At 39.6% G+C, this 288,358-nt stretch overlaps 3 protein-coding genes and 1 non-coding gene across 9 annotated transcripts; 1 reads left to right on the top strand and 3 right to left on the bottom strand.

Moving 5' to 3' along the window:
* Window positions 1–67,481: 67,481 nt before the first annotated feature.
* On the bottom strand, window positions 67,482–240,265 carry CLCN5 (chloride voltage-gated channel 5). 6 transcript variants are annotated; one of them, XM_036917109.2, is made up of 15 exons: window positions 239,980–240,265; window positions 239,259–239,375; window positions 237,871–237,963; window positions 119,044–119,190; window positions 91,460–91,611; window positions 89,189–89,288; window positions 86,931–87,118; window positions 83,868–83,990; window positions 82,825–83,031; window positions 79,906–79,986; window positions 79,138–79,680; window positions 77,165–77,351; window positions 75,768–76,166; window positions 75,394–75,610; window positions 67,482–74,192 (listed from the first exon to the last, which is right to left on the bottom strand). In XM_036917109.2, exons 4-15 carry the CDS (start codon window positions 119,183–119,185, stop codon window positions 74,102–74,104), a joined length of 2,430 nt encoding a protein of 809 aa, XP_036773004.2. In that variant the 5' UTR covers window positions 119,186–119,190; window positions 237,871–237,963; window positions 239,259–239,375; window positions 239,980–240,265; the 3' UTR covers window positions 67,482–74,101. The 6 variants fall into 6 exon arrangements, with proteins under 6 accessions (XP_036773004.2, XP_036773006.2, XP_036773003.2 ...); XM_036917111.2 differs by having other exon boundaries at window positions 237,913–237,963; XM_036917108.2 differs by lacking the exon at window positions 237,871–237,963.
* Window positions 127,547–128,100, bottom strand: LOC118928148 (60S ribosomal protein L21). The gene has a single exon (XM_036917114.2). It carries the CDS (start codon window positions 128,059–128,061, stop codon window positions 127,579–127,581), a length of 483 nt encoding a protein of 160 aa, XP_036773009.2. The 5' UTR covers window positions 128,062–128,100; the 3' UTR covers window positions 127,547–127,578.
* LOC118928149 (ubiquitin-conjugating enzyme E2 N-like) lies at window positions 226,145–227,363 on the bottom strand. Its single transcript, XM_036917115.2, has one exon. The coding sequence runs from the start codon at window positions 227,303–227,305 to the stop codon at window positions 226,877–226,879; it is 429 nt and encodes a 142-aa protein (XP_036773010.2). The 5' UTR covers window positions 227,306–227,363; the 3' UTR covers window positions 226,145–226,876.
* A 16,191-nt stretch (window positions 240,266–256,456) lies between the features above and the next one.
* LOC118928194 (U6 spliceosomal RNA) lies at window positions 256,457–256,563 on the top strand. Its single transcript, XR_005031141.2, has one exon. It is a non-coding gene; the product is annotated as a U6 spliceosomal RNA (small nuclear RNA).
* The last annotated feature ends 31,795 nt before the right edge of the window (window positions 256,564–288,358 follow it).

Below are 288,358 nucleotides of genomic sequence, written 5' to 3'. Positions count from 1 at the left end.
GAGTGAAATCATCTGGTACTTGTCTTTCTCCACCTGGCTTATTTCACTGAGCATAATACCCTCTAGCTCCATCCATGTTGTTGCAAATTGTAGGATTTGTTTCCTTCTTATGGCTGAATAATATTCCATTGTGTATATGTACCACATCTTCTTTATCCATTCATCTACTGATGGACACTTAGGTTGTTTCCATTTCTTGGTTATTGTAAATAGTGCTGCGATAAACATAGGGGTGCATCTGTCTTTCTCAAACTGGGCTGCTGCATTCTTAGGGTAAATTCCTAGAAGTGGAATTCCTGAGTCAAATGGCATTTCTTTACTTCTTCTATAATTCTCTCCAGGCCCCAAGTATCAACTTGCTGCAAAAGCCCTCTCTTTTGCATGTTTCTCCACTCAGTACTCCAGCAATTTGTTGGGACATCAAAAACAATAGACACACTTTCTCTCCTTTTTATCCTTGGAAATTAATCCTACCAGACAAATTCACTTTTAAGCCATGTCTGCATATTCACAAAATAAAAACAAAATGTCTACATTTTTTTTCAATACAAATATGTACTTGTTTTAGCTGCTAATCCTTCTTGGAGCTCCACTTAGGCCTCTGAGCTTGTCCTTGACTCTCGGCCTGGCTCTCACCACAGTCTTCCCCAATGGGAAGAATCCTACATATATTTTCCCAGGGCTCCCCTGTGAATGGACCAATTCTTCAAAACCCCAAGTCCACTACCTGCTTAACCTAAGAAGGAGATGGATGAATGTCAGGGTCATTGTTCACAGCACTTTTATGTAAGAAAACCATGTTAAGGGACATCTGAGAGTAGAAGACTGGAAAGATGGTTGATAACTTGGGCACAAGGTCTTAAGGCTACACTCCAGTGACGGGCAGTCTCTGACATTTGTCATGTGGACTATTTTGGGGGAATGTTAAGACCATCTGGCACAGAACAGGGATGTCATGAAACTTTCTTGCCTTTGCTACAGGACAGTAAGTGAAATCAGTGTATTGTATAGTGTCCTAGTGTTGGGAAGGAAAGGACTTGGCTCGGTGTTACAGGAAAGTCAGATATAGTGACACGAGAGACCAACGACAAGAAAGCAAAGTAAGTTTTAATACATTCTGCATAGAATAGCAGAGCAGGCCTGACTAAAATAAGACAGGCAGGCATGGATGCTCATTCTGAGGCTTCTTTTATGTGGTTTTGGCAGGGCAGAGAGGTCCTTGATTGACAGCAGTCAGCTCTCTAGGCTTGTTCTGATTGGTGAAATGGAGACAGGGGCTGTGCTGTGCTTGCGCTTCTGATATTTCTTATCTGGGGGACCCTGGACATTTCCTGAGTCAATTTTGGACCCTGTGGCTTCATCTGATGAACTCTTTTATTCATTTCTGGCTTTCTGGTTCTTTTTTATCAACTCCTTGAGTCATCTTTGGGGTCCCTTTCTCCTTTCCATCCCGCTCATTTCTGTCTTCCTGACTAACACTAGTATGACATTATCAGAGATCATAAGCCTCGCAGTATGGGGAGGTTCACACGGTAATTTTCCAGTGGATCCTGGACTGAGTCAAACAGGCCTGGGTTGGAGCCCTGCCTCTACCAAACACTAGCTTTGGGCCCTAAGGCAAGTCATTTACCCCTCTGTTCTTATTTCTTCACCTCTAAATGGGAATAATGATAGAGCTGTGCAGATTACTTAATGAGTATTTGGAAATGGCAGTTGTTACTCTTAGCAAGAAGACAAAGCTAAATTGAGTCTGTTGACAGAAGGAGAAAGCATATAAGTTATGATACATTTTGAGAAAGAAGGATGAGATAGAGAAATCCTGTGAACTGGTTGTCCCTCACTGCTGTTCCTTATTGGTAAGGTAACCATATAATGTATCATCCAAGCTGCAACACTTTTGAAAATGAAAAGAGTCTATTCATAATTACACTATAAATACAAGTATAAACTGGGACTGGTCCAGGGCAAACTAAAGTATGTAGTCACTCTACCCACAGGGAAAATAGTGTAACATAAGATAGAGGCCCCAACATAGTAAAGATATGAGTTTAAATCCATAAATCCATGCTCTTGTCTCCTGGGGCCTTCAGCAAATCATTTTGCCTTTCTGAGACTCCATTCACACATCTTTAATTGGAGAAAGAAAAGCCCACTTTGAAGAATTGTTGATGAGGATTAAGTTCCTTGAGATTGTTTGTAAAGTAACTGACAGTTCCAGGTGCTTAACAAATAAATGATAGTTCCCATCCTCCTATCTCCACTTTACCCTCTGGGTAGGCCCTCTAGTACCACTGTCTCTAAAAGACCCAACACCAACTCAAAATGCTCAACTGGCCTTCAGCCTGATAACACTGAGCCCAGGTCCTGCCCATCTGGTGGGAGCCATGCTACTCAAGCTGTGTAGCAAAGCTCAGGCTGGAGGAAGACCCCCACAAAGCAGGGGCCTTCGCAGCTGGCTACCCGTATTACCTACCTTGATTTTGTTATTCTCCATTATACTATTGGCTTTGCTTTTGCTTGCATTTTTGCCAAGGGCTAAGCTAACCTTTGATAAGCAGCATGAAAAGGAGAACATAAACTTCCCAGAAGCTTTTCGGGACAGTGCTCCTGAAGAATAGAACACGCAGAGGCCAGATGGAGATCTTGGCATAGAATACCAAAACCTGCAGGTAGCTAGTCAAACATTGACTACCCCATCTCCACCTAAGTGGGAATGCCCCCCTTTTTTACAATGCTAGTGAAATTAGTGATGAAGAGTTTTATAGGAAAATTAGAGAAATAGAGGAATGGGGGAATACTGGATGGAATAACCCTGTCTGACACTTAATCAATCTTCTCATGTTTTCTTCCATCTGCTACTTCTATAGCTTTTCTTCTTCCTTCCTAATTACAGCCCTTTACTAGAATTTGCGCCTCATACTTGGAACTACCAAGTATCATAATTCTTCCAAGTGGTAAAGATACCTCAAGACAAGTGCTGGGCATAAATCTGCAAAGAAGTAAAAAGCTAACCTTTTTGAAGAATGTTACTTCTCTCTCACTTACCAGCTTTACATCTCCCTGTATGGCCCCAGAAGATGGCTGGTTAGCCAGAGACAGGTAAGATTCCTCAAGGGAGGAACAACCTAAGACAGATACAGTCGCAGGGGGGGCCATCAGGTGAGAAAATGGGGGCCAACAGAGGTGAGGCTCAGAACCTCATCCCCCCAGTTTTGAGAGAAATCTTCTGCACCCATGGATGTTTTGTTGCCCTTGTCTAGCTTGGATTAATACCTAGTCTATAGGCACAGACCTGATAATCTACACTTGCCTTCTTACAGCACTAAATCATGCTTTCTGTCTTTATCTTGCATCTACCTACGTAGGATTCACATATAACGTAAAGAAATCAAATGAATAATCATAACTGACATGAGTGTTTATAGTTCCTGATTCATGAGTAAAATAGAAACAGTTTTTGTGATATGAGTACCCTTGCATTATTCACCACGTAAGAAATTGTTTAGTCCCTACAGTGATGGGGCCATGGGAACCTGCATATTATATATTAGAGAAACTGTGGTATCTTCCCAGAGGAAAGAGAAATATGAATAAGATAAATTTATTTTGCTGCCTACTGTGCCCTAAGAAAGAGTGTATGATGAAGATATAAATGTATGGTTTTAAGTTGATTACGAATTTATTAAAGCCTATAGAACACCTTTGCAGCAAAGAATCCTAGCTAACTGTAGCAGTGAATGACCTGTATTTCACCCTAAGCTGATGGACTCCATAGTCAGTGCTACATGCTACATACTTCTGCGGTCACATGCATTACTTAGAAGCCACTTTGCATAGAAACAGGAGACACAATAGAGTACATGTTGCTAAGAAAAGTTTAGGTCAAGGAACAGAAAAAAGATCACCTAACACTTGGCTAACCATGTATAAATTAGAAAGAAACAGAAAGAAAAAAGTTTGCCTATGCTTATTAATCAAAAGAACAAATAAAAAATAATCATATCCTTGTGCAAAATGGTATAAATAAAGATGTCATGGGCACTTTTTCGAGAGACCTCCTCCAACTGACTCCGCGTCCTGTCTCTCCATGTGCCAACTCCATCTCATCCTTTCAGGCAACACACCCCCCGTGGGAACTGGACTCCAGCACCCATCCAGGAAGATCAGTTAACAACTGATCTTCAACAGCAATCCAGACTCCTTTGGTCTAGATCTGAGGCTAATTATCATGACCTATCCATCCATATGTGCTTTCACATTTGCAAAATACTTCCTCATCCATCATTTCATCACTTTATCCCAGGAATCCTGTGAAATACTGGCCCAGGATTTCTCCTGCTTGAGTGGAGTCTAGGAGGTACTATTGCTGTCCATACTGAAAGGTCATACTTCTCAGTATGCCAGTAGCAGGTGTTCTTTTTAATAGTTTCAAATGTTCCCATTTAAGGCCATTCTTGAGTTTCATGGTTATTTGAGAGTGGAATATTGATTTTACTTCTAATGAAATTTGTTGTTGCATCCTGATTGTCAAAGCAATACATGCTCATTGTAAGACAGTCAGAAGATACAGAACAGTGTAAGGAAGAAAAGTAAAATTCCCATGAAATTCAACATTCAGACACAAGCACTCTTTCCTTCCAGACTTTTCTAGTAGTCTGAATAATAGTAACAGTAGTAACTGGTAATATTTGGTGAGTACTGTTGGTTTGGGAGGAGGGGGTTCCGTATCCAGGAAAGTTCCCTATGAATTCGATGAGACTGAATAAAGGCCAGGGCAAGTTGTTGTGGGTTTAAAGGGAGAATGAGTCTCACGGCAGTAGGTCTCAGTCTCTCTTCACTCCCTGATCTCCTGGCTGCTCACACAAAGAGGAAATCTGTAGTCAGGTCTCTGGTGACTGGTGGACCCCTCACCAATTATGTACCAGGAACTGAGGGGAGGAGAGAATGGGTGTTTCTGCTCCACCGTTCCCCTGAGCTGGTACTCCCATGACTGACCAGCAGCTCTGTCCCAGGTAAACATCCCATGGATGTGCAAACAGGCTTGCTATGGTGTTTGAATAGAAAACCCCTGAAGAAGGCATTGAAACACATGAACATGCTAATACACATTGCTGTCTCACCTAAACAACTGTAAGTACAAACCAAGGAGGAATTATTGAAGCCGTGGTTTGGCCATCAGAATAACATCTTGCTGCCAGCACCTACTGCACTACACCCTGGAGACTTTGTTCAGTGAACGTGGCTGTGGACATTTTGACGCATGGGCCTGTTATGGCTGGCCCTTCTGACACCTTGGGGACAAGACCTAGAAGTTGGCCTCCTGTGTGTTTCTGGAGTAACAGAAAAGTGGCCACCAGAGATTATGATAGTGTATCCTAAATGGCCTGAAGGTAAGAGCATCTTACCAGGGAGTTTTGGCTTTTCATCATGACCAGTGCATGTGCCATTGTCCTATCATAGGACCACTCTCTTGCATGCATCCTACCTGATGGACAAGATTTGCCTCTGTTGGTATCATTAAAACATGTGTCTTATTTCCTTTAAGGTTAATCTCCTTTCCAGTCTGGGCAGCCCCCTATTTGCTGCTTGCCAAATGTGCATGGGCACAGAGCTCCCTGCTGGTTCAGCTACTGGCCTCCATTGGGAAGTGCGAGTTACAGACTTATCTGAGTAGCATTGTCAATAAACAGACTGACCAGCCCTGTAGACTATTGGTGTCTGATTTCAGGCCAAATTTTAACAAGCCATTGACCTCTCTATCATGCTTGCCTCAGTAGAATTATATGGTACATGAAACTTCCACATTATCCCTAATTGTTGCACCCATTCTTGTAATGCATGTCCAGTAAAGTGGGTGCCTTGATCATTCTCAATCACCTTGCAGTCAGCCATAGGCAGCACGTCTCTTGGTCATTTGCTGATGTGCACGACATGCAGGAAAAGCAACCAGCAGTCCAGTAGCTGGGTCCACACAAGTTGTGGCATATGGATACCCTTCTGATAGGGGCAGAGGCCTAATATACCCTATCAGCCACCTGATGAGGGGTTTTAGTCCCATAACTATTGTCTCATGTTGCTGTGGGACTTTGTGTAAGTCCCTTTTAGAGCACACAGTGCACTCCTGCCGGGATCTGTTAACTTCTTCAAAGGTCAAAGGCAGGCCCCACCGGGCTCTCTTGTCCCCTCCTGGCATGAGCCAGGAGCTCTTTCCTCTCACTTTATTTCTAAATAAAAGCCTCTGCCCTGGCTCTCCTACCTTGGGTGTTTGCTAAGTTCATTCTTTGACTCTGCAAACAAGAACCTTGGCATCATCTTTGGGGGCTAGTCCGGGATAACTTCAGAGGTGAGTATCAGCATCCAAGCCTGCCTTTTCTTTCACTGTCCTTATAGAAGGAAGCCGTCTATGGCACACAACATCAGGTGCTCATCAGCCACTGAAATGGGACTAGCTTGGCTGCCAATCTCAAAGTCTTGAGTGACAGGTTCCCCTGCGTCTCCCTCAGTGGATCCCCTGTCTCCCTTGAGAGCTGGGAAAGTCTCCTGAGTGGAGGTCAGGATTCCCTTTCAGAGGCATCTCCTTGGATGTGAGGGACTGAGGAAAGCCATGGGCAACTGCGAGAGTCTAGGCTGAGGCTACACTTCAATGGCTTCTCAAAGGTCCGCGTGTCTGGAATCAGACCTCGACAGCCCGACTGGGTGGGTATTCATGAGGAGTGTCTCTGACTTCCAGCCTGTTTCTTCAGGCTGCCCTGGCCTCTGAGTGAGGCAGGGGACATTCCTAACTCTCTCCTAACTTCATCAATTTCATGGAACCCGATGCTCACCACCGCAAGGTAGGAGACCTACGCTTCACTCTTATTCCTGACTTAATGCTGTACTTTTTATCTCATAAAAATGCATCTGGGCACACCCGTTAGCCACTTAAAAGACGATTAGCATTGGCTACCAGTCTTAAGTCTTGGGTGAACGGTTTCCTGCTCCTTGATCCCCCACCTCGGGACAGGAATGTCAAGGAGTGGCTGAGCCGATTTCCTACTTTATTATCCTAATCTGCAGACTCCGAGGGCAGACCGGACTAGTAGACAGTGGTCCTTGGATCTTGGCTCCGGCTGATTGATCCAATGGCACTGAGTGAACCTCTGGCTAGGCTGCTGCCTATGCAAGAGTCGCAGATGACCCCTAACCTCTTGTCTCACAGATCAGATTTCTTACAGTGGGTGACTAGCAGGATAATTCCCATGCAGTAGCAAAAACTGGTGTTTAAGAGTATACACACCCCCGCATAACCATCCATGGCAGTGTCTGTCTGAATTCTATCTCTGGCCTTGGAAAAAGTTCCCCTGCTCCTCATTCAAAGCCCTTCTCTTAGGCCTGTGCCACTTTCTTTGGTGTAATGTAAATGAAGTCTGTGAAGTAATCAAGCTGAAACCTTGAGCCCAACAAGTAAATGGCTCTATTCTATTAACCTCCCTATCTTAGAGGCAGTTGTCCTGGGGCTATGGCATTTCCTTTTCTGCAGCCCCAGGGAAGTGAGACAGGCTATGGATCTGACCAAGGCTGTAGCAGTGAGAGGTCACACAGTCCCCGCACTTATCGGACAGACAGGGGGCTCTCAAGGAATGATCCCAAGTGTACTATGCTAAAACCCATGCAGAGAAACTAGGGTCTGGATCAAGACTCCCAGAAGGCATAAAGTAAGAGCACACTGGTGAGGTTCCCACTATATCCAGGGCTTTGAAGCAACTCTTGCTTACTGGGAAAGCAAGAGGGAAATCAAGGCAAGGTTCAGGCCATGCTGGTAAAGAGTGGTTAGGGAGTGGGCCTGGCAGAGGGGGTGATTGACCACTGTCACCCAGACTCCAAGGCGAGGGGACACCCTCACAGAGAAAGGCTGTCCAGGTGTCACACACCTGTCCTTCTCTCTCTTCCAGGTGGGAGCTTCCTCTTCAAGGTTAAAGCCAGACACGCCTCTGGCATGCATTCTGAGGAACTAGGAGCATGAACCATAAACCCTTAAAAAAGTGCCTTATCTTCTTCACACAAGACTGGCCTCAATACAAAGTCTCTAATTAGAGAGGCTTGGCCCCTGAAAGACATATACAATATAATAAGGTCATGCAGCTAAATATATTTTGCCACAAGGAAGGAAAATAGTCAAAAGTCCCATAGACTATTACAATATGGTACTAGTTTTCTAAATTTTTTTGGTGAAAATCTATTCTACTTACTGGGTTCATCATTATCCTCAAAAGTTGTGAAGTTTTTAAACTAAACTCCCTGAAAGAAATTTATCCTTTACAATACAGCCTGGCTATAAATGACTGGTGCTAGAATTGTGCTTGCATTTCATTTCCAGTGCTCTGGACACACATAGTCCCTACCAGTTCAGAGCCTTCATCAGCCCTGTTAGCCTGGGGCCCTCTAAACCTTAACCCAGTTAGGTAAACTGCTCGCCCTTAGAGTGTATTCTTGAAAACTGAGATACTTTTACTCAAATAAGCTAAAAGGAATGAAGGCAATTGGATATCAGTAACTCAAATCTTTGTATCAGTTTATCTGTCTGTGTATATGTTCTTTTATGAAAACTGTAGTCATTATGTCTCAATCTGTATGTTTGTGTGTCTAAACATGTAAATGAACAATATTTTTCTTTCTCTAGATGGTATTAATAAAATTGATTTAAAGACAGGCGCTTGTGAAAATTGAGCATTTTAAAACTTCCAGAAAATTCTAATAAAAAATATTAAGCATTAATGCTAATTTAAGTTGAACTGAAACGGACATGTCCTTATGGTTATCAGCTGCCTAAGTTTACCTAAGGTCATTTAAGTTCATTTTATCTGTTAAATCTTTCAAGAATAAAATGCTTAGAGGCTTGATTTTGTCTAATGTTCAGTAAAGGTTTTGTAAGTAATCTAGCATAGTTGTTAAGAATGAGTAAACTAAATGTAGCAAGTGAACATCTTAATAATAGTGTGTTACAGTGTGTATATCTACCTACAGCCTGAGAAATTTTGTAGTAACCTAAAACCTTAAAGTTTTGCTAAGTTTAGACATATTTTGTGCTTAGTGAGATTGTGCTGTAAAGCACACAGTGCCAGAAATTATAAAATGTGTTCATAAATTTGTCAATCTAAAGAATGTCAGTGTAACAGTTTACAATAGCCTATTTCTCAGTATTCACTGAAAATTAAGGTACCTAGTGGTTTTAAGTTCTAATTAAAACTACTTAAAGTCATAGAACATTTCTGCATGCTAAAGAATATGTCTTTTGATAAAAGAAAGTAACTTTGTTCTAAAGTACAGCTGTTTATTTAAAGAGGGAGAACTCTGAATGTAAAAGGAAGTTGTAGAAAGTTTGTGGAAGAATTGATATCGTCATGCTGTGTAAAATTAAAGTAAATGAGTCTTGATATCAACTGCACAGAAAATCAGAATTTTGTTTTCAGTTAAAAGGGCAAAGTTTTCTTAAACTGTTAGTCTGCTTTTAATGTTGAAAGATTGCTGTTAGGCTGGAGGAAGGAAAAACAAGGACATGCAAACAGAACAGAGAGATGCCATAGGGGGAGAACAGACCAGACCCCAAGGTCTGTGCCCTATATGGAAAGGGGACAGCTCTTCCTGAATTCCATCCTTCTGATGTGCCAACTAGGACCCAGATGTCAGCTTCCTCCCTCTTGGAAGGAAAAAAAGTTTCTAGTTGTCTATTATGTCAACTTTAGCCAATCATACCTCTCCACGCCCCCTAGGATAGCTTGCCCACTCCTCCCCCTCCTAATCCCTTATAAGCCTCTACCTCCCTGACTGGGTGTGACTTCCCTGGCCTGTAATACCCAGACTGCGGAACATCACCCAGGAGTTGCACTCAAATAAACTACCTGGCCCTTTGTTGCCTCTCTTCACCTGCTTACTTCGGCTAAAATTTATCTTACAATTGCAAAAGGATTTTCAAATTGTTTTATCAAAGCAGTTTCTCATGCTTAAAGTCTCAATGAGTTGTCTCAGTATTTAAGAAAATGAGATCTTAATATTAAAAGGACTCAAAGTTAAACTTTGCTAACAACTGTGTAACCTTCTGTATTTGCCTTTGAGATATTTTGTTGCCATTCTGGTTAAATGGATAAGTATTGCTTCATGGCAACCTATAATTCTATTTAAGCAAGTGTCAAAGAAACTTTCTTCTGGAAACTTCCCAAAATCAAATTCAAAAAGGTACTTTTACCTCTAGTTAACTCTGACATTTTCCAGAGGGCCCCTGGAATGCATCAGAGGAATTTTTTCTCATTGGGGAAAGTTATTTGGCTAATTTGGCTTATTTATCTGACATATAATTACTTGTTTAATTACCTGGAAAGCACTGTCAAAGGGAATGATGCTAAACTTTGTTACTGAATGCTTTGTGTTACAGAAATATCCAAATTTCCTTATGTTAACTGCCTTACAGTACGCTCTCATCAGATCTTTAACCATTATCATTTGTAAGTCTTTTGTCATTTATAGTCACTGTTTAATTATTCCTAAACTAGTAAAGAACTAGATTTCAGGAGAACAGGTATTGGTTACATAGGATTAGGTAAACTAAGGAAGATGATTTTGTGGCTTTTTGTTTCAAATGTTGCTGATAAAATGTTTTAAGCTTTTTCTCTTAAGCTGACAACAGTTCAGTAAATGACAATACCTTTATAAGCAGAATTGAAACATTTATCTTCTCTCTACCTGATCCCTCCAGAATTTAAAACCTCTCAGTGACTATTTTTATATTTCATGGCAGTATGTTTATTTGCATACGTTCAATAAGAATCTACTTTTCTTGTAAGAGGACCAATTAAAAATACTGGTTATATTACCAAGGATTTGACTGGAATGTTATACCTGAGAGACACATGCATAAACTCAGACATGAACAGCTTTAAGGAATGAGGTTGACTTTACAAAGCCAAAAAAGTCCCTTGGAAGAACTGGCCTGGTACCTTGCTTACAGGGTTCCCAGCAGCCTTACCAGGTTAGTAAGGAAGGTCACTTCCTGGCCAGTGCAGGAAGCTCAGGATGTCTTGGGGACATCAAGAAGAGAGGAATTCACCCAAATCTACAGGTACTGCAGGCAAAACCTGATGGCAAGTATGGCTTGGCTTTCTGGCCTCAGGAGTCCATTAAAAGTCCAATCTGAAATTCCTTATAAAAAGTACAAACAGAGGCGGAGCCAAGATGGCAGCATGAGTAGAGCAGCGGAAATCTCCTCCCAAAACCACACATATTTTGAAAATACAACAAAGACAACTCTTCCTAAAAGAGAGACCAGAAGACACAGGACAACATCCAGACCACATCCACACCTGTGAGAACCCAGCACCTCGCAAAGGGGGTAAGATACAAGCCACGGCCCGGCGGGACCCAAGCGCCCCAGCTCTGGGAGAGAGAAGAGTAGTCGGAGCGGGGAGGATAGGGATCCCAGGACTGATAAATAGCCAGCCCTAGCCATCCGCACCAGAGTGCAGACACAGTGCATGCGTGGGGTCCTGGATACTAGGGAAACAGGACAGTAAGACCTGTGAGAGGGTCCCTGCAGCCAGAGCCCCGGGGACAAAGAAAAGTGAGTGCTTTTTGGAAGTCATAAAGGGACAGGGACCCCACAGCCGGACGGAAGGGTCCTGGGACACTTAGTCCAGCAGCAGGGAACTCCGGGCACCCTAAACCCCTGGATAGCAGGGCACCTCAGACGCCCCTCATGGAGATAAAGAGCCTCCCAGCCATTCCCCCTCCAAAGTGGCTCCACCATATCGGAGCAGCGGCCCAAGGCAGGCCACACCCACAGCAACAGCGGAGATAAACTCCATAGCAGCAAGGCAAGAATCAGGAGCTCCATCTGCACACAGCTGCCCAGCACAAGCCACTAGAGGTCGCTGTTCTCCCAGGAGAGGAAGGCCACAAACAAACAAGATGGGAAGTTCTTCCAGCTGTCACTCATGCCAGCTCTGCAAACTACCTCTATCGCCATGAAAAGGCAAAATTTGAGGCAGACAGAGATTACAGAGACAACATCTGAGAAGGAGACAGACCTAACCAGTCTTCCTGAAAAAGAATTCAAAATAAAAATCGTAAACATGCTGACGGAGATGCAGAGAAATATACAAGAGCTAAGGGATGAAGTCCAGAGAGAGATTACAGACATCTGGAAGGAGATTACAGAAGTGACACAAACTCTGGAAGGATTTATAAGCAGAATGGATAAGATGCAAGAGGCCATTGATAGAATAGAAACCAGAGAACAGGAAAGCATAGAAGCTGACACACAGAGAGATAAAAGGATCTCCAGGAATGAATCAATATTAAGAGAACTGTGTGACCAATCCAAACAGAACAATATTCGCATTATAGGGGTACCAGAAGAAGAAGAGAGAGAAAAAGGGATAGAAAGTGTATTTGAAGAAATAATTGCTGAAAACTTCCCCAAACTGGGGGAGGAAATAATCGTTCAGACCACGGAAGTACACAAAACTCCCAACAGAAGGGACCCAAGGAGGACAACACCAAGACACATAATAATTAAAATGACAAAGATCAAGGACAAGGACAGAGATTTAAAGGCAGCTAGAGAGAGGAAAAAGGTCACCTACAAAGGAAAACACATCAGGCTATCATCAGATTTCTCAATAGGAACCTTACAGGCCAGAAGAGAATGGCATGATATATTTAACACAATGAAACAGAAGGGCCTTGAACCAAGAATACTGTATCCAGCACGATTATAAATTAAATATGAAGGAGGGATGAAACAATTCCCAGACAAGCAAAAGTTGAGGGAATTTGCCACACACAAACCACCTCTACAGGATATTGTAGAGGGACTGCTCTAGATGGGAGCACTCCTAAGGCCAAACAGATGTCAACAGAGAAAATAAAATCACAGCAAAGAAAGCAGACCAACCAAATACTAACTAAAGGCAAAAAACAAAATCAACTATCCACAAAAGCAGTTAGAGGAAACACAAAAGAGCACAGAATAAAACAGCCAACATATAAAGAATGGAGGAGGAGGAATAAGAAGGGAGAGTAATAAAGAATCACAAAACAGTGTAAAATGCATCTCAATAAGCGAGTTCAGTTAGGCAGTAAGATACTAAAGAAGCTAACCTTGAATCTTTGGTAACCACGAATCTAAAGCCTGCAATGGCAATAAGCACGTATCCTTCAATAATCACCCTAAATGTAAATGGACTGAATGCACCAATCAAAAGACACAGAGTAATAGAATGGTCAAAAAAGCAAGACCCATCTATATGCTGCTTACAAGAGACTCACCTCAAACCCAAAGACATGCACAGACTAAAAGTTAAGGGATGGAAAAAGATACTTCATGCAAACAACAGGGAGAAAAAAGCAGGTGTTGCAGTACTAATATCAGACAAAATAGACTTCAAAACAAACAAAATAACAAGAGATAAAGAAGGACATTACATAATCATAAAGGGCTCAGTCCAGCAAGAGAATATAACCATTGTAAATATATATGCACCCAACAAAGGAGCACTAGCATATGTGAAAAATATACTAACAGAAATAAAGGAGGAAATAGAATGCAATGCATTCATTTTAGGAGATTTCAACATACCACTCACTCCAAAGGACAGATCCACCAGACAGAAAATAAGTAAGAACACGGAGGCACTGAACAACACACTAGAACAGATGGACCTAATACACATCTATAGAACTCTACATCCAAAAGCAACAGGATACACATTCTTCTCAAGTGCACATGGAACATTTTCCAGAATAGACCACATACTAGGCCACAAAAAGAGACTCAGTAAATTCAAAAAATTTAAAATCATACCAACCAGCTTTTCAGACCACAAAGGTATAAAACTAGAAATAAATTGTACAAAGAAAGCAAAAAGGCTCACAAACACATGGAGGCTTAACAACATGCTCCTAAATAGTCAATGGATCAATGACCAAATCAAAATGGAGATCCAGCAATATATGGAAACAAATGACAACAACAACACAAAGCCCCAACTTCTGTGGGATGCAGCAAAAGCAGTCCTAAGAGGAAAGTATATAGCAATCCAGGCATATTTAAAGAAGGAAAAACAAACCCAAATGAATAGTCTAATGTCACAATTATCAAAATTGGAAAAAGAAGAATAAATGAGGCCTAAGGTCAGTAGAAGGAGGGACATAATAAAGATCAGAGAAGAAATAAATAAAATTGAGAAGAATAAAACAATAGAAAAAAATCAATGAAACCAAGAGCTGGTTCTTCGAGAAAATAAACAAAATAGATAAGCCTCTAGTCAGCCTTATTAAGAGAAAAAGAGAGTCAACACACATCAACAGAATTAGAAACGAGAAAGGAAAAATCACGACGGACCCCACAGAAATAGAAAGAATTATTAGAGAATACTATGAAAACCTATATGCTAACAATCTGGGAAACCTAGGAGAAATGGACAGCTTCTTAGAAAAATACAACCTTCCAAGACTGACCCAGAAAGAAACAGAAAATCTAAACAGACCAATTACCAGCAATGAAATTGAATCGACAGCAACTGCTCTAACTGCTTCAAGCTGAGAGGGGGTGAAGTGAAGGGATGAAGTCAGGTCTCCATCATTAGTTAATAAAGACGGCCCCAGAAGATGGATGTTTCCATTCTGGGTTCCATCTCCATCACCATCTGTAACGTTATGGATTCTAGGTGAGATAAAAGGAATCATGTTATTAGATTCAGCATGCAAAGACCAAATACCAGGATGAGAACGATAATAAGACCAATAAGCAAAAGAGATTTCTACCAAAGGGACTATTGCAGGGTATCAGAAGACTTTGGGCCCTTAGGTTGTCAATGATTAGCCTCAGGCCCTCATGAGCTTCTGGTTTGAAAGGGTACTGTCTTCTATGAGGAAAGCGTTTAGGGTCTTTGAGGCGGATCTTCACTGCTTGGGCTAACTTACCCTTGCCAGTTTTTCCTTCAGTCACCCAGACCTCAGGATTAATGTCTACTTCTGCTACAGGGAGGCACCACTCACCTTTCTCCATGTTTATATGTATAGAGGCCTGTGCCTTAGAAAGCACATCACAGCCTAAAAGAGGTGTTGGGCTTTCTAGGACTACTAGGAAACAGCTCTGAAAACAGCACAGAGTCCCATTTGCAATTTACAGGCTGAGTAAAAAATTTTGTCATTGGCTTCCCAGATATGCCTCTAACAGTAGCTGACTGGGAGGAGGGAGGACAGCAATTGTGGAGGACTGAATAGGCAGCTCCTGTATGGAGCAGGAAATCAATGGCATGGCCTCCTTTAGAGAGAATCACCCAGGGCTCCTGTGATATTATAATGGTGATGGGAGCCAGCATGGGTAGCCCCGGACCCCTATAGTCCTGGCTTTGCTGTTGCAGATAAGACCTCAGCAGCCTAAGCCTCTGAGGGCAGTCTCACTTCCAGTGGTTTCCCTGGAAAAGCAGACAAGGCTTTGACTGTTCTTGGCATCCAAGCCAGGGTCATTCCCACTTAAAATGTTCCTCCCCACAATAGAGAAAGCAGGTCCTGGGCCCCATCCTCTGCACCGGCCTCCCTTTCTGAACCTAAGAGCCCAAGGATAACTCCCGGAGGGTTATCACAAATGCCTCCACCTGTTGCTTGTCCCTTTTATCCTGTTCTCTCTTCTCTTCCTCATCTCTATAATAAAAAACTGACATGGTGACTCTCATGAGGCTGTCCAGATTTTGTTCTGGGTCAAACACCAATTTTTGTAAGTTTCTCCTAATATCTTGGGCCAACTGAGTGATGCATTTGTCTTTAAGAACTATTTGACCCTCCAGAGACTCTGGGGACATATAAGCATGTTTCACTAGTGCCTCCCTGAGTCACTCCAGGAAGGCTGAGGCTCTCTTTCTCCTCCTGTGCTCACTGCTGATAAGCTTACAGTAGTTCAGGGGTGTAACTCCAGAGGAAAATCCCAGGGCAAAATACCTTTGAAACTGAAATCAATCAAAGGGAGGAATAAAGTGGGAGAAGCCCATTTATTGCTTACAAGCAGTCATCCCACTTCTCTCTCGACCTGGCTGCAGAAGAAGAGAGAGCTCCAAACAATCTCTCTGGTCCACATAAGCCCTTGGCTTGCCCATGTAATTACCTATTGATATGGAGATGGAGTACTTCTCTCCACCCCTTGGAAACACCTACTGGTATGGAGATGAACTAAAACCAGGCAAGAGATTCTGGAATTATTGCAATTTTACCCACAGCACACTCCTCCAGAAATCTCACCTTACAATCTACTCATTCCCCATCTTCCACAATGGCCCCTGTGCAAGAAAGACTGGAGCACTGTAACCAGACTAATAACATAAAATCATGATACTCGTCAAGCCGGAGGATTCAGCTGGGTTCAAATTCCTATGCAGATTAAGTATATAGCTCGCCCATACCACATGCAGTTAGTAGCTGAACAGGTAGGGAGTTCAGAGCAATGATCATATGGCAGCTGCAGCCAGGGGGCACAACCAGTCCACAAGGACTGTAGAAGAAAATAACCTTAAGGACAATAAGATACACATTTTAATAACACCAGCATAGGCAAATCTTGTTCATAAGGTAGGATAAATGCAAGAGAATGGTCCTGTGATAGGACAGTGGCAAGAATGGGATCTTGTCCTGAACTAGTATAACAGACTTTCACCGCTCTCCCTGTGGGAGTTACAGATGGATCAACATATAGGGCTATGGGAGGTACATGCACTGGCCATAAAGATAAAACAAAATTTCCCCATAAGATATTCTTACCTCCTGGACATTTTGGGTACACTATCATGATCTTTTGGGGCCACTGTGCTGTTACTCCAAGAATACACAGGAGGCCAGCTTCCAGGCCTTTTCCCAAGGTGCCAGAAGGGCCAGCCATCACTGATTCATGTGTTGAAATTTCCAGGGCCACGTCCATTCAACAGGGTCTGCAAGGGATTAATGTAGTTGGGGATGGCAGTACGATCTTGCTCTGCTGGCCATATCCTGGCTTCAATAACTCCTCTTTGGTTTGCACATACAGTTGTATAGGAGAGGCATATGTGTTAGCATACCCACAGGGCTCAAGGCTCCTTTTCAGGGCTTCTCATTCAAATGCTGTAGCACTGTCCATAAGCAAACTGACCAGCCCTGTAGACTATTGGTGTCTTACTTCAGGACAGATTTCAACAAGCCATTGTACCTCTCTCTCATGCCTGCACCAACAGGGTTATATATATGGTACATGAAACTTCCACTTTATTCCTAATTGCTGCACCCATTCTTGTAATGCATGTCCAGTAAAGTGGGTGCCTTGATTGCTCTCAATCACCTGTGGCTGGCCATAGGCTGCAAAGAGATGCTCTAAACCCCTGTTGGTGGTTTGCAGATCTGCATGACATGCAAGAAAAGCAACCAACAATCCAGTATCTGGGTCCACACAAGTTGTCGCATACCAATACCCTTCTGATATGGGCAGAGGCCCAATAGAGTCTATCTGCCACCTGACACAGGCTATCAGCCCCCTTACTATTGTCCTGTGTTACTGTGGGACTCAGTGTAACTGCCACTTAGAGCACATAAGGCACTCCTTCCGGTCTCTGCTGACTTCTTCAAAGGTCAACAGGAAGCCCCACTGACAGGCTACAGCCCACATTGTCTCATGCTCTATGTACAACAAACACTGATGTGACCATTGGGCCACATCCAAGGCAGGCTTTCCTTCTAGGCAATGCACCTGGGCCAATGTGTCTGCTTCATCATTCCCTGGAGATGCCAGAAGCAAATGGCCAGTCACATGATATACAGTAACAGTCTTAGTCTGGCCAGAGGCCCATAGGTCTTGCCACAACTCTTGCCTCCAAAGGGGCCAATGGCCAACCATCCAGTTGGCATGGCACCATATCAGTAGCCACAGGGTCAAGCCCCAATAGATAGCCCAGCTGTCAGTGCAGACAACTATAGGGGAGGGCTGCTGGGTGATCATGAGCCATACTGCCTGCAACTCAGTCCACTGGCTGCTCTTCCCCTTTCTGTCTTTCATCCATATTGTCTCAGTCTTAGGATGGAAAGTCACAACCCTCCACTTTGGGGTCTGCCCATGACTGGAGTTGTCTGTATACCAAGGATTTTTAGGTATAAGAGCTTTTCCCTCCTGATAAGGACTCTCAGCTACCAATGGCTCAAAAAGAAGTTCTTCCTGCTTTCCACTGGTATATGTCACTGGCCCCAGTAAGCATTGGAGTTCTCCACTTAAGGGGCTAGTAGGACGCTATGCTGCTATAAATATGCACCCCATTTGGCCAGTGTAGGCATCTGTGCTATGCCACTCCATGCCCTTTAGACCCAGTCTCGCACCCACTCTGCAACAGAATAGGTGGTTATTAGCTTGGTGGTAGCTGTTCTAGTGATGGGCTCCATAGACAGCAAGGTGTGGTACAAAGCAGCAAGCTGCTTCTCTATCAAGGTGTACCAGACCTCTGCTCCTTTTCACAGTTGTGACCAGAATCCAATAGGTTGGCATGTCCATTCAAGCCACTGCCAAAAACCCCATCCATAACCATCTTTGGTTACATGAACATCCAATTCACAGGGCCTTGATGAGTCCATTACATTCAAGGCCTGTACAGCCTTGACTGCCCACTTGGCAGCAGTAAAAGCATCTGGACATGAGTTATCCCAGTCCCACCTGATGCCCTTTCACACCACTGGTATAAGGGCTTCAGAATTTGTGCCAAGTGTGGGATAAACACTCTCAAGTAGCCCACAAGACCAAAAAACTCTTGTAATACTGCCACAGTGGTAGAGGTAGGGAAAGCCTGGACCATGTCTATGACTGCTTCAGAAATAACTTTAGTTTTACCTGACCACACAACCCCCAAGAATTTTACAGACAAACCAGGTCCCTGAACCTTGACGCTGTTCACAGCCCATCCTCTCTCCTGTAGATGTTACACCAGTCTAGGAACTGCCCTTTCTATATCTGCAAGAGAACCAGATGTGAGCATAATATCATCAATGTAGTGATACCATTGCACCATTTGCAGCTTCTTCCATGTGGCCAATTCCTGGGCTACAAGTCCATGAAAGATGGTGGGACTGTGGAGATATCCCTGAGGAAGGACAGTGAATGTCCACTGCCTGCCTTCCCACATGAAGGCAAACTGTTGCTGACTTTTCTGTACTATGTGAATAGAGAAGAAGGCATTAGCAAGGTCCACAACATAATGATATGTCCCTAGTTCCTGACTGAGGGTGTCCTTAAGGTCTGCTATAGAGGGGACAGCAGCATGCAAAGGGGTTGTGACTTTATTCAATTCCCTGTAGTCCAAAGCCATATGCCAGGAGCCATCTGGCTTTCTCACTGACCACACTGGGGAATTGAAAGGACTATGAGTGGGCTTTATGATGCCCACCTTCTCCAACTCCTGTAGAGTTTCTCTAATTCCCTTGTGTCCCCAGACAATTTATACTGCTTAGTATTTGTCACTTGCTGAGGTACAGGTAGAGCTACAGGTGCTTAGTATGTTCCCTCAGAACTGCCTTTACCACACGTACCCTCCGTCTGAACTCACCTGCAGTGGTCTGTAACTACAGACCCTGCAGGATATCTACCCCCAAAATATATTCAGGGATGGGAGAAATGTACACACTATACTCCTTTGGGGGTAAACACCCTATTCCCAGTGGGATTTGGGCTTTCTTCACTCTAATTGCCTTACCCCCATAGCTATCTATCACAGCAAGGGGAACAGGAAAAATGCTCAGGGTTGCCATGAATCAAAGAACACTCAGCTCCTGTGTCCACCAGCACCAGGACACATTGTACATTCACAGGGGACCAGTTAATTGCTAATTATACATGTGGCCTCTGGTCCCCACCATATCCCCCAAGGTGGAGGCTTTGACCCTACACTCAGTCGAACTGCAATGCCAATCATCATCCTGTGGTGGTGAGTGTCCAGGTGGAGCCTTAGTCCTGTTCTCCAGGAAGTCTTGCAGGGACACAGGCCAGACATGGGGCTTTGACTCTGGTTTCCATGTCCTGGACCTTAGTGGCTGGAACCGCTGCTCTGGTTTTAATTGGTGCCACAGTTCTAACAATATCACATTGGGCTGCTCATCGAGTTTTTTTTCACATACCCCGGCCTTTATCAAGTCAACCCACATCTGGGTTCTGAAGACCTTCACAGGGCCCTTTGCACCTCTCCTTTCAGTCATACTTCCTTCCATGCTCTTATTGTTTCAACCTCCCCCAGATCTCCTAAAGTACGACTAGCCTCACTTATGGGTTGCCCTAGGTGGGGGCAACAATAGTCACTAGGGACCCAAAGAGAGATGGGTGAGGTGTATGGAGCACCAGATTTCTCATTCCTGCGGTGAACAACTCCTATCAGGGCCCTGGGGGTCCATATTTTGGATGATATTTTTCATGCCCAGCTCCCATAACACCTGCTGCAGCTCTGCATACATTTTCTAGCTAGTGGATAAATATGATAAATCACCCTGATTAGGCTAAACTTCCCTGCTGGCTACCGTCAGCCTATCCAGAAGCTCCCAATTCCCTGAGGTGTGACGGGCACTTTGTAACCACTGCCAGAGAGAAGGGCAAGTCATCAGGGAAGCCAGTCTATTCACCTCAGAACCCAACATAACAATGTTTTCCACCCCCATATCCCAGAGATGCAAAAGCCATGTAGGCAGAGGTTCCGATGGCCTCTGCCTATACCGGATGCTCATGTCCACCAGCTCATCCTGGGTATAGGGGTGGAGCATGGAGTGTTCCAGAACTTGTTCCTCTCCCTGAGGAGCCTGCAGTAGCTGCGTTTTAATTTTATTAATTACAATCAGGCAGACCTTTAATACAGGAGAGGCTGGTGCCACAAGTGGTAGCCTCAGCAACAGATCAGCTTTCAGCCACACCCCATCATCCTCTCCAAACATCTTCTCTATCATCTCTGGGGCTTAAGGCAGTGCTCTTTCCTTCCCCTCCCCCACAATCTCCCGCAACATGGACTCTTTTGCTGTCTACCCCCTCACTGCTGCTAAGGAATCTTCCAGGTGTGTGACTCATCTTCTCAGTAGCTGTCTCTCTTCCTTAAGGGCATCCCATAGGTCATTGCCCAGCACCTCCAAGCAATGTCAAATTGTGTCTCTCTCCTGCTAAAGTCTCTCTCTCTCCTTGATAACCCTCTCTCTCCTCAGTAACAATTTCCACTATCTCGAGGAAAAGAGACCCTATAATGCCAGCTGCTACATGGCCGCTCAGTGCCTCTAAGCAGTGAATTAGCCTTCTATCTCATGGAAGGCTAATTCTGCAGCTTCCAGTGTCTCCACCCTTCCCTAATTCTGGATAAGGCCCCACCCCTCTAGGAGGTGCTTTATCCTAGGCCAATTCCCCACTAGGGGTTCCCCAGTTGGAAGCCCCACATATAGGGGGTTCCTGAGTGAAGCTGCACCCTCTACTGCTGCAGCCACTTGGGCCTCCCCACCATCCCTAGAGTCAGCCCGCCCAAGGGTTGCACCCATGTAGACAGATTTCGTGTTCAGAGGTCCTCCTGACTACCACCAGGTGTAACTCTGGGGAAAAATTCCTTTGAAACTGAAATTAGTCAAAGGGAGAAATAAAGTGGGAGAAACCCATTATTTCTTACAAGCTGTCATCCTGCATCTCTCTCAACCTGGAAGAAGAGAGCTCCACCCAACCTGTCTGGTCCAAATAAGCCCTCACTTGCCAATTCATTACCTATTGATATGGAGATAGACTAATTCTCTCCACCCCTTGGAAACACCTATTCGTATGGAGATGAACTAAACCCAGGCAAGAGATTCTGGAAATATTACAATTTTACCCACAAGGGGTTTTACTCATGCCCTTTTTAGCCCTTCCATAATGCAGGTTATAAAGTGGTTTTGGTGCCAGTTTTGGTACCATCTGTGTCTTGGACCCTCTCTGTGTCAGAGAGTGGTACTGCCTGACAGCCAGTGGGGACTTGGGTTAAGTCCCCTGGAGACTTGCCACTTGCATTTACAGTGTACCATTCATCTCCAAACTCCAGGGCTCCCCTGATCACTTTTTCTTTCTTCCCTCTGGTAAGAGTTTGGTTTAATATAAGCATGATGTCCTTCCAGGTTAATTCAAAGGTCATGATAAGTCCTTGGAAGGCTTCTACATATTTGTCTGGGTCATCTGAAGACTTCTCCAGGTCCTGTTTTATTTGCCTCAGGTCTTGGAGGGAGAAGAAGACATGAACTCTAACTAGTCCCCATTCCCCATTAGCCACTTCATAGGGATAATAAGGATGGGTATAATTATTTTGCCACCACCTAGAAAGGCTGGTGTGGCTGTTAGCCTGATGGAGCTTGGGGTTATGGCTTTTCCACAGCCTGTCTTGCAGGGGTCTCAGGGGGTGAACGTGGATAGGGTGGGCAAAATAGGGCCAATGGGGAGGGGCTGGTACTTGAGTAGGATCAGGGATTAATCCACATTCTTTGCAAACTCTTATCTTCTTGAAGGGCAAAGAAAGCCTGCACATATGGGACCTCTGACCATTTCCCCTCCCTACAGCAAACAAATCTAGCTGCAAGATCTTATGGGATTGAATGCTTCCCTCAGGGGACCAAGCCTCTCAATCAGAGAGTTTTCATTAAGGCTTGTGTGCAGAAGATTAGGCACTTCTTTTTCAGAGTCCTGGAATCAAAACACTCTCAATTCCTCTGTATACACATCAGTGGGGTGCTTGATTTTAGGCTTGCTGAGGTTGTTACCATCTGAATGAGAAAGCAAGAACAGGCATCCAGCACCTGGTTCTCTACTTCCCTTATCTGGGCATCCCCATCTCGCAGCTGAGAGACAAGGTGAACAGTGACAGTTCACCCCCTCGGGCCTACTGAACTCTCCTTTACCAGTCACTCCTTTACCAGTGTGGCCATAACCATTACTTGTCCCCTACTTCCCACTAGGTAGTGGATGTGAGACATCAGTTTTAGTGTGCTTACACAGGTGTTCCCATTCCTCACTGACTTTGGGAGTTTTGACCCAGATGAGAAGCCTCTGTTCACACACTTCTGTGTGGAACACTGAGGCACAAAGTTGGTGGTAGATTTCATCAGTGCAGTGTTCAAATATCCATCTTACACACAATTCTACCAGGGACTGGGAGTTCCTATCCATCTGGACTCCGACCTTTACCAGAGCAAAGGCCTCCCTAGCCCTGGGGAAATCTCCCAAACACCAAAGGAGATTGAAAATTTTGAGTCCTACTGTAATCCCATCTAGGAGGACAAGGCACACAGCCTGGGTGAGATTCCAGGCCCATGCAAGGGGCCGAAGTGGGGGACTCATCTCAGGAACTTCCTCTGTACTCAGTAGAGAAAGTGTCAGAGCCCAAGGAGAACTGCCTCCAATGAGAAGGTGGTAGAATCTAGTCAGGGACACAAGTCAAAGGGGGAGCAGGGGTGCCAAAGACAGCCATGAGGGTGGGAGCCAATAACTCTAAGAAGCAGTCCCTGCCACTGCTGGGAGATTATTCTACTAGTTGCCCTCTGTAGAAAGTCTGCCCTATGAGGTAAGAGGTCAGGGGTGATCTGCAACTCTTGCATAGGCAGCAACCTAGCTGGAGGTTCACTCAGCACCATCAGTTCAATTGGCCAGATCCAAGATCCAAGGACTAGTGTCTACTAGTCTGGTCTGCCCTCAGAGTCCTCCGATTAGGATAGGAAAGTAGGAAGTTGGCTCAGCCACTTCTCAACATTCCTGCCCATGGGTGGGAGATCAAGGGACAGCAGATGCCAGGAAACATTTCACCCAAGTCTTAAGGCTGGTGGCCTATGCTAGCCATGTTTAAGTGGCCAATGGGTGCCCAGAAAATGCCCCCAAGATAAAGGGAAAGTATGAGGAAAGGTGAGAGCAAGAGCATTTTCAGCCTACCTGGTGGTGGTGAGCATCAGTTCCATGAAGTTAACAGATGAGTCAAAGTATACAAAAGGAGAGTAAAAGAAGTAAGGAAGTGCCTCCCACCAGGGCCAGAGTAGTCCAAGGTGAACTGAAAGTACATAGATGACTACTCAGTAGGATACCCATTAGGGCAGTCAGGGTCTGAGTTCAAACAAGCCAACCTTTGAGAGGCTGCTGAGGTGCAGCTTCAGCTTGGGTTCTCATAATTGTCCACCTGCATCCATCAGTCCCTCACATCCAGGGAGAGACTCTGAAAGGGAATCCTGGTCCCCGCTCAGTCTACTTTCCCAACTCCCAGTGGAGACAAGGGGTCTACTGAGGGAGACACAGGAAAATCTATCACTTGAGATTTGAGATCAGCAGCTGGGCTAATATCATTTTAAACAGCTGATGAGTGTCCATTGTTGTGCACCATAGATGGCATCCTGTTATAAGGAAAGTGACAGAAAAGGAGGAGTTTAGATGCTGCTCACCTCTGAAGATATCCCAGATGAGCCCCCAAAAGATGATGCTGGGGTTTTTGTTTACACAGTTGAAGAATGAACTTAACAAACACTCAAAGTAATCAAGCAAGAAAGAGGCTTTTTATTGGTAGAGAGAAGTAACAATACAGAACTCACAAGCATATACTGGGAGGGACAAGGCTACCATTTATGGACTCAGGTCTAGGGGTTTTATGCCTTTGCATCGACGAGGAAGAGAAGCTGTTTGTTTTCTATAGATTCCCATCAGAATGCCAGCTATATTTTAGCTAATCATACTAAAGGTCATTTCTATTTTTAATTAGTATGGCTTGGTTGAGCTACATGACTTACAGTCAGTAAAATGGTTCTTTATCATGGAGGTTTAGTGGGAACCTTCTTATACACTGTTGCATTGTTTCAGCTGCAAGTCTTCAGTTTTTCACCTTCCCAAGGTCCTTAGTAATCACCTCATTTGTCCTTCCCAGGGCCCTTATCTTGCTCTAACTGGACAGGGGCTGCCCCCTGTCCTTTCCCTGTCTCAGTCCTACCTGATGCCCTTTTGTATCAGACAGCATATTGGCTTCAGAATTTGTGCTGAGTGCAGAATAAACACTCTTCGGGAGCCTAAGAGCCCCCAAAACTCTTGTAATAATGCTACAGTTGTAAGAGTAGGGAAAGCCTGGACTTTGACTGCCCCTGGGATGACTTTAGTTTTACTCAACTAGACAACCCCAAGAACTTGACTGACAAACCAGGTCCCTGAACCTTAGTGCTGTTAACAGCCATCCTTTTCCTATAGATATTGCAGCAGTCTAGGTGCTGCACCTTCTAGATCTGAAAGAGAATAAGACGTGAGCATAATATCATCAATGTAGTGATACAACTGCACTGTTTGCATTTTCTTCCATGTGGCCAAGTCCTGGGCTACAAGTCCATAACAGATGGTGGGGCTGTGGAGGTATCCCTGTGGAAGGACAATGAATGTCCATTGCCATCCTTCCCATGTAAAGGCAAACTGTTCCTGACTTTACTGTTCTATGTAAATGGAAATGAAGGCCTTGGAAAAATCCACAACATAATGATTTGTCCATAGTTCATGACTGAGGGTGTCTATAAGGGCTGCTATTGAGGGGACAGCAGCATGCAGAGGAGGTGTGACTTTGTTCAGTTCTCTGTAATCCATGGTCATACATCAGAAGCCATCTGGCTTTTTCACTGGCCATGCCAGGGAATTATAAGGACTATGAGTGGACTTTATAATGCCCACTCTCTTCAGCTCCTAAAGGGCTTATCCAATTTCTTTATGTCCTGCATGCAATTTGTATTGTTTGGTATTAGTCACCTGCCAAGGCACAGGCTAAGCTACAGGCGGGTGCTGAGCATGTCCCTTCAGAACTGCCTTCACCACATGTGTCCTCACTCTGAACTCATCTGTAATGGTCTGTAGCCACAGGCCCTACAGGATATCTATCCCCAAAATATATTCGGGGATAGGAGATATACACAGTGTACTCCTTTGGGGGTATATGCCCTATCCCCAATGGGATTCAGGCTTGCTTCACTCTAATAGCCTTATACCCATACCCATCTATCACAGTGTGGGTCCTAGGAAACCTCTCAGGGTTGCTGTAAACCAGAGAACATTCAGCTTCTATGTCTCTCAGTGACAGGACATGCTGCACATTCACTGGGGACCTATGAACAAATCATTCAACCATGTCCCCCAAGGTGGGGGCCTCAACACTCCCCTCATTCAAACTGCAACACCCAGCTATCTTCCTTTGAGGGTTCAGGCAGGATTGACTTACTCTCCCAGAGGAATTCCTATAGACACAGGCCTAATATGTGGCTTTGTCTTCAGCTTCCATTTCTTGGCTCTCTGGGGCCAAAACCACTGCTCCAACTTCAGTTGTTGCCATAGCTCCAGAAATTTGACTTTCCATCCAATTTCTCTTTATCTTCCCCTTCCTTTAACAGAGTTGACTTTCACAGGGCCTTTTAAACTCTCTCTCAGTAGCAGATTGCACTGTCTTCCACCTCCTCATTGCTTCTGTCTCTTCCAGATCTGCTACAGTGCAAGTAACCTCATTTATGGGTTGCCTTAAGTGAGGGACAAGAATAGCCACTAGGGACCCAAAGAGGGATGGGAGAGCTGTTTGAAGCTTTTGCCCAAATCCCATAATACCTGTTGGAGCTCAGCATACATCTGCCATCTAGCACGGAAAGATGGCAAATCACCCTGATTAGGCCATACCGTGCAAAGACAGGTCATAATCCAATCAAGAAGGGAGTGGTTCCCTGTGTCTGATAAGCATTTTGTAATCTCTGCCAGAGGGAGGGGTGATTCCTTAGGGAAACCAGCTTCCCCATTTCTGATCCAGACATAATAATTCTGTCTATCCCTAAGTCCCAAAGGTGCAAAAGCCAGGCTGATGTAGGCTCCAAGACCTTCTGCTGAAACTGGGAGCTCAAATCCACCAGTTCAACCTAGGTATAGGGATGGAGCATGGAATGCTCCACAATCTGGGGAGGGGGCTGCATCTTTTCTTTCTTAACTACAACTTGGCAAGCTTTCAATAGGGCAGTGGCTGGTGCCTCTGGCAGCACCACCCTTGGCACCATCCCCTCTTCTTTCCCCAGCTCCTCCTCCTCTGATGTCTCTTCTACCATTTCTAGAGCTGAAGTCACAACTACTCCTTCATCTCTCCCATGGCATCTCACAGCCTTCATTCTCCTGCTGCTCTTTCCTGTGCCACTATCACATCCTTCAGCAGTGCTATCTCAGTCTTTAACAACTTTCTTTTCTTCCTCATAACATCCCACACTAACTCACATTCCCATTCTGTCACTTCCTTCAGAAGCACATCTCTCTGTGGCAGCACTTTCCAAAGCAGTGAGAAATATAACCCATAGTTCCAGCTACCTCATGGTCACTAGTTCCCCTAATGAGTCCCCTAATTTTCAGAGGACCAACTCCACTGTCTTAGGTGTCCAGACCTCTCCCCTGTTCTGGAGAGAGGCCCAATCCTCTAGGAGGCAAGCCACCACAGACTATATCACCACTGGGGGATCCCTGGGTGTCTCCCCATCCATAGAGGCAGCCCACTGAAGCATCCATCCCATGAGGACAGCCCTTCAATTTCAAAAAATCCTGCTGACTACACCAAGAATGTTGCTCCAAGAGGAGGAGTTCCCTACACAGAGCAAGATCTCCACGAATTTGATGAGACTGAATAAAGGCAAGGGCAAGGAGTTGGGGGTTTAAAAGGAGATTTTATTCTCATGTCAGTATGTCTCAGTCTCTCCTCATTCCCCACTCTCTCAGTCACTCACCACCTCTCCACCCCTCACACCAGGAGGATCTCCATGGGTGGATCTCTGATGACTGGCAGATGCCTGACCAATTATGTACCAGGAACTGAGGGCAGAAGAGAATGGGTGTTTCCTCTCCACCCATCCCCTGGGATGGTACTCCTGTGACTGACCAGTGGTTCTGTCCCTGGCAAATACCCCATGGAAGTGCAAACAGGTTCTTATTTTATATATATATATATTATATATACAATGGGCGATATTAAGGCCAGGTGGGAATCCTGGTCAGAAATTCCCATTTGCTCTACAGTACTTACTATGTGCAAGTGCTATACTAAAGGTTTTGCATTTATTACCTCATTTTAGTATTCACAACAACCCTATGAGGTACATGCATATTATTATTACCCTTATTAAAACTGATAAACTGAGGCATAGAGAGTTTAAGTTATTTGCCAAAGTTCCCACAACTATTAACTATTGGCACTAGAGTTTGAATGTGGGAAATCTGCCTCTGGAGCCCAGCTCCTACCACTATGCTATGTGGCCTCATATGTTACATATTTCATACCTAGTGGCAGGTAGATCATGCAAAATGTGACTTGAAATTATTCACTTACTCTTCTTTGCCACATCCATTCCTTTTTGCCAGAGTTGTTCCCCTTCTAGGAAATGGGCTAGGAGCCATTAATTGGCCTAATACCATACAACAGGAAGAGAACTGAGGAGGAAAATTAAGAGCTGGATGAGGTGGCTTGCAAGTTGAAGGAAGCCAGGATCAAATGGAGTAACCACAAGAAGCCGATCCTCCATGAACTAATAGTCTGCAGCAGACAGTTTTGGCAGGCATTCTCCTATCTTCTTGCTAACAGAACTCCAACATTGATATATCCAACAGAGATCTTTTGATCTCAGGGAAGGTGAGCCAGCATTAGGAGATGAGTCATGATTAGTTTGACAATTACAGCAACAATTTTCCCCTTTACCCATCATTGGCTCCAGTTCTGGCCAGTGAAGTATAAAGGGAGGCCAGCTAGGGAACTTCTGGGAAAGATTACATCCCCTCTTGTTGAACCAGATGCCTCCCAGAAGACCTTCCTGTGTATATTGCATTTAGACATGAGACTCAAAGTCAGAAGAGAACAAGAAATCCTTGCAACTGTGCATGACAGAATATAAACATTGCTAAAACCCAAAGTGAAGTCTAAAAGGGTGGGAGGAGTTGAATAGCTAGATTATGGAGCAAGAGAAGGATTCCAGAAAGACACCAAATGGCAGGACTGAGGCAGTGTGATCAATCCATCTTAGATCATGTGGTCATCACTCTTATGGCCCAATGAATGGACTCTATTACTAGAAAAAAGAGAAAATGTAGTAGGCAGAAACAATAGGTAGTCATTATTGGGATCATCCCCTATTTATATTTTTCCAATGACTTCTCCTATATTATCTGCTTTAGGGGTCTGCTAAAACAATAACCTCCCTTCTCTGATAACTGGATCCTTTCCCCTCATAGGGGTAGGATCCTGGAAGCCATACTGTAACCCTGACTCTGGGCTAAGTTTATTGAACCATACAGGATCCCTGATCCAAGCTGGGATAACCAGATTCCATCCTGAGAATTTGGAATTGGAATTCAGAGATGCTAGCCAGTCTCTGCTGGTCTCTTAAACCTAGGATGTGTAAACTCAACAGCTGTTGGGAAGTTCTGTTTAGTCAAATTCATGGAAAAGCAGAGAAGTCAGGGTTGCAAAGTGAAGACTGGAGTAGATATGAAAAGATAAAAGCCCATATGGACTGAGATGGTGATTAAAAGAAACAGAGAACTAACTACCTTGATTCTTGATGACTCTCTAGTTCACAGCTTTAGTCCCTTCTGAAACATCACTATACTTATTGACCTTATGTTCCACAAAATTCCCTGTATCCTATAATAATGTAGGATTTCTTAAAACTAAACTAGCTCAAGTAAGTTTCTGTTCTTAGCAACCAAAAGAGCCTTGATGAAGACACTATATTGTTTGCTCTTCAAACCAATTGAATAAGGGTAGAGTCATCATCCTCATTTTACAGATAAGGAAACTGACAACCCCAGAGTTCAGCCATATAGTTTCCAGTGAGATATGCCTACTGGAGGCTGTGCAACCTTGGGCAACTCACAGAACCTTTCTACGTTTGTGAAAAATGTTTCTGAGTAATCTCTGGATCTCTTGAGTTCCTTGAATTAAAGACCCATTTAAAATAAGACATTTAGGTTTTTTCTGATGTAAAGCCTCCCTTCACAAGAGATTGCATAGGGTTCTTCTCTGTGCTCCCATAGCCACCTATGCATCCCTATTACAGAACTTCTAACACTGTATTGAAATTGCCTGCTTACTTGCCTGTCTCCCCCCCCCCCCCCGGACTCTCTGAGGATCATTATTTAACAGGGACTAACACACATCAGGTGCTCAATAAATATACGTTGAGGGAATAAAAGAATAAATGTCAGTTTTTGATTGGCTTCTTTCCTGACTACATCCTGTCTGAATGGTTCACATGACACAGTTGGACCCAAGGAAAATAATGTCTGTTGGTAGAAAAATAATTGAAGGCACACATGGCTTTCAGGATCAGCTCTGTCATTAATAAGACAGTTGTGTGACAATAGAAAAGCCATTTCCCATCTGAAAAACCAGAGAAGTAGATTATATGGTTTTATCATTTTTCTTATAACTTTGCGTCCTTTTCCTTTGCGGACTGTCCTACATTATGAGTCTATGTTTTCCCAAAGCAGAAGCCAGAAATTTTCATTCCCAGCTTGCCTTACCACTAAGTTACAGGCATATGACTTAGAGTCTAATAAAACATGGTAGCTCAGTTTCACACAGGTTACATACTTAAGAAATACATAAATATGGCATATTTAGACCTGGATTTTGCTTGCAGAAGCAAGTGTTGAAGGGTCACAGCTTGTGACCTATTACTGAAATGGTGAAAGAAATGTAATCTGAATTGGAGGGGAAGTTGTAATGCCAGACATAGATGGTATCTTTGTATATTTTTTGTTTTGTTTCGCTTTTAGTTTGTTTTTTCTTGTTGCTCTGGGATCACAGTATACACAGTTAACTTACTGCATCCTCCTAGTATTGGTATTTTATCACTTCAAGTGAAATATAGGTCCATGCTCTCACTTTATAATTTACTTACCCTAAATATTTACTCTACATACATTGTGAACCACATTAGGCAATATAATTTGCTTTTAATAATATAACATAATTTTAAAAACTCAAAAGGAGATGGATAGTCTATTATATTTATACATATCTTTACTTATTCCATTGGTCTTTCTTCACTTTTGATGTTCCAAGTCTCGTTTCATTGTCATTTCCTTTCTGTATGAATAGTTTCCTTTGTTCATTATTTTAGGGCAATTCTGCTGGTGGCAAATTTTGTTAATGTTCATTATCTGAAAATGTCTTCATTTCACTTTCATTCCCAAAGGATGTTTTTGATAGATAATGAATTCTGGATTGATAGTCCTTTACTTCCAGCACTTGAAAAATTTTGTGCCACTTCCTTTTGGTCTCCATGGTTTCTTTTTTTTTTTTTTTTACATCTTTTATTGGAGTATAGTAAATATACAATATTATATTGGTTTCATATGTACAACATAGTGATTCAACAGTTATATACATTACTAAATGCTCACCAAGGTAAAAACAGTACCATCTGTCACTACACCAAGATATTAATGGTTTCTAATAAAATCTACTGTCATTTGATTCTGTGTTCTTGTACAATATTGCTTTTAAGATTTTTTTTTAGGTCTTTAGTTTTCAGAAGTTTTATTATGTGTCTGGGCATGAATTTCTTTGAGTTTATCCTATTTGGATTTCTCTCAGCTTCCTGAATCTGTAGGTTGTGTCTTTTGACAAACTTGAAAATAATTCAGCTATTATTTTTCCTAAATTTTTTTAGCTCCATCTGTAACTTCTCCTTCTAGGACTCTAATGATATGAATGTTGGATCTTTTATATTGTTCCACATGTCTCTAGGACATGTTCATTTTTTAAAATCTGTCTGATCTCTGTTGGTTTGACTGAATGATTTCTATTGACTAGGTAACTGATTCTTACCCTTATTATTCCCATTCTGCTACTGAATCATTATTGTGAGTTTAAATTCTTTTTGTTATTAAATTTTTCAGTTCTAAAATTTCCATTTGGTTTTTCTTTGTATCTTATATTTCTTTGCTTGAAACTCTATAATTTTCATTGGTTTTAAGATTATTTGATGTCTAAAAGAAACTCATTTCAAATATAACAAAAATTAGATTAAAAATAAATGTATTGAAAAAGATACACTAATCAAAAGAAATGTGCCATGGCTATGCTAATATCAGATAATGTAGACTTCAGAATTGGCCAGCTTCTGGAAAAATTCAAACTGCCAAAGCTCACCCAAGATGAGATAGATTATCTTAATAGTACTACAATAATTAAAGAAATTGAATTAGTAATTTAAAAAACTTTAGGAAAAGAAATCTCCAAGCCCAGATGGTTTTCCTAGATAATCCAGCCAAATATTTATGGAAGAATTTACATCAGTTCTATACAACCTCTTCCATTAAACAGAAGAGGAGGCAACACTTCCCAATTCACTTTATGATGTTAGCAATATTGTGATGCCAAAACCAAAGATGATACTGTTTTGTTTTTGTTTTTGTTTTTTTTCAGATAGTTATTTTTTATTGAAGGGTAGTTGACGCACAGTATTACATTACATTAGTTTCAGGTGTATAACACAGTGATTCAACATTTATATACATGATAATTCTAGCTACCAGCTATCACCATACCAAGTTGTTACAATATTTTGACTATATTCCTTATGCTATATATTACATCCCGGTTACTTATTTATTTTACAATTGAAAGTGTGTACTTTTTTGTTGTTGTTGTTGTTGTGAGGGCATCTCTCATATTTATTGATCAAATGGTTGTTAACAACAATAAAATTCTGTATAGGGGAGTCAATGCTCAATGCACAATCATTAATCCACCCCAAGCCTAATTTTCATCAGTCTCCAATCTTCTGAAGCATAACAAACAAGTTCTTACATGGAGAACAAATTCTTACATAGTGAATAAGTTACATGGTGAACAGTACAAGGGTAGTCATCACAGAAACTTTCGGTTTTGTTCATGCATTATGAACTATAAACAGTCAGTTCAAATATGAATACTCATTTGATTTTTATACTTGATTTATATGTGGATACCACATTTCTCTCTTTATTATTATTATTTTTAATAAAATGCTGAAGTGGTAGGTAGATACAAGATAAACGTAGAAAACATAGTTTAGTGTTGTAAGAGAGAAAATGTAGATGATCAAGTCTGTGCCTTTAGACTATGTGTAAATCCAAGCTAGACAAGGGCAATAAAACATCCACGTATGCAGAAGATTTCTCTCAGAACAGGGGGGGTGAGGTTCTAAGCCTCACCTCTGTTGATCCCTAATTTCTCACCAGATGACCCCCCCGCGACTGTGCCTGTCTTAGGTTGTTCCTCCCTTGAGGAATCTTACCCGTCTCTGGCTAACCAGTCATCTTGCGGGGCCATACAGGGAAAGGCAAAGTTGGTGAGAGAGAAGCCTTATAGTTTGAAATGGTTAGCTTTTAACTTCTTTGCATATTTATGCCCTGTAGCTTCTATGCCCAGCATTTGTCTTGAGGTATCTTTACCACTTGGAAGAATTATGATACTCAGTAAATTTGATATGAGGCACGAATTCTATTTAAGCGTTGTAATTAGGAAGGAAGAAGAAAAGCTATAGAAGTAGCAGGCGGAAGAAAACATGGGAAGATTGATTATTTCTTTGACATATCTTCCTGTAGAGTAACTTCAGCATGTATAGGTTTTAAACTACTACTTAAATTGCATACACACATTAACATAATAGGAGTATAGTTACATAACCAAAGCACACATGTAATTACCAGCCATCTCCAGTGAAACCAAGAAAACCAGTTAGGCACCTTAGGCATTTGTGAAAACTTATCTATGATATGGTGGATATTGTCCAACTGAACTTGAACAGTCTGAGAGAAATCAGACAAATTAAACCAACCCATTCCTGGGGACTGTTCACATCCCATATGTTCTTTTAACAGTAAATACTCTGTAGTTGTAAGATTTTGGAGCGCTACAATTTGCACTTCTCCTAATTCTTGGTTGAGTTCCAACAGTATAGATCCAGTCAAATTTGTTGTTTTACTGTATGCACAGGACAGCTTAGATATCTCCTTCTTCATTCCCATGGTATGTCCAAGAACTGGTGCGATGAGTGCATCTACAGCTGTAGCAGTGCATGAATCTTTGTTGGGGTTTTTTGATGATCATCTTCTGGCATGAGTCTTCCAGAGAGTGCTGATGTTGGAAGATCTTTTTCATATCGTATCTTAGTTCATTTTTGGGGTAGCCCAATTAGGCTTTGATCCTCTGTATAAACACAAACAGACCCTTTGCCTACACTTTTATATGCCCTTTATACCCTTGTGTAGAACTCATTGGAGGTTACCACACAGGAACTGCCTTTTTTTTTTTTTGGTATCACTAATCTACACTTACATGACGAATATTATGTTTACTAGGCTCTCTCCTATACCAGGTCCCCCCTATAGACCCCTTTACAGTCACTGTCCATCAGCATGGCAAAATGTTGTAGATTCACTACTTGCCTTCTCTGTGTTGCACAGCCCTCCCCTTTCTCCCACCTCCCCATGCATGCTAATCTTAATACCCCCCTTATCCATCCCTACCCACCCATCCTCCCCAGTCCCTTTCCCTTTGGTACCTGTTAGTCCATTCTTGAGTTCTGTGATTCTGCTGCTGTTTTGATCTTTCAGTTTTTCCTTTGTTTTTATATTCCACAGATGAGTGAAATCATATGGTATTTCCATTTCTCCGCTTGGCTTGTTTCACTGAGCATAATACCCTCCAGCTCCATCCATGTTGCTGCAAATGGTTGGATTTGCCATTTTCTTATGGCTGAGTAGTATTCCATTGTGTATATGTACCACTTCTTCTTTATCCATTCATCTATCGATGGACATTTAGGTTGCGTCCAATTCTTGGCTATTGTAAATAGTGCTGCGATAAACATAGGGGTGCACTGATCTTTCTTATACTTGATTGCTGCATTCTTAGGGTAAATTCCTAGGAGTGTAATTCCTGGGTCAAATGGTAGGTCTGTTTTGAGCATTTTGATGTACCTCCATACTGCTTTCCACAATGGTTGAACTAACTTACATTCCCACCAGCAGTGTAGGAGGGTTCCCCTTTCTCCACAGCCTCACCAACACTTGTTGTTGTTTGTCTTTTGGATGGCAGCCATCCTTACTGGTGTGAGGTGATGCCTCATTGTAGTTTTAATTTGCATTTCTCTGATAATTAGCTATGTGGAGCATCTTTTCATGTGTCTGTTGGCCATCTGTATTTCTTTTTTGGAGAACTGTCTGTTCAGTTCCTCTGCCCATTTTTTAATTGGGTTATTTGTTTTTTGTTTGTTGAGGCGTGTGATCTCTTTATATATTCTGGGCGTCAAGCCTTTATCGGATGTGTCATTTTCAAATATATTCTCCCATACTGTAGGGTTCCTTTTTGTTCTATTGATGGTGTCTTTTGCTGTACAGAAGCTTTTCAGCTTAATATAGTCCCACTTGTTCATTTTTGCTGTTGTTTTCCTTGCCCGGGGGATATGTTCAAGAAGAGGTCACTCATGTTTATGTCTAAGAGGTTTTTGCCTATGTTTTCTTCCAAGAGTTTAATGGTTTCATGACTTACATTCAGGTCTTTGATCCATTTGGAGTTTACTTTGGTATATGGGGTTAGACAATGGTCCAGTTTCATTCTCCTACATGTAGCTGTCCAGTTTTGCCAGCACCACCTGTTGAAGAGACTGTCATTTCGCCATTGTATGTCCATGGCTCCTTTATCAAATATTAATTGACCATATATGTCTGGGTTAATGTCTGGATTCTCTAGTCTGTTCCATTGGTCTGTGGCTCTGCTCTTGTGCCAGTACCAAATTGTCTTGACTACTATGGCTTTATAGTAGAGCTTGAAGTTGGGGAGTGAGATCCCCCCTACTTTATTCTTCTTTCTCAGGATTGCTTTGGCTATTCGGGCTCTTTGGTGTTTCCATATGAATTTTTGAATTATTTGTTCCAGTACATTGAAGAATGTTGCTGGTAGTTTCATAGGGATTGCATCAAATCTGTATATTGCTTTGGGCAGGATGGCCATTTTGATGATATTAATTCTTCCTAGCCACGAGCATGGGATGAGTTTCCATCTGTTAGTGTCCCCTTTAATTTCTCTTAAGAGTGACTTGTAGTTTTCAGAGTATAAGTCTTTCACTTCTTTGGTTAGGTTTACTCCTAGGTTGTTTTTTTTTGATGCATTTGTGAATGGAGTTGTTTTCCTGATTTCTCTTTCTGTTGGTTCATTGTTAGTGAATAGGAAAGCCACAGATTCCTGTGTGTTGATTTTGTATCCTGAAACTTTGCTGTATTCTGATATCAGTTCTAGTAGTTTTGGGGTGGATTCTTTAGGGTTTTTTATGTACAGTATCATGTCATCTGCAAATAGTGACAGTTTAACTTCTTCTTTACCAATCTGGATTCCTTGTATTTTTTTGTTTTGTCTGATTGCTGTGGCTAGGACCTCCAGTACTATGTTAAATAACAGTGGGGAGAGTGGGCATCCCTGTCTAGTTCCCGATCTCAGAGGAAATGCTTTCAGCTTCTCGCTGTTCAACATAATGTTGGCTGTGGGTTTATCATAGATGGCCTTTATTATGTTGAGGTACCTGCCCTCTATTCCCATTTTGCTGAGAGTTTTTATCATGAATGGATGTTGAACTTTGTCAAATGCTTTTTCAACATCTATGGAGATGATCATGTGGTTTTAGTCTTTCTTTTTGTTGATGTGGTGGATGATGTTGATGGACTTTCAAATGTTGTGCCATCCTTGCATCCCTGGGATGAATCCCACTTGGTCATGTTTTATGATCCTTTTGATGTATTTCTGAATTCGGTTTGCTAATATTTTGTTGAGTATTTTTGCATCTATGTTCATCAGGGATATTGGTCTGTAGTTTTCTTTTTTGGTGGGGTCTTTGCCTGGTTCTGGTATTAGGGTGATGTTAGCTTCATAGAATAAGTTTGGGAGTATCCCCTCCTCCTCTATTTTTTGGAAAACTTTAAGGACAATGGGTATTATGTCTTCCTTGTATGTCTGATAAAATTCCGAGAAAAATCCATCTGGCCCGGGGTTTTGTTCTTTGGTAGTTTTTTGATTACCATTTCAATTTCGTTGCTGGTAATTGGTCTGTTTAGATTTTCTGTTTCTTTCTGGGTCAGTCTTGGAAGGTTGTATTTTTCTAGGAAGTTGTCCATTTTTCCTAGGTTTCCCAGCTTGTTAGCATATAGGTTTTCAAAGTATTCTCTAATAATTCTTTGAATTTCTGTGGGGTCCGTCGTGATTTTTCCTTTCTCGTTTCTGATACTGTTGATGTGTGTTGACTCTCTTTTCTTCTTAATAAGTCTGGATAGAGGCTTATCTATTTTGTTTATTTTCTCGAAGAACCAGCTCTTGGTTTCACTGATTTTTGCTATTGTTTTATTCTTCTCAATTTTATTTACTTCTTCTCTGATCTTTATTATGCCCTCCATCTGCTGACTTTAGGCCTCATTTGTTCTTTTTCCAATTTCAATAATTGTGATGTTAGACTATTCATTTGGGATAGTTCTTCCTTCTTTAAATATGCCTGCATTGCTATATACTTTCCACTTAAGATTGCTTTTGCTATGTCCTACGGAAGTTGGGGCTTAGTGTTGTTGTTGTCATTTGTTTCCATATATTGCTGGACCTCCATTTTGATTTGGTCATTGATCCATTGATTATTTAGGAGCGTGTTGTTAAGCCTCCATGTGTTTGTGAGCCTCTTTGCTTTCTTTGTACAGTTTATTTCTAGTTTTATGCCTTTGTGGTCTGAAAAGTTGGTTGGTAGGATTTCAATCTTTTGGAATTTTCTGAGGCTCTCTTTGTGGCCTAGTATGTGGTCTATTCTGGAGAATGTTCCATATGCACTTGACAAGAATGTGTATCCTGTTGCTTTTGGATGTAGAGTTCTATAGATGTGTATTAGGTCCATCTGCTCTACTGTGTTGTTCAGTGCTTCCATGTCCTTACTTATTTTCTGCCCGGTGGATCTATCCTTTGGGGTGAGTGGTGTGTTGAAGTCTCCTAGAATGAATGCATTGCAGTCTATATCCCCCTTTAGTTCTGTTAGTATTTGTTTCACATATGCTGGTGCTCCTGTGTTGGGTGCATATATATTTAGAATGGTTATATTCTCTTGTTGGACTGAGCCCTTTATCATTAGGTAGTGTCCTTCTTTATCTCTTGTTACTTTCTTTGTTTTGAAGTCTATTTTGTCTGATATTAGTACTGCAACCCCTGCTTTCTTCTCGCTGTTGTTTGCCTGAAATATGTTTTTCCATCCCTTGACTTTTAGTCTGTACATGTCTTTGGGTTTGAGGTGAGTTTCTTGTAAGCAGCATATAGATGGGTCTTGCTCTTTTATCCATTCTATTGCTCTGTGTCTTTTGATTGGTCCATTCAGCCCATTAACATTTAGGGTGACTTTTGAAAGATATGTACTTATTGCCATTGCAGGCTTTAAATTTGTGGTTACCAAAAGTTCAAGGTTAGCCTCTTTAGTATCTTACTGCCTAACTTAGCTCACTTATTGAGCTGTTATATACACTGTCTGGAGATTCTTTTCTTCTCTCCCTTCTTATTCCTCCTCCTCGATTCTTCATATGTTGGGTGTTTTGTGCTGTGCTCTTTCTAGGAGTGCTCCCATCTAGAGCAGTCCCTGTAAATGTTCTGTAGAGGTGGTTTGTGGGAAGCGAATTCCCTCAGCTTTTGTTTGTCTGGGAATTGTTTAATCCCACCATCATATTTGAATGATAGTCGTGCTGGATACAGTATCCTTGGTTCAAGAACCTTCTGCTTCATTGTATTAAATATATCATGCCATTCTCTTCTGGCCTGTAGGGTTTCTGTCGAGGATTCTGATGTTAGCCTGATGGGTTTTCCTTTATAGGTGACCTTTTTCTCTCTAGCTGCCTTTAAAACTCTTTCCTTGTCCTTGATCTTTGCCATTTTAATTATTATGTGTCTTGGTGTTGTCCTCCTTGGATCCTTTCTGTTGGGGGTTGTGTGTATTTCCGTGGTCTGTTCGATTATTTCCTCCCCCAGTTTGGGGAAGTTTTCAGCAATTATTTCTTCCAAGATACTTTCCATCCCTTTACATCTCTCTTCTTCTTCTGGTACCCCTATAATACGGATATTGTTCCTTTTGGATTGGTCACACAGTTCTCTTAATATTGTTTCATTCCTGGAGATCCTTTTATCTCTCTCTATGTCAGCTTCTATGCATTCCTGTTCTCTGGTTTCAGTTCCATCAGTGGCCTCTTGCATCCTGTCCATTCTGCTTATAAACCCTTCCAGAGTTTGTTTCATTTCTGTAATCTCCTTTCTGGCATCTGTGATCTCCCTCTGGACTTCATCCCATCTCTTGCTTATTTCTCTGCATCTCTGTCAGCATGTTTATGATTTTTATTTTGAATTCTTTGTCAGGAAGACTGGTTATATCTGTCTCCTTCTCTGGTGTTGTCTCTGTGATCTTTGCCTGTAGCTTTGCCTTTTCATGGTGATAGGAATAGTTTGCAGAGCTGGGACGAGTGACAGCTGGAAGAACTTCCCTTCTTATTGGTTTGTGGCCCTCCTCTCCTGGGAGAACAGCGACCTCTAGTGGCTTGTGCTGGGCAGCTGCACGCAGACAGGGCTTCTGCTTCCTGCCCGGCTGCTATGGAGTTTATCTCCGCTGTTGCTGTGGGCATGGCCTGGTTCGGGCCGCTGCTATGAAGTGGTAGAGTCGCGTTGGAGGGGGAGCGGCTGGGAGGCTATTTATCTCCATAAGGGGCCTCCCTGCTCCCTGCAGCCCAGGTGTTAGGGTGCCCAGAGATCCCCAGATTCCCTACCTCTGGATTAAGTGTCCCGCCCTGCCACTTTAAGACTTCCAAAAAGCACCCGCCAGAACAAAACAACGACCACAAAAAAAAAAATTTTTTTTAATTAAAAAAAAAAAGTGGCCGCTCGTTTTTCTTTATTCTCTGGCGCCAGCCTCAGGCATCTGCTCACCGGTCTTGCTGCCCTGTTTCCCTAGTATTGGGGTCCCTATCCCTTTAAGACTTCCAAAAAGCACTCGCCAAAACAAAACAGCAAAAAAAAAAAAAAGGTCGCTCGCTTTTCTGGTGTCCTCCGGCGCCAGGCCTCCGGTGCCAAAGATGATACTGTTAAGAAAAGAGCTACAGACCAGCATCCCTCAGAACATAGACACAAGATCCCTTAACAAAATATTAATAAACAGAATTCAGTAACATATCCAGATAATCATACAACATGATCAAATGTAGTTTATACCAGGGATGCAAGGCTCTTTCAATATTTGAGAATCAATCAACGTAATCCACTGTATTTACAAGCTAAAGAAAAAACTGTATAATTATATCAGCTGATACAGAGAAAGCCTTTTACAAAATCTAACATTCATTCCTGATAAAAACTCCCAACAAACTCAGACTAAAAGGGAACTTCCACAGCTTGATAAAGAACATCTACAAAAACAAAACAAAACAAAACAAAAAACCCTATAGCTAATACCACACGTAACAGTGAAATACTGAATGTTTTTCACCTAAGGTCAAGAACAATCAAAAAAGTCAACTTTCATCACTTAAAATGGTACTAGAAATCTTAGCCAGTGATACAGGCAAAGAAAGGAAATATAAAACATACACACTGGAAAGTAAAAATTAAAACTGTCTCTATTTGTAGATGACATGATTCTCCACATGGATAACCCCAAGTAATCTACAAGAAATTCCAAGAACAATAAGTGAGTTTAACAAGGTCACAAGAAACAAAGTCAACAAACAAAAATCAACCTACTTCTTTATCTTACTGGTGAACTATTGGCAACCAAAATTAAAAACACAATACATTATAATCATTTCACAAAAACAAAACAGAAATACTTAAATATAAATCTAACAAAACATGAATAGTATCTGTATATTGAGAACTACAAAACCTTGAAGTCAAAGAAGACTTAATAAATGAAGACATGTCGTGTATAGGTTGGAAGGTTGTATATTGTAAAGATGTTAAATCTCTCCAAACTTATCTTCAATAGACTTTTTTGTAGATAAACATAAGTTTACCTTAAAATTTATTTGGAATAGTTAGAATGGTTAAAATGGTTAGAATGGTTAAAAGATTTTAGAATAGTTAAGACAGTATTAAAATAGAGGAATAAATTTGGAGGAATCACACTGCTTGGTTTTAAGACAATCAGGACAGAATGGTATTGGAGGATGCATAGACACAGAACACGGGAACAAATTATAGAACCCAGAAATAGACCCACATCAATATGCTCAACTACTTTTTTACAATGGTGCAAAAACAATCCAATGGAGGAAGGATAGTCTTTTCAACAAATGGTGCAGTAGCAAAACTGGACATCAAAAATCCCCCAAAATAAGAACTTCTACCTAAACCTCACACCTTAAGCAAAGATGAATTCAAAGTGGATCATCGATTTAAATGTAAAAATATAAAACACTTGAAGAGAACATAGGAGAAAATGCTGACCTTTAATATGCTTTACAACATCAAAAGCATAAGAAGAGAAAAAAATGAACTTTTTTAAAATTGAAATTTTGGGTAGTAGAAAAACCTTGTTAAGAGGGTGACAGCATAAGCCATCACCTGGCAGAAAATATTTGCAATTCCCAGAACCAACAAAGGATTCATATACAGAATATAAAACATGCTCTAAATTCAACAGCAAAAAAAAAACAACAATCTGATTCCAAATATGAGAGAAGACTTGAACAGACACTTTACCGAAGAGGATTAAATGTATCTAAAAACACAGGAAAAGATTATCTACATCATTAGCCATTAATGAAATGCAAATGAGAATCATTATGAGATATCACTTCACACCTATTACAGTGGCCAATAAGAAAAATACTGACAATAGTAAGGGCTGACCAGGATATGGAGCAATTAGAACTCTCATACATTACTGGTGGGAATAAAAAATGGTAGAGCTATTCTGGAAAACAGTCTGTCAATTTTTTACCATAGGACCCAGGAATTTCACTCCTGGGTATTTATCCTAGAGAAGTGAACTTCTGTTTACACACAAAAACCTGTACATGAATATTCATAGCAGCTTTATGTGTAATGGACTGAAACTGGAAACAACCCTACATCCTTCAACAGGTGAATGATTAAACAAATTATAATGCATCCATGCAATGACACTATTTAGCAATAAAGAGAAGCAAACTACCAATGTAGACAACAACAGGGATGAATTGTCAGGGACTTATGCTGAGTGAAAGAAAGCTAACCCAAAAAAGTTACAGATTCTGTGATTCCATTCATTTAACATTCACAAAATGACAAAATTATAGAGACAGATAACAGCTAAGAGCAGATAGGGAAGGAAGGAGGATGTGAAATTATAAAATGACAGCATAGGGAGTTCCTTTTTTTGTGACAGAACACTGTTTCTTGATTGTGGTGAAGGTTATATCCATTTACACATGTGATAAATGTAATAGAATCATACACAAAGACATACAAAATAATGAGTGCATGCAAAAACTAGTAAAATCTGAGTAGAAGATGTAGTCTAGAAAATTGTATTGAGCCCATTAGTTTCCTGGTTTTGATATGCACCTTAATGATGTAAGGTGTCATATTTGGGGAAACTACCTAAGGGGACACAGGACCTCTCTGTGCTAATTTTGCACCTTCTTGTGAATCCATAATAATTAAAAAATAAAACATTTAGTGAAAGAAAAAAACCAAGGGTTAGCTAGTTGGAGTTATCCCTTAATGTTCTTACACTCACATAGACTTTGTTTGCTAAAGACTATTTGCCTGAAGGTGACTTTCTGGGGTATAAACCTCACCACCAATCTATAGAGGCTTGATCCAGAAGCCAGAGGCTTAAATTCCATATGTCAGCTTACAAATTTTACCTATCTCATTCCTGGGAAGTTCGATGTTCCCTCCAAGATATCTATATTCTCTATGTTACTTAGTCACTTTTGGCTTGAAGAACCTGCTGTTGCTGAACCGATCTATATGCCTACTTAATCTTATTTCCTATGGCTGATCTTTCTTCTTTCTCTGAAGCAAACCCTACATAAGACTCAGTCTCTTTTCCTTCATTTCCACCAAAATCACTCACAAAAGATATTTGCATGTGTAGCAGACTGCTGAAAGCTTGGAGCAACGGAGGGGAATTGATACTATAGCAATACAAAAAACCTTAACTCTGAATATTTGATATTCTTTTGCTTTGAATCCTTTTGTCCATGTCCTTAATAGGAAACCTTCAGTCTTCCTACCATCTTCCCCAATTCCCCAGAACATCAATATCTACATCTCAGGAGGCTTCTCAATATATTTTCTTTGGTGAATATTTCATAATGCATATAATTGAAGAATCACTATGTTGTACACCTGAAAAGAATATAATATTGCATATCTACTGTGGGAAAAATGGAAGTTCCTATGGCCAGGATCCTCAACTGACCCTAAACTACTTGATGTGATAATTGTGCTACCTCTAGGCTAATACTTACACACCCATTAGTGATTACTGACTGAGTCATTATATAAAGAGTTCTTCCCAGTGCTCTGGGCAGAAGCAGAGAGGGAGGTGGATTACAGACCTGCAGACTGCTGGATGCAGACATGATTCTAGAGCTCAACCTACTGCCATGAGAATAAAGCCAGGTATAAACCCTTAGGCCCCAAGAACATTCCATTGTCATTTCTCAGTCTCATCGAATCCATAGTGAACTTGCCCAGGCCTGAAACCCTTGGGTGAGACAATTGGCATAGTAGGCAGGATTCTCTGGAAACTGAAGAATGGAACAGGCTGCCTTCATGGGAAGGGTGCTTCAGCAGTCTTCCCCAATGGATGGGGAGACATTTGAGTGCCCCACAGTGGGCATGTGGTCTGAGGTGGCTTGACTCCTAGAAGGCTGGGCCCCACTCTAGGACTGGAGGGTGGTGGAGGTTATGCCTGAGGCAGTAGAGTTGGCCCTTATTGTAATAAGAAGGTTCTATGAGAAAAAGAGTGCCTGCAAAGTGGTGGGAAATGGGTGTTGGCTGTTTCTCAGAGTATTAAAAAATGGCTACAGATGAGAGGAACATGGTCTTGTGAGAGACACGAGAAATGACAACACAAGAACATGAGCAGCAAAGTGCTGTGGATTTGTTGCAGAATGAAATGGCGTTGATACAAGAGGAGGCAGCATAAGAACACAAGCTGTGAGCTGTTGAGGAAGTAAAAGATTTGTTAAAAAATTAAATGGCTTTGGTGCCAGGCACTGTGGAAGAGGTAAAGACCTTGAAGGAGAAGGACTACTCCTGTAAGAAGCACAAGAAGAGGCAGCATGAGAATGCCAGCTGTGAGGTATTCAGGTAAAGATAAAAGAGCTGTTGAAGACTGAGCTAGCATTGCTGTGAGGCACACTGTAGAAATGGTAAAGGATATAGCAGAGGAGGCACTTGAGGCACTGGTGAGAAAGGTGCTGTTACCCCCCAAAATGGAGAAGGAGCTGGGGAAGGAAGAAGGGGTTGGTGCCAGAGGCACCAACCCCTTTGGCATTGAAAGCCTGTCTGGTTGTAGTAAAAAAAATAAAGAAGCAGCAACCACAGGTTCCTCTGGGAAAGGTGCAGCACCCTCCCACGTCATGGAGCACTCTATGCTTCACCCCTATACTCAAGCTGAGCTGGTGGATTTGGGCTCCCGCTTTTGGCAGAAGACCTTGGAGTCTGTATCTGCTTGGCTTCTGCATCTTTGGGATGTAGGGGAGGATGGAATTGTTGTGTCTGGATCAGAAATGGGAAAGCTGGCGTCCCTGACAATTTATCCTGCCTTGAGGCAGTGATTACAAAATGTACATTAAACCTCAGAAAATCACTTCCTCCTTGATTGGCTTATGGCCATGCTTCATATTCTATGGCCCAATCAGGATGATTTACCATCCTTGCTCACTAGATGGCAGTCATTTGCCAAGCTCCAATAGGTGTTACGGGAGTTAGGCTTGAAAATTGCCATTTATAGTCCAAAGAATTATGGCCATGATGAGGAGCCTTTTACTGTGGGTAAGAGAAATGTGGTGCTTCAAACAGCTCCCATGTCCTCTTTGGTCCCCTAGTGGCCATTCTTTCCCCTCACTTAGTGCAGTCCATAAGTGAGGTTACCCATATGGTATCAGACTTGGGAGAGCCTGAAACAAGGAAAACATGGAAGTAAATATGGTCCACTACTTAGAGGAAGAGTTTAAAGGGCCCCATTAAGGTCACAAGGACCCAGATGTGGATTCATTTAATAGGGGCAGGAGCAGACAGAGAGAAATTGGATGGGAAGTCAAATAGAATCTTACTTGAGCTGTGGCAACTATTGAAACCAGAGTAGCAGTTCCAGCCACTGAAGACCAATAAGTGGAGGCTAGAAACAGAGCCACAAGTCTGACCTGTGTGTTTACAAGACTTCCTGCTGGAGACTCAGCTGACCTCACCTAAACCTGCACAGGAAGATGATTGGACAATATGGTTTGACAGAGGGGAGGGTCAAGGTACCCACCCTGAGGGAACAGAGGAAACTCGAGGCTACCTATTAAAATATCAATTCTTTGCTGCCCAGTGAATGTACAATGTGTCCTGGCTCTGGTGGACACAGGAGCTGATTGTTCACTGATTGAGGGCAACCCTGAGCAGTTTCCCAGGACCCCTGTCATTGTAGATGGATATGAGAGAAAGGCTATCAGAGTGAAAGAAACCCGAATCCCATTGGGAATATGTGTCTACCCCCAAAGGAGTATACCATGAATATCTCTCCTATCCCCTCATATATTTTGGGGATAGATATCCTGAAAAATACTGCAGGGGTACTCCACAACTTCAAGCTCTACTACAAAGCCATAGTAATCAAGACAATTTGATACTGGCACAAGAACAGAGCCACAGACCAGTGGAACAGATTAGAGACTCCAGACATTAACCCAAACATGTACGGTCAATTAATATTTGATAAAGGAGCCATGGACATACAATGGCAAAATGACAGTCTCTTCAACAGATGGTGCTGGCAAAACTGGACAGCTACATGTAGGAGAATGAAACTGGACCATTGTCTAACCCCATACATGAAAGTAAATTCAAAATGGATCAAAGACCTGAATGTAAGTCATGAAACCATAAAACTCTTAGAAAAAAACATAGGCAAAAATCTCTTAGACATAAACATGAGTGACTTCTTCTTGAACATATCTCCCCAGGCAAGGAAAACAACAGCAAAAATGAACAAGTGGGACTATATTAAGCTGAAAAGCTTCTGTACAGCAAAAGACACCATCAATAGAACAAAAAGGTAACCTACAGTATGGGAGAATATATTTGTAAATGACAGATCCGATAAAGGCTTGACATCAAAAATATATAAAGAGCTCACCCACCTCAACAAACAAAAAACAAATAATCCAATTAAAAAATGGGCAGAGGAACTGAACAGACAGTTCTTCAAAAAAGAAATTCAGATGGCCAACAGACACATGAAAAGATGCTCCACATCGCTAATTATCAGAGAAATGCAAATTAAAACCACAATGTATCACCTCACACAAATAAGGATGGCTACCATACAAAAGAAAAACAACAACAAATGTTGGCGAGGTTGTGGAGAAAGGGGAACCCTCCTACACTGCTGGTGGGAATGTAAATTAGTTCAACCATTGTGGAAATCAGTACTGAGGTTCCTCAAAATGCTCAAAATAGACTTACCATTTGACCCAGGAATTGCACTCCTAGGAATTTACCCTAAGAATGCAGCACTGAAGTTTGAAAAAGACATTTGCACTCCTATGTTTATTGCAGCACTATTTACAGTAGCCAAGAATTGGAAGCAACCTAAGTGTCCATCAGTAGCTGAATGGATAAAGAAGACGTGGTACATAAACACAATGGAATATTATTCAGCCGTAAGAAGAAAACAAATCCTACCATTTGCAACAACATGGATGGAGCTAGAGGGTATTATGCTCAGTGAAATAAGCCAAGCAGAGAAAGACAAATACCAAATGATTTCACTCATCTGTGGAGTATAAGAACAAAGGAAAAACTGAAGGAACAAAACAGCAGCAGAATCACAGAACCCAAGAATGGACTAACAGGTACCAAAGGGAAAGGGACTGGGAAGGATGGGTGGGTAGGGAGGGATAAGGGGGGGTAAGAAGAAAGGGGGTATTATGATTAGCATGCATAATGGGGGGTGGGAGAAAGGGGAGGGCTGTACAACACAGAGAAGACAAGTAGTGATTATACAACATTTTGCTATGCTGATGGACAGTGACTGTAAGGGGGTTTGTGGGGGGGACCTGGTATAGGGGAGAGCCTAGTAAATATAATGTTCTTCATGTAATTGTAGATTAATGATAACAAAAAAAAAGAAAGAAAAGGGGGATTACTCCCTGATAGGATAAAACTAACTGCAAATCACCGATTAATGCATGCTTTAAATATCCTTAATTTTGATCACTTAAAGGGTGTCAGATAATCAGCTATGGAAGTACATTTTTCTGATAATATTCCTTTCTCTTAAAAAAAATAAAAGCAGTTCCTGTGTGGTGATCTCCAATAAGTTCTTCACAATGGAATAAAGGGCATATCAAAGTGTGGGCAAAGGGTTTGTTTGTGTTTATACAGAGGATCAAAGCCTAATTTGGCTACCCAGAAAACGAATTAAGATACGAAATGAAGAAGAACTTCCAATATCAACATTCTCTGGAAGAGTCATTCCAGAAGATGATTATCAAAAAACCCCAACAAAGATCCTGGTGCTGTTGCAGTTGTAGCTGCATTCATCCCACTGGTTCCTGGACTTGCCATTGGAATGAAGAAGGAGATATCTAAGTTGGTCTGTGCATACAGTAAAACAACAAATTTGACTGGATCTATACTGTCAGAACTCAACCAAGAATTAGGAGAAGTGCAAGTTGCAGCACTCCAAAATCTTGCGACTATGTACTATCTACTGTTAAAAGAACATATGGGATGTGAACAGTTCCCAGGAATGTGTTGGTTTAATTTGTCTGATTTTTCTCAAACAATTCAAATTCAGTTAGACAATATCCATCATATCATTGATAAGTTTTCTCAAATGCCTAGGGTGCCTAACTGGTTTTCTTGGTTTCACTGGATATGGCTGGTAATTGTAGGTCTGCTTCGGTTATGTAGCTGTATTCCTATTATGTTAATGTGTGTATGCAATTTAATTAGTAGTTTAAAACCTATACATGCTTATGTTACTCTACAAGAAGATATGTCAAAGAAATAATCAATCTTCCCATGTTTTCTTCCGTCTGCTACTTCTATAGCTTCTCTTCTTCCTTCATAATTACAACCCCTAAGTAGAATTTGTGCCTCATATTGAAATTACCAAGTATCATAATTCTTCTAAGTGGTAAAGATACCTCAAGACAAATGCTGGGCATAGAAGCCATAGGGCATAAATCTGCAAAGAAGTAAAAAGCTAACCTTTTCAAACAATATTGCTTCTCTCTCACTTACCAACTTTACATTTCCCTGTATGGCCCCGGAAGATGACTGGTTAGCTAGAGACGGGTAAGATTCCTCAAGGGAGGAACAACCTAAGACAGGCACAGTCGCAGGGGGGCCATCAGGTGAGAAATTGGGGATCAACAGAGGTGAGGCCTAGAACCTCACCCCCCCCCCCTGTTTTGAGAGAAATCTTCTGCATCCGTGGATGTTTTGTTGCCCTTGTCTAGCTTGGATTAATACTTAGTCTATAGGCACAGACCTGATCATCTACATTTGCCCTCTTAAAGCACTAAACTATGTTTTCTACCTTTATCTTGCATCTACCTACCACTTCAGCATTTTATTAAAAATAATAATAATAACAATAATAATAATAAGGGAGAAATGTGGGACTCACATATAAATCAAGTATAAAAATCAAATGAATAATCATAATTGACCTGATTGTTTATAGTTCATTATGCATGATCAAAACCGAAAATTTCTGTGATGACTGCCCTTGCACTGTTCACCATGTAAGAACTTATTCACTATGTAAGAACTTGTTCACCATGTAAAAACTTGTTTGTTATGCTTCAGAAGATTGGAGACTGTTGAGAATTAGGCTTGGGGTTGATTAATGATTGTGCATTGAGTCCCCTATACAGAATTTATTGTTGTTAACAATCATATGATCAATAAATATGAGAGTTGCCCTCTCAAAAACAAATACTGCAGGGGATAGATAATTGAAGACTACTGCAGGTGAGTTCAGACTGAGGATACGTGCGGTAAAGGCAGTTCTGAGGGTACATGCTAAGTGCCCACTCTTAGCTTTGCCTGTGCCTCAGTGGGTGACTAATACCAAACAATACAAATTGCCTTCAGGGCATAAAGAACTCGGAGAAACCCTCCAAGTACTGGAGAAGGTAGGTATTATTAAGCCCACCCATAATCCTTTCAATTCCCCAGTGTGGCCAGTGAAAAAAGCCAAATGGCTCCTGGCATATGACTGTGGATTACAGAGAATTGAATAAAGTCATACCCTTCTGCATGCTTCCATCCCCTCTATTGCAGACCTGATGGATACCCTCAGTCATTAACTAGGGACATATCATTATATTGTGGATCTTGCTAAGCCTTTCTTTTCCATTGACATAGAACAGGAAAGTCAGGAACAGTCTGTCTTCACATGGGAAGGATGGCAATGGACTTTCACTGTCCTTCCACAGTGGTACCTCCACAGTCCCACCATCTGTCATGGACTTGTAATCCACACCTTGGCAGCATGGGAGAAAACACCAATGGTGTGGCTGTACCATTATATTGATGACATCATGCTCATGTTTGATTCTCCTTCAGATCTAAAAGGTGCAGCACCTAGACTGCTGTAACATCTACAAGAGAAGGATGGGCTGTGAACAGCACCAAGGTTCAGGGACCTGGTTTGTCAGTCAAATTCTTGGGGGTTGTTTGGTCAGGTAAGTCTAAAGTTATCCAAGAAGCACTCATAGACAAAGTCCAGGCCTTCCCTATCCCTACAACTGTGGCATTGTTGCAGGAGCTTATGGGTCTTTTAGGATACTGGAGAGTGCTTATTCTGTACTTGGCACAAATTCTGAAGCCATTTTACCATTTGGTATGAAAGGGTGTCAGGTTAGACTGGGATGAAACATGGGCATCTGCTTTTACTACCACAAAACGGGCAGTCATCGCCATGCAGGCCTTGAGTGGGATAGACCCATCGAGGCCCCATGAGCTGGAAGTTCATGTAACTGAAGACAGTTATGGCTGTAGTCTCTGGCAACAGCTTGAATGAAACTAGCCAACCTATTGGATTCTGGTCACAACTCTGGAAAGCAGAGGTATGGTACACCTTAACAGAGAAACAATTGGCTGCCATGTATCACACCTTGCTGGCTACAGAACCCATCATTGGAATGTCCCTGGTAAAGGTAATACCCGCCTATCCCATTGCAAGGTGGGTGAAAGATGGACCCAAAAGCTATGGAGTGACATGGCACAGATGCCTAGCCTGGCTAAGTAGGGCCCATACCTGCAGCAGTATAGTGCCCTCTCTACTAGCCCTTTGAGTAAAGGACTCCAACAGTTACTGGGGGCAGTGAAATATATCAGTGAAAGGCAGGAAGAATTTGCTTTAGAACCATTAGTAGCAGAGAGCCGTTATTGAGAGGGAAAAGCCCCTATACCCGAAGATACATGGTTCACAGACAGCTCCAGCCATTGGCAGCCTCTGAAATGGAGGGCTGTAGCTTTTCATCCTAAGACAGAGACAATATGGATCAAAGGTGGTTAGGGGAATAGCACACAATGGGCAGAGTTGTGGGCAGTATGGCTCATGATCATCCAAGAGCCCTCTTCAATAGTTGTGTGCACTGACATCTGGGCTGTCTATTCAGGCTTGACTCTGTGGCTATTGACATGGTACATGCCAACTGGATGGTTGGTCACCAACTCCTCTGGGGGCAAGAGTTGTGGCAAACTTACAGGCCTCTGGTCAGACTAAAATAGTTACAGTATATCATGTGACAGACCATATGCCACTGGCATCCTCAGGAAATGAAGAAGCAGACATATTGGACAAGGTACTTGGGCTAGAAGAAAAGCTTTCCTCTGATATAGCCCAATGGTTACATCAGTGTTTGTTGCATGTGGGGCAGAAGACAATGTGGGCTATAGATCATTGGTGGGACCTGACTTTGACCTTTGGAGAAGTCAGAAGATCATAGCAGGGGTGCATCATATGCTCTAAAAGAGACATACACCAAGTCCCACTTCAACATGGGACAATAGCTAAGCGTCCAATAACCCTCATCAGCTAGACTATACTGGGCCTCCACCCATGTCAGAAGTGTATCAATATGCCATGATTTGTGTGGACACAGCTACTGAACTTCTGGTTGATTTTCCTGCACATTGTGCACACCAGGGAATGAAAAAAAGAAGTCTGGAGCATCTCTTTGAAGCCTATTACTGACTTCAGGTGTTTGAGAGTGATCAAGGCACCCACTTTACTGGATATACATTACAAGAATGGGTGCAAAAATTGGGGATAAAATGGAAGTTTCATGTACCATATAATCCTACTGTGACAGGCATGATAGAGAAGTGCAATAGTTTGTTAAAATCTGGCCTGAAGTCAGACACCAATAGTCTACAGGGATGGTTTAGTTCTCTTATGGACAGTGCTACAGCATTTGATTGAGAAGCCCCAGAAGGGGACATTGAACCCTGTAGACATGCTAACACACATTGCTGCCTCCCCTATACAACTGCAAGTACAAACCAAGCAGGAATCATTGAAGCTGAGGTTTGGCCACCAGAACAATATCTTGCTGTCAGCACCAACTACACTAAACCCTGGAGACTCTGTTTAGTGGATGTGGCCTTGGACGTTTTGACACATGGACCAGTGATGGCTGGCCCTCCTGGAACTTTGGGGACAAGATCTAGAAGCCAGCCTCCTATGTATTTCTGGAGTAATAGCAGAGTGGCTCCCAAAGACCAAAGTAGTATATCCTAAACAGCCGGAAGGTAGGAGCATCTTACCAGGGAGTTTTGTTTTATCATTATAGCCAGTGCATGCACCTCCAGTAACACTATATATAGATAGACCCTTCAGTAATCTCTACAGGGAGAGGGGTAAAGGTATGGTATACTAGACCCAGACAGGACCACTCTCTTGCATGCATCCTACCTGATGGACAAAATTTAGCTCTGTTGGTGTCATATCACCCTTAAGGTTTTTGTAGATTGGGCACATCCATTAGCAAAAAACTGCTACTCACTGGGGTGCATTGAGCTCCCTATCAGTACCACTACTGGCCTCCTTTGGGAAGTATGAATCATGAAGGACTGGTTTGAATACATCTGGGATGACCACTTGGTGGCAATCAATCTCCTCAGGCTGGAGGATAACTATTATTTTTTTTGTTGTTGTTGTTGCAAGGTTCTGGCTTTCTCACACAGGGACCATAGCCGATTGATTTCTCCCATAGATAGTGTGACTCATAAACTCATCTGGGTAGAACTGGTTTGAATACAGCTGGAATGACCACATGATGGCAATTGATCTCTTCAAGCTTGAGGATAATTATAATTTTTGTTACCTGTATCATAATTTTTGTTGTATCACAATTTTTGTTATTATCTGTATGTCACTGTTATCTTCTTTTGTGTTGTGGAATCTTGTTACAATGCTCCAGCTTTCTCACACAGGGACCATCACAGAAGACTGAGGGCATGTAGATTGTGAGGCAAGAATCCTGGAGTGGTAGAGTGTGGGGAAAATGGAAATTCCTATGGCCAGGATTCTCACCTGGCCCTTACCTACTTGATGATGTAATTGGCCTACTGCTAGGCTAATGCTTCCACACCTGAGGCAATAAGCTATTAGAGACTGAGTCACTATATAAAGAACTTTGCCAAGTGCTCTGGGTGGAGGCAGATACAGAGGTAGATTACAGACCTGTCAGCTGCTGGATGCAGATGGGATCCTAGTGCTCAACCTAGTATCATGAGAATAAAGCTGGGTATAAATCCTTTTACCCCAAGAACATTCCATTTTCATTTCTCAGGGTCACTGAGTCCATAGTGAACTTGCCCAGGGCTGAAACCCTCAGCCAATACATCTACTAACTTCAATTTTTTTTAATGTGTTTTTCTTAAAAAATGCATTTCCTTTCCTAAGAAGAACTGTAGTACCAGTTTTTAAAGTATAAAATATTAAAATATTGCCTATTAAAATTTTTATCCCACTACATACAGATAACAGGTTTGAGGTTATTTTTTCATTTTGTTTTCCACAAAATGAAATTATAGTGTACTTAATTGTCTGCAACTTGCTTTTTTCACTCAATTATATTTAATGGCTATCCTTCCATACCTGTCCATACCAATCTACCTTATTCTTTTTAGAATATAGACCCATCATGTGGCTGTTCCATGATTCCTTAATAACCCCTATATTGATGGATATTTAGGTTATATCAATTCTCTACAGTAAAGACAATGCTGAGATAAATATCCTTTTACATAAAGCTTTGCAGTTGTTCAATTATTTCTGTAGAAATGTTTCCCACAATGGGAATGCCAGGAACAAAGGGTATGTGCTCTTATGCCTTGGAGAGCTCACACCAAACAAGCCTCTATAACAACCATATCAATCTATATTCCAACCTGGGTGTCTGAGGATGTCCCTTTCCCTGTACTCTTTCTAACCCTAGTAATATAATTTATATTTCTTTGATTATGAGTGAGATTAAATGGCTTTTTCTGTGTTTATTGGCCATTTGGGTTGTTTCTGTGAATTACTTGTTTATATCATTTGCCCACCCATCATTCCCTTGCTATTAGTGTTTTGAACTGCCCCTACTCTCTATTCCCTCCAGGTATCTCAAGACCTAAATCAGGCTTATAATACACCTTCACCAGTCGAGGCTTTAATATCATTATTTGGTTGAAATATTCTATGTTATTCAATATATTTATGTCATTCTTAATATGAAAAACAAGATGCTTTTAAAATGTCATTCTTTTTAAAAGTTATTCTTTCAAAGAATATTGAATGAAATGGAAAATACAATGGCATGTTAACAAAACATTACAGAAGAACTATAGTTTATAGAACTACAGTGCCACCCACCTTTCAATAAACCATGCATGTTTTGCTAAAGTTGAAATCATACTGGGATATAATTTGGTGCCTCAGTTTGGGCAAATACCATTGAATCATTAACCTTGGGCTTTTCTTATCAACCCAGTGTCCATTTGCATTCCTTCAGTCCCTGGCCACAAATCTTAGCCAAGGTTTTGGTTCTTTTGTTGTACTTTAGACTTAAGGGAGTCACAGATTCTGGTTTGTTCCTTCTACTTATTTCCCAGAGCTGCCATTTTCTCTCAACTGCCCTATCAAGGTTGCAGGTGAAAACAGTTACTCTGCAGTCCCATAACCTGAGGCAAATCCACAGAGGCAAAGCTCCTTTGGGCTTGGAGCCAGGGCCTTAAACAAGCTGAACATGAATCAGAATAGGCTGGAGAATAGGAAGTCAATAACCCAGGAGAGAAATAATTCCAGAGGAAAAGACATCTGTGCAAAGCAATCCACTCCAATAGTTACTAAATGGTGTCTTCCCAATGGGTTTCAGCCCCGGGAAATTCGCTATGGATTCAATGTGACCAAAGAAAATTGACAGCAGAACACTCTTTGGGGTGAAAGGGTTATACCCAACTTTATTTCCAGGTGGCAGGTCAGTCACTAGAATCCCATTCACTCAGAGCGAGTCTGTATGCAGCAAGCCAGTCTCTGCCTCTGGGTCCCTCTGTCCACACAGCCATCCCACACAGCTGTCCTCTGGGCCTCTCTGCCAGCACAGCCGTCCCACACAGTCACCCTCTGGGCCTCTGTCCTCAGTGCTGCCACCACTCCAGCCTCTGCTCTGCTTTCCTGCAGCCTTGCAGCTCTGCCACTGTGTCGTGCGCAGAGCACTGGGTGGAGCTCTTTATATAGAGTCAACAGCCATGTATTGCCCACAGGTGTGCAGTGAGCTAGTCAACCAGGACCAGGTGAGAATCCTGGCCACAGGAACTCTCATTTTATCCACACTCAACCTCTTCAGGATTCTCTCCTCTCAATCTATGTGCCCTTAGTCCTCTGCAATGGTCCCTGTGCAAGGAAGCTCAAACATTGTTCTCCAGCCTCTCCAGCAAAAAGTCTTGCAGACACACAGGCCGGACTCCTGGCTCTGTCTCTGACCTCTGCCCCTTGGTCTTAATGGCTGGAACTGCTGCTCTGGTCTCAGTTGTTGCCATAGCTCCAGTAAGATCCTATTTGGCTTCCCATCTAATTTCCTTCCATCTACTCCTGCCTGTATCAAATCAACCCCCATCTGGGTCCTCATAACCCTCACAAGGCCCCTCAAATTCCTCCTGTAACAGGTCTGTCTTGCCAATGGGTTTCAGCCCCACGCAAGTTCGCTATGGATTCAGCGTGACCAAAGAAAATGACAGCAAAACGTTCTTGGGGTGAAAGGATTATACCCAACTTTATTTCCAGGTAGCAGGTCAATCACTAGAATCCCATTCACTCAGAGCAAGTCTGTATGCAGCAAGCCAGTCTCTGCCTCTGGGCTTCTCTGCACAGTCATCCTGCACAGCCATCCTCTTGGCCTCTGTCCTCTGCTCTGCTCTCCTGCCGCCTTGCAGCCCTGCCACCGTGTCATGCGCAGAGTTCTGGGAGGAGCTCTTTTTATAGAGTCAACAGCCATGTATTGCCCACAGGTGTGCACTGAGCTAGTCAACCACAGCCAGGTGAAAATCCTGGCCACAGGAACTCTCATTTTATCCACAAGGTCTTATTTCTTTCAGGGTTCTCATTGCTTCAGCTACTATATGTGTCACTTCCCATTTTGTAATCACTGCCTCAAGGCAGGCTTCACTGTCAGGGAAGACAGCTTTCCCATCTCTGATACCGACAGAACAATTCCATCCACCCCTAAGTCTCACAGCCACTGGCTCAGCATGAGTATAGGAGTGGACCATAGAGTGCTCCACGACCTGGGGAGGGGGCTGCTCCTCTCCATGGGGAACTTGCAGCTGCTGGATCTTTATTTTATTTACAACCACTGGGTGTGTTTTCAATACAGGAGGGGCCAGTGCCTCCAGCACCACCCCTTCATCCTTCCCCAGCTCCTCCATTTCTGGGGCTGATGGCACCTTTCTCTCCATTCCTCCAAGTGCCTCCTCTGTTACAGTGCCTCACAACAGTGCTAGCTCGGTCTTCAAAAACTCTCTTACCTTCAGCTCAATGCTTCGCAGCTGACATTCTTGTGCCACCTCTGTGCTTCCCTCAGGAGTTCATCTTTTTCCTTGATGGTCTCTTCCTCCTTCAGAACACCTGGCAGTGCTGCCATCTCATCTCCAATGGCACCTTGCTGCTGGCGCACTCGTACTGCCTCCTCTCGTATCAATGCCATCTCCTTCCTCAGGGAATCCACAGAAGTTTGCAGCTTGCATTCTTGTGCTGCCATTTCTTGGGTCTCCTCTGTAGACCTTTTTAAGACTGTGAGAAGCAGCCAACTCACAGTCCTCACTGCCTCATGGGCACTCTGCTTCTCAAAGGATCTGCTTACTATACCAAGAGCCACCCCTAGTGCCTCAGGTGTCACCTCCACTTGCCTCCAGTCCTGGGGTGGGGCCCAGTCCTCTAGGAGGCAAGCCACCTCAGACCACATACCCATTGCGGGCCAATCCACTGTCTCCCCATTCACAGGGGCAGCCCATTGAAGCACCCCTCCCATAAGGGTAGCCTGTCTTTTTCCTTGGTCAGCAATGAACCCTGATGACTATGCCAATTGTCTTCCCAGTGGGTTTCAGCCCCGGGAAAATTTGCTACGGATTCAATGTGACCAAAGAAAATTGACAGCAGAACACTCTTTGGGGTTAAAGGGTGATACCCAACTTTATTTCCAGGTGGCAGGTTAGTCACTAGAATCCCATTCACTCAGAGCGAGTCTGTATGCAGCAAGCCAGTCTCTGCCTCTGGGCCCCTCTGTCTGCACAGCAGTCCTGCACACCTGTCCTCTGGGCCTCTCTGCCTGCACAGCCATCGCACAGTCATCTTACACAGCCATCCTCTGGGCCTCTCTGCACAATTGTCCTGTACAGCCATCCTCTGGGCCTCTGTTCTCAGTGCTGCCACCACTCCAGCCTCTGCCCTGCTCTCCTGCAGCCTTGCAGCCCTGCCACCATGTTGCATGCAGAGCACTGGGTGGAGCTCTTTATATAGAGTCAACAGCCATGTATTGCCCACAGGTGTGCAGTGAGCTAGTCAAGCAGGGCCAGGTTAGAATCCTGGCCACAGGAACTCTCATTTTATCCACAAATGGAATATAAGAAATAATTTTAAAAAAGAATATAAGGCACTGTGGGTTAACATTACTTAATTCTATTTGTGTGTACAAACTGTCATATATAGAAAAATAATAAAAATACATTCACCAAAACCTTAACAATGCTATCTCTGAGTGAAGAAATTTTAGATTATTTTACTTTCTTTACCATGATTTTCTGTATTTTCTTATTATTTTACAGTGATCCTATATTTTATAATAGGAGAAAAATGAACATTATTTTTTAAAAGCACATTATTGTTTTTCAATTATCCCAATGTCATCTGTGAGCAGTTGGGAACTGACGGAGGTGAGTTCTGATCTCTGGATTCTTAAAACTTCACCCAAGAAAGGTTTGCTTGAATTGCCATAACAAAGTACCATGGAATAGATGGCTTAAACAACAAAAAGTTATTTTCTCACAGTTCTGAAGGCTGGAAGTATGAGATTGGGTTGCCAGCATGGTCAGTTTCTGATGAGAGCTCCCTTCCTGGCCTGTAGATGGCCACCTGTGGGGAAAATGGAAGTTCCTATGGCCAGGATCCTCACCTGATCCTAACTACTTGATGTAATTGGCCCACTGCCAGGCTATTGCTTTGGCACCCATAGGCAATAAGCTATAAGACTGAGTCACTATATAAAGAGCTCTGCCCAGTGCTCTGGCCAAAAGCAGACATGAAGGAGAATTACAGACCTGTAGATTGTTGGATGCAGAAGTAATTCTAGTGATCAGGAGCACAATTCTACGGCCAGGAGAACAAAGCTGGGTAATAAACACTTTTACCCCAAGAACATTCCATTGTCATTCCTCGGTCTCACTGAATCCTAGTGAACTTGCCGGGGATTGTGTCCTCACATGGATGGCCTGTCTTCAGTGAGTGTGCACACAGAAAGAGAGGGCAAGCTTTCTGGTGTCTCTTCCAAAAGGGACACTAATCCTTTTGGATCAGAGTCTCACCCTTACAACCTTTTTTAACCTTGATTACTTCCTTACTCCTCTTACAACCACACTGGGGATTAGGACTTCAATATATGAATTTTAGGGAGACACATTCAGTCTATAACAGAATTAAAGGAAGGAAATCTACATATCTACTATATACTAGGCAGTTTCACACATAATCTCATTAAATTAGCACAATAACCTTACAAAATAGGGGTTATTTTTCCTATTATATATATAGTAATAGTAGTAGTAAAATTTATTACGCATTTACCATGTGGCAGGCACAGGGCTATGGGGGAATCCCTGCTAAGTACTGGAATAAAGCTTATTGAAATTGTTGCCTGAACTTATGGAGAAAGTAGAACATGTAGGTGATGATCTTGCTTACTTTATAAGACTTTCAAGCAAGGTGTTGAAGGTGTAGCCTGATTTTTTATTGCTGCTTTTAGTCAAATGTGAGAGGAGAGAGATAAATTAAGGGAAGAACTGTTTAACCAAAAAAAGAACTAGTATTGATGATTCTCAGCCTTTCCAGATGGCAGAAGATAACTAAAATTAAGAAATGACTTCTGAGCACTGTTAGGAAAGTATGGCACAGAGAAAAGCCTGAAAGAGTGATGGTACAGCATTTTGTTAAAGCTTCAGAAAGATCAAAGGATCAGAGTGGTATATAGTCACACAAGGGGCCCTTTCAAGAGATTAGAGATGTGCCTCACAGAACCTCAAACAGTAAGGCCTCTAGGAAGCTTAAGAGCTGCACCTAGCTATGTCAGGAGTCCAAGGTAGAGAACGGTTTTTCTCAAACAAATCTGTGCATGTGTCTTTTTTCTGAGTGATCCTCAGATAATTCCACTGAGGACTCATAAAGTTTTTGAGAAAGTTATTTCAGCAGAAACACTGTTAGTTTGGAATGAGACAAAGAGTGCAAAATTAAAGAAGGCTGTTAGACCCCCAAAATTCTATTTTAAAGAAGCAGGCTGATAAAAGTACTCAGCTGCGAGCATGTGCTACCTTTTATGAAAAAGGCCCTCTTCCCTGGGTGTCTAGCTGCTGGGCCACCTACAGATTTTGGACTTGCCAACCTCCATAATTTCATGAGTCAGTTCCTTAAAATAAATCTCTCTCAGTACACACACACACACACACACACACACACACACACACACATTCTATTGGTTCCGTTTCTCTGGAGAACCCTAACTGAGGCCTTCAGTCTGTCAGCCCTCAAGGAATTGAATGCTACCAACAATCATGTGAGTTTGGATATGGATTCTTCCCCAATTGAACCTCAGATGAAATCCCAGGCCTGGCCAACACCCTGATCGCAGCCTTATGGACAATCCAGCTAAACTGTGCCAAAACTCCTGACCCACAGAAACTGTTATATAATAAATGTGTGTGTGTGTGTGTGTGCATGCGCACGTGTGCACATGCATGTGTGTGTGTTTTTTAAGTTGCTAAGTTTGTGGTAATGGTGTTATACAGCAATAGATAATTAATAGAAGAAGGTATGGATTTAAAAAACTTGGGGATTTCTATGTACATAGTTGACCCTAATTTTTTTCTTTCAAGGGCTCTTATAGCTTCCAGCAAGTAAGCTCTGTGTGATGCTTCCTTAGCAGAACTACCCTATGGAAATATTGAAGCATTATGGTATTGTAGAAAGAGATTCAGAAGTCATATAGGCTTGGACTTGAATCCCACCTCCGCCATTTCTTATCTGTGTAACCTATGGCAAATCACTTCACCTTCTCACCAGTATGAGCTTCCCTTTCCTCATCTGACATAAAAGAGTTAAATAATAGTATTTGTTTTTCAAATTTCTTGTGAGGATTAAGTGAAATAATAGATGGGAAGCATGGAATCTAGTGCTTGAAATAGAGCAAAAACACTCAATATGTGGAACTTTTTAAAAATGATAACTTTCAGAGGGTTCCTAAGCCCAAAATATCCCCAAGGACAAGCATCATTTCCTACATCTGCCCCAGATCCAAGGCCACTTGGTCATCTGGGTAATAGCTGGTAGTGGCATGATGACTAGTGAGTAGAGTCACTATTCCTTCTACATCAAGAAAGCCTAGAAACAGCAGGTCCAATATATATTTTCTGAAAGAGTACATGGAAAACAAAACAAAAACCCTCCACTAGACTATAAACCCTGTGAAGACAAGCAAGCACTGTGTCTGTATTGTTCACTGCTCTATCCCCAGCACAGTACTGGGACAGAATATTCAAATAAATAGTTGCTGAATAAATGAATGAATGAATGAATGAACAACTGAATGAATGAAAAAATGAATGAATGACTACCCATATATGGGGCATAAAGGGAAGTAGGTTGGGTGTTTATTTCTAACTTGTAGCTCCTCCACCTGAACGACTTCTCAGAGCTCCCTGATAGAAGCACTGAGGCCAACCAGGGATTCCCTGTAGGCCAAATTATTTCTACTGCTGTCCTGGGGAACTGTTAATTCCCCCAAAGGAAGGCAAATAGCTGTGAACCGAAGGGCCCTGGTTATTTAATTAGAGTGAAAAAGAAGAATGCTATTTTTTAGCATCTACTGGATACCAGACACTGTTAAGTGTCTCACACACATTATCTTTCTCGTTTATTTCTTACCACAGCTCTGGGTTGGGTATTAACATTCTCTGCATTTAGCAGAAGGTACAGAGAGGTTAAGTGCCTTGGCCAGAATCACATAGCTAGTAAGTGTCAGAGCTAGGATATGAACTTAGACATGTCAGATTCCAAACCTCAGTCTGTTACACCACTATTGGGATTAGACAGCAGCCACAGAGTTTTAGAAAGTCTAAGGGCAGAGACTTATTTGCATTTGTGCCTCAAGTTCTATCACAGTAGCTGTCAAGTAGTAGAGTTTCAATAAATGCTTGATGAACAAATCTATCAGTGAAGAACTTTTCCCATTCATTCATTTATTTGACAAATATTTACTGAATGCTTACTTATAGTTTGCCAGGTATGTCTAGGTAGAAGCTGGAAATAAAATGGTGAACAAAATCCCTATGGAACTTATATTCTAATTGGGAGAAATATACTATAAACAAGTATGAAATCATCAGATAATGACTGTGCAGAAGAAAAATGAGCATGAAGTCATTAAGAATGACTGGAAGGCCAGGGAAGACCTCTGTAAAAAAGGGCATTTAAACTGAATACCAAAAAAGACCTAGTCATGTCAAAGTCTGAGGGAGGTACATTTGAGAAAAATGAAACAGCTTGTGCAAAGATCCTGAGGCAGGAATAAACTGGATGTGTGAGGAACTGAAGGAAAAAAGAAGATGGCATTCTGGGAGCAAGTGAGAGGAGAGGGAGAGTGCCAAGAGATGAGGTGTATTAGCTTTCAAGGGCTGCTGTAACAAAGTGCCACAAACCAGGGGAGTTAGGCAACAGAAATTTAGTGTCTCAGTTCTGGGGGTTAAATATCCAAGGAGATCAAGGTGTCCACAGGGTTGATTCCTTCTGAGGACTGTTAGGGAAAATGTGTTCCAGGCCTCTCCACTAGCTTCCAGTGGTTTGCTGGCCGTCTTTGGCACACCTTGGCTTGTAGAAGCATCACCTTCATCTCTGCCTTCATCTTCACATGGTGTTCTCCTTGTGTGTATGCTTGTTTCCTAATTTCTCCTTCTTATAAGGACACCAGTCATATTGGATTAGGGCCCACCATACTCCACTATGATCTCACCTTAATTTAACTAATCACAGCTGCAATGACCCTATTTCCAAATAAGATCACATTCTGAGGTACTGGGAGTTAGGACTTTAACATGAATTTTGGGTGGACACAATTCAATGCATGAGGTTAGCAAGATAGGCCAGGTGAAGATCATGGAAGGCCTCAGAGGCCAGGGTAAGGGGTTTGGATATGCTCTAGACGTAATTAGAAGTCACCAAAGGGTTTCAAATCAGGCAAGTGGGGTGACTTGATCTGATTTATGTTTTAAAACTGTGGCTGCTGTGTTAGATTATGGGAGAAAACAGCCCTCTGTGCCTATATGAGTCATATGGCTCCCTGCTAGGAAAGGGAATTCTCATGATAACAAGCACTTACTGGATCTGAGGCTTTAGTTTTCATTGTTTATCATTAGTTTGAAGGAAAAACCAATTTAGCTTCCAATTGATGAGATGAACTCATTTGTACAACCACATATAAAAATACTGTTTTCTTTCCTGGATGCTTGCTTTCAAAAAGTTATTAGTGATACAAGTTCCTGGTAAAAACTTTAAATTACATCAAGGGAGGTAAATCAGTAAATACAGGCCCCCAGACACTGCTCCCCCACACCTCTCCCTTCCCACTTTTCACTTTTCTACACCCACTTTTAAAAGATTTTAAAATTCATTTCTTTTAAAAGAAACTTCTTTGGAGATCCTCTTCCTAAAATTGTTGCTGATCATCTCTACATGTCTCTATACAGATTCTTACCCAAGGTAAATTTTTATCACTAGGCCAACTGTCCAACCATGCAGGCTCCTATTCCCCCCTTCCCATAAACTGGCCTGGAAACATTCAGGATGAACAGTACACTTGGCTGCAAGATTAGTAGTAGAACAATCATTGGACATGGGATTAAAAACACTGAGTTCCAGTTTGTTGTAACACTTCCTGCTGCTGAGAGACTCACCAAATCACAGCCAAATAATTGTTTCCTCACATTTTCCCTATCTCACAGGGTTGTTGTGAAGTTCAAGGTTATTTGTGTAATAAAGCCTTTCTCATATACTGCTGCTAGGGTAGATGTGGATAAAATCAAAGTTCCTGTGGCCAGGATTCTCACCTGGCCCTGGTTGGCTAGCTCACTATGCACATGTGGGCAATACATTGCTATTGATTGTTTACAAAGAGCTCCGCCCAGTGCTCTGGGTGACACAGTGGCAGGCTACAAGGCTGCAGGAGAGCAGAGCAGAGGCTGGAGTGGTGGCAGCACCGAGGACAGAGACTGAGACAGCTATGCAGATAGAGAGGCCCAAAGGCAGAGACTGGCTTGCTGCATGCAGACTCACTCTGAGTGGATGGGATTCTAGTGATTGACCTCCCACTGTGGAAATAAAGTTGGGTATAACCCTTTCACCCCAAGAATGTTCTACTGTCATTTCTTTGGTTACATTGAATCCATAGTGAACTTGCCAGGGGCTGAAACCCACTGGCAAGACTGTAGACAACCCTCCTCCCCACTCCCCACATACACATGGCCCTTTCTGTTGGTATTCATCCATATATAAGGGAATTTTTGTTTTCTAACTGGAACTAGAAAGAGGAATTATGCTGAAGGACAGGAAAAGAATGAAGAGGTACAATTAGCTTTGTCAGGCTGGGTGATATCTAGGATAATGAAGGGCTCTCCAAGTGGCTTTGCAGACTTCAAATGTAGCCAAATGGACGTTGGAGCTGGAGGGAGGAAGAAAGTTCATGCATCCCTCTTGACAAGCATAGCTGACAGACTGGTGTGACCATACCTGGGATGTTCTGATTTGGTGGTATATTCTGGAGTCTCAGAAACAGAAATAACTGGAAAACATTTTGGTGGGAGAGAAGGTGCCAAGATTCTGCTAATATTCAGGATAGGCTGCCAAGCCCATAGATATTGGACTTTGAAAAAAAAAATTCTCTTACTAGAATAGTCTGCTGGTTTATGCCATTCAAAATTCTATTTTGGGATCGTCATTTAGGAAATGGGTCTGTTGCTTCCTTCACTGACTACCCAGTGCCAAGAGATGCTCATTAAATATTGGTTGAATGAATAGACTATTCTCATTCGTTATCTCCTTTAGCTCTCAGGAGCAACTGAGTAACAGTGATGTTTGTAAAGCCCAGTTTTCAAAGCCAGTTTCACTTCATCTCAACAGTCCAAGGAAACAGGTTTTATCATCATGCCTGCTTTATAGGTGAGGTTCTGAGGTTCATATAGGTCAAATCACATGCCTAAAACCACATGGCAAAGTAGGAGAGCCTAAAATAAACATGCCCTCTGTCACCTACAGTTGTATGAGATAGTGATTACCAGATTTTGACTTATAAAATAAAAGAATCAGTTGTGGGTGGGTAGGTGTGGTGTCCCTGGAAGGTGGTATACATCTAGGAAAGAGACACATCTTCAGGCAGGCAACAGTAGCTAAGCAGGCAAGCTCTACACAGCCAGCCATTCCACCAGTACTGCATTTTGAAAGGTCTTGCTCTGTGCTGAGCATTGTATCTGGTGCTTGGGATACAAGAGTGAACAAGTAGGACGAGCTCTCCCAGGCAGGGCTGAGATGGTACCCACCACATAGCAGGCTAAGGCTTCAGAGTGGGTTGAAACCTGCAATTCTTTTATATGGTTTTCCAAATATTAGTGCAACACCTGGCCCCAAGCCTCCAAGAATGTATATTTTAACATGCACTTCAGGTGATTTTGATGCACAGTCAGAGGAAGCCAGATGAGCCTTGTTGTATAACACATGGGTTCCCTTTTATTTTACTCTGAGCTTTTAGATTAAAAATTCTACCTCCACCTCAGTTGTGCTATAGAGGCCCTCTCAGGCCAGAACATTTACAAGGAAGTGATCTCTACTACAGCCCTAGGCCAGTGAGGTAACCAGAAAAAATTGCCTTTGTGGTAAGGAAACTCTTGTGGAACACAAAGCCACACTGTGAGCTATCCAGAAGCCCCTTTTCAAGAGGAGGTTCTTCCTGTGAGGTCAATCTCAGAGATTCTGAGTTGCATTTGATCAAGAAAAGCAGCAGTTCCTTTATAGCAAGCCTCGAGTCCAGGTCCTCTCATTCTAAATCCTGTGCTTCTTCCACTCTGTCTTTTAGTCTATCTGCAGGCTCCTAATCAAGATCCTAAAATGTCAATTTAGAGATACTAGCAGTGGGCAGTGTATAGACATGGAACCTCCTCAACCTGACAGCTTGAAGAGGCCTAAAGCAACCCAAAAGCCAAAATTGTTTTTCTCTTACCCTGAATGCTGCTTTCTTCTCAGAGTCCTACTGTTGTTTTTGAGAATAATAATTTTTTTACATGTTTGAACACCTCTCTTACTCCACATCCCAGTAGCAGTTAAGATGAGACTGCTTATTATGAAGGGAAGAGAGCTCAGGAGAGGGGCCCTGGGAACTCAAGGGAAGGGCAGAGTGTGAGATCCTAGGGAAGGAGCTTGGGAAACCTGGAGCTAGAAGCCAAAGGACAGGAGCTAGGGATCCCTAAGGAAGAGAGGGACTACATGTCTTGCTTTGATTGCCTGGTGTAATGGACTGAATGTTTGTGTCATCTCCCCAGATTCATGTATCAAAATCCTAACCCCCAGTGTGATGGTATTTGGAGGCGGAGCCTTTGGGAGGTGATGATTTCATGAGGGTGGAGCCCAGAGAACTCTCTAGCTCTCTTTCTACCATGTGTGGATACAAGAAGTCAGGAGTCTGCAATTCTAGACAGGACCACAACCCTACAATGCTGGCACCCTGATCTTGGGATTCCAGCCTCCAGAACTGTGGGAAATGAATGTCTATTGGTTATAAGCTACCAGGGCTATGACAATTTGTTACAGCAGCCAGGATTAAGACACCTGGGTAGTTCACGTTCACACTTCTTCTCCCTGGGTAATTATTAGCACCACCATGCCACTGTGAAGTGTCCTAGTCATACAATAAATTATATGCTCATCCAAATGAGAGAGGAACTAGAGAGCCCTTCTGTCCTCATTGTTTTTATGTGGGACACTGTTTTTAAAAAGAAACTACAAGTTTCAGACACCAGGAAGATAAGTCCGTTAAAGGCAGGGGCTGCCATGTGGTTGATTTTTTTAAAATAAGAAAAGCATGAAGTTTTATTATATACATTAAAAGGACAATTTCTGATAAACTAATTCCTTGTGACTGAATTTTGTATTCCCAGCATCTAGCTGTATGCATGAATTATGGTTTCTTGCCCTGCCTATCTTCAGACACAGCTCTCTTCTGACCAAACCACAGTATATCAGTATTTTAATGATTGCACTGACATCTGGTATTCATTCCCAGGTTTTTCTCTGGGCAGCTGCTGTACTAGATGATGGATGGATCTGTACCTCACACTCTATCAAAGCCACTTTTATCTGAGCTCTACAGTCACCAGATATGACACTCTAATTCACTTCAACTTATTGATAGTTGGTAACAGCTAGACATACTGTTTTTTATCAAAAGGTATTTAGACGTAGGAATGGCAATAATGTGGAAGGAGTCCAGTAAAATTTTAAGTAACATCAAAACCTGAAATTTCTTTGTGGAACTGTAGGCTTATGAGGGAGTTATTTTTACATATTGGTGTCCTTTCTGAAATGATACCAAGTAGGTCAAAGGCATTAAAGTTCTTCATAGAAATAAGATACCAAGTCAACGTCAGTGCCGATATGGTCAAATGTCAACAAAAACGTGGATGCAGTAAACTGCCTTACTAGTGGTCTGGCTAACAGAGAGGGGGAGGGACAGGGGAGGAGGTATCAGATGCAGGAAAATAGTGAGCAAGTAGGAAAGCCATGTATAGCTTTCCTTTGTTTTCTGTGTTCCAGAGAGATGTGAAAAGGAAATGTTTGCATATTCGACTACGTCCCTGAAAGCCCACCTCCTTGGTCACTTGAGCGGGTATTCCCCAGAAGGCATATTAATCCAATCACTCCACAAAGAGGGTACTACTAATCCTACTATTAACTGGACAAACACTTCAAACACCCACCCTACTCCCTATAAGAACTGACTGTGGGTAAGACGCCTGGTAAAACCCATAATCTTAAATCATTAAAAGCTCGAAAAGAGAAGAAAATACAGCTCCCAGTTAATTCTCATGTCATCAGGAAAGCATCACAAGTGTGTGAGACAGGAACTCTTAAATAGCCATAAGGAATGAGGTATCTGGAATTTCTCAGAAAATGCATGTTGCCTCTCATCTGTCTCCTTATTGTAAAAAGTATTACTGAATCTGAAAACGTAGAAATAATTATTTAATAAATATTTTTAATAAGTGAGTCTGCTAGTAAGAGTTTGTAGCTGCCTTTTACACTAATCTCTCTCAAATCCCACACCCTGATCCCCTGCTTTTATGATCAGATCCAGAGCTACAAAATTTAGGGTCTTCAAAAACATATCAGAAACCAGGTTGGATAAGGCTGTGCTTTATTACATGCATAAATACAAATCTGTGCTAAGTGAAAATGTATAAAGCAATGGTGACCTGGGTATAAGCCACAGAGAAAGGGCTGGACAATCCCATTAATCCTTCTAGCAATGTCTATTCCATTGCCTTTAACATGATTGTTTCCATTTCTTACAATTTGCATAGCACTTCTCAAGGTACTTTCCATTCATTGTCTCAATTTATCCTCACAACAACCCTGTGAGGTAGGTAGGGCAATTAACATTATCCCCATTTTGCAGATGGGAACACTGAGGCACAGAGTGGTTAAGATCCCAAGGCAAGTTAGTAGGAGCATAGGGAATAGAAACCAGGTCTCCTAACTCCCCAGCCCATGTCTTCCTTTTTAGACTATGTTACTATGCATGACCAGGAAGCAGAATGAAGTGAGCAGTGAGCCACAGCTTGATACAGACTGTGCCTACAAATGGGGACCAACACCTCTAACAGCTAGAATAAAGCTAAGAAAGCATGACTAAAGGGTTGGCAACACTCAGATAAATAACTGCTGTTAATAGCTCAGCACCAAGCTTCCTGCAGAAACTCGGGCTCTATTAGCTTTGGTTGATGCTAGTTTCTGGATGCCTAGCTACTGCTGATGTCTATACATTAGCATCAGTTGAACTTTTACCAACTCTCAGGAACTAGAATGTCGAGTCAGATAGCTTTTCTTTGGCTACTACAATTGGAGCCAGCCCTACAAACGAGCATGTTACAGAGATATTTATATAGTGGCCCATGGGTTGGAACCCAGACCCTCTGCTCCTCCCGGTCCTATTGGCTCACCCAGTGGGTGGTATTTTTCCCATAGCCAGAAATGAATGGAGAGAGGCAAGAGCAGGAGGCTGGCCTTGGTCAAATGAGGAGTCACCATTACAACATCGATATCCCTAGGTGGTCTGACCAGGGTGCTGTCTGTCAGGCCCAACACTTCCTGGCCTATACTTGGTTAGCAGCATAGCTTCAAAAGACAGTTTAAAAGAACAACATATTAAAACATCATTTTTCATCTAAAATGAAATTCTTGATCATTACATAGTCCCAAAGGACCAAATACACAATAATAAAGTAAATACTTATTTTAAAAAAAGCTAAGTACTAAAAAGGGAGGGCAATGGAAGAAAAACAGAAAGGATAAAGTGAGATGGAGGAGGGAAAAGGAGCACTCTTGAAGGACCATATATTTTGAGGTACATTCAATATGAGGACAAACATTCCCACCCCAATAAAACCATCTCTGGTTACTCCCTCATGCCCATTTTGCTAGATGGCATTTCGCTCACCAAATCCTAGACTGTCTCTGACTTTCAATGGACTTGGACCAGTAGATAATGACAAGGTTTAGCAATAAATACTTCATATGCCTGCCCTGAGATGCTAAGGCCCTCGACACTCCCAACACATGCCACTGGCTTTAGCCCCTACAGTACAACAGAGTGCCGTTGGCCCTATCAACTCCGAAGTGTCTTCCATTCTCTGTTCTCAAAACAATCCTTTCTTTCCCTGCCAAAGTCCACATCCAAACAACATGTCTGTAACAGTTGAGAAGATTTTGAATTTAGGGCATGGGGAAGGGAGAGAGAGAGAAAAAAAAGGGGGAGGAGGAGGAAAGAAGGAGAGAGAAGGAGGGAAGAGATAATTTTTTAAACCCTCGTATTTTTATACCACTGTATGCTGTTTCTCCTTAAAGGGCAAGACTAAATACTATTCATTCAATGAGTGTGCACACAGAGGCTGAAGACCCTTTGGCAGGAACTTAGAGGTAGGAATTTATGACAGTAGGATCAGGCTGGGTGACCTGAAGGGTCCCATCCAAGAAATGCAAACTCTGCACATCATATCCTTTCTTCCTCCTTGTGGTGATCTGGCACAATCAAACTACATAGTGGAGAAACCAATTTTGTTCACTTCATTAATATAAAACTTTGTTCAGATCCAGATATTTAGAAATGAGACTGTGGCCAGCAACCATTTGGGGAATAACTTGAAGTTGCTAACGCCAACCATTCCAAGAACTTCTCTCCTTGGAGCAAACAACTGAAATTGAGGTAGAGCAAAGGTCACCAACAGGTCTACTATGTCAATTTCACTTTGAATTTACACAGCTCCATGAGCTGTGATCTGCAAAACTCTCACTTTTTTCTTTTTTATACATAGCAAGTACATATTAGGGAGGCTAAAAATATACATTAAAAAAATTTTGCTATCAAAATTTGAGACAATCTACTTAAAGCTTATCACTTAGGCAATGGCAGTAGATGCTGCCCACCTTCATGAAAAGATGTCTCATTTTATGTCAATCTTCTCCATAAAAAATAGACTGCCTCCAGCATAATGCTGCTTTGAACCTCTCATTTGCTTGGAAAGCCTGGTCTCTGGGAGACCGCTTGGCTTTTTCTCCCCTCAAAGCACATGTTCAAGCAGTTTTTATATCCCTGGATATATGGCTTGGGGCATGGGATAGCCTTCTTCCCACCACCTTACAAGAACTCATATATTTTCTTACTGGGGCTTTTCCACTGCCATAACTTTCCAATATGTCTCTAAAAGGAATCTAGGCCCCCCCAGAGATGGTTAAAAAAAATCAAAGTTTTAGGACACTTAAGTTCAGACCACATATTCAGACATATATATTTTTTTAAAGAACTCAATATTCTACTTTCCATTTTCTTCCTAAATTCCTAATTTTTCTAAATTTCTAGTCTTTCAGGATTTTAGGAGCACAATACTCTATGTACCACCATAAAAGATGCCCTTCTGCTTTCTCTGAACTGATCAGTGGCCTGCATTTGGCTCTGATCCAGTACAGGTGAACCAGTTCCTCACAGTACAATGTAGTCAGTCATCAGCAAGTACTTTGGCAATATAAAACACACTGGCTCTTTTAAATTCTCGACATTGTCTTCACTATCACTATTAAAAATTAAACCTCAAAAATGGCATTCCTTGTGACTTATTTTTTAAAAAATGAAAACAGAAACAGAATACTGTGGGTAACAGGTATATACCTTCCTACTCTTCGCCTAACAAAACAAACCTGCCCAACCAGGACAGATGATTCAAATATTTAAAACATACAGCAATGATTACTTTCCATGATGGACTCTATGGCACGCTATGTTTTTAAAAACATATTTGCTCCCCCCACACCTGAACTGTTTCATCTTCATGTTCAAACAGAATTGAAGACTTGCTAGAGAAATTTATACTTCGCTCTGCCCTTCCTGTAAAGGGCTCAGATTCAGCGTCTGGTGCCAAACAGTTGAACTGTTTTGTGGTTCAATCAGCAGATTAATCATTTCCTCTGCCAACTGGCAAATCCAAGTTTCATCAATGTCAGATTATCTACCAGAGGATATGTGTTCTGTGAATTATATCACCTCTACTCCATAGGTGGACTAAGCCAGAAGAATGCTAGAGCCAGAAAAGAGGAGAGTATCTGAACATTCAAATAGAAGTGATCTTGAAAGTGGCCACTATTTTGGCATTTTCAGTCCCCTGTTTCTCCTCTCCAATGGTATAACTAATCATGCATGAACTGTTTCAACTTCTTTCATTCTTCACACTGAAGATTTGAAGATACAAAATGTAGCAGTTACACTTTTACAAATCTATAAACTCTGATTCCTTTCATGGCTGATGTCTACCAGATCTTTTCTCCCTGGAAAATCCTCTCTTGAAGCACTTATTGGCATTCTTCTGTAAATCCTTCCCTTATGTCAGGCAATTTTCCTTTTTAAATATCAAAATAGGCTAGTCTCTCAATTCATATTAATTTTTTAAATCACAGATTATCTAGTCTTTTGCCACTGAGATGTGTGGCCATTTGAGGCTACTCCCTATATTGACTTTGTTTATTGGTTAAGTATATCCAACTGCTGAATTTGCAATGGCATAAAGAATGTTTTCTTTTGCCTCAAGACAAGAAACTCTGAGTGTTAAGGTGCTGAGCTAGCAATTTACTAGAGAGCTCTAGCCACAATTAGCCAACCTTTGAGCCAAACCATAGGATTAGACAGATAATGGATACCATACTCTACAGTTACTTTCAGCATATGAGTTATAAGGATTCCTGAGAAGCTGAGGTTAATGCATAAGATTTATCAGGAGTGAGGTATCAAAGGAATATTATTCTCTGGAGGGCCAACTGGTGCTTAGCATCTGGAAAGTATACCTTGGCACAGTGTTACCTGGTTTCTTGAATTTATTATCTGAAGTAGTACCTTAACACTGGCTCATCTGTCTAAAATAAAAAACTGAGACTAGAAGAAACACAAAGGCAAGCTTAGACACTCTCCATATCACTGTTGCACTATGAAATGTGACCAAGCCTTTCACTGTCATCAAATATCAGAAATACTAACACTTTCTGTTTTGCAAACTTTAGTTGGTCAGCTAATAAGATAGGTAGTGAACCGGAAATACACAGATAAGAATGATTTCCACTACTGGGTGGTCGGTCAGACAAACAGCCTCATCTTGTGTGAGGGAATCAGTGGGATGGAAGGGACAAAAGATATAAACTTACTGAGTCATAACTATGGTCTAATATAACCTAGAGAGTTTTTTGTTTTTTTCTTTTTCTTTAAAATGCTAGAGTGATATACTTAAAAAGAGAAACTCTAATGACTAATTTGACATTTTTAAGATAAAAATCAAAATAAGCTTTGGCTACCCAGTTCTGGGCAATCAAAGAATTTCAGATTTTGGAAAGATGAGAACTAGGGGTAGAAAATCCTAGAATCAGGGGTCAGCAACTTTTAAAATGAGGTGCACTGAGGTGTTTGGGAGGAGAGGTGGTGGGTCAGGGAGGATATACCACGTGACTGCTGATTCTGGGCTGGAAGGGTGGTGGGAAGTGCTGGGAACAGACCTGAAATGTGGGAAAGGCTGATCCCTCACCCATGGCAGTTAAGCCTTGCTGCTGTGTGCATTGGTGTGGAAATGGAGGCATGGCAGCAGCAACTGAGCTACAGAGCAAAGCAAATGGCTGTGCATTACATCTGCTCCACATGCCATCACATTGCTGAGCCTTGGTTTACAATTTAACTAGCCCTGGAGTTACTTTTTTTGTCATAGGAATGATTAACCAGGCATAGTTCTCAGTCCTGAAGGAAGGATTCAGGACTGAGGAGCGGGAAGATTTTAAGAATGGAGGGGAATAACCGTATGTGGGTAAAACTATAGAAAATGAAACAGTCTGAATGATGGTGGTAGCCTGTTCCACCAGGTGTCCCTACAGTGTGATGTTTTCTGCTGCACTAAAGGTGGTAGAAAATTGAGATAGGCACCTTTTCAATTGAATACAAGCACCTTTGGTATCACCAGGCCTTGTCCACACCCCTGGGTCTTAAGATGGTTCTACATTTTATTTAGAATTCTAAGGAGCCTCAAGGGAGTCCCAGCTGCCTATCTTGTTCCAATGCACTAAATATATGTGAACGGGCCCCAAGCTGAAATTCATGCTCACAGGGACAACACTGGCCTGTTATTCACTCTATTCACTCTTTACAGTAGGAGGAGGTTATTTTAGTATTGGTGGTCTTTATGAAGGAGTGCATTAGAATGCAGATACAGCTCGAGGTCTTCCTTGGTTTACCAGTATGCAGCCCCAACTTGGCTCCCTTTACTATTCTTACACATTCCAGAAGCCTATAGCACCATCACTCATGGAGGTGGCATCTGGGTAAGAGGGTTAGTTGGGACCTCATAAAAATGTGAAATTCCTAATCACTGACTTTGCTTAGAACTTAACTAATCATTCATTTAAGGAAGCTGGACAAATCATTTCTTGCTACTAATAAATTCATGACAGAGTCGTCAACTAGCTACCAAATGCCTTCTGGGAAATTACCCCGTTTGCAGACAAGGAGAAAGTTCTAGAACTTATCTTGTGCACTTCAAAAGAGTACCAGGAACAAGCAAGCTATAAAAGTCAACCCCTCTAAATTCGTTTAGAGAGATTAACCAAAGCAGCACTGTCTTATAATCAGATATTAAAGTTAGCATACACATACACAAACTCATAATGCTAAATATTGTAACAGGAACACAACAACATTTGAACTGAATTTTCAGTCTGGAAAACACCATTACTATTTTCCTTCTGACTTTCCTTTCTGTGGTTGGAGAAGCAAAGCCCCTTAGTTTACACTTCATCTTCCACCAATGACAGAGTCCAAAAAAAGTGACTTTTTCATGAGTTTCCTCCAGGCTATAGGTCAGGACAGTTGGAATTTTTTTTGCATAGTTTTCAATAATTGCATATTGGCTAACAATTATGTTTTAAATTTTTTAAAAATCTCTTAAAAAAAGAAAAAGAATTAAACCATAGCAATCTTGTTTACTCTTTCATGAAATCCTCCTAATACAATATGACAGAAGCCTAACTGTGTTTTCTCCTAAAGAGAAGATTAATTTCTAGAGATTATGTAGTGCAACTGGTTAACTCAGAGGAAAGAGACAACACATAATATAACTTCACCATCCAAATATGGGAAATGTATTTTGGGTACCCAGTTAATAAAATATATCCATGGTCTGCAATGTCCTTCCTGTTTTATATCCAGCACAACCCTGTGATTCTAGTTGAAGAGAATGGAATCAGGATCTTGGTTCGCCATCTGTGCTATATGCTTTAAAACATCCTTTTTGGTAATGATTCCAAGCAATCGCCTAAAAGACAAAACAAGACAACGAAACAAAGATAAATCTGTAGTTTAAATAACATTCTCAAAGGTGACAATTTTCCTCCTGAGTCCTTTTAACTTTGTCTGTGGACACTATATGCACTTACTGAATGAAATAACAGGACTAGGTTACACATACCAGACAAACGAGACTATGCATGGGTCCCTAATATGCGTCAAACACATCTACTTCTAGGTCTCAGATCCCATTATTTCCTCTGGTTTAAATATTCTTCTCTACATATACAAATGTCACTTGCCTTTTACAACCCAGGTCAAATGTTCCTCTTCCAGAACACCCTCCCTGATCCTACAAGACAACAGGGCCTATGCCCTCTTCCCAGCAACAGCATGTTCTGTGCACTTGTCCTGTTTGCTGCCATGCTGTACGCACTTATATGTTCTTAGCTTCCCTATAACACTGCATACTCCTTGAGGGCAGAGAAGGGTCTTATTCATTTTTGCGTCTCCCCAGAGTCTAGTGGAATACCTTCTTACAAGAGTAGGGATTCAGTAAATGTTGAATGAATCATTTAAGGAAAGCCTTCTTATTGATTTAAATTCTGCAAGACATCTGTTACAACATTTAGAGATTTCAGGGGATGAAATTCTTATATAATTGCTGGATTAACATACTACATTCAGGAAAAAAAATCTCTTCTCTCCAACCTCCCCTCTTCTCCAACAAAAATAGCAGGGCTCCCTTTGCTGGATAAAAAATATCCCAGAAAGAGCAAGCCTTGGGAGTCAGAAAACCTATGTTTAAAGCCTGCCTCTACTGTATATTAACTGGGGGCCCTTGTGTAAATCTTTAAACCTCACTGAAACTTGGTTTTCTCACCATCCAATAATAATAACAAAAGTACTGTAAGGACCAAAAACTATACATATACTATCTAATACCATTATAACTTCAGGGTTGCCTGTTCATAAGAACACAGCTGTTTCCTTTGTGAGGGAGGAACTGAGTTCTTAATAATGTACAACCAGCAGTTCACATCTCCGAAACCCACTTTCTTGCCCCAACTTTTTTTCTATTAATTATGAGGATTAAAGAAACACATCCATCTTTATCTCAGAGCTTCCAAAAGGCCTATAAGTGCTACTAATGTGCATGTGAACTGGGTTCTTTTTTCTCTCCCTACAATTCTCTCTTCTCCCACAATCTGTCTTCAAACAGCTCTCACCCATTGTGTGTAACCAGGCACTGCCGCAGTCCCAGCTTGCGGAAGATATCCACTACGATCTCCATGGGTGTAAGGTCAGTCACAGTGAAGGGGCTGAGATCCAGGATGTTCCGAAGCTTTAGGGTGGGTGGGGTGTATGGTGGCATTGGAGGAGAATGCTCGGTGAAATAAATGATGGAAGTGCTCACCACTCCGTCCTGTTTTTTTCGCGCATTTTCTATTTGAAAAGTAGGGGGGAAAATGTTGAAAATGGAAGTGCTAGTTCTATCCTTCTGGCCCCTAACTAGTCCCCTCTTCCCTCTGTCTTCCCTCATTTCACACATACTTCTTTATTTCCATAGTGGATCCCATTATCTCCTTTTTAATATCCTTACCAATTGAAATAATGAGATCTCTTCGGAGGACAAAACCCACAAGTCTTTGGGACTCCCAGGACACCACCACTGGGAAGCCACTGTAAGTGGTTTCACTGATTATGGTCTCTACATCTTCCACGGTCATACTGTCCTGAGTAAGGACAGTCAACAAGGGATCATTTCTCCGGGGTTTCATCACATCCATTGCCAGGGTCTTATGAGCAAACTCTTCTTTGGCTTCCAGAAAGGGGTAACCATTGAGACGGATGTGGGCATCATAGATGCCCTCCCGCCCAAGAGCATCTGCCACCCACTTGCTTGTCATGGCTGCAGCCATCAGAGGCACAATGTATTCCAAGCCACCAGTTAGTTCAAACATTATGACAACAAGAGAAACAGTCATTCGAGTCACCCCGCCTGTAAAGAAACAGACACAACATACTGAAGGCAGAAAAAGTACAGGATTCATTATAATTATGGGCCTGTAACAGGCCCCATCTAGGAAAAGCTTACTTACCAGGAACATTGCTAAAAGGAGGTCTCACCTATAACTGTACAGAGCCCAGCAACTGCATTAAAGTAAGTTTACAATGGACCTAAGTCAGATTTCTCAAAATAACACCTACAAAAGTACAAGATATTTTCTTGATTCTTTTTTTATTTGTCTGTTGCTCCCCCCAACCCCCAATTATAAAAGTAATTGCAGAATATCCACAATTTGTGTAACCCTAGAGGGACTAGAGGTTCTCTGGGATACATAGGCCCATTGTGGAAAATTCAGAAGGTATTTTTAAGTATATAAAATAAAGTCATTATTAATAAGCTCATTGCCTAGAAATAAGGAGAGTAAAAACTCTGAATGACTTTTTCACATTTTTTACTATGCAAAAATACATATTTTTACATAGGTGGGCTCATATTACATGTTGAATTCCCCACCATACTTTTCCCCTCACTTTATACTGGGAACATTCTGTATATTATTACAAATTTATTTAACATTATATTTAAAGATGTTAAATATTAGCATCACATTCAGTGGCTGCATAGTATGATATGTGGATGTACCACAATTTATTTAACACCAGTCCCTTTCTGTGAATATTTGGGTTGATTCCACTTTTTTGCTACTATAAAGAATACCATGATGAACACTATTCTGCAAATATCTTTGTCCAAATTTCAGATGATCTCTTCTGTCTGATGGAATTTCAGAGTAGAATTAGTCTCAAAGGGGAGGAATGTAAACATAGGGTAAAGAATGCTTTCTTAAAGCACTTGGGAACTGGCAAACCCAACATGAACTTAAAATAATAGTCACTTAAAAAATCCACAGTCAAATATGTTCAATATCACACTTCTGTATTATGTCATCTGGTAGCAACTTCTTTGAAATCAATGCAAACATGACTCACCTAAGCAGGCAGCAGCCCCGACCATTGCATAAAGGCCAGGGGTGATGCAGTCAGCTCCTTGACTACACCAGCTATTGAAGATGGCCCAGTCGTGGTGGTAATAAGCCAGTTGTTCCATTCCTACTCCTAAAAGTCGACCTGCTATAGCACCAACAGCCATGCTAGGGATAAAGAGGCCAGAAGGGATCTGCAAAGAGAAAACAATAGATGGTTACTGAGAAATGATATGATCACCTGGCATATGGTAAGGGCTGGAGGACTGACCCTCTGCGAAGCAAACAGACCAATGACAATTTAACTATGCACTATGCTACTAAATGGCTGCAAAGATGTGTATGACACTACAGGGACTAGAGGTTCTCTGGGACGTGCAGGCAAGTACGACTGCAAAGAAGCTTACCCTGATTCAGGGTCCATCAGGCAAGAGCCTTCACTCTCCAGACCAACACAGAACTGGAGGCAGAAATTAAGCCTTTCCCAGAGAAAAAGGAAAATATATGGAGTTTCTCATACATGCAGACATTTTCCCCAATTCTGAATTCTTATAAACAACAATTACCTTTTATTGACCATCTATCATGTTCTATGCTGGGTGCTCTACAGACAAAATTCATAAGCTCTTTATAACTACCCAGAGATAGGTGTTATTATATCAAAATCATAGAGAACCTAAGGTTTAGAGAGGTTAAGTGACTCACCCAAGGTCAAGATATAGTAAATACTGGTGCTGGGGTTTAAATGCAATGCTTATAACCACTCTCATGCATTGGAACTTACCCACTGCTCATACAAAAAGGATGGCACATGAGGTTTCAGTTGATTTCATAACAGTATATGGAAACATTAAACAAAATTTTTAAATGAGGTAGTGACTATCGTTGCATGACTATCCAATAAGGAGTGCACATCTACCTCCCCACTCTTTTTCTTGACTCCTAGCATAATCAAGTGAACTCTCAATTTTCTGTGCTAAGAGAGGAATTAATGACAAGGATAATCAAAACAGCAGATTATTTTAAAATAGCTTGTGTTTGATTTTGGAATACATTTGAATCTGGGTGGGTCTAGTGATCTGAAAATTTACTTCAAAGTAAGGAATGAAGCCACAAGGTGAAAATCAACTCATGAGGTACTGTAAAACTTTCCAGGGTGTTGAGGGGGATGGATATCAATTCAGAGATTACAGTACTGCCTACACTGAGTTGCTGTCTCTTATTTTCTGGTTTGAATCTCATTTCCCCAGAGAATAGAGAGAAATAACTTGGTAGCTTGGGTGCTAAAGTAAAAAAAAAAAAAAAAAACAAAAACCTAGGAAGGAGGAGGAAAATACCTAAATAAATATTTCCTTTCTGGTTTCTTCTGAAACATGGAAATAACAGGTATTAAAAATAAAATGCTGGCCTGATGTCTACTTTTGATAGTTTAAATATTAATTTAGGATCATCTGTGAAGTTCTTAATAATTGGACAGTGATGACAACTATAAAAAATACATTTAGCTATATATTGGATTGAACCATTTGAAATTGCCAAAATGGTTGAATATCAGCAGCTTCATTTGGTTCAACCTAATATTTTGCTTTCTTGGTGAACTCTAAAGCCACCTTATAAGGACCAAAAATGTGACCCAGATACTGTTTTAATAGAAAATGCACTGGAACAAATACCTCACCATCCTTTTTAAGGGGCAAAGTATGTTTTCCACAGAAAGAAAAACACATTTCTACTTAAAATGTCATCACTAAGGTTTGCATTTGGCCTAAAACTAGGCTTGGATAACTTTAGAGAGAGGTAATGATTTTCTAAGAAGTTATGAGGACATATGTGAGTAAAAAGAGCTTTGGGAGGTGGGGGATAATGTTGGGTAAAGTTAGAAGTGCCACATGAGCTATGACAATTGTATGGTATCTTGGCTTTGCTCTCCAAACCCACAGCTACACATACATCCACTGAGTACCAAAAGAATCCCCTCACCTTCATGCCAAAAGTGAATACAGTGATGATAATTTTCAGTATGAGTGTCAAGGCCAGCTGCCACATGGCACTGTAGACGCCTACACCAGCCGGTCTGTCGGGCAGTTCACCCCCCTTGCTTGTGTTGAAACGGTTCTCATAATCACAGAGCTTGGAGGAGTCCAGAAGGCCACAATCATTAAACAGCTCAGAAATGAGTTCACTTGTGCTCATCCGGGTATATTCATTGGGGAAGGCCAGGATGGCAGTGATGGCTGTCACAACGAGTACCTCTATGACAGGGTACTTGCCCAACTGTGTGGTCTTGCGCTTCCAACACCAGGCAATGTTTGTGCGGATAAACAAAGCTCCCCACAGACCACCAAATATGCCCAGCAGAATGAATGGTACAAGCTCAAAGAGATGCCATGGGGTGTGAAACTCCACATAAAATAGAACCAGGCGACTATTCCCAAATGGATTGATAGAACGTAGAGTAAATGCTGCCACCAAGGCAGCAAAGAATGAACGCCACAATGTTTTGAGGGGAAAATAATAGCTGACCTGTAAGAGAGAAGGTGAGAAAGCAAACTCAGTCAATATGCTTAAACTGTTTGAGGTGAAGAACTGGTGCTGCAGGAATTAGAGCTGTGGACGTGAACTGTCCAGAGATGTCTGGTCACGTGATAAAGCACTGAGTTGGGCAGAGCACTTTGGGACTGCAGTGTACATAGATGATGGCTGGAATTCCTGACACTGAGTGCTCTCCAGACAATTAAAAGTAGTTACCTCTTCTAGGCTGAATAATACTCCGCCGATAGGTGCCCCAAAGGCTACAGATACACCAGCTGCCGCTGCAGCCGACAAGACCTGCAATCCAAACCTCAAAATTAGTGATAGGATAATGCCACTTTCCTCCCTTTAATCACATTTTTAAAAGGAATGTTAATGGTTATAAAACATTTTTAGAAAACCTTTATATGCTCCATATCCAGTTTATCAAAAATGAAGTTCAATTTATATTATTTTGAGAGCAAACACTGTATGCTGAATTTTGAACACATGGTTCACATGCATGAGCAGGTGGAGGGCCTTTCCTTTGTAATTAATCTAGGCACGTACTTTATTCTAAATTATGCCCCCTCATTCCCAATACTCCCAATTCGTAAGTGAATTTGAGTTTGCCGACCTATTTACCACCTAAATGGAGTACTTACAAGTGATGTACTAACACAGCACTTTCTTCATGAAGGAGTGACTTTTTAAATGAGCTTTTAAAAAGGCTCTAATGAGGAAAACTGAAGTAACAATTGACTCACAGTTATTCAGGAGCTGCAAATATTCATACAATAGGTATTTAGGGTTTCCTGTACCCGGTGCCCTACTTCATGCCTAGCGACCTGTGGAATAAGAATTAGGGAGGCAACTAGAAGTAAGGTCGGGGATAGGTTTTGAAGGGAAGAGAAGACCTAATAGATGTGGCAAGAGAAGGAGCTAGGAGGGAGAGGAAGAAGGAGAGAAGAAGCTGTCAGAGGAAATAGGAAGGGACAAGGGAGTAGAGAAAGAAAGCAAGTGATGTTTAGAGAGCAGCACTTTTGTATGGAGGCATATGCATAAAATGTGCCCATATAAAAATGTGCACGACATGCAAACCAGAATGAATAGAAGGATAAAGTCCTTCCATTGGATTCAGGTTGCTGTGGAGTGATACATGACTTCGGGTAGCAAGGAAATATTTTGAAAAGAAAGTTGAATACAATTAACAGTTTTTGAAGAATAAAATAGCTCTTGGCCAGATAAATAGGCAGGTTTCTCAAGAAGTGTAAGGTGGCCCATGAAAATGAAGGGGAAGAAAGAGTAAGCTCTCTGGTGCTAGTTGGGAAGAACTTTGAAGTTCATGACTATAAAGGCTTTAATCTGAAAAGAATTAGGACAGCCAACATGGACCTTGAGGAAAAGGATTTCAGTGACTGTTTAGGATGAATTATGAGGTAGAAGAAATAATCGAGGTGACAAGTTTGTTTTAATTTTATGTTGTAAAGTGGAGTCTGTCTATGCCCTTCCTCCTCAAATCACTATTTTACCCCCAACCATCTGCCCACTTTGCCAAGGCTCTGGGACACAAAAAAGGTGCTGCCAATGATGAGAACAATAGGAAAAAAACTGGAGAGTCTAAATAAGCAATAGGAGTAAACTAAAGTTTCAAAGAGTCATAGTCTAGTTAGAGAAATATATGACATCTGTACAAACAGCCAAATCAAACTCCTCTCTCACATAATAAGGACGTATTTGGACAAAACTGCCAATTTTATGGAATGAAAGTAACCAGCAATCTATACTTTCAGAGTCACCTCTACCCATGAGAAGCCAGCAACAATCAACATTTTATTCTTGACAGGTAAAATGTTTTTTTAATCTCTTTAACTTCTGTTGCACATTATTGCTGTCAAACATTCTCACCACTTTAATACTGCTGTTATGTCCCTCTACCATTTGACAGGTACCTAAACAATGTCCTCAGATTTCTCCCTCTCTCGCACCTTCTAGCCTTCCTCTCTGGCCAGGAACTTTCCCCCTTGAACTATCAAAATGTATTCCATATTTGAAACTTCGACTTTTTTAAGTTTCCTCCTGGGTCTTATGGTTAATTTTGTTTTATTTTGTTTTCAGAATAGATTGCTCAGTTCCAATTTTGTGAAAAGCCCTCTCCAATGAAATGACCTTCATCTTGACCCATTCCATATGTGATTTATTTATAATTCAAGGAAAATACAGCAAGAACCATTATTTTCTTAAATCCTTAATTATAGCTGTACAAAATTAACCAATGACTTGGACTATTTTCTAAAAACTGCTCTTCCTCCTCAAAAGCATGTACATTAACAAACTGCATAAACATGAGAACAACTACAGAGATGCTGTAGTGGGACTAATTTAGCAGGGTTGAGGTAAAAGGCAAGGAGAGAAAGCCAATACAGAGAAAAATGAATTCAGTGTGGTATTAGGTGGGAAATAAAAGATGAAAAAGCTGTATCTGAAAACACATGCTGAATTTATATTTTTTAACAGGACTAAACAATTCTTTAGAAAATCTATTATTTTGTAACTTATTTTTTAATAGAAACAGCACATACTTGTATAGAATTATATATAATAAAAAGTTAAACTCTTTACTTCTCTATCACTACCACCTCACTTTCTCACTCACCAGAGGTAGACATTTTTAACAGTTTGGGGGTAAAACCACTTTCGAGACATTTTCTTTCTAGGTGTGTGTGTATATATATATGTATGCTTTTGTGAAATATTAACTGAATTATACTATACACATTATTCCAAAATTGTCTTTTCAAAGTTAATGGTGTTTTATAGCCTCATTCTATGTCAGTATAATAGGGCTATCTCATTCTTTGTCATTTCTGCATAGTATGCCAGAGTACATACAGAATATTGTTTATTCAGTCTCCAGTTGATGGGCATTTTGATTGCTTCTGCTTTCCATGATGTTGACAAATGTTCTGCTGATTATGCCCTTACATCATCATGCACACACATACTAGGATGTCTGTGGTTAAACTCCTAGAGGTGGAACTGCTGGGTAAAAGGGTGCTTGAATTAACATTGGTAGAACCCCCACATTCTCATCCCTGAGACTGTATCATTTATGCTCTCACCAAATAAGAGACTATTAAGCCCATATGTTATTACCTCTCTGCGCTTGGCTTCATTCTTCCTGTATTTGTTGAAGCAGTGGCAAAGGATGTTCCCACAGCAGCAAGCCACATGCACTAGAGGGCCCTCTTTGCCCAGGCTCAAGCCAGATGACACTGCCAGCACCAATGTGATGGTTTTGATAATCAGGGTCCACTTACCCAAATAGCCCCTAATAATGAAACCACTCAAGATAGTTTTTATCTGCAGGTCAAATACAGAGAGATTGAATATAGACTAAGCAAATAAACAAGGCTAAGCAGCAATAATCTGGACCTCTTCTTAGAAATTGCACTTTTTGTAGAGGTGACATAGAAATGCCTGACCTACAGTGGTCCTAATTTGTGAGGGAGTTCAGGGGCCCAAAACAGCAAGAGCTGTTCTTTACACTTTCATGTTCTTTTTTTTTTCTCCCACATGATTGCTGGGCAAGGGAGTATCTTAAGTGTACGAGTGTGTTCATATGGAGAAGGGGAGGCAGAGAGGGAGGGTGTTTTCTTTACTTACATCCTTACAGGGTAGCATAGCCTTGATTCTCTGCCAAAGAAATTTATAACTATGACTTGACCAGGAAACAGAGAGGGGCAAGGTCATCCGGGTAACCTAAAATCTTTGTGGTTTCAGTCACTGTCAAGCAATCTAAATCAAAAGTAATTAGAAAGAGGGTTTTAATCACTGTTTTTCTAGCCCAAATCATATTGTAGGAAATGTAGCAAAATAGTTTTATTTTTTCTGTTCTAACAGAGTTGATAATACCACTACTTTTTCAGACCAGAATCTTGGGATCTACGCTGGGATTTTATTGAGTAGAGAGTAGGGGAGGTCTTCAGGGGCCTGGTTCACCACAGGAGGCAAGGAATAAACTCCCTTTAATGTCTAGGTGGCCCAGGTTGGAAGGACACTTGAGAGCCCTAGATAGACTCAGGATGTGATCCAATATCATATTCAAATTGTGGTATATGCTGGAATACATGTTAAAGAGTTTTTAACCAAAAAGGATTCATTATTGTTACCATTTATAAACCATTTTAGATACTCACCTCAGGAATTCCAGAGCCACAAGCATAAGGTGCAAACACTTTGACAAGTGATACAGCAAGGAAGGCAAACAGGAGAGACCAGAGGACGTACATGAAATAATTGACTATGTAGGCAAAGGCTCCCTGGAACAAGGAAAAAAGACAGAAGCTTGTTTTTGCCCAGACAGCCTCAATGAGGCATACAGCTCTTCTGAGTAATGGGTTTTCAGAAGAGGAGGTCAGAAGGAAAAAGAAGAATATTAAATCGCTCAAGATGTTCCTTCCCAGGTTGTCAGCAAAGCAACTACTCATATACTGCCAGCCCACTTGCTCCTGGAAATGAGAGGCTTTGCTACACCCAAAGGAACATGACAATAGCTTCTAAGAATGGACAAGAACAGAAGAGCTAAGAAAAACCCGAAGCAAATTCACTTTCTGTATGAGTACTGATAGGTTTTGTAGTCAAATATACACAATTCTATGTCAATTTTAGTAAGACTCTAAACACTTCTTCGATTCAAATAGCTGAAACTTGGCTAACACATTTGAAGTGCAGCCTGGCTGCCTACCTACCTTGTTTTCTAATTCTCACAGGAGGTTATAGCATGTAAAATTCCCAAATGTTTTTCTTAAAATATACAATTAAGCTCTGTAAAGAACCACCACATCTTTGACAGAATTTTGCTACCACAGACGCAGCATTAAGTATATGCAATAGAAAGTTTTGGGCTCTGACCATAAACCACCACCAGTGAGATGCCAGATAGCCCAAAGAAAAAAATGGCAATAGCCATTTTTAAAATGAGGAGAATATACTTTTGAGATGATCCCCCTATGATAATGAAATGCCAGAAAACAAACCTAATTTGACCACTAATAAGGATTCACCAACATTAAAAGGCTTGAAAACAGTTAATGCCTTGCAAACAGGCTACTTTGAACATCGGAAATATTATGCTTGCTGATAGAAATATTAGAAGTTGAAACCCACTCAAATTACATGAAACACAAAACTCAGTAACCTTTTGACTTTTTAAAACAGAAAACATTATTAAAATAATTCACTGACCTAGATAAGGAGAAACAAAATGCTCAGTTTTTTTTCAAGTTTTAATTTTGACCCAGGTTGTCCATTATCTTGGTCCCTCAAAGGAACACATAATTGCTCTTCCTTAGCCTTTCAAATGTAAAGGGAGGAAGGGAGGCTCCAGTGGTGGGAAACAAAGAAAGAAGAGAGTGAAAGGGGAAGTAGCTGAAACTGGCTAGAGGCAGAGGCCTGGAGGCCAAGTTCATGGCAGGAAAACACTTCCTAAAACCTAGAAGACTCTTTCCCCAGGCAAGGATGTCATTCATAAAAAGGAGAGCCAGGGAAATTCATCACTGGAGCAAATATCAAGATCCAGTTTGACAGTTAGGGTTGGAACACTTAAACACACTCACACAACCATAAAGGGTTAGCACAGGGCCTGTGGCAGGTGGAGCCTATGGTGATGGAAAATAGTTCTATATGTCTATTGTGGTGGTGGTTACACAAGTCTACATGTGACAGAACTCAAGAGAACTACGCACACACACGTGCACACACACATGCATGTAAAACTGGTGAAATAAGGTCTGTGGATTGTACCAATGTCAATTTCCTTGTTTTGCCACTGCACTATTTTTATATAAGCTATTACCATTGGTGAAGGCTGAGTGAAGGGTACATGGACCTCTCTACGTATTGTTTTGCAACTTCCTGCTTATCTATAATTACTTCAAAAATAAGAGTCAAAAAGTAGGCAATGACATACACACACACACACACACACACACACACACACACACACACACACACACACACACACACTCTCACCCTAAATTCCAGGGCTTCTCAAAATTTCTACCGAAGTACTCCTAATCTAGGAGACAGGGTAGTGGGTGGGATGCCTAGGTGCAGAGCTGAAATAGAGATTATGTTTTATCTTTACAAACATGGGAATTTTGCATTTTTAAATTAAATGTAATTTTTGAAAAAAAAACTTTCTTCCAAATATTGAGGAAAAACTGATATTCTGGGAAGGCATATAACATTTACACTGTGGTTTCATTTACCCTCTAGCAAGCTGACCTTACTCCACTGTGAGCATGGCCCTAAACACTTGCACAAAGATAGTATGTATATAAACCTTTTATTGAACTCTTCCCCCAAGCCAATATGTACAGTCATATACGTGTATAAACACTCTTATTTCTGACTTTACTGTTTCCCTATCCTTCTTTTTCCTTAACTGAGTCTGCGTGTGTGAGTGTGTCATTTCAAATTGTTTGTGGACCAAAGTAAATATAAAAATAAATTTTGAAGGCACAAATATATATCCTAGTCTTATTCCCCCTCCTTTCACCAGCAGAGTAGATGAGCAGTGAGCTGACACTGGTACCTGTTTTTAGTGGTAATTGGGAATTGAGAGTTATTTTACTTTGGGTTTTTTGTTTTTAGTAGGAGCGATCTAACATGCAAACCAAGTGGTACTCGAAAGGTAAGGAACTGAAAAATGAGTTTTTTATATCAAAAAATATATGCTAGAAGACAAGGGCAAATGAAAATATTGATGCAATCTCAAAATGGGACTATGGGCTATTTTATTCCTGGGTTTCTGTCACCTTGATATGGAACTAATGTTCTAATGCAATGCTCTGGGAAAAATAACTTCTAGAGTTTATACAATAAACTCATTTTTAACCCATTGCATCCTTTCTTAGAAATTATAGTCTACCTGTTGGCTGGCTTGACATTTCTACTGAAAGTATCAGAGAAAGATAGATTTGGTCACCCTGTGTACTAACAACTGAGAAAGAAGAAACAAGAGGCTTGTTTAAAACAAGCAAAAATTTTAAGTCACTGTGTAAGCATCAAACAACTTCACATGTTAGAAGAGATGGAAACAGGGCAGCATTTAAACCACAAAGGCCACTGACATAGGTTCCTCTTTTCATGAAAAGGAAAATAGGGGAAGATTCCATAATTGCCTTCAGTGCAGTATAAGAAATGAAGTAAATATAAGAACAGAAGTCAGTGGCTCAGAAACCTTCACTACATGGTACCTTATCCGTGCTGATGATAAGCTGGGACCAACTATTCCACTCTGGGCATTTGTCTCTGTCTTCAAAGGTGACATGCTTGGAGTTCCAGCAACAGTGTTCATGGTTAAACCAGAGTCCCCCTGTGCATATACCTTCTTTTAAGTCTGTCATCCAATGAGCAGAGATGTCTATCAAGCCAGCTAGGGAACCTGATTTGAGGGGAGGAAAGGAAAGATGAAAGTTGTCACAGAAAATGAGGGAAAAGGAATCAAAACAATGGACAATCATGTACCTTCCCATTCTACCTACAACCTCTTTCTGATTGTCTGCTTGATTTTTACCTATTATCTCTAATAGATTTCACCTATTATTAAATATCTGTTCAAGAGGGAAAAACAAGAGCAAAACATTGTCTGCATTACACATTGTGTCTGTAGAACTTATATATAGGAGAAATTTAGGGCAAAATGATTGGATGGGAACAAGGGGTGAGTGGATTTGACTTTTGGCTGATTTACATGGCCAAGACTCTGCTTTGACTTACAGTTGATGACTGCTGATCCATAAAGATAGTCAAGTTTATTAAAGATAATTTTATTCTCACTATATAATAAGATTGAGAAAATGTGAATTTCCCCACACTGAAGAATATTATATGACATTTATTTGAGCAGACTTAGGGAGGTGAGCTGATGAAAGTAAGGGAAGAAGAGCTCAGTGCTGATAGTGACTTTGCTCCATGGGCTAGACAGTCTGAACAATGGCAGAAGGGCATTCTAGGCTAAGGGAATGGATTTATAAAAGCACAAACTGTGATGTACAAGGAAGGACAGATGAAGCTGTTGACATGTTGAAGCATCCTGACCCTGGGACATAAACATTCTGACCCTCAGGCTATAGTTCGCCAACCTGTGGTCTAAGGTGTTAATGCTGTCCCTTCTGACCTTGAGCAACCATCTCAGGTGACTGTTAGGAACCAGATTTCAAGGGGAGGCACTCAGTGTAGAAGTTGTAGAGATATCTGGTGGCCATTGGAAGGAGAAAAGGGACAGAAGCTTGAAATTGCAACAAGGACAAGGGAAAAAATTTTATTCTTCAGGGTAGGGGAAACCTGGTAAAATTTGTCCAGGGAAGAAGAAGCTAGCTGGGAAAAGGAAAGTTTTCTTAGTGAGAAGGCACAAATAATATTACATACAGAACATTCATCAAAGAAAATTATGAGAAAATGAATAGTGAATGGGGATTTATGTGCTATAGTCAATAGACTGATAGGGTTAAGATAGCTACAGTACTTTCGATTCTGGCCTTCTTATCATTTCTGTCATCCACATAAAAAAACTCTGGCATAGAGAAATTAAATGGTCTAGCATAGTGCTTTAGGGAAAGACATAAAATTCACAGCCCCTGCATTCTCAGATTGTTTCTGCATTCAAACACACTGATTCTATTGTTGCTCTACAGTGCTTAAAAACAAAATACCCTGTGTGTATGAAGGAAAGAAAAATATTCACTGGCCACCTAGTGACAAGAAATATGTTTAAAAGTTGAATATATTACAGCTACATTCCAACAGGCTGGAGGCCATGTCATGTATATGTTTGGGTAGGTGCAGAAAGTGTTGACACAGCTTATTTACATACTAGAATAAGCCAGTCAGATGTAACACATTGTTTGATGCCTACTCTTGACCACTCCAGCCCCTGCCTTCTCTTCCTTCTAACTCTTACTGCACTTACTGCCTGGATTCAAAAAATTAATGTGAACATGCAGAGTTTGGCTTGTTCTCTGGTAGTGTCACGCGTGCACGTCTTACTCTACCTAACACTGGCACCCTCAATCCTATCTTCCCTTCTACTGTTCCTCCTCCTCTTCCCATCAACACCCTAGACCACAGGTTGGCAAACTATAGCCCGAGGGTCAAAGCTGCCTCTATGTTTGTAAATAAAGTTTTTCTTGATCACATCTCTGTTCATTTGTTTATCTGTTGTGTATGGGTGCTTTCCTGCTACAGAGAGCATCTGGCCTACAAATCCTAAAATATTTATTTTACAAAAAATGTTCATTGACCCTTGCCCTAGATAATTTTTGAAACCCAGCTATGGATGAACCATTGGTCATTTGCCGCAATCATCTCATGCTCCATGGTTCATGAATATCTTTAGGTAATATCAGTTGCATCCTTAACAACTGGGCATGAGTACGCTTAGTCCAAGACTTAGGGGAGGGGCACACCACAATTTTAGGAGATTTGTTTAGAAAACTAACATAGTTTACCATACCTGCAAAAAGCCCAATAAGTAGCATCAACAACCAGCCAGAAAAAGCATCACTCACACTGTGAATTAAGGCCCATGTTGACTCTTTGCTTTTATTGGTAATCTAGGGAGAAATGAGAAAACACTGGTATACTCAACATACACACTTGCTTTTTCACCTCAAAATGTGCAATAAAGAAAGGCAAAGACAAATCTGTTCATTGGGAACAGAGACCAATTTGAAGTTACTTCTCAAATAATATGAACCAACATCACCAAGAACTCTGACGTTTATTGAACTTTGTCTTACTGAACCCCACCTTGATCTACAGTATTGCAATGCCAGCAAGTACCTCATGCAAGGCTCCCCCATTCAGCTGCTAATTTCTTATACCATCTTATAGCATCAAGCCCCGTCCACAGATATTCTAAGGATGGTCTCTTGATGCACAGCAAATAGTTTGAAGGTTCTTCAAGGAAAAAACAAACATGGGCTTATTTGAGTGGTGAAAGTACAATTTGAGGTTTACTACCCTGCGCTGTGCCTCAGGGTCAGCCAAACACCAAGATTTGATCCCACAAACCCCAACTGTACCTTGACCATAGATAACAGGGATGTATCTCTTTGTTTTCAAAAACCTGTTGGGAATATCTGAGGCTATCAAGAGGTGGAGACAGTTTGACCTTTTAGGTCCTAGCCTTGTCAATTAAACCCTTTAGTGCCCACATCTCAAAACCAAGCATTCTGACAGCTTTGTCATTGGCACTTCCCCCTTCTCTGTACCTCTATTTCTTATCTTTGAAACTGTGACTTACCTACCTCATCCCCATCTATATTAACATCACAAATAATAGCAAAACATTATTATAAAAAATTTTGAGCGTTTAAAAATTCACTTTGACCTATGACTTTACGTTTCCATTTTCAGTTCTGAAAGTAGATAAAGTGACATCTTTCCCTGTGACAGTGTTTCCACTCAGATCATGAACAGTTAATGCTAAAAAAAAGTCCCCTTTGAACATCTGATAAACACATTTGAATTGATTTCAAATTATTATTAATTGGCATAATTTGTCTCAGATGTAAGCATTTTAACATAATGGGAAATACGTCCTCATCATATCACAGCTGACTTTCACAACGTGCATAACATGTTCAATAAGCAACTCATGACAAACTGAACTCTGAATTAATTACAAATAGCAGAAATTCTAGAGCCATACAGTTCTAAATTTTAAAGCCTACCTGAATCGATATGATAGAAAGAAAATGTGTGTGCTCCCACATAGCAGAAACCTTATGAAAAACACAGAATGTTCTACAGAGAGCATCGTTTTTAGTTAGGATAAGAAAACTGAGTGGGATTATCACAAATCCATGGATTACAAAGGAATTTCTCAAAACCTGTACCTGGGACAACCTGACCCCTGGTTTCAGGTGGTCATGAGAAAACCAGAGGAGCTGGAAAAAGCTTGAATGAAAAGCGATCTCAACCTAACTGCTCAGGCAATTGACTTGGCTCAGAGAGGAGGATCATGAACTCAGGAGAGAATGGGGCCCACTTAATCAAATTTTAAATCTGGAGTCAAAGCAGAAATAGTAAGAAAGAAAAAAACAATAATACCTACTGTTGGCTGGAAAGGTCTCACCAGAGGATCACCTACTGCATCAGGATCACTGGGTCCCTACCTTTTCCATCCATTACCTAATTCAATGAATGTCCTTCATTTGAACTTGGTTGGTATTGTGCTCTTGTATGAGTTGAATGCATAAATTTGCTTTGGTTTTATGGTTGTATAAGATCTATCATCACAGGGAGTTTATCTTGTATGCTTCAGTAAACACTACGGCTCTGATATTTTTTTTAACTTCTATTCCTTTAAAAGGAGCCCATTTACTTTTCAGTTCTAAAATTCCTGCTTCAAGGGAAAACCATAAAAGGAAGATGGGATGGGGATAAAAGATCTTTGAAATTTATTTTGGTTTCCCCCCACCACCACCAGCTTTGTTTTCACCTCCCTGCAAAGGCATTTATACTTATACTCACTTCAGGTCTACAAGGATCCTTTTAACAGATGAAGATAAATCATCATTAAATATAAATCATTTTAAAAATCATATAAAATATATCTCGAAAATAAAAATAAGTTTAAAACTAAAACCCCACTTTGCCAGTAGAAACCCGATTCAGCCGTATCCAGAGCTGAAGGAATGCATACATACAAAGAATACATATCTTTGACTTCTTCCCTGGTGCTTCCTGACACTTACTCATGTACCATCTTTTGTCTTACCTCTCGGTGCCTATCCCGGTCTCGAGACTTCTCTCTCACCCAATCAATTGTATTGAAATCATCATAGGTCCCCACACCGGGGATTGGCTCCTCCAAGAAGTCCATCATCCTATTTGAAGAACCTATTCCTCCACCATTGTATGATTTGTCCTCTGAATAGGAAACAAACATTAATACTTCAGATATTCTAGACATGTTTAAGACCTCCTTTCTGAGCATCAAAAGGTGAGCCCTTAAACCATCAGAGGACTACAGTTAGGGTGTGCTGAGAAAGCAGCATAATCATCTGGTGGGAAAATCCATCACATTCAGACGTTTCTGTGGTCTAGGCACAATATGATAAGTGTCTTTAAGGCAGTGCAAATGGAAAGGGATGGATGAGAGTGACAATACAAAAGGAAAATTGACAGGAGCAGAAGTGCAGAGAGAAGGACTTTTTGAAACAAAAGACAGGAGCTTGGGGCAGCTTGGATATTTCAGTTTCTGTTACAAAAAGGAGAGAGTCAAAGTTTTTCATAGATGTATCACATCAGAAACCATTTTACATTTATAAGGCAGTGATTCAACCCTGAGAGGTGGCTTTTGCCTGAGAAGGGACTGCAAAGAAAGTATGTCAGCCTCTTCAAGAGTTAAGCTGGCTGGAACGTACATATTTCCCTTCAATAGTTTTAAGACTTTGATCTCTTATGTAACAGGCTTGTAGAAACTTTTACCAAGTAGAGATTCAAGTCCCTCCCTGATCCCTCAACTGGAAGAAACACATCCATTTCCCTGACCATCACAGTCTTTTATCTGCTCCAATTTTAGCACTTCTATTACAGTTACTTATGCAAATGCTTCATCTTCCTTTCCAGACTAGAAGCTCTTTGAGGGCAGCCCTATATCTGATTCATCACTACCTTCTCCAGTGCCTATCACATATCCAAGATTCAGTAAATATCAGCTGAACCAAAGTTTGACGAATAGTGGGAATGGGGGAGAAGTATTCAAACTCAGAAGTCGTACTCAACTAAGGTTACTTAGTATTGCTTCAAAATTGTCTAAAATACTCCCACAATCCTCTGGTGGAACAATATTTCATTATTAAACACAAAATGTAAAACAATATTCAGGAACTTATGCAAATGCACACTGAGGAAAAATGCAGAGTAATGGCATCATTGACACAATCAGCCAAAGCTCACATTTGCAGCATCAACCTTGGCAGGGACAAAGCTTTACACAGACTGGTGATGAACACCTCTGCAGAGCAGTCCAAAGAGGACCTGAACTGAACCCCCTCCCCACATCTGTATTCCCATTTTCACTCTAAACTCCTAACAGACAACGTCAACACTCTGGTGGGGTAAATCTGAATTAACACCCAAACTGAACCTGGTTTACAAATTAAGACTTTCACATACCTAATTCAGCATACGTTTCACAACCAACACACACATTTGAAAGGAAAAGCTTTGCAGAATCCAAATCATATTGAGGGTGGGGGTGGGGGTGGGGTGGGGCTGGAGTAGAGGAGGTGAACAAGTTAATCTTAAAACCCCTAACCAAAGTCCTTTCCGTATCTTCTAGCATACCTGGCTGTAAAATGGTTGGCTGCTGAATCACCAGCCCAGCATTTCCTATCATGTCAGTGCCATACTGATAAAGATTTGTGCTGGTGTGTTGTTTGAGAGCTTGGAGAGAAACAGCCAGCTAGAAAATGAGGGCAGAAAGAAAATAAGTACGTGAGGAGTGAAAAACAACCAAGCTGTTTCAATTCTCAAAACAAATGCTGCCATGAACACAGGACACCAAACAACCATAAATTTACTTTTTAAAGCAGGTTAATGCTTCAACAGAATGTGCTCTGGTTTAAGAGAGCTCCTTTCAGGAGAAATTTAAACAGGATTTTGTGAAACTGATTTTTAAAGCATCCAACAGCTGTCTAACATTATAGCAAATGAGGCTCCCAGCTCTAAGACTATTAAGACAAAATGAAGATCCACAACAGAGACGAAAAAGGAAATAAAGAATCCTATTACATCACTAGGTAACCTGAGCACTGCATCATCCCTCTTTGTAGACAGTCTCCTGTTAGAAAAGCAAATTGTCAGGCAGCTCGAAAAGAGCAGGCAGTGATTAGGATCCGACAAGAGACTGCTTGTGATTCTACAGATCCCCTGCTCCCTGGGGTCATGCTCCTGTCCTTGGCCGGGCTCAAGTCTGCTTACCTTCAATCACAGCTTTCTTTTTTTCTGCCTCAAGGAAGAAAAAACCTTGGCAGCCCGCATATGGTTATTTAGGCTGAGGAGCTTTCACAGAAGGAGCCCTGGGAGGAACTGCTTTAGAAGGGCACTTGCTGTGTTCTCTCCCTTTCGCAGGAACAAACGCCACCTTAAAGAACCACCAGTGTTCCCCAGCGGTCAGAGTGTGATGTCACTGTTGGAATCACGTGACCAGACCCTTGGACCAGCCTTGGAGAAAGGAAGATTTTTAACGGAGCACAGAGGCCTTAAAGATGTAGTCTCATCTAAACAACATGCCATCAAACTGGGGGCAGTGGAGTAAGTTTAGAAAACTGAGTTCCAGACAAGTTTTACTCTTCAGACCTCATTTAGCAGAAAATCCAAGGAGGCAAAGTAGAAATATCCAAAAGTATTTAGAGCTACTATCCAAAAGTATTAGACCTAAGCAAAAATGGGAGACGGGCAAATACAGAAAAGTCTTTTAAGAAGTGTACTGCATAGCAAAAACACGGATAAAATCTCACAAACTTAACGCTGAGTGAAAGATGCCAGATACGATAGAGCACATAATGATTCTATTCATGCAAGTTCAAAACCAGTCAAACCTAAATTATAACATTTTAGGATACAACTGTAAGCAACTACAATACAAAGAGAAGCAAGAAAATGACAAAAGTAGACAGTAGCTATCCAGAAGGGAGAAGAGGTCAACCATCAGGATAGAGCATGTGGGGAGGGTGGGGCTTCTGGAATGCTGGTAATTTTTCTTGATCTGAGCAGTGGTTACCTGAGTGTTCACATTATAATTATTCTTTAAACTATACACATATGTTTTATGTCTTTCTATGTACATATCATGATTAGAGAAAATTATAAAAAACTGAACTGCATATGAACTTACAAGGTCAGTTCTTTAATAATACCTAGAAACTTTGAAAACCCAGAAAACAGTCAAATGAGTTATTTCAATTATACAATTACACTTTTGAAAATCATGTGTATCTTACATAGAGAGGATGATAAGCTCAACCTCATAAGCTTCCTTCAAAATCGTTCTTTATTAAATAGGATTTCACATGTAGTATCTGAAGACAACTACATAATTCACTTACATTATTTAATGAGACTCACATTATCTTAATAGATTAATTTACAGTTCAAGATAGTATCTTTTTGGTACTTAAAGAAATGTATCATTCTTCAATGTGCAGTGACTGATTGCATAACTAGTACCATGTAAGCAACTTTTGATTAAAATTTATGTGTTTTTCAAAATACTACACCTGTGTGTCTAAGGAAGAGACTTTTGAAACATAGAGGGTGGTAGCTATGATGCAGACCTCATACTAAAATGAGGTTCAGTTACAATTCAGATTAAGAAATGACACACTGGAGGAGCCAAGATGGCGGTGTGAGTAGGGCAGCAGCTATCTCCTCCCAAAACCACATATATTTTTGAAAACACAACAAATACAACTGCTCAGAAAAGAGGACCAGAGGATACAGTACAACAGTAAGGCTACATCTACATCTGCGGGAACTCAGCACCTCATGAAGGGGCTAAGAGACAAGCCGCGACCTGGTGGGACACGAGTGCTCCCCCCACCCCAACTCGCCGGTGGGAAGAAAGGAGTTGGAGAGGGAAGGGAGTGGAAGCCCAGGACTGCTAAATAACTAGCCATAGTAATCTGCACGGGGAGTGCAGACACACATTGAATGCTGTGCTGGATATTAGGGAAACAGAAAAGTAAAACCTGCAACCGGGTCCCCGCAGTCGGCTCCCCTGGGACAAAAGAAAACTGAGTGCTTTTTGAAAATCTTAAAGGGATGGGGACTTCACAGCTGGATGGAACCATCGCAGCACACTCAGCCCAGCAGGCTAGGAATTCTGAAGAGATTCGGGTGCCCCAGCCCTCTGGGAGGGAGCGCAGCTCTGAAGCCCCTCATGGCAATCAGCAGCCTGCCATTCATTCCCCCGGGCGGTGCAGCTCTGCTACAGTGGTGGAGCAGCTGGAGAGTGGCCCTGGCCACAGCAGCCACCCAGAGTTTCCTTCCAGCATGCAGCTGCCTGGCGCTGGCAGAGGAAGCCGGGAGATGGTGCAAAGGGGCACCGTTCTCAAAGGAGAGCACACCCAGCAAGCCTGCCACTCCCCACAGGGCTCTAAGCTACCCCAAGGGCTGCTCCCAGTGTGCGGGTAACTAACACAGGCAGCGGAGAGGGGCAGGGTGACCAGCAAGCAGAAAGGGACTTTGTTCTCACAGCTGACACATGCACCACCTGCCTATGACTACCTCTATTGCCATGAAAAGGCAGAAGAATTTGATCCAGTCCATAATTACCCAGACAGCCCCAAAGAGAGGGCCTGGGGAGACAGATATAACCAATCTTGCTGAAAAATAATTCAAAATAAATGTCATAACCATGCTGATGGACCTTCAGAGAAATATGCAACAGCTAAAGGATCAAGTTGGGAGGGAGAATACAGAAATAAAACAATCTCTGGAAGGACAAAAGACCAGACTGGATGAGGTGCAAAAGGCCATTAATGGAATAGAAAACAGAGAACAGGAATACAGACAAGCTAAGGCAGAGAGAGATAAAAGGATCTCCAGGAAGGAAAGAATACTAAGAGAACTATGTGACCAAACCAAATGGAACAATAATCACATTATAGGGGTACCAGAAGAGGAAGAGAGAGAAAAAGAGATAGAAAGTGTCTTTGAAGAAATAATTGCTTAATACTTCCCCAAACTGAGGGAGGAAATAGTCTCTTAGACCATGGAAGCAGACAGATCTTCCAACACAAGGGACCCAAGGAGGAAAATATGAAGACATATAATAATTAAAATGGCAAAGATCAAAGACAAGGACAGCATATTAAAGACAGCGAGAGAGAGAAAAAAAGGTCACCTACAAAGGAAAACCCATCAGGCTATCATCAGACTTCTCAACAGAAATCTTATAGGCCAGAAGAGAATGGCAGAATATATTTAATGCAATGAAACAGATGGGCCTTGAACCAAGAATACTGTATCCAGCATGATTATCATTTTAATATGAAGGAGGGATTAAACACTTTCCAGACAAGCAAAAGTTGAGGGAATTTGCCTCCCACAAATCACCTCTACACAGTATTTCAAAGGGACTGCTCTAGATGGAAGCACTCCTAAGGCAACACAGATGTCACCAGAGAAAACAAAATCACACTAAAGAAGGCAGACCAACCAAATACTAACTAAAGGCAAAAAATGAAATCAACTGTTCAGAAAAGCAGTCAAAGGAAACACAAAAGAGTATAGAATAAAATACCTAACATATAAAGAATGGAGGAGGAGGAATAAGAAGGGAGAGAAATAAAGAATCAACAGACTGTGTTTATAATAGCTTAATAAGTGAGTTAAGTTAGATGGTTAGATAGTAAAGAAGCTGCCCTTGAACATTTGGTAACCATGAATCTAAAGCCTGCAATGGCAATAAGTACATATCTTTCAATAATCACCCTAAATGTAAATGGACTGAATGCACCAACCAAAAGACACAGAGTAATAGAATGGATAAAAAAGCAAGACCCATCTATATGCTGCTTACAAGAGATTCACCTCAAACCCAAAGACATACATGGACGAAAAATGAAGGATGGAAAAAGATATTTCATGCAAATAATAGGGAGAAAAAAGAAGGTGTTGCAGTACTTGTATCAGACAAAATAGACTTCAAAACAAAGTAACAAGAGATAAAGAAGGACATTACATAATGATAAAGGGGGCATTCCAACAAGAGGATATAACCATTATAAATATCTATGCACTCAACATAAGAGCACCTACACATGTGAAACAAATATTAACAGAATTAAAGGAGGAAATAGAAGGCAATGCATTCATTCTAGGGGACTTCAACACACTATTCACTCCAAAGGACAGATCCACCAGACAGAAAATAAGTAAGGACACAGAGGCACTGAATAACACACTAGAACAGATGGACCTAACGGACTTCTACAGAACTCTACACCCAAAAGCAGCAGGATACACATTCTTCTCAAGTGCACATGGAACTTTTTCCAGAATAGAAGACATACTAGGCCACAAAAAGAGCCTCAGTAAATTCAAAAAGATTGAAATCCTACCAACCAACTTCTCAGACCACAAAGGCGTAAAATTGGAAACAAATTGTACAAAGAAAAAAAAAGGCTCACAGACACATGGAAGCTTAACAACATGCTCATAAATAATCAGTGGATCAATGACCAAATTAAAATAGAGATCAAGCAATATATGGAGACAAATGACAACAACAACACAAAGCCCCAACCTGTGTGGGATGCAGCAAAGGCAGTTCTAAGAGGAAAGTATATAGCAATCCAGGCCTATTTAAAGAAGGAAGAACAATCCCAAATGAATATATTAAAGTCACAATTACTGAAATTCGAAAAAGAACAAAAGAGACCCAAAGTCAGCAGAAGGAGAGACATAATAAAGATCAGACAAGAAAAAAATAAAATTGAGAAGAATAAAACAATAGAAAAAATCAATGAAACCAAGAACTGGTTCGTTGAGAAAATAAACAAAATAGGTAAGCCTCTAGCCAGACATATTAAGAGAAAAAGACAATCTACACAGATCAACAGACTCAGAAATGAGAAAGGAAAAATCACAACGGACCCCACAGAAATACCAAGAATTATTAGAGAATACTATGAGAATCTATGTGCTAACAAACTGGAAAACCTAGAAGAAATGGACAACTTCCTAGAAAAATGCAACCTTCCAAGACTGAACAAGGAAGAAACAGAAAATCTAAACAGGCCAATTACCAGCAACAAAACTGAATCAGTAATCAAAAAACTACCCAAGAACAAAATCCATGGGCCAGATGGATTTACTGCTGAATTTTATCAGACATCTAGAGAAGACATAATTCCCATTCTCCTTAAAGTTTTTCAAAAAGGAGAAGAGGAGGGAATACTTGCAAACTCATTCTATGAAGCCAGCATCACTCTAATACCAAAACCAGGCAAAGACCCCACCAAAAAAGAAATTACAGACCAATACCACTGATGAACATAGATGCAAAAATACTCAACAAAATATTAGCAAAGAGAATTCAAAAAATACATCAAGAAAATCATACAACATGATCAAGTGGGATTCATCTCAGAGATGCAAGGATGGTACAACATTCAAAAATCCATCAACATCATCCACCACATCAACAAAAAGAAGGACAAAAACCACATGATCATGTCCATAGGTGCTGAAAAAGCATTCAACAAAATTCAACATCCATTCATGATAAAAAATCTCAACAAAATGGATATAGAGGGCAATTACCTCAACATAATAAAGGCCATACATGACAAATCTACAACCAACATCATACTGAACAGCGAGAAGCTGAAAGCTTTTCACCTAAGATCGGGAACAAGACAGGGATGCCCACTGTTATTCAACGTAGTAGTGGAGGTTATAGCCATAGCAATCAGACAAAACAAAGAAATAAAGGGCATCCAGATTGATAAGGAAGAAGTCAAACTGTCACTATTTGCAGATGACATGATATTGTACATAACAAACCCTAATGACTCCACTACAAAACTACTAGAACTAATATCTGAATTCAGCAAAGTGGCAGGATACAAAATTAATACACAGAAATCTGTTACATTCCTTTACACTAATAATGAACTAGCAGAAAGAGAAATCAGGAAAACAATTGCATCCACAATTGCATCTAAAAGAATAAAATACCTAGGAATAAACCTAACCAAGGAAGTGAAATATCTACACCCTGAAAACTACAAGACACTCTTAAGAGAAATTAAAGAGGACACTAATGAATGGAAACTCATTCCATGCTCTTGATTAGGAAGAATTAATATTGTCAAAATGGCCATCCTGCCTAAAGTAATCTACAGATTAAATGCAATACCTATCAAAATACCAACAGCATTCTTCAACAAACTGGAACAAATAGTTCTAAAATTCATATGGAACCACCAAAGATCCCAAATAGCCAAGGCAATCCTGAGAAGTAAGAATAAAGCAGGGGGGATCTAGTTTCCCAACTTCAAGCTCTCTACAAAGCCACAGTAATTAAGACAGTTTGATACTGGCACAATAACAGACCCACAGACCAGTGGAACAGAATAGAGACTCCGGACATTAACCCAAACATATATGGCCAATTAATATATGATAAAGGAGCCATAGACATACAATAGGGAAATGACAGCCTCTTCAGCAGCTGGTGTTGGCAAAACTGGACAGCTACATGTAAGAGAATGAAACTGGACCATTGTCTAACCCCATACACAAAAATAAATTTGAAATGGATCCAAGACCTGAATGTAAGTAATGAAACCATAAAACTCTTAGAAAAATGCATTGGCAAAAATCTCTTAAACATTATCATGAGCAACTTCTTCATACATATCTCCCCAGGAAAGAGAAACAAAAGCAAAAATGAACAAGTTGAACTATATTAAGCTGAAAAGCTTCTGTACAGCAAAGGACACCACCAATAAAACAAAAAGACATCCTAGAGTAGGGGAGAATGTATTCAAAAATGACAGACCTGATAAAGGGTTGACATCCAAAATATATAAAGAGCTCATGCACCTCAACAAACAAAAAGCAAATAATCCAATTAAAAAACGGGCAGAGGAGCTGAACAGACAGTTCTTCAAAGAAGAAATTCAGATGGCCAACAGACACATGAAAAGATGCACCATATAGCTAGTCATTAGAGAAATGCAAATTACAACCACAATGAGATATCACCTCACACCAGTAAGGATTGCCACCATCCAAAAGACAAACAACAACAAATGTTGGCAAGGTTGTGGAGAAAGGGGAACCCTCCTACACTGCTGGTGGGAATGTAAATTAGTTCAACCATTGTGGAAAGCAGTATGGAGGTTTCTCAAAAACTCAAAATAGAGATACCATTTGACCCAGGAATTCCACTCCTAGGAATTTACACTAAGAATGCAGAAGCCCAGTTGGGAAAAGACATATGCACCCCTATGTTTATCGCAGCACTATTTACAATAGCCAAGAAATGGAAGCAACCTAAGTGTCCGTCAGTAGATGAATGGATAAAGAAGATGTGGTACATATACACAATGGAATATTATTCAGCCATAAGAAGAAAACAAATCCTACCATTTGCAACAACATGGATGGAGCTAGAGGCTATTATGCTCAGTGAAATAAGCCAGGTGGAAAAAGACAAGTATCAAATGATTTCACTCATCTGTGGAGTATAAGAACAAAGAAAAAAACTGAAGGAGCAAAACAGCAGCAGACTCACAGAACCCAAGAATGAACTAACAGTTACCAAAGGGAAAGGGACTGGGGAGAATGGTTGGAAAGGGAGAGATAAGGGCGGGGAAAAAGGGGGCATTATGATTAGCATGTATAATTGTGGGGGGGCACAGGGATGGCTGTACAACACAGAGAAGACAAGTATTGATTCTACAGCATCTTACTATGCTGATGGGCTGTGACTGTAATGGGGTATATGTGGGGGGACTTGTTGATGGGGGAGTCTAGTAAACATAATGTTCCTCATGTAATTGTAGATTAATGATACCTAAATAAATAAGTAAATAAATAAATAAATAAAAGAAATTACACGCTGGTATTCAGAATTTGATATGTTGTATTTCTTTTACTCTTTTCTACCTTTGTGCATTCCTTTCTCTGCCAAATTTGTAAAATCTAGCATATGTTCATTATATAGACTCCCATATGTAGTTCATTTCCTAGTATTGTGACAAGACAAAGCCAAGGTTACCAATTTTAACACACCCTATGATAAAGGCACAATAATAGGGTTAACATTTGGGGACAAGCAGAGTTATCTTTCTGAACACAGATCTGATCAGATCATTTTTTGATTTCTAAAATGTCAGAGGCTCCTACCTTTTTACAACTTTTAGCATAGGAAGACCACTTAATGGGCTTTTGGCACAAGTATGGACCAGAAATTTTAAAATATTCTTCATAGTTTTTAGAATAGGAAAAATAAAGTATTTTTAATGTATAATAATGATGATGATGACAACATTACAACTGTTTTAGGTTTCATCAAAGTGTGGGCTTAACATTTGCATTCTTTCACAGACGTGTCTATATCTGACTTAAGAGACAGTTTGAGCTGTGGTGTGGTTCATATTCCACATTAAGTTGGTTTCCTGCCTCAGCATTTTTTTAACTTAATAGAAAGAAATGGTAAATTCATGAAAGTTAGTTGTCAAGAATGGCAGCAGAGGCTACTCCCTCTCTCTGGGGGCAGTCATTTTCTCTTTCAGATAATAAAATCTCTTGTGTGGGCCCATGTCTCCTGGGTCATTCTAGGGTAAGGAGGGTCACGGCGAGATACCCTTTCATTAGTGCCATGACTTGGATGAGGTTCTCGCATTGACTTTGCTCTTCCTCCGGGAATCTGAGCTGCTTTGGGAACCCTGACTGCCCGATCCTCCTCCACGGGTTCACTGTCCATTTCCCTGGTCACTCATCTTCTCGCCCAACACCAGCCTTCAATTTGGTGAGTCTCCCCTTCACGGTCGACTTAAATGTCCCTTTGGAACCTGGGAAGCGACTGTTGAGTGTCCGGCACCCCCAAGGGCTCCTCCGGGACAGGGGCACCCCCAACTATGACTTTCAGAACCACAGTTGATCCCCATAGTCGACCTTTCCTTGCCTTCTGCCTTTTCCCACGGTGAGAACCTCTACCCATCGGGGTTTGATATCCTTCTCCTCTAACAAAATCCTGGTACCAGGTATCAAACCTCCTCAGCATTTTCACCTTGACCACTCAGTTCGAGGTGGTGACGACCCCCTAACTGTGTCTGGTCTTCTCTGTGACCTTCTCAATTGCTCTGGGATGCCTCAGCGACTTGTGAACAGTCTCATTCTCAACATGGGATCTGGCCCCTCCATTCCTGCAGATTCACTGCTAGACTGCTTACTCAATAATCTAAAACCCCTCCACCTCACTCCAGACCTCAAACCTTTTAAGCTCATTTGCTACTGTAATGAGATCTGGCCACAATACTCCTTGGACAATCAGTCTAGATGGCCTCCCAATGGCTCTTCAGATCCTAAAATTCTCCATGACTTATACAACTTCTGTGAGTGCATGGGCAAATGGAAAGAGATCCCATATATCCAGGCTTTCTCCTACCTCCAAACCAAGCCCGCTCTCTGTCTCTCTTGCAATCCTAAACATCTTCTCCTCGCTCTAAAAAACTTCACCCCACCACCCACCAATTCCCACTACGTCCTCTGACTTTGACCCTGCTCATGAACCTCCTCCCTACTGATCTCAAACCCCTACAGCTCCCCCTCAACCACCAGTTCCTCTCCCGCCCCAACCTCCTTCTCTGCAAGATCAAAATCCCAACCCTCCCAGCTCCCCTAGTGCCTTTGCAGGAGCCGCAGCACCTCCTCCTCCTCCACAACCAGTTCGCCTTCCCTCACCCAGTTCCGTGCCAAGCCCTCTAGTCACTCGCTCTCAAACGCAGATCCTAGCCCCACTACAGGAAGTAGCCGGTACAGAGGGCATTGTCAGGGTCCATGCCCCTTTTTCTCTCTCCGACCCATCTCAAATTGAGAAAAGATAAGGCTCTTTCATCTCCAACCCAGCTCCTTACATAAAAGAGTTCCAGTACCTAACTCAGTCATATGTTCTTACCTTTCATGATATTCACATGATCCTATCCAACACACTTTTGCCCGACAGCATAGGTGAGTCTGGGAACAGGCTAGAACTCGTGCCGATGAGGTTCACCATACTCCAGCTCATCCAACTGGTGCTGAGGCAGTTCCTGACCGAGACCCTAACTGGGACTATAATAGGGCAGGGGGAGTCACCAGTCAAGATCAATTCATCACCTGCCTCATGGCGGGTCTCAGGAAGTCAGCCAATAAAGCCATTAACTATGAAAAACTCCAAGAGGTTATTCAAGATAAAAATGAGAATCCCTCTATGTTCCTAGACCGCCTCACCAAAGCTCTTTTACAATATATAAACCTAGACCCTGAGACCCCACATGGGAGACAAACATTAATGACCTACTTCTTCACCCAGAGTTTCCCTGACATTAAGGCTAAACTTAAACGTCTAGAGAAGGGATGCTTAGCTCCTCAGGCAGAAGTCCTGGCAGTGGCCTTCAAAGTATATAATGGAAGAGATGAAAAGGCCCGTAAACAAAAATATCAAATGCTGGCTAAGGCCTTTCAACCTACCCCAACCACTGGTGCTCGGGTATCCTCACTTCCTAAGTAGCAGCCAGGAGGACCTCCTCGTCCATGCTTCAAATGTGGTCAAATGGGTCATTGGGCTAGAGCCTGCCCAAATCCCTGGAAGCCCCTGGTCCATGCCCTAAGTGCCATCAGGAGGGACACTGGGCTGTTGACTGTCTTCACACACTGAGAGGTGCCAGGCCATCCAGCTCTAACACTCCACACATAGACCTTCTGGGTCTGGCAACTGATGATTGAGGGGGCCCGGGACTCCTCCACCCAACCACTACCATCACTGAACAGGAGCCCAGGGTAACCACAGTGGTAGCGGGTAGACCCATCTCTTTCTTTTTGGACACCGGGGCCACCTACTCAGTCCTGAAGGAGTTTTGGGACCTACCTCCCTCTCACAGTCCTCTATAGTCGGGGTAGAGGGCACAGCTTATCAACCTTTACAAACTCCCATCTTCACTGCCTCTTTAAGGGCATTAGTCTCTCTCATTCCTTTTTAGTTGCCCGGTTCCCCTTATTTATGGGAAGATACCTTCTACCAAGCTAGGGGCTCTTATCTCCTTTACCTTTGGCCCACGCCTCAACCCCGACTCGCCTTCGATCCCTTTTCCACTTGCTCTCCAAACCATTCCAGACCCACCTCTCTCCCCTTTTCCCTTACCCCCTTGCCAAGTAAACCCCACAGTCTCGGACACCTCTACCTCCTCTATCGCCACCTGCCCATCCGTAACCATCAAACTCAAAGACCCTACCTCCTTCCCCTCACAATCTCAATACCCCTTCTATGAAAGGGCCTTTTGAGACCAGTCAATTCACCTTATAACACCCTGATACTGGCTATCAAAAAACCTAATGGCTCTTATAGGCTAGTTCAAGATTTAAGAATTATCAGTGCAGCTGTTATTCCAATCCGTCCAGTAGTCCCTAACCCCTATACGTTATTATCCACTAACCCCACCTCTTCCACTTACTTCTCCATCCTTGACCTCAAAAATGCATTCTTCACAATTCCCCTCCATCCCAATGGGACCACTGACACCTTCAACTCCACAGACTAGAAATCCTCCAGTAATCTACTCTACAACCCAAACAGGACCTCCTTACAGCTGCATAAGGTGGCATATGTGCCCTATTCCAAGGACAATGCTGCTTCTACACCAACAAATCCAGTCTCATCGGGGATGGCATAAACACCTCCATGAACAAGCCTCCAAGCTCCTAGAAAACTCCCCTAACAATCTGTTCCCTTACCCCTTCAATTGGCTCCTGCCCCTCCTAGCCTCTATTACCTTTATTATTATTATTCTCCCTTTCCTTCCCTGCTTCATAAACCTATTACAAAAAATCATTCAAAATCAAATTTTGAAAATTTCTAACCATACTGTCAACCAGTTACTCCTCCAGGGCTATCAAGGCCTTCTCAGGAAGAATAACAAAACCAGCTAGATGACATTACAAATCATCTCAAGATACCTGCCCTTCCCCAACTCTACAGCAATGGCCTCGCTAACCCCAGAATCTGCACCCCCTTCCAGCAGGAAGTAGCTAGAGAATGAGATTCTATGCCCAGGTCCCCAGAGTCCCAATTAAGAAAAGAAAAAGATGGGAATGAAGGCAAATTCTGGTGCACTAAGACCCCCACCCCTTAAGAGCCAATCAACACCAACCAGATGGTCATCCACCCCTTAAGATCCAATCACCAACGCAGAACACACCCTACCCCTACTCCTTAAAAACGTGCTTCCTCACCCACGAGCTGCTGCTCCCTCTCTCTGGGGGCAGCCATTTTCTCTTTCAGATAATAAAATCTCTTGTGTGGGCCCGTGTCTCCTGAGTCATTCTGAGGTAAGGAGAGTCGCAGCGAGATACCCTTTCACTCAGGAGAAAGTCCTCCCACTGGAAAGGCGCAGAGACAAAATGCAACTAGGTTGAGCAGTGAGAAAGCTTTATTTAAAGATGCTTTAGTTAAAGGTACTCTCTGCTTTATTCAAGTAAACCTGACTTTGTCTACCTTAACTGTGGCCTGCTCCTCCCTTGCAGCATGTTCAAATAAAACTTACGCTCTGCTTCAAAAAAACAAAAACAAAAACAAAAAGAATGGCAGCAGAGATCATCCCACTCAGGACCAACTACTGAGGTACAAAGAAAGTAATAAAATGCATAAGGATTTTCAAAAATCTATGCATAAAGCATTAAATTCTGGTGTATAAATACTCTGCCAAGAAAGAATAAAATTAAACAACCCTAAATGTCAGATTGGGTACTTAGGTAAGTCTAGATTTTTGCCTCTATGCAAAAGAAAACAGAAAAAAGTAAAACTGAACTCAAATAAGTTTTGAAGGCGTAGTGTGCCATAAATCATCTATCCAATAAAATAATTTAGTGCTCTAACAGGAAAATCATTCAAGTTTAGGTACAATTAGAGCTCAACTTGAATGATAAATGAAAAGGCCCCCAAACTTAATTTGCATTGCTTCAGTCTGGGAAAAATGTGTAAAATTTAGTCAGAAAAAAGTCAACATTGAAACAGGTTTCCAGGTAGGTTACCCTAAGGCCTAAAAACTTAATAATGGGTCTTTAGAAACACACAGCTTGAATGAGGAGGCATATAAAGGAATGCATTTAGCTCATTTCTCTTTATAGAAACCACTCTCTAAATTTTTTTTAATCACATGATTCTTAAGACCAGAAAACCTCTTAAAACATAAGAAAAGAAATTCCATTTGGGAACAAAGCATACTTCAATCCCTAACCAACATGCCATTAGTAATTTGCCTGGGGGACTGAAAAGTAATTGATTAAATGAACTAGTTAAACACTAACAAAACCACAAGAGGAGAAAGGACAGAAAGAAACTTTGTGCACAGACCCTAAAGGACTACTTCAGTAACATCACAGCCACAGGAGGGCTCACTTATTGGCAGACTTGTAAAGAAAGAGAAGCACTCCAAGGAATGGGGTGGGGCTATCGGTAGATATCACAGGACTTGAAATTGGTCCCATTTTTTAAAATGCATTTCAGATTTTACAAGGATATGTTGTATTTTTCAAGGTTGTAACCATATATACAAAAAATTCAACACTTAGTACACATCACCGGACATCCATCCTATGGTTATTTCAATTTTACCTTCATGCAACAGTAAGTACCAAAGGCGTACTGCATACCACTTCTCACTTCCATGCCTGCACCCCCTCCCTTCTTGTATTGATTCATCCATTATAGATCTCCCAATAGGACATAAACCCTTTCACAGTCCATTCACCTCTATGTTTGTGAATACATTACAGCAGAAGCCCCACGAATTAGTCATTATTTTTAGGACCTTTCTGTCTGTCAACTTCTGTCTCCATTTTGCTTTTATTTCACTTACACCCTTATCCAAACCCAGTGGCTGGAAAGCAAATGTTGGTGGAGTAAAGGTTTTAAGAGGTTTTCTAGTTTCTCATTTTATCCTTCTAAGCCCTGGATAAGTATCATGGGACCATGTTATGCTTTAATATATTGTCTTAGTTTGGCCCCTCGAACACTTATTCAGGGTGACTATTCCATTGGTACACATCTGTAGAGTCATACTGGCTTTTAAATACTGAAATACCTCTATAGCTGTAAATAAATAACTACTCGTTCCTGAGGACTCTCCACCCCACCAACTATCCCCCTAGAAGCTTCTGAACATTCCCATGATGCAGCAGCTGGAATACCAGAAGGCTCCAGGACACTGCCCAGCACTATGTCTGACATCCAATCTGACTGGTCACTGCTGTACTCATGTTATTTAGGGACTGACTGCTTTGGTTCCTGCTCACAGCAGGTTAAACTTGAGGCGAAGGAAAGACAACAAAGAGGAAACTCTATCCCAACTCTGCTGAGAGCTAGACAATAAAAGAGGTGGTGAGAGATATGGTAACACAAGTGCAAAAATGGCAACAAATCTACAATACGTACTATTAACTGAAGTTTGCAGGTTATACAGGCAGGTGGAGCAAGGCAGAAAGGAATAGTAAAAGGCTTTAGAGACAAGCATGAACCTAGACTTTAATACCACCTTCAGACTCCTTTTTTCCCATTGGATACAACTCTGTTCCCACTGGGTTGTAAACATTTGGTTGCAGTTACGTCTTCTATGCCTCCTACTCCCAGTATCTGCTCTACTCTGGAAGTTCCTGACCCAACCCATTTCATTACCAGTGGAGCCAATGTGCTAATTGTCAGAGTTAGTAGAGTTAGGAAAAATAGCATGAGGATTGTGGCTTGGTATCAGCAGGCTCTCACTGGACTAGAAGGCAACAAAAATCAATGTAGAACTGGAAGTAAGGAGTCAAGGTTTGACAAAGTTACTGAGAGGATTGTCCATATAAAGAAAATAGGTCTCTGTTCCATTAACTTGCTTTTCATTCCTTTTCAGATCTACACATTTATGGGCCTGACAAGAGGATTGAGGAATGTAATGAGTAGGGAGACACTGCCGTAAAATGCATATAACGTACCACAGTGTTGGGAAACCCTTTGGCTAGCACAGTCCTGTGTAATAACTTGTACTTACTGATTTAGAAACAGCAATTCTTCAGTTCATCTGTGCTAAGTCTGCATTGGTTCTCTCTATTAATCTTCAAAGGAAGTTGAGAACCTGAGATTTGCAATTATTCTTTGGCATGGGGGAAAAAACTTCAAGAGAGGAAATACCAATTAGGAGATTCTTCTTGTATTCATGGGAATAGTGAGATGTCATGGACATAAAAATGAGTTAATAAAAACATATACATACATATATATAAAATACATAATCTAGGATTTGCTCTTAAAGAAACACTTTTACCTGTGCACACCAATGTATATTATTCACTGTAGCACCGTTAGTAGTACTAAAAATCTGGAAACAATCAAAGAGTCCAGTAACAGGGGAGTAGCTCAAGGAAAGAAGTAGACTGATGTGTAGTAAAACAGAAAAATCTCCCAAACATATTATGTGAAATAAGCAAGTCACAAAATAATAAGTAGAATATGCTTTTTAAAGTGTGTCAACTAGAGAGAAAAAGAAGTGAAAGGGTCATATAGTATTCTATTTAGGGGTTATGTCTGGAGTGGGAAGTAGAGGCTGACTTTCACATTTTGTATACATGTGCATTGTTTGAATCTTTAATAGTGAGGTGTATGTGTATGTTATATAAGTCATTCTAAAAAGACAAATAATGGTAACACAACTAGAAAAATAGAGATAGGACATTGCAAAGGGCAGGCTTCCATTTCAAGGCAGACCACTATTTAGAATCAAAGCAGGTAAGTTTCTAGAGAGCACCAGGAGGAAAGCACAAAGAGGAGGATGGCTTACTAAGTTTTTAAATGAAAGTCAATAGGAAGAAAGTCTTTGTGATCAGACCTATTGCCCAGAAGTGAGAAGATACAGATTCTAACCCTAGATCCACAACTCACTAGTCATGTCACCTTGGGCAACTGCCTTAATTTCTGTGGGCTTCAGGTTCCCCATCTGTAAAATGAGGGGGTATTAGCACATATAGTTTTTAAGGTCCCTTCTGACTCTCATACTCTATCAATAATTTTAACAATGATTTTCTTTTGCTCACTCATACATTGTGCTGAATGACTTTTGAGAAGACCTTAGTTTTGAGGAATTCCAAATGCTATTTTGATTGTGTAGTTACCTGAGAACACTGTTGTGACAAGATCATAAAATGACACTACCAATCCTTAGAAAAGTAAGACCCAGCTCATCAGTAAAATATAGGACAACATGAGACTCAATGCTTCTGGCATATGGCTAACTAGCACTATAACAGCTTGACTACAGTATCTCTTCAGTTCCTGCTAGCCATAGACCCCAGAAACACCCAGCACACACTCCTAAAATCATTACAGCAACCCTTTCTTCCACTCCATGCCATAAATCAGAATGAGATAAGGTTAAAAATAATCTACTCAGGATTTATAATATTGCCAAAGGGCCTCTAACTTTTTTTCTCCTTCAAGAGAGGACCAAAGTGGTTTCACTAATTTAAAAATAAATGGGGAGATTCCAGTTGTCAGCTCTGGCAATGGAGCTTAGAAGTTGTCACTCTCATCCTTACAATGGGAAAAGCAGAACAAACTGAAAAATCATTAAGTTTTCTTGGACTGACCAGGGAATTGAGTTTAAAGGGGACACTGCAACCCCAAAATCTGAAGAGGTAGGCTTAACCAAAGAGACACAAAGAGATCTGCTTACCTGGTATACAGATGGCTGGAACCTAAACTGGTAGGCACACTTAAATGGCAACTTTGACGGACTGCTGAAGGCTAAGGGTGGACCTGTGTGACAGTGAGAAACTCCTGAGCCCTATACTTTCAAGGGCTCTACTTTGAGGAAGCCTACCAAGTTCCCACAGTGAAGACCCAAGAGAGATCCCCTCCTTGCTCTAAGGGAGAGAAAGAGTAATCATTGTGAAATACCCTAGAGCTTTCTCTATAACAAAGACCTGTGCTCCAGGGGAAAATACTTTGCCTGAGCCTTATCCCAGGGCAAGGAAGGGCATTCCTTCTACTGCAGCTCCGCCCTACTCCAATCTTCTTGTCTCACCTAAGGGAGAAAATCATGGCCAACAGTGGCCTGGGTTTCCTGGAAATGGGCTGGGAATGCTAGGGTCAGGCTCAGGAGTATAGGGCAGGGAGAACAAACAGCTGTACCACTGGACTAAAACTTGCGTAGGTCACAAACACAAGACACAGGCCCAACAGACACAGAGATTTAATCAGAAGATTACAAAATAACCTGCTTGCCTCCACATCAATAGAACTCCAGTATAATAATAGTAGATTGTAGCTGAAAGAGCTGCTAGACACAGAATCTTTCTCAAGGAGCTGTACTTACAAAACTTAAAATCAAGAGGTAAGACAGAAAACAAGGACACTATGGGAACTCAACCCTCTGGCACTGATAGTTATACTAAACAATAAACAGAGCCCAACTCTTAACCATAAATCCTAACACAATGGAATTAAACTAGAAACCAATAACAGAAAAATGGCTAGAAAATGCCCAAATACCTGGAAATTTAACAACATGCTTCATGTTTCCAAATAATCCCTGCGTCAAAAAGTCTCAAGGCAAATTTTAAAAGTTTGAAATAAATGAAAATGAAAATACAATATATCAAAATATGTGGGATGCAGCAAAAAGCAGTGCTTAGAAAAACATTATAGTATTAAATGCATATATTAGAAAAGAATAAAGATCTAAAATTAAAAGATCTGAACCTCACAGATGAAGAAGATACACAGTTGGCAAATAGGAAATGAAAAGATGCCCAACATCACTTGTCCTTAGAGAAATGCAAATTAAACTATGCACCTATTAGAATGGTAAAATATAAAACACTGAAAATACCAATTGCTCACAAGGTTGTGGAGTAAGAGGAATTCTCTCGATCATTTTTTCAAGGAATACAAAATGGTACAGCCATTCTAGAACAGAATGGCATATTTGGCACAGTTTGGCAATTTCTTAGAAAAATAAACATAGTCTTACCATATAACCCAGCAATTGCACACTATATATTTATCTGACTGACCGGAAAACTTATGTCTACCTGAAAATGTATGAAAACCTGCACACTTTTATAGTAGCTTTAGTCATATTTGCCAAAAGTTGGAAGAAACCAAGATCTCCTTTAGTAGGAAGGTGAGTAGATAGACAAAATGTAGTACGTCAGACAATGGAATACTATTCAGTGATGAAAAGGAATGAGGTCTCAATCTACACAAAGACATTGAAGAACCTTAAATATATATTGCTAAGTGAAAGAACCTAATCTGAAAGTCTACATATGGTATGATTCCACTTATATAACATTTTGGAAAAGGGAAATTTATGGAGATGGAAAACAGATTGGTGGTTTCCAAGGACTTGGAATAGAGGTAGCTGAATATGGCAAAGCACAGGGGATTTTTTAGGGCAGCGAAACTATTATTCATGTATTGTAATAGTGGATGCATGCCACTATGCAATGGCAAAATCCATAGAACTTTACAGCACAAAGAGTGAACCTTAATGCAAATAATTTTTTTTTAAATCCCAGGATGAAGTACAGAATGCGTCAAAAGAATCCAACTATATTACAAATTTGTAAAACAGCCTCACTGAAGAGGGCAGAGGAAAAAGGTGGGTGCTGACCCAAGTAACTGGAATGTGTAAAGTCTGTAACACTAAAGACAAAAGGAATTGTATAAGCACTGTACTCTAGCTAATAAAGTTTTTTCACAGAAGGTATGGGTTAACAGTTAAATAATGAACAGTGTATGATGGGAGCCAGGTTTCTCACTACCTGGAGTAGGAGGTTACAAACAAGCAAGGGGAAGAGGCTAGAATAATTCATGGTGTAATGGATTAATGTTGGAGATATCAGTATAATCTCATGTTTAGCTTAATGTAGATATAGATGCTTACATATAGGTAACATATCTACTTATAGATATGTATACATACATGGATCACTATATGTACATGTATTTTCTCATTGAGAGGCTAAGAGGGCCTAGAAGCAACAATGCCCTGGTGGAAAGGAGCATACCTGGTGGCCAGATCCTGGTTTCTAATATCATTCTCCACTAAAAGAAATCAGGGCTCCATGGAGAAATAGCTGATTTTAGGACTGAGGAAGGAAATATATAAAATGGGTCTGGAGCTACTGTCATGCCAGAAAATACATAAGTGCCCCAAAAAACCCCACAGCGATGATCGTATGTCAAAGGGAAACAGAGACAATTGAAAGCGCTCCAAATGGCCAAAGCCAGAAAATTTTGAACAAAATAAAGCAGTAATGGATTATCACCCAAAGTATAAAAAATATGAGTCCCTACTGATATAAATAAGTGATTGAATAAATAAATGGGAGAAAAGGACATCTCACATGTAGAACAATTCTAAATAATTTCTGTAGATAGTTCACTCATAAAGAGGTAGAACATAACTCCCTAGTTCTTAACTGTGGGCTATGCAGTGACTTCCTTTCAAAGAGTACATCATGGAAATGATTAAAAAACAGGAGCTTTACCATGGAGAAAGCTAACAAACAGTACCTTAGCTAGGTGATCACAGTTAACATCATCAGTGATGAGTCATATCAACAGTATATTGCCTTGATATGATGTGATGAGAATGGCACTTTATCTCTAGTCTTCCAAAACCCATAACCCCAGCCAAATCACAAGAAAAACACCACACAAATTCTAACTGAGGGACACTCTATGAAGACCTGGCCAGTAATTCTCAAAACTTGATAGGTAAAGCCACTATGGAAAACAGTATGGAGGTTCCTCAAAAAATTAAAAATAGGACTAACATATGATACAGCAATTCCACTTCTGGGATTATATCCAAAGGAAATGAAAACTAACCCAAAAAGACAGCTGCACCCCCATGTTCTTAACACATTATTTACAATAGCCAAGACACAGAAACAACCTAAGTGTCCACTGATGGATGAATGGATAAAGAAGTTGTGGTGTGTGTGTGTGTGTTGTATATATAATGGGATATTATTCAACCATAAAAAAGGAAATCCTGCCATTTGTGACAACTTGGATGGACCTTGAAGGCATTATGCCAAGTGAAATAAGTTGGACAAAGAAAGACAGATAGTGTATGTTTATGATCTCACTTATATGTGGAATCTAAAAAACAAAAGCTACCAAACTCACAGAAAAGAGATCAGACTTGTGGTTACTAGAGTTGGGGTTTTGGGTGGGGGTGGGAATTGGAGGAAAGTGATGAAAACAAACTTCCAGTTATAAGACAAATAAGTACTAGGAATGTAATGTACAGCATGGTAGCTATAGCTAACCCTGCTGTATAGTATATAGGAAAGTTGCTAAGACAGTAGATCCCTCTCATTAAAAGAAGAACATGTTTTTCTTTTCTTTTTATTATAGCTATAAGAGATGATAGATGTTAACTAAATCTACTGTGGTAATCATTTGACAATATATGTAAATCAAACCATCATGCTGTACACCGTATACAGTGATGTATGTCAATTATTTCTCAATAAAGCTGGAAAAAAACACAGGTGTGTAATAAACTTTACAAACTACTGAAAAAAAATTGTCAAGGTCATCAAAAACAAAGAAAGTCTAGGCAACCATCACAGCCAAGAGGCGACCAAAGAGAAATGATGACTAAATGTAATGTGATATCCTGGATGGGATATTAGGTAAAAAACTAAGTAAATCTGAATAAATCATGTACTTTAGATAAGACAAAAATATAAATAAATAAATGTGGGAGAGAGTAGAGGGCATAAATTCTTAAGTCTGACCAGGTATTTTCCTATGAAGCAACTGAAAGGGAACCTTTAAAGCCTAAGGCCACCATTATATGCATTTACCTTGAAAGTTCAATATATAAAATTGGTATGGTTTATGGCCCCAAAGAGCTTTTGATACAGGCCACTTTTTTTCAAGTTCAAAAAGCAGCAGTACCAGTTGCTGTTTTCCCAGGCTAGACTAAGTGTGTAGGGACGTCTGAGTATTATGAGGGTGACGGGTTCCGAATTCCCTCTCCTTGCTCTCCCCCTGCACCACCCACACACTTGCCAGAGTCAGTTTGGGATTGCCTAACCAGGGTGGTGAGGGTAGGTTTCTCCAGGAGCTGGAGCCCAAGATGTTTCCTGTTCCTCTCTAGAGGAATACGCTGATGTGTTTTTACAGTGTGGCAGAACAAACAGAACTGTTTCACAGTGTACTTGGTGGATTTCATGCACTGTCCTGTTTTTCATTTTTAAGAGCCTTTTTTTTTCCTTCCCTGGGATGATGGGAGGTTATGTTGAGACTTGCAGGGGTGGTCCGGGCACATTCTCAATATGCAAGGTGGCCACAGGCTGCTCTCATACTCCAGCTGGGCTTTGAACTCATCCGTGACTGTCTTCTAGTTTATTCCCCTTATCTAATCGGTCCTATCGACCCCCTCTCTGAAATTTCCCCAGAATTTATTATTCCTTCATCTCTATTTCTGTTGTCTTAATTCAGGCCCTTTGATCTTTTACCTACATTTTTAAAAAACAACAGCTAAACTGTTCTTCCAGTCTCCAACCTACTCTTCCCCTGGATTTATCTGTCCTCCACACTGCCATAAATTCTCTAAAATACAAATCTGATCATATCACTCCTCTACTTTTAAATCATTTGATGACTCCTTGGTTACAAGATAAGGTCCAAAAGCACAGACAATTTGGCCTAGATTTCCAACTAGATCTCCCCGCCCTATCCTCCACTGTCTTCCCTCTTGCTCCAACTGTCACCATCCCCACCCTGGGGACCTCAGATATGCAGAGGCTGTCTCTTGAATATAACAGGCTCTTTTTTGCTACTGTGCCTTTACCTGTGTTGCTCTCTCTGCCAGGAATGCCTCCTCATTCCACATTTAAGGAGTAGTAGCAAGGCACACTAGGTAGAAACACAAGGAAGTGAGGAAAGAAGGGAATTGAAGAGCATTACTAAAAAAGCACAGTGTTGGGTTCCGATTTGGGTGCTCCATAAATATTGAATGAATATATCAATGAATGAATGAACTGCTGACCATAAGGTCTAGGCTGAAAAGGCAGGCAGGTGAGAACAGAAGACTATGAAGACTAGGAGTACAGCTCTGAATATTTTCCTATTACTCAAACCCTTTTTGTATTTTCCTCCCCTTCCCCTTCTTTCAGATCGCCATGTTTATGTTCCCTCTAGTTTACAGACTACTTTAACACTACCTCAGATGCATTTAACCATGCCATGCATAATTTATTTATTCATTCCTCATACATCAACCCCTAAAGCCATCTGGAAAATAAGAACCAGTTCTACTGCCTTTCAAGCTCCCTTTAACTAATCTTTTTAGTACATGCTATTGTGCCTGGTATGAAAGGTAGTATTTTATGCACAGTTTCACCACCAAATTTCAAGGGCTTTATGACCTTTTTTCTGTTGTTGTTGTTTTGTATATTAGGAAATCCCATGTGAAAGCATTAAATAAAGTAAGAGCAATTAAAAAGTAAAGCAAGAAAATTATATCACTGCATAGTATAGTAAGTGGATTGATTTTCATGTATGGTTCGTGGAAAACAGCCTCATTGTATTAGGTCAGACCTTGTAAACCACAAGCAGTAATTCTCCTGTAAAGCCTAGTGAAAAGTCATGAAGGGCTACTCATGTAAAAACATATTCCACAATCATAGGCAATGTCAAAAGTTTGTCTGCTTCAGTTTTCTAGTCTAGTAAATGGGAACAATAGATATTCACTAGCCCTCATCACCTACTGAGAGCACACTGAACACACACAAAGTATGTAGGTGATATGCATGCTCTATGATATCATTTCCTATTAGAAACAATGCTAATAACCAAGCTAAATCACTCTGGGTGAGCCAGAAGGCTTAAGCAGAGGTATCCCAGTTTAAGTTTATGGATACCCTAACTGCCCACTTCTCTGGAGCTACTGACTATTAAACTGACTCACTAGGGTTCTAACTACACACATGTAGAAGTGATATACAGACCATGTCCCTGTTATAGAAGCAGGCAAGTATAAAAGCCACTAAATACCAAACCATGAGTATCTTTCTCTTATGCACTTTAAATTCAGGGGCTCTCTTCTCCTGTCACTTCCCTGAGGTACCTTTACTAGGCAATTTCTTGTTATCTTTTGAAACTGTGGTTTTCATACTGTTATGTTCATCCCAAGTTGGTCACCTCAGAGAGGCCTTCCCTGACCTTTCTAACTAAAGATTATTTCCCAGTTATCATCATTCACTTTATTTCACTTATTTCACTTTATTTTTCTTAGTACTTATCACAATAGGTAATTAACTAGCTAATCTTTTTTTTTTACTCTTTTACACAACATATCTGTGTGACTTTTACCAATATATCCCCAGCACCTACAATAGTGCCTGGTTCATAGCAGGTGCTCAAAAAGTATTTATTGACTGAAAGAGTGAAGGAGTTTGTTCTCGCAGTGACAGTAAAGTTAATTCAAACTTCTTAGCATGACATTCAAGGCCCCAATTTACTTACTTGGACTTCTATTCTACCTTTTTTATACCTGTTAATATCTCTGTTAAAGCTTACTTTCCACCTGGAATGATCTTTGTCCTACCAAAAAACTTATCTTTCAAGGCCTTTTCAAACCCATCTTTTCTGTGAATCTTTTCCAATCCTCTATAAACAAACAGACAAACAGGCACACACACAGAATTCTTCCTCTGCTAAATTCTTAAAAGAGCTATAGCACTTACAGGATTGCAACAGAAATAAAGTCATAATAATAATAATGATAGCTAACATATTGAGCATCAACCCAATGCCAGCTACAGTTATAAGTACTTTATTATTATCTCATTTAATCCTGAAAACTACTCTAAATGGTACTTAGGTGTCTGTTTAGCTAGCTAGAATCAACTCTGTGAAGGCAGGGATGGTGCCTTAAAGCCTTGCTAATTCCCAGAACCTAGCAAAGTATCTGCAATGTCATATGCCCTTAATACAGATTTGTTAAATAATGAATGCTGATAGTTGTTTCTTGTCCTTTGACTTTACGTTAAGAATGGCAATCTCAATGAGTTAAAGATTTAACTCAATCAGTTAAAATTACTAGACAGTAGTTTCAAGTAATTATAAAAGTTTAACATTAAATCAATGCAATCCTTTCTAATTACAAGAAACTCAGAAGTCACAAAAGGTAACATGCCTGGCTATATCAATATTTTTAATATTTGTAGATTTTTAAAAAGTAAACAAAGACAAACCAGAAATGAAAAAATATTCAACCTACATTAGACAAAAGATTGATAATAATATTCAAAGGGCTTCTATAAAAAGAATAAGGTAATCAGTTCATTAGAAAAACAGTAACATCACTTGAACAGGAAACTTCCAGAAAAATAAATTTAAATGGTTAGTAAACATATGAAAATATGATTGACCTCATTAACTTAAGAAAGTGAAAATTAAAACAATAATGAGAATTTATTTATTTATTTATTTAGCCTATCATATTGTAAAGATGAAAAAAGAATCACAATATTCAGCACCAGCAAGGCTATGGGGAAATAAGCACTCTTACACACTCATGCTACAGAAATCTCTAATATATTTAAAAGATATATATGTGAGTGTGTATATATATATATATCCATACACACACACACACACACAAGGTTGTTCACTGCAGAATTGTTTGTAATAGCAAAAGATTGGGAACTAAAATGTGCATCAATAGAAGCTTGGTTAAATAAACAATGGTTGAGCTCTATACCATGAAATTGTGTGCAGCCATTGAAAAGAATGACGTTACAGGACAACCAAGTAATAGATGAGGGGAATTCTCATTTTATACATGTATTCCAGATAATAAAAAAACCAATTATAAAAAGAGGAAAGAATCTGAGCAGACACTTTATCAAGGATATAAGGTTGGCAAATAAGCACATGAAATGATGTTCAACATCATAAGTCATTAGGGAAATTAAAACCATGATGAGATAACACTACATGCCTATTAGAATGGCTAAAATAAAAATTACTGAAAATATCAAGAGCTGTTGAGGATGTGGAACAAGTGGGACTCTGACACATGGTTGGTTCAGATGCAAAATGGTACAGCCACTCTGGAAATGGTTTGGAAGTTTCTTCCAAAGTTCAACGTATGTTTACTGCACAGCCCAGTGACCCTACTCCAGGGTTTACTACTCAGCATGAAAAAGGATTGAACAACTTGTATAAATCTCTAAGGCATTAAGTTGAGTGAATGAAGTCAGTCTCAAAAGGTGAAAAACTATGTGACTCCATGTATGTGACATTCTCAAATAGAAAAAAATATAGGGACAGAAAATAGATCAGTGCTTATCAGGGTCTGGGGTTGGGGAAGGCCTGATTGCAAAGGGACAGCAAGAAGGAATTCCTTGAGGTGTGGAACTGTTCTGTATCCTGCTGGCAGTGGTGGTTACAAGAATCTATGTATATGTTAAAGCTCATAGGACTGTGTGCCAGAAAATAAGTTTTAATGCATGTACACTAAAAATAGTTTTAAAAAAATAAATTGTCATCAGTAGTAATGATACCTTCTATGTCTCTATCTAAGGGAGGAACATCATCTCTCATGGAGAAATCCATAGCTGTCCCGGGTATGTCCATCAAGTCTTCATCACTGGAGCTTCTCCGGAAACCACTGAAACTCCCCTGCTGAAAGCCTCTGTTATTCATGGCTCCTGTGAAAAAAGAAAAACAGGACGCTTATTAAAATGACCTCCAAGCCCCTAACCACTTATTCTTTTTTTATTGTGGGAAATATACATAAAATTTACAATTTCAACCACTTTAAACTAGACAGTTCAGTAGCATTAGGTGCCTTTACAATGTTGTATTATCATCACTATCCATTTCCAGAAATTTTTCATCATCCCAAACAGAAACTTGGTACCCACCCAGTAAACCTAAGTTCCCATCCCCCTTCACCCTCCATACCTGTCACCTCCACCCTTATTCTGGGTATTTCATATAAGTATGTAATATGTGACCTTTAGTGTCTGGCTTCTTTCATTTCTCATAATGTTAAGGGTCATCCATGTATTAGTACTTCATTCCTTTTTTAGGACTAATACTTGTCATACAGATACACCACATTTTGTCTAGCCACTCATCAGTTGATGGACACTTGGGTAGTTTTCACCTTTGGATTACCACTTATTCTTAAGTCATCTTTCATGACAACAAAGACATGCAAGCTTTAGTATATTCAGTTACCCTTCAGATGTAATGTGCTTTTACCTTTACCATGTTGCTGATAGCAATTTTTTGAGAACCATGCAAACAAGCAAACCAAATGAGGACATGTGTACAAAACTCATAGCAGTTCATAAGTAATCAATTGAAATAAAATTGAAATAAAAACTAGACATAAGTATTGAGAAGTGTGCTAGCCACTTGGGAGTAGAGAAATATTTTCTTATACCTCTGACTCTCCCAGAGCTCCTAACACAATGTAGAAGCACAGAAATACTGAGACAAAGAGGCATGCTGTGCCATTCAACATTGTTCTCTGCTCAAGAATTTAATATTTAAAATGAAACATTTTCTACACCCCCAAGTGTGAATCTCCAGATTATAAATTTTACTCAAAAAGTTCAGTATAGTGATTTTTTTTTAAAAAAAGCATTATAGCAAACTTTACCTTATAGCCCTGCCCCTCCCCCCAATTTTTTTTAAAAAAATCTTGATTGAGAATCATAGTCAGCAAAGTTCTATTGGATTAGGCAAATAATATTCCCTTTGAGGTATTCTAACTCTTTTAAAAACTTACTCTAGGTTATCAGAATTATGTGTGATGAATGTGGTAAAAACCAAATCAAGTAAACTAAGCAGCAGGCCTGAAAAATTAGAATCATAACAGATAAATAAAATATTTTAAACACTGAGAAGAAGAAGAAAGAACCAACATTTGTCAGTTATTTACCAATTTCCAGGCACTGGGCTCCATGCTTAAAGTGAACCCTTTAACTTACTTTTTCCAACATTCTTATGTGGTGGCATGGTCACTCCTCATTCAGATGAGGAAACTGAAGCTCAGAAAAGCTAACTTGCCCAGTTAGTGTTAAGAAAAAAGTTAAACTCCAAATCATGTATACAATTTCACAATGCCTCACTTCTAATAAAGAGACCAGTCTGCTTGAAGTGTGACATTTATGAACCACCTACTACTATGTACAAATTATTGTGGGACAATGGGACAGATATAAAAATGATGCTGGGTGCGCCAGATAAAATGAAGATAGGGAGGCAAAGATGTGGGAGTTATCAACATCAGGATGATGGTTAAAACCAAGAGAACAGATATTCAAAGGGAAACTTAATGGATAAGGATGAATATAAATAAAAGAAACACATTCCCAGTATCTTTTCTTAATATACACAAATCACTTGAACTCTGAGCAGACTTGAACAGTGGGTTCCCCATGAACATTACTGTAGTTATGTGGTGGTATATAGTCATGTAGGGAAGCTAGGAGCATTTACCCAAAGGTACTAATAACGTACAAAATTACTGATCATAAAATCATTTCCTCAGCAACAAAGACTCTAACCTTGCTATATGGATCAAATCTCAAAGACCAGGAATCCATGCTTTGTGGCCTTAGACTAGCTACTTTGCCGCTTGCCAGTCTTTCCTCACAGGACCCTTGCCCCTGCTCTGTCCTGCTTCTTCATGCCCTCTCCAAGCACAGCTGGAACAATGCACTTACACGAAATTCCTGTCTAAGTTGCTTCTTCTAGGGAACCTGACCGACCTCAGGATCTTTAGCAGTTTCTTCTGTTACTAACAACACATAGGAAATCCTGAATCTATCTTCACTCCTGTCATCCAGAAGGAAGTGTCTTTACCCTTTTAAGAAAAAAAAAACAGCCCTTGTACTTTGCTCTGGATCTGACAGATAACAGATCCTTCCCCACCTTCCTCTGATTTACTTTATTTTATCCCTTACGGAAACCTCCTATCTCTAGCTCTCATCTCTACCTCCAGCCCACTCCTGAATTCCCAAGAACTCCACTTGACACTTCTGTTGCTACTAAAGACTCAACAGAATGAAAATGAGAAAACAACTGGAAATAACATTAACTTAAACACAAAAAATAAAATCCAAACAAGGTATGTTCCCTGCCCTCACCCTCCATATCAACTTTCCTTTCTAAGTGCAGGCAGCATCAGAGTCAATATTTGCAGTTAATATTTGTCTAGCTCTGGGATTTACTACATTCAATGAAACTGCAAAAAGCATTTAATCTTAAGAGTATGTATTCCAAGTTTCTGGAAATCTTAGCTAAAAACAAACAGCATTTTAGTTCATCATAACAGAGGTAATAGTGTAGTACAACTCAAAGGGTTTACTTTCTGGTTAAATTTATTAAATGCCCATGAATTCCATACAGTGACTACACCAAAAGAAAGCAAAAAAATTTGCAAAATGAGACAGAATCTGAGACAGAATCCTTTCCCTCTTTCTCGACTTGTTCTGTGTTTCATTCAGGAAATGATTTAAAATACACAGTTCCAGCAACTCTACATTAGCCACACAAATCATAGGAAGAAAAAGTATGGGGAGTCCAAAAATAATTTATGTTTGGCTTAGGAATACATCCTATAATCATTATTTTCAGATGGGTGTACCTATTGTTCTGGGAATTCATTAAAACAAAATAATAACATTACAAGATGAAGACTTAACAAAAGAGAAGCTGGAAAATTTTTCAAGTTTCTCATAGGGATCTTCTAAACTCCTTCCTGTAACCCACTGACACAGAACAATCCAGCTAAATTGAGCTGCCTCACTCCAAACACTTCCTGGAACAGCTATCTGGTTCACTGTTTGGGTTATAAAGTGGCTCCTTAATAAGTACATAGAAATAAAGGGCCAACAAAAGAAAATTAGAAGAAGCAAGTAAACACAGATATTATAAATAGGAGTTCAACAAAGGAAATGAATAATAAAATCAGTAAAACTCAAAGTGATATTCTCCTGTGGATAATCCATCTGGCACAGCATTTGTAGACAAAAAGGATAAGAGAAAAAGTTAAAGCTACAGAATAATGAGGAAATAAAGTTCCTTAAAGTTGAGACTTGAACCCACATCTACTTGAACTCCAAGCCCAGTACATTTTCCATACACTTTGAAGCTTCACTATGACAAGTCAGTCCAGAGAATGTTACATTTGTAATAAATCAAACCTCTAGATGGCCACAAGTCTGAGGTCAGCCAGAATGAAGGGCAGGCCAGGAACAAAGTAGGGAGATTTTATTTATTATCCCAACTAGTGGATTACATACAGAGCTAGGGAAGAATTTGGTTGCTACTTGAGTTACATATCTGACACTTTCAGTCCTTCTGTCACTTTCTTGCTTAAAATCATAAGCTGGTTGCACACTGCCTATACGGTCAAGTTTAAATTTCTCTGTATGGCATTCAGGACCCTATCAAATCTAGATCCTATCTACCCAGATAGACTTATCTCCTGCAAAAAATATGTTACACTCCACATGTGCTTTTATACCTCCAAGCCTTTGCTTAGCCAGATACTCTATCTGGAATCCTATCCTGCCCCCCATCCTCTTTTCAGCTTGCTGAAATACCATTCCATCCACCTAGGGCCAGCTCAAACAGACTTTTCCCTCAACACCTCTTTGTTCAGATATCTATGTAGACTGTATAATTTCTTCCACTTGAGACTTTTGACCACATCATGTCCTTCTAATTTCTGTTGTCCAGCAACTTTAGTGTTGTTCCAGAGTAGGTGTTCAATAAATGCTTATTGAGGAGGACTCCAGTTGGAAAGGCAGGGTTAATAGCCAATCAACATATTTATATGGCTGGCACTAAATATATCTATGCCTTACACTATGAGGGTAGGGAATTGGGGCTACAAAAAGCATCTGTTTTCTTGTTACTACTCTCAATGAATTTATTGTCTAGTTGGAGAGAAAACTTTCATGTAATGCAATTACACAACAACTAACAAACTGTTAGATTAAAACTGCAATTAGCATTCAGAAAATGGAGGGGAGATTGTAAGCTAGAAAAGGCTTCATGGAAAAGAGAGGGTATTCCAGACCCAGGAAAAAAATGGTAAAAGGCTCTAAATGAGATTTAGGCTGGCATTTATACTTGCATAGAGGACAGGGTACGTGTTTGTGAGCAAATGGATGGAAATAGATCATGAAGGATCTGGAAAGCAAATGAATCACTGTGGATTTTGAAGACGAACATGATAAAAACATGATTTTAAGAGGTGAGTGTGGCAGCAGTGGGCTGGAAGAAACAGGAGGAAAGGGCTAAGAAAGCAGTTTGCTACCTCCATATTTAGGTGATTTGAGATAGTATAGGAGTGCATATTCCCAACAGTTGTACTGAAAGAGCCAGGTGGTGGTAGAGTGGGAGTGAGTGGGTGCTAGTTTGTGGTATGGCATACTGGCATCTTATTTTACTAGTAACAGTGACACATATTTGTTCAAATAAACTGACACCTCTATCTCAACTAGACCATTTGGCAAAAATAAATAAACCAGTGGGTGGGCTGATACACACGACCCTTCAAATGAAAATATAAAGTATATCATATATTCTAACGCTAACAAGCACAAGGGAACAATAAACTTCTATTTCTTATTTTTGCTCCATAAAAATATCTGTTGACCTGCACATGGCCATCTGTATAAGTAATACATGCCAGCTATTGCAAATGTGGAAATGAAAGAGTGCAAAAGGAAGAAAGGGTTAAGAGAGGCATTATACAATTTACCAAGATACAAGTATTGTCATATCATTAAAAATAAAACATTAAAACAATCTTAACTATAACATTGAAGGTCACAAGAATTGGCACACACATAAAATCACCTTTTGTCTACCTAGTACACTTTGAGTTACTTGAGGACAGGGTGACTTAAGTCTGTGTTCCAGGGAACACAAAGAGAAAGCTCAGTAAATAATCTAGTTTATACTCCAATTTCAGTTTTAGTTACTTTATTTTGAGAAGCAGAAATGAAATGCAAATTTTAGAGAGTACTCTCTGAGATGTCATACCAGGTGCTTATTTCTCCACTTTGGGCCAATCCTTAGCCCAAGGATCCTTTTCTACCTGTCAAAATTGGGGTAGAAGTCCCAGCAGGAAACAGTGCTTCTTCTCACAGCATGATTTTCTTCTGGGAGTCACCATCACAGATGAGTAGGGGTTATGAGAAAAGACAGGACTCAGAACAGGCAGTACCAGAGCAGAAGTTTTCAAGCTTTTTGGTCTCAGCATCCCTTTAGAATTCAAAATTACTGAGTAAGCCTAAAGAGATTTTATTTATATGGGTTCTATCTATAGTCATTCACTGTATTGGAAAACTAAAGCCAAGGAATGTTTAAAAGAAACATTTATTAATATATTTTAATTTAAAAATATTCACCCCACTGTATGTTAACATTAACTTTTTTAAAAAATCTATATTTTCCAAGAAAAAATTAGTGAGAGGCATTTTGCAAATCTTTTTAATGTCTGCTTTGGTAGAGGACAGCTGAATATGCTTCACATATTCCATTAGCTATCACAGCAATGATATCATCACCTGTCACATAGCCTCTAGAAAACTTCACTGTATATTCATGAGAAAATGAAAATAAAAAGGGAAAATAATATCTTAATATTAATATAGAGTAGTTTTAACCTTGTAGATGCCCCCAAAAGGGTCTCAGGAATCCCCAGTTCCTCTTTGAGAATTGTTGAAGTAGCGAAATAATTGTTAAAAATTTGAAGTAGAGGAAGAACACAGAATGGAGAAAGTATACATTACAACACCCATGACTGGTGAGAAGGAGGCAGAGGACAAACCAGTCAAAAGAGACCATGTTGACAGCTGTGAAAGCAAAACAAAATGGCAGACTAATATATCCTATGTTTTTTTCCCAAAGGAATAATAGCCTTCATACACAAAGAGATGGTTCAGATCATTAAAATTGGATCCCAATAGATGAATAAGCAAAAGATATCAAAATAATTGATTAAACAAAAGGGCTTTAAAAATTCAGAGAAATTAAAATTAAAATAATAATATGATTTTCCTTTAGAAAAGATCAGCTTTTCTTTGGTTTCATTCCAGAGATTCTTCAAATATGATAACACCATTATAAAAGCTTTCAAGAGAGTAATAAATGGCTAGAGAAGTACCATATGAGGTTCAAGGACAAGGGTCTGTCACTCCTGACAAAGACAAAATTTAAAGATGATTTTCACCTTGTAATATACAAGTAAAACTCCTAAATAAACCTTACCAAACTGAAAATAGCAGCACATTGAAAGATTTGTCTGCTCTAAATAAGGAGGATTTATCCCAAGAACATAAGACTGGTATCATAAGGGAAAGTATCAACATAATTTACCAGATTAACAGACAAAATTTTAAGAACCATAAGTATCTCAACAGATGTCAAGAGTAGATTTTTTTAATTTACATTTACCCTGGATTAAATTTTTTAAAATATTTCATGTGGAGGATTTCTTTCTTAGCATAATATAGAATATTGAAATTAAAACCAGGCAACAAAATATCATCCCCTTTAATACAGGAAAGCAATGATGCCTCCTGTTGCCAATTTTATTTAACATGGTACAAGAAAAATTTTTAAAGGAAAAAAAGTAAAGCTGTATACAGGAAACAAAGAAATACGATATTCTGATGTTTGGATCTTATGAATGCATATTATACAACTCTAAGAATATTAACTAAAAATAATTAAAGGTTAATACATGGATTCAGAAATTATAAGAGAAATACACACAAAAGAAACTCTGCACTCCTGACGGCTGGTTAGCCAGAGGCGGGTAGGATTCCTCAAGGGAGGAACAACCTAAGACAGGCACAGTCGCAGGGGGGCCATCAGGTGAGAAATTGGGGATCAACAGAGGTGAGGCGTAAGAACTTATTCACTATGTAAGAACTTGTTCACCATGTAAGAACTTGTTCGTTATGCTTCAGAAGATTAGAGACTGTTGAGAATTAGGCTTGGGGTTGATTAATGATTGTGCATTGAGTCCCCTATACAGAATTTTATTGTTGTTAACAACCATTTGATCAATAAATATGAGAGATGCCCTCTCAAAAACATAATAATAATAATAATAAATATATTTCCAGTTAAAAAAAAAGAAAAAAAAGAGAAAAAAACCTGCATTCCTATGTACTACCATGGAACTAGAAAATACAATAATTTATTTATGATAAAGACAAATCCAAAACACAATGTTACTTTAAAATTTATAAAAGCCAAACAGGAGGAAAAAAAGGAAGACACAAGTGAAAAGATTTATCATGCTTCTGGATAGAAGAGCAAAGCAAATACTAATTTGAATTATATTACATCTATATATTAATCAAAATTCCCATGGAATCCATTATATCATTTAAAGATTGATAGTGAAATTCATCCAGAAGAGTAAGTAAACAAGAATATTAGAGTATTTTTTATTGAATTTATTTAAACTAAAAAAGAAAAAATAGTTCACCCATTTCTCCCACTCCCCACCCCCACCTCTGGCAACTACCAGTTTCCTGTATCCATGAACTAAGTTGTTTGGGGGTATTTTTTTTTTTTAGATTCCATATATAAGACAGATCATAAGGTCTTTCTCTAGCTTATTTTACTTAGCATAATGGCCTTGAGGTCCATCCATGCAGTCACAAACGGCAAGATTTGGGCTGAATAATATTCCATTGTATATATACCACATCTTCTTTATCCATTCATCCATCAATAGATACTTAGGTTGCCTCCATATCTTGGCTATTGTAAATAATGCAGCAATAATGAGAATGCATATATATTTTTGAATTAGTGTTTTCATTTTCTTCAAATAAATACCCACAAGTGGAAATCCTACATCATGTGGTAGTTCTATTTTTTAACTTTTTAAGGAATTTCCATACTGTTTCCACAGTGGCTGCACCAATTTGCATTCCCACCAACAATGCACTAGAGTTCCCTTTTTCTCCACATCCTAGCCAACACTCATTATTTCTAGTCTTTTTTTTTAAATCTTTTATTTATTTATTTATTTATTACACCCATCAAGCCATGAATTCATAGGGAATGGGTTCCAGCAGCTCAGGCTCCTTTCCATTTGTTCTCACAAAGTGTGCTTCTCTGGGTGGAGCAGGCTGGCGCTTCAGTTGAACCCAAGTTCCTTTCTCTTTGGCTTCCTTCTTTTTCTGATCATTTTCCTTCACACGCTTCAGAAAGCTATCTCGGCTCTTAGAGTGCTTAATGTGCTCGATACGTACATTAATTCTCTTTGCAAGGATCTTGCCCTTTACTTGTTTGTTCACAACAATGCCAACAGCAGGCTGGGTAACATTATAGACTCGTCCAGTTTTGCCATGGTAACATTTGTGGGGCATTCCTTTTTGAACAGTGCCCATTCCCTTGATGTCTACTATATCACCTTTCTTGTAGATTCGCATGTATGTGGCCAAAGGAACAACTCCATGTTTTCTAAAAGGTCTAGAAAACATATAGCGGGTGCCTCTCCTCTTTCCCTTTGTGTTGGTCATTTTGGTGATTTACTGGAAGATGGCGGTTCAGGCCGAAGAGCTCTAGTCTTTTTGATAATAGCCATTCTAATAGGTGTAAGGTGATATCTCATTGTGGTATATTTTGCATTTCTTTGATAATTAGTGTTATGAAGCACTTTTTCATGTACTTGTTGGCCATCTGTATGTCTTTGGAAAAATGTCTATTCAGATCTTCTGCCCGCTTTCTAATCAGATTTTTTTTTTGCTAATGAGTTGCATGAGTTCTTTATATGTTTTGGATGTTACAGATCTACTGGAGAGATACATGACTTGAAAATACCGGAAGACACAAAGAGGCTTTATTCTCGCAGTGAACATGCGCTGCTCACCTGCTACCCCCGCCAGTGCAGGAGGACATCCTGAGGGCTGTTCCACCCAAGGCAGCTCAGGGGATTAACCCAGAAGCTGCCCCCTGCGTGTAGTTGACCAGCACAGAACAGAGAAAGCTGGTGCAGAGTCCAGAAGCACGCAGGGGCTATTTCTCATGGCAAACATGTGCTGCTCGCCTGCAGGCACCAACAGTGCTCCAGCTCACCCCGAGGGTCATCCTGCCCATGGCAGCTCAGGAGATTAACCCAGAGGCTGCCCCCTGCACCCGGTTGACCAGCACAGGCAGAGGAAAAAGGTGTGGCATCTGGGAAGCACATAGGGGCTCTGTTCTCGCAGTGAACATGCGCTGCTCACCTGCAACCACCGCCAGTGCCCTAGGCCATCCCAAGGGCAACCCGCCCATGGCAGCTCATGGGATCAACCCAGAGGCTGCTCCCTGTGTACAGTTGTGCGGCACAGGCAGCAGAGACTGGTGCAGAGTCCAGGAAGCCCAAAGGGGCGCCAATCTCATGGGAGAACACACGCCGCTCACCTGCAACCCCCATCAGTGCCCTAGGCCATCCCGAGGTACCCCCTACCCATGGCAGCTCAAGGGATTAACCCAGAGGCTGCTCCCTGTGTGCAGTTGACTGGCACAGGCAGCAGAGACAGGCAAGGCTACCAGAAAGCAGGAAGGGACTTTGTTCTCCCGGCTGACACAGGCGTCAGTTGGTGGCGATCACTCCCATCACCATGAAAAGGCAGAAGACGCTTGTTCATTCCAAATCCCTCAAAGACAAGAGAGACAGTCTGGTAAGACTGAAATCACCAATCTTCCAGAAAAAGAATTCAAAATAAAAGTCATAAGCATGCTGATGGAGTTACATTGAAATATGCAAGAGCTAAGGATGAATTCCAGAGGGAGATGACAGAAATGAAACAAACAATAGAAGGACTTAAGAGAAGACTGGATGATGTGCATGAGACCATTAATGAAACAGAAATCAGAGAACAGAAATACAGAGAAGCTGAGGCAGAGAGAGATAAAAGGATCTCTAGGAATGAAAGAATATTAAGAGAACTGTGTGACCAATCCAAATGGAACAATATTCTCATTATAGGGGTACCAGAAGAAGAAAAGAGAGAAAAAGGGATAGAAAGTGTCTTTGAGGAGGTAATTGCTGAAAACATCCCCAATCAGGGGAAGGAGATAGTCTCTCAGGCCATGGAGGTGCACAGATCTCCCAACATAAGGGACCCAGGGAAGACAACAACAAGACATATAGTAATTAAAATAGCAAAGATCAAGGATAAGGACAGACTACTAAAAGCAGCCAGAGAGAGAAATATGATCACATACAAAGGAAAGCCCATCAGGCTATGATCAGACTTTGGAACAAAAACCTGACAGGCCAGAAGAAAATGCAATTAAACAAAAGGGCTTCAATCCAAGAATATTGTATCAGGCAAGATTATCATTTAAATTTGAAGGAGGGATTAAACAATCCCCAGATAAGCAAAAGTTGAGGGAATTTACCTCCCACAAACCATCTCTACAGGGTATTTTAAAGGGACTGCTCTAGATGGAAGTGCTCCTAAGGCTAAAGAGATATCATCAGAGAAAATAAAACCACAGCAAAAAAAGTAGATGAACCAAATAGTAAATAAATGCAAAATAAAATCAGCTATTCACAAAGTCAGTCAAGGCAAACACAAAAGAGTACAGAATAAAACATATAAAGAGTGGAGGAGGAAGAAAAAGAAGGGAGAGAAATAAAGAATCAACAGACTGTGTTTATAACAGCAAAGTAAGTGGGTTAAGTTAGACAGTTAAATAGTAAAGAAGCTATTCTTGAACCTTTGGTAACCATGAATCCAAAGCCAGCAATGGCAATAAGTACATATCTATCAATAATCAACCTAAATGTAAGTGGACTGACTGCACCAATCAAAAGACACAGAGTAATAGAAAGGATAAAAAAGCAAGACCCATCTATATGCCGCTTATAAGAGACTCACCACAAAGCCAAAGACATACACAGACTAAAAGCGAAGGGATGGAAAAAGATATTTCATGCAAACAATAGGGAGAAAAAAGTAGGTGTTGCAGTACTTGTATCACACAAAATAAACTTCAAAACAAAAAGAGTAACAAGAGACAAAGAAGGACATTACATAATGATAAAGGGGTCAGTCCAACAAGAGGATATAACCATTATAAATGTCTATGCACCCAACATAGGAGCACCGACATATGTGAAAAAAATACTAACAGAATTAAAGGAGGAAATAGAATGCAATGCATTCATTTTAGGAGACTTCAACACACCACTAACTCCAAAGGACAGATCAACCAGACAAAAAATAAGTAAGGACACAGAGGCACTGAACAACACACTAGAACAGATGGACCTAACAGACATCTACAGAACTTGACACCCAAAAGCAGCAGGATACACATTCTCCTTAAGTGCACATCCTGGAAATGGAACATTTTCCAGAATAGACCACATACAAGACCACAAAAAGGGCCTCAGCAAACTTTAAAGACTGAAATTCTACCAACAAACTTCTCAGGTCACAAAGGTATAAAACTAGAAATAAATTGTACAAGGAAACAATAAGGCTCATAAACACATGGAGGCTTAACAACATGTTCCTAAATAATCAATGGATCAATGACCAAATTAAAACAGAGATCAAGAGATATGTGGAGAAGAATGAAAACAAAAGCACAATGCCCCAACTTCTGTGGGATGCAGAGAAGGCAGTTCTAAAAGGAAAGTGTATAGCAATATAGGCCTATTTAAAGAAGGAAGAACAATCCCAAATGAATAGTCTAAAGTGACAATTATTGAAACTGGAAAAAGAAGAACAAACGAGGCCCAAAGTCAGCAGAAGGAGGGACATAAGAAAGATCAGAGAAGAAATAAATAAAATTGAGAACAATAAAACAATAGAAAAAAATCAATGAAACCAAGAGCTGGTTCTTTGTGAAAATAAACAAAATAGATAAACCCCTAGAAAGACTTACTAAGAGAAAAATAAAATCTACACACACAAACAGAATCACAAATGAGAAAGGAAAAATCACGATGGACACCACAGAAATACAAATAATTATTAGAGAATACTATGAAAACCTATATACCAACAAATTGGATAACCTAGAAAAAATAGACAACTTTCTAGAAAAATAAAACCTTCCAAGACTGACCAAGGAAGAAACAGAAAAGCTAAAAAGACCAATTACCAGCAACGAAATTGAAGCAGTAATCAAAAAACTTCCCAAGAACAAAATTCTATGGGCCTGATGAATTCACCACTGAATTTTATCAGACATACAGAGAAGACATAAGACCCATTCTCCTCAGAGTTTTCCAAAAAATAGAAGAGGAGGGAATACTTGCAATCTCATTCTATGAAGCCAGCATCACTCTAATACCAGAACCAGGCAAAGACAAGACAAAAAAAGAAAACTACAGACCAATATCCCTGATGAACATAAATGCAAAAATACACAACAAAATATTAGCAAACCGAATTCAAAAATACATCAAGAGGATCATACACCATGATCAAGTGGGATTCATCTGAGGGATGCAAGGACAGTACAACATTCAAAAATCCATCAACATCATCCACCACATCAACAAAAACAAGGACAAAAAACACATGATCATCTCCATAGATGCTGAAAAAGCATTTGACAAAATTCAACATGCATTCATGATAAAAACTCTCAACAAAATGGGTATAGAGGGCAAGTACCTCAACATAATAAAGGCCATACATGATAAACCCACAGCCAACAGCATACTTAACAGTGAGAAGCTGAAAGCTTTTCACCTAAGATCAGGAACAAGACAAGGATGCCCACTCTCCCCACTTTTATTCAACATAGTACTGGAGGTCCTAGCCATGGTAATCAGACAAAACAAAAAAATAAAAGGCATCCAGATTAGTAAGGAAGTCAAACTGTCACTATTTGCAGATGACGTGATATTGTACATAAAAACCCCTAAAGACTCCACTCCAAAACTACTAGAGCTAATATCTGAATTCAGCAAAGTTGCAGGATACAAAATTAATACACAGAAATCTGTTGGATTCCTATACACTAATGATGAACTAGCAGAAAGAGAAATCAGGAAAACAAAAGACCATGAATAGCCAAACCAATCCTGAGAAAGGAGAATAAAGCAGGGGAGATTATGCTCCCTGACTTCAAGCTCTACTACAATGCCACAGTAATCAAGACAATTTGGTACTGGCACAAGAACAGAAAAGTAGACCAATGGAACAGACTAGAGAGCCCAGATATTAAACCAAACACATATGGTAAATTAATATACGATAAAGGAGCCATGGATATACAATGGGGAAATGACAGCCTCTTCAACAGCTGGTTTTGGCAAAACTGGACAGCTACATGTAAGAAAATGAAACTGGATTATTGTCTAAACCCACACACAAAAGTAAAATCAAAATGGATAAAAGACCTGAGTGTAAGTCATGAAACCATAAAACTCTTAGAAGACAACATAGGCAAAAATCTCCTGAATATAAACATGAGCAACTTTTTCCTGAAAGCATCTCTTCAGGCAAGGGAAACAAAAGCAAAAATGAGCAAATGGGACTACATCATGCTGAAAAGCTTCACTACAGCAAAGGACACCATCAGCAGAACAAAAATACATCCTACAGTATGGGAGAATATCTTTGTAAATGACATATCTGACAAGGGGTTAACATCCAAAATATATAAAGAACTCACACTCCTCAACACTCAAAAAGCAAATAACCCTATTAAAAAATGGGCAGAGGATATCAACAGACACCTCTCCAAAGAGGGAATTCAAATGGCCAACAGGCGCATGAAAAGATGCTCCACATAGCTAATCATCAGGGAAATGCAAATTAAAACCACAATAAGATATCACTTAATACCATTTAGGATGGCCAACATAGAAAAGACTAGGAACAACAAATGCTGGCAAAGATGTGGAAAAAGGGGAACCCTCCTACACTGCTGGTGGGAATGTAAACTAGTTCAACCATTGTGAAAAGCAGTATGGAGGTTCCTCAAAAAACTCATAATAGAAATACCATTTGACTCCTAAGAATTTACCCTAAGAATGCAGAAGCCCAGTTTGAAAAAGACATATGCACCCCTATGTTTATCAAAGCACTATTTACAACAGCCAAGAAATGGAAGCAACATAAGTGTCCATCAGTAAATGAATGGATAAAGAAGATGTGGTACATATACACAATGGAATATTATTCAGCCATAAGAAGAAAACAAATCCTACCATTTGTAACAATATGGATGGAGCTAGAGGGTATTATGATCAGTGAAATAAGCCAGGCAGAAAAAATCACTTACCAAATGATTTCACTCATCTGTGGAGTATAACAACAAAGCAAAAACTGAAGGAGCAAAACAGCGGTAGACTCTCAGAACCAAAGAATGGACTAACAATTACCAAAGGGAAATTGTGGGTGGGAAGGGAGGGATAAGGAGAATAGGGGCATTACTATTAGCACACATAACATGGAGGGGGCCATGGGGAAGACAGTATAGCACAGAGAAGACAAATAGTGACTCTATAGCATCTTACTATGCTGATGGACAGTGAGTGTAATGGAGTATGTGGTGGGGACTTGTTAATGGGGGGAGTCTAGTAACTGTAATGTTGCTCATGTAATTGTACATTAATGATACCAAAATAAAAAATATAAACTGATAGAATCACAAGGAGAAATAGATGAATCCACTAGTATAGATGGAGACTTCAACACCTTTCTACTGGAAATAGTCAAATCCAGCAGCAGAAAATCAGTAAAGACATAGTTGAACTAAACAACATCACCAATCAACTGGATCTAGTTGACATCTGTAGAATATTAGGCTAATGGCAGAATATACATTCTTCTCAAACTCACATGGAACATTCACTAAAACAGATAGATAACTGCTGATAGGATGAAAATACAAGTCACATGCTGGGAGAAAATATTTGTGATAAGGGATTGGTATCCAAAATACACAAGAATTCTTAATATTCAACAATAATAATGACCCAATATAAATATGGGCAAAAGAACTGAATCTAACCAAAGAAGATATACAGATGGCAAATAAGCATTTGAAAACATGTTGAACATCATGTGTAGTTAGATAATTACAAGTTAAAACAACAAGATATCACTACATACCTATCAGAATGGCTAAAATCCAAAACACTGACACTGAATGCTGATGAGGTTATAGAACAACAGGAATTCTCATTCATGGCTGGTGGGAATGCAAAATGCTATAGCCACTTTGGAAGACAGCTTGGCAGTTTCTTACAAAACTAAATATAATCTTACTATTCAATCCAGCAATCATGCTCCCTCGTATTTACCCAAATGATTTGAAATTTTACATCCACATAAAAACCTGCACACAGATGCTTATAGCAGCTCTAATCATAATTGCCAAAAGTAGGAAGAAACCAACATGTCCTTTAGTAGGTGAAAATTTAGACAAACTAGTACATCCAGACAGTAGAATATTATTCAGTGATAACAATAAATGAACTATCAAGCCATGAAAAGATATGGAGGAGTCTTAAATGCAATAAACCAAGTCATTCTGAAAAGGCTGCATAGTACATGATTCCAGTTATATGAAATTCTAGAAAAGGCAAAACTATGGACACAGTAAAAAAGATCAGTGGTTGTGAGGGAGTTGGAAGGAAAGAGGGAAGCAGGGGTGAATATGCAGAGCACAGAGGATCTTAGAGCAGTGAAACTACTTTGTATGATACCATAATGGTGGACACATGTCATTACATATTTATCCAAACCCATAGAATGTATAACACAAAGAGGGGACCCTAATGTAAACTATGGATTTTAGTTAATAATAATGTATCAATATTGGCTCAAATGCAACAAGTATACTACACTAACTGCAAGATGTTAATAATAGCAGAAACTGGACTGGGGAGTATATGATAACTCTCTGTACTTTCCACTCAGTTTATCTGTAAACCTAAAACTGCTAAAAAAGAAAAACATCAAAGGTGACTAAAAGAAGTTTACACATAAGGAAATTCTGATTCTAAAATCATCCTATGGAACACAGAAATCTCTACTAATGTTATTTAAACCAATGGCTCTCAAAGTTTAGCGTGATTTAGAATCCCCTGGAGGGCTTATTAAAAAACACTGCTGCCACCCCCACTCCCTGCCCCAACTTTCTGATTGCCTAAATGTGAGGTGGAGCCTGCAATTTCTAACAAGACCCCAGGGAACACTGATGCTGCTGGCCCTGTGCACCAAGAGATACAAAACCCAAGAAAAGAGCAGGGCTGAGCAGTAACCAAAGGGATTTTAGGGTACACAGAAGTTAAGGGGCATATATTAAACAGCCTGAGTCTTTCCTGTAGAATATACTAGGAGAACTTGGGTAAAAAGAACCAGAAGTCAGAATTTTTTATGTCCCACCTGTTTAAGAACTTGGGAAAGAAGACTGTCATGTGGTGTCTGTCTCTTCCTGTCCCTGTCTTGTCACTCTCACCATTTGTAATACTGTATTGCTATGTTGACCTGAAAATCATAAATCTGTTATGGGCAGTGGGCAAAGGCACCAAGAAAGGTAGGGAATACCTAGATCAGCCTAACCAAAGTCGAAAGGAACTACTGGAGAATACTGCTAAGGGGACAGAAGGAACAGGCTAAAAATGCTAAGCTAAATCTCAACCCCTCCCAACCTTTTCTTTTAAATATTTACCCTAGATAGCTTAACTCATTGGATTGTCCCCTCATTTACAGGAGACAAAATATGCTGCCAACATGCAACTTTGAACTCTGAGACAATACTCTTCTGTCTCTCTCTACTTCTCTTTACACCCAAACATGAAGCTAAAAAGTGGACAGAAAACAAGAGTTTCTAAGAAATTCCCATATATGCCCACAAGGCAAAACACTCAATGTTGTATGTTGTTTTTGCTGCAGTATTTCCAGCAAGCAGCACAGTGGCTAAATAAATGTGGAAAGAAGGACCCAACCTGAGAGAAGTGACGTAAAGATGAACAGTCCTCCTATACGATCACAAAGCACACTTTTCATAGACCCAGCTATATAGCTGGTGTATTCAGAAAGCACAGCATCTTTGTGCACTGAATATGAGAAAGGCAGTGATCAGAAGGCTCAAGTACCAGAAACATGTAGAGCAGATGTGTGTAAGTACCTCCGCCTGCCTACAGTGACAAGGCCCATCCTGATACACTGTATGTGTGCATAACAGGTATTCAGTAAATCATATCTTCTGTTTCCAACAGTCTGCTAAGAAGAGATTCACTATTCTATGGATGGGAAGGAAAACATGGAAGGCTCTGGTACACTAAACTTGCTAACACCATGAAAATAAATATGTTTAGTCTCACACAAATCCACTAGATGGTAAGGCCACTGCCTCCCCCATAGAGAGGAGGAACAGGGCAGATGGCTCAAGCACTTTCAGTGCTCAGTGTGGAGAAGGTGCTGTTATGAAAGTCTGTATGAGAGCAGGAAGGAGAAATCTCTCACTTTATTCATGTTGGGAGGGGTTATTATTAGGAGGTTCCATTCCGTAGACCACCCAAACTCAGGAACTGCAGGAATATTAGGTGACAAAGAAGTCCATTCTCCTACACATATTATTTGAGACAAAGAACAAGTCCATTTTTGTGCAACACCATATGCCTACACAATCATTTATTATCACTCAATAAATATTTATCAAATAAATGAGTGAATGAATGAATGGGAGAGGGCTAATCTAAGGTCGCTCTGCACTTTTCCACATCAGCTGAGGCTCACACTTTTAAAACCCTTGTACCGGAGCCCTGCACTAAGAGCACTGGGCCCAGGCACCAAGGGCAGGAGAGACAGTAAATCCCAACATGGACACCTGTATGCCCTAGGTGAGACAGACAGACAGGGGCACACAGAGACAGGGAGACATGGAAGTAAAGAGACAGAGAGTATGGCAGTATAAAGAAACAGGCTGTTGGCAGAGCCAAGATGGTGGTGTGAGTAGGACAGTGGGAATCTCCTCCCAAAAACATATATATTTTTGAAAATACAACAAATACAACTAATCCTAAAAGAGAGACCAGAAGACACAGGACAACAGCCAGACTACATCCACACCTGCGAGAACCCAGTGCCTGGTGAAAGGTAAGATACAAGCGGACCCAAGCGCCCCTCACTCCAGCTCCCGGCGGGAGGAGAAGAGTTGGAGCCGGGAGGGAGAGGGAGCCCAGCACTGCTAAACACCCAGCCCTAGCCATCCGCACCAGAGCTCAGACACAGTGCATGCGTGGGGTGCTGGAAACTAGGGAAGCAGGACAGTAGGACCTGTGAGCGGGTCCCGAAGCCAGCGCCCCTGTGACAAAGAAAAGCAAGTGCTTTTTGAAAGTCTTAAAGGGACAGGGACCCCACAGCTGGACGGAAGTATCCCAGGTCACACTCCAGCAGCTGGAAATTCCAGGGAACTCCAGGCGCACTAAACCCCTGGGCAACAGCTCTGAGACCCCTCACAGAGGTAAACAGCCAAACAGCCCCCTGTCCATTACCCCTCCGGGGCCCCGCCATAGCACAGCAGCAGCCTGAGGCTGGCCACGCCCTCAGCAAGGGAACTTTCACCATACCGGCTGGGCAAGATACAAAGACCCAGTCTACAGGCAATTGCCCAACACAAGCCACCAGGGGTCGCAGTTGTCCCAGAAAAGAAAGGCCAGGAGCCAAGTGGAAAGAGGCCTGACTCCCCCAGCTGATAAGACACGTCAATAGCACTCCACTGCACCTATCAACATGAAAAGGCAAAAAAATTTGATCCAGACAAGACTAACCCAGACAGCTTCGACATCTTCTACATCTTCCCCTGAGAAGGAACCTGGGGAGATAGATTTAACCAGTCTTCCTGAAAAAGAATTCAAAACAAAAGTCATAACCATGCTAATGGACTTGCAGAGAAATATGCAAGAACTAAGGAGGGAGAATACAGAAATAAAACAAGCTCTGTAATGACTTCAAAACAGAATGGACGAGATGCAAGAGACTACTAATGGACTAGAAAACAGAGAACAGGAACGCAGAGAAGCTGATGCAGAGAGAGATAGCAGGATCTCCAGGGATGAAAGAATTTTAAGAGAACTGAGTGACCAATCGAAATGGAACAAAATCCGCATTATAGGAGTACCAGAAGAAGAAGAGAGAGAAAAAGGGATAGAAAGTGTCAATGAAGAAATAATTACTGAAAACTTCCCCAAACTAGGGGAGGAAATGGCCTCTCAGACCACAGAGGTAAACAGAACTCCCATGACAAGGGATCCAAGGAGGGCAACACCAAGACACATAATAATTAAAATGGCAAACATCAAAGACAAGGACAAAGTATTAAAGGCAGCCAGAGAGAAAAAAAAGGTCACCTACAAAGGAAAACCCATCAGGCTATCATCAGACTTCTCAACAGAAAACCTACAGGCCAGAAGAGAATGGCACGATATACTTAATGCAATGAAACGGAAGGGCCTCGAACCAAGAATACTGTATCCAGCACGATTATCATTTAAATATGAAGGAGGGATTAAACAATTCCCAGACAAGCAAAAATTGAGGGAATTTGCCTCCCACAAACCACCTCTACAGGGCATCTTACAGGGACTGCTCTAGATGGGAGCACTCCTAAAAAGAGCACAGAAAAAAACACCCAACATATGAAGAAGGGAGGAGAAGGAATAAGAAGGGAGAGAAATAAAGAATCATCAGACCGTGTTTATAATAGCTTAATAAGGGAGTTAAGTTAGACAGTAAGATAGTAAAGAAGCTAACCATGAACCTTTGGTAATCACAAAATTAAAGCCTGCAATGGCAATAAGGACATACCTTTCAATAATCACCCTAAATGTAAATGGACTGAATGCACCAATCAAAAGACACAGAGTAATAGAATGGATAAAAAAAGCAAGACCCATCCATATGCTGCTTACAAGAGACTCACCTCAAACCCAAAGACGCGCACAGACTTAAAGTCAAGGGATGGAAAAAGATATTTCATGCAAACAACACAGAGAAAAAAGCAGGTATTGCAATACTAGTATCAGACAAAATAGACTTCAAAATAAAGAAAGTAACAAGAGATAAAGAAGGACATTACCTAATGATAAAGGGCTCAGTCCAATAAGAGGATATAACCATTATAAATATATATGCACCCAATACAGGAGCACCAACGTATGTGAGACAAATACTAACAGAATTAAAGGAGGAAATAGAATGCAATGCATTCATTCTGGGAGACTTCAACACACCACTCACTCCAAAGGACAGATCCAAAAGACAGAAAATAAGTAAGGACAGGGAGGCACTGAACAACACACTAGAACAGATGGACCTAATAGACATCTACAGAACTCTACACCCAAAAGCAACAGGATACACATTCTTCTCAAGTGCACATGGAACATTCTCCAGAATAGACCACATACTAGGCCACCAAAAGAGCCTCAGTAAATCCCAAATGATTGAAATCCTACCAACCAACTTTTCAGACCACAAAGGCATAAAACTAGAAATAAATTGTACAAAGAAAGCAAAAAGGCTCACAAACACATGGAGGCTTAACAACACGCTCCTAAATAATCAATGGATCAATGACCAAATCAAAATGGAGATCCAGCAATATATGGAAACAAACGACAACAAGAACACAAAGCCCCAACTACTGTGGGATACAGCAAAAGCAGTCTTAAGAGGAAAGTATATAGCAATCCAGGCATATTTAAAGAAGGAAGAACAATCCCAAATGAATGGTCTAATGTCACAATTATCGAAATTAGAAAAAGAAGAACAAATGAGACCTAAGGTCAGCAGAAGGAGGGACATAATAAAGATCAGAGAAGAAATAAATAAAATTGAGAAGAATAAAACAATAGAAAAAATCAAATCAATGAAACCAAGAGCTGGTTCTTTGAGAAAATAAACAAAATAGATAAGCCTCTAGCCAGACTTATTAAGAGGAAAAGAGAGTCAACACACATCAACAGAATCAGAAACGAGAAAGGAAAAACCACGACGGACCCCACGGAAATACAAAGAATTATTAGAGAGTACTATGAAAACCTATATGCTAACAAGCTGGGAAACCTAGAAGAAATGGACAACTTCCTAGAAAAATACAACTTTCCAAGACTGACCCAAAAGAAACAGAAAATCTAAACAGACCAATTACCAGCAATGAAATTGAAGCGGTAATCAAAAAACTACCAAAGAACAAAACCCCCAGGCCAGAAGGATTTACCTCAGAGTTTTATGACACATACAGAGAGGACATAATACCAATTCTCCTTAAAGTTTTCCAAAAAATAGAAGAGGAGGGAATACTCCCAAACTCATTCTATGAAGCCAACATCACCCTAATACCAAAACCAGGCAAAGACCCCACCAGAAAAGAAAACTACAGACCAATATCCCTGATGAATGTAGATGCAAAAATACTCAACAAAATATTAGCAAACCGAATTCAAAAATACATCAAAAGGATCATACACCATGACCAAGTGGGATTCATCCCAGGGATGCAAGGATGGTACAACATTCGAAAATCCATCAACATCATCCACCACATCAACAAAAAGAAAGACTAAAACCACATGATCATCTCCATAGATGCTGAAAAAGCATTTGATAAAATTCAACATCCATTCAAGATAAAAATTCTCAACAAAATGGGTATAGAGGGCAAGTACCTCAACATAACAAAGTCCATATATGATAAACCCATAGCCAACATGATACTGAACAGCGAGAGGCTGAAAGCTTTTCCTCTCAGATCGGGAACAAGACAGGGATGCCCACTATCCCCACTGTTATTCAACATAGTACTGGAGGTCCTAGCCACGGCGATTAGACAAAACAAAGAAATACAAGGAATCCAGATTGGTAAAGAAGAAATTAAACTGTCACTATTTGCAGATGACATGATATTGTAGATAAAAAACCCTAAGGACTCCACTCTGAAACTACTAGAGCTAATATCAGAATTCAGTAAAGTTGAAGGATACAAAATTAACACACAGAAATCTGTGGCTTTCCTATACACTAACAATGAACTAATAGAAAGAGAAATCAGGAAGACAATTCCATTCACAATAGCATCAAAAAGAATAAAATACCTAGGAATAAACCTAACCAAGGAAGTGAAAGACCTATACCCTAAAAACTATAAGACACTCTTAAGAGAAATTAAAGAGGTCACTAACAAATGGAAACTCATTCCATGCTCCTGGCTAGGAAGAATTAATTTCGTCAAAATGGCCATCCTACCCAAAGCAATATACAGATTCGATGCAATCCCTATCAGACTACCAATAGTATTCTTCAATGAACTGGAACAAATAGTTCAAAAATTCATATGGAAACACCAAATACCCCGAATAGCTATAGCAATCCTGAGAAGGAAGAATAAAGTGGGGGGTATCTCACTCCCAACTTCAAGCTCTACTACAAAGCCACAGTAATCAAGACAATTTGGTACTAGCACAAGAACAGAGAGAGCCACAGACCAATGGAACAGAATAGAGACTCAAACATTAACCCAAACATATATGGTCAACTAATAGTCGATAAAGGGGCCATGGACATACAATGGGGAAATGACAGTCTCTTCAACAGATGGTCTGGCAAAACTGGACAGCTACATGTAAGAGAATGAAACTGGATCACTGTCTCACCCCATACACAAAGGTAAATTCGAAATGGATCAAAGACCTGAATGTAAGTCATGAAACCATAAAACTCTTAGAAAAAAACATAGGCAAAAATCTCTTAGACATAAACATGAGTGACCTCTTCTTGAACATATCTCCCTGGGCAAGGGAAACAAATGCAAAAATGACCAAATGGGACTATATCAAGATGAAAAACTTCTGTACAGCAAAGGACACCATCAATAGAACAAAAAGGTATCCTACAGTATGGGAGAATATATTCGTAAATGACAGATCTGATAAAGGGTTGACATCCAAAATATATAAAGAGCTCACACACCTCAACAAACAAAAAGCAAATAACCTAATTAAAAAATGGGCAGAGGAGCTGAATAGACAGTTCTTTAAAGAAGAAATTCAGTTTGTTCGTTATGCATCAGAAGATTGGAGACTGACGAAAATTAGGCTTGGGGTGGATTAATGATTGTGCATTGAGTATTGACCCCCCTATACAGAAATTTATTGTGGTTAACAACTATTTGATCAATAAATATGAGAGATGCCCTCACAAAATATATATATACATATATATATATATAAACACACTTCCAATTGTAAAATAAATAAGTAACCGGGATGTAATGTATAGCATAAGGAATATAGTCAAAATATTGTAACAACCTGGTATGGTGATACCTGGTACCTAGAATTATCATGTATATAAATGTTGAATCACTGTGTTGTACACCTGAAACTAATGTAATGCAATACTGTTGTCAACTACCCTTCAATAAAAAATAAATAAATAAATAAATAAAGAAGAAATCAGATGGTCAACACACACATGAAAAGATGCTCCACATCGCTTGTCATCAGAGAAATGCAAATTAAAACCACAATGAGATATCATCTCACACCAGGAAGGATGGCTACCATCCAAAAGACAAACAACAACAAATGTTGGCGAGGTTGTGGAGAAAGGGGAACCCTCCTACACTGCTGGTGCAAATGTAAATTAGTTCAACCATTGTGGAAAGCAGTATGGAGGTTCCTCAAAATGCTCAAAATAGAAATACCATTTGACCCAGGAATTCCACTTCTAGGAATTTACCCCAAGAATGCAGCACTCCAGTTTGAAAAAGACAGATGCACCCCTATGTTTATCACTGCACTATTTACAATAGCCAAGAAATGGAAGCAACCTAAGTGTCCAGCAGTAGATGAATGGATAAAGAAGATGTGGTACATATACACAATGGAATATTACTCAGCCATAAGAAAAAAACAAATCCTACCATTCAGAACAACATGGATGGAGCTAGAGGGTATTATGCTCAGTGAAATAAGCCAGGCAGAGAAAGACAAGTACCAAATGATTTCACTCATATGTGGAGTATAAGAACAAAAGAAAACTGAAGGAACAAAACAGCAGCAGAAGCACAGAACCCAAGAATGGACTAATAGTTACCAAAGGGAAAGGGACTTGGGAGGACGGCTGGGAAGGGAGGGATAAGGGTGGGAAAAAAAGAAAGGGGGCATTACGATTAGCATGTATAGTGTGGCGGGGCACGGGGAGGGCTGTGCAACACAGAGAAAACAAGTAGTGATTTTATAGCATCTTACTATGTTGATGGACAGTGACTGTGAACGGGGATGTGGGGGGGACTTGGTGAAGGGGGGAGCCTAGTAAACATAATGTCCTTCATGTAATTGTACATTAATGATACCAAAATAAAATTAAAAAAAATAAAAAAGTTAAATAAATAAATAAAATAAAATAAAATAAACAGGCTGTTCTCATTTCCTATTGTGGTGCACATAGAAGATCAGCAAGAAGGAGGGTCTCCTGCTCTTCACCACATCTCCGATTCAAGAAGAATCTGGGTGGGCATCTTAAGGAAGCTAATAGTCCTGTCTGCAAGGTCCTGGGATATGAGAGTCAGCTTATGAACTGAAACTTCCACACATCCTTAGGTGTGAAGCTTCTCCACAAATGTGTGCCTCTCTCTGTCCTCAGAGGATAGGGGGTGAGGGTGCTCTCACTGGGTGGGGGAATAGAAAAGCTCACTTTGGGGCACACCCAATATTTGTGCCTATCCACACTGTGGATCTGGATGGAGTTAATCCTCCCAAAGGTGCCCACTGGATGGCATGCCCCATGATACTGCCTGTTTTGTTCATTAGTGTTTCCTTGATACCCAATGCAGTGGCTGACACATCACAGAAATGCCATACTTACCCAGGAAGGCAAGAAGGGAGATATTAACAGCACTCAGTCCTGCCACATGAGGTCAAAGCCCCCTCTCTCTGAAGCCTTGCCTGCAGACAATACTTGAGATAGCACTCCCATCCAAGTTGAAAGGAAGTGAGGGAGGGAGCAGGTGGGAAGGGTCTTGTGCCTGCCCACCATGCTGTGTATGGTAGGCAGGAAAGGAATAAAGAGAAAGCACACTCCTTAGCACTCCAGGCACCTTAACACATAACCAGTATTTGATAAGGACATTACTTCTAGAACACAGACAAGCCCACTAGACAGAGAGCCTGAAATTCCCAACTATTCTGTTTTCTGGGCTTCCATAACCCCAGTTACTCAAAAACTCTTACTGGGAAGGGAGGGAAGAAAGAAAAGAAGAGGAGAGAAGGGGGCATGTAATGTATAGGCCTATCCTTGATGCGGTGGAGCCTACCCTCTGTGAATCCTTGCCCAGTTGCACTACTTTGAGAAGCACCAACAGCCAGATAGCAAGTATTAGAGACGGGAAGCAGGACAGATGGCTCAAGCACCTGCAGTGCTCCATGTGGAGAAGGTTCTGTTACCAAGGTCTGTGTGACAGCAGGAATGAGTCTCACACCCTGTGCATGTTGGGAGGAGGTATTAATAAGAGGTCCATTCTGCGGCCTGCCCCAACTCAGCACTTGCAGAGATATTAGGTGACAAGAAGTCCATTCTCCTACACACATCCTTCAAGACAAGGGCCAATTCCATCCTGTGTACCACCATATGCCTGCTGCCCAGCTCAGTGTCAGCGCAGTTGCTCAACAAATCCTTGTGGAAGGGAAGGGGGGAGGAAAGGGAGGAGAGAGAGGTGATGACCAGGTTCTCTCTCCTTCTACGTGAAGAAATGGATCTTTCCTCGAGTCCTGGCGAAGGTGCACTGCATCAAGATAGAGCTCTCACCAAGGTCACAAGAGTATGAAAGGGGCAGCAGAGTGGACGATTCAGGATGTGCACATCATATGCATGCCTGGGTGAGTGAATAAGCCAGATTCCTGTACCCTGAGCCCAAGTCCCCCTCCGGCATTTTCCAGAGGAAGCTGACTCTCCCGGGGCGAGCTAGACAGTACGACTGGTGTCTCTGACCAGCATCCCCAAACAGCAGGAACTCAGTACACTTGTCAAATGATGGACAAAGAAATGCACACACAAATAAGTGACTGACTGAAAGAACAAACATAACACAGTAGGGGACATGTCGCACAGGCTTTGCCCTACACATAGACCAGGCTGACAATCTTGTATCCTCGCACAAGCCCACTGCACTGATAATCCAGCACTCATGCCGAGGTTGCAAGGATAGGGGAGGGGGAACAAAACCCATAGTCCAGGCACCCGCAGAACATACACACATTTGAGTGTGTGTGACAAGAAAGTGCACACTTCTGCAGACAAGTGTAAATAATAACAAAGTCTCTCTCCTGCCTTTCAGTTTGGGGCAAAAATGTGTCTACAGTTATATGTATGTATGAGTGTGTGTGTGTACAGGAGGGACATGCATAGAATGAGAAGGCTCGATTCCTGGCACACCCTGCTTCCCTGCTTTCCAGGCCTGGAAAAGTTCATTTACCACATGCCTCCACTAGACAGCAGTCCTATAAAGAGAAACACTGTCTCTTATTCAGTAGGATACTCCCAGTACAGTGCATGGCATATAAAAAGTGATCAATAAATATGTGACGATTGAATTGTCTGGCAGAAAATTCATGATGACAGGGCTCACCATCCTGTAATCCATGCACATAGGAGGTGCTTTGAGAATTCACAACTCCGATATGCAATGGGTATAGGAGAAGGAGCAGTTCAGTCTTCTGCACACCACCTCTGTGTGTGTGTGTGTGTGTGTGTGTGTGTGTGTGTGTGTGTGTCTCTATCTGATCTATCTGTCTGCAGTGTTAAGGGCATGTCCTGAAAAGTAATGATAAGGCTCTTCCATAATAGAGTCTTGGTAGTAAACTCACTTAACTTCCTTATGCTTACCAAGTATGTGGCTCTGGAGGAGACTGGGAGAGTAATGAGCAATGTACTCTCTGCCGCAGCTCACAGGGACCCAGCACTGGTGATGTGCATGCAAAATGGGGAAAATAATTCCCTCCCACCCTCTCTAGGCTGGGACCCTTGGGGTATGAACCTTCACCTGAGTTGCTCATCACTGTGTCCCCTGGACTTACACCAAATCAGTGATTCTCAAACTTGAGCAAACATCAGAATCAGTAGGAAGGCTTTTTGAATATAGATTGCTGTGGGTCACAATTTAATAGGCCAGGGGTAGCACCTAAGAATGTGAATTTCTAACAGGTTCCAAATGATACTGGTGCTTCTGGTCCAGTAAACACACTTTAAGAAGCACCACTCTAAACAGACATTAAAGAAATAGGAAGGGTGATGTAAAGACTCTCTACTCTTTTAAACACGGATGAGATTCCCTTTCTTTGAATTTTTATATGAGGGCAATAGACTAGAACAGTATTTGTACCCAAGTACCAAGTATGAGAGAGGAATGTAAACAGAAGGCTCAGGAATCTCCAGACCTAGTGTATCTGTATGTGTGTGTGTGCAAGAAACATCATTCTCCTGTTCACAGGTGATTTGCCTATGATTATACAAAGGTAAAGTGTCTTCCTGCATATGCATGTGTGCAATAAGCAGTAAATTAGAGCAACTACCATTCCAGCTCTGGCTGTGGAAGGAGCATGTAGAAAGCTCACTGCCCTGCACATTGGACAGGGGCAAAAGGACACCACTAATGATGCTCAGTTCCCTAAACACACAGTGGGTGCAGCTCTGCATTACCGGGGACACACCTTCTGTGTTTCTGTACCTCAGTGCTCTGTATGTGTGTGCGTGTGTATGTGTTTACAGGGAAGGCTGCTTTTCTGCCTCTATTTGGTGCAGTCACATGTGATTGTACAGAAAGGTAAAGAAAAGGGCCTCTCCCACACACAGCCCCAGGAAGGAGAGCAGCAATAAGAAGGCCTCTCTCATTTAGTCTCTATTGATGGGAGGCTGAGGAAAGCTCACTGGTCTCCATGCCAGGCTGGGAGTGGGCAACACAACAGGCTCCACCTCCAGCCCTCTGGTAAGTGGGAGTCTCTGCAATGCAAGTCCACATCAGTGGGTGTGGCTGGGGCTGGGGAGATGAGAAAATTCACTCTAGCATAACCTACACATGTTCATGTTTGCAGAATGGGTAGCAAGGAACACAGAGATCTACTTCATTCTTCTGAACAGCAGCTTGTGAGTACACAGTATCCATGTGCCACACTGGGCTTATCAGTCCACTGCCACAACATAAGGTAGTAACTCTGTTTTGATCCCTGCTACATCATCTGTGACCCACCTAACACGTGGCACCTGCTAGAGACTCAAATACATGTGGAAAGAAGGGAAAGGAAGAGGGAGCATTGCTGCCCAGGAGCTCTGTCCATCTAAATACAGACAAGGCTCCTTCCCTTCCCTTGGAGTCCTTGCACAGGGGCAGTGATTCAAGACAGCATGGACACCTGAGCTGAATGGAGAGTGATGTACCCAGTCAGCGGCCCACTCTGTGGCACGTGTCTGTGTATGCACCCAGTTGGGCCCTTCTGCACACAGCTGTGTGAGAGCAGGCCAGGAGGGGGCATGTCAGGTCCCAGTGTGCAGCCCACCCACCCTCAGGGCCTGCAGGCATAATGAATGAAAAGGAGTCTATTCTCTAACCTACAGGGAGGGACCAGATTTGGCTCATTCTCTTGTGGGCCAGTTGCCCAGCACAGCTCCTGAAGTAGAGTGGATACTCAATAGGTAACTGTAGAAAGGAGGGAAGGAGGGCATAGAGGTGCTCTGTCCTACACGAAGATGACGCTCCCTCTCTCAGAATCCTTGCCCAGGTGCATTGCATTCAGAAAGCACTCTCACCCAGGTAGCAAGGATTAGAGAGGGGGAGCCAGAAGAGAAGATTCCAGCACCTGAATGCCCCGCATGTGTTCATCAACAAGAAGGCTCCTTGTTATGACCTGGTACACTTACGTAGGATTGAACTAAAGTAAAAAGAAGGTTCTCCTACACGTATCAGTGTGAAAGCAGGAAGAAGAAGTGTCATATGTTTTTAAGTGGGAGGGATGGGTAGATAATTAGTCCCCTATGTGGCCCACTTACCCTAAGTACACACAGCAGTGGTGGATGATGACAAAGTCTATTCTCCTCCTTGGACTGTACTATCCAGGAGGGCAGAGGCCAAGTCTGTCTTGTCCACTCTCCTGTGTCCAATACCCAACACAGTGCCTAGTAAGTATTATGTGTGGAAGGAAAGAATGAATGAGAGCCAGATGGTAGACAGGCAGGCAGCAAGCAACTGAATGGTGATATACAGATCCTTTTTCCTTCATGCAGAGAAGGCACGCCCTCCAGAATCCCTGCCCCAGTACATTGCATTCAGAAATCACTCTCATCCAGGGACAAAGGATGAAGCAGAGGAGCAGAGCAGAAAGCTTGGACGCTTGCACCTGTGTGTGTATGCACATATTTAACTCTTCACCGTCCCATTCCCACAGAGCACCACTGTGTGCATTTAGTAAGATGGCTCTTTCTTCCCAGGGTGTGCCTATGTATTCATCCCTAGGCACAAGATTACATGGCCATTTTCTCTCAGACAACCTCTGAATATGTACTGTGAGCTGAATCTTTTTCAGATCATACATGAGAGTCCACATGGGTTGGCTGTGTGTCTGGGGGTTCACAAGTAGGCTGGGACAAGGTGTGTACACGAGCACTCATATATATGCATGTGGTAGAGGACAGTGTAGTAAAGGGGACACTTTATTCCCTTCTACTCCTCTGCTAAACTATAAGCTTGTTGAGGGCAACAACTGGTTTTGTGAGTCTCATTGCCCAACATACTTTTCCTGATTACAGTATCTGACACACAGCAAGCCAGGATAAGGAGAAATCTCATGCCCTGCCATAGATGTCTGTCTGTCTACTGGCAATGAATTCCATTCTCCCATGGGTGTCCCTAGAGAGCCCAGGGATGAGGATTGTGGCCCAGGGATCTTGTCAATGTCATTCACCATTGCATCTCTAACACCCAGTGAAGGGGCTAGCACCTCATGGCAAACTCAAATATTGGAAAGAAGGTGGGAAGGTAGAAGTGATGCACAGGTACTTCATCCTTCTACATGCAGACAAGGCTCAGCCTCTTTGAATCCTTGAATAGGTGTGTTGTACTGAAACAGCACTCACACCTAGGTTCCAAGGATTCAAGAGGGGTAGCAGACAAGAAGGCTCAGACACCTGCCTTTTGTGTGTGCTCATGCACGTGTGTGCATGTATATACAGTGTCGTTTATGAAGGAATGCAGAGAATATACAGAGAATGTTCTCTCATGGGTAGTTCTGTGTGAGATTAGAGAGGATTCATGCATTTGTGTGTATATTTGTAGCAACTATGGCTATGAGAAATGATCAATATAAGTCATCAATAAATATTTGTGGAATGGACAGGAGAATGGAAAGGTACTCTGTCCTCAATGAAGATGATGCTCTCACCCTCAGAATCCTTGCCCAGGTGCACTGAATTTAGACAGCTCTCTCACTCGGGTAGGAATGATTAGAAAGAGAGAGCAGAGCAGATGGCATGCATGCGTGCAACAAGAGAGCTCACTCTTCACAGAGGTGCTTCCTTGTGATGATACAGAAGTGAAAAGGGGGTTCTTGAGCTTCACGTTAAAGATGTCTGGTTGAACACATATTTTGTTCTCTCAGATAACAACAAAAAAGACAAAAAGGCATAAACCTATAAAAACAAGCAGACCAAAGGAGAGAGGAGTGTGAGCAAGAGGAGAAAGAATGAATGCAAGAGATCACCAAGCTCATTATTCCTGAAATGCTTCACATGAATATGTGACCAGCAGGCAGTATAGTTGAGAGCCCTTGTTCTCAAACTCAAACATGCATCAGAATCACATGGAGTACTTGATAATATACAGGTTACCTCATCATGCCAGAAAATGCAAGAGGATGACAAATAAATATAAACTGGAGCATAGCACCTGGCACACAGCCACTGTTATCTGTACATCCTAACCTCCATTGATACATGAATATGGGTTTAAATGAGTGTGCATAGTGAAGGGAGGTCACACTCCTACATGCAAGGGACATGTGAACAAGGTCTGAACATCTGTGAAACTGAGTACTTGCATTAGGGGAAAGAATAGATTAATTCTCTTGAATTCCTTGTGTGTGCATGAGTTGATGAGTCTCTCTATCCTTGAATCTCCCTAATCGACAAAGTTCTCAGCCCTTCATATATAAAGAATATGATGGAAAACACCAGAAGCTTCTTTTTCCTCTACTGTGTGTGTGTGTGTGTGTGTGTACACAAATGTGTTGGGGGGTGCACTGCAACAACAAGGTGCACCCTCCCGTAAGTACAGCATATTGGAGTTCAATATGTACAGTCAAGAGTTCAACTGCAAGAGTAACATCAAGTTCAACTTCAGGAGCAGTTGAGTCAGAGGGTCTGTGCCCTCATACTGGGAAGGCATCCATGCATGTACTTCTGCGTGGGGTGAGATGGGGGGTAGGAGCACATGTTGCCCATATAAGAGAGCTGGGATAAACTGAGGCTTCCTCTCCTGCAAACCCTGCATGTTAGAGGGCATTTTAGAAATCCCACCCTTCTCCTGGGCAAGGGATGCAAGAGGAAGTAGGTGAGATGGCTCACTCTCCTGAATGCTTCGCATGTGCATGTATGTATCAGAGTACCCAGAGAGAGAGAGAGTGAAGTCCTTGAGTGTGTGAGCAAGAAAGAAAGAAACAGAGAAAAATACAAATGAATGAGTGAGAATGAGGGCATTTGCACCTGTGAGCATGAAACCAAAAGGCTCTGGCATCTCTATCTCTGAACACTCACCTGCCTGTATATGCTGCCCACTTAGCCACGTGTGGGCCTCCCATGTATGCTCATTCTCCTGCCTACTCTGCTTGTGCATATGTGCATGACCAGGTATCTGTGTATTTGTAACGTGAGAGGAGCACTAGCAACTGAGTGCACCTTCATTCAATGACTTCTCAGAAGAAAACACTGAGACAGTTCACTGCCTTTCCCAGGAGGCATAAGAGCTCAGGGTCGGAACAGGAAGGCTCCATTCCTGCTCTTGTTGTCAATGGGATGCTGAATAAAGGACTATGCCCCTAGATTTGCCTGTCTGTCCTTGGGGATGAGACAGGGTACTTGGCAAGTGGGGACTAAAGAGTAAAGTTGTTCACAGCATGTGTACACACCTGCACAATGGGTACAAATAAGGTTCACCCTCCTGCATGTGCCCACTAGCCAGTATACTCAGGGGACCAGGACCATCCTGTTTGCTGCTGGCTCCCTACAGCCAGCAGACTATCTAGTACAAAGTAGGAAGTAAATAAATAATGGTAGGTAGGAAGGAGAGGGAGGGGAGGTACAGGTGCTTTGTGCTTCCATCTGCAGAAAAGGCTAATCCTACTCTGAATGCTTGCCCAGGTACACTGCATGTAGAAAGCACTAGCAACCAAGTACCAAGAATTAGAGAGAAGGAGTGAATAAGAGGGGTCCCAAGGATGGTGCAGGAGAAATGACAGAGAAAACTCACTATTCTCAGCCCCTCGGACACATGAAGACAGGCTTAATGGGAGTGAGGAATTTTATTCTCTGATACAAGCTCATGAGACAGCAAATGCAGAGCCCCTGATGCTTTGCCCACTACTGGATTCCCAAATCCAAGAGACAGTCAAAAAGATCTGTGAAAGAAAAAAGAGAGCTGATTTAGAGGGGTGCTCTGTTCTCTCTGTGCAGAAGACACTCACCCTATGTGAATCCTTGCCCGGGTGCATTGCACTGGGGTGGAACCTGCATCTGGGTACTAAAATTAGAGAGGGGAAACAAAGCAGAAGGCTGAGGCACCCACACACCCAGTGTCGGATTGATGGGGTTAATACATAATTCAAGTAAGGTAGAAATCAAATGTATAAGCACACATGACTTGATTGTTTTTCCCACACACTCTGCTGATGTGTAATCAAGGACTGAGTGATGAGAACCAAAGCAGTTCTCATGGCTCAGAGCCATCTTCACACAGTTTTGGTATCCTTGAGAAGCGTCACGTCCTTGGGCTAGACTCAAGGCCAGAGAATGATGTTTGAGTTCATTGTAAGTTCATTTACTCAATAACTATGAGGAGTGCCTTTTCGGCATTCTTCTTGAGCTGTTATGCCTTGAGTCCCCTGGCTGGCCCTTTCAAGTCTTCGAAAACTCACCGCATCTCCTCCCTTATCTGCAGGTCAGAGGCAAGAAGGGGACCGACAAGTGGCGCCGGAACAGGAACCATTGAAACTCAGAACAGAGACCGTTGAAACTCAGAATGGCGACATTTGAAACCCAGAGCGGGGAAGCTCCGCTCGGGCAACCCTTGAAAAGCACAGCGGGCAGGGTCTGAAGATCGTCGATCCGGTAAGACTCCTGGGAAAGCGTACGTAGGGACGAGACGTCAGGGACACTATAATGGGCCAAACTGAAACCAAAACAGCTAAACCGGAGGATTATTTAAAATTGATCTAAAAACATCAGGAGTCAAAACTTCTAAAAGAGATTTTGCTCAGCTTTATAAATATATTAAGAAACATTGTTATTGGTTGCCACCACAGGGAACCCTCAAACAGACTGATTGGGCTAATGTTATGAGAGATTTTTTAAAAGGCTCACAGACAGGGAAACATTATCCCTGTGCCTGTTTGGGTGGATCAATAGCCCCTTAATAAAGAAAAACTGGCAGCCTTACACTCGTTAGTTTAAGAACAGCTTCAGCTAGACAGATTAGAATTTTCCACGGGCCCGTGGAATTCCCCTGTATTTGTTATAAAAATGAAGTCAGGAAATTAGAGACTCTTACATGACTTAAGGCAAATTAATGCGGTTCTTAAACCTATGGGACCTTTACAACAAGGCCTTCCTTCTTGGGCTATGATTCCAAAAGACTGGAATATTGTTATCATTGATCTTAAAGATTGTTTTTTTTAATTCCTTTGGCCATAACACATAGGGGAAAATTTGCTTTTACTGTCCCTTCTTTAAACTTACAGGCCCCTTCAGAAAGATTTCAATGGAAAGTGCTTCCTCAAGGAATTCTAAAGAACCCCACAATTTGCCCAGATTAGGTGCATAGGACTAACTCTTCAGCCTGTACATGGAAAATGGCCCTCAGCTTATATCATTCATAATATGGATGATATTTTCATAACTCTATGTAATATCTCTTACTACTCAATGAGACCAAAGTTGAATTAAAACAATGGGGATTATAAATAACTCCTGATAAAATACAAATACAATATCCTATGAATTACTTGGGGAATAGAATTCAAGAAAATTCAATAATCCCTAAGAAAATTCAGATAAGGAGAGATCATCTTAAAACTTTAAATGATTTTCAAAGATTATTAGGAGATATCAATTGGATCTGACCGTTATTAAATATTCCTACTTATAAACTGCAACATCTCTTCAATACTTTGAAAAGACCCTCAGATCTTAATAGTCCTAGAGACTTAACCTTAAAAGCTGAAAAGCTCAAGGAGGTAGAATAACACATTCAAAAAGCTCAATTATTAAAAACTGACTTACACAAACCTTTACTCTTATTAATTAACCTTGCTCCCCATTCAAAGCAGTCCTTTTAGGCCTGCACCACTTTCTCCTGTGTAATGTAAGTGGAGCCTGTAAAGTAATCAAGCTGAACCCTCAGACCAACATGTAAATAGCTCTATTCTATTAACTCCTTTCCTTAGAGGCAGTCATCCTGGAGCTAAGCATTTCCTTGTCTGCAGCCCCAGGGAAGCGAAACAAGCCTGTGACTCAGATCAAGACTCTAGCAGCGAAAAGTCACACAGTCCCTGCACTTATCAGACAGGTAGGGGCCTCTCAAGGAATGACTAAAGCTCAGGCAGAAAAAACTAGGAAAACTAACTGGGAGCAATTTGATCCCTAAGTTCTAAAAAAGAAGTGTCTTATCTTCTGCACACAAACCTGGCCTCAGTACAAACTCTCTGATTAGAGAGGCCTGGCCCCTGAAAGAAGTATGCAATATAATGTTATGCAGCTAAATATATTTTGCCACAAGGAAAGAAAATAGTCAAAATTCCCATGAACTACTACAATACGGAATTGGTTTTCTAAATTCTTTTAGTGAAAATCTATTCTGTTTATTGGGTTCATCATTATCTTTGAAAATTGGGAAGTGTTAAACTAGACTCCCTGAGATAGAAGAAATTTATCTTTTACAATACAGCCTGTCTTTAAATAACTGGTGCTAGAATTGTACTTGCATTTCATTTCCAACCCCCTGGATGCACACAGTCCCTATCAGTTCAGAGCCTTCATCAGCCCTTTTAGTCTGGGGCCATCTAAACCTTAACCCAGTTATGTAAACTGCTCGCCCTTAGAGTGTATTCTTGAAAACTGAAGCACTTTTAATCAAGGAAGCTAAAAAGAAAGAAGGCAATTGAATATTAGTAACTCAAATCTTTCTATCAGTTTGTCTGTGTATATGCTTTTATATGAAAAGTGTTGCTAACTGTAGTCATTACGTCTCAGTCTGTATGTTTGTGTGTCTAAGTGTGTAAATAAAAAATATTTTCTACCTCCGGATGGTATTAATAAAAATTGATTTAAAAACAAGTGCTTGTGAAAATTGGGCATTCTAAAACTTCCAGAAAATCCAATGAAAAAATATTAAGCATTAATGCTAATCTAAGTTTAAATGAAATGGACATGTCCTTATAGTTATCAGCTGCCAAAGTTTACTTAAAGTCATTTAAGTTAATATTGCCTGTTAAATATTTCAAGAAGACGCTTAAAGAAAAGCTTGACTTTGTCTAATGTTTGGTAAAAGTTTTATAAGTAATCTGGCATGTTTGCTAAAAATAAGTAAATAAGTGTAGCAAATGAACATCTTAATAATAATACTGTATTAATGTATAACAGTGTATATATCTGCAAACACCCTGAGAATTTTTGTGGTAAACAAAATTCTTAAAGTTTGCTAAGTTATATAGATATATTTTGTGCTTAATGAGAAATCGTGCTATAAGGCACATTTCCAAAAATAATAAAATATGTTCATAAATGTATCAATCTGAAGAATGCTGGTGTAACCGTTTACAATAGCCTATTTTTCAGTGTTCACTGAAGGTTAAAGTACCAAATGGTTTTAAGTTCTAATGAAAACTACTTAATATAATAAGGAAAACATTTCTGTATGCTAAAGAATGTATGTTTTAATAAGAGAAGGTATAAGGAATAGAAATGCATTGTATTGAAAGTAAAAGAAGATAACTATTCAAAAGTACAGCTGTTTGTTTAAAGACAGTGAACACTGAATGTAAAAGGAAAGTTGTAAAAAGTTTATAAAAATTGATATAGTCTATGTGAAATTAAAGCAAATAAATCTTGATATCAAGTAAACAGAAAGACTAGAATTTTTGTTAAAAGAACAAAAGTTTATTACTCTACCTTTAATGTTGAAAGATTGTAAAAAGTTTTCTGACTGTTTATTAAAACAGTTTCTTATGCTTAAAGTCTCAATGAATTGTCTGAGTATTTAAGAAAATGAGATCTTAATATTAAAAGGACTGTAAGCTGAGTGTTGTTAACAACTGTGTAATCTTCTGTATTTGCTTTTAAGCCTTCTTATTATCATTCTGGTTAAATAACAAGTGTTATTTAATAACTATAATTCTATTTAGGCAAGTGTCTTAAAAACTTTTGACAGCTACCCAAGACCAAATTTTAAAAAGTACTTTTACCTCTAGTTAACTCTGATATTTTCCAGAGGGCCCCTGGAACATGTCAGAGGAATTTCTTCTCATCAAGTAAAATACTTGATTAATTTGGCTTATTTTCCTGATATATATTACCTGGAAAGCGCTGTCAAAAAGAATAATGCTAAACTTTATTACTGAATGTTTTATGTTACAGAAATATCACTCTTCCCCCTAAGACGCTTACTCCTGATGCCCAATTAAATTTACCTGTTAGTACTACTATAATTACTGAATGTGTATGTATTAATTGTACTCATGTACCCTCTTACTGTAACTCTACAATCAATGTAAACTGTTCTTCTAGATAGAGACTTCCAAATGGTTGGGTATTTTTGTGTAATAACAAAACATATCAAGCCCTTTCTTCACACTATCGAGGTGTTTGTAGTGTGAGACGCATTCTTCCTGCTCTAATAGACCGTCCTGCATATAAGTGCAAGAGACTTCCCCAAGCTCTGCCATCCGATTGTGATGAAAACTTGAAACTTTCAGATCCTTCCGCTGTTGCAGTTGCAGCTGCATTCCTTCTGCCAGTTCCTAGACTTGTCATAGGAATGCAGAAAGAAATATCCAAGCTGGCCTGTGCATACAGTAAAACAACAAATCTGACTGCTTCTATATTATCTGAACTCAACCAAGAACTAGGAGAAGTATGAGTTGCAGTACTTCAAAACTGTGCTACTATAGACTATCTATTGTTAAAAGAACATATGGGATGTGAACAGTTTCCAGGAATGCGTTGTTTCAATTGCTGGTAATTGTAAGTCTGCTTTTGTTATGTATCTGTATTCCTGTTCTGTTAATGTGTGTATGCAATTTAATTAGTAGTTTAAAACCTATACATGCTTACGTTACTCTATAAGAAATCATGTCAAAGAAATAATCAATCTTCTCATATTCCCTTCTATCTGCTACTTCTATAGCTTTTCTTCTCCCTTTCAAAATACAGCTCTTTACTAGAATTCGTGCCTTATACTTAAAATTGCTGTGCATCATAATCCTTTTCACTGGCAAAGATGTCTTAAAGCAAGTGCTGGACATAAGCCATGGGGCATAAATCTGTAAAGAAGTGGAAAACTAACCTTTTCAAAGAATATTACTTCTCTCTCACTTACCAACTTTACATCTCCCTGTATGGCCCCAGAAGATGGCTGGTTAGCCAAAGATGGGTAAGATTCCTCAAGGGAGGAACAACCTAAGACAGGCACAGTCGCCAGGGGGCCATCAGGTAAAATACTAGGGGCCAACAGAGGTGAGGCTTAGAATCTCACCACCCCAGTTTTGAGAGAAATTTTCTGCACCTGTAGATGTTTTGTTGCCCTTGCCCAGCTCAGATCAAAACACAGCCTATAGGCATAGACCTGCTCACCTGCACCTACCTTCTAATTGCACTACATTCTCTATCTTTACTCTCCTTTACATACGTTCAAAACATACTTTTATTTTATACTGTAGAATGTAGAGAACTACACTATGTCAAGAAACCTTCCATTCGAAATTGTCTACTTATTGCACTTCTATATCTATGTACTACTTAAAAGAAAAGGGGGAAATGTGGGATTGGTGGGGTTAATACATAATTCAAGTAAGGTAGAAATCAAATGTATAAGCACACATGACTTGATTGTTTTTCCCACAGACTCTGTTGATGTGTAATCAAGGACTGAGTGATGAGAACCAAAGCAGTTCTCATGGCTCAGAGCCATCTTCACACAGTTTTGGTATCCTTGAGAAGCGTTGCATCCTTGGGCTAGACTCAAGGCCAGAGAATGATGTTTGATTTCATTGTAAGTTCATTTACTCAATAACTATGAGGAGTGCCTTTTTGGCATTGTTCTTGAGCTGTTGTGCCTTGAGTCCCCTGGCTGGCCCTTTCAGGTCTTCGATAACTCACTGCATCTCCTCCCTCATCTGTGGGTCAGAGGCAAGAAGGGGACCGACACCCGGTGTCAGCACAGATGCCCAACATACGTAAGAGGAAAGAGAAGGTTCAGTCTTTGACTACTCATTCCTCATACTGCACATCCAATACATCTAATATATCAGCAAATTCAACTGGCTCTAACTTCAAAATATATCCAGATTTGAGACTGACCAGTTTTCACCACGTTCACCACTACCACCTCTCCATCAGTCTCTCACCTGAATTCTTTCAGTGACCTCCTAATTGATCTCCCTGTTTCTTCATTAGCTGCCTCTTATAGTCTATTCACTACACAACAATCATAATGAAACTTTTAAAAGAAAGGCATGTAAAATCCCTATAATTCTTATTTGGAATTGGAAGTGTAAGAATGAAGTCATATGTTTTACCTAGATGCAAGACAAAGCAAAAACAAAAAAAAAATTTATGTTCTGGTCATTGAAGAAGCCTGAAAACAATGAACAATCCAGAAGCAAAGAGCACCCCTAGTGCCTAGAAAGTGGTCTCCAAATACCATGCCCAAGAAAAGGAGCCAAGGCTTACTGAAGACATGGCAGATTCCAAGTCTGGGGAAGGAGATGTCTGAGATGAGCCTGGAACATTTGTTCAATCCAGAAAGCAGAGAAGTTACTGAATAACTACTGGGCCATGTCAAAAGAACTCAGGAGCCAATATAAGGAAGCTCCCCTAGGCTAAAGATGGGACATTTGAGCTTCACTGAGGATGAGAACTGCAATGGACTGAAAGACCAAACATATTTAAATCCATGAGCTGATCACAATGATTTTTTTTTAATCTTCTTTGGAGTAAGGCAGTGAGCCAACTTATTATTTTGAGTATTGATAAAGAAAGAAAATCAAGCACTTATCTTGCCTTTCCTATAAAAACTGTGCCACTGGATAATCAAACAGTAGATGAGGGGAAGTTTTTCTTTACAGAAGTATCGCAGCTCATAAATGAAGAAAGAATAATGGAATTAGAATATCATCATTTTGCAAACCTAATGAAATAATGGCTCTAGGAATTGTGTATCAATGACAACTAACATCAAAGAAAGAGAGACATCTGGTCATTATGTGTCTCTTGATGGAACTACTTCTGCCCTCTTCCCCAAAATTAAGCCTGAATCTAATCAAGTTTCTAGATACAACTATCAATTTCCACGAAATACAAACAGGGAAAAGGAACATGTAAACTACACCATAGGGATGCAATCAGAAAAATCCAGCCTGTGGGAAACCACAGGACAAATGGCCCACTTTCTTCCAATAAATAAATTATAAGCAGAGAGAAAATATAGATGGAGAGAGAAGTTACAATTCAGAGACTTCAGATACCTATCAACCAAATGCAATGTATGCATTTTATTTGAAACCCAATTCATATTTTTTGAGACAACTGGAAAGCTGAACAATGGATATTTAATGATACCAAGAAATTATTGCTAATTATTTAAAGTGTGATAATGGTATTGTGGCTATAAACAAGGGGTTCTCACATTGTAGAGCTACATACTAATCATCAGCTTTCCCTTTCCTCCATCATATCTTACTACTTCTCACCTCTCTGTTCCTCTTAAAATGGCCTCTTTGCTGTTCACAGAACACAGCAGGCCTTTCCTGATTGTGCAATTTGATCCTGAAAGTTCTCCACCACCACCTCCCTTGCCACTGCCCCCAACCACTCTTTGTGCCCTTTTCCTGCTTTATGATTCCCCACAGCACTTATCACCAATTATCACACTATATATTTTATTTACTCTCTTTGTTCATTGTTTGAAGGGATTCTTGTCTTTTGATCACTGACACATTGCCGGTATGCAGCAAAGTATCTAACATGTAGTAGATGCTTACAGATCTCCTGCGAGATCTCTGTACAACCTGAGATGGGAGAGAGAATGTAGAGCAGAGGGTCATTCTCCTTCCCATGCCTGTGTGTGTCTGTGCATATTTCTGTGAAGGTGTGTGTGTGTGTGTGTGTGTGTGTGTGTGTGTGTGTGTGTGTGTGTATGCTCACAGGTGCAAGAGAGCAAGGAAAGCTGAGGCTCACCATCCTGCAAACCCTGCATGTGGGAGGGGTTTTCAGAAAGCTCACCCTCCACCATGCAAGGGATGTGAGAGAGGGAGCAGGGAGTGGTTTACTCTCTTGGCACAATTTGTGGGTATGCTCTAGAAAGCAAGGCACATCAGCCTGAGGGTTGCCCGTGGACAGTAAGGGAACTGAGGGAGGAATGCTGGTAGGTAAGCCAGGAGGGAAACACATGCAGTGGCAGAGTCATCCACAGGGGGTTTGGTGGTAGTGGTATATGTATGTGTCCCCCACACATGGCTTATGAGGGAGGGGCTAGATCAAGACCTCAATCATCTTCCAGATGTATGTGTTTGTGCTCATGCCTATGTACTAGAAAGGAAGGAGATGGCTCACCCTCCTGCAAGCCTTGGGTGTGGGAGGGTAATTAAGACACCAACGGTCCTACACTCAAGGCATGTAAGAGAGAAAGCAAGTCAGATTTGCTCTCCTGTACTCTGTGTTCATGCGAGTGAGAGAGAGAGAGTGTGTGAGTGTGTGTGTGTGTGTGTGTGTGTGTGTTCCCCAGAGACCTTGCACATGTATGTATATGACTATGCCCCAGACATGCTGCAATGAAAAGGTATGTCTGTGTCTATCTTCACATACGTACCTTCAAGAATGTTCACTATCTACTACCTATTTTTTTTCCATTTTCCTTCTCTCTTTTTCTTTTTATTCCAAACACCATTATGGCATTTACTATTTCCATGGTACTGTTCTAAGTGCTTTTCATATGTTAACTCATTAAATCCCCATAACATATTTACAAAGTAATCATCACTATCCTTATTTTATAGATGAAACAACACTGGACCGTGCATGGAAGATACATGGTATGAAAGCTCAGAATCTTACAAGTTAATGTTTAGAAACAGGATCCAACAAAGAAGGCTCAATCTCTTGCCCATTGTATTCATATGAGTGAGTGAGAAAGCGAGCAGGAATATGACACCATGCAAGTCACATGAGAGCACCTCATTTCCCTTTGTACTGAGTGGAGGGAAGCAGGTGTGGGTGTACGAGTGAAGTGGAGGGGATTTGGGTTCCAGGTGTGTGCTGGATGCAACAGGGAGGCTCATTCTGCACGCCTGCTTGTGGTGGGCATCTGAGAAAGTCCTGACCTTGTACACAAAGCATGAAAACTGATAGTGTCCAGGTGTGGGAAGCCAAAGCACAAGTGTCAGAGGGAGAGACAAGATGATCAATGTGCTAGGAAGGCTCACTTTGGTGCCAAATCATAAAAGGGAGATTCAAAAGGTATAGTTTTCTGCAGGCAAAGGATGTGAGAAAGAACAGAAGAAAACCCTTATTTGCTCGCATGTGTGAGAATGGGCATGAGAGTAAGGTAAGCCAAGGCTCCCTCTCCTGCATATTGGCAGTGGTTTCAGAAAGCTCATCCTCCACCAGGCAAAAGATGCAAGCAAAGAAGCAGGTGAGATAGTTCACTCTCTTGAATGCCCGTGTGTGTGTGTGTGTGCGCGTGCGCACATACCCCCCAAGCAAGGTACAGAAGAAATGGGGAGTATGTAAGCCACAGGCAGGTGGACAAGCAAAGCCAGGGCCTGGGGCAATAAAATGGTTCATTTTCCTGAACATCTGTGTCCCTACTCTATATGTGTGGTAGTGACTGAGCGGCAGGGGAGGGGCTGCTCAAGCTGAGTGTAGGGGAGGGGTTAGAGAAAATCTGACTGTGGGAAAAGGGAACAGTGAGAGGGAAGAGACACAGCCAGACAAAAAAACTGGACAGAGAGAGAAAGAGAAAGCAGATGGCCCACTCTCCTGACAGCACAGGGAAAGAACTGGATTAAGGTGGGAGTAATGGAGGAGGTAAAAAGTAGCTGTGTGTGAGACATAGTTCAGATTAGGCATATGTTGAAAGTAGAGCCAATGAGATTTGATAATGGTTTGGATTGGGAATGTGAAGAAAATATAAGTGTCAAGATGAATCCAAAAATTTTGGCATATTAACATCCTGTGCATCTTTGGCCTGAGCAGTTGAGGGGGTGCCATTTACTAAGTTGGAGAACCCTAAGGGAGGAGGATTTTTTGAGGGAGGACGAAGGAAAATCAGGACTTCGGTTTTGTGTTAAGGTTTGAGGTGTGTATTAGACACCCAAGGGCAGATGTCAAGCATACAGTTGAACATATGCATCTGGGATTTTGGAGAGAAATCCAGGCTAGAAACAGAAATATGGAAATCATCCACATAGGATGGAATTTGGAGCTGCAGGACAAGATGAGAACAGCTGAGGACTGCTGAAAAGTAGAAAGAAGTCATTGGAAGACTAAATTCTGTATCTGTATCTCTTTAATGTTTAGAATTCAGGAGGAAGAGGAGGAGCCACCAAAAGAGACTAAGAAAGAGATGCTGATGAGGTAAGGGGACAACCAACAGAGTGTGGACTCCTAAGAACCAGGTAGTCTCAAGACAGAGGGAATGAGCAACTGTGTGTGGATCTGTCAAGTAAGATGATGAAATTACCCAATGAATGAAGGGATGTGAAGGGTACTGAGGACCTTGACAAGGGCAATTTTGGTGGTGGGGTGAGAAAGTGAGAACGAAGGAGACAGACACAGGGGTGAAATCTTCCATTAAAATGTTCATTATTATAATTTTGAAGTAAAAGAGAAGGTGGCAAAACAGATGGGAGACTAAGATGGCTGTATATACATGGTCAGGAAGTGAGTGAGGAGGTGCTAGGGTAAGGTGTGAAGGGTTTTCAGACTGTACAACAGAGATACAATGTGCAGCAGGCAAGATAATAAAGCTGTGACTTTGATGCTTCTGGTGGCAGTTCTGGTGCTCAGCAGGATAAGCTAAATAATGAGCTCCTGAAAAATGAGGAGACAATGGGACACTTAATGGAATCCAGAGTAAAGAAAACCCCAAAAGGAGACATACATTTGGGGGCTTGACATGTATAATGTGATTGCTGTCCTCAAGCAGCCTGAGGTCTCTACACCAACTAAGGGTCCTATGAAAAGTTCTCTAAGCTCCATCCCAACTCTTGAAACTTTGTGATGCCATGAGGACAGATTTAAGCCAGATAAAATGAAATGCTGAAGTGCTGACACAAGACAGTAGATGCAAAATGCAGAAATTTAGAGAGGAGAGACATTGCTGCAGACCAGATGGTTGGAGTGGGAGCAACGGAAGAGGATGGGAAAGACGTTGGTGGGTCAAGAGGAAGAGGAGGTGGAGGAAGACATTCTAGAAGGTTAGGGAGGAGAATACTCCTCCCATAGGAGATGCTCCGTTAGAGGCTACAAATAAACCAGGGAGTTCTGCCAGGAAGATGAGGTTGAATAAGGTCAAGGCCATGCTGTGGTCCTTAAATGCTGCAAGAATAATGAGTTGGGCTAGTAGTGTGGCAAACAACCACTCCAGAAGGAATCTTAGGTGGCTTGCTGACATTTCTGTTAATGCCTCCACCTGAGTATAAAGAGGAATAAACCAAAACTTAACCCAAACTCAGTGTGTATGGAATTTATTGCTTAAGAGGAGACTAAAATAGGTATTTATCTTTTAATGAGCTGATTTAAAGGAAGATAGTCCAGTTGGACATGAAGATTGTAAGAGTACGCAAATGACTGGGATGCCTGTGAAACACAGCTGCAGGCAATGGGCAGTTACCAAAGTTTTGAGAGTTGAAGAACAAAATGCTTTTCCAGGAAGTTTATAGTCTAGCAGCAAGTGGAAATCTGGATTGACACTAGGGAGATCAGTTTACAAGTTCAGCCCTCACAACCAACAGATAAGAGTTCAGGAGGGCCTGAATTAGGCTGAGTACAGGTGAGAATAGAAAGGAAGTCATGGTGGGCAGGGTAGTGAGGAGGGATTCAGTAGATTTCAAGAGCAGGAATTGGCAGCTCATTCTATGTGGTGTTTTATGAAAATGAATCCTGTGACAGTGTTCTGAAACAAGGCTTGAATGAGGGTGGTAGTTAAGCCAACATAAATGAGATGAGCATGAGGGACACTGTAAACAACCTACAAAACTTGGATGATTCAGCTGGGGCATGATTACATCAAAAAATGCCAAGGATTCCAGCATTAACACAGAGATAGATAATGACTTTGAGCTGAGAACTAGGTATCTGGAGTCTTAGCATCATTCACTGAAATGGTCACATTTTTATTGTAAAGCACCAAACAACAAAATGCTATTTGCTGCACAGGTACCAAGGCATTTACTGTACTTTTGCTACTCTTAATTCTGGGCAAGCTACCTATCCTGTGCTGGTGTTCCCAACATGAAACACTAAGTTTTCCCTCATTTCCCAACTCCTATACCTCTAAAGCCAGGATATAACACATGATAAAACTGGCAGTTGAGTGGATTTTATTTTATTGCTCAAGGGAAACTTAAACAAAAAACGACAACTTGGAAGGACTTAACTCATGGGCTCAAATCCCCTCTAAAAATAGACATAGTTACACCGTTCATTTGATACATAAACTTATTATGTCTTACAACTTGGAGGACTGGCAGAATGAATAGTTTCATTATCTCTTCATTTATGCTTTACTTAAGAGCTGTTAAGCCTTTGCACTCTACATTTCCTCCAAGAACCCACTCTAAGAATGACTGTCCTCTGTGTGGCTCACACAGCACTGAAATACATCCTGCCCTGCTTTCGAGTATTTCATATTGTGCCTTATCTCTCCCAAAGGGAAGAGACTGACTTCGACATCACTTGGAGGCCTCAGATGCAGGGCAGAAGCTCTATAACTATCTTTTCAAAAAATCTGTTTGCTTTTATTCTAAGTACAGCTGTTCCCATTCTGTTTGAAGTATTCCCATTTCAAGGGCCCAAAAATGTCTTATCATCAGCTATTCATGTTACTTCCCTTCACCATTATTGTGCAAGAACATATGGATAAATGGATTTACCAATTCAGGAAGATTTCAGGGTGTGTTAGGTTTTGAGACACACAGTCCACTCTTCAGTCACTATTCTGCCGAACCACCCACCCAAGGCGTGGTGATTACTAGTCATGACAAATACCACCTACACCTCACTCTGCAATTCTAAAATGTAAGCTTATGCATATGTCTTGATCTGAATTTATTTCCAAGTTCCAATTGAGTTGAAGGTGAATCTTTATTCTCTCAATGATCTAGAGAAGAAAACACACATTAAACAATCTAGCAAATTGGATTCTAGTTCTAAACCTGTTGCTGATTTGATCTAAGTCTTAAAGCAAATGGCTGATACCTCTGCATCTTAGTTGCTTCATACTCATGTTGATATGAACAAATAGTTGTTTGGGGGAGAAGAAAAGTCTGCTCAAACTTTGCGGAAGGATTCACCCAATCTTGTTAATTTTTCTGACCTGTTGTACATATTTGAGAATATGCATAAGCATCTGTCATATGCTGTCCCTTGAGCTTAGGCAGCAGAATGGAGTCATGGGTAAGCTTTTTGTAGAAATATCTATCCTTGTGGAATGGAGTACAAGACTGAACGGGGGTGTGTATCAAATTCTGCACTATTCTAGGTTGTGTTATAGTGAGATGCTAACTTCACATGGTCAAAGGGACTTAATATACACTAGAATCTAATGCAGCTAAAGGAATGTTTTAAACTTTCTACTCTCCTCAGCTTCTTTTAGCATCTAACATAAGGTGGCTCCCTAATTCTTGAAATACCTTCATCTTAGTTTACAATATACTGTACAGTGGTCTTGTTCCCCTACTACCTCTCTGATCTTTCCTTCTTTTCAGCCTTTGCTGCCACCTTGTCCTTCTTCAAGGTTTCTACTGTGTGTGTCTACTCCCGTCCCCTACCTCCTAGCATGAACACATCATCAACTTTCTAATCATCTCTCTCTGAATTCTATGATGGGTTTCAGACACCATTATCCTCAAATAAATTCTAAGTATCTATTCCTGCTTTCCCATTCAAGCCACAGGATAGTTCAAACCATTTATCACAAAATAAAAGGTTGACACCTAAAAAACATAACTAAACCTAAACTCATTCCAAAGCAAATTTCCTTCTCCAAAAGTTACCAGTAATCACTATTGCTATTTTGAGTTTACCAACTCAGAATGTTAACTATCTTTTGCTCCCTCCTACCATAATCCCTATATTTAATTAACTACCAAGTCCAAACTTTCTGATTTGCACTGTATCATATTTGTCCTTTACCTTCTATCCCCAGTTTTCCCTTGGGAGTCCGGCCCCGACTGCTTTACACCTTTCATTACCTGCTATCCCTCTTCAAGACTGGTCTCTACTGCTGGCCACACTCAAACTCAGACTCCCGCACAATGCTTCCCAGACTCTCCACTATCCTCTTGCCCAGTCAAGCCAGTTTCCTCCCGGGCAGCCCCCTACTCCTTGCCACCCAGACCTGTGTTACTGGGCCAGACTAGATTGTCACCCTCTCTTTCTACATGGCCAAATGTTAACTGTCTTCAAAGGCCCAGTTCAAGTCTCACTTCTTTCATGATACTCTCCTTTTCCAAACTCCCATCAGACAATGCCACTCAGGTCTTAATTATATTCTCATTCTACAACCCATTCATTGTTTCTTGAATAATAAGCACATGAGAAGCCAGGTTTGGGACATTTTTCTCTTCTATCATCCTCCACAATGTTAGATGCATAATGGGTATTCAAGAAATGCTTTTTGACTATATAATGATTAATGTTCAAACTGCTATTTAATTTGAAAACTTCAGCCCTACTTCTCTCCTTTGTGATCACATATTGAATCTAGAAGAGCCCACGAAAGTCATGACACTCTGGTCCCCCTCCTACTCTTCTCTCTCAACCCTTTTGGAATTTAACACATGAAAAACACACATAATATTAAAAGTTGGCAATTTTAGAACTTTAGAAACAAAGGACCAAAAAATCCAGCTAGATACTTCTCTTAAATGTGAAAAACTGTTTTTCTCCTAGCATTCAGGTTAAACAAGCCCTTAAATTAAAAAGCAAGGATAACCAGAAACCCTTCCTCTTCAGGTCCCTGGGGAAATGCTCTGAGGCTGACCTCAGTGGTGGAGAAGGTGGGTGTGGGGAGGAAACCTTAAATGCCTAGAATCTAGAGCTCAAACCAAGGGAGAAGGAGACCAAAATCCATTAGGGCCCAGTACATCTTTCTCTGATGTTAGAAGTTCAAGAGTGGAGGTCTCACTTCCTAACTTGTCTTGCTGTATTCTTTCTTAAATCTGCGTAAGCTATTGGGTTGCTTATCCCATTATCCACCAGCCACCAAGTAACAAGCACTTCCTAGTTGGCTCAAGGAAACAACACACCAAGTCATACACCCTATTGTACTCTGCCTAAGAGTAACTGCAGCAGTTAGGTTTGTGTGGGCCAGCAGAACTTAATTAACTATGTTACAAACCAAGGAAAAATTACAGCTCCACATATACGCAAACATTTACAATTTCAATACATCCATTAATTAACCATAAGGGCAAGCAAATTACTTGCATTAAAAACAATCTAAAAATAAATAAATAAAATAAGTGTGTGGGGGCAACTCCCATGAATACAACTTAATATATTTATTAAAGGTCATAAAATGCTCATTCTTGGACAGGAATTCTTGGTATTCTTGTACAAATTAACCTAAAATAATCTATTATATAAAATGCTGTCAAAAATAAAAAATAATAAAAACACTGCTGTCTTGCCACAAGGTTAATATATCAGTGAGTTAAGAAATTATTGCTAGGGGAAAAAGTGAAGAAAACAACTTGCAGAACACTCAGCATACTGGCTTAGGAACATGCTACTTCTGTTGCAATAGACTTTAGCAGTGTGGCCATTTTTCTCCCTGACACAAACCACAACTTTTAAGTATTCCTTCTCTTTGTTCCTTTTTTATTTCTAAACAGAGGTCTTAGAGATTGTGCCTGGAATGACACAACTGGATAGTCACTGGTTATTTTAATGTGGGTACTGATTAAAATGCCAACCCATAAAGCACATAAGACCTTGAAGAAGAAAACAGTCAGGCTTCCCAGCACAGGTACTTTATGAGGGTTGTGTCTAATCCTACAGTAGGACACATAAAACAGTATGTCAGAAGTCATCTTTTGAAAGCCCAAAGAAAATAGTAATAGTGGGGAAATAGGGAGATGGGCACCTTTTTGTAATTTTTCCAAGCTGAAATTCAGAAGGCAAAAAGAGAAAAAACAAAACAGGGAGGGAGACCAACCCCAAAACCCTTTTGCAGATTCTATGGCACAAGTCAAGAAGATGTAGCCAGCCAGCTCATAAATTTGCTGCTAACCACAACTAAATATAATTCAAAACACCTGGAAAGATTTTTTTTTTTTAATGAACTGAAAGACCCTATAGATTTTAATTTGGACAGTTGTCAGAATTTGCGCTGCCAGACAGATGGTGTCAACACTCACAGGACAATGAGACAAGTCAAAGACTTAATTCATTCAACTGAGCAGCACCTCTGCACATGGATTACAATTTACACTTCACAATGTACACTCCCACTAACACCATATGTTTAAGAAACCATCATTGGGTTGAGAAAGGAAAGAAAGTTCCCAAATTCTCACCACCCTTGGTTACACAGGCCTGTTCACTTTGTGATAAATCACTGAGCTGTAACTTAGGATTTACAGGCTCTTTTGGACATATGTTATATTTTAATAGAAAAGTTTAAAAAAAGGAACTTTCCAGCATCCTTTGGCTAAACTGGTGGCATAGTTAAACATCTTGCTGCAGAAATGAGTAAGTGGTATAGCACTCTGGTCATTTGGAGCAGACTCACTGTTTGAGATGGAAATGTAAGTGCTTGTGGACTACTGGCACAGGGATGATAAGAATCAACTTTACATCTACATGCATAAGGGACAAATTATTCACTGATTAAAGGGTGTGCAGACTAGACTGAGCCATTTAACCTGAAATAGGCTAACTGAGCAATTTCCAAATTTGAGGCAACTATAAAACTCACTCAGCTTAAAGTTTTTTCTAAGCTCCAAATGAAAAAATTGCATGATGTGTGTGTTTGTTTATATATATGTGAAAGAAATTCATAGATATTAGGTAAACAAGAATTAATTTTTGAAGTTTCACAACATTCTTAACATGTGACACTTCATGGAATCAGAAAATCAGGGCGAGGAATAACTGGTCTGAATCAGCAGAAAATGCCTATGAGAGGCAGAACACCCCACAAAAACCTGTGCCATAGTTACAATCCTATTCAGTAGCCAAAAGGTTATTTAACAGGGCAATATTGGGAAGTGAGTACTTTATATGTGCCCCAACTATAATCAATTTAAAGTCAAATTATTGACTTTAAAGATATATAGTTAATGCAAAAATGATTTACATTATTAGGGAGTTCCATATGCAAATATGCTTTTTTTTGGTATCATTAATCTACAATTACATGAGGGACATTATGTTTACTAGACTTCCCCCATCACAAAGTCCCCCCACATACCCCATTGTGGTTTTAATTTGCATTTCTCTGATGATTAGCGATGTGGAGCATCTTTTCATGTGCCTGTTGGCCATCTGAATTTCTTCTTTGGAGAAGTGTCTGTTCAGTTCCTCTGCCCATTTTTTAATTGGCTTATTTGCTTTTTGTTTGTTGAGGTGCATGAGCTCTTCATATAATTTGGATGTCAACCCCTTATCAGATATGTCATTTTTGAATATATTCCCCCATACTGTAAGATGTATTTTTGTTCTACTGATGGTATCCTTTGCTGTACAGAAGCTTTTTAGTTTGATATAGTCCCACTTGTTCATTTTTGCTTTTGTTTCCCTTGCCCAGGGAGATATGTTCATGAAGAAGTTGCTCATGTTTATGTCCAAGAGATTTTTGCCTATATTTTTTTCTAAGAGTTTTATGGTTTCATGATGCACATTCAGGTCTTTGATCCATTTTGGGTTTACTTTTGTGTATGGGGTTAGACAATAATCCAGTTTCATTCTCTTACATGTAGCTGTCCAGTTTTGCCAACACCAGTTGTTGAAGAGGCTGTCATTTCCCCATTGTATATCCATGGCTCTTTTATTATATATTAACTGACCATAAATGCTTCAGTTAATGTCTGGACTCTCTATTCTGTTCCACTGGTCTGTGGGTCTGTTCTTGTGCCAGTACCATATTGTCTTGATTACTGTGCCTTTGTAGTAGAGCTTGAAATCAGGGGGCATAATTCCCCCTGCTTTATTCTTCCTTCTCAGGATTGCTTTGGCTATTTGGGGTCTTTTGTTGTTCCATATGAATTTTAGAACTATTTGCTCTAGTTCATTGAAGAATGCTGTAGGTATTTTGATAGGGATTGCATTGAATTTGTAGATTGCTTTAGGCAGGATGGCCATTTTGACAATATTAATTATTCCTAGCCAGCATGGGATGAATTTCCATTTATTAGTGTCCTCTTTAATTTCTCTTAAGAGTGTCCCGTAGTTTTCAGGGTATAGGTCTTTCATTTCCTTGGTTAGATTTATTCCTAGGTATTTTATTCTTTTTGATGTAATTGTGAATGGAATCGTTTTCCTGATTTCTCTTTCTGCTAGTTCATTGTTAGTGTATAGGAATGCAACAGATTTCTGTGTATTAATTTCGTATCCCACAACTTAAGAGCACATTTACTTTTTATTTTTTCAGCTTGAGACATAATTGACAAATATCACTGTAAGATATTTAAAGTGTACATCATGGTCATTTGATACACATATACATTGTAAAAGGGTTCCTCCAACCTAGTTAATTAACACATCCATCACCTCACATATTTATCTTCTTTTTAGTGTCTGTAAGAACACTTTAAGTTCTACTCTCTTTGCAAATTTTAATTATACCATACAATGTTATCAGCTAGACTCACCATGTTATATGTTAGATCCTCAGAACTGAAAAGGCAGATTTTAAATAGATTAAAGAGGAGTTAAAATCATTTATATGAGAATTTTCAAAGAAGATATCAAGACAGGCAGCCTCTACCTGCTACAAGCAGAGAAAATTAATGTAGACATGTTTAAAAAAATACAGACCATAAAAAATAAGAAATGAACACTTCCATTTAAATAGCAGCCATTATGTTTCTCAAAGAGCTTTTCTATTGGTTAGGGAATGTTGTAGGCATACTGTATATAGTAAGGAAAATCTTAGACATGCTCTAATCTAGCACTTTCATTTTTCAGATGAAGGAACTGAGGCCCAGTGCCTCACTAAGGATGGCTAACATTGACTGGGCACATACTCTGCACTTACAAGTAAGTGCTTTACATGTGTCCCCAGTATAAACCTAAGTACAAGCCCCATTTGGCAGCTGGGGAAAAAGACTCAGAGAACTTAGGTAATTTCCCAAAGGTAACACAGGACCTTTGCAGGACCCTGTGCAAAATGCGAATGCAGGAGTGCCCCTTGTTCAAAATTTAAGAATTTCAAGACAGTGGAGAATTAAACCAAATACAAGTGCCCGGCTCTAGGGAACTGCACAGGCCATGTCACATGCCCGTGAAGTCAAGCCTGGGTGTACAGTTAGTGAAAGTGGGGGAGCTGGAGCTTAAACCCACTTCCCTCAGAGCTCAAAGTCCCTAAACTTACCATTACTTTATTCTGTCTCCTGGGGAATTTAAGGCATCACCTTATCCAAGGTCTCACCATTGGTTTGCAACAGTAATCAAATTTGAACCCAGGAAGCTTGATGCCAGTTGCTCATGGCCACAAAAGACCCTTTTGCTCCTTGTCCCTCTTCCAGGTGATTGAGATCAGTTAGTTATGGGCAACTCAAGAGGAGCAGCTGTCACCACCACAGCTGAATCCGCTCGCTGCTGGCTGGCCCAGCCCTGCCCACCACCTGCTCCATACTCTTAAATCAGCATTTGTACAGCCTGGGAAAGAGGCTCTAGGAGGAAATGAGGGGAGGTGGTTCTATTTTTCTCTCTCTCCCTCCATATATCCTCTTTGGGAATGTCTAGACACACATACTTGGAAAAAGGCCCCTTGTGTCCTGCTGTACACACTTGGGTACTGACTTTGGCCTAATAAGGGGAGTTACGAATGTTTCTCAGGTACCTCCAGGAAACTGATCACTAGAACAGCTACGTTAATGTGGCAATTACAGTAGACTTAGAGAAAAACATACCAGGGGTTAGGATTCTAACCCTCTCACTTATTTGCTCTCTGACTCTGGCCTCCTCAGTTCACTTCTCTGAGCCTCCATTTCCTCATCTATAAACTGGGGATACCACCATTAATTTCCCTGGCTTGTAAAGTGTGCTTAAAGATTCACTGCACTGTACCTGATACACATATATTTGTGAAGTTTTTTAAAGAAGGACAAAAAGGTACTCTATGCAAAAATTACTGCTTTTAAAAGAAAAATTATATTCAGTGTTAGGGAGCATTATATCCCTAGGACATTCAATTTGTGAGGAAAACATATCCCTAACACCAGCACCTGTTTTTAACTCTCCCTCCCCAAATAAACAAGGCTCTAAAATATTTTTCTCCCCCCACCCTGTCAATAAAAATCTTTTTTAGAAAACTATCCACTCCAAAATAACAATCCAAATAAAATTTACGAGACCCACAGGATGGCTCTGAGATGCCACTCTGAGGATTTACAATTTAAGATGCAAGATTTTCCCCTACAGGAGACTTTCTCTCACCTTGTCTTATCTATAGCCTTAACTGCCTTAATGAGGCTTAAAGAAAATTGCTGTTCTCAAGTTTTTTTTTTATTATTTTCTTCCCAGATAGCCAAAATTAGCCTAAGTGAACCTGCCTGGATTTCCCTCGGACCTCGTATTCCACCCAACCACCCTGCCCCCAAGCAGAACATACTAACGAAGAGATCAAGTTTACCTCTGCTGCCACAGCAAAATGCTGCCTCCTGCTCTGGCATAACCTTTGAAAATGCCTTTCTATTTATTGTGACAGCAGAACACTCCACTGTGAAAACAATTATGTACATATAGACAGCCTGGAAGAAAACCCAAAAAGCATAAGAACTGCTGTGTTAGAGGAATGACAGTAATGGCAAGTGTGAATAAAATGAGAGTTCCTGTGGCCAGGATTCTCACCTGGCCCTGGTTAACTAGCTCACTGCACACCTGTGAGCAATACATGGCTGTTGACTCTATATAAAGAGTTCCACCCAGTGCTCTGCACACTACACAGTGGCAGGGCTGTATGGCTGCAGGAGAGCAGAGGCTGGAGTGGTGGCAGTGCCAAGGACAGAGGCCCAGAGGATGGCTGTGCAGGCAGAGACCAGCTTGCTGCATACAGACTCACTCTGAGTGAACGGAATTTCAGTGACTGACCTGCCACGTGGAAATGAAGTTGGGTATAACCCCTTCACCCCAAGAACGTTTCGCTGTCAATTTCTTTGGTCACATTGAATCCACAGCAAACTTGCCTGGGGCTGAAACCCATTGTTAAGACAATTGGCAAAAGTCGGCAGGGTTCATTGTAGACCAAGGAAAAAGACAGGCTGCCCTTATGGGAGGGGTGCTTCAGTGGGCTGCCCCTGTGAATGGGGAAACAGTGGACTATCCCCCAATGGGTATGTGGTCTGAGGTGATGTGGATAAAATGAGAGGTCCTGTTGCCAGGATTCTCACCTGGCCCTGGCTGACTAGCTCACTGCACACCTGTGGGCAATACATGGCTGTTGATTATATAAAGAGCTCTGCCCAGTGCTCTGTGTGCGACATGGTGGCAGGGCTGCAGGAAAGCAGAGCAGAGACTGGAGTGGTGGCAGTGCTGAGGACAGAGGCCCAGAGGATGGCTGTGTGGGACAACTATGTGGGATGGCTGAGGGGCCCAGAGGCAGAGACCGGCTTGCTGCATACAGACTTGCTCTGAGTGAACGGGATTTTAGGGACTGACCTGCCACCTGGAAATAAAGTTGGGTATAACCCTTTCACCCCAAGAACGTTTTGCTGTCAATTTCTTTGGTCACATTGAATCCATAGTGAACTTGCCCAGGGCTTTAACCCATTGTCAAGACAGCAAGGTATTCCCACAAGGCTAACATTAAATATAAATTTTAAAAAGCAGTTATTTTGCATAGATGACTGCAAACTTAGTTTTAAGATCCCCCCACCCCACCCTGACTCAAACCTGACACTTCTTAAGGACAGTATCCTCGCCTTCCTCCATTTCAGGAGTCTTAACTATTAGCGGCAGTCTCGTTTCCCTTTGCCTGTTCTCATATTTAGAAGCTCTTCGGGAATATTTGATACCAGTGACCACTTCACCCTGGAAACCATCTCTTCCTGTGGGTTGTTCTAACATTATCCCTTGGCCACTCCCAATGTGACTTCTCATGGTTCTGGTGCTGGCTCTGTTCCAAGGAGCTTTTTGACTTTGGAGGGGTTTTCAGACTTCAGCCTGCACAGAATCCCCTCAAGGGCTTGTTCAAACAGAGCTGGGCCCCATCACCAGAGTTTCTCTTTCAATGGCTGTGGGGTGAGACCCTAGAATTTGAGAACAACTGCTTTAGGTAAAAGAGAGTTGAAGCAGAACAGAGCAGGGTTTCTGAGCCTCAGCACTACTGACATTTAGGCTGGAGAACTCCTGGTGGGCAGGGCATCCTGTGCACTGTCAGGTATTTAGCCACACTCCTAGCCTCTGCTAACTGTGACAACCAAAAATGTCTCCAAGCATTGTCAAATGGTACCTGGGATGGTGGGCAAAATCGCGCATGTTTAAGAACCACTGAGTTAGACTGACAACCAACCTCCTTTTCTATGAAGTGATAAAATCTCCTCCTCTTGTTCATAAGATGCAGTTCTTTCTCAAGATGTGGTTTTTTGTGTGTAATTCATCCATGCACCCATTCTATTATGTGTCAGGCACTAGGGGACTACTTGAGTTGATGAACATATCCCTGCTCTTAGGACACTTAGTTAATAGAAGCAATGGTGTGACTGAACCATACACCCAAGAAACTGTGGGGACATGAAACAGGGTGTCATAGAAGGCTTTCTGAAAGATAATGATAAAGACGGGCAGGCACTGACTAGACAAAAGGGATGGAGGAGAAATCCAGACAGAGGGCATGGCAAGTTCAAAGGCATGGGGGCAACAAAGCATGAGTCAGAAAATTCACGTTTATTCCATGTGGCTGCTGCAGCCATTCATCTTTTCCTTTGTAGGAAGAGAGTACTAGGGTGGAAACAATATTATCAACTCTTTACTTTTGTGTGAATGACTACCTAAATCTTTTTATCTCCTAACCATCTCTGGTAACTCTTCATCTTACTCTGTAGGCATCTTGAACCTCTTTCTAACCTCAGAGCCTTATAGAATCTTTCTTTCTCCAGATGCCTGAATTAAATTCTCCTCCTTTCTTCTATCATGACTCCCACTGTAATTGTTTATGTCTGTCTGCACTAAGCCCACCAGCTCCATCAGGCCAGGGGCATGGCTATCTTGCTCTTCAGTGTATCTCCGGCATCCTACCCTGTGCCTGGCAAAGTGTCAATATCAGCTAAATGAACATATGCCCTGAAATTCCGTATGTCCCAAACTGAGCACTCACCAACACCTTCCTTCCCCAAACCAAGTCCTACTTCTGTATTCACCTACCATCCCCCACCTCCCACACACCCCACTCACATAATCTCATCAAAACTTGCCATCATCTCTCACTTGTTTTTTCTCACTCGATACATCCATCGTGATATCTCCAGTAAAAACCAAGTCTGTCCTCAGAACCTCAATAAATACTTCATCTCGGAGAGAGTATATGGAAAAAGCATGGGCTTTGGAATCAGTCACTTTTGCCTCTTAATTACTAGGTAATTTTGAACAAGTTACAGTCTCAGAGCCTTAGTTTCCTCATCTGTAAGTAGGTTTAATAGCACCAACCTTATATAAGGTTGTTTTGAAGTTAAATATGAAGTACTGAGCACTTTTCTGTTAATCCATAAGCTTTCCTTTCCCCTCACAGCATCACTGGCAGGAGTAAGAAGCAAGCAAGAAGAGATAAATAAGCAAGTCAATAGAATGGAGCAGAGTGAGATAACATGGAAAACGAAAGGAGAAATAAAACTTTCATCAGCTGCAAAAGCCACATTTACTTTTCTATTTTTTGTCTCGAAATGTAATGCAAAACATTTATGCTAAACAAGGAACACAGTAATATCCAAAGAAATGAAAAAAAAGTCCACCAAAAACATGTACACAAATGTTCACAGCAGCATTGCTCATAATAGCAAAAAAGTGGAAATAACTCTAATATCCATAAACTGATGAGTGGATAAACAAAATGTGATATATAAACACAAGGGAATATTACTAGGCAATAAAAAGGAATGAAGTACTGATACATACTAACCCTGAAAACATGCTGAGTGAAGGAAGCCAGTCACAAAAGGCTACATGTGGTAAGATTCCATTTACATGAAATGTCCAGAATAGGCAAATTTATAGAAACACACAATAGATCAGTGGTTTCCCGAGACTCTGGGGAGTATGGGGGTGACTACCAATGGGCTTGGAGTTTCTTTTTCACAGGACACAAATGTTCTGAAATTAGTGTGAATATATTTAAAATCATTGACTCATATACTTTATTTCTTTATTACTTTTTATTGGAATATAGTTTATGTACAATATTAGTTTCAGATGAACAGCTTAGTGATTCATCAATTATATACATTATTAAATGCCTACCCTGATAAGTGTCACCATAAAAAGTATTACAATATTATGAGCTATATTTCCTCTGCTATATTTCCATGCTTGGGACTAAACTACTTTATAATTTGAATTTTGTACCTTTTTAGCCCCTTCACCCATTCCCCCTGCCACCATGGTAATCAACCATCCATTCTCTGTGTTTATAGATCTATTTCTGTTTTATTTGATCATTTATTTTGTTTTTCAGATTCCATATATAAATGAACCCATATGGTATTCCTCTTTCTCTGGCTGAGTTATTTCACTTAGCCTAATGCCCTCTAAGTCCATCCATGTTGTTGCAAATGGCAAGAATTCTTTTTTAATGGCTGAATAATACTCCATTGTATATATGTACCACTTCTTCTCTATCCATCATTTATTGATCGACACATAGGTTGCTACCAAATCTTGGCTATTGTAAACAATACTGAAATAAACATAGGGATGCACATATCTTTTCAAATTAATGATTTCATTTCCTTCGGGTAGATTCCCAGAAGTTAATTGCTGGGTCATATGGCATTTCTCTTTTTAGTTTTTTGAGGAACCTCCACACTGCTTTCCATAGTGACTGTACCAATTTGCAATCCCACTAACAGTGTATATGACTCATACATTTTAAATGGGTGAGTTGATGGTATGTGATTTATATTTTAATAAAGCTGTTAAAAAAAGAAAGAAAGATACAGAGAAGAAAAGAACAGCTAGAGAAATGGACAAAAAAAATTCTAATTATTTTCTTCCCACATCCTATTAGATTACCTTCCATCTTCCCCTCTGAAGACTGCTACCTTCAACTAAAGAGAAATTTTCTAGCTATAGACAAATTGTCTCTGGCACTGGCAATGATAAGAATGTATAAACATCACCAGAGAGACAAGTAAGGGTGTGATGAGAGTCAGGCTGGAGTAGAATCAAAGGGTCAGTGCTCTAGAGCAGTGCCACTCAGACTTGAAGGCACACATGCATCACCCTGGAGTCCCGTTTCCACGGGGTGATTGTTGTGGCTCTAAAATCAACACTTTATAATCAGTAAAGTACCATATAAATGTTGTTATGCAGCCAGGTCAAACATTTCTGAGGCTGCACAGGGGTCATTTTGAAAGGAGTAAGGGAAATGGCAGTAAGGTTTCTTTTATCCTACTTTGTTTAATGTTTCACTGGCCCACAATGTCTTCAAATCTGTATGCTAGAAGCATCTGGCACAGGTTTTATAATCACATGATCTTAAACTGCTTTAAAATTCATAAAGTAGAAAAGTCACATGTAGACAGTGGAGAGCTTGTTCAACAAGGTCATTTGGTATGGAAGAGTACAGACACTAGTATGAGGAATACTGAGTTTGAGGTTGAGGTCTAACACCTGCAAAGCTTTATATCTTTAGTGAATTCCTCAGTGTTCCTTCATCCTTGATATGGGTGGGGGAAAATGTATCTTGCCTATGTCACACACTGATAGGATCAGCTGAGCCCATATAGTGAAAGCACTTTGTCAAACTCTGGATTGATTGTTTCACAAATCTTTTTATTGCACATGTTTATCAGCAGGAAAACATTTGAGCATGGACTCCCAAGTATATACATCTGTATTAATATTATGTACAATATTAAACACATACAAAAACAGAGGGAGGAAGCATGAGATAAAAATAGAGGAGGAAATCCTCCCTTGGCCCAGAAGGGGAGACAGAACAAGTAAAGAAGAAGAAAAGATCCAAGACTGGAAGTATGGAATGAATTGTCGGGAAATCAGCATTAACTTTAGGACCTGTTATTAACATATTTCACTGTTCTTGAAAGAGTGGATTTAAGGTAGAGGGGATTCAAGATGGCAGCATGAGAGGTGAGACAGAGAACTCCTCGAAAAACCACATATATTATAAAAATATAGTTAATACAACTATCCCTGAAAGAGCAACAGGAAAGAAGGCTGCACCAGACTGTATACACCTGGAGAACAGAGCAGACCTCACGAAATGGGGCACCAGCAATGCTCCCCTGTGACCCCTGACATCACTCCAGGGGCTGAGCAGCTCCAGAGACTAGAGCATCTTGGGACTAGAGGGTGCCACATACAAATATGAAATGTCAAAGGAACCTGGTTCAGACCAAAATCTCACAAACCCCAGAAAAAGACCCAAATGAAACTGAACTCACTGATCTTCCTGAAAGTCAGTTCAAAATAAAAACCATAAACATGCCCATGGAGGTACAGAAAAATATTCAAGAAATCAGGCAGGAATTTAGGATTGAAATTCAATCATTAAGAAATTCCATATCAGAATAAAAACATACAATGGAGGGATTTAAAAGTAGAATAGCTATAGTAGAAGAGACAGTAAATGGAATAGAAATTAGAGAACAGGAATACAAAGAAGCTGAGGCACAGAGACAAAAAAGGATCTCTAAGAATGAAAGAATATTGAGAGAACTGTGTGACCAATTCAAACAGAACAATATTTACATTATAGGGGTATCAGAAGAAGAAAAGAGATAAAAAGGGATAGAAAGTGTCATTGAGGAGGTAATACCTGAAAATTTACCCAATATACAGAAGGAGATAGTCCCTAAGGCCATGGAGGTGCATAGATCTCCCAACACAAGGGACCCAAGGAGGACAACACCAAGACATATAATAATTAAAATGGCAAAGATCAAGGATAAGGACAGACTTTTAAAAGCAGCTAGACATAGAAAAAAGATTACATACAAAAGAAAACGCATCGGGCTATCATCAGACTTCTCAGCAGAAATCTTACAGGCCAGAAGGGAGTGGAATGATAAATTTAATGCAATAAAATGAAAGTGCTTCAAACCAAGAATACTCTGCCCAGCAAGATTATCATTTAAATTTGAAGGAAGGATTAAACAATTTTCAGATAAGCAAAAGCTGAGAAAATTTAACTCCCACAAACCACCTCTACAGTGCATTTTGGAGGGACTGCTATAGATGGAAGTATTCCTAAGGCTAAATACCTATCACCAGGGGAAATAAAACCACAGCAAAGTAAAACAGTTGATTACTAAGCAGATGCAAAATCAAATTAATTACCCCCAAGGTCAATCAAGGGATAGACAAAGAGTACAGATTATGATACCTAATATATAAAGAATGGAGGAGGAAGAAAAAGGAGGAAAAAGAAAAAAGAACCTTTAGGTTGTGTTTGTAATAGCATACTAAGTGAGTTAAGTTAGACTGTTAAACAGTAAGGAAGTCACCCTTGAACCTTTGGTAACCACGAATCTAAAGCCTGTAATGGCAATAAGTATATACCTATCGATAATCACCTTAAATGTAAATGTCTGAATACAGCAATCAAAAGACATAGAGTCACTGAATGGATAAAAAAAAAAAGACCCATCTATATGCTGCCTACAAGAGACTCACTTCAAAACCAAAGACATACACTGACTGAAAGTAAAAGGATGGAAAGAGATATTTCATGCAACCAATAGGGGGGAAAAAGCAGAAGTTGCAGTACTTGTATCAGACAAAATAGACTTCAAGACAAAGAAAGTAACAAGAGGCAAAGAAGGACATTACATAATGATAAAGGGGTCATTCCAACAAGATGATATAACCATTATAAATACCTATGCACCCAACATTGGAGCACCTACATATGTGAAACAAATACTAACATAATTAAAGGGGGAGACAAAATGCAATGCATTCATTTTAGGAGACTTCAACACACCACCTACTCCAAAAGACACATCAAACAGACATAAAATAAGTAAGGAGACAGAGGCACTGAACAACATATTAGAACAGATGGACTTAATGGACATCTACAGAACACTCCATCCAAAAGCAACAGGATACACATTATTTTCAAGTGCACATAAATAATAGATTATATACTAGGCCACACAAAAGAGCCTCAGTAAATTAAAAAAGACTGAAATTCTACCAACCAGCTTCTCAGACCACAAAGGTAAGAGACTCGAAATAAATTACACAAAGAAGAAGAAAAAGGCCACAAACACATGGAGGCTTAATAACATGCTCTTAAATAATCAATGGATCAATGACCAAATAAAAACAGAGATCAAGCAATATATAGAGACAAATGACAACAATTATTCAACACCGCAAAAATCTGTGGGATGCAGTGAAGGCCATGCTAAGAGGAAAGTATATTGCAATACAGGCCTACCTCAGGAAAGAAGAACAATCCCAAATGAACAGTCTAAACTCATAATTAATGAAAAAAGGAAAAGGAACAACAAATGAGGCCCAAAGTCAGTAGAAGGAGGGATATAATAAAGACAAGAGCAGAAGTAAATAAAATCAAGAATAAAACAATAGAAAGAATCAAGGAAACCAGGAGCTGGTTCTTCGAGAAAATTAACAAAATAGATAAACCCCTAGGCAGATTTATCAAAGAAAAAAAAAGAGAGTCTACACACATAAACAGAATCAGTAATGAGAAAGGAAAAATCACTATGGACACCACAGAAATACAAAGAATTATGACAGAATACTATGAAAAATTATATGCTAACAAACTGGATAACCTAGAAAAAAATGGACAACTTTCTAGAAAAATACAACTTTCCAAGGCTGACCTAGGAAGAAACAGAATCTGAATAGGTCAATTACCAGCCACAAAATTGAAATGGTAATCAAAACACTACCTAAGAACAAAACCGCTGGACCAGATGGTCTCACTGCTGAATTTTATCAAACATTTAGTGAAGACATAATACCCATCCTCCTTAAAGTTTTCCAAAAAGTAGAAGAAGAGGAAATACTCCCAAACTCATTCTATGAGGCCAGCATCACTCTAATACAAAAACCAGGCAAAGACATCACAAAAAAAGAAAATAACAGACCAATATCCCTGATGAACATAGATGCAAAAATACTCAACAAAATATTAGCAAACCAAATTCAAAAATACATCAAAAAGATCATCCATTATTATCAAGTAGGTTTTATTCTAGGGATGCAAGGATGATACAACATTCGAAAATCCATCAACATCATCCACCACATCAACAAAAAGAAGAACAAAATCCACATGATCATCTCATAGATGCTGAAAAAGCATTGGACAAAATTCAACATCTATTCATGATAAAAACTCTCAACAAAATGGGTATAGAGGGCAAGTACCTCAGCATAATTAAGGCCATATATGATAAACCCACAGCCAACATTATACTTAACAGCGAGAAGCTGAAAGCTTTTCCTTTAAGATCGGGAACAAGACAAGGATGCCCACTCTCCCCACTTTTATTCGACTTAGTTCTGGAGGTCCTAGCCACAGCAATCAGACAACACAAAGAAATAAAAGGCATACAGATTGGCAAGAAAGAAGTTAAACTGTCCCTGTTTGCAGATGAGATGGTATTGTACATTAAAAACCCTAAAGAATCCACTCCAAAACTACTACATCTAACATGTGAATTAAGCAAAGTTGCAGGATACAAAATTAATACACAGATCTGTTGCATTCCTATACATTAATTATGAACTAGCAGAAAGAGAAATCAGGAAAACAATTCCATTCACAATTGCATCAAAAAGAATAAAACACCTAGGAATAAACCTAAACAAGGAGGTGAAAGACCTATACTCTGAAAACTACAAGATACTCTTGAGAGAAATTAAAGAAGATATCAATAAATGGAAACACATCCCATGCTCATGGATAGGAAGAATATTGCCAAAATGGCCATCCTGCCTAAAGCAATCTACAAATTTAATGCAATCCCTATCAAAATATCTACAGCATTCTTCAACGAACTAGAGCAAATAGTTCTAAAAGTCATATGAAACCACAAAAGACCCCAAATAGCCAAAGCAATCCTGAGAAGGAAGAATAAAAGCAAGGGGAATTATGCACCCTGACTTCAAGCTCTACTACAAACCACAGTAATCAAGACAATTTGGTACTGGCACAAGAACAGACCCACAGACCAGTGGAACAGAATAGAGAGTCCAGATATAAACCCAAGCATTTGCGGTCAATTAATATACAATAAAGGAGCCATGGATATACAATGCGGAAATGACAGCCTCTTCAACAACTAATGTTGGCAAAACTGGACAGCTACATGTAAGAGAATGAAACTGGATTATTGTCTAACCCCATACACAAAAGAAAACTCAAAATGGATCAACGACCTGAATGTGCATCATGAAACCATAAAACTCTTAGAAGGCAACATAGGCAAAAATCTCCTGAATAAAAACATGAGCAACATTTTCCTGAACTCATCCCCTTGGGCTAGGGAAACAAAAGCAAAAATGAACAAATGGAACTATATCATGCTGAAAAGCTTCTCTACAGCAAAGGACACCATCAGCAGAACAAAAATACATCCTACAGTATGGGAGAATATCTTTGTAAATGACATATCTGACAAGGGGTTAACATCCAAAATATATAAAGAACCCACATGCCTCAACACTCAAAAAGCAAATAACCCTACTAAAAAATGGATGGAGGATATCAACAGACACCTCTCCAAAGAAGAAATTCAGGTGTCCAACAGGTACATGAAAAGATGCTCCACATCACTAATTATCAGGGAAATGCAAATTAAAAGCACAATAAGGTATCACCTCACACCAGTTAGGATGGCCAACATAGAAAAGACTAGGAACAACAAATGCTGGCCAGGATGCAGAGAAAGGGGAACCCTCCTACACTGCTGGTGGGAATGTAAATTAGTTCAACCATTGTGGAAAGCAGTATGGAGGTTCCTCAAAAAACTCAAAATAGAAATACCATTTGACCCAGGAATTCCACTCCTAGTAATTTACCCTAAGAATGCAGCAGCCCAGTTTCAAGAAGATATATGCACTCCTATTTTTATCACTGCACTATTTACAATAGTCAAGTAATGGAAGCAATGGAAGCAGCCATCAGTAGATGAATGGATAAAGAAACTGTGGTACGTATACACAATGGAATATTATTGAGCTATAAGAAGAAAACAAATCCTACCGTTTGTAACAACATGGACGGAGCTAGAGGGTATTATGCTCAGTGAAATAAGCCAGGTGGAAAAAGACAAGTATCAAATGATTTCACTCATATGTTGTATATAAGAACAAAGAAAAAAACTGAAGGAACAAAACAGCAGCAGAAACACAGAACCCAAGAATGGACTAACAGTTACCAAAGGGAAAGGGACTGAGGAGGATGGGTGGGAAGGGAGGGATAAGGGGAATAAGGGGCATTACTGTTAGCACACATAACATGGGGGTGGGGCATGGGGAAGGCAGTTTAGCACAGAGAAGACAGGTAGTGACTCTATACCATCTTACTACACTGATGGACAGTGACTGTAATGGGGTATGTGGTGGGGACTTGATAATGGGGGGAATCTAGTAACCACAATGTTGCTCATGTGTTTGTATATTAATGATACCAAAATTAAAAAAAGAGGATTAGAATTTCTATAGTAGGTTAGATAATCAATATTAAGTTTACTGATATTGATAATTATCTTATGTTTATATAAGAGGATATCCCTATTCCTAATAAATACACTCAGTTACTTATTACATAGAGCCATGATGTATGTACTTACCCCATGTGGCTCAGAAAAGTGTATACATGCAAACAGGCACATCAGAACATGCAAATGGAGTAAAATGTTAACAATAGGTGAATTTGGGTAAAGGGTAAGAGTGTTTTTTGTTCAGGTTTTTTCAGATTTTCTATTAATAAGAAGTTTTAATTATTGATTTGGACTTACAGAGTGGCAGAGTAAGGAGCTTGGCCCACTCTTTAACAAAGCAATAACTTAACTCACAAAAATTAGTTTTAAAATCAATCATTTAAAGTCTCTGGAAACTGTCCTAAGGGCATGCAGCAAATAGAGAAACACAGATTGAAGAAAATCTATTAAATCTCAGCAAGAACAGTAGATGGCATTTGAGCTATGACCTGCATCTTTACCACCCTACCCCAGCTCTGTGTTACAAAGGCTCTACCCTGTAGTGAAGATGGGGGCTCCTTCCCATCCCAGCTCCCAGTCTGGGGCTACAGTTTCACCCCAGAGAGGCAGGGTGCTGGTGTTTCCAAGTGCCCCTCCTCATGTTGCAGAAGTTGCACTTCAATCAGACACAGCCAAGGAAACTAAGTATTCCTTCCCTCACCCAGCTCCCACTTCTAGGGTAGAAACTACTCCACGTGGAGCAGGCCTAGAATGCTAGGCCCTGATCACCCTCACGCACTCCTAGGGCAGAGGCTACAACACCCTTTCCTGATAAAACCATCAATAAATTAGGAATAGAAAAGAACTTCCTCAACCTTATTAAAAACCAATTACAAAAACCCAGAGCTAACATAAGTAATGGTAAATGACTGAATGCTCTCCCACTAAAATCAGGAAAAAGACAAGATGTACACTCTCACACCTTCTGTTCAATACCATACTAGAAGTTCTAGCCAGGGCAGTTAGGCCAGAAAAAGGAAAGAAAAGCATCTAGATTGGAAAATAAGAAGTAAAACTATCTGCAAATACAAATGACATGATTGTACATATAGAAAATCCTAAGTAATTCACTATAATAACTATTAGAACCAATAAATATGTTCAGCAAGGCTTCAGGACACACGTTCAATATACAAAAATCAGTAGCATTTTCAAATACTAGCAATGAACAATCTTAAATAAAATTAAGAAAACAGTGGCAGTTATAATACCCCAAAATAATAAAATAATTAGGAATAAATTTAACAAAAGAAGAACTAAATTTGTACTCTGAAAACTCTAAAACATTCTTAAAGAAATTAAACAACACCTAAATAAATGGGAAGACATCCCACGAGAGACAATTAACAAGTGCTGACAAAGATAGGGAGAAGTTGGAACCCTCATTAAGCTGCTGCCAGGAGTGTAAAACAATGTAGCTGCTTTAGAAAAAGAAAGTTTTGACAGTTTCACAAAATATTAAACACAGAGTTATAAATATGACCAGCAATTCCACTCCTCAGTATATAGCCAAGAGAAATGAAAAGATACAGCCACCCATAATCTTTAATGTGAATGTTCATAGGAGCATTATTCAACAACAGCCGAAAAGTGAAAACAACCCAAAAGTCCACAACTGATGAACAAAATGTGGCAGATCTACACAATGAAATGTTATTCAGCCAAAAAAAGAATGGAGTAATGTTACATTCTACAACATGGATGAACCTTGAAAACATTATGCTAAGTAAAAGAAGCAAGTCACAAATGACCACCTATTATATGATTTCATTTAAAGGACATTTCCAGAAAAGGCAAATCTAGAAAGACAGGAAGTAGATTCATGGTGGCCTAGAGCTGAGCTGGGGGTAAGGTGTGTAAAACTTTCCTAATGAATACAGAGTTTCTTTCAGGGAGAAAATAATGTTCTAAAATTAGATTGTGGTGATGGCTGTACAACTCTGAACATAATAAAAACCATAAATTGTACACTAAATAGTTGAACTGTATGATATGCAAACTATACCTAAATAAAGCTGTTTTAAAATGTAAACAGTAGAAATGAACCAATGAAAGAAAGCTATACACTGGATTGAAAAAATCAAGAATCTATGTACTATATGCTGCCTATAAAAAAACTCACTTTAAATATAATGACGTAATAAGTTAAAAGTAAGAGGCAAATTAAAGCTACAATAAGATACCACTAGGCACCTACTAGAATGGCTTAAATTAAATACATTGACTATATCAACTATTGGCATGGATGTGGAGCAACTGAAAGTCATTGAATAATTTTACATTCCCATCAGCAACCACTTTGAATAACAGGTTGGCAATTTCTTAAAAAGTTAAACACGCCTACCATATGATGCAGTCATTGCAATCTTAGCTATTTACCCAAGAGAAATGAAAGTATATGTGCATAGAAAGATTTGCTCACAAATGTTCACAGCAGCATTATTCATAGTAGCTAAAACCCAGAAACAATTCCAATTTCCATTAACAGGAGAATAAACAAATCATGGTATGTTCATACAATAAAAACCAATGAACTATTGATACACATAACATGGCTGAATCTCAAAATAAGTATGCTGAACAAAAGAAGCCAAAGGAGACTATATACTATATGAGTCCATTCACATGAAACTCTAGGAAATGTAAATTAACACATATCAATAGAAAGCAGATGGGGGTAAGGCAGGCAGAGCTGAATGAGAAGGGCAAAGGAAGAAATCAAGAAAGGACTGGACAAAAACCTTTCAAGGTAATGGATATTTTCATTATCTTGATTATGTTTTCACAGGTGTATACATATTTCAAAACTTATCATAAAACCTATCATACTGTACACTTTAAATGTGCCTTTAATTGTACATTATATCTCAATAAAGCTGATTTTAAAAAGATAAAAATCACATGTTCTCAAGGCCAAATAAAATCTCACAAATCATTAGACCAACACCAGGCAGATCCTTCAGCCCTTTTGTTGTTTTGATGCTCCTGGTTTTCAGTTGAGGAGCACAACCCTTGTGTTCACCTTCCAAGTAGAATGAGTAACACAAGACTGTTGAATGACCTATTTCAGTCCTGCTGCTGGGTACCCTGGAAGCACATATACTTTGTTATACACGACACAGTTTTCAGTCATTGTTCAAACTGATACAAATCAAGACAGGCTTTTCCCTAAACTTTGGAAACTTGGTCTAATAGACTGAGTCAGGATAAAATCATCCCATATAGGGTCTGTAGGAATCTACTCTTGAGGGAGCAATGGAAGAGAGGGCTTGTGGAACTGAATGATGTGATGGTTGAAAGAATGAGCCTTGGAGACAAGGGCCTGGCACATAGTAAGTACTCAAAAATTAGCATAAAATCTTATGAAAATAACACAATTAAAAAATAAATCCCATTAATTCTGAGTTTGTCATAATCTGGATTAGAGTTGGGTAGAAAAATCTTTATACAAGGATAAAGGAGTTTGATAAATACATCAAGGCATAAGCAGGATTTCAGGGGGTATGATAAATCCACTTAAAGTTCCCTCAGAAAGTACCTATTTGCAGCTTAGTAAAGGTAGCCCAGACTGGAAACAGAATGCCTATAGTCAAATCCCAACGTCATGACTTAATAACCTTGTAACTTTGGGCGAGGTACTAAACCTCTATATGACTCAGTTTCTTCATCTATAAAATGGGAATGAAAATAGTATCTACCTCATAGTGTTGTGAAGATTAATCAGTTAACATTTGTAAGGTACTTAGAACAGAGCCTGGCACTAAACTGCTACTTGTTCATTAAAGTTGTAACTGGCCAGTCTATTACAAGCTACATTTTTCACTAAAATACACTGACTTTACTAAAAATTGGATGGAATTAATTAAGCTTCTTTTCAAAGAGTAATCTCTCACCTACTCCTCCTGTGTGACAGCTCTTTCTAAAGAATATATCTTGTAAGTAGTCTGCTGCTCTGATTTGAACAAAAAGCAACTCAATTATTCAAAACATCATTTGACATTCTCTGGCACATAGCTGGTGCTCAATAAATGGCTGCTGAACAAATATTCTTCCAGACCAAAGCAAATTTTCCATACTTAATATTGTTATTTTGATAGAGTTAAAATGCAACATGCACCACATCCAAATAGGGAATAAAGGACTCAGAAGAGGTACAGTTACCACCAAACTGGTTAACCAACTTCAATGAAGTTGCCCAAGATAAGAAAGGTGCTAGTTTACTGCAAAAGTGTCAGAATTAAGGCTTTGGTTTCAGTCAAAATGATGATGCAATGCAAACACTCCTTAGCACTTTTTGGTGATAACTAGAAAAAAGACAGACTTAATGGTCCACAAACAGGAAGAACATGGACTGTGTCCTAAATGGCCTCAATGGGGAACAGCACAGGTCTTCAGAGTAACTGACATGGAATTCATCTGACATCCTTCTTTTGAGGGAAATAGTGACCTGATATGTAATATTTGTCCTGAGAGACCTCCTAAGGATGTCAGCTGAATTCCCTTTTCCCTAATGTAAAACTAGAATCAAGCAGGAAGTGATTCATCCTTGCTCTGAGTGGTCCAGGTGAGCAAAAGCTGAAAACATCTTCTTCCCAGGTAACCAGTAAAGTGCCTTCAAAAGAGGCAGCCAAGTGGTTACCACTCTGTCTTGTACTACTAGACAGTTTCTCCTCCTTTCTAGACTAGTTTTACATTACTATGATGGCCACCTGTTGCACCTTCTTAAATCCTAATTAGCCTCTCTCCAGCCCTCAAACCATACACTCCACTCAGAAGAGAGATCAATAAACACAAGCTTTCTTGTACCCTGCCTCTCAGTCTCAAGGCTTCGATGTGCCATTGTTTCAACATGACTTGCTCATTCTGGCTTCCATCCTTTTAGATAAGTCATTCTGCTCTACTCAAAATCACTTGCTCTTATCCCTTTACCCACCCCAACTCAAACACTTCCTTAAAAATATGTTTAAAACTGATGAATGTCCCTCACCTCTTTCACTGCTCACCTCTGTCTGGTGTCACTATCTGGCTGTTCAGTAGGTCTGCATCCCTTTTACCACCTGTCTTGCCAATGGGTTTCAGCCCTGGGCAAGTTCGCTTTGGATTCAATGTGACCAAAGAAAATGACAGCAAAACGTTCTTGGGGTGAAAGGGTTATGCCCAACTTTATTTCCAGGTGGCAGGTCAGTCACTAGAATCCCGTTCACTCAGAGTGAATCTGCATGCAGCAAGCCGGTCTCTGCCTCTGGGTCTCTGTCTGCACAGCCATCCTCTGGGCCCCTCTGTCCACACAGCTGTCCCACACAGCCATCCTCCGGCCTCTCTGCACATTTGTCCCGCACAGCCATCCTCTGGGCCTCTGTCCTCGGCGCTGCCACCACTCCAGCCTCTGCTCTGCTCTCCTGCAGCCTTGTAGCCCTGCCACCATGTAGTGCCCAGAGTGCTGTGTGGAGCTCTTTTTATAGTCAACAGCCATGTATTGCCCACAGGTGTGCAGTGAGCTAGTCAACCACAGCCAGGTGAGAATCCTAGCCACAGGAACTCTCATTTTATCCACACCACCATATTATAGTACTGACCTAGGTATGTTAAGTCCCTCCTATCATTCCAACTCTAGTGGGGGGCGGGGAGGGGTTAGTTCCTGCTATTGGCTCTAGGCTGAGATGGCACCATATCAATCTGTTACCAGCACTATACCTGAGCTGAGCAAGAAGGGACAAGGGCCTTCATTCTCAAGGCAGGAAATACAGAACCAGGCCAGCTTTAAACTTAATTAAATAGGCCAAATTCTCATTTGGAGGAAGCTCAAGGTGAGATTGAAATTTAAAGCTTAATCAGCTAAAGACTACCAAGGATAAGTCTGTAGTGTGACAGTCAGATTTATTCCCTCATCATAAGTGAGGGCACGCCAGAGGAACCATGGGATGCTGCTTGACAGGAGGGAGGAGGGGAGCATCATTTGGGTTCCTGCTGAATGATTCTGAGGAGGGCCTAAAGAAAGTGGGGATCCATTCTGGATTGGCTGTTATTTCTGAGGCAGGATTAGGAGAAGCAGGGGTAAACTAGGGATTGGGTGCTGATCTGATGCAAGGGCAGCTCAGCAACTGGGGATGCCCAGTGATAGATGGGACTAGCAGACTGAGCCAGGGGCATCACTGATAAGAAAACAGTATTCACTTAAAGGGGTGTCTATGGCTTTTTACAGCTGCTGCATGAAAAAATAATGTTCCCTGTTAACTTTGCAGTTTTCTTTGTCCTCCCAGCTCAGTTAACAGCATGAGCTGCCTTCCCCCCAACCTCCATCAGTCCCAGCTGATTCTCCTATCCTGGACATTTCTGACTCTTTCGGTGAGATGGACATGGATGATACACGGCTTCCAGTTGCTTCATAGTCCTGCAATTGTTTAGGTCTGGGAACAAATCATACAACCAAGGAGAACCTGGGCTGTATCTACTGACTTTGAAAGCTTAGGTAGAAAGCTGAATACTTTAGAGGCATATAGAAGCTTTTCACCTCCTCTTCTTGAAGGTCACAACTTTTGATTAGAAGACAGAATGTGGGAAATGAATATTTTACTACTTGCATGGTATCAAAGAATAGGATGTGGTCTTCTGGAAAGCCCTTAAGATCTCAGAATGATGGACTTCTGGAAAGGGATGCAGGACATTTCACATGACCAGGAAGAAATTATTTTTCTGGAAATTAATTAACATGATGAATACGGACTCCTAGGAAAATGTTAAAACAAGAAAAAAAGGACCACCAAAAATTGACATAGAAAGAAAGACATGTGCAAGAGAGACCCACTACTCTTCAGGAGAATACCGGACAAACAAGCTAGAAATCATGCCTAGGGCTGAAGAAGTCCACTAATGGATTTAACACTAGAAGTAACAAAGTTAATGGGCACTTGAAACACCTTACAGTTACCATCATCAAAAGCTAGTGAGATGACATCTGGCACTAGATCATAGAAGGACACAGAGTGTAGTGGTTAAGGAGAAGTTTGAAGCCAAGCTGACCAGAGTTCAACTCCCTGTGCTGCCTCTTACTTGTCATGGGATCTTGGTTAAGAACTTACCCTCCCTGAATTGTCATTAGCCCACCCATCAAATGGGTGTCAGAACACTTACCTCAATAAGCAGTTATGAAGATTGAAGATTACAATGCATTTAATACTCTATCAGTAGCACCCACAAAGTGGCTACTATCATTATCATTACCATCATCATCATGTGTAGTAAAAAGGTGGTACTTTATTATAGAATTCAATTAGCCAGATGGTGGGAACATGGTGAATAACGGTTGAGAATAAAAGCAAAGAGAAAAAACTAATGTTATTAAATCATGTTATGAACTTCCCTGCAACAGAAGAAAGGTGTAGTATTGAATTCTATCCCCTCTCCCTCATACTTCTTTTCCCCTCTAAACAGGCATGGGCAATCCTGTCTGTCTGTACACCCACACAGCACACATACACACATCTTTCCCCCTTTGTTTTTTTGTATCTCAGGACATCCAATCCACCCAATATGAATTTAAGTCGATGCTAACCTATGAGAGGTCCGTTTTTAGTAGTGGGTAGGGAACACAAGCCAAATTTTATGAATTGAAGACTAAGAGGTGAGGAAGTATCGATGTCTCTTTCAAGAAATTTTCAGATAAAATGAACAAAAAAGATATTCCATTCATCTGTGGGGATAGTAGGATTAAAAGAAGATTTTTGGGAATTAGGTGAAAGAGGGATTCTTGGATATGTTAGACCATAGAAAAATACTAAAGATATTAGAGAGAGAAGGGAGAAACTAATAGAACAGACTATCTTTAAGGAGGCGACGGGGGATAGGAAAAAGAAAGACAGGTTAGCCTTGGAAAAGGTGTACAAAAAGAATGAAGATTACAGTAGCCATGGTAATAAACATTTTGAGGGAAAGAGAGAGCTTGTGGTCACTGGGCTCTATCTTTTCAAAGAAGTATATAACTAGATTATCTGCTGAGGGGAGTTGGGTAGAGGGAAGGCTAAATTAGGGCACCAGAGGGGTACGGTAAGAAAATGGAACAGATGCTGTGGGAAATTGGAAAAGGAACCAACTAGGAATGTGTTAAAAAAAAAAAAAAAGGATTAGTGAGCAACTGTTGAGGATCCAGCTGCGGTCAGAAATCACAGTTTGGTCATGGATATTATCAGCATGGTGAGGCGATTTTCTCAAGTTCTGTTCAGCAGCCTGAGAACAGGACAGAAGAAAACAGATGCAAAAGTATATCTAGGTTTTGGGATTGGCAGGACAGGTGCAGGGGAACAAGAGGGATGTGAGGGAATTGAGGATACTGAAGAGAATTAATATCAAATGGCTGGCAGGGTGTAGTGGGGTGGGAAACAGTTGAGTGGGAAAGACCATAGAAGCAAGAGAGGACTCAAAGTCAGGAAAGGAGAAGGGACTCGAAGTGCTGATGAGGCCAAAGAGATTCTGTGAGAATAAGAGAAGAGAAGTTGTGGAAGGCTAGAGATATTAGTTGAAAAGCTGTATTTCCGAGTCTGAAATATTAAAATAGTTCTAGTTGGTGACAAGGCCCAAAGTGTGGCCATATGAAAAAGTTCCTGAAGCAGAGTGAAAAAATGGTCATACTACTGGAGGTCAAGGAAGTGTAATTCTGGAACATTTGATGATGCATCCATGTGGCCATTGACGTTATCGAGGATGATGCCAGGAATCAGGATAGCACAGAATACTAAGCTAGGTCCAAGAATGTAAACAAGTAGCCCAGAGATCAGACTTCAAGAATGTGAGCAAGTAACCCAGCAACCGGTTATGTCAATGAAGAGCGTCAGTATACTACCCAATGGCATACATATTAAAGAATAAGGGGAAAGGTAAGTTGTTGAACAACATCTTGGCCCCAGAAGCTAACTTCAAGACTGAGAAAATATGAGAGAATATACAGCTCCCATTTAAGAGGGTAATGAAGAAAACACTGTCATCAAGGCCAAGATTTCTAGAAAAATAGTTGAGACTATATGGACATTTCTTGAGCACAGACCAGGAGTTCTAGAGGGCCCAGGAGATGTGGGAAGGGTGTGTCAGCCAGGAAACAATATGCCCAAGAAAGGAGAAGGGCTGCACTGAACTTACAAATGGGACATTTCATCCTTTTGGATGCTGAGGAAGCAGCAAGAGGAACTATAACTCTGTACAAGTTTGACTAAGAAAGAACTGATTGATAAAAGTAGAAGTGAAAAGAAACTTCAGGAAATCTGGCCATGTAATCTTAAGTACTATTGGGTAATGACCAAGGACAAAAAAAAAAGTGATAGGGACAAAGATATTCCCCAGATATTGAGAATGAAAACTTCTACAGATCACAGTTGACTCTTAAGTGGATTACTGTGTAGAGGATTAAAAGATTTGGGGGAAAATTCTCATAATATCATCAATCCCCCATGACCTGAAGGAAAAAAGGAGAAATGACTAAAAAACACAATGTACCTACACAGGAAACATACTTGTAGGCTACAGGAACTAATGTAGCTAGAGCAAGATCAGAGTTTTCACGGTAAGATTATCGATCCTAAATAGAACAGGTGACAGAGCATGTGGCTAAGCAAGAAAGCCAGTGCAAAGACTCGGTTTCTATCTCTATTCCATCTTAAATGATAAGGGTGATTTTCAAGTTGGAAACAGTAGCACAAAAATGAATAATAGTTCATCACGGCCCAGCAGATGCTGAGATATTGAGAATAGTAAGCAGTTTAAAATGAATTTGGGTCTGTGGGCCCACATTAAGGATATCCCATGGTACTAAAATGACCAACGTTCCTGACTGAGAAACCACTACTGGTAATCTGAAAAATCATGGCCAACTCCTAAAGTGAAGGAAGACAGCATTTTGGCAACTAACAGCTGAATATTCAAAAGCCAGACATTTCTATAACAGCGCAGAAATCAAAGACTTAATGGGAAGAACAGTTTACAATGGAACATTCAACTGATGGTTATGAGCAATGATCAGGTAATGCCACTGACTGTTTTTTGAGTTTCAGTAAGTCATTCAAGACATTTTTCCGTATAGAATACATTCATGTAAGACAGTGAGATGTGCCCTGTACTGATTGAAAAAAACCTTATTTAAAAAGAATGCTAATGGAATGCTACTCGGCAAGAAAAAGGAACAAGCAATTAATAAATGCAACAACTTAGGTGAACCTTGAGGAAATTACACTGAGGGATAAAAGCCAATCTCAAAAGGATACACATTGCACAATTCCATGTATGTGACATTTGTGGAACAACATAATTATAGATATGGAGAACAGTTGTCAGAGAGTAGGCCCCAGGAAGGGGAAGGGATGTGACTAGAGAGGGATAGAACAAGGGAGTCTTGCAGTGATGGTGGAGTTAAGTATCTTGACTGTGGTGGTGGTTACACAAAGACACAAGGAACAAAACTTCAGCTGCACACACACAATCTGAATTAAGCTCCTTGGATTGTGCCAATGTCAATTTCTTGTTTTTGATATTGTACTATAGCTGTATAAGATATTAGCATTGGGAGAAGCTGGGGAAGAATGCAAGCTACTTCTCTGTAGAAATCTTTGCAACATCCTCTGAATGTATAATTATTTCAAAACAAAAAGTTTTTTTAAAGAACAGTAATTAACAGGTCAATGTCACCCTCACAAAAGGAGATCTAGTTGCTTATCCCAGGGCTCTGTATTGGCACTACTGAAATGCCATTTTTAACCCAACAAGTTAGGGTAAATAGAGAAAGCATGCTCATCAAGTTTAAGAATGATATAAAACATAGAGACACAGCTAATCTGTTTTCAAATAAAACTAGAATCCAAAAATACCAACAGGCTGGACTAGGGACTGAAACAGAACAGAGACAAATGCAGAACACACCATTGTATCCCTGGCACACAGCGCAGTGCCTGGCACAAAGAAGACGGCTCAAAAAAATATCTGGTCAAAAAATAATTGAATGCAAGTTTAAAAATAGTCAATAGGTTTAATGGGAATTTACCAGAAAGGCCCTGTAGCCAACAAAATGATAACATGCCCTCAAAATGATATAATATTCCACTTCATTAATAAAGTATATATATTTTTAAGGGAGGGCAGAGGTAAATATTACATTATCACTTTGCTCTGCACTAGTCTGACTGCACATATAGGACCAAGTCAAGTCCTAGGGGTCATGTTTTAAAGGAGACATAAATAAACTAGGTATTTCCCACATAAGGCAACTAAGATGGCTAGGTATCTAAAAATCTTGTTATATGAAGAACACTAGAAGGAAAACATATTTAGCCTGGCAAAGATAAGATGTGGAAGGTGGAAGGAACTGGCTAGATAATAATTATAACATAGTCCATGATATAATGATAATATTAAATACTCCATTGTAGGTAGCATGACACTTTAAAATTTACAATGTGCTTTCATACTTGTGTCCTTAACTGTCCAATGTCTGAAAGGCTGGCAAGTAAGGAACGGGTTAGATTTTCTTTTCCTTCTGTGTATCACAATGGTTAGTGATTACGAAGAGAGAACTTAGCACAAAATAAAGAAGGATTTTCAAACATTTCGATCTTCATGACAATGAAATTCCAGTAATGGTAAGAACAAGAATGTGCTATTAGACATAATAAGTACTATACATTTATTATCAGATTTAACCATCACAACAGTCTTCTGAGGTGAGTACCGTTATCCCTACATCACAGACAAGAGAACCAATGCACAGAGGAGTTAAATAATCTGCCCAAGGCTATCACCACAACTAGTTAAGTGTCAGAGCTAGAATTCAAATTCACGCAGCCACACTCCAAAACCACTACTTGTAGGCTAACTGGAAATTGTTACCCACTAAGCTCACTGCAGGGTGAGTAAACCACTAGCCTGAGTCAGAGGCAGAACTACATGAAACATAAAATAATAGGATTCTAGGAATCTTGGATGACAGGCTAGTTTGGACTGGAAACACAAAGTGGTGCCCCTCTGAAAGTGATATGGCTCTAGTTCAAGAAAAAAAGTAACATTAAAAAAAAATGTACAGTTTACTAAAAAGGTAAGGGACAGTGCTGTTAAAATATTTCTTGCACATGTACTTTTAGTCTTGTAATGGCTGTCTGTTACTTCCTTATACCTCTGCCCTCCTTTACTTTCTGGCAGAATATTTTTACCATATTTCTACAATTTCAGTCTTATCCTAGATTTATGAGAAAAAAACATACCGCAATATGCACAGTAACTAGAAGAGTTATGCTATTGTCTGTTATGTCTATATTGTCCCTAAATTGAAAACAAACAAGTAAAATAAGGCAAAACAAACAAAACACATTAGTTCGAAGGCCCTAAAGCAGCTTGTTCGAGAGTGAAAGCAACAGCATAAGGCCTAAAGAGCCAAGCAGACCTTGGAGACAGTGGTATAGTCTCTCCGTGTTTGGATCAGTTTTGTCTTCTCTGGAATTTGCAATTTGGAGATTGAACAGAAGATTAATGTCATCACAACTGAATCACAAAAGTACCTGTGAACTATTTCTTATTCCAGCCCCTGCCCCCATCAACTGATACAATGTATATTAAAATAACAAAGCTCACTACACTTTGACAATTTTAATTAACAGGTTTTCTCCACTCAAACCACATAAATTGAGATTTCTACCTCTAGGGAGATAGAATAGGATTTTCCTTGGAAATCAGTTTAACTGCCTTTGAAGTGTGCAGCACATGATGAAAAGTAGAGAAAAAAGATAAAGTATTGAGTGAAATCTAGATGAATTTCTGAAAAATACATTAGAGGAAAATAAGCCAAGGTCATCACAATAAGAAACCTGTATTCAGAAGCAGCCAAACTGTCTCAGACTTTTACCAATGTCTATACTTATGGCATCTCAAGGGAATTGTAGGGTGGAATGACTGTCTAAAGAGCTTGTCAGAAGCCTTAAGAAAAAATGCCAACTTTGTAAAATAAAAGTGTTTTGTTGGGTTTCTACTGATATCTGCATTCCCATCCACTAGGTTCTAGCTGGAGCTTAAGGAGCAGAGGTTGCAACTAAAGACTGCAGAGTTTTGACTGTTTTCTGACCAGAGGCAACAATCAGCCTGTAGAACAAAGATGAGGTCCAAACTGACTACAAGGGGTGGAACCCAGAAAATGCAGCGAGCTGAGCAAAATGGTGAGGAAGCAGGGGTGGGGAGTGGGGAGGATTCTCTTATTTGGTTAATCAGATACCTGTCCTATATCACTTGTGAAAGGTCAGTTAATACCAGACCCCAGAATCAAGCCCAGGTCTACCTGCCTCAAACGAATGTCAGTCATAAGAAACAGCTCTGCCACTAACCAGCCCAGTGACTCTGGATAAATTACAGCCTACGGTTCAGTTTCCCCATCCATATATAAAACAAGACAGGTATAAAGGGGAACCCTCCTACACTGTTGGTGGGAATGTAAACTAGTTCAGCCATTGTGGAAAGCGATATGGGGAGGTTCCTCAAAAAACTAAAAATAGAAATACTAACTGACCTGGGAATTCCACTCCTAGGAATTTACCCAAAGAAAACAACTTCTCAGATTCAAAAAGACATATGCACCCCTTTGTTTTTTGTAGCACTATTTACAATAGCCAAGATATGGAAGCAACCTAAGTGTCCATCAGTAGATGAATGGATAAAGAAGATCTGGTATATATACATAATGGAATACTATTTAGCCATAAGAAAGAAACAAATCCCACCATTTGCAACAACATGGATGGAGCTAGAGGGTATTATGCTCAGTTAAATAAGTCAGGCAGAGAAAGACAAATACCAAATGATTTCCCTCGTTTGTGGAGTATAACAATGAAGCAAAACTGAAAGAACAAAACAGCAGCAGACTCACAGACTCCAAGAAGGGATTAACGGTTACCAAAGGGGAGGGGTGGGGGAGGGTGGGTGGGGAGGGAGGGAGAAGGGGATTGTGGGGTATCATGATTGGTGCACATGGTGTGTGTGGGGATCATGGGGAAGACAGTGTAGCACAGAGAAGACAAGTGGTGACTGTGGCATCTCACTACACTGAAAGACCGTAACTGCAGTGCGGTATTGGGGGGGGGCTCGATAATATGGGTGAATGTAGTAACCATATTGTTTTTCATGTGAAACCTTCATAAGAGTGCATATCAATCTTTTTTTTTAAAAAAAGGGGTAACATTTGGGGTGAAGTGTTAGTTTTTGACTTCATATCTTATCCCAAAGGAAATATCACTGGAATCAAGATTGAAATGTAATTAAAATAGCAAGTTACTACAGGAAACGGGTCCATCTCTGACATTTGCAAGGCCAGAGGCAAGAATATAACGTAGGCTCATAATCCCTCCCTCTTCTTTTTGTTCTCTTTCCTGACCCCACTCCTTCTTACAGGACTAGAGGCCTTGGGCATTTATGTGTGAGCTACCCAGTCCACCCATCCAAGCTCCACCCACACATTTTTCCCACCAAACAACGACCCCTTAAGACCCAGGAGAACTCACACCTATGGCACAGTAGCCCATTAGAAGGACAAACTCAGGAAAGAGGTCTTTGAAAGCCCTAGAAGCAAATTGAACATAGAATTCTTTGCTTCCAGGTGCCTGGAGTACGGTCTAGAAGGAAAAGGCTGGAATTCTAGGGGCTGGTACATCTCTTTGGCCCTTACAACTCCCTGCCCTGTAGTGAGAAACATGTAAAGTATAAACCATAAAAGACTGATATATTTGACTATATAAAAATGGAAAAACTTGTGAACATTAAAAATAAATCAATTATAAAACAAGTATCAAAACTGAGAAGAAATATGTGCAACATTATGACAGTTACTTTCCTTAATAATTAAATAACTCTTAAATCAGTTAAAAAGTTCCTAGTAAGGAATTATCAATAATACATGCACATAAAGAAAGCTCAACTTCACTTGTAAATTAAAGGAATATGCTACAACAGAAAGCCCTTTTTGACTTATCAAATTGACAATTAATTTCCAAATGCTAATACAGAGGATTGGCAGGAGTTCAAGAGTGTAAACTGATCAACTTTTAACCTCCTATTTATCCCATTCAACTTTTTACAATAAATACCAAGGAAAGAGTTAAGAATATGACAAAGATTTAACTCTGAGGATGTTTGCTGCAACACTGGTAATGACAGAGAACAACCAGAAAAAACTTAAATGTCTGACAACAGGGGCCTGGCTAAATAAATCATGGTACATCAATACAATGGAGTAGTCAAGTGTTAATGAAGATGAAGAACTGACAATATAGAAAGATATTCATGATGTAAAGATGAAAAAGGCAGTTTATAAGGTGGTATGGTCCATTTTATTGTTAAAGTTACATACACAGACAAACTAAAAGGCTATATACTCTGATGTTAAAAATATTCTTGTTTTTAATTCAGGATATTGAAATTTTCTTTGTTCCTTATTTGTATTTTCTAATTTTTAAAAACTGGTTATAATAACATACTACATTAATTTTTACTTTTTTAAAGAGATGAAATTGTAATTTCTAAGGGACTTTAGTTCCTCTAATATTCTGCGAGAGTATCCCTTTGCAGCTTTACCATTTTAGGATTCTATGAAAGGAAAAACCAGTGAACTGCATGGTATCCTCCAGAAAGCAGGAAGGAGTCACAGTAGCATCTTCTGCATTAATGAGGCAAAATTCTGTTAGTATTAAACAAACACAAAAATCCCACCTGGAAGACCAAGGCCCTGCAAGAATAGAGTGGAAACTTTCTCCTTAGGACTACAGAGTTCTTTTTTTTCCGGATTTCATCTTGAAAGTAATATTCTTTTTTTTCCAAAGTCTTTTTTACTTGCCAAATGACTTGCACATGAAACCAAGCTAATTTGATGAACAATTGGTAAGTAGAAGGAAAAGACAGAACTGAACACAAGTGCTACTGGCTGGGGGAAGGGGATTATTTTTTTTTCCCACTTCTTCATTTCAAGATAGAGAAGCTTCTGTTACAGTAATGTTTTGTCTGGCCTCTTTCTTCCCCCTTAACTTACTCTTGCCCATGGAGAGAACAAAACAGTTATTTACTTGAGAGATTACACAACAATTTATAAGAAGGAATTCACGTTAAATCTAAATTTCAAGGCTGACCCATTGTAACCACAGTTTAGAAACAATTTATCTGCCTGCCCCTCCATCTATACCTACCTAAAAATATATGCACTGGCACAACTGTGTGCTTAAGCAGCACTTGCTTCCCAGCTGACCCAGGAGATCAGAAATCAAAAGACTTAGATACATAGTTTGTTCCATGAGTGGTTGTTTCTATGTATATGCAAGAAAGGGGTCTACCAAGGAAGGCATGGGGACACAAAAGCATCCTAAAAACATCCCCATTTTAATGTATCAGATCTCTCTCCATTTTGTGCCACGCAGAGCTTCCATTTGGTGAGCAAAAGGCCATGCCAGCTCAGTGACCTGCCACCTATGTCTGCATATCCCTTTGAGTACAGGGTGGACTTCTATTAAAATCCTATCTTTCTTTCTTCAACCAGATCAAATTTCACCTCCCTCCCAAACGTTCCCTCCTCCTCACCATAGTTGCAAATGACTTCTTGTTCTCTTGAGATTTTAAGCCCGTTGTTTCTACACTCATTACACATTATTTTATGTAGAGTTGTCTGTATATGTGTTATTTTACTAGATTATAAGCTCCATGGTATCAGGGACCAAGACACTGATTTGCATCTGAGCCACTGTATCAACACTGTCTTACACAGTTATTCGTCAGATGTGAACAGGAAGAAACCTTTAGAATTTACATAATTCAAAGCATCCTCCTTCCCCACCCTTTAATAATGCAAATATTAGAGAACAAACCTAATGCCCACCTTAGAGACTTACTGGCTATCACAGCAAACTTCAGCCCAATGTATTTAACAGTTTTGTCTTCCTCAGCATTTAGTCTCCTATACATGACAATAAGGTAAGATATCACCCACTCCTGGAACTAGTTTGATAAAACTCTCTAGAATAGTGCTGTCTAACAGAAATATAAAAATGCCACCCACATATATAACTTTAAATTTTCTGGAAGCCACATCAAGAAAAATAAAGAGAAACAAAAGAACACAATGAAATTAATTTTAATAATAGATCTTATTTAACCTGGTATAACCAAAATATTCTCACTTCAACATGAAATCAATATTTAAAAATATTGAAATACAGGAGGAGCCAAGATGGCGGCATGAGTAGGGCAGCGGAAATCTCCTCCCAAACCCATATATATTTTTGAAAATACAACAAATGCAACTATTCCTAAAAGAGAGACCAGAAGACACAGTACAACAGCCAGGCTACACCTACATCTGCAAGAACTCAGCGCCTCACAAAGGGGGAAGATACAAGCCGCGGCCAGCGGGCCCCAAGTGCCCGCCACCCACCCCAGCTCCCCGGCGGGAGGAGAGGAGTCAGAGCGGGGAGGGAGTGGGAGCCCAGGACTGCTAAATACCCAGCCCTAGTAATCTGCACTGGAGCGCAGACACACATTGCATGGTCTGCTGGATATTAGGGAAACAGAACAGTAAAATCTGCGAGCAGTTCCTGCAGCCGGCATCCATAGGACAAAAGAAAAGCGAGTGCTTTTTGAAAGTCTTAGAGGGACAGGGGCCTCACGACTGGATGGAAGTGACCCAGCACACTCAGCCCAGCAGCTGGGAATCCCAGGGAAATTCAGATGCTCCAGGCCCCTGGGAGGCAGCACAGCTCTGAAGCCCCTCACAGCGATAAACAGCCTCCCATCCATTCCCCCTCTGGCACGGCCCCACCATAGCAGGGGAGCAGCCTGAGAGTAGCCACACCCACAGCAACTGCCCAGCACCAGCTCCACAGCAGCCCAGGCCAGACTCAGAGGCCCCGCAGGTGCGCACAGACAGAGAAAGCCGGGACAGGGCGCCAAGGGTCACCATTTTTGCAGGAGAGCACACCCGGCATGCCTGCACATCCCCACAGGGCTCTGGGCTGCCCAGACGGCTGACCTGCATGCGGCGACTCAGGAAATAAAATCAGAAGCTGCTCCGAGGAGGGCAAGGTGACCAGCAAGCAGGAAGGGACTTTGCTCTCCCAGCTAACACACACACCAACTGCCCACGACTACCTCTATAGCCATGAAAAGGCAGAAGAATCTGATCCAGTTGAGAATCACCCAGACAACCCCTGAGAGGGAGCCTGGGTAGAAAGATTTAACCAATATTCCTGAAAAAGAATTCAAAACAAACGTCATTACCATGCTGATGGACCTGCAGAGAAATATGCAAGAGCTAAAGGATCAAGTTAGGAGGGACATACAGAAATGAAACAATCTCTGGAAGGACGTAAGAGCAGACTGGATGAGGTACAAGAGGCCACTAATGGAACAGAGATCAGAGAACAGGAACACAGAGAAGCTAAGGCAGAGAGCGATAAAAGGATCTCCAGAAATGAAAGAATACTATGAGAACTGTGTGACCAACTCAAACAGAACAATATTTGCATTACTGGGGTACCAGAAGAAGAAAAGAGAGAAAAAAGGGATAGAAAGTGTCTTTGAAGAAATAATTGCTGAAAACTTCCCCAAACTGGGGGAGGAAATAGAATCTCAGACCATAGAACCCACAGAATTCCCAACACAAGGGACGCAAGGAGGACAACACCAAGACACATAATAATTAAAATGGTAAAGATCAAGGACAAGGACAGAGTACGAAAGGCAGCCAGAGAGAGAAAAAAGGTCACCTACAAAGGAAAACACATCAGGCTATCATCAGACTTCTCAACAGAAACATTACAGGCCAGAAGAGAATGGCATGATATATTTAATGCAATGAAACAGAAGGGCCTTGAACCAAGAATACTCTATCCAGCAAGATTATCATTCAAATAGGAAGGAGGGATTAAACAATTCCTAGACAAGCAAAAGTTGAGGGAATTTGCTCCCACGAACCACCTCTACAGGATATTTTAAAGGGACTGCTCTAGATGGAAACACATTTAAGGCAAAATAGATGTCACCAGAGAAAATAAAATCACAACAAAGAAAGCAGACCAACCAAATACTAACTAAGGGAAAAAAATAAAAGTAACTATTCAGAAAAGCAATCAAAGGAAACACAATAGAGTACAGAATAAAACACCTAACATATAAAGAATAGAGGAGGAGGAATAAGAAGGGAGAGAAATAAAGAATCAACAGACTGTGTTTATAATACCTTAATAAGTGAGTTAAGTTAGACGGTTAGATAGTAAAGAAGCTACCCTCTAACCACGAATCTAAAGCCTGCAATGGCAATAAGCACATATCTTTCAATAATCACCCTAAAAGTAAATAGAATGAATGCACCAATCAAAAGACACAGAGTAATAGAATGGATAAAAAAGCAAGAATCATCTATATGCTGCTTACAAGAAACTCACCTAAACCCAAAAACATGCACAGACTGAAAGTTAAGGGATGGAAAAAAGATATTTCATGCAAACAATAGGGAGAAAAAAGCAGGTGTTGCAGTATTTGTATCAGACAAAATAGACTTCAAAACAAAGAAAGTCACAAGATATAAAGAAGGACATTACATAATGATAAAGGGATGAGTCCAACAAGAGGATATAACCATCATAAATATATATGCACCCAACACAGGAGCACCACTATATGTGAAACAAATAATAATAGAATTAAAGGAGGAAATAGAATGCAAGGCATTCATTTTAGGAGACATCAACACACCACTCACTTCAAAGGACAGATCCACCAGACATAAAATATGTAAGGACACAGAGGCACTGAACACACTAGAACAGACAGATGCACCTAACAGAAATCTACAGAACTCTACACCCAAAAGCATCAGGATACACATTCTTCTCTAATGCACATGGAACATTTTCCAGAATAGACCACATACTAGGCCACAAAAAGAGCCTCATTAAATTCAAAAAGGTTGAAAATCTACCAACCAACTTCTCAGACCACAAAGGTATAAAACTAGAAATATATTGCACAAAGAAACAAAAAGATTCACAGACACATGGAGGCTTAAAAAGACGCTGCTATATAATTAATGGATCAACGACCAAATTAAAATAGAGATCAAGCAATATAAGGAGACAAATGACAACAGTACAAGGTCTCAATTTCTGTGGGATGCAGCGAAGGCAGTTCTAAGAGGAAAGTATATAGCAATCCAGGCATATTTAAAGAAGGGAGAACAATCTCAAATGAATAGTCCAAAGTCACAATTATTGAAATTGGAAAAAGAAGAAAAGATGAGGCCCAAAGTCAGCAAAAGGAGGAACATAATAAAGATCAGAAAAGAAATAAATAAAATTGAGAAGAATAAAACAATAGAAAAAAATCAATGAAACCAAGAACTGGTCTGTGAGAAAATAAACAAAATAGATAAGCCCTTAGCCAGAGTTATTAAGAGAAAAAGCGAATCTATACACATCAACAGAATTGGAAACAAGAAAGGAAAAATCACGACGGACTCCACAGAAATACAAAGAATCATTAGAGAATACTCTGAGAATCTATACACTAACAAGCTGGAAAACCTAGAAGAAATGGACAGCTTCCTAGAAAAAATACCACCTTCCAAGACTGACCAAGGAAGAAACAGAAAATCTAAACAGACCAATTACCAGCAGTGAAATTGTAGCGGAAATCAAAAAACTACCCAAGAGCAAAACCCCCAGGCAAGATGGATTTACCATGGAATTTTACCAGACATACAGAGAAGACATAGTACCCATTCTCCTTAAAGTTTTCCAAAAAATAGAAGAGGAGGGAATACTTCCAGACTCATTCTATGAAGCCTGAATCACCCTAACACCAAAACCAGGCAAAGACCCCACCAAAAAAGAAAATCACAGACCAATATCCCTGATGAATATAGACGCAAAAATACTCAACAAAATATTAGCAAACTGAATTCAAAAATACATCAAGAGGATCATACACCATGATCAAGTGGGATTCATCTCAGGGATGCAAGGATGGTACAACATTCGAAAATCCGTCAACATCATCCACCACATAAACAAAAAGGACAAAAACCACAAGATCATCTCCATAGATGTTGAAAAAGCATTCGACAAAATTCAACATGCATTCATGATAAAAACTCTCAACAAAATGTGTACAGAGGGCAAGTACCTCAACATAATAAAGGCCATATATGACAAACCCACAGCCAACATCATACTGAACAGCAAGAAGCTAAAAGCTTTTCCTCTAAGATCAGGAACAAGACAGGGATGCCCACTCTCCCCACTGTTATTCAACATAGTACTGGAGGACCTAGCCATGGCAATCAGACAAAACAAATACAAGGCATCCAGATTGATAAAGAAGAAGTCAAACTGTCACTATTTGCAGATTACATGGTATTGCACATTAAAAACCCTAAAGAATCCACTGCAAAACTACTAGATCTAACATCTGAATTCATCAAAGTTGCAGGATACAAAATTAATACACAGAAATCTGTGGCTTTCCTATACACTAACAATGAACTAGCAGACAGAGATATCAGGAAAACAATTCCATTCACAATTGCATCAAAAAGAATAAAATACCTAGGAATAAACCTATCCAAGGAAGTGAAAGACCTATACCCCAAAAACTACAAGACACTCTTAAGAGAAATTAAAGAGGACACTACCAAATGGAAACTCATCCCATGCTCTTGGCTAGGAAGAATTAATATTGTCAAAATGGCCATCCTGCCTCAAGCAATCTACAGATTCAATGCAATGCCTATCAAAATACCAACAGCATTCTTCAACAAACTGGAAAAAATAGTTCTAAAATTCATATGGAACCACTAAAGACCCCAAATAGCCAAAGCAATCCTGAGAAGGAAGAATAAAGCGGGGAGATCTCGCTCCCCAACTTCAAGCTCTACCACAAAGCCACAGTAATCAAGACAATGTGGTACTGGCACAAGAACAGAGCCACAGACAGTGGAACAGAATAGAGACTCCAGAAATTAACCCAAACATATATGGTCAATTAATATACAATAAAGGAGCCGTGGACATACAATGTGGAAATGACAGCCTCTTCAACAGCTGGTGTTGGCAAAAGTGGCAACAACATGTAAGAGAATGAAACTGGATCATTTTCTAACCCCATACACAAAAGTAAATTTGAAATGGATCAAAGACGTGAATGTAAGTCATGAAACCATAAAACTCTTAGAAAAAAACATAGGCAAAAATCTCTTGGATGTAAACATGAGCGAATTCTTCATGAACATATCTTACCAGGCAAGGGAAACAAAAGCAAAAATGAACAAGTGGGACTATATCAAGCTGAAAAGCTTCTGTACAGCAAAGGACACCACCAATAAAACAAAAAGGCATCCTACAGTATGGGAGAATATATTCCTAAAGACAGATCCAGAGGGGAGAGGGGCGGAAGATGGCGGCGTGAGTAGAGCAGCGGAAATCTCCTCCCAAAACAACATATATCTATGAAAATATAACAAAGACAACCCTTCCTAGAATAAAGACCAGAGGACACAGGACAATATCCAGACCACATCCGCACCTGAGAGAACTCAGCGCCTCGCGAAGGGGGTAAGATACAAGCCCCGGCCCCGCGGGAGCCGAGAGCCCCTCCCCCCAGCTCCCGGCGGGAGAAGAGCAGGCAGAGCGGGAGGGAGACGGAGCCCAGGACTGCCGAACACCCAGCCCCAGCCATCCGGGCCAGAGTGCAGGGCCCTCGATACTGGGAAAACAGGGCACCAAGAACAGTGAGCAGGCACTGGAGGCTGGGTGACAGAGGACATAAGAAAAGTACGCGACCATTTTTTTTTGCTTTTTTGCTGTTTTGTTTTGGAGAGCGCTTTTTGGAAGTCTTAAAGGGATAGGGACCCCAATACTAGGGAAACAGGGCAGAAAGACCGGTGAGCAGAGGCCTGAGGCTGCCACCGGAGAATAAAGAAAAACGAACGACAACCTTTTTTTTTTTTTTTTTTTTAATAAAAAACTTTTTTTTTTTTTTTTAATTAAAAAAAATTTTTTTTTCTTTTTTTTTTGGTGGGCGTTGTTTTGTTTTGGCGGGTGCTTTTTGGAAGTCTTAAAGGGGCAGTGCGGGTCACTTAATCCACAGGTAGGGAATCCGGGGATCTCTGGGCACCCTAACCCCTGGGCTGCAGGGAGCAGGGAGGCCCCTTACGGAGATAAATAGCCTCCCAGCAGCTCCTGCTCCAACGCGACTGAACCATTTTGGAGTAGCTGCCCGAGCTAGGCCACGCCCACAGCAACAGTGGAGATTAACTCCATAGCAGCCGGGCAGGAAGCAGAAACCCTGTCTGCGCGCAGCTGCGCAGCACAAGCCACTAGAGGTCGCTGTTCTCCCAGGAGAGGAGGGCCACAATCCAACAAGAAAGGAAGTCCTTCCAGCCGTCACTCGTCCCAGTTCTGCAGACTATTCCTATCACCATGAAAAGGCAAAGCTACAGGAAGACAAAGATCACAGAGACAACACCAGAGAAGGAGACAGACCTAACCAGTCTCCCTGAAAAAGAATTCAAAATAAGAATCATAAACATGCTGACAGAGATGCAGAGAAATACGCAAGAGAAATGGGATGAAGTCCGGAAGGAGATCACAGATGCCAGAAAGGAGATCGCAGAAATGAAACAAACTCTGGAAGGGTTTATAAGCAGAATGGATAGAATGCAAGAGGCCATTGATGGAATTGAAATCAGAGAACAGGAATGCATAGAAGCTGACATAGAGAGAGACAAAAGGATCTCCAGGAATGAAACAATATTAAGAGAACTGTGTGACCAATCGAAAAGGAACAATATCCGTATTATAGGGGTCCCAGAAGAAGAAGAGAGAGGAAAAGAGATGGAAAGTATCTTAGAAGAAATAATTGCTGAAAACTTCCCCACACTGGGGGAGGAAGTAATCGAACAGACCACGGAAATACACAGAACACCCAACAGAAAGGATCCAAGAAGGGCAACACCAAGACACATAATAATTAAAATGGCAAAGATCAAGGACAAGGAAAGAGTGTTAAAGGCAGCTAGAGAGAAAAAGGTCACCTATAAAGGGAAACCCATCAGGCTAACGTCAGATTTCTCAACAGAAACCCTACAGGCCAGAAGAGAATGGCATGATATATTTAATACAATGAAACAGAACGGCCTTGAACCAAGGATACTGTATCCAGCACGACTATCATTCAAATATGACGGTGGGATTAAACAATTCCCAGACAAACAAAAGCTGAGGGAATTTGCTTTCCACAAACCACCTCTACAGAACATCTTACAGGGACTGCTCTAGATGGGAGCACTCCTAGAAAGAGCACAGCACAAAAAACCCAACATATGAAGAATCGAGGAGGAGGAACAAGAAGGGAGAGAAGAAAAGAATCTCCAGATAGTGTATATAACAGCTCAATAAGCGAGCTAAGTTAGGCAGTAAGATACTAAAGAGGCTAACCTTGAACCTTTGGTAACCACGAATTTAAAGCCTGCAATGGCAATAAGTACATATCTTTCAATAGTCACCCTAAATGTTAATGGGTTGAATGCACCAATCAAAAGACACAGAGTAACAGAATGGATAAAAAAGCAAGACCCATCTATATGCTGCTTACAAGAAACTCACCTCAAACCCAAAGACATGTACAGACGAAAAGTCAAGGGATGGAAAAACATATTTCAAGCAAACAACAGTGAGAAGAAAGCAGGGGTTGCAGTACTAATATCAGACAAAATAGACTTCAAAACAAAGAAAGTAACAAGAGATAAAGAAGGACACTACATAATGATAAAGGACTCAGTCAAACAAGAGGATATAACCATTCTAAATATATATGCACCCAACACAGGAGCAGCAGCATATGTGAAACAAATACTAACAGAACTAAAGGGGGATATAGACTGCAATGCATTCATTCTAGGAGACTTCAACACACCACTCACCCCAAAGGATAGATCCACTGGGCAGAAAATAAGGAAGGACACGGAAGCACTGAACAACACAGTAGAGCAGATGGACCTAATAGACATCTATAGAACTCTACATCCAAAAGCAGCGGGATATACATTCTTCTCAAGTGCACATGGAACATTCTCCAGAATAGACCACATACTAAGCCACAAAAAGAGCCTCAGAAAATTCCAAAAGATTGAAATCCTACCAACCAACTTTTCAGACCACAAAGGCATAAAACTAGAAATAAACTGTACAAAGAAAGCAAAGAGGCTCACAAACACATGGAGGCTTAACAACACGCTCCTAAATAATCAATGGATCAATGACCAAATCAAAATGGAGATCCAGCAATATATGGAAACAAATGACAACAACAACACTAAGCCCCAACTTCTGTGAGAAACAGCAAAAGCAGTCTTAAGAGGAAAGTATATAGCAATTCATGCATATTTTAAAAAGGAAGAGCAATCCCAAATGAATGGTCTAATGTCACAATTATCGAAATTGGAAAAAGAAGAACAGATGAGGCCTAAGGTCAGCAGAAGGAGGGACATAATAAAGATCAGAGAAGAAATAAATAAAATTGAGAAGAATAAAACAATAGCAAAAATCAATGAAACCAAGAGCTGGTTCTTGGAGAAAATAAACAAAATAGATAAGCCTCTAGCCAGACTTATTAAGAAGAAAAGAGAGTCAACACAAATCAACAGTATCAGAAACGAGAAAGGAAAAATCACGACGGACCCCACGGAAATGCAAAGAATTATTGGAGAATACTATGAAAACCTATATGCTAACAAGCTGGGAAACCTAGGAGAAATGGACAACTTCCTAGAAAAATATAACCTTCCAAGATTGACCCAGGAAGAAACAGAAAATCTAAACAGACCAATTACCAGCAACGAAATTGAAGCGGTAATCAAAAAACTACCAAAGAACAAAACCCCCGGGCCAGATGGATTTACCTCGGAATTTTATCAGACATACAGGGAAATCATAAAACCCATTCTCTTTAAAGTTTTCCAAAAAATAGAGGAGGAGGGGATACTCCCAAACTCATTCTATGAAGCTAACATCACCCTAATACCAAAACCAGGCAAAGACCCCACCAAAAAAGAAAACTACAGACCAATATCCCTGATGAACGTAGATGCAAAAATACTCAACAAAATATTAGCAAACCGAATTCAAAAATACATCAAAAGGATCATACACCATGACCAAGTGGGATTCATCCCAGGGATGCAAGGATGGTACAACATTCGAAAGTCCATCAACATCATCCACCACATCAAACAAAAAGAAAGACAAAAACCACATGATCATCTCCATAGATGCTGAAAAAGCATTTGACAAAGTTCAACATCCATTCATGTTAATAACTCTCAGCAAAATGGGAATAGAGGGCAAGTACCGCAACATAATAAAGGCCATCTATGATAAACCCACAGCCAACATTATATTGAACAGCGAGAAGCTGAAAGCATTTCCTCTGAAATCGGGAACTAGACAGGGATGCCCACTCTCTCCACTGTTATTTAACATAGTACTGGAGGTCCTAGCCACGGCAATCAGACAAAATAAAGAAATACAAGGAATCCAGATTGGTAAAGAAGAAGTTAAACTGTCACTATTTGCAGATGACATGATACTGTACATAAAAAACCCTAAAGATTCCACCCCAAAACTACTAGAACTGATATCGGAATACAGCAAAGTTGCAGGATACAAAATCAACACACAGAAATCTGTGGCTTTCCTATATACTAACAATGAACCAACAGAAAGAGAAATCAGGAAAACAACTCCATTCACAATTGCATCAAAAAAAATAAAATACCTAGGAATAAACCTAACCAAAGAAGTGAAAGACTTATACTCTGAAAACTACAAGTCACTCTTAAGAGAAATTAAAGGGGACACTAACAGATGGAAACTCACCCCATGCTCGTGGCTAGGAAGAATTAATATCGTTAAAATGGCCATCCTGCCCAAAGCAATATACAGATTTGATGCAATCCCTATGAAACTACCAGCAACATTCTTCAATGAACTGGAACAAATAATTCAAAAATTCATATGGAAACACCAAAGACCCCGAATAGCCAAAGCAATCCTGAGAAAGAAGAATAAAGTAGGGGGGATCTCACTCCCCAACTTCAAGCTCTACTATAAAGCCATAGTAATCAAGACAATTTGGTACTGGCACAAGAGCAGAGCCACAGACCAATGGAACAGACTAGAGAATCCAGACATTAACCCAGACATATATGGTCAATTAATATTTGATAAAGGAGCCATGGACATACAATGGCGAAATGACAGTCTCTTCAACAGGTGGTGCTGGCAAAACTGGACAGCTACATGTAGGAGAATGAAACTGGACCATTGTCTAACCCCATATACAAAAGTAAACTCAAAATGGATCAAAGACCTGAATGTAAGCCATGAAACCATTAAACTCTTGGAAGAAAACATAGGCGAAAACCTCTTAGACATAAACATGAGTGACCTCTTCTTGAACATATCTCCCCGGGCAAGGAAAACAACAGCAAAAATGAGTAAGTGGGACTATATTAAGCTGAAAAGCTTCTGTACAGCAAAAGACACCATCAATAGAACAAGAAGGATCCCTACAGTATGGGAGAATATATTTGAAAATGACACATCCGATAAAGGCTTGACGTCCAGAATATATAAGGAGCTCACACGCCTCAACAAACAAAAAACAAATAACCCAACTAAAAAATGGGCAGAGGAACTGAACAGACAGTTCTCCAAAAAAGAAATACAGATGGCCAACAGACACATGAAAAGATGCTCCACATCGCTAATTATCAGAGAAATGCAAATTAAAACTACAATGAGGTATCACCTCACACCAGTAAGGATGGCTGCCATCCAAAAGACAAACAACAACAAATGTTGGCGAGGCTGTGGAGAAAGGGGAACCCTCCTACACTGCTGGTGGGAATGTAAGTTAGTTCAACCATTGTGGAAAGCAGTATGGAGGTATATCAAAATGCTCAAAACAGACTTACCATTTGACCCAGGAATTCCACTCCTAGGAATTTACCCTAAGAACGCAGCAATCAAGTTTGAGAAAGACAGATGCACCCCTATGTTTATTGCAGCACTATTTACAATAGCCAAGAATTGGAAGCAACCTAAATGTCCATCAATAGATGAATGGATAAAGAAGATGTGGTACATATACACAATGGAATACTACTCAGCCATAAGAAAAGGGCAAATCCAATCATTTGCAGCAAAATGGATGGAGCTGGAGGGTATTATGCTCAGTGAAACAAGCCAAGCGGAGAAAGAGAAATAACAAATGATTTCACTTATCTGTGGAATATAAGAACAAAGGAAAAACTGAAGGAACAAAACAGCAGCAGAATCACAGAACTCAAGAATGGACTAACAGGTACCAAAGGGAAAGGGACTGGGGAGGATGGGTGGGTAGGGAGGGATAAGGGGGGGAGAAGTAGGGGGGTATTAAGATTAACATGCATGGGTGGGTAGGAGAAAAGGGAGGGCTGTACAACACAGAGAAGGCAAGTAGTGATTCTACAACATTTTGCTATGCTGATGGACAGTGACTGTAAAGGGGTTTATAGGGGAGACCTGGTATAGGGGAGAGCCGAGTTAACATAATATTCGTCATGTAAGTGTAGATTAGTGATACCAAAAACAAAGCAAAAAAAAAAAGGGCAGTTCCTGTGTGGTAACCTCCAATGAGTTCTACACAAGGGTATAAAGGGCATATAAAAGTGTAGGCAAAGGGTCTGTTTGTGTTTATACAAAGGATCAAAGCCTAATTGGGCTACCCCGAAAATGAACTAAGATACGATATGAAAAAGAACTTCCAACATCTGCACTCTCTGGAAGACTCATGCCAGAAGATGATCATCAAAAAACCCCAACAAAGATCCACGCACTGCTACAGCTGTAGATGCACTCATCCCACCAGTTCCTGGACTTGCCATGGGAATGAGGAAGGAGATATCTAAGCTGGCCTGTGCATACAGTAAAACAACAAATTTGACTGGATCTATACTGTTGGAACTCAACCAAGAATTTGGAGAAGTGCAAATTGTAGCGCTCCAAACTCTTACAACTACAGACTATTTACTGTTAAAAGAACATATGGGATGTGAACAGTCCCCAGGAATGGGTTGTTTTAATTTGTCTGATTTCTCTCAGACTGTTCAAGTTCAGTTGGACAATATCCACCATATCGTAGATAAGTTTTCACAAATGCCTAAGGTGCCTTAATGGTTTTCTTGGTTTCACTGGAGATGGCTGGTAATTACAGATATGCTTTGGTTATGTAACTATACTCCTATTATGTTAATGTGTGTGCGCAATTTAAGTAGTAGCTTAAAACCTATATATGCTGAAGTTACTCTACAAGAAGATATGTCAAAGAAATAATCAATCTTCCCATGTTTTCTTCCGCCTGCTACTTCTATAGCTTTTCTTCTTCCTTCCTAATTACAACCCTTAAATAGAATTCGTGCCTCATATCAAATTTACCGAGTATCATAACTCCTCCAAGTGGTAAAGATACCTCAAGACAAATGCTGGGCATAGAAGCCACAGGGCATAAATATGCAAAGAAGTAAAAAGCTAACCTTTTCAAACAATAAGGCTTCCCTCTCACTTATCAACTTCACATTTCCCTGTATGGCCCCGGAAGATGACTGGTTAGCCAGAGACGGGTAAGATTCCTCAAGGGAGGAGCAACCTAAGACAGGCACAGTCGCAGGGGGGCCATCAGGTGAGAAATTGGGGATCAACAGAGGTGAGGCTTAGAACCTCACCCCCCTTGTTCTGAGAGAAATCTTCTGCATACGTGGATGTTTTATTGCCCTGGTCTAGCTTGGATTAACACATACTCTACAGGCACACACCTGATCATCTACATTTGCCCTCTTACAACACTAAACTATGTTTTCTACCTTTATCTTGTATCTACCTACCACTTCAGCATTTTATTAAAAATAATAATAATAAAGAGAGAAATGTGGTATCCACATATAAATCAAGTATAAAAACCAAATGAGTATTCATATTTGAACTGACTGTTTAGAGTTCATAATGTACGAGCAAAACCGAAAGTTTCTGTGATGACTGCCCTTGTACTGTTCACCATGTAACTTATTCATTATGTAAGAATTTGTTCTACATGTAAGAACTTGTTTGTTATGCCTCAGAAGATTGGAGACTGACGAAAATTAGGCTTGGGGTGGATTAATGATTGTGCATTGAGCATTGACTCCCCTATACAGAATTTTATTGTCGTTAACAACCATTTGATCAATAAATATGAGAGATGCCCTCACAAAAAAAAAAAAAAAAAGGACAGACTTCCAATGGTAAAATAAATAAGTAACTGGGATGTAATGTATAGCATAAGGAATATAGTCAAGATATTGTAACAGCTTGGTAGGGTGATAGCTCGAACCTAGAATTATGTATATAAATGTTCTACCACTGTGTTGTACACTTGAAACTAATGTAATGTAATACTGTGCATCAACTACCCTTCAATAAAAAATAATTATTTTTAAAAAAAAAAAGACAGATCCAATAAAGGGTTGACATTCAAAATGCATAAAGTGCTTATACACCTCAACAAACAAAAAGAAAATAATCCAATTAAAAAATGGGCAGAGGAACTGAACAGACACTTCTCCAAAGAAGAAATTCAGATGGTCAACAGGCACATGAAAAGATACTCCACATTGCTAATTATCAGTGAAATGCAAATTAAAACCACAATGTGATATCACTTCACACCAATAAGGATCGCCACCATCCAAAAGACAAACAACAACAAATGTTGGTGAGGTTGTGGAGAAAGGGGAACCCTCCTACACTGCTGGTGCAAATGTAAATTAGTTCAATCATTGTGGAAAGCAGTATGGAGGTTCCTCAAAAACTCAAAATAGAAATACCATTTGACCCAGGAATTCCACTCCTAGGAATTTACCCAAAGAAAACAACTTCTCAGATTCAAAAAGAGTGATGCACCCCTATGTTTGTCACAGCACTATTTACAATAGCCAAGAAATGGAAGCAACCTAAGTGTCCAGCAGTAGATGAATGGATAAAGAAGAAGTGGTACATATACACAATGGAATATTATTCAGCCATAAGAAGAAAACAAATCCTACCATTTGTAACAACATGGATGGAGCTAGAGGGTTTTATGCTCAGTGAAATAAGCCAGATGGAGAAAGACAAGTACCAAATGATTTCACTTATATGTGGAGTATAAGAACAAAGAAAAAACTGAAGGAACAAAACAGCAGCAGAAACACAGAACCCAAGAATGGACTAACAGTTACCAAAGGGAAAGGGACTGGGGAGAGTGGGTGGGAAGGGAGGGATAAGACGCAGGGGGGAAAGAAAGGGGTATTATGATTAGTATGTATAATGTTGGGGGGGCACAGGGAGGGCTGTACAACACAGAAAAGACAAGTAGTGATTCTACAGCATCTTATTACACTGATGGACAGTAACTGTAATGGGGTTCATGGGGGGGACTTAGTGATGGGGGGAGTCTAGTAAACATAATGTTCCTCATGTAAGTGTAGATTAATGATACCAAAAAAAGTGAACTTAGTCCCCAAACCAGCATTAGTACTAGAGAGGATGTGGGGAGCACGGGGTAAAAGCTTACCTAAGGTGGGCGAGGTGGGGTAGGGGGGACTTGGTGCAGTTTATTCCTTTAGGTCTAAAAAATATAGTAAAGACTGATTCTAATTGACCAATCTTTCTTTTCTTCATTTCAATAAAGGAGTTCCTACACACCTACCATTTTAGCACTTCAACAAGTTGTTGGTTTCAAGGAACTGAAAGGAATATGATAATTTGGCAAGCCTCTGGGCCTTAAGGTAGTAGAAACACTAATGTAAACAAAATTTACTAACATGTATAAACTTACTGTGGAAGAAAAGAGGACAAGAAATTATTTCTGACAAAAGCAATTCTAGAAATGCAATTTTCCAAGTACATGCTTCAGTGGACTCATACACAATTAAAAAGCAACTGTTTTTTAAAGACTGGACAGTTGACATTGAAAATTTTCAAAGGTAAAAAGCAAAGGACAGATAAGCCACATTAAAAAAAATCAATTCATGTCAAAACACACTATAAATGAAATTTGGAAAGCTTCAACAAGCTGAGACAAATCTGCCACATGACAAAAAATATACTCAATATTAAAACAGCTCTTAAGATCAAGAAAATGATCAACAATACAAGATAAAATGGGCAAAAAAGTAGAAGCAGGCCAACAGATAACCCTGAAAGGTCACCCTTGTTAGTAATAACAGAAATTAAAACAACATACCTTATAGATAGCCAGATTTGGGGAGCTTTTCCAAGTAATACTGCTCAGTTCTGGTGGCTTAGCAGGAAAGGCAAGAATATTCCCACTCCCAGAAATCCACTGGAGCAGTCCCCCTTTACTCACCAAGTTTCAGTGTCTCCTTCTCAATGTGGCTTTGATCACCCTGTTTAAAACTGCACTCCATCCCCACCCCTAAATCCTATTTTTTCACCTTGTAACCTAACATACTATATAATTTACTTATTGTGTCAATTGCTTATTCTATCTCCCCCAATTAAAATAAAGCTCCCAAGGACAGAGAGATTTTTCTTTCACTGATGTATCATAAGGATGAAATAGCTTTGGACGTGGTAGGTGTTTAGAACTATTTGTTCAATGAATAGGAGTTAAATTGGCTCTTGCTGGAGACAACTTTGACAATAATTATTAAAAATTTTTTAAATGTATATACCAGTAATATCATTTCTAAGAATATAACCTAAGGAAATAATCACTGATGTGAGCTGTGAGCAATGGTTATCCAAAGGATTATACATCTTAGCTATGAATTGTGAAAAACTGCAAACAGCATACAGTGGAACATTTAAAATGATGTGGAATATGTAATGCTATGAAAAATATTCATGGTAATGTTAACTGGGGAAAAGTATACCCAATGATTCCATTTTTGTCTTAAAAAGTATATATATGTATATTAATAGCAACTAAAATAAATTATGATACAATGAAAAAATTATTGAAATACTTTATATCCTTTTTATACTAACTCTGAAATCTGGTGTGTATTTTCCATTAATAGCATATCTAAATTCACATCAGACACTGCTTATTGGCTATGAAAGCTAGTTACCTAACCTCTCTTTGCCTAAGTTTCCTCAATTTTAAAATGGAAATTACAGTATTTACCTTATAGAGCTGTATTGTAGTTTAATAATTTAGTATGTGTAAATAACTTAGAACAGTACCTGGAAAATTGTAAGGGCTCGATAAATATTAACTACCTTTACCATTACCATCTTCCATTATATGAAGAAACAGCAAATGAAGAAACCAAGTGTATTACCCAAGTTCGTAAAGCAAATCAATGCTGGCTCTATTCTTTTTAAACAGTTGTCTATTAAACCATGCAGGGCAGCTGGAAACAATGGAAAATCATATTTTTTTACCCATTTAAAATTCCAAAGTGCTAGCCAAATGGAGTTTGGGAGTCAGTCCAAATGACAACATTCTTCAAAATGGTAGCTTAGAGAAATGCCATCCAACTGTGTTACTCTAACAGCCCTTTCACCCAACCACTTCCTTTAAGCTCTGTCCCCTATTTGCTGTAATACTCCATCCATGTCAATAGGTGAAAAGTATAACTCCTTAAATTTTGTTCTGCATTATTTTGGATTATTTTGCTTTGGGTTTTTTTGCTTTCTTTTGGGTTTTGCCGTTTTTTTAGATGACTGGTGGAAATAAATATTCTTGCAAAAATCTGCAAAATGTCTAGCACCTAAGACCATCCAACCTTTGACATACCTGAGTGCGCTCATCAGGAGACTCAAAGCAGAGAAGCACCAATACAGAAGCAATGGCAGAATTGAAGGAACAATGGCCTAGGAATCAAGAAACCAGATTTCTGTCCCAGGGTCTATGACTAAATCACTGTGGGACCTTAGGCAGCCCACTGAAACTCCTAAGCTGTATCTCCGTTTAAGGTAAGGTCACCTGCAGTATTTAGGACAAAGAACTCAAAAACTCAAGATAAAATTGCATCAGGTCTTAGCAGTCTTGTTTACCTCTTTTTAAGTGTTCTAGTCGTAAGTTCCCTTTGAAAAAAATGAGTACTGACAAAGTTTGGGCATAATTTCCTTTAATATTCGAATAATTAGAATACCTAGAAAAGTAAATAAGGTTCCTCTATCTAATATTTATGCTACTATCACTGAAATCCAAAAAGTGGTCATATCCTCCAAGATTAAGAATTATAGGACATCAACATAACACAAAAGGGCAGCAATGACCACCTCCATGGAATTACCCCTAACCCCAAGTTTCTTGGAGCAGGGTTTCTGAACTTCAGCACTGCTGACATCTTGGGTCAGGTAATCCTTTGTTGTGAAGGGCTGCCTAGGCATTATAGGATATTTAACAGCTTCCCTGACTTCTACTCACTAGATGCCAGTAACATCTCCCACAGTTATGTCAGACAAAAACGTCTCCAGATGTTGCCAAATGTCCCCAGAGAAGCAAACCTGCCCCAGTTGAGAACCATTACTATGAATCTTCTACCATGGCTGCCCTAAATTCCTTTGGAATTAAGCTTATACAGAAACATGCAATTTTCACTATGTCATTGCTTATGACAAATCCTCATTAATACAACATGGAGTGATCAACTTCCATTGGCAATCTGGACCTTCAAAGGGCATAATGTTTCTGGTTAATATACATTTAATACACATAAAGTGGGAAATACTTTTATAAAATAACCTATTATACTGTAGAGCTTATCCATACATCTTTTTCAGAGTCAAAACAGTATTTTCACACAGAGATTCTAATAACTAGTATCTTAGATTCAGATATTTAAGTTTTAAAGCCCAAGATATAGTTCTTTAATGTTAGCACCCAGCTTTAATTTACTGACCAAAGTTTCTAATATACTACTCACTACCACCTTATTCTCCTCCAACAGCCCTCATGCTTCCTCTTACTCACCTAACTGCTCACATGTTCTGGCTCCTAATGACTGGGCCCTATAACCAGTCTACCACCTTTTCATCTAAAATTTCAACAGGGGGTTATTCTATTTTGTTCAGTCTGCTCATATAAGCAAATTGGGAAGGAGTACTAATGAGAGTTTGTCAGTCATAAAAATAATAGCATCAACCAAACAGGGAATATCTACTCTTTAATGCTATGGGGACACAAAATGAAATACATATTAGACATGAAAGAATCACAGAATAGAAAGAACCACAGAAAGAATCACATCAACCATATGCCCAAAGTTATTCAACTTGCAAATTGGTACACTTGATACTGGAGCACTTGAGTAAAGGTAACCTGATTCCAACTATCGATGAAAAACTAGAGTTTAGAGTTAAATTTGTGGGCTTAGGACTCAACACCTGGAAGAAAGGACACCAACAGAAAAAAAGTGGTTACCTCTGAGGAGGAGGTTGAAGGGACACTTTCACTTTATATTTAAGGTGCTTCCATGTTATTTTTTAAGATGAATGTGCAATCATGTGTTACTTCTCTCATTAAAAACCAAAAAAAGATAAAACCAGGACAGAAGATGAAATCTCAGAGAGTATAAATAGAGAAAAGGCAAAGAATTCAACCCTCCCAAATATGGACATGATTAAGGGGCAGAAGGAAGTACAAGCAAGCAGCAGCAGGAAAGGGGGCAGAAAGAGAACTAGGCGAGTACAGCAACTCTGTGGCCAAGGAAGGGAAGTTTCAAAAAGGAACTGAACTGTCAACAGAACCAAAAAGGGAAAGTGGGAAAGAAAGAAGATGGCAGAACACAATTTAGATCTGAAAGAGGCTTCTTAAAAATCATAACCTCCTTACATCATGCCCCTCAATCTTTGAAACAATGGAGACCCAGAAAGGTTAAGTGGCTGGCTAGATAGGTATTGGTAGCTAGAGGGCAAAGCAAAGGGAAACCACATGTGGTTTAGCAAATGGGTCCAGTGGAAAGGAAGAAATGGGGCTAACTGGATAAGCAGTACCTGGAATAAACAGGAAGAGAAGAGACTGAAAGCAGAAGCAAAGAAAAATAATACAACTTTTCATCTGAAGCTGTATAACTTGTTTACTTTTTCATTTTGGTTGTTATATTAGGTCAGGGGAATCACTTAGAATACCTGGGTTTCCCCTTAGCACCTTTCCCCTCTTAAACTATACACATACTCCATGCATCATTTTCCCTCTAAACATGAAAGATTACCAAATCTCTATTCCAGCCCAAACCTTCTCCTAAGCCCCAGAAGATGAATCTCTACTTGGATATCTATAGGCATCCAAACTGGAACCTCCATCCCCACAGTTTTATTCCTGCTCCAGTGCTCTGTCTCAGTGAAAGGCCCTACATGATGAATGACTTTAGGCAAATTTAGATGAACATCATCTCTCATTATATTTTTGTGAGCAAGATGAAAAAAACATTCCCTGGATATCAGTAAAGTTAGAGTCATAGCTGTTACACCAGCCTTATCCCACGAGTGTCCATTAATGGACTAATGGTAAGGTATGAAGTCTTCAAGTAGCCTCATTCAGCTCTATGCTGAATGCAACACTTGTATGTGACCCCCAAAATGTCCACCTCCTGGTGTTCATGCCATTGAACAATCCCCGTGCCTTGAGTATGGGCAGGACCTGTGACTAGCTTCTAGCCAAGAGAATATGGCAAAGCTGATGGGCTGTCACTATTATGATTAGGTTAAATATATGTATGCACTTGACCCTTGAACACCATGGGTTTGAACTATGCAGATTCACTTATATACAGATTTTTTTTCAATTAATATATTGGAAATTTGGGGGGGTATCTGTGATAATTTGAAGAAACATTTTCTTTTCTCTAGCTTTATTGTAAGAAAATAGTATATTTTCTTACACACACACAATGTATGTGAAAATCGACTATTTATGTTATCAGTAAGGTTTCCAGTCAACAGAAGACTAATAGTAATTAAGTTTTTAGGGAGTTATAATGTGGATTTTTTACTGCAATGGGGGGTGGCACCTTTAACTCCCATGTTGTTCAAAGGTCAACTGTATATAGTAGTGTCCTCTTATTTGTGGGAAATATGTTCCAAGACCCCCAGTGGATGCCTGAAACCATGGATAGCACCAAACCCTATATATACTATGTTTTTCCTATACACATATGCCTATGATAAAGCTTAATTTATAAATTAGGCACAGTAAGCGTAACAACAATAATAAGTAGAACAACTGTAACATTTACACTCTAATAAAAGTTATGTGAATGTAGTCTCTCTCTCAAAATACCTTATTGTACAGTACTTACCCTTCTTCTTGTGATGATGTGAGATGATAAAATGCCTACATGATGAGGTGAAGTGAGGTAAATGATGTGCACATTGTGACAAAGTATTAGGCTACAATTGACCTTCTGATGATATGTCAGAAGGAGGAGCATCTGCTTCCGGACCTCAGTTGACAGCAGGTAACTGAAACTGCAGAAAGCAAAATGATGGATAAGGGGAACCACTGTATATGGGATTCTTTCTTGCTAGCATGACACAGACTTTACCCCTTACTGGCCTTGAAGAAGCAAGCTGCTATGCTAATAAGTGCCTATGGAAAGGGCCATTTGCCAGGCAACTACACGTGGCACCTAGGATCTGGGGCCCTCAATCCTACAATCACAAAGAACTAAATTCTGCCAACAGCTGCATAAGCTTAGAAGACCCCAAGCCACAGAGGAGATTGTGGCCCCAGCAAACACCTTGACTGCAGCCTGGAAGACTGAGATGCAGGACCCAGCTAAGGACTCAGCTAAGCTGAGACAGACTCATAACCCACAAGAACTGCCAGACAATAAATTGCTATTGTTTTGGGCCACTAAATTTGTGGTAATTTACTATGCAGCAATAGAAAACTAATACACCAAGTAATATTTTATTAACAAACAAGAAATAAAAGTTTAACAACATTAATGTTTAAGTAAAAGCCTAGACAGAAAGGTTTCAGTAGAAAGAAAATAACAAAAAGAGAGACAGACACATGCTTGAAGGAAGAAGGAGGCCTTGGGCTCATTACAAGCTCATAGTAAGATGTAGCTACCAAAAACCCAATACTATCTCAGACTGTACTTACAAAGTTCAGTGTACAAAACAAAAGGAAAAGCGGTCCTATTTTGCCATTTGAACTGGTCAAATCAAATCAATAAACATTTCCTGGGTACCTCTACTTAAGACATTAGGAGGAATAGAGGGATATACATGTTGGCAATCCTCAAGTATTTTCCACTCTATCCAAGGAGGTAAGATAAACATTTTAAAAAGTCAAATCATAATAAAGAATTTAAAAAGCAGTTTAAGACAATGATAGAAAAGATGTTATAAAGCAGGCATCAGAATTCATCTAGCAATTAGTTCAAGGCAATAAGAGAAGCAGGAGTTCAGAAGAGGGAAATAATGTATCATAATCAATATTATGATTGTCATTTTGCCAATATAATATAAAAGTAAGTGTATTCAACACTGGGATTCAATTTCACCTTACTAAGCACAAGCATTCAAATTTTGAAAAAGTGGAGGTTAAAAAAATATTCAGACAAGCTGTGAATTTCAGGGGCTTTTAGTGACAGATAGCATTACATTTTACAGATGAATAAATATGGGCAAAGGAGGGTTAAGTCATTTGTTCATGATTACAAATTAGTAGGTCAATTGTTCTGAGAAGCAGATTTTCTTAGTCTAGAAATGCAAATGAAAACTCACATTACCTTTCTAGGTTACAATGGCTACTTTTGGTTAACATAATGTTTTCACTAAAATAATTTGAAATCCTGTCATGCTTTACTCTTCTTCTCCTTCCCAAGTTCACCAGTAGTCAAGGTTTATCATTTCTTCCTTTCTGATATCAGTCACATTTATCCCTTCCTTTAAATCCCCAAGTCAGTAACTTATATCCAGGCCTTCATAATGTTCTACCTGAATCTCTTTCATCACTCTCCTAACTAATCTCTCCAATTGTGGCATCTCCTTCCCATCTCTTACATAGTTTAAACCATGACATTCTCTCGAAGTCCTTCAATCCCCACCCCCCACCACCACCCACTGCTTAGCAGAATGAAGTACAGATCTCTTCATCTGGAAGCGACAGTTGGAGTCAAGCCCTGGCTCTACCGCTTGCTACCTATGAGCACTATTTTTCTCATTTGGTAAATGAAGTTGATACCAATTGCCTCATATGTCCTGGTTTCTATGGGTCAGTCCCTGTCTATGCTACCACATCTGATTAGCATGCTACTTTACTATCAAAAGTGGTTTTGACAATAAATCATTTGGTCAATAAAGGCTTGTTATGATGATTTAATGAAGTAATGCAACAGGCCTAGCATGATACTTTGTTTTCTCATTCCCTCAAAGGTACAATGTACTTTGCTGCCTGAAATCATATTTCTAATATCAACAACTATAGAAGAACCTACCCCATACTACATTGCCTACTTCAGATGTCACCTCCTCACCTTTGTCTAACTCCTATGGTATTATTCTAAGCCTTTTTTATATTGTGTGTCTAACCCAAGCTGGGGTCACAGTTATTTGTGCACATGTTTTAACTTCCTCAGAGACTAGCTATGGGGAGGACAGCCTCTGCTTCTGATTCCTCTTAGTCCTACACATGGCACCTAGCAGTATCCCACACAGAAGATACTCACTAAATGTCGTACTTAAATTCAGAAAGAATCCAGAATTTTGGCCACAGAATTGCATTCCACTTTTCAATCGCCTGTTATAGTCAAGCTTTCTGCTTTCTTACCTCCTTGAGATCATTGCATTTACTCATTAGTACCACAGAAAGGAGACTCTAACAGGAAGTATCCGTCTTTCACAACTGACCACCACCCTGATTATTTTGGGGAGGCAGTAGATAAGGAATTCTGGGAGTGATGATCCTAGGAATACAAAGTAACATAGAATACAGGTTCCAGAGCCAGAGACTGCCTTGGATCCAGACTTTATCAGTTGTGAGCTCAGATACTATGTGAAGCACTTGGGAAAAGCACACGGTAAGTATTTGATAAATGATAGCTATTATTATTTGTTCTCTTCTCTCCCTCAACTTCAATCAAATCAGAATCCTTTACTATGGAGTGAGGCCTCTCAGCAACACCCTCTACACAGAGAAGCCAAATACTGGCTCTCAGCAGATACAAAGTCCAGCCCACTTGTGGCTCAGGGTCTTCTTTGTCTGTCTTTCCAGGACATCTGGGTTCTTCTCCCAGTTCCTCCATCTTTTACGCCAAGTCCAAGCTAGGGCCATTGCTAATAGCTTCTCTGATCACCAGCAAGGACAAGAATCTTCCTGACTGGTTCTCTAAGCATGACTTCCAGGTCCAGGTTCAAGTTCAGTTTCAAACCACACTCCAAGCAGTTCCTCATGCTCTATGGTTTCCACAACCAGACAAATCTCTTAAAAGTTGCACTCGTTATGACGCCCATCTCTCTACACCTATCCACAGCCAGAAATTACTTAGTCTTTCTCCTTCCTCACGATTGCTCCCATCACTACAGCCTCTGCCCCCTGCCCAACTGTACATCTTATGCATACAATTCTACATCCTAGAGTAAAATCTGTCTTGCTTCTTAATCCATTGTTAAGTTTTCTACCATCCATCTCCTGGTTAAGATTCCAAATATTATAGAACCAGGGTCAGTTAAGACAGGGTAGTGATTATTGTCTCTAAATGCACACAACTGAGTGAAAGAACTATTCATTACATCAAATCGAGAGAACATTCAGCTGAACATTCTCTTTACTTCTTGCATCTCAGACAAAAGCCTTCTTTTTGAGGGGACGGGGCAGGGGAGGGAGCTAAAATGAGCCTGAAGCATTTAGGAATTTAATCAAACTTTTACTACACAAATATCAGGCAACTTATATCCTCTCCACTTCAAATGTAAGACTATGCCTGCATTCCCCCTCAGGCCCTTAAGCAAAAAGCTCAAGAAATTGTAGCCTAGCATGCATTTATAATATTTAAACAAGTTGAACAAGAACAACTATTTATTCAGACACTGAGACACTTAATTGTTTAACTGTGGCCTAAAGTACAATTACTATGCTACTTAGGTATTAAAATACCCACAGATAAAAACTAATGACATAACTAAAATTGCTTCATCTAAAAACAAAAAACCCTAATAAAATCACAATTTTTACCTAATTTTGTCTCATTTTCTTAGTAATAGGCTTTAACAAAACCACAGATCCCCTAAGCCCCTGGCCATGATGATTCCCTGGTAGCTTTCAGAGGCCTCTGATTTGCCCAGATTCTGCCTCCTGTGCTTCAGACCTAACTTCTCACTTCAACCATTATTTTATGTTCTATTTCTAGTATATTAGTGTCAAGAAAAGAATCAAATGGGTATGGGATTTTTTAATTTTTACTATTTAAAGGCTTTATAGCTTATTGTAAACAAGTTAAGTAGTACAGAAAGGTATCAAGTGAAAATGAAAAGCCCCTAGCCCTGCCTCCCCTAATCTCCAAGGGAACAACTGAGAACTGTTTCTTGTGCTTCATTCCAGAAAACGTCTATGCATATGTAAGTATATGTATATACAAACTCATATCCATCTATCCTATACCTTCTCCCTTCTTTCTGTTGTACAAATGGGATTATACAATACCACTCTGCATCTTTTTTTCCCCACTGAAAATGTATCTTGGACATCATTCCCTGTCCTTATATATAGATCTACCTAACTTTTTTTTTTTTAGAATAACAAAAAATATTTTACTAAAACATAAAATTTACAGAAGTTTCCAGACAAGCCATACAAAATGGTCACAAGCTTTTTCTTGAAGGGAGGATTCTACACTTGACAGCAAAGTCACAATGTTATTAGTGAGGGCTGTGATGTTTAATGTTCCCATTTTGGTTCAAACAATCAAGCTTGGCCATCTGCAGTATCTAAATAAAGTTAGACTTGGCTAGAGAGCATATTCTAAAGAACTGGTTAGCTGCTTTTAACCAATGCAATTAGATCACCATAAAGGGGAGGACAGGAGCCCATTACAATTAGAACTACCCACCCACCCCCAAAAAATAAAGAAAAGCACCCACACCCCTGCAGCTAACCCTGACAACTACCTTCATTCACAGTGCTTTATACTTAAACCATGATGGGGGAAATGAATAAAAGCAGAGAGGGGCCACTGCTTTTAAACTTTTCACAACAATCCAGATGATACTTCTAGCCTCTGCTCATGCTTTACAACAGTGAATCAGGACAAGACATAGATTTGCTAATGTGCATTTAATCACCAAAGGACTGAAGATGTCTGGGCTTTTATTCTGTAATGTTTCTAAGACTGTGTCCATTAAACACAAACAAAAAAGGAAGAAGTCTTGGCAGAACAGGAGAAGTGATGCACACTTGATGATCAGATCGATTTAAATATTATTCATGGCATATAGCCTAGTTCATGCTCTAGCTGTATCTGTGGCCTGGGCTTCGTTGGTCTTCCACTGCTCCACTACATCATTTGCTAATGGATCATCTGGATTGGGAGCACTTAACAAAGCCTGGATCGATAGCAGAACTGTGCGGATCTGCAGTGCTGGGGACCATTTATCTTTCAAAATATCTAAACATATTCTTCCCAACTTGTCTACATTAGGATGATAAATTTTGGTCATGAAACGTACTTTAGGGGCTGCCATCGGGTATTCTTCTGGAAGGAATAGTTCAAGTTTAAAAGTCCCTCCCTCAAAGGGGGAATCCTGAGGACCAGCAATGACCACATGGAAATAACGAGCGTTGCTCTCATCTGGTTCTGCTTTAATGCCGGGAACTGGTTCTGCCAGCAAACACTGGGTTTCCTTGATAATCCTGCGGGGTAGCCCAGCCATCTTGTCAGATCCCGAGTTTGGCCTCTGGTCTAGTCTCAGTACCTCACTCTTTTTAATGAAATGTACAGCATTCCATAGTGTTTATTCACTGTTATTAATATAACCAGTCTCTCATGATAGACATCAAGATTGCTGCTATTGAAAAAAATGGCAACAATGAGGCAATATCTTTGTGACAAGTGACTTTTGTGCAGTTCCTTTTTAGACTGGGACAAAAATATACTCATCTTACATTTGATAAGGATTTCCAAGCTAACCTCCAAATGGGCTCTACCAATTTATACTCCACCGACACTGCACAGAGGTGGACTGCTAAATCAATCACCTGATCTGAAGTTCCTGCAGCCCAAGTAGAAAACCAGACATTTAACAAAAAAGTAGCAAAGCACTGAGGATTTTGTTACATCTGTTATTTTTAACACACTCGAGAAAACCAAGTGCCACAGTTGGTGGCAGACACACCTAGCTGCGATTAACTTTGCCCTCCTCCAAATGCAAATTCAGAGGGTGCTATTCTTCACAGTTAATTTAGCTTTCAAATAATGAATTCCTAGGTTCAGAGATTTATTGGATGAATTCAGTATAGAAGAGAAACCTATGCTGCTCCTGGCAACATCACCCACAGTTATTTCTAACACCAGGAGTGCTACATCATGGTGTGATATCAAGGGGTTCCCACACACCCGTAATTAGTTAAAGGCACTGGCAATAGGGGCACACTTTGAGTATGTAAGAACTCAGTATATCAGCATACTCATGGCATGGGATGGTCTGTCTGCGAGCTTTTGCTAGTTTAACAGAGAATTAGGGTTTTTTTTCCATGACAGTGAATGTCCGTAAGCATCACTGCATAGAATTTAGTGAATCACATCTAGAATAGTATCTGTTTAACATGCTATATTTTACAAAGTACCTTACCTCCTTTAATCTTCATGGCAATCCTGGTAGGAAGGTAAGGCAATTACTATGATTAAACAAAGACTCCATGAACACATACTGTGTGCTGGGCACTCTATGCTAGGTAGCTGTATGTGAAGATGAATGAAGACACTAACCTCTTGTTCACTGTCACCCTGCCCTATCCAATTTAACCACAAAGCCTTTGTATTGCACTTAGGATTCTTGGTAACACAGCCTACAAAACCCTATGTGACCAGTACCCTGCCCACCCTTCCACTTTCATCCCATGCCCATATACCTCATCACTATAGTCCAGCCACACTGGACCATGTTGGGGAATAATCCAGGTTTTTTCCACCTTAGGGATTTCCTCCTCATTTCCTCTTCCTGGCATGCTCTTCCCCCAACTCTCCACCTGAATAAACTCCTACTCATTTTTTGGTCTGAACTCGTCACTTCCTCCCAGACACCTCTTCCCAATAAGTTATGTCTCATATTCTTCTTCTTCATAGGACTTCACTTTCTAGCACTCACACAGTTTATAATGAAATATTTGTGCATTTGACTGTCTGCATTCTAACTCCCCCATATGACTGCAAGGTTTAGGAGGACAAGAATCATGACTTGTGTTAACCACTGTAATCCCAACACCTACCCAATGAAGTGCTTGGCACACAGCAGACACAAAAACAAAAGTACTGAACAAATACAGCCAATGCCCTTGAAGGGTATACAATACAGTAGGGAAAGACACAAAGAAGGGAAGGGCTAAGTTTACCAGAGGATGGGCGAGGTTTCAGGAAAGATTACAGAGAAGAGACTACCCTTCTCAGGGCTAATGGCTGAAAGGTAAGTAGGCTCTTACCAGGAATGTGACCTCCTGGAATGATCTAGACCATCAGAGGTGGACTACAAGTAGGGAAGAACAAGGATGACTGTGTGCTTCCTCTCAGACTTTTGGCTTTGCTATCTAGGTGGGTGGTACAATAATTCAACATAGAAAATATAAGAAGAGATTGTAGTATTATTATTAATTACCAGAGTATAGAACCCAAGGAAAAGGAGGCCTTGATAGAGTTGGGAATTTGGATTGCAGCAATTCCTCTGCCCACTTGCCTCTCACCACTCTCAAACTAAATAGAAAATACCATGATTTCAACCTGGGAATATCTGTCACTGAGCCATAGGTGGCCACAGGTGTGGCCACCAGAAGACAGCACAGTCAGGGCCAGGGCTGGGGGTGGAGATTCTCTACACCTGAACACCTTGGCTAGAAGATGTCAGTGATGTACTTTAGTATGCATATCTTTTCATGTGGTGGCCAAATGAACAAAGGAAAAAGAGATTCAGTACACAGAGTATTTCACATGCCTGGTAATGTCTGTTTCATTTCCACTGGATGCTCCCTATCCTAGATTTATTTCTAAATGCTCTATGTTGCAATTCCTGTGTTGCTCTTCATGGAAGTAGTCAGGGCAGAAATTCTAAATAAATACAATAAAATGTTACCTAACGCCTGAATGGTATTGGGTTGAAAAGCATCAAAATATGTCATTACTAAGAGGGTTACCTCATCCTGTTAACTCCTCAACAGCTTCTTTGGTCTGACCACAGGTCTATAAATACCTGGGGCATTAACAGAAAGTATAAAGAATAAGAAGAATATGAAATTTTTGCCACCTGTAATGGAATTTTCTGGTCCCCCCTCCCTCCACCCTGCCACACACAGAACAGCATTACATTAACAGGAAGCTTTGAATAATATTTCTGGTTAAAACATAACCTATAATTTATTTCAAAAATGCTAACAGAGTGACAGAAAGAAAAAAACACATCCTAGAAGCCTCAGTGAAAAAAACAATTCTTTGGGAAAAAAGACTAAACTTTTCAAAGTAAGCAATAAAGTATAATAAGGAAAAACTAACATTTAGCAGAAAATTATAAAATAGCCAAGCGTGGGGGAGGCAGTGTAACTGCAGTAGGGGCTAAACAGGCAGACAGACTGGGAGAGAGAGCATGCTAGGCAGCACTGGTTATCAGGAGCCCAGGGCTTAGTCCTGGCTGGCTCTGTGCACCATGTGACAGCTGTATGACCCAGAACGAGTCTCCCTAGGCTTCAGTTTCTTTCTTTGCAAGATGAGACCTTTGAAATAGATCACTTTGAAAGATCCTTTCCAATTTAAAAACAGCAGGGAAAGAGTATATCAATTTTTTATGCTGCAATTATAATATAATCAGAACAGCTTCAACAGGCACACACTTGGGTGATTCTCATCCTCATCTACAGACATGTGAGATAAATATTACCATATCCTCTTGCACATCTTAATAGTAAAGGCCACCATTTGTGAGTGTTCAACAAGTGCCAAGCAGTGTTCAAAGGCTGTATGTGTGTGTATTAACTCATTTTATCCTCCCAGTAATCCTATAAGTAGTTATGATTATTATTAACCCCTTTTTACATATAAAGAGGATGAGGCACAAAAGGATGAAATACCTTGCCTATAGCTAGCAGTGACAGGGCAAGGACACAAACCCAGGGAGTCTATCTCCAGAGACTCAATGTGATCCCTGATGAGACAATTGTGGCTTTCGGAGTTAGAGGTAACTGGCCACCAGCTGGCAGGGTTGGGTTCAAATCCAGACATACCAGATTCCAAAGATGGTGCTCCTTCCACAACCATATGCTTGGGAAGAAATGGCTGACGGCTCTTAGACAAAAACTTTATGAAAGATGACTTTTGTTTACCCCCTAGCTATCCCCCACCTATTCTTCCCCACTGAGGAGTTGTAGAGGGAAAACAGAGGAGATGAAGAACTCTTTTCTTGTACCTGCCACAAGAGAGACACTATGCCAGATAGAGAAAAAAAAAGCGGGGGACGGCAGTGGGACTGTGCTTCTTTACTCCTGCTCTAACAACATGAACTTTGCTTGACAGTCACACAGATACTCATGTTTTGGGCAGCAGGCAGGAGCCCATGGCTCTTCCTAGGGGATGGTGGTCCAATCCTCAAGCCACACAGCTCTCCAGACTTCACACCAGGGCTCTGTCACTCATTCACTGACTGTTTTGTGACACTCCCAGGGCCCCCGCACATTAGCTAAATCACCAAAGAACAAAACAAAACAAAAACCTGCAGGGCTGAAATATACTTCCTGTAGATCTGAAGCCCACAGAAGAGTTTTTCACAGCAACTATCTATTTTCTTACAACTTTCCTCTGCCTTATTTTTATGTTTATCCTAACATATTTTACTACCTCACCTTATTATGTAACCCCCACATTAGATTAAGTGTAATTTCCCAATTTTTGCACAATCTCCCCTGTCCCCACTTCCACTCCCGAAAGAGTTCTTGGAGTCAATAGGAGAGACAGCCAAAAATTACAAGAGTACTTGAGGAAGTATTAATAACAAAAAACTGTTCTAACCAAATCCTCGGGGGCTTGGTTTCTTTTTCTTTTTAATTTGGAGGTAGGGAGGGCACAGAGTGGCTGAAGTAGTTGTCTCCAAGCCCACACAATTCACTCCTTTTTGGTGGCACTGTCATTTTATATCTCATTTTCAAATAACTTATTTATTATAAAAGTAATACATAGTCATTGTATAAAATCTGGAAAAATGGAAGAATAAAAAAGGAGGAAAATATGTGCATCTTATTACCTGGAGATAGCCACTTTAACAACTTTGCTTCCTTTCCTTCCATTCTGTACTTATTGTCACATTCATAGTTGTATTCATAACATATAAACTTACAGAGATACAAATAAAGCCACATTTAAATTAAAAAGACAGAAATGGGATAATCTCACATTTTTCCATTGTATCATGAAGATTTCTCTCAGCATTAGTCTTGATTTTTAATGTCCAGAGATTTTACTCTGTGGACCTGTCATAATTTACTTACAATCCCCTACTATGGAAACTATGTCTTCAATTTTTCACTATTACAAATACTGGGTCTATAAAGCTGGGTGCATATATCTGATATTTCCTTCAGAAATTATACTTTTTTAAATAAAAAACAAGGAATCCATGCTATTTACAGAAAAATTGGAAGACAGAAATTAGCAAAATAAAGTCAACCTTAATTTATTTTTTAATACTTTTGTATATATCGATCCTCAGAATTTTCTTTGTATTATACACACATGTACACACATACATTAAAATAGGATCATGCTATTAATAAAAAATAACAGTTACTAATAATAACTACCATATATTGAGTACTTACCACATACCATACTGTGATTTTCTCATTTAATCCTCCCAACCACCCTATGTGTTAGCTCAGCAATTTCCAAACTTGTCTGCACATTAAAGTCACCTGAGGGGCTTCAAAAATCCTGAGGGCTGCATCCCATCCTCAGAGATTCAGAAGTAACAGCTGGGTGAGGTCTGAATTTGGGAGTGTTTAAGAGGTACCCTGGTGATCCCAATGGGCATTACAAGTTGGGAACTATTAGGTTCGCTGTTATTTTATTCCTCTTTTACTGACGTGGAAGTTGAGGAATGCTCAGGTATTTCCCAGCATCACCCAGCTGATAAAACTGGGATTTCAGTCCAGCTGTAAACCCAGAGCCCAGAATTTTAACTATTGATAAGTCTGGATCTGCTTCCCCGACCACCACCCATTTAACATCATATCATGAACCATGTTGATAAATGAAACTCTACATTATTGTTTTTAGTAACTACAGTATTCCATTGTATCACTGTATCAGAATGCAAGTGGTATTCTTTTCTCCCACTATAGAATATGCTGCAATTAATATCCTTATTGACACATCTTTGTGCGCATCCTTAATTATTTCCTTAGGATAAATTCCAAGAAAAGGGATTGCTGGGTCAAAAGGAAAACATGCTTTTTAAATCTTTTGACAAATACTGCCAAACTGACATTCCCACCAGAAGTGTATGAGAATGCCTGCTTCCTCATGTGCTTGCCAACACTGAGTTTCATCATTCCTTTTTAATCTTTGCAAATTATACTGGAGAAAATAGTATGCCATTTTAATTCTCCTTTCCTTGACTACTACTACTGAAACAGAACATTTTTTCATGTTGGTTGGACATTTGGATTTCTTCTTTTATGTATTTTCCTATTGTCATCCTTTGCACATTTTTCTAGTAAAATAATCATGTTTTGCTTATTGCTCTGTCTTTGTTTATTAAAGGTAATGAATCTTGTTGCGATTACCTCTAGTTTTCTCATTAACTTCATTTATGGTTTTGTAGAGATATTTTAAATTTTCATATAGTTGATCATATTAATATTTTTCTTGATAAGCTTACCTTTGGTGTTATGCATACAAATATCTTCCTTACCCCAAGATTATATATTCTCCTAGATTTGAGCTTCTTTACCATCTCTCTTTTTTTTTTTAAACTTTCAGTTCTTTAATGCAGCAGTTCCCAAACAGGATTATACATCAGAATTTCTTAAAGAGCTCCTTTAAATGCTCAGGTCTTTAGACTGAATCACAATTTGGGGGAATGAGATCTGAGCAGGAATATTTTTTAAAGCACCAAGGGCAACTCTGATTCACCCCATTCTTTTTTTTTTTTTTGGTATCATTAATCTACAATTACAGAAAGAACATTATGTTTACTAGGCTCCCCTTCACCAAGTCCCCCCCCACATACCCCTTCACAGTCACTGTCAATCTGCATAGTAAGATGCAGTAAAATCACTACGTGTCTTCTCTGCATTGTGCAGCCCTCCCCGTGCCCCCCTACACTATACATGCTAATCATAATGCCCTCTTTCTTTTTCCCTGCCCTTATCCCTCCCTTCCCACCCATCATCCCCAGTCCCTTTCCCTTTGGTAACTATTAGTCCATTCTTGGGTTCTGTGATTCTGCTGCTGTTTTGTTCCTTCAGTTTTCCTTTGTTCTTATACTCCACATATGAGTGAAATCATTTGGTACTTGTCCTTCTCCGCTTGGCTTATTTCACTGAGCATAATACCCTCTAGCTCCATCCATGTTGTTGCGAATGGTAGGATCTGTTTTTTTCTTATGGCTGCATAATATTCCATTGTGTATATGTACCACATCTTCTTTATCCATTCATCTACTGATGGACACTTAGGTTGCTTCCATATCTTGGCTATTGTAAACAATGCAGCGATAAACATAAGGGGGATTCACCCCATTCTTTACTAATAAAGACTATTTTAGTCCTTCTAAATTTATGTTGGTGTCATTTTTTCCAAATTGCTTCAGCACATTTGTTAAACAAATCATTTCATGAATTTGAAATGCTACCTTTTCCTAGTTGGGAAGTTCCATGAGAGCAGAGACCATACCTGCTGCACTGACCAGTACATCTCTAGGGCTCAGCAGACTGCCTGGTGCATGCCTGGTGCTTAATAAATGTTAACTGAATAAATAAGTAACACCCAACACAAGTCTCCAACTTCATCCCACCCCAAACTGGATAGTCTTCTCATCAATATTTTCTTGACCATTACAGCAATAAAATTGATGTTATTAATGATGACCTTCAGTTAGCAAAAATATTAAATTATGCCCAGTACATGGTGTTTAAAGTGGCCAGGAAATGTATTAAAGAGCTATATCAAATGAAGTCAAAATAATGATGTTGGCCATGTTTAAGCAGTATGCAAATTCTGATCAAATTCTCCGTGGGGGAACTAGACAGTGTTTACTGAGAAACTAAGCAGACTTGGCTTCATCTAGCTGTTAGAGTTCCTCAGCTAGCTCCAGAGTGTGACTCAGAGCTTCCTTGAGCTGAGGATAGACCCACACATTCCCTCTTCCATGAGCCCATGGGAAGAAAACTGGAATAGGGAATCAGGAGAGCTGGGTTTTAGTCCTGTCACTACTGTCAATCTGTTTGAGCATGGGCATGTCACTTAACCTCTAGGAATTGAGCTAGATGTTTTCTAAAGATCTCTTCAGATCTAAACCTCTACCTAAAGACCCAAACAGACTACCACAGGGCAGAGCTTCCAAGAATAACTTGAAATTACGTCTACAGAACAGGGTCCCAGTCTCACCCCAGGATCTAGCAAAATAATAATGATAATAATAGCAGTAGTAGTAGTAGCAGTAGTAATAGTCATAGTAGCAGCAACAGTTATTGCTAAATTTTACTGAGCACTTATTATGTGCTAAACAATATCTAAATGTATTACTGCCAATAATAATGGCACACACATATGATACTATGTTCCAAGTGCTTTGCATATATTAACTTATTCTTCAGAACAACTCTATAAGGTGAGTTCTATTATTATCCCCATTTTACAAAGGAGGAAACTGATACACAGGTTAAGGGACTTGCCCAAGGTCTCACAGCTACCAAGTGATGGAATCAATAGGGTAGAACCCAGACCCATACTTTTAACTACTACCATACTACCACCCCAACAACCATGTACTATGTTGTCATTTCAGAGGTTGCACAAGGATTAAGTTACAGTTACTTATATGGAATACTCTCCCCTTCAGTAGTTCTAGAAAAATTAAGTTTACTACAACATAATTTTAAGCAGGTCAGATTCAAAGCCTGAGTTAGCAAAATGAATTATTTATTAAAAAAACAGGACATTGTGTTAAGACTGGTCATCCATTAAAATGTTTATATTATAAAACAAATAAATCATTAACTACTAATGACATCTCCATTAAACAGAAAGAGAAAAAAATAACACACACTCTTTATGCATCATTAGGAACAAAACTCTAGATCCCCACCTGCACAAACTCCAGTTCCATACTTTTAATCATCTACCTGACATGACAGCCCACAGGTGTCTCAAACCAAACTGGGTACACTAACTTCCCACCATCCCCATGCCCTTCTCTCCTCTTCCCATATTCCCCATTTCAGTGATTGGCACCACCGGCCACAGGCACCCAAACTTGGTGGCAATCTGGACTCAGTTCCCCCCACATCCAGTCACAGAACATTTCTGGAATTCATCCTTCTGTTCTACCCTTGCTGCCCCTACTTCTGCTCAGACCCTCACCATCTCACCCCAAACCACTATACCAGAAACTTCCCAACTGGCTCTTGGCTTTCTTTCTCTCCAGCTCCAGCCTCACCTCAACACTGCTGCCAAAGTAATCTTTCTAAAACAAAATCTGATTGTTACTTCCCTGTTTAGAATCTTTGTATTCCAGATAAAGTATAAAATCCTTCCTAGAACATACAAGGTTCTTTATTATCTGGCATCCGACTACCTTCCCTGCTTCATCTGGGGTCATGCCCCACACATCTCACATGAGGCAAACAGAGCAACTTGGAAGTTCCCAAACAGTGCTTCTCTGTCTGCCCAGAATGCAATTCTCTCATTTGCCCATCTAGCAAACTCCCACTCTTTTTTTTTATACCAGCTCAAAACTCAAAAGAGTTCATTACCCTGTTCTCTGGGCTTCCATGGCACTTTGCACTTCTCCCTGTTATAATACTTATTCAACCTAACACAATGATTTGTTTATGTCTGTCTTTCCCATAAAACAAGGAACTCTCTAGGGTCCTGTGTCTTATTTGTCTGTGTATTCTAGTTATTGGATGAACCACCATCTCAGGATTTAAACAAGAATATCCAGATGCCCATTATGTGAGTCAAAGCAGGTATATAGGCCAAATTCCACTTCAACAAATCTCTTTAAATTGACAAACCTCATACACCTAAAATACTTGTTACATTTGTGTGCCTACACACTTGAAGCCATAACCAACAGGAGACAATTTGAAAAGAAAGGTCACCAACAAACCTACCTGTTGAATACTTATAGATATTTGAGTTCTTTCATTCTACTTCATCTCAGTGGTCCTTAACCTTTTGTGGGTCATACACCAATTTGGGTAGTGTTTGCCTATCATTTCGTAAACCCACACTCCCTTTTGATAAACATAAAAATCCCACCCACCCCTGGAGATTCTGATACTCTCCCATAAGGCACAATCTTCAACCCCACCACAAATAAAAAAAACTTGGTATGTGATAAGAATTCACAGGTTCACAACAGGTATGATCCATCAGGCAAGAGATGGTTGAGCTTTGCTCTCAGGTAGTTCATAGTATTTGAAAAGTCATTTGCCTTCTTTTAGCAAATATAAAAATTATAATATTAAATATGCTTCAAAGTCTTTATTGGGAAGAGGAAGCCAGGAAGGTGCTGACATCTGTCTCCCTCACCTTTGAGAACCTTATGATAGAAATTTGCTGGAAACAAATGAGAAATACAAGTATGAAAAGATATCCTGTTTCCTCTCATATAACCCCCACAAAGCACATGGTCAAATGAAGAGAGCTCTTTGAAAATGCTTCTGGCACTACACTTTCCTGCTATTCCCCAAACATACACACACACAACTTCTATAAAATAATTTGAACTCCTAGAAAGGAGCAACTTCTTTTCAACTAATATATTTTGTCCTTGTAGAGACAAAGAATTAAATTAAAGAAACAGCTGGCTGCCTGCCACTGGCTTGGGGTGGAGGATAGAGAAGGAAGAAAAACCAGCTACAGGAATAAGTGCTAATTTCTTACCCTGCCACATGGCCATCTTGATTCTATCCTTCGCCACATTGGGGTCTCAGGCTCAGAGTCTCCCAGAGTTCCCCAGTTTTGTAGGGGGGGGGCTTGACTGGGATATAGAGGTAACAGCAGCTGTGATCTTACTTTCTGTGAGATTTGTGTTTCTGTGAGATGCTCAAATCTTACTTTCTGTGAGATGTGTGATCTTACTTTCTGTGAGATGCTCAAATCCCAAACCTGAAAATGTAAACAGAAAAATGAATACCTAAATGAAAAAAAAAATTTCAAATCCTTGAAAAGTATCTCCTGTCCCAATCTGAACTTCTCTTTCAAAGATACACACATAGTGTCACGTTTTTCCCCCGGCATGGTACCCTTGAAGAAAGATAAAATGGGGAAATCTAGAGTCAATTAATATTGCTGCTGCGTGCTGTTCAATTCGACATGAATCACTGGATCTTCAGTAAATGGGTTTCAGAATCTCAAAGGATGGGTGGTTGAATGAGATGACTGTCAAGTGTCTTTCCTAGCATTAAGTTCACTCTTTGGGGAACGAAAAACACATAATATCTAGTGCCCTCCCCAACTGCCCAAAAACCCAACTTTGCATTAAAAAATTAGAAAGGAGAGCAAATCTTGTGCATACTTCAAGTTTGAAAATAGAGAAAGGACGCATAATGAAAAGTTAAGAGCTATGCCCTGTCATAGTTCTTCCTCTTCACTTCATCCTACTTTCCCAAACTTTGCCAGTGTCCTATAGGGAGCATAGATTGCTTTTATAATCAGGAGAAAGAAGAACCAAAGAAAAAGAAAAATGGAACAAAACCAAATTAATTCAGCTAATTCCTACATTTAAAACATCACATTCAGTCTTAGGACAACACTATGCTAAGGATAGGAAAGGAGTTAGGAATGGAAGAAAAAAAATGAAAGGTCTACTTCGTTTGATTCAGAGCTTTAGAATAGCAAACACCGTGCTTTGGTCTATTTAAAAGTTCTTAATAAATTGATCTTCCTTATTTAGCATGCAAGCCAATCTGATTTTTCTAAGAAAAAGTCCTCACCCTTTCGACCTAGTGAACATCAAAGTGGATTGCTGTTTCCATAGCTTTTATAGAAGCAACACCTCCACCAGCAAAGTGAAAGCACTAATGCGCACATACTGAAGACTTAACACCAACTTGAGAGTTGTCATTTTGGCCTTCTTTAATGACTTTATTTTTTTAAGACAAAAATATGTATGTGTCCAGTAGTCCCAAAAACATCAACAGAGAAGAAACAATGCTTTGGTTAAGGAATGGTTCGTGAACTCACAAAGTCCCAGGGTGAATTCACCAGGAAAAAAGCGCTCTGATGACTTATCTGGAACCTGTAACAGTTTGTTTGGGTTTGCCTTCTTTTCCCCTTATTTCGCGTGCAGTTAAAAAGTACCGATCTGCGCCTGGTAGGACCAGGCGAAATGTAACATCTCTGAAGTCACACCCTGGCAGTTGCTAATAAATATATGACATTTATGTAAAGCAGATTCTTACCGGCTTTTTATGCTCCACACTTCTGGATTTATCTCACTTATTTAGGGTTCCTTACACTGACGTTATCACACGGGCACATGAACAACTTCACTTGGCACTCCAGGAAACTGATTTGCTCTGAAATAGTAATAAAGGCAAACGCGCATCAATGAAAAGGTAAAGCTCTCCCCTCCGAGGTGAAGGCGCTCAAGGGCAAGCCTGGAAACTGGAGAGAAACAGCTTCCTGCATTAAGTGGGAAAAGGAAAACTCACAATTACTTTTCTGAATTTGGACTTCTATTCGCTAAGAACCACAGGAACCTGAGAGTACAGACCAGGAGGGAGAAGAACGGGGCCTCGACAAAGCTTTGCCGGCCAAAGCCACACTGCCCTAGTCTTGGGAAGAGGACGCCTGCAGCTAACCTCCCCCGTTCAAAAGAGGGGCGGGCTTGGCACCGCTCCGCGAGAAAACTTCGCTGGGACAGTGCAGAGACCCTTGCTGGGGAACAGGGCTGGGCTCCGGGGAAGATGCCGCCCTGCACTGGCTAGAAGTAGCCGGTCTGACTCCTCCGAGTGCCAGTCTGTGGCAGCCGGGCAAGGGGTACCCCCCATCTCCGGGGGGCCGAGCTAGCAGGGAGCGCTTCCCCTGTGTCGCTGCGCCCAGGAGGTGCTCCGAAGGTGGGCCGGGAACCGGCGGCCCGCATAGGACCTGTTAGGAAAGAGACAGTCCATCTGTCTTTACCTGCCGCCGAGGTCAGGAGCGGCGGAGCCCGAGTCCGCCGCCGGCCGGCCGAGCGCTCAGTCAGCTCTGGCGTCCAGACACCAAATTGAGCTAGCGCCCCCACGTAGCCGGCAGAGCTTCATTCACAGCCCAGCAGGGAGGAGGGGGAGAGGTGCGGGCGCGAGGCTCATGTGACAGGCGCCTAGCAAGTATCGGCCAAGCACAGCTTACATCTGCGCGTGCGCGCCCTGGCCAGCCATCTCCCGGCACGTCGGCTGAGCCGGGGCTAGGGTGACGCGGGCCGGGAAGGCGACAGGGCGTAGGGAGCCGCGGTGAAGGAGGCGTGGGAGGAGTTTCCGCGTACGCAAGCGCAGTAGGTCGGCCCTGCGCGCTGCCATATTTAATGAGGACTGGACGGGTCCTAACCCAGTTCTGGTGCGTTAATTGTTCTGGGAAAATAAATGTTTCATTTTTGAGTTTCGGGCTCACGGTACAGGTTTTTAGTTTTGTCCTTAGAATGAAACTGTTCATCCTGAGATTCTGGCCCACAGAATAGTTAGTAGTAGATACCTAATACTAATTACATTAGCTCACGTATTTTGAGCCTCTAATTACGTGCCACATAGTTCCAAGCCCTCTACTTTTCTCATCTCATTTAATGCCCACAATAAGCTCCTTGCGGTGCATACTACTGTTTCTCCACTTTTATTGAGGAAACAGAGGCACAGAAAGGTTAATAATTTGTCCGAGCTCACATAATACGAATAGGCATATAGCGACCACCTTAATCCTCATTGCAACACTGGAAAATCTACACAGCAGTTTTCAGTATTATCTCCGCTTTAATAATTACAAAACGGAGGCTCAGAAAAGCAAAAATCACAGGTTTTAGTAAGTAGGAGAACCGATATTCAATCCTAGGTCTACCTGACGTCGAAGTCCTTGCCCTGGGATTGCAAGAAACAGCCCTTCGTCTTACGAGAAAACAGGCCAATGGGGAATGTTGACTTACTTAAGATGATCCTGCTAATTAGTTATTAGCACAAATGAAGCTGGAATCCATATACTCAATCCACGTAATCTAACTAGAACCCCAATATTTTAATTCCTAGTCTACTTTAGTGAACAATTTTTGAATTCCTACTTTGGACAAGCTAAGTGGCTAAGAGTATAGAACCTGTATCTTAGCCCAGTCAGGGTAAGGCCACCAAGAACAAATCTGTAATCTGAAAAGTCAGGCTTTTTGACCTATTGCAATAAGGAAGGCTGCACACCAGGTAAACCGTGGGGCGTCTCACCAAACAAAGAAAAAAAAAGGCACTATAGGGAAGGGTAGAGTTTAGGTAAATTATAAATAAAGCATTGTTTTGGTAAGCTCAAATCAGGGCTGTGTGGAGGGGCCAACATCAGGACTACACTGTGAAGTGAAACCAGAATCTTGTTTCCTTGGGAACCACAAAGTAAAGATAGATGTGGAATGCTGTATCCAGATACCCTTATTTGAACCTCTGCACCTGGATTGGAAATCGAGGCTGCTTCTCTGTGTCTGAGAAATTTATGTCTTCCAGACAAATATGGGATGTTTTATTCTCACTGATATGATTTTAAGCAGCAAAGTATCTAATAATCTATGATACTAGAGAGAAAAAGTTTCTAAGTGAATAAAAAAGTGGTGGTGGTCACTCAAATAAAGGGGGTTGTTATCACTCTACAGCTGCAGTGTGTCTTTAGAGAAATATTGATTCTTGTTAAACTTGCAGCTGGCTTTACCTGTGTCTGTTATTCCAGTCCAATGAATTGGCTGATTTTTGCTTTCTCAGCCCAAGCAAATTTTTACTATCTCACTGGTAACATTTAGTCCTTGCCTTCAGGCATGTATAGGTAGGAGATAGCCAAAAGTAATAGAAAGAATCCAGGGAAGTTTACACTGAGTCCTCTGATAAAGGTAAATCCAACTGGAGGTAACATCTTGTGTAAAGGAAATCACATACAAAGACCTGTGAGTAGTCCTGTGTGGTTGAAGCTTAGGGTAGGAAAGGGAAGTTGTAGGAGATATAACAAGAAGGCAAACTGAGGCCCAGTTCTGGAGCATCCTGAATTTTGGACTGAGATTTATACTCAATTCGTAAAGTGACTGAAAAAAAATTAAGGCTGTTGAGCAAGGGGATACTTTTATTGGAGCTCTTCCTTAAGAAGGTGAATCAGAAGTGATTGTTCAAGGAAAGAGGTTAGTTTGCTTATTTTTGTCACTTCAGTATAGAAGAAACCATAGCTTATTTTCAGATTAAGCAGGAAGAGCCACCAGTGAGATGGAAATTGAAGAGGCAAGAAAAGGAGGGGATAAATAATGGAGTAAAATATGGGGGGAAATAGAGAAATGAGATGCAAAACACAAGGTAACCTTGGAAAAGATGCCTATTCCTCTGAGACAAGAAAAAGAGGAGTCGAAGGATGACAATAGGTTGGAAGCCGACTTGTCATGAAGTTACCACTGTAGAGAGAGCATATTGGCTTTCTTAGAATATGTGTCAATTTGGGAAAGCTTCAGGCACGAGTGATTTATGGAAGATGAGGATGCACTACACCCAGATTAACACAGTGTCGCCACTGACCACTGACTGTTTGGAGGGCTCCTGTTGGGGACCTTAAAGAGCACATTTCTAAAGAGTATTTTATCTTTTGCGAATTGCAAAACAATATAGTTATGACAGGGACTCTGGAGCCAGACTATCTGGGCTCAGAACCAACCAGACTGGGACTCTTACTATGTGTGTCACCTCATTCAAGTTACCTAATTTCAGTCTCCTTCAGTTTTCTTATTTGTAAAATGGGATAAAAGGATAAAAGGATAAAGTGTGCTAATAAATGTAAAACAAAATGATTAAAACACTCAATAAATGTTAACTAGAATTGATAATGATAATGATGACATCTCCTTCAGCCTTTGGATCTCTAAGTTTTGCAGGAGATATTTATATGGTGAATAATATATGATGAATAATAAATGACTGTACAATACCTTCCCAAGTGAAGTGGTTAGAATGTGGCACCAATGAGGCAAAGTTAATAATCTAGTCAAGAGTTACAGATTCTTTTATCTCTGTTCTCTTCCCCATGAGAACCTTAGCCTGGTGTCCCACAAGTGTGTGCACATGGTCACAAATGAATCTGGTCAAAAGAGTATAAACAGATCAACATAAATGAGTCCCCTGCTCTTCTTCCTTGGAAAATTTTGGAAAAAAAAAATTCCCTATCCTCCCCCTATGGTGGTCAACAAACTTTTGGTCAAAAGTCATTTCAGATCGTACAAAGCAAAGAGTAAACACAATGTAATCTTAAATGTTAACTATAAAGAAAGAATAAAATAGTGAATTTCTCTGTATAATAAAAGGTAGCACTTTAGAGTTAATTTTGCAAAAGGGAAAATTTCCAGAGCAATAGATCATGGTGGTACCTAGACTGTCCTGTCTGAAGCAGCTTTATCTTTAGTTCTGAGATTGTCATTGCAAATAAAGACTGAAATAGATTACATGACTACATAGCCACATAAAGTAGTAAGTTGATGTTTCTAGTATTGTTCTCATTTATTCGTTCTACATTTTATTTAAGTCCTTACTATAGTTCCAGGCACGATGTTAGCCCCTAGATACTAGTTTTAAAATAAAACATCTTGGGTGTCCAAGAAATGCCTGGGATAGTTCTAGAGAAATGGGCAGAATAAAAGGAAATGAACAAAGTTCTCTAGCTCAGGAGATCTCTTGAGACAGTAGTTTAGGAATTCTGAAAATAGAGGGACCTAGGATCAGTTGTACTTTCCCTGTACCTGGACAGCTGAGTATCAAAATTAACAAATGGCTTCTATACCAATAATAGTAGTTAACCCCCTGACTGGAGAAATACTAGTGTGATACCATTGGTAATATATAAAAATACTGATAATACATCATGTTGACAAAGCTGAAGGGGGGAGTTGTCTCATAAATTGCTGGTGGGAGTGCAATTAGTTAATTGAGGGCAATTTTGCAATAAGTATAAAAATTACAAATATATGAAACTTTGATTCCAAAATTCCATTTCTCCTCCAGTTATATTTGCATAGGTATAAACTGTTATGTGTACAAGGTTATTCACATAGCATTATTTGTAATAACAAAAAATGAGAAACAATCAGATGTCCATCAATAGAGGACTGATCAAATAAATAATGGTACATCTACCCAAAGAGAAAGCTCTTTATGTACTTACGTGTAAAATTCTATGAAAAAAGCAAGATGTAGAGCTGAGTACTTTCTCAATTTCATGCCATGGAAGTATATTACCTATTCAATTATGTATCTTAAAAAAATAACATTGAAAAAATTTAATAGCCTGTCAGAGATAGCATTTATATTAAAGAGCCAGTTGGGTAGCTTACTGCCTTAGTGCCTGCTAAAGAAAGACCCCATAAACTTGCCATTGGAATGAAGAAGGAGATATCTAAGCTGGCCTGTGCATACAGTAAAACAACAAATTTGACTGGATCTATACTGTCGGAACTCAACCAAGAATTAGGAGAAGTGCAAGTTGCAGCACTCCAAAATCTTGCGACTACAGACTATCTACTGTTAAAAGAACATATGGGGTGTGAACAGTTCCCAGGAATGGGTTGTTTTAATTTGTCTGATTTTTCTCAAACAATTCAAATTCAGTTAGACAATATCCATCATATCATTGATAAGTTTTCACAAATGTCTAGGGTGCCTAACTGGTTTTCTTGGTTTCACTGGATATGGCTGGTAATTGTAGGTCTGGTTTGGTTATGTAGCTGTATTCCTATTATGTTAATGTGTGTGCGCAATTTAATTAGTAGTTTAAAACCTATACATGCTTATGTTACTCTACAAGAAGATAAGTCAAAGAAATAATCAATCTTCCCATGTTTTCTTCCGTCTGCTACTTCTATAGCTTTTCTTTTTCCTTCCTAATTACAACCCTTAAGTAGAATTCGTGCCTCATATCGAAATTACCAAGTATCATAATTCTTCCAAGTGGTAAAGATACCTCAAGACAAATGCTGGGCATAAAAGCCACAGGGCATAAATCTGCAAAGAAGTAAAAAGCTAACCTTTTCAAACAATATTGCTTCTCTCTCACTTACCAACTTTACATTTCCCTGTATGGCCCCGGTAGATGACTGGTTAGCCAGAGACAGGTAAGATTCCTCAAAGGAGGAACAACCTAAGATAGGCACAGTCGCAGGGGGGCCATCAGGTGAGAAATTGCGGATCAACAGAGGTGAGGCTTAGAACCTCACCCCCCCTGTTTTGAGAGAAATCTTCTGCATCCGTGGATGTTTTGTTGCCCTTGTCTAGCTTGGATTAATACTTAGTCTATAGGCACACACCTGATCATCTACATTTGCCCTCTTACAGCACTAAACTATGTTTTCTACCTTTTTCTTGCATCTACCTACCACTTCAGCATTTTATTAAAAATAATAATAATAATAATAAGGGAGAAATGTGGGATTCACATATAAATCAAGTATAAAAATCAAATGCATATTCATATTTGACCTGATTGTTTATAGCTCATAATGCGTGATCAAAACCGAAAGTTTCTGTGATGACTGCCCTTGCACTGTTCACCATGTAAGAACTTATTCACTATGTAAGAATTTGTTCACCATGTAAGAACTTGTTCATTATGCTTCAGAAGATTGGAGACTGTTGAGAATTAGGCTTGGGGTTGATTAATGATTGTGCATTGAGTCCCCTATACAGAATTTTATTGTTGTTAACAACCATTTGATCAATAAATATGAGATGTCCTCTCAAAAAAATAAAAAATAAAATAAAATAAATAAAATAAAATAAAATTACACAACTAATAAAGATTATAATTGGAAATATAAAAAGAAGACCCCATAAGCCTGTGAGCATATACTAGAAAGTCTATGATTTGCAAAAACCCAGTCTTTATAGTTCTTAAATTGGGCTCAGCATAATTTTTCATGAGAGATTTTACTTTTTAAAAATCCCTTATCAGATTGCCTTCTATTTGAGAGAAGTCTGAGTCTATCTAGATTAGAGCTGTGAGTATTCTAAGGGGGAAAATATGAAAGTTTCTCTAGGGAGTGGTTCTGAGAATTTGCAGGTCTCTAATCTGCAAGTCCACCCAGCTCTGTATAGCCCTATGTTCCATAAAGAAGTTGAAGCACATGAAATAGTGGCATTCATTTCTCAGAACCCCTGTGATACCTTTTCTCCCCCTAGAATGAGAGCCCCTTGAGGGCATGGTCCGTGTCCTATACTGCCTTCGTATGCTGTGCTTTTCAAACCATTTGTGGGGAAGGACCATTTTCCCCCGTATCCATTGTGTATCAACACTTTTATGAAACACAATAAAAATAAATTTCTAGAAAAATGAAATAAAGCAAACATACAAAATACAAGCCCAATTCTTTTATGATTATGTACAATAGCCATAAAATTGCCCTGTCAAATTGCTAAGGTTTCAAAACACATACTCTTAATTGCTTTTTTATTGAAGTACAGTTGGTATACAATATTACATTAGTTTCAGGTGTACAACATAGTGATTCAACAATTATATACCTTACAAAACGCTCACCATGATAAATGCAGGTACCATCTGTCATCAGTTCTTGTCATGGACCAGCAAGAAACAATCTGTGGACTAGCACTGGTTCGTGGACCACATTTTGAGCAGGATTGCCTTACTCAAATGTGGTAGCATTACTACAGTGCTCAGCTCATAGTAGGCTTTTGATAAATGCTGGGTTTAGTACATCATTCCTACTGCGTTTTCTACTTTGCAGAGCATATTCACATATTTTTCACCCTTCTATCCTGACACCACTTCTGAGTTAAATGGAGCAGATTTTATCACTCCCATTCGACATATGGGGAAATTGAGGCATGCAGATTAAGTGGTTTGCTTTTTCTGAAACAGCTACTTAGTGTCAGAACCCATATTAATCCCTGATTCCTCCTGCATTTTGTGGCCATAGCACTAAGAAAGCCCTTCAGTCAAAGAGAGCCTCCCAAGAGTTTCACCAATTAGAAAAAAGAGAGACTGTCTTAGGCTTTCCAGGGGACAGCAGTTTGACAGTGTGGTGTAATAGAAAAAGCAGAGACTCTGAAATCAGAGAGATAGTTTGGAATCCAGGCTTGAGCAAGAGATAACTTCTGAGCTTGTCTCCTTATCTCTAAAGAGGAGATAGTAACAACTCCTCCGCAAAGCTCCACTAAGAACTAAATGGAGACTGTAACTAGCCAGATATGTAATTCAGAAAGAATGGTTGCCATAATTAATATTAGGCGCAGTTTAGAAGCCAGCATTGATGGGCTTCCTTATAATCTAATCACATGGGATGCTCGCCATCTACTGGTGGAGGAAAGAACAATGGCTCTCAGAAGAGAACATTGCTCTGAAGGAAGGGCATCAATGAATCATGCGCTCCTTGTCTTTTTTTGCAGTGGCTTCTAGAGAGCTTGGAACCAAATGCTTGGTCCACCCCTAGCAAATGAACAGGACTTTACAGATTGTGTTTTTTGTTAACCTCACCTTTAGCTCCATTTTATTTTTCCTATCTGTATTTTCCCTTGGCTTGATTGTCTCACTTTTACGTATTTCGGAGGTCATTTTAAATACCTTTTAGAATATACCGAATGGCGATTTATTAAACCAGATAAAATGTAACAAAAATACATTCTATTTTTTTGTTACTTTTGGTCCATTATCCTAGCAACCAGAATCTAACAATAGGTACAAGAACAGATAAGTTGACTCTAAGATATAATGGAATTTAAAACAATGCAAATTTAAAATAAAACTTTAAGACTCCAGCCTATGAAAATTTAAATGGCCAATGTCAATACTACTGGAACACTACACCCTGAGTTAGGGGATATATTCATTTACTTATACACTGGGTATTTACAACATATCATACATACCCTGTTTCAGGTACAGGAAATGCAGCAGTGAATGAAAAGACAAAAGTCCACACTCTCATTGAGCTTACACTTTTTGTGGAGAGTGGATAGTGAAGACAGATAGTGAGCAAGATAAGTAAGAATATTATATGGTATATGTAGGAGGTAAGTGCTATGAAAAAAAAATAACCTGCAAAGGCATATAGAGATATCTAGAGGGTTACAATTTAAAATAGAGGAGTCAGAGAAGGCTTGGAGAGAAGGAGACACTTGAAAAGGTAACACTTGAGAAGCACTTGAAGAAAGTGAGAGGATAGGCCATGCTGGTACCTAAAGAAAGAGCATTTCAGACAGAGGATAAGGACGTTGACCTCTGCTCTTTTTTGAGTCATGTCTTGAGAGCCATGGGCGGGTCTCAGAAAGGGATGATATGATTGACTTATCTCTTAAAAGGATTGCTCTGATTACTGTATTAAGTAGGAAGGACAATCTAACAATAGGTATAAGTATAGATAAGTTAGGAGGCTATTTCAGCAGTCCAGACAAGAGGTAATTGTAGCCTGAACCAAGGCGACAGCAATGGGGGTGATCAGAAGTGGTCAGATTGTGCACTTATTTTCAGTGTAGCACAGGATTTGCTGATAGATTGGAGGTGTTAAAGAAAGAGCAAAGTCAAGAATGATCTCAAGGTTTGTGACCTGAACAATTGGAAAAAGTGAAGGACAAGCAGGTTTGAGGAGGGTGGAGATCAGAAATTCAGATTTTATATCTCAAAGTTTGAAATATGTATTAGATATCCAAGTGGAGATATTAAACAGGCAGCTGGATGATGTACAAGTTGTAGTTTAGGGGAGAGGTTTGAACTGTAGATAGAAATCTGAGGGTAACAGATGGCATTTAAAGCCATGAGATCAGATGAGATTACCAAAGGCAAAAGTAGAGAAGAGAAGAGGACAAGATTGAGCCCTGGAGCACTCTCATATTAAGAAATCAAGAAGCCAAGAAAGAACTGAAAAGGAAACTAAGAAATATGAGAAAATCCAGAGCAATGTGGTGTCCCAAAAACAAGTGAAGGAAGTGTTTTAAGAAGAAGGTGGTTGCCATAGGGGAGGGGGTGTGAGTGATGAGTGAAATAGGTGAAGGGGGGAAAAAATTAGTGAGATTGTTTGATATCTTGATCTGAGCAATGGTTACATGAGTACATGTCAAAATCCATCAAGCTGTACACTAAGATCTGTGGATTTTATTGTATGTACCTCAATATTAAACATTTTTTAAATAAAAACAAAATAAAACAATGCCTAGCACAAGTCAGGCAATTGATGAATATTCACTGAATCAATGAAAATGACCCAAAAAAGTAAATCATGTAAACCATTCCATTAGCAGAAAAATAAAGAGATGATCATGTGACCATATAAAACTAATGTAAAAAGTAATTTAATAAAATTCAATACAAAAAAAGAAGAAAGATCAACTGAGTTTAATGTAATTGATGGGTCAAGTAAAGTGAGAACAACATTGGATTTGGCAATGTGGAGGTCACTGGTGACTTTGACAAGATCAGTTTTGGTAGACCCACGGACAATGGAAACTTGATAAGAATAGGCTTAAGAGAAAATGAAAAAGGAGGATCTTCCAGTTCACAAGATGAAGTAAATACACTTATCGCTATTCCTCCCTCTAAGTAACAACCCTGGATATTATACATAAAATAAATCTAAGAAGATTTTGAAAGCTGAAGAGAAGAAGGAAAACCCACTAGGGACCTTTGCACCTCAGGAATAACACAGTGCTTGAGTGCTGCTATCAGTGGTAGGCTCATGGGAAGTTGAATTTTCACTTCCCAATGGTAATGAGGTGTCTCCTGCCCCGCAGTGAAGACAAGATAGGGAACATGGTCTTCTACCTCTAAATTCAGTAACAAGGTGGTGCCCCTTCCTGATATGGTATCAGAGGAGGTTCAACTAAAACAGAAGATTTGAATAAGATCCAGAGGCTCATCACATAACATACAAAAAGTCCAGCACACAAATGAAAGTCACTTGTCAGAATGAGAAACAGGAAAATCTCAACTGAGATAAGAATCAATCGACAGGCATGAAGACCTATGTGACACAGATATTGGAATTACATTACAAGGATTTTAATGTGTTCACCATAAAAATGCTTCAAAGAGCAGTTCTGAACAGGTTTGAAATGAATGAAAAAATAGAAAGTCCCAGCAAAGAAATAGATGATATAAAGAAGAACCAAACAGAAACTTTAGAACTGAAAAATATAATGACTAACATTTTCCAAAATTTTGGGAAAGACATAAACCTACAGCTTCAATAGCTGAATAAACAGAATAAAGCCAAAGAAATCCATGCCAACCTACATCATAATCAAACTTTTGAAAGCTAAAGACAGAGAAAATATCTTGAATGCACCAACCAAGTAAGAGATGACACCTTATTTGGTGGGTGGGGGTGGGAGCAGGGAAATGTTTGAATGAAGGCAGATTCCTCACCAGAAACCATGGGGATGGGAAGTAAGTGACACATTTTTCAAGTGCTAAAAGAATATATAAAGAGCACCCAAAATTGAATAGTAAAAGAAAATAAACAATCGAATTAAAAAATAAACATAAGACAAGAAGCATTTCACTGTAGATGACATACAGAAGGTATGCACAACATCACCAGCATTTAGAAAAATGCAAATTAAGAGTATGATGACATGACTACACACCCATTACAACTGCCAAAACCAAAAAAAACTGATAATACTAAATGCTGACAAGAATGTGGAGAAACTGGGTGTCAAACATTTCTGGTGGGAATGTAAAATGGTATAGCTACTCCGGAAAATAGGTTAGCAGTTTTTTGTTCTATCGTTATTCTACAATTACATGAAGAACATTATGTTTACTAGGCTCCCCCCTTCACAAAGTCCCACCCACCAACCCCATTGAAGTCACTGTCCATCAGCATAGTAAGATGCTGCAGAATCCCTAATCATCTTCTCTGTGTTGCACAGCCCTCCCTGTGCCCCCCCCCACATTACACACGCTAATCATAATGCCCCCTTTCTTTCTCCCTGCCATTATCCCTCCCTTCCCACCCATCCTCCTCAGTCCCTTTCCCTTTGTTAAATGTTAGTCCATTCTTGGGTTCTGTGATTGTGCTGCTGTTTTGTTCCCTCGGTTTTTCTTTGTTCTTATACTCCACATATGAGTGAAATCATTTGGTACTTGTCTTTCTCCGCCTGGCTTATTTCACTGAGCATAATACCCTCTAGCTCCATCCATGTTGTTGCAAATGGTAGGATTTGTCTTCTTCTTATGGCTGAATAATATTACATTGTGTATATATACCACATCTTCTATATTCATTCATCTACTGATGGACACATAGGTTGCTTCCATTTCTTGGCTATTGTAAATAGTGCTGCAATAAACATAGGGGTGCATCTGTCCTTTTTAAACTGGACTGCTGCATTCTTAGGGTAAATTCCTAGAAGTGGAATTCCTGGGTCAAATGGTATGTCTACTTTGAGCTTTTTGAGGAACCTCCATACTTCTTTTCACAATGGTTGAACTAATTTACATTTCCACCAGCAGTGTTAGGAGGGTTCCCCTTTGTCTGCAACCTCACCAACATTTGTTGCTGTTTGTCTTTTGGATGGTGGCGATACTTACTTTGGTGAGGTGATATCTCATTGTGGTTTTGATTTGCATTTCTCTGATGATTAGCGATATGGAGCATCTTTTCATGTGCCTATTGGCCATCTGAATTTCTTCTTTGGAGAACTGTCTATTCAGCTCCTCTGCCCATTTTTTAATAGGATTATTTGCTTTTTGTTTGTTGAGGTGTGTGAGCTCTTTATATATTTTGGATGTCAACCCTTTATCTCATCTGTCATTGATGAATATTTTCTCCCATACTATACGATACCTTTTTGTTCTATTGATGGTGTACTTTGCTGTACAGAAGCTATTCAGCTTGATTCAGTGCCACTTGTTCATTTTTGCTTTTGTTTCCAGTGCCCAGGGAGATATGTTCATGAAGAAGTTGCTCATGTTTATGTCTAAGAGATTTTTGCTTATGTTTTTTTCTATGAGTTTTATGGTTTCATGACTTACATTCAAGTTTTGATCCATTTTGAATTTACGTTTGTGTATGGGGTTCGACAGTGATCCAGTTTCATTCCCTTACATGTAGCTGTCCAGTTTTGCCAGCACCATCTGTTGAAGAGACTGTCATTTCCCCCATTGTATGTCCATGGTTCCTTTATTGAATATTAATTGACCATATATGTTTGGGTTAATGTTTGGAGTCTCCATTTTGTTCCACTGGTCTGTGGCTCTGTTCTTGTGCCAGTACCAAATTGTCTTGATTACTGTGGCTTTGTAGTAGAGCTTGAAGTTGCGGAGCAAGATACCCCCAATTTATTCTTCCTTCTCAGGATTGCTTTGGCTATTTGGGGTCTTTGGTGTTTCCATATGAATTTTTGAACCATTTGTTCCAGATCATTGAAAAATGCTGTTGGTAATTTGATAGGGCATTTTGACGATATTAATTCTTCCTAGCCAGGAGCATGAGATGAGTTTCCATTTGTTAGTGTCCCCTTTAATTTCTCTTAAGAGTGTCTTGCAGTTTTCAAGGTATAGATCTTTCACTTCCTTGGTTAGGTTTATTCCTAGGTACTTTATTCTTTTTGATGCTATTGTGAATGGAATTGTTTTCCTGATTTCTCTTTCCATTAGTTCATTGTTAGTGTATAGGAAAGCCACAGATTTCTGTGTGTTAATTTTGTATCCTGCAACTTTGCTGAATTCCGATATTAGTTCTAGTAGTTTTGGTGTGGAGTCTTTAGGGTTTTTATGTACAATATCATATCATCTACAAATAGTGACAGTTTGACTTCTTCTTTACCAATCTGGATTCCTTGTATTTCTTTGTTTTGTCTAATTCCCGTGGCTAGGACCTCCAGTACCTTGTTGAATAACAGTGGGGAGAGTGAACGTCCCTGTCTTGTTCCCGATCTGAGAGGAAAAGCTTTCAGCTTCTCGCTGTTCAGTATGATGTTGACTATGTTTTTATCATATATGGCCTTTATTATGTTAAGGTACTTGCCCTCTATACCCATTGTGTTGAGAGTTTTTATCATGAATGGATGTTGAATTTTGTTGAATGCTTTTTCCGCATCTATGGAGATGATCATGTGGTTTTTGTCCTTTTTGTTGATGTGGTGGATGATGTTGATGAATTTTCAAATGTTGTACCATCCTTGCATCCCTGGGATGAATCCCACTTGGTCATGGTGTATGATCCTTTTGATGTATTTTTGAATTCGGTTTGCTAATATTTTGTTGAGTCCATTGGCATCTATGTTCATCAGGGATATTGATCTGTAGTTTTCTTTTTTCTTGGGGTCTTTGCCTGGTTTTGGTATTAGGGTAATGTTGGCTTCATAGAATGAGTTTGGGAGTATTCCCTCCTCTTCCATTTTTGGAAAATTTTAAGGGGAATAGGTATTATGTTTTCTCTGTATGATAAAATTCCGAGGTAAATCCATCTGGCCAGGAGATTTTGTTCTTGGGTAGTTTTTTTATTACTGATTCAATTTCGTTGCTGGTAATTGGTCTGTTTAGATTTTCTGTTTCTTCCTTGGTCAGTCTTGGAAGGTTGTATTTTTCTAAGAAGTTGCCCATTTCATCTAGGTTTTCCAGCATGTTAGCATATAGGTTTTCATAGTAGTCCCTAATAATTCTTTGTATTCTGTGGGGTCCATTGTGATTTTTCCTTTCGCGTTTCTGATTGTGTTGATGTGTGTTGATTCTCTTTTTCTCTTAATAAGTCTGGCTAGAGGCTTATCTATTTTGTTTATTTTCTCAAAGAACTAGCTCTTGGTTTCATTGATTTTTTCTATTGTTTTATTCTTCTCAGTTTTATTCATTTCTTCTCTGATCTTTATTATGTTCCTCCTTCTGCTGACTTTAGGCCTCATTTGTTCTTCTTTTTCCAATTTTGATAATTGTGACGTTAGACTATTCATTTGGGATTGTTCTTCCTTCTTTAAATATGCCTGGATTGATATATTCTTTCCTCTTAAAACTGCTTTCGCTGCGTCCCACAGAAGTTGGGGCTTTGTGTTGTTGTTGTCATTTGTTTCTATATATTGCTTGATCTCTATTTTAATTAGGTCGTTGATCAATTGATTATTTAGGAGCATGTTGTTAAGCCTCCATGTGTTAGTGAGCCTTTTTGCTTTCTTTTTACAATTTATTTCTAGTTTTAAACCTTTGTGGTCTGAAAAGTTGGTTGGTAGGATTTCAATCTTTTGAATTCATTGAGGTTCTTTTTGTGGCCTAGTATGTGGTCTATTCTGGAGAATATTCCATATGCACTTGAGAAAAATGTCTATCCTGTTGCTTTTGGATGTAGAGTTCTATAGATGTCTATTAGGTCCATCTGTTGTAGTGTGCTGTTCAATGCCTCTGTGTCCTTATTTATTTTCTGTTTTGTGAATCTATCCTTTGGGGAGAGTGATGTGTTGAAGTCTCCCAAAACGAATGAATTGCATTCTATTTCCTCCTTTAATTCAGTTAGTATTTGTTTCACATGTGGGTAAAACACAGGGAAAGGGAGGAAAAAAGCAGTGGAGGAGGAACAACAAATGCATGCACTAACTTAACTGGATCTCAAGGACATTATGGTGGGTGTAAAAAGGCAATCTTCAAAAGTCACATATTACAGGATTCCATTTACTCGACATTTTTTGAAATGAGAAAATTATAGAGATAGAGGGCACATTAGTGGTTTCCAGGGGTTAGAGATGGTGGAGGGAGGGGAGTGGGTGTAACTAAAAAGTAATACAAGGCAAATTTTTGCGGTGATGTAACAGTTCCGTATATTGATTGTGGCAGAGGTTACCCAATCCACACATATGATAAAATGGCACAAAACTGTTCACACATTTTGTACCAATGTCGATATCCTGGATTATACTACAGTTTGTAAAATGTAACTATTGGAGGAACCTGGGTGAAGTTGAGAATGGATCTCTCTGTAGTATTTTTACAATTCCCTGTAAATCTATAATTATTTCAATTTTTTAAAAAAATTCAAAGAACAGGAAAAGAGGAATTGTAGACATTTAGTATAGGTAATTCTAGTGAGGAGTTTGCGGTAAAGAGGAGCAGAGAGAAATGGCATGAGTAGGGAACAAGGGAAGGTGTCTCAAAAGAAGTCTTAAAATTTTTTAGTGGGAGCAATAATAGCATGGTTGAAGCTAATGGGAATGAACCTGTAGCAGGAAAAAAAAATTACACTTAAGGGGCAAGAGAGGAAATTACCAAAAGAGGATGATATCTAGTGATCAAGGGGAGAGACTGGCCTTAGCTAGGAGTAAGACAGTTCATCCAAAGCCAAAGGAGAAAGGATAGAGCATACAATAGAGTTAGGAAGGTGAGTAGATGCAGTGGTAGAAATTTGTGGGCTTTGTATTCTGATCGCCTCTTTTTTCTCAGTGACTCAGAAGTAAGGTCATGAGCTGAGAGTGAGGATGGATGTCAAGGTGTTACAGGTTTGAAATAGTTGTCTAGGAAACCAGGAGAGTAAATGGACTAGGATAAAATTATTTAATTTCCTGGCAACAATAAGTGCCCTCTTCATATTCATTGTATTGAATTTAAAATGACAGTGTTATTTTGTGTTTTTCTCCAGCCATGTTCAGTTCCCGGGATATAGGAGAGGATTAGGAGTTACTGTTAACAACAAGATGGAGGCAAGTGACTATGATTAGGACATAGTCTACCAGTTAGATCCAAAAATCTAACTACACAAGGACAAAATGGTTAAGATGGTACTTTACTCAAGGGCTCTTATTCCTGTTTTCTTTTCTGTATTCATTCCCCAGGTGAGTTTATCTACTCTGATGGTTTTAATTACCATTAATATGCTGATGACTTCCAAACATATCACTCTAGACCTAGTATCTCCCCTGAATTTCAGATCATGTATCTGCCTTCGTGACATCTTGACTTCTATATCTAATAAATGTTTCAGATTTAATATGTGCAACACTGAACCCCTGATTTCTCCTTTAAAAGTTGCTCTACTGCCAGCATGCCCCATCTCAGTTGATGGAAAGTTATCCTTCCAGTGACTGAAGCCAAAATACCTTGGCCATAACTTTAACCCTATTTTTACCACCAATTCTCTTTGGTTTGCCTTTATTTCCTGACACCCCAAGTTCAATCTATTAGCAATTCCTTTTGGCTTTCTCTTCAAAATATACCCAGAATTGTACCACTTCTCATCATTTCCACTACTACCCCTCTGTTCCTAAACACCTTGATCTCTCACCTGGATTACTGTAATATTTTCCTAAACAGTCTCCCTGATTCTACACTTGCCACTCTATATTCAGTTCACAACATAGGAGTCAAAGTGATGCTTTTAGAATACAAATTGTAGTATTCTACTCCTGTGTTCAAAGCCCTCCAGTGGTTTCCTCATCTTACACAAAAATTCATATTCCTTATTATAGCATACAAGAAAGACCTTATGGTGCTCACTTCGGCAGCACATATACTAAAATTGGAACGATACAGAGAAGATTAACATGGCCCCTGAGCAACGATGACATGCAAATTCGTGAAGTGTTCCATATTTAAAAAAAAAAAAGAAAGACCTTATGATCTCTTCCCTGCGTAACTGTCCTCTAGACACACTTTGTGTTGCTGTTTTAAACCTGCCATATTCTTCCCCTCTCTGGGCCTTTGCACCTGCTGCTCTCTCTGCCTGAAAAGCTCTCCCTTCCAATGCCGCTACCCCCTGTCAGATATCCCCTTGGCAAACTCTCCACTTAATTTGGAAATCTGTTCATATGTCTTCTCCTTCCCTTCTACCACTCCTAAAATATCACCTCCTTTGTTATGCATTCCTTTAACCTGACTTATTTTTCTTCAAACACTTTTTAAAAGACTATATATTTTACTCATTTTCTTTATTATCACTTCCTCCCACTAGAATATAAGTTTCACAAAGGCTGGAACTTTCTCTCATTCATCACTACATCTCTGACAACAGTAGGTACTCAAAATTTTGATTGAATGGAGATGAAAGTATTAATACTTAAATAGAAATGAGTTTTAAATGGGATCATATATATATATATAATTTTAGTAAAGTACTGGTTTTAGATGTATTCCTAGATACTTTATAGTTTTTATTGTATTGCAGATGAGATCCTTCTTTAAAATTAAAATTCTTTAAAATTTGTAACTGCCAATTGCTACTGTTTAGGAACTCTATTGACATTGGTATGAAACTCTTGTATCTAGCAATCTTGTTGAATTCTCCTATTCTCATTGTTTAAAGATTGTCGTAGGCATTTACATAGATAGCCATATCATCTGTGAATTATATTTTTATCTTCTCTCTCAATCTTTATTCCTGTTTTATATTATCTTACTGTATTTGTTAGAACCTCAATATAATGTTGGATAATAATGGCACTAGGTTTAATGTAAGTTTGGGGTAAATACTTGTTTTCACCTCAATATCTCTTGTGTTTTGTTGTTTGTTTTTAAATTATGAATAGATTTTTAATTTTATCAGTTGCTCTTTCTATAACTAAGATGATCATGTGGTTTTTCTACTTTTATCTATTAATGTGATGAATTACATTAATGGATTCTCTAATTAAAACTGTCTTGAAATATGGGATAAACCCTAGTTGTTCATGCTTTTTAAAAGTGTACATTAGGGAAGAAATCAGTTAGATTTTATCTAGGCATTTTCATTTATGCTTACAACCAAGGGTGGCCTAGAAATTTTTTTTTAATGCACTGTCTTGGTCAGATTTGGGCATTAAGATTATTCTGGCCTCAAAAAATTAGTAGTTTTCCTACTCACCAGGAAATTTGAGGTTATATGATTTTTGAAAGTTGGTTTAAAAAGAAAAAAGCTATGGTAAAGTCACTTTGGTCGCATGCCTTTCTTTAAGGGAATTTTTTTACTACCAGTTTGAATCATTTAATGGTCACTGGTCTATTCAGCTCTTGAAAGTTCTTTATATATTTTGAATATAAGTCCTTTTTTAAGTATGGATTTGCATGTATTTTATCCCAGTCTGAGATTTGTCTTCACTCTCTTTTAACAGCATCCTTCTAAGAAAAGATTTAAATTTGATGAAGTCCAATTTACAAATTTATTCTTTTATGAACCATGCTTTCAGTGTTATGTAAGAGAAATATGTGCCTAACTTAGGTAAAAAAGAATTTTTGTGTCGTGTTTATTTCCAGATGTTTCATAGCTTTAGGTTTTTCATTTAGGTTCATGACCAGTTTGAGTTAATTTTTATAACTGGAAAGAGGCATGCATCAGAGTTTATTTATTTTTGCATATGGACATCTAATTATTTGCACACCATTTGTTGAAAATACTATCCTTTCTTTAATGAATTGCCTTTAAATCTTTGTCAAAAATCAATTCTGTGAGCCTATTTTTGGACTCTGTATTCTGACCCATTGATCTATTATATTCATGCCAATACCACACTGTCTTGATTACTGTACCTATATTGTAAGTCTTCAGTCCCTTTTCCAAATTGTGTGTATCAAATCATCATGATGTACACCTTAAACTTACACAATGTTCCATGTTAGTTATATCTCAATAAAGCTGGAAAAAAGTTAAGCAGGCACCAAAAAACTCAATAATAAAAAAATATAGTAGTTTAATGCAGTATTTTTAAAAATCAAAATTTATGTAACAAATACATATTGAAAAAATATAAAATCTGTAAGACAGGAGCTGACCCTGCAGTCAATTAATCAATCATATTTCCCTTTAAAAATTTGTGTTTGACTATTCTAGGTTCTTGGAATTAACATGAATTTTAGAATCTGCTTGTCAGTTTGTAAAAAAAGTCTTACCAGATTTTGATTGAGATTGTATTGAATCTTTAGATCAATTTATGGCCAATTGACATCCTAACAATACTGAGTCTTCAGATCCATAATCATAATACATCTCTCAATTTGTTCAGGTATTTTGTAATTTCTTTCAGCAATGTTTTCTAGTTTTTAATGCACAGATGTTGTACATATTTTGTTAGATTTATATCTCTAAGTGTTTTATATGGTTTTATGCCATAGTAAATGATTTTTTTATTCATCGATTTTTAAAAGTACAATTCGCAATAGTTAGCAGCCAGTATATAGAAATGCAATTGATTTTTATATATCGATCTTATAACCTGCAACATTGCTAACTTCATTTCTTAGTCCTAATTGTCTCTTTGGTGAATTTCCTAACATACTCTGCATAGACTATCACATCATCTGAGTAAAATCAAGTTTTACCTCTTCCTTTCTACTCCGTATACCTTCATTTTTTGTCTTCTTTCTTGTATGGCTAGGACCGCCAATAGTATAACAAATATAAGTGGACAGCAGATATTCTTCCCTTGCTCCTGATCTTGGGCTCAAAGCATTCTGTCCTTCACCATAAGTATGATGTTACATGTAGGATTTTTATGTATGTTCCTTAACAGATTGAGTAGGATCCCTTCTTTTCCTAGTTTGCTGAGAGTTTTTTATCATGAAAGAATATTGGGTTTTGTAAGATACTTTTTCTAAATCTATGGAAGTTATCATATGGTTTGTTTGTTTTCATCTTTTGATATTGTAAACTACACTGATTGGTTTTCAAATGCTAAACCCTCCTTCTTTCTTGAGGTAAATCACTTATTCATGATATATTTGAATTATGTTAAGAATTTTCTGCATCTATGTTCATGCAGAATATTAGTCTGTAATTTTCTTTAAAAAATATTTATATCCCACCTGGGTATTAGAGTAACGCTAGCCACATACATTGGTTAGAAAGTGTTCCTTCCTCTTTTGTATCCTGGAAGGGTTTGTATAAAATTTGTGTTATTTTTTTCCATAAATGTTTGGTAGGATATATCAGTGAAGCCATCTGCACCAGGAGTTTACATTGAAGGAAAGTTTAAAAATAGAAATTCAATTTCTTTTCTAGTTAAGGGTCAGTTTGGTTATCTATCTCATCTAGCGTGAGCTTTGATAGTTTGTGTCTTACACATAATTTGTCTATTTTATCCATGTTGCTGGATTTATTGGCATCAAGTTGTTCATAATATTCCCTCATTATCCTTTTAATATATCTAGGATCTGCAGTGATGTTCCCCTGTTTCATTTGTGACACTAGTAAATTGTAACCTCTCGTTTTTTCCCTAGTCAATCTGAATAGAGACTTATTAATTATATTGATTTTTTTCAAAGAACCTGCTTTTGGCTTCATCGATTTTTCCCTTATTTTTCTATTTTGTATTATAGTGATTTCTCCTCTAATGCATATTATTTCTATTCTTCCATGTAATGTGTGTTTAATTTGCTTCTCTTTTCCTAGTTTTCTAAGAAGGAAGCTTAGGTCACTTATATGAGACTTTTCTTCTTTTCTAATGTATGCTGTTTGGTTTAATGTTTAATGCTGTATGGTTCTCTCCAAGCACTGTTTTAGTTGTCACCCTCATATTCTAACATCTCATATTTTTATGTTTATTCACCACAAAGTGATTTCTAATTCCTCCTGTGATTTATTTTCTCTGACCAATCAGTTACTTATACTTGCATTAATTAGTTTCCAAATATTTTGGAATTTTCCAGATCTTTCTGTTACTGATTTGCAACTTACTTCCTTTATGGTCAGAGAACATGTTTTGTATTACTTGAATTCATTTAAGTTCATTAAGACTTTTTTTATGGTTCAGAATTTGGTGACTTGGTAAATATTCTGTTTGACCTTTTAATTAATGCATATTTTGCTGGTTTGGGTGAAGTGTTCTATAAATGTTAGATAGGTCATGTTGGTTAATAGTTTTGTTTATGTCTTTTATATCTTTATTGATTTTCTGTCTACGTGTTCTATTGATTAGAGAGAGGGGTGTTGAAATTTCATACTTGTGAATTTCTCTATTTCTCCTTGAAGATCCATCAGTTTTTACTTTATGCATTTTGAAGTTCAGTTATTTGATGAATTATATTCTTTGCCCTGAAATCTATTTTGTTCTATATTAATATAGCTACTCCATCTTCCTTCTAATTAGCATGGAATACTTTATTCTATCCCTTTGTTTTTAATCTATTTGTGTTTTTATATTTAAAGTAGATATCTTGTAGGCAGCATGTAGTTGGGTCATGCTTTTTCACCCAATATGGCAATCTCTGCCTTTTAATTGGGGGTTTAGACCACTTACCTTTATTTTTTGTTGTTGTTGTTATTTCAAACGGCCTTTATAAAGTTGTGGTTCTTTCTGGACCATATACATTCTTTCTTGGAACTATATATAACCTAACCAAAATCAAATATCAGAAAAAAACATTAGTTTTGTTGTTTTTCTAATGATGATTCCTACACTTTTCCTAGAATACTTTTTTCTTTATTCATTCTTTCTGTTTCTTTCTTCCTTACCTTCTTTCTTTCTTTCTTCCTTCCTTTCTTTCTTTCTCTTTCTCTCTTTCTTTTCTTTCTTTCTTTCTTCCTTCCTTCCTTCCTTTCTTTTTTTCTCTTTCCTTCTGTCTTTCTTTCCTTCTTTCTGTCTTTCCTTTCTTCCTTTTCTTTTCTTTTCTTTCCTTCTTAAAGACTTCATTGTTTTAGAGTGCTTTTAGGTTTACAACAATATTCAAGGAACGTACAGAGATTTCCCATAGGCTCCCTGCCCCCATGAAATGGACAACCTCCCCTATTATCAACATCAATCACCAAACTGGTACATTTTTTTTACCAAAGATGAGCCCTACATTAACATATCACCCAAAGTCCTTGGTATACCTTAGGGTTCACTTTTGATGGCATACATTCTATGGGTTTGCACAAATATATAATGACTCGTATCCATCACTGTAATATCACACGGAGTGATATTTAAAATATCACATAGCAAAGCTGCCTTGAAAGTCCTCTGTGCTCTGCCTATTCATCCTTTCCTCCCTATACAATCCCTGGCAACCACCGATCTCTTTATTAATTCCATAGTTTTGCCTTTTCCAGACTGTCATATAGTTGGAATCATACAGTATGTAAACTTTTCAGATTAGCTTCTTTCACTTAAAGTAATATACATTTAAGCTTCCTCCATGTCTTTTATGGCTCCATAGCTCATTTCCTTTTAATGCTGAATACTATTCCATTTAGACCACTTACCTTTAATGTGATTATTGATGTGATCACATTTAACTCTTTAACTCTTCCAACTTGCTATCTATTTTCTTTTTGTTCTTTGTTCCCTTTTTTGTTCTTTCATTGTGTTCTTTTTTTTGGATTAATGAGTATTTTTTTATTCCACACTATCTCCCTTTTGGCTTATTGGATATAATTTTCTATTGTGTTACTTTAGTGATTGTTTTATGATTTACAGTATATATCTTTAACTTATCACAATCAACCTTGAGGTAATAATAGCTTATGTATGGTATAAGAACCTCATAACACTATCCTTCCATGTTCCCTCTCCTTGTCTTATGCTATTTTCTCATACATTCTATTTCTACATATGTTATAAACCGCATAATACATTGTTATCTTTTTGCTTTAAGCTGTCAATCATCTATTCAAGAGATTTTTTAAATTTTTTAAATTGAGGTACATATAATAAAATGCACAAATCTTAGTGTACAGCTTGCTGAATTTTGACATGTATACATACTCATATAACCGTCACCCAGGTCAAGATATCAAACATTTTCACTATTTTTTTTCCACCTTCACCTATTCACCCATCTTCCTACTACCCTCCCCTATGGCAACCACCAATCTATTCTCCGTGTTTTTTATCTTTTTTCTGTCTTGTTTGTTTGTTTGTTTTTGTTTTTTAGACTCCACATGTAAGTGAAATCATATGGTATTCATCTTTCCCTTTCTAACTTATTTCAAATAGCATGATACCCTCTAGGTCCACCCATGTTGTCACAAGTGGCAAGATTTCATTCTTTTCTATGATTGAATAATATCCCATTGTATATATGTACCACATCTTCTTTAATCATTCATCTTTAATGGACACTTAGGTTGCTTCCATATTTTGGCTATTGTAAATAATGCTGTGATAAACATAAGAGTGCATATATCTTTTTGGATTAGTGATTTTGTTTTCTTTGGGTAAATTCCCACAAGTGGAATTGCTGGGTCACATGATATTTCTATTTTTAGTTTTGAGACACCTCCATACTGCTTTCCACAGTGGCTGCACCAATTTGCAATACCACCAGCACTGCTTAAGGGTTCCCTCTTCTCCACATGCTCACCAATGCTTATTTCTTGTCCTGTTGATATTAACCATTCTGACTGGTGTGAGATGATATCTCAGTGTGGTTTGATTTACATTTCCCTGATAATTAGTGATGTTGAGCATCTGTTGGCCATCTGTATGTCTTCTTTGGAAAAGTGTCTATTCAGGTCCTCTGCCCATTTTTTAATCAGATTATTTGGTTTCTTCTTGGTATTGAGTTGTATGATTCTTTATTTATTTTGGATACCAGTCCTTATCAGATATATCATTTGCAAATATATTCTTCTATATAGTAGGTTGCCTTTTTGTTTTATTGATGGTTTCCTTTGCTGGGCAGAAGCTTTTTAGTTTGATGTTTTTCCTCTTGTTTTTTTGCTTTTGTTTCCTTTGCCTGGGGAGATGTAACCAGAAAAAAAAATTTCTTATGCTAATGTTCAAGAGTTCACTACCTATGTTTTCTTCTAAGAGTTTAGGGTCTTATATTTAGGTATTTAATCCATTTTGAGTTTATTTTTGTGTATGGTGTAAAACGGTAATCCAGTTTCATTCTTTTGCATGTAGCTGTCCAGTTTTCACAACACCAGTTATTGAAGAGACTGTCTCTTCCCCATTGCATATTCTAGCCTCCTTTGTCATATATTAATTGATCATATAGTTCTTGGTCTATTTCTGGGCTCTTTGTTCTGTTCCCGTTGGCCTGTGTATCTGTTCTTGTGCCAGTACCATATAGTTTTGATTACTGTAGCTTGTAGTATTGTTTGAAATCAGGGAGCATGTTACCCTCAACTTCTTTCTCTAGATTGATTTGGCTGTTCAGGGTTTTTGTGGTTCCATACACATTTTAGGATTATTTGCTCTAGTTCAGTGAAAAATGCCATTGGTATTTTGATAGTCAAGAGATCTTTAAAATAAGGGAAAGAAATTGTATATGCCCATGTAGTTTCCTTTTTCAATCTCTTAATTTCTTTATGTATACCCAAATTTCCACCTGGTATTTTCTTTCTGACTAAAAGACTTTGTTTAGGATTTCTTCTACTGGTGCTGGTGGTGGATTATTTCAGCTCCTGTGTGTCTGCAAAGTTCTTCATTTTTCTTTCTTTTTGAAATTATTTTTGCTTGGTGTAGAATTCTAGGCTGAGTTTTTTCTTTCAGTCTTTTAAAGATATTGTTTCACTGTTTTCTGCCTGACATGGTTTATGATGAAAAATACGTATCATTTTTATATTTATTCCTCTGTATATAATCTGTCATTTTTCTGGTCCCTTTTAGGATTTTTTTTCTTTATCACTATTTTTTGAGCAGTTGGATTTTAGCACACCTTAATGTGGATTTCTTATGTTTCTTGTGCTTTAAGGTCTGTTGAGTTTCTTAGTTTGTGGGTTTACAGAGTTATCATATTTGAAGAAATCTTGGCCATTATTTGTCCTAATAATTTTTCTTTGCCCTCCTCTTTGCTCTCTTCTCCTGGGAATCATACACATATTAGGCTGTTTTAAATTGTCCTACAACTCAATAATATTTTGTCCATTTATTTTCAGATTTTTCCTCCTTGTGTTTCTTTTGAGTCATTTTTATTGCTACATCCTCAAGTTCACTAATTTTTCCTATTGGTTTGCCTAATCTGCTGTGAATCCCATTCACTGTATTTTATACATATTTACTTATATCTTCCATTTCTCTCCTTAACATACTCATACTTTCCTCTACACATATGGGATATATTTATACAATTGTTTTTAATTGTCCTGTGTACTAACTCTATCATCAATGCCATTTCTGGGTCTGTGACTATTGACTGTATTTTCCTTATTATGAGTCACATTTTCCTGCTTCTTTGAATAACTGCTAATTTTTTACTGCATGCCAAAAATTGTGAATTTTACAGTTTGATAATAAATTTTCTGTAATAATTTTTACCTTTTTCTGGGATGCAGTTACTCAGAAAGAGTTTGATCCTTTTGAGTCTTGCTTTTAATCTTTCTAAGGTAAAATCTGGAAGAGCAAAAAAAAATAAAATTAAACTTGCCCTGTTGCCAAAGGAAAGAAACCTTTTCTCTTCCCCTTTTCTTAGAGTATTTTCTTGAGAAACCAAATGTCTGTGAATATTTCCTTTTGATATGTATGTAAATCTTTCTAAGGACTAAATAAGCCCTTTCCCAGCCTTATAACCCAGAAATGTTTTTATTGAGGGACTGGGAGCCACCTTTTTGAAATGTAAACTTCAAGAAAGATAGTGCCTCTATATTTCTCCATCATCCTGGGAGTTTAACCTAGGTGCCTTGCTGTAAGCCATAAGTACCTGCTTGTTGTAGAGCTATGAGTTTTATTTTTCCTTCAGGTAAAGGCAATTAACTAGCACAGATGGCTCTTCTGATCACCAGGTGAACTTAGGATGAACTATGGAAGAATGTATAGTGAACTGCTTTGAAGTTCCCTTACATAAGGGCAATTTATTATTTATTTTAAGAATATGTATGAATGGGTACATTACGTACATAAGAATGGGAGTTTTTTCTATATTTGCAATCTCATTAGCAGATTTCTATGTAATGCATCACAGTCTGGTTTAATGCTTATTCAATAATAAAACTGTTATCTTTCTTTTCTGCATTCAAGGAGAGGATTTCCTGTATTGGCAGGAAATCTTATTTTTAATTTTTCCGCAACAGATCAGAGCAGCAGTTTAAGGCTAATATCCTCTACTGATGCACTATTCTTCTGAGTACTCTATCCAGAGCCCTGTGTACTACAAAATTTCTGCACTCCAGATACCCAACTTTATTTGAGCTCCAAAACTTGGTTTCCCTGCTCATTTCTTGTGGTTAATTCCCTCACCTTGGGTAGTTTCCTCACATATATGTGCTGATCAGTACTCAGCTGAAGTCTCTAGGAGAACCCTCAGGATATTTTCAGAGTGCCTGAGAACTCACTTTCTCCTTACTTCTTTCTCTCTCTCTCTCTCTCTCTCTCTCTCTCTCTCTCTCTCTCTCTCTCTCTCTCTCTCTCTCTCTTCCCCTTCCTCTCTCTCTACCACATACAAACAATACTCTTCCCTGTGAATCTAAGCACCTTTTCATCCTCGAATTTTTAGCTCTGTCTTCTTGATTCAGGGAGACTGCCAGGCTCTGTTCAGATCCTCCCCTGCCTGTGCTATGACCTGAAAACTCTCCAGGCAGTAAGCTGAGGCAATCATAGGACTTACTTTGTTTCCTTTCTCTTCAAGGATCAGTATCCTTTGCTGCCTGATGCCCAATGTCTGAGAAGCATTTATTTTATTTGTTTGAGGCAAGAAGGAAAACTCGGTTCCTTTTACTCTATCATAATCAACTAAGAAAGTCCCTGTGTTTTCTTTGAACTGTATTTTCTTCTTTTTCCCCCTCCTACCCTGCCTATCTTGGATTAATCACTTTTTTAAAAATCCCTATCTATTTCTCCAATGACTTTGAAGTTATTTGCTATATGTCCTTTCTTTTAGAGGAGACTATTTTCACCTATTGTCCTGGAATGGTGAGCATTCCTGCCATATTTCTGGCTCTGTGGGTGAAATGTACTAGTTCCTTAGTGTAAAAGGGTGGCTCACAGCTTAATGGACGGAACTCAGTTCCCACTTCGTTGACTCACCTTCCATCTTTGTGAGAGTATTATAACTCCAATCCCTAAAATGCAGCATTTCTCAAACTTTTTCCAGACTCAGGACCCATTTACAGTTAAAAATTATTATTTTGTTCTGGTAAAGTGGAGTAAACAAACTCCAAACTGTCTCACACACAAAATACAGCTGTATAACCTGGACAAATTACACGGAACAGCTATTTGAGTACCTGGAAAGTAAATAATAGAGAGTGGATAATGGAAGAAGACCGGATATTATAGTATCACTGAATTATCAGTAAGTTTACCACTTTATTTCTTCTGATATAACCTGGCATGGACCCATGGAAGCCTTGAACCCAAACATGTATACTGAAAATTACAAAATGCTGATGGAATCAGTGAAGGCCTAAATAAATGGAGTGACATACCATGTTCATAGATTCAACATAGTAAAATCTCAGTTCTTTCCAAATTAATCTACACATTTTAATACAACTCCAATCAGAATCCAAGCAATATATTTTGTTAATATGTACAGGCTGATACCACAATTTTATGAAAAGTCAAAGGAATGAAAATAGCTAAAACAATTTTGAAAATAATGAAGTTGAAAAAAATCATACTACCTGATTTTAAGACGTCCTGTGGAGTTATAGAAATAAAGACAATGTGATGTTGGTGAAGGGACACACACATAGATAGGTGAAGAATTAAGTCCAGAAATAAAACCACCCAATATGACCTTTTAACAAAGGTATAAAGGTAGTTCAATGGAGAAAGGATAGTCTTTTCAACAAATGGCACTGAAACAACTGGACTTCCATGTACAATAAATCAATAAGTAAACCTCAACTTAGCCTCATATCTTATACAAAAATTAACACAAAATCAAAAATATATGTAACTATAAAACATAAAACTATGAAACTTTTAACAGAAAACATAGGAGAAATAGATTCAGGACCTGGGTTAGGTAAAGAGGTTCTTTTCACATGGCACAAAAAGCATAATCAATCAAAGAAAAAAATGATAAATTGGCCTTCATCAAATCAAAATGTTTTGTTCTGTGAAAGACACTCTTAAGACAATGATAAGAGGAGCTACAGACTGGGAGGAAATATTTGAAATTCTCACACCTGACAAAGCACTTGAATCCAGCATATGTAAAGAATTCTCACAACTCAACAGTAAGAAAATTAAAATTCCTTTAAAAAATGGCCAAAAGACTTGAACATTCACATCAACAAATAGGGTATATGGATAAAAAATAAGCACATAAAAAGATTTTCAACATAATTAGCTATTAGGAAAATACATACTAAAACCATGATGTAATAGCACTAACCACCTATTAGAATGGCTAAAATTTTAAAAACGCTGACAAAAATAATTGCTAACAAGGATGCAGAGCAGCTGTAACTCTTGTGTTGTTCTTCAAAATGCAAAATGTTGTGGATGCTTTGCAAAATACTTTGCCATTTCTTAAAACTTTAAACACACACTTGGCATATGATCCAGCAATCTCATTCTTGGGCATTTACCTTAAAGAAATGTTCACAGGAAACCTGTACATGAATGTTTCATAGCACATTTATTTGTAATAGCCCCCAAAGTGGAAATAACCCAAATATTCTTCAACAGGTGAATGAGTAAATAAATTCTGATACTATTTGGCAATTAAAAGGAATGAACTATTGATTCACCCAACAATTTGAATGGATTTCAAAGGCATTATGTTGAAGGAAAGAATGAAGACTCAAAAGAGTACATAGTGTATGATTCCATTTATATTACATTATCAAAAATATGTAACTATAGTGACATAGAATGGATCAGTAGCTGTCAGAGCTTAGGGGTCAGAGGAAGGAATGACAAAGGAATAGCACAAGGGAGTTTTTAGGGTAACAGAGCTGTTTTTCATTCTATGTGGTAATGGTTACATGAACCTAGCCAAGTGTTAAAATTCATCAAACTGTATGCCAACAAAGTCAGTTTTACTGTATGTTAATTATAAAATAAAAATTAAAGATTACTAACAACTAACTAGCAGAAAGAGAAATCAAGAAAACAATTCAATTTATAATTGCATCAAAAAGAATAAAATACCTAGGAATAAACCTAACCAAGGAGGTGAGAGACCTGTACTCTGAAAACAATAACACACTGATGAAAGAAATTGAGGAAGACACAAATAAAGGGAAATCTATCCCATGCTCATGGATAGAAGAATTAATAGTGTCAAAATGGCCATCCTGCCAAAAGCAATTTACAGATTTAATTCAATCCCTATCAAAATACCAATGACATTTTTCAATGAACTAGAGCAAATAATCCTAAAATTCATATGAAACCACGAAAGACCCTGAATAGCCAAAGCAATCCTGAGAAAGAACAAAACTGGAGGTCTTACACTCCCTGACTTCAAGCTATAGTATAAAGCAACACTAATCAAAAGAGTATGATACCAGCACAAGAATAGATATACAGATCAATGGAAGAATAGAAATCCCAGAACTAAACACACAACTATATGGTCAATTAATATATGACAAAGGAGGCTAGAATATACAATAGGGAAGAGACAATCTCTTCAATAACTGGTGTTGGGAAAACTGGACAGCTATATGCAAGAAAATGAAACTGGATTACAGTCTAACCCCATACATAAAACTTAACTCAAAATGGATTAAAGACCTAAATATAAGACATGAAACCATAAAAGTCTTAGAAGAAAACATAGGCAAAAATCTCTTGAAAATAAGCATGAGCAATTTTTTCTGGGACAGATCTCATCAGGCAAGGGAAACAAAATAAAATATGAACAAGTGGGACTACAACAAACTAAAAAGCTTCTGTACAGCAAAGGATACCATCAACAGCAAAACAAAGACAATGTACAGCTTGGGAGAATATATTCATAAACAATTTATCCAATAAGGGGCTAACATCAAAATATATAAAGAACTCATATGCCTCAACACCCAGAAAACAAATAACCCAATTTAAAAATGGGCAGACGACCTGAGCATTTTTCCAAAGAAGAAATACAGATGGCCAACAAGCACATGAAAAGATGCTCCACATCTCTAATCATCAGGGAAGTGTAAATCAAAAGCACAATGAAATACCACCTCACACCAATTAGAATGGCCGTGATCCAAAAGACAGGATAAAGAAGCATTGGTGAGGATGTGGAGAAAAGGGAACCATCCTACACTGTTGATGGGAATGTAGATTGGTGCAGCCATTGTGGAAAGCAGTATGGAGGTTCCTTGAAAAACTAAAAATAAAAACACCATATGATCCCAGTAATCCGACTTCCAGGAATTTACCCAAAGAAAATAAAATCCCTGATTTGAAAAGATATATGCACACCTATGTCTATCGCCGCATTATTTACAATAGCCAAGATATGGAAGCAACTGCAGTGTCCTTCAATAAATGAATGGATAAAGAAGTGGTACATATACACAATGGAATGTTATTCAGCCATGAAAAAAAGAAATCCTCCCATTTACCACAACATGGATGGACCTAGAGGGTATTATGCTAAGTGAAATAAATGAGGCAGAGAAAGACAATGATTCCACTTACATGTGGTATATAAAAACAAAACAACAAAATAAACAAAACAGCAATAGATTCATAGACACTGAGAAGTGACTGGTGGTTACCATGGAGAGGGGTTAGGGTGGGAGGGTAGGGTGTGTGTGAGGAGATTAAGAGGCATAGAAGTCTCAATCATAATATAAATTTGTCATGGGGATGGAAGTGCAGCATGGAGAATATGGTCAACGGTGCTGTAACATCTTTCTATGTTGACAGACAGTAACTGAACTAGTTGGGGTGAGGATTTAATAATATGGGTAACTGTTGAACCACTGTGTTGTATACTTGAAACAAGTGTAATAGTGTATATCAACTATACTTCAATTAAAAAATAATAAAAAAAATAAAAAATTACTGGATATCCTAAAGAACTTTTGTTTGTGGGTTATATTTATTTATCAATATTTGCCATAATAGAAGTTAAAAGTGATTTTAAAAATGTAAATATTAATTTGCCAATTCATTTTAAATAACAATACTGAAAACATGTTACATAAATAACATACTTATAATGAAAAATACATATTCCAAAATATGCAAAAAATGTAATCTCATTGTTTTACATTTTTTGCAAATCTCTCTAATGTCTGTCTAAAGAGAAGAGAGTTGGATTCTCATATCTGTTCTGCATTTAATCTATTGTAATATCATAGGTCCTGTAGCTTTGGGAAATCTTTGCTATATATTTGGTAGAGAAAGTGATAAATTCATATAAAATCTCAGTATTATTAGGAAAATAATTTTGACTTTGTGGCCTCCCAAAAGGATCTTCATGATCTCCAGGGATACCCAGACCTCGCTTTCATTATCACTGACGGTGTATGCCAAAATCTGATATCCTTTTAGGTCATTTTCACCTTCAGCTTGGAGTCATTGATCTAACTTACCTAACTTCCCTCTTTGTCTCTGGTAGTTGGAGATTTCCTTTCTTTATTTTGAACATGGGTCCATATACTTTTATCTGTTACATTTAATCAGCATTTATTTATCTGAGGTGTGATGAAGGATTTCTCACATCAGCTTCATCTACCTTATCAGCTCTTTCTATAATAGTTCTTTCTATAATCATGGTGCTATTGATCTTTTACATTTTGTTTGGTGTGATTTCCTTGAGTCTTTTCACAATGTTTCTATCTTTTCAGCTGTGGAGTTTGTTTGCTTGTTTGCTTCTAATATGGCTTTGTAATTTATTTTTCTTTCCTATTTTGTTTTAAGATTTATAATCTTGATTTCTTAATTTCTTATTCCCTTACCTTCTATGAACCCCCATATTTCTTGATTGTGCTCTTTTTAAAGAACCAACATAATACCTATAATTGTATACCATCACAATACCTATCGTATCTATGTACCATCATGATAGCTATAATACTTTCAGTGTTTCTTTGGTAAACATTCTCATTGTGTATGCTTTTCTTTTGCCTTTTGCTTATGTTCCTTTCTCTTTCCCCCAAGTCTCTATGTATAGGTCTTAAACTGGTTCCTTTTTGATTACCACTCATATTTGATGGGCTGGCTACCTGTTGAAAAATACTGTAAAGCAGTCCACATCCTTGAAATAGGCTTATTATCAAAAACCCTGTCTCAAATTACATCAATCATTTGTTCTAGGAGAACATCTCTCCTCTATCTTTGTCATTCCCTACCAAGTGCAAATGGTATGGGAACAGCTTTCTGTACTAGGTGGCAAAGCAATAAAGGGGTGGATTGTCTTCAGATAATTAAAAAATAATAACGAAAATCAGCCTGCTTTTTATTATTGCCAAGTACCAGCCATTCTAAATAACATCAGTGATAAAATACTCTTCCCCACAGGGAATGCTCCCAATGCCTTTTCCCCACCCTCTCCCTGCCCATGCCACTGATTCATCAGATCCATGTGATTCATGCCTTTTACAATACATTATCTTTATAAAAGAATCTTCCAGTTTTTGCTGGGCTGCTTATGTGTATATGGGATGGGGATGGGGATGGGGACAACAGACTCAACTGTTCCATTGACAGACCTATAATCCATTCCCGTTTTCAGTTCCACTTATTCCTACTAACCCCCATATCCTGTCTAGGACTCCACTGACAAGATGGGCTTCATCCTCCATTCCAGCTTCCTCATAAAAGTACTCTGGAGTTAGTCTTCTCTTCCTCTAGAATATAGGCTCCATGAAGTCTGGATTTTCATCTGCTTTTGTTCACTGCAATATCCTGAGTCTCCAGTACAATGCTTAGCATGTAGTAAGTTATTACCTATTTTCTATCTATCTATCTATCTATTCATCCATCCATCCATCATCTTCTGTCTAATCAATCATGATCATACTTTCATCTGTACTACTGTGTGATACATCTCAGCAGATGGCACCATGGGTAGCAGCATGAAAATGTTACCTGTCCCAAAAGCGGCATGTATTCATCAGATAGCCACCAGACTTCATGTGCTGTAAGGCCCAAGATTTATTCAGTGGCAAACTAAGTGGACAAATGATTAAGGACTGGCTGCCAATATCCTGGCACTATCTGAAATATCAGGATTATGGCAACATCTTGGTGGTAGACAGAGATGAATCTAAAATAGCATTACTCATGAAATGGGAGCTCAGGGACAGAAATTAGGTTGAATTATTGAAAATAAAGTTATATTTATTTCACACAAGTTTTTGGACAGACATTTATTCTAGGTACACATATATAGCTTACATAATTGAAAGCTTATCTTTGAAATATATAATACATTCACACACGATGGTAGCATTTCATGCTTACTCTTCTGCACTTCACTTTTTTTCACTTAATGTATCTTACCAATTATTCCATATGAGTACTAAAGAGTTTTTTAACAGCTGCATTTTAATCCACTGTATAGACATACCATAATTTATTTAACCAGTCCTCTATAGATAGACATTTAGGTTGTCTCCAATGTTGCAATAAATAACCTTATATATCATTTTGCATGTGTGCAAGTATATCTGTAAAATAAATTCCTACAAATGGAGTTGCTTAGTATAAGTATGAGCACTTGAAATTTTGATAAGTCTTGACTAATTGCTCTACATGGAGGCTGTTATCAGTTTAACAGCTACCAACGATATCTGTCTCTCCACATCATTCACTATCCTTACCATGGTGGTGAATTACTGGACTTTTTTTTATCCTTGCCAATCTGATATACAAAATACAGTGTCTCAATCTTAATTTGCATTTCTATCATTATGACTGAGGTTGAGAATCATTTATGTGTAAGAGTGACTTCTTTTTCTTTTTCTGTGAACTGTTAATATTCTTTGCCCACATTTTTATTGTGGTCTTTTTCATATGAATTTATAAGAGTTCTTTGTATTTTAGAAAAATAAGCCCTGTGTGATATGAGTTGTTACTATTTTTCAGTTTGTTATCAGTCTTTTTTAAGCTGCTTATGGTGAGTTAGAGCAATAAATCAGACTTTTATTATGAAATATTTCAAACATGGAAAAGTGCATAAAATAACAAACACCTATATACATTTGGGCATGTTTACATAAATTAGTTTTCTTTTTAAAGAAACAAAATGTTGCAGATACAGATGAATTCATCTTTGAACTCCTTCCAAAGCCCTTCCCCTCTCTCCCTCCCCCAACGTAACCACTATTCTGAAATTAGTCTGGATTCTTCCTCTCAGTATTTTTATACTTTCACTGAAAGTGTGTGTCCACAAAAGCAGTACTTAGTGCTGTTTCATGTATTTTTAAATCTACATAAATAATGTCAAACAGTATGTGTCACTCTACAACTTGTTTTGTTAACTTAGTATTATGTTTGTAGGGTTTATCCAAGTGGCTACATATAGATCAAGTTAAGTGATTTTCATTTCTATAAAGCATATCAACATTTATTCATCCCTTCCCTTATTCGTGGAAGTTTTCCATAAAAAGCAATACTCTGTGTGCAAGAGTTCTCTAGGTTTTATACCTACAAGCACAGTAGCTAGCTGGTACCATGCCCCTCTCAAAACCTGTGAGAAAAAAAACGACCTCTCCAAACTGCTCTCTAAAGTGGCACCATATGACATCCTTGCCATTGCAACTTGGTATTTTCAGACTTTTTAAAATTTCTGATCTGATGAGTATGAGTATCGAATTTCAACTATATTTCAATAAAAATAATAAATAATGAAATGGTATATAAATATTACTTAATTTGCATTTTCTAATTGCTAGTGAAGTTGATATCATCCATCTGGGTTTCCTCCTCTGTGAATTGTTCATCTGTTGCCCATTTTTTCCATTGGCTTGTGCATTCTTCTTATTTATTGCTCTATAAGAGTGAGCTCCATATTCTGGATAATAGAGGTACACAGGGCACACACGAATGACATTGATGTTCAGTCAAAGCCAAGGCCAAAGCTAAATATCGTTATCATAGAATAATCTCCTGGAATACAAGAATAATTCTTAAGTTTTATCAGTAAAGGTTTGTACAATTATAATTTTATTAATGGACTTTTTTAACTGTTTGACATTATAATGCAGGAGAACAAATTTCTCAATACTCTCAACAGCTAGGCTCCTTCTGTGCTCACTAGGTGTACATTTTCAGTACTAAATACTCACTTTTGATTAAGATCAATGAAGAAAAAGATTTTTGGGGGTCTTCTTATTTTTCTCTAAATCTTTTTCTTTGCTTTGAGCTCTTTATAATCTTTATTAAGTCTGAACTAAAGATGATATTTAATGAATGTTCTTATACATGATTCTGGAATTTTTCTACCACATGAGATTTTAACATAGAAAAGATAACATTTTGCTTTTATTCCATCTCCACCAGATATGAGGAATTTTCACATAATGAGTTTTCTCAAAAGATTTATAGGCTAAATGGAATTAAGCAACTAAACATCAAATACAATTCTGGAAATTTATTTTGTTTAATGTTAAGAATGCTCTGTATGCAAACAACTCTTACAAAGAATAAAATTATTATATAGTCAAATATCTGCTTTTCTGCCTTGCATTATTATGTAAAATGGCATACACATCTGTCAGTTCAAAAAGCCTATCATGCCATTCCTAAATTGTCTAGCTAATAAGTTTTCTCTTAATATTGGCGCTAAAGGTTGAACTGTGTCCCTATTTAACTATTTGAAATTTCTTAATTGCTTGTTTTCTTTAATGTTTTATATTGAGATACATACAATAAAATGCACAAATCTTAGTGTCTTAGTGTACAGCTTGATGAATTTTGACATGTGTACACACTTATATAACCATCGCCCACATTAGGATATCAAACTTTCACTAAATTTCTTTCCCATTCACCCATTTCACCTCTCCTCCCACTCTCCTCCACTATGGCAACAACCACGCTGTTCTCTATGTTTCTGAGTCTATTTCTGTTTTGTTTGTTCATTTGCTTTGTTTTTCAGATTCCACAAAGAAGTGAAATCATATGGTATTTGTCTTTGTCTGACTTATTTCACTTAACATAATACCCTCTAGGTCCATTCATGGTGTCACAAATGGCAAGATTTCATTCTTTTTTATGTCTGAGTAATATTCCATTGTATATATGTACCACTTCCTCTTTATCCATTCATCTGTCAGTGGACATTTAAGTTGTTTCCATATCTTGGCTATTGTAAATAATGCTGTGATAAATGTAGGAGTGCATGTATGTTTTCAGATTACTGACTTTGTTTTCCTTGAGTAACTACCAGAAGTGGAATTGCTAGGTCATGTAGTATTGCTATTTTTACCCTTTTGAGAAATCTCCATAATGGCTGCACCAATTTGCAATCCTATGAGCAGTATACAAGAGTTCCCTTTTTTCCATATCCTCATCAAAAGTTGTTAAAATTTCTTAATTGCCTTTTGACTCAAAATTAACAGCTGGCACAAAATTAACAGAATTTGCTCTTGCAATGATAAATAAAACTTTATTCTTCAAGGAACTGATAGAATTTCAATATATAAAACAAATAAGATTATTTTTGCCTTCAAGTTGTATCTAGAATCTTTTTCTTTATGTGTTTTCCTTGTTATGATTCTGTTTAAGAAATCCTGAGGTTATAATATTTTCCTATATTTTCTTCTGAAAGTTTTTAAGTTCTGTGTTTCACATATAGGTCCTCAACCTATGTAAACTTTTTTTGATTATGGTATCAAACACTGGCTGAATTTATTTTAATTTTTCCATGGAGGTAGCCAATCACCACAGCAAATTTATTAAATGATCTATTTTTACCCACTAATTTGTAGTGCTACCTCTATCGAAAACCAAGTTTCCATATATATGTGGGAGGGGTGGTTTCTGGATCTTCTATTCTGCTTCATTGATCTATTTGTGTAATTTTCTCTACCTTCTTCTACTTGAGAATTGTCGTGGCTGTCCTCGGCTTTCTGTTTTTCCCATATCAATTCTAAAATTTGTTTTTCCAGTTACATGAAAAAACCTTTTGGGATTTTTATTGGATTTGCATTGAATTTTACATCAGTGAGATTTTGTAAAAATCCATGAACCTGCTCTATTTCTCCATTTACTTAGGTCATGTTTATGTGTTACAATGAAATTTTTAACATATTCCATATAAATTTTGCATCCTTGGTTAGATATTCCTAGAAACCTTCTACATTTTGTTGCTATTATTAAAGTTTTTTAAAAAACATTTTCTAATAGGTTGTTGCTGGTTATAAGAAAGAATGCTTAATTTTTGTACTCTGATCTTGTCTCTCCAGCAACATGGCTGAACTCTCTTCTATTAGTTTTAATAATTTGTTGTAAACTCTCCTGAATGGGGTGCCCTTGATGCCCTATCACATACCATTTGGCCCATATCTGAGTTCATCTATAACTATGGTAGAAAGTTTTTGTCAAGCTGACTGCTTCCCATGTGAAGGACATGAGTCTCTCTACTTATTTGCTTGATAGCTTTATCTAACATTACAAGAGCTTCAGGCACCGCTGGGAAGATTATTGAGGAGATAGCACCTCTGGGGGTAATATTCAACCAACAAGTTTGGGGAGTCAGCGGATAAATGCCGCAGTGTCCCTGCCTTCAGTGGGATGGCTCTGACACATGTGTCTCATGGTTTCTCAGAGGATCCTAGTGAAGTTGATTCCCAGATATGCACAGTGCTAACTAGCACATTAGTACATCTTGTACTAGAATTTCTCCTTTTCCCATGTAACTTTCTCCCTCACTTGTGCTGCTCTGGATCACATCTCAAACAAACTTCCTGACCCAAATCCTACTCTAAGGGTCTGCTTTTAGGGGAAGCTTAACTAAGATAACTGGTTGGTTAGTTAGTTTTATCATCTATAAATAATGAGTTTTGTTTCCTTTTTTCAAACCCTTATACATTTTCCTCCTGGTCTTATCACATTGGTTAGTACCCTCCCAGTACCATGTAAATGTAAAATAGAATGTAAGATGGAATGATGAAGTCATCCTAGTCTCATTTGTGACATTAAAAGGAATGCTTCTATCTCTTTGAGCTTGGGAAACAAAAGCAAAAATGAACACATGGGACTAATCAAACTTTAAAGCTTCTGTACTGCAAAGGACACCATCAGCAGAACAAAAAAGCATCCTACAGTATGGGAGAATATATTTGTAAATGACATATCTGACAAAGGGTTAACATCCAAAATAGATAAAGAACTGACATGCCTCAACACCCAAAAAGCAAATAACCCAATTAAAAAATGGGTGGAGGATATGAGCAGACAATTCTCCAAAGAAGAAATTCAGATGGCCAACAGGCACATGAAAAGATGCTCCACATCACTAATCATCAGGGAAATGCAAATTAAAACCACAATGAGTTATCACCTCACACCAGTACGGATAACCAGCATCGAAAAGACTAAGAACAACAAATTCTGGCAAGGATGCAGAGAAAGGGGAACCCTCCTATGCTGCTGGTGGGAATGTGAATTAGTTCAACCATTGTGGAAAGCAATATGGAGGTTCCTCAAAAAACTAAAAATAGAAATATCATTCGACCCAGGAGTCCACTCATAGGAATTTATCCTAAGAATACAACTTCTCAGATTCAAAAAGACATATACACCCCTATGTTTATTGCAGCACTATTTACAATAGCCAAGATATGGAAGCAACCTAAGTGTCCGTCAGTAGATGAATGGATAAAAAAGATGGGATATATATACCCAATGGAATACTATTCATCCATAAGAAAGAAGCAAATCCTACCATTTGCAACAACATGGACGGAGCTGGAAGATATTATGCTTCGTGAAATAAGCCAGGCAGAGAAAGACAAATGCCAAGTGATTTCCCTCATTTGTGGAGTGTAACAATGAAGCAAAACCGAAGGAACAAAACAGCAGCAGACTCACAGACTCCAAGCAGGGACTAGCGGTTACCAAAGGGGAGGGGTGGAGGACGGCAGGTGGAGAGGGAGGGAGAAGGCAATTCAGGGGTATAATGATTAGTAGACATGGTATGGGAGGGATCAGAAGACAGTGTAGCACTGAGAAGACAAATAGTGACTCTGTGACATCTTACTACACTGATGGGCAGTGACTGCAATGGGATATCGGGGGGAACACAATAACAGGGGTGAATGTAGTAACCACATTGTTTTTTCATGTGAAACCTTCATAAGAGTGTATATCAATAATACCTTAATAGATAAATACATACATACATACATACATACATACATAAATAAAGGGGATGCTTCTAATGTTTTGTTTTCAAGTATGATGTCTGCTGTAGATTTTTGGTACTCTATCAGGATAAGGAAGATTCCTCTACTCTTAGTTTGAAATTTAAAAAAATTATGAATGACATTTTATTAAATGTTTTAATATATTAATATTATCTGTCTTTAATTTCTTAATGTGATGATTATAGATTTCCTTTAAATAATTTTTTAAAATTTAGCTTTATGTCTTATCAAAATTATACAAGCATTGAGTTAGAGACAAATAATTCTACAAGACTTACGAAAAACTACATTCCCCTCTAGTCTTCACCCATTTCCCATTCCGCAGAGGAAACCACTTTCAACTCATTTTATTTTGATATTGTTAAAGAAAAATTATTCTAACACTTATTAGTATGGTAACAAAAACTATTCAGGACTATTGAGATAGGTGTCAAGACTATTGCAATAAGGAAGGCAGATTGGGCTCAACTCCAAATATAAAAAGGAGAAGTGGGACTTTCTATCCAATGAGCAGAATGAGGGGTCAGTGGATGAAAGATTACTGAGGAGACATCAGGTGTAGGGGGATTCTTGGTAAACTGACCTAACAGGATTCTTGCTAAAGACAAGCCAAAATGATCAGATATCAAGGGTGCAAGATTCTCTCTGAACTGACTTAGCAGGATTCTTTCCAAAACTGGACTAGGTAGGCCAAAGACAGGGCCTAAAGATAAGGCCTAGTCAAAAAGAGGTCTCAGAGGAGCCTGACTAAAGTTTGGTCAAGGAGAGAGTCTGTCAGTTTTGACCTTGTGGCAGAGACTTAGTTTTGTTCACCCAAATCTATCTGAGCACACAGCATTTTTGCAGCTTCCCGTGCAATTAGGTGAGTTATTTATTTTGTAAAATTTCATTTAACCCTGTTTTCAGGATACCACGCCCACCTTCAACTGTGTTTTGTGTCCCCTAATCTAAAGATCCTTTTTTTGCCCACTCCAAAGAATAAATCTTGAGTCTTCTGCTGAGGTAGGAGAGAGGAAATTGTATGGCTGAAAATGGGGACGGGGGCAGGTTATGGGGTCTAACTGCTGCTTCCTTTTTTTATCTTAAAGAATTGCCCCTTTAATTTCAATTGAGCACTTATGATACTGCCAGGAATTGTTCTAAAGTCTACATGTACATTATCTCTTTTAAACTTCACAATAACTCTTTGAGAAAGAATCTATTACTATAATCTACATTTTTTTAATTGAGATACAATTCACTTACTATAACACTCTTCTAAAGTATACAATTCAGTGTATTTTAGTCTATTCACAGGAAGTGAACAGTGGTCTTACCACTATGACTTCCACTGGCTTCTAGTCCAGGTAAGTACATCTCAAGTGCTGGATCTCCTTGGACCTGCCTGTGTCTCTAGGTTTCAAGGCGGCAGTTTTCCCTGCATCTTCAGTTCTCTGATGGGTCTGAGAAAATTACTGTTTTCAGTTGGCCCAGCTTTCTTGTTGTAAGGATGGTGATGGTAACTTCCAAGCTTTTTATATGTTGGAGCTGAAACCAGAGCTGCTTTCTAGATCCCCCAACTTTATTGCTCTTATAGACTCTTTCATTCTCCTTGTCTTTGTGGAATTGTTGCTTTTTAAAATTCCTTTACTATCAATTTAGTGGGGTCTTGGGGGCAGGAAAAGCTAAGGGGGAAGCAACCTTCCATCTTTAACCAAAAGTTTCAATGGATTTTCTAATATTAAGCCATCCTTGCATTCTTCAGAAAAATAAAATCTGGTCATGATTTATCTTTTTCAAATATATTGCTAATACACTTTGCTAGCATTCTTAGGATTTTTGTATCTAGATTTTTAAGTGAGGTTGGTTATTATCCATAAAGATTATATATTAGCTGCAATGATATGGAGGCATTACCTCCTTTCATATTTTCTGGAACAATTTGTACCAGGTAGGTTTGGCAGATTTCAACTTAGAAAACCTTTTGTAATTGAGTCTGGGGAGATATTTTTAACTATTGATTGATTTTTTAAAAATATTTATATATCTTTTAGGCTGTTTCCTCTTAAGTTTTGCAAAGTTCCATTTTTCTAGAAAATTATTCATTTCATCTACAATTTTTTATTAACAGAAAGTTGTTTTGTAGTATTTTTAAATTACTTTTAAATCTCCATTGTATCTGCAGTTTTGTACCTCTATTCATTCTTAACATTATTCACTTGTGCCTTCTCTTTTGTTTTCTTGTTCAATCTTGCCAGAGGTTTGTTTCTTCAAAGAACAAGTTTTTGGTTTTATTGATCTTCTGTGTTGCATCTTTGCTTTCTATTTCTTTATTTTATGATGTTATATATATTATGCCTTTTCTTCTGTCTTAATTAGGTTTAATTTACTAGCAGTTTTCAAACATTTATTTATGTAGTATTTATTACAACTTGCTTTATAGCCTAGAATATTGTGGTCAGTATCCCAAGTGTGCTTGGAAAGAAAATGTATGTATAACTCTTAGGTCCATGGAGATATATGTGTGTGTGTGTCTCTACATATGCATACATACACATAAACATACAAACATGTATCCATCCATTAGATTGAACTTGATAATTATGCTATTCAAATTTATTCTCTTACTTTTTTGTCTAATTAATCTAATAGTCCCTAGGGAAGGTGTGTTCAAGACCCCAATATGATTATAGATTTGTCAGTTTCTCCTCATAATTCTATCCATTTTTGCCTTACATATTTTGAAGCTATGTTACTAAGTATATAAAATTTAGAAATTTTACATCTTCCTACTGAACTTTACCTTTTATCATTACACTGTGATATTCTCCATTACAAAGAATGACTTTGGCCTTATAATCTATTGTATATGTTCTAAATAGAGCTACACTAGCTTTCTTTCTGTTAGAATTTTCCTGAATATCTTTTTTCATTCCTTAACTTCCAACCAGTGACTACCTGTTCCAGATATGTCTCTTTTAAAGAGCACATGGCTGGATTTTTAACAATCCAATTTGGCACTTAACTAGAGAGTTTAACCCATGTGCATTTATTGTGATTATTGTAGGTCTGCATTTGGATTTGTTTCTACCATTTTAATTTGTGTTTTCTATTTATCCTAATTTCTCAATGCTTCTTTATTTTTCTTCTCCTTTCCTGCCTTCAGTTTGATGGATGGGGTTTTCCTCCTTTTTTTCCCTTCAGTGTCTTGGAAGTTAGTCTCTTTTAATTATCCCATTTCCCCCTCTACTAGTGTGTAAATTAGGCAGTTTTGCACCCTGTTTCTTTTTTTTAATGGTTACCACAGAAATAACAACATGCATAATTAACTTACAAAAATCTAAAAGTAAAAGAAATCCTTTACCTTCCTCCCAGTTAATACAAGAACTTTGAACACTTTAGTTCATTGACCCTCCCATCTCATATGTTTATTTGTATAAGCATCTCATATGCTTATAGTATTTCAAGTCTCCATTGCTTTTGAAAGCCCACTAGCAATGATTTTTATTGTTTTATACCTCCATATTTGTTGACATTTGTCCACACATTTACATTTATCTTTACATTCTTTCAGTCATCACAGATCTTCCACCTGGGATCATTTTGCTTCTACTTTTTACTTACAATACACTTCTTTTAATTTCCTTTATTGAGAATCTGCTGGTGAAGCACTACTTCAATGTTTGTGTGAAAACATCTTTATTTCACTTCCATTCCCTAGAAAATGTTCTTGCTGAGTACAGAATACTAAGTTATCAATCAGCAAATTGGAGATCATCCCACTATCTTCTGACTGTTAAGAAGTCAGCAATCAGTCCTATGACATGATCTGTCATCTTTCTCTAACTTCGTTTCCTCTTTCTCTTCGATTTTTTGCAGGCCTGGGCTATATCTCTCTTTATTTAAATTACTTAGGACTTGTTGGGCTTCTTGAATGTGTGGATTGATTTCTTTCATTAAGTCTAGAAAAATTCTCAGCCTTTATCTCTTCAAATATTGACTCTATTCATATTCATATTCATACTCTTTCTCTCACACTATAATCACATGTGTGATAGATTTTCTCATTATATTCTCCACATCTCTCTTCTGTATTTTTTATTTCTTTTCCTCTTTCCTTAATGCATTCTTGGTCATGTCCTCGGGTTTGTCTTTTAGTTCATTAACACTCTCTTCACTTATGTCCACATTTCTGCCAGATATAGTCACTGAATTAGTAGTTTTTACTTCTGAGTTTCTTTTTTATTTTGTTCCCAATACACTATGCCACATTTTAGATTTCTGTTCCCTGCAGATTTCTTCAAATTAACAATTTGTTTCTTTAAACATTGTGCACATAGCCATTTTAAAATGTGTCTGGTAATTCTTATATCTGAAATATGTGTGGGTCTCTGCTGTTTCTTATCCCTGCTGTTTCTAACTCAAGATTCCTTTCTTGTGCACATATTTTAGTCTACTTTCTGGTCAGTGACTATGAAAATTCATTTGTGGAGGTTCTCTGAGGCAAAGAATGGGTAAATTATCCACCAGAGGCTTTTTATTTGTTTTTACCAAGCACCATTGAGTACTATCTGTCTGGGAGCCACCTAAAACCAAGCTCATAGTTGGAAGTTTCTTGGCTGATTTAGACCATGCATGATAGGGGTGCAAATCTACTTAAGGACTGGAGTGTGGCCTCATTTTTTCAGGGATGGATTTTTTTACTTCCCTCCCTCCCTTTTTTTTTGCCCTTCTTAGCAAGCAAGCTCTTCTTAGTGCCAAGGCAGCCTTCTGTACAGTTCTCTGGGATCACTGGCAACAGGGATGGGTTTGTTCTTGTTGGCCCTTACAGAGCTGATGTAGCTCTTTGAGTCTCAGCTTAATGTGGAGAGGGTCTCCTATTAAACGTCAACCTTGGGTTGGCCCTGAGCTTAACTTTTCTCTCTCTAGCCCTATGTGGCCAGTGAGTCAAAGCTCAGGTGGGCAACATAAGGCAAATGTCCTCAAAGCAAATGGGCATCAGTGTGCCAAATTCTGCCTACCTGTCTGGTTTTGAGCTTTCCTCCAAAAATTGGCCTGGAAGTTTCCCTCTGTCCTCTCAGCTTTACAGTGCTTTTAAAGTGGTTTTGAAAGATTTCATCCAGCATACTTCATTACTTCAGTGGGAAAGTTGAATCAAATGGCCAAGCCTGCCATTGCCAGAAACTAAAAGTCCATTCTCTTAAATGTTTAAACATTCTAACTTGACTTAACAAGGCCCAAATTCAGACAGTATCCCTACCCTCCTCCCAAATAATACAAGAACCTTAGAATGCTTTAAATACTGTTAGTTTCCTGCTGTCTTTCACGATGTTGTGTTCCAGTGTTTAGTGTCTGCTTGTTTTTATACCTCCTTATTATTCAACATTACTATTGTCCTATGTACCTAATGCTTAGATTTTTCCTATATTTACCAACTTTTGTTCACTATTCCTTACCTCCTGTTCACCCTTTCTCTCTGATTTCAATTTCCTTCTTCCTAAAGCATATCCTTCAGTAATTATTTTAGTGAAAAATCCATTACTGATAAACTTTCTTAGGTTTGCTTTTTTTTTTTTCTGAAAATGTCCCTATTTCACTCTCACAAAAATAGTAGTAGTTCTTCCCATCAGTATTTCCTGGGGGTACTAATTCTCTTCTTTGTGGCAACTGGTGACTCTCCTTCATGGTGTATTATTTCTTTGTAAGTACAATATTTTGTTTGGTTTGGTTTTGACTTTTTTATTGAAATATAGTTATACACAATATTATATTGGTTTCAGATGTTCAACATAGTGATTTGACAATTATATACATTACTAAATGCTCACCACAGTAAGCGTAATTACAATCTGTCAACACAAAGAAATTACCATGTTGTTGGCTATATTACCTATGTGGCAACTACAATATTTTTACTATTTGTTTCTGAGCACGTCTTCAGCAGATAATGCCTTTTTCTGTGGGTTCCATGTGCCCTGAATTGTAAAAATGTCATATTTGCTTTTGCTGAGGTTCCAGAGGATTCAATGGTTCTGCTCCAATTTTTATTTTAATTTTTGAGCATGTGGCTTCCATAACACAGTAGGGTAAATTTAGACCCCTCATCTACATATGACATAGGCCTAGGGGTTTTATTTCTTCTGGTGGCTGCAGAGAGAGCATAAGACTTTTCACAGCTTACTTTCCAGACTTTTAATAGACAGAGAAGCTACTAAAGGATCATCCAGAGATTTCAGTTGCAGCTTTTCTGCCTCTGGTGGGCTTGAGTGCATGTTGCCAGTAACTGCATGGGCATTAGATTCCAAACTCCTAGTCCCTTCTTGTCCCTAGGGTCTGATATCTAGAACCAATACTACAATGGTTAATGCAGTGTCCATTTACAATTGCTAGGCTAACTTTAATTTTTCTTTTTGTTTCTCTAGACATTTCACTTTTTTAAAACAGCTATAAATTAAAAATTATTATAGTTTGTCCAGTATTAATATGTGTTTATAGTCAGGGAGGTGCTATTCATATCATCTTTGTATGCTATATTGCAAAAAACCCTATGATTTTGTACCCTATTTATAATTAAGCATTTTCCCTTAACGCTGTCATCCTCATAAATATGAACTTCTTTAAATTCCAAGGAAATTAAGTCCCTCTCAGGATTATCTAGATTAAAGACATATGTGGGGCCAGGCCCTTGTAGCATTTGGATTATTTTCCAGATACACCACCCATATAGTTTAAATACATCATTCCCCTGGGATCTAAAATTCCTTAGCACAGTGATTTTTAACTTTTAAAAAATTTAGCAGCAGAACCCTTTCTTCAAGCATTACTTGGAACCCCCAAATATAAAATAGATAAGAAAAGAGCTGCTCTGGTTGAAGTGGGGTTGAGTTCCTGATCTTCACCAATTTCCTCTCCCACCTTCTCCCCAAGGTGTTCTCCAAGGTATTCCCAGGGGCCTCCTCATAGACTCCTTGGGATCCAAGTACATGGTTTGAAAACAAATTGGATAGATCAGTGTTTCTCAAATTGTGGTCCCAGAACTAGAAGCATGAGCATCACCTGAGGATGTGTTATAAATGCAAATTCTCAGGACTCAATCCTTGATCTATTGACATCAGAAATTCTGTGCTGGGGAGGTGGGGAAACCAGCAATCTGTGTGTTAACAAGTCCTCCATGTGACTTTAATATATGCACATTGAAGTTTGAGAACTTACTAGAATAGAGTATCCCAGTCAGGAGTTACTGGATCAGGTCTGGGGTCCAAGATTATTGGACAGAACCAGGCCCAAGATGAACATTTTTGGATACTTAAATTATCTCAAGCTTATCTGGAGTGCTGTTTTCCATCCACCATTTTCTTGTACCTGAGTGAGATTACAGACATTCTTGAGTTCCAACTTTGCAATGGCCTGGGTGCCTTTGAATTGGTTCGATATGTCAGAAATCACTGTGAAGAGTAGGAATTCATACTTTTAGTTCATTAGACAGAAATGACACTCATAATTTTTCTTGATGAAAAGATCTGAAGCTTATAAAATAATGTTGAGCAAAAGAAGTCAGACACAAAAGTACACATACTGATAATTCCATTTATAGAAGGTATAAAAAAGGCTACACTGATCTACAGTGAAAGAAGTCAGGGTAGGGATTCCCTTTGGGGTTATTGACTGGAAGGAAGCAGGAGGGGGGTCTGCGCTTAAGGTTAATTAATGTTCTGTTTCTTGATCTGGATGTTGTTTACAGGGATGTATTCATTTTCCAGAAATTCATCAAGTTGTACTTTTATATGTGCATTTTCCTGTATATTTAATAAACTTCAATAGAAGACTTTAAAATTGGTACTGGGTCACCAGCAGGGGAAGGTCAGTGTGTAATGACACACTGCTGTGGGTGCTGGGCCTTCACTTCTGGGTGTAAATATACATTTGGTGCAAACACAGGTTCCTGGCACCAGGTCTACTGCATTAAGATAATATGAGCTGTATGGGGGCCACTCTGTTTCTTGATTGGAAAAGACCTCTTGGTTGATAGCATCCCTGATCAGGATTCCCTGTGGATGGGGAAGAAGTGAGGCAGTTACCTATGTGAACTGTGGGCCAGAGTAAATTTCAACATCTGGCTGCTCCAGGAAATGGGAAGTGGGAGGGGTCTGGATTTTCAACCAGGTTAGACTGAGAAACCATGGGAAGTTTGTATAACGGGTGAAGGGGAAGAACCCATTGTTTCACCTATTATTCTGAGCTCTCTGGGTGGATAAGGCCCCAGTTGTGAGCGCTCACCTTTTGCCTGTGCCCTTCTGAGCCCAGATTATAAATCTACAAATAAACTGAGTTTCCTTGGCCTTACTAGCTTATGGAAGTAGATGGAGTCTCAGTTAAAGAATTAGCTTAAATTTCACCAGCTCTTGCCCACATTTGCTCACAGAGGAATTCCAGCCTCATGTAAAATAGCCCAATTGTGTCTAAAGTCCCCGGTAGGTCACAAACCCATCTGTTTTTGCCACCTCTCAGTTCTTCATTACTTATTTGAAGCCCCATCTTTGGGTACTTTGCCCGCCAGGAAGACTAAGAAGTACTTACCCCTTCCCCGCCCCCCAACAACCCACTGCTGCTTTGCCCACCATAGGAATGTTGATAAAGGTGGCAAGGGTGTTAGCTCCTGACCCCTTAAAGGCCTCAACCATGGAGGTGCCCACCCATGTTCCAGACAAGTCTGAATCTCCATTTGAGCTTAAGGTAACACATACCTGCTGAATACATGGTGCCCTGGGTCCCACGTTGGTGTGATCTGAAAGCAGGCCCTGGCTGCTGTTAACATTCCATGGCTCAATTTGGGGGTTGGTGACGGCTAAGGGCATAGGGCTGGGCTTGAATGGCTCCCCTGTTGCTGAGGGACAATGGTGTTTTCCAGAGGTGCTTGCTTCGATCAGGAAGTGCCAGGCACAACTGCTCCCTCTGGTGGTCTGTGCCTTCCACCAGTGGAGACAGGGAGGTCAGCTTCAGCAGTCTCGCGCCATTCATATCTCTTAGAACTATTCCTGAGTGCAGGGTATTTAAAAGACAGTTTCTGCATCAGACAAACCCAAAATGAGGAACGTCCTATTAAAAATGCTAATGCCAAACAAGATGAAGTATGCTTGTGGAAATGTTCCAGATTAAAGGAGGCTAAAGAGACATGATATAAAAGCAATACTTCACCCTAGACCAGACCCTGTGATAGAGGAAATGCTATAAAATACCGATTATTGGGTCAACAGACAACATTAAAGTACAAATAGTAGATTAGCTAATAGTATTATATCGATA

Source organism: Manis pentadactyla, chromosome X (genome assembly GCF_030020395.1).
Source record: "Manis pentadactyla isolate mManPen7 chromosome X, mManPen7.hap1, whole genome shotgun sequence".
Classification (NCBI taxonomy): Eukaryota; Metazoa; Chordata; class Mammalia; order Pholidota; family Manidae; genus Manis; species Manis pentadactyla.
Note: the sequence above shows the minus strand (reverse complement) of the source record. Positions and strands in the feature narration are given on the sequence as shown.

What these genes read in the sequence shown, in the direction of transcription:
- LOC118928149 (XM_036917115.2), bottom strand. Translation starts at nt 227,305, where the DNA reads ATGGCTGGGCTACCCCGCAGGATTATCAAGGAAACCCAGTGTTTGCTG.
- CLCN5 (XM_057495809.1), bottom strand. An exon ending in TTATCATCAGCACGGATAAG is followed by an intron (nt 83,991 to 86,930) that starts GTACCATGTAGT and finishes TCCTTGTTCCAG; the next exon opens with GGAGCCTTTGCCTACATAGT. An exon ending in TATTCACTTTTGGCATGAAG is followed by an intron (nt 77,352 to 79,137) that starts GTGAGGGGATTC and finishes TTCTCTTTGCAG; the next exon opens with ATCCCTTCTGGCCTCTTTAT.
- LOC118928148 (XM_036917114.2), bottom strand. Translation starts at nt 128,061, where the DNA reads ATGACCAACACAAAGGGAAAGAGGAGAGGCACCCGCTATATGTTTTCT.